The following is a 287,538-nucleotide window of genomic DNA, read 5'->3' on the forward strand; positions in this document are numbered from 1 at the left end:
TTATTTCCATTATGAACAATATGCCACCTAAATCAGATCTGCTTTATAATGAAACAGCAGCTACCATAATAATGAAATACTCCTCCCTGGAGACAGAGAAAATAGCTACTGATGCTGTGGAAAGAGTTTCCATGTGTGTGTGTATGGGTTTTGCGCTATAAATCTCACCGATGGGGTTGCAGTTTGTTACTCAGAAGTCATCAGTGCAGCAACCGGTTGTGCAATTTGGTTTTTTGTTTGTTTTCCTTCCAGTGGCAGTTAGTCCTTGATGGAACTTGCATGATCTTATGTTATATCCGTGTACGGGATGTACATGGATGGCGGGTCCATCAGAGCTTGCCTCACCTTGATCAGCTACCTCAGGTTACAGGCCTAGGTGGTGCTGCTTGAACCCTCGGGCTCCAATGCCATGTCCAAAAATTGGATTCCTGAACTGGGACCTTGGTAGCTGAGCAGATCTGTGCTCATCTGAGCAATGTCTTGTGATGTGACCAAATGTCCTTAGTCCATAGTGAAGTCCAGTGAATGAAGTACAACCCTAGAAAACCCGAGTGATGGTCCCAATCCCACCATTGGCCTGCTATATGTGAAAGAGCAAGCTCCCTCACATCATCTCTTCACGTCCCACCTCCTTGCCTGTAAAATGGGAACTACATTTACCTGACACTGTTAAACCTTGAAACTCAACAAAGAAACTCCAAGTCTTCCAAGAAGATTGTGTTGCAAGTGGGATCGATTTGAACAGACCAGGCATCTTGGTACAAAGGAAATGCGCTTTATTTGGGAGGGAAGAAGTTGCTGTCAACTGCTCGTGCATATCTGACGCTCAGCTCCCGCTGCACCCAGGCGCCAATCTGTCAGAGCCTCGGTGCGTGGCGTGACACTTTCACGGGTGAGGTGTCGTATCAGCCCAGACTCGTTTTTTCTGAGGCTCATTCCTCTTCTGTGCACTCCTTTGTCTCATTCATGTCACTGCCTTGTCATTGCCTTCTCCTTGCTTTTCTGCACCTGACGTGATTTCTTGCCTTCTGCTGTTGTTAACATCACATGGGAAATAAATACACTGAATTACTCCACATGAGAAACACATTTTCAAGTGAAGCAGTTTTGCTTCAACTAAATGGCACCAAGGCACTGGCTTTATGAGGAGATAAAGTGGAGGACAAATTGCTACAGGTTTGTTCTGGGGCAACGTGGGGATTAACCTCTTCGTCATGGCTGTGTCAGAACTATGGGCTGAAATGGCAGCAAGAAGGATGCACGCTGGACAAGAGGAAAAGCTGTCTAGGAACAGGGATGCTGAAGCAGTAGCAACTGCTTAAAGAGAGGGAGAACAGCTTCGACAAGCATCTATCAGCAATCCTGACCCTGTGGTAGGGCAGGAGAATGGACCAAGTTGCCTACTCAAATCTCTTTCAGACCAATTTTTCTCCAGGTAAGACTTGAATGGGAAGCAAAGAGTTAACTTTGTTAATTATCATTACTTTACATTTCATCTGGAACTGAATTTAGCTCTTCTTTTTCTACCTTTTCAAGACAAAAACCTACTAGCATGCAGCAATGAGTAATTCCAGACTCATTTAAGTCAATATGTCAGGCTGTCAGCTGAGAAACTGGGATACAACCACCGCCGTGGCCGGTTCAGGAGCAGAGGCAGAGCCTGGGGTGACAGCAGGGACTGGGCCCATCTTCTCACCCACAGTCACCATGCTTACCGAGAGCCAAAGTCCTGTGCTATGTGGTGACAAATAGCAGCAATTAGTGAGACTAAGCACACAAAAAGGGCGGCAGCCTTTGGGGTCAGGGTGAAGACTGTGCTTCAGCCCACCTCCAATATCCAAGCTTTCATCTGGTCTTTACCGGGCACCATCAGGGTGTTAGGGCTAGGTGAAGAAGAGCCTTGGAATGAGGGGGTGAAGAGAAAAAAAAATATTTTGAGCACACTTATAAGCTGAAGGTAGGCAACATTTTATAGCCAGCTGGCCAAATCCTTGAAAGCTTCAGCCACGCGTTGCAGAGGGCAGTGTGCGTGGTCATCTCCAGCCTCCACCAAAAGCTGTAGGCTGATTAGGAAAAGTGCTTTTCCTTCATTGGGGACTTTTACTGCAGCGAAATGAAGCACTCCAGCACACGTCATAAGTCTCAGCTTGAACGCTCTGCTCCGGCACCTTCCAGGGTGAGACAGGAGAGCGTGGTGGGTGCTGAGCGCTGGACGCTCAGCCCGAGGGGCGTGTTGGCTCTCCTCCCTGCTGCGAAATGGGACGGAGACGCAGACTACGTGGGAGGCAAACTGTTTTGTGGAAAATATTGGGAACCATTGTACTAAGCTGATTAACTCATTTTAACAATTTTATTTAGCTGCAAAAGTTGCCCCACATGAAAAGCACAGCTGTGAGTGTCTGCACAACGAAAACGCTCCCACATGCTGGAAAGCCAGATAAGCCCCTGCCTGTCATTGTGACAGCAAGAAATTTTAGTACTTTGGGGAAAATGCAGAGTTATTTCTGCCTTTGTTTAAGCTTTAACTCATACTAACTGTTTTTGCACATGTCCCTCGTGTCCCAGACTCAGCCTGGTTTTGGCAATTCTGGGGAGGTGAAACTTTGTCAGAAATGTGAGGAATTGCAAGAGCCTGGGCTCCCAGTGCCTCATTCCTTCGGGAGGCAACAGCGGCTCGTTCTACGCTGGGGAAGCAGCTCTTGTCCCTGCCTCCACTTCCCTGAGCTGTGTAATATCAGTTAGGGGAAATCAGGCTTTCTTCATGCTTCCCCACTTTCTCTGCGTTATTAGTGCCGTAATAGACTGCCTCTTAATCCCAAAATACAGGCCTTTTGGACACTGTTCTGCTATCCCATGAGGGATGTGGCAACCAACAGGAAAACCAAGATTGTCTGGAGTATTATCCAAAAGTGTTGGACCAAGGACCACCCTCAGCCTTCAGTGTTCCTCTTGGGTCACCAGTCACACACTCCTCCTCGTTAAACTTAAATTAAAACCACTCTAAAAGCAGTGTGGTTTCAAGCACTAGCAGCAGGGCATTTATATGGGATTTTCAGACTCATACTTCTCCATGGCCTAGTTTGGGACCCCCTAAGTGTAGGATGTTGTCTCAAAATATTCCCTGAAAGCCATCAAGAGGCACTGGTATCCAAGCACGAAAATAACAGTTCTACCATCTCTGAAAGCATTACTGTAAACCACTTTTATCTTCTCTGGTTGTTTCAGCGCTCATGGCTGGCATTTTTCATAGAATCACAGAATGGTTTGGGTTGGAAGGGACCTTACAGATCATCTAGTTCCCTGGGCAAGAGACATCTTCCACTAGACCAGGTTGCTCAGAGCTCCATCCAAGCTGGCCTTGAACACTGCCAGGTAGGGGGCAGCCACAGCTTCTCTGGGCAACCTGTGCCAAGGCCTCACCACCCTCACAGTACAGAACATCTTTCTTATATCTAACCTAAAACCGCCCTCCTTCAGTTTAAAACCATTACCCCTTGTCCTATCACTGCAGGCCTTGATAAAAAGTCTCCATCTCTCTTATAAGCCCCCTTTAAGCATTGAAAGGCAGCAATAAGGTCTCCCCGCAGCCTTCTCTTCTCCAGGTTGAACAGCCCCAACTCCCTCAGCCTTTCCTCGTAGGAGACGTGTTCCAGCCCTCTGATCATTTTTGTGGCCTCCTCTGGACCCACTCCAGCAGGTCCATGTCTTTCCTGTGCTGGGGGCTCCAGAGCTGGGCACAGGACTCCAGATGAGGTCTCACCAGAGCAGAGCAAAGTGGCAGAATTGCCTCCCTCGACCTGCTGGCCACATTGTTTTTGGTACAGCCCAGGATACGGTTGGCTTTCTGGGCTGCAAGCACACATTGGCGGCTCATGCTGAGCTTCTCATCCAGCAGTACCCCCAAGTCCTTCTCCTCAGGGCTGCTCTCAATCCACTCTCTGCCCTGCCTGTATTTATGCTTGGGATTGCCCCAACCCATGTGCAGGACCTTGCACTTGGCCTTGTTGAACCTCATGAGGTTTGCACAGGCCCACCTGTCAAGCCTGTCAAGGTCCCTCTGGATGGCATCCCTTCCCTCCAGCGTGTCGACTGCACCACACAGCTTGGTGTTGTCAGCAAATTTGCTGAGGGTGCACTCAGTCCCACTGTCCATGTCACCAACAAAAATGTTAAACAGCACCAGTCCCAATACCCACCCCTGAGGAACACCACTCATCACTGGTGTCTACTTGAACATCGAGCCATTGACAGCAACTCTTTTAGTGCCACCATCCAGCCAATTCCTTATGCACCGAGTGGTCCATCCATGAAATCCATGTCTCTCCAATTTAGAGACAAGGATGTCATGGGGGACAGTCTCAAACGCTTTGCACAAGCCCAGGTAGATGGTACCAGTTGCTTTTCCCTTATCCAGCAATGCTCTAACCCCTTCACAGAAGGCCACCAAATTTGTCAGGCACAATTTGCCCTTCGTGAAGCCATGTTGGCTGTCACCAGTCACCTCCTTGTTTTCCATGTGCCTTAGCATTGTTTCCAGGAGGATCTGCTCTGTGATCTTGCCAGGCACAGAGGTGAGACTGACTGGCCTGTAGTTCTCTGGGTCTTCCTTTTTACCCTTTTCAAAAATGGGGGTTATGTTTTCCCTTTCCCAGTCAGCGGGAACTTCCCCAGACTGCCACTTCTTCTCAAATATGATGGGTAGTGGCTTAGAAACTTGATCCACCATTTCCCTCAGGACCTGTGGACGCATCTCATCAGGTCCCATGGACTTGTGCACCTTGAGGTTCCTTAGATGATCTCAGACCTGATCCTCTCCCACTGTGGGTGGTTCTTCATTCTCCCAGTGCCTGCCTTTGCCTCCTGTGACTTGGGCAGTGTGGCTGGAGCACTTGCTGGTGAAGACTGAGGCAAAAGAGTCATTGAGTACCTCAGCCTTCTCCATATCCCAAATAACCAGGTCTCCCATTTCCTCAGAGAGAGGGCCCACATTTTCTCTAGCCTTCCTTTCATCACCGACGTACCTATAGAACCTTTTCTTGTTGCCCTTAAAGTCCCTGGCCAGATTTAATTCTATAAGGGCTTTAGCTTTCCTAGCCTGATCCCTGGCTGCCCGGACAATTTCTCTGTGTTCCTCCCAGGCTACCTGTCCTTGCTTCCACCCCCTGTAGGCCTCCTTTCTGTGCTTGAGTTTGCCCAGGAGCTCCCTCTTCATCCATGCAGGCCTCCTGGTGTTTATACCTGACTTCCTCTTTGTTGGGATGCATTGCTCCTGAGGTTGGAGGAGGAGATCCTTGAACATTAAACAACATACTTGGGCCCTTCTTCCCTCCAGGGCTTTATCACATAGTAGTCTACCAAGCAGGTCCCTGAAAAGGCCAAAGTCTGCCCTCCTGAAGTCCAGGGCTGTGAGCTCACTGTGCACCCTCCTCACTGTCCTAAGCATCTTGAACTCCACCATTTCATGGTCACTGCAGCCCAGGCTGCCCTTGAGCTTCACATTGCCCACCAGCCCCTCCTTGTTGGTGAGAACAAGGTCCAGCATAGCACCTCTCCTCGTGGGCTCCTCCGTCACTTGGAGAAGGAAGTTATCATCTGCACAGTCCAGGAACTTCCTGGGTTGCCTATGCCCTGCTGTATTGTCCTGCCACCAGATGCCAGGGTGGTTGAAGTCCCCCGTGAGGACCAGGGCTTGTGAATGTGAGGCTGCTCCTGTCTGTCTATAGAGGGCCTCGTCTGCTCAGTCTTCCCGGTCGGGTGGCCTGTAGCAGACCCCCACTATAATGTCATCAGTCCGAGCCCTGCCTTCAATCCTGACCCGTAAACTCTCAGTCAGCTTCTCATCCATCCCCAGGTGGAGCTCCATGCACTCCAGCTGGTCATTGGCATAGAGGGTGACACCCCCTCGTCGTCTCTCCTGCCTGTCTTTACCAAAGAGCCTGTATCCTTCCATTCCAACACTCCAGGCATAGGAGCCATCCCACCACACTCCATGATGCCAGCAAGATCATAGCCCTGCAGGCATGTGCACGTCTCTAACTCCTCTTATTTCCCATGCTGCATATATTTGCATGTGTATTTTTGCTCCAATTTCCTTTGCTTCCCATTACAGACTTGGAGAAGCAGCATCAGAAATGGGAGCTGGGGTGGCTGCACATTCAGTTGCTCCCAGCCAAGGCGCAGATGAAACAGAAAATGTGGACAAGCATCTCCGTGGAGATAGGTGCTTGGGAAGCATCTGAGCGACTCTGGGGGTTACGCTCTGCCATTGGTTTCCTTTTGAATGGTAGCACTGTAAAAAATCAATATGGCACATTTTAAATGGATTATGAGGCAGTTAAATGGCAGGTCTCCGAAGAGAAGTTGCAAATGAAGAGCGATCCCCTGGGAGTTTTTATACAGGGAATACTCAGGAAGCTGTTCTTGACTGTTTACTTTAGAGGTCATGATGGATAAACAAATGCATACGAGTTGCTCATGTGATGCTCTTGCTAAAGGGGCTCACATGACTCTAGGATGTATAAATGGGAATACTGAGTGGTAGGAGAAACGTGTTAGCTCTATACCTGACATTAATGAGACAAAAATAGTCCAGTTCAGCTGTCAACTCTTAAAAATCATGTTGAAAAACTGAGAAAGGCTGGGAGAAGAGCTATAAGACTGAAAGCGTATCGTACAATGACCCAAAGGAGCACAATCCATTTTTAGTATCAAAGAGGATACTATAAGAGATTAATTGATCAAGACCTATAAGTATCGATACATGGAGGAGAAATGCAGTATCAGAGGATTACTTAATCTAGCAGACAAAGGCGTAGAAACCAGGAAGACTGGAGCTGAACAAAAAATCAAGTTGAAAACGAGGCACATTTTTCTCCTTAATGGCCTTGTAATTAACCACTGGAGGAGCTGACATGGGATATGGTAGGTTCTCCATCACCCAAAAAGATCTTTAAATTAAGTGTGGATGTCTTTCTACATGATGTAGCTCATGTATCGGTGTGGGAATTGCTGGGCGAAGCTCCACGGTCTGCATTATGCAGGAGAGCAGAGGAGACCACCATGGTGGTGTCTTCTGGCTGTGAAATCTGTGAAACTATCAAAACAATGACAGCTGTATATCACATCCCAGCAGCATCTAGCTTGTTTATGCAACACGTTATAAAAATACTCTTTTAGAGATATTTATAAGGCTTTAAATATTTTATTAGAGTTTTTTTGATAGACTCTGCCTGTTAAACCAGGTAGATAAACCTTAAAAAAAAAAAATACCTCCTGAAATAGATTTCCTATACCCCAAAATCCCAGTATTAAAAGCCAATATCTCAGGATATTCAGGGCTTTCAATGTGATGCTCCAAGGACTCAGCGCTTCATTATGGTTTAAAGCTCCTGTTTCACAGATCTATAGATGCTAAACTTAGAATGGACCACTGCGATTATCTAATCTGACCTTGTCCATAACGGAGGCCACAGGGCATCCCTCAATTACTTGCAGGCTACGCTGAAGCCTTCCAGACCCTTCCTTCATACCATAGCCGAGATAGAGCCTCTCCCCTCCATCCACACAGCTAAACTTCACATCGTCTCACGTCTCACCGCAACACCCTTCCTTCCGCCATGAAGGAAATCTTTCACAAATGAAATCTTTCCTGGCACATGTCCATTCAAATTGCTGCTGCAAAGATCATTTGCCATTCCTATGTCTCCTTGCCTGCCTTGCTGGCTCTCCCTTCTGCCTTGCCGTCAACACATCTCCTGCCCCTCACAGCCTGGTCCCTAGCTCTGCCTCTTCATTGCATTGGGTACCAGCCCTCTCCTGCCTCTCATGGCCCACTTTGCTCATCTTTATTTTTGATCTCCTTCTTTTTTGCTGAACAAGCCTCATGTGGTGTAGCACCAGTCCATGGGGAGGGTCCCTAAGACATATCCATGCCGGTAAATGAGAAGATGCTGAGAGCATCTGCACCCATCAGACTAGGTTCTGCCACATGTGCTTCTAAGCTGGGACTGTTTTGTGCCACTGGCTCTATGGCTTAAGGTTTACGGTAGGAGAAATGTGGCCAGAAAATCCACCTTCTGGGAGGAGAGAGGAATTGGGAAGGGAGATCATGGCACATCATATCTTCATGGCAGCTTGGTTTGGTCTTCAAGACTGTCACAGGATTTATGAGTAGAAAGGTAAATCTTAGGGAGATGGAGCATTAAAAAATGATAGAGCCATAGACATGTAAGACATTTATTCGTGCTTCTCCAATTTACGGCAGGGACTTCACCTCCATCCTTCATCTGTTTGAGACCAAATCCTTGACTGGTGCATCAAGGGAATGCTGCCAAGGTGTATGTGGTGGGTTGACCCTGGCTAGACGCCAGGTGCCCACCAAAGCCGCTCTGTCACTGCCCTCCTCAGCTGCACAGGGGAGAGAAAATGTAACGAAAGGCTCCTGGGTTGAGATAAGGACAGGGAGAGACCACTCACCAATTACCATCACAGGCAAACACATTAAATTTGGGGACAATTAATTGAATTTGGTGCCAACCAAATCAGAGTAGGATAATGAGAAATAAAACCAAATCTTCAAACACCTTCCCCTCACCCCAGGGGGACGGGGAATGGGGGCTGCAGAAACTTCATCACACGTTGTCTCTGCTGCTCCTTCCTCCTCAGGGGGAGGACTCCTCACACTCTGCCCCTGCTCCAGCGTGGGGTCCCTCCCACAGAAGACAGTCTTCCATGAACTGCCCCAACGTGAGTCCTTCCCACAGGCTGCAGCTCTTCACGAACTGCCCCAGCATGGGTCCCTTCCACGGGGTCACAAGCCCTCAGGAACAGGCTGCTCCAGCGTGGGTCCCCCACGGGGTCACAAGTCCTGCCACCAAACCTGCTCCGGTGTGGGCTCCTCTCTCCACGGCTCCGCAGGTCTTGGCAGGAGCCTGCTCCAGCGCAGGCTCCCCACGGGGTCACAGCCTCCTTCAGGCATCCCCCTGCTCCAGCGTGGGGTCCCTTCCCCAGGGTGCAGGTGGATATCTGCTCCACCGTGGACCTCCATGGGCTGTGGCAGGACAACCTGCCTCACCGTGGTCTGCTCCAGGGGCTGCAGGGGAATTTCTGCTCAGGCGCCTGAAGCACCTCCTCCCCCTCCTTCCTCACTGACCTTGGTATCTGCAGAGTTCTTGCTCTCACATCTTCTCACTCCTCTGTCCCACTGCAGTTATTTTCCCATCTTAACTACATTATCCCAGAGGCGCTACCACCATCGCTGATGGGCTCAGCCTTGGCCAGAAGTGGGTCCATCTTGGAGCCAGCTGGCACTGGCTCCATTGGACACAGGGGAAGCTTCTGGCAGCTTCTCACAGAAGCCACCCCTGAAGCCCATCCGTTACCAAACCTTTGCCACACAAACCCAACCCGGTGTATCAGTGACCGACCTGGATTCTGGTGCAGGGAGAAATCGTCCATGTGAGTTATTCAATGCCTGTGTATCATTCCAAGACACACAACGGCACGGTACCGTCTGCATCTAGACACAGCCTTTACTTTAAGGCTCTGCATCTTTCCAGCAGGACCCAGCTTGATAAGCGTGAGTGCAGGAGTCCGGTACCACAGGAGTTTCTTTGTAAAGAAGGGTAAACCAAGGCAAGGAACAGGAGGTCCCACAACAGGGGAATGGGCTGCGCAGGAGGAAGAGTCAGACCATGGGAAAGCCCATTCCAGGCTTTGCTCTCTAGAGCAGAGCTCCCTGCCTTCTGCGTGCCAGCAGTGCCCTGCCTGGGCTAACAGCGAAGTGAGGAGGAGAAAGGATGCACAGCAGCAATCTGCTGCCTTCACTGCACCTGCTCTACGAAAAATTACAAATGTCCTCTTTTACAAAGCCTCAGTGCTTAGACTTTTTTACTTTAATACTGCTCGACACAACTGCAGAACGGGTCTCCATCTGAATTCACAACAGTTACCTTACTTTGTGTTACGGGCAGAGTTTAATCCTTCAGAGCCAAACTGCAGAAAATTGCCAAAAGCTGACACACGTCTCTGCTCAGCGTTGCCTACTGACAAGCAGGCACCTCTGGCCAAACTGAGAGGAAAACATCTGTCACTAGGTGTTAATGAGACCATAGCACATAGCAGGCAAGACCCAACCAGCTCAGCAAGATCAGACACAATTCATGTTCTCATCGGGTGATCGCAGCTACCTACGGTTGCACTGAGCTGTCAGGGTATCACTCGCACACATCCTTCCTTACAGAGATATTTTATAAATTTTATAGTTAGTGGGATGCAAGTCTGCCCTTTCAAGCTCATCTCTCAAAGCAGAGCTTTGGCTGGTACCTTGTGGTGGCTTGTGCAGAAAAACAAAGAAGTGTTAAAGAATGTTGCAAGCGTCCTTCTCTCTGAGCCAGCACAGCTGAAGTATGGGGCAGGAAGTACTTTTTTTTAGCAGAAATGTAAAATTAAATGCCCCATTGCTTATAACTAGTCCTGGTACGATGTTGGTTTTGCAGGAAGCCATGGGCAGCTTCAATCTTCATACCTGTCAACAGTCCTGAATGAAATGCTGCTGCTGGAATAGGTGTGTGGCACGATTTCAGGTTGTCAGGGGACAGGATCATGCCTTTGAACAGCGCTGAGTTAAAGCAGAAGGAAGGGAGGGGAAAGCGGAGAGAGAGGAGGCAGCAAGTCACAAAGAAAATTTTCATTTAATTAACTGATTATTTACATCTCACTGTAAAATCAGAGCTATGTATATCCATCCAAGCCAATGTATATGATTCACAGTTTGTCAAATAGATGTTCTAGAAGTGAGAAGTTACAGAAATAAAAGTCATGAATCACCAGTTGTTCTTTTATGCTTGTGGACAGCATGTTTTATTACACGTAAATTCAATTTATAACCATCGCAAACAGAAAAAATAGCTAAAGTCAATTTTCCTCTGTTAGAAGTGACACAGCTTTGAGAACAAGAAACTGGAAGTCTGAGGATGGATTCTGCCCCATTGTTTTAGCAGGATCCACCTGACCAGCAGTAAACATCTGCAATGTCTGTTTATGGGCTCCACCTGGGGATTCTCCATCCCAGTCCAAAATAGGCAGCTACAATGATGCAGCGCACCCTAAAAGCGGCCGTTTCCCTCTGTTGACCATCAGATGAAGCTCAGATAAAGACTGTGGTTTGCTAAAGTTAGTTGAGATGAACCGTACTTGCTAATTCTTCTTGAAACCAAATTCCTAGACAAGCCCCCAGTAATTTCAAGAATTTCAGATGAGATACCTGGTTTGATGCACGAGCCCTTCTCTGCAGTCTGCTGAGCTCCTGCGGTGCTACCTACGAAGATAAAAGCTGCAAATATACCTCTCCACACACACCTTTAGCACTCATGTTGCAGAATATGAGCTGAACAGCCTAAAAGAAACGGCTCTTTTTTACTGTGAGGTCTTTTCTGCACCCATTTCGCAGGACAGGCACCCGCTACTGTGCAAGGTTCATTGTGGCCGTAACTCAGCCCCGTTCTCGAGATTCATCATGTGCTTTTGCCATGTCTTGCTGGGAGGACACACGTGGTTTAGTCTGCAGAGGTAGTAAGCACATTTCTTGATGTCTCTTTGACATGTCAAGAACTGTCAAGGGCTTGCACAGTGGGAAGAGGAGCCCCTTCCCAAAACACCTCAGGTGGGAGTGCCCCGGCCGAGGCACCTCGTCTCCTGTGTCGCTCCCTTCTAAAGATGCACCAACAGGAGGACTACGCTGTGTATTTTCATTTCTCTGGGGCACATCTATAGAGGCACCAAGCAGGTGGATATGAAGTTAGCTGTTTAACTGACTCGACTGTTTAGAAACTTCACAAACAAATGTAAATACCACTAGCTATCTGAAAACTAGTGTTTTCTTTTCTGTCTGAGACAGCAAAATGAACTGAGAGCATTATCCAAGCACTGAAAGTTAGCAGACTGGAGACAAAAATATACCAGTTGCTAGGAGATGGCACTTAATCTGGAATTTCAGGCAATAAATAAAAATGAAGTTATAAGAAGAAATATTGTTTAGGGCAGAAATCAACCTGAAGCAAGCGGTTATGTATGAGAGGGAGCAAAGCTGTCGTGGCCGCAGAAGAGCAAGGATGCAGCCCGACGTTACGCCGCAGGGACAGAGGTGCCCGGGAAGGTTATCAGCTTGACCGTGGGAACAAAACCCCCGCCAGTGAAAGACATCGCGGGCAAAACTCTTTCCTAGTTGAAGTTGCTAGGAAATGTGCCACTAAGGTAAATAAGGGCTGGACTTCAACCTGCAAATATCACCTTTGTCTGAGACGGAAGCCCAACCAGAACCTAAAATGTTGTGAACTCAGCTTGCTCCCTCCGGTCGTGAAAATTACAGAAAAACACAGCAAAAGTGAATTGCTTGTGAAGTCGAATCCCAAATCCACCAGCATCTGCTGTCTTCTTTCCGCACTGAATTTCCTACTTTCTTAATAGAATTAAAATTGATAAATGCTGTTTTTTAACACTAGAATGTCTTGTGAAACAAAACGGGCTTCGACAGCAAGGGCAGCAGGGAGTGGGTTTGGCTGCACCTTACAGCAGGGTGGGATTTGGTGGGATTTGCCCAAGTAGGATTTGAGTCCTGTTGAAATCAAGGGCAAAACTGCAACGTATCTCAAAAGGCCATTTTCTTCCACGCATACACAGGTAAAGGTCTGTGTGTAACCTAGTCCACCTCACGGTAATCACCTGCACCTTTTGAGGATGCAACCCTCTTCTGGTTGATACATAATTAACTATATGCAGGTCTAAGCAGTGTTTGCTTCAACACTGCCCCCGGGTAACTTCCATCTCAGACATCCCCTTGACTGAGGCTGGTAAGCACCTCTATGGTATTTGGTCACGGTGATTACAATAATTAGTAAGACCGAACCGTAGGGGTCCCAAGGACAAGATGGAAATTCATGCCTTTCAGTACCTTGGTATTACCTGAAATCCTGAGCGCTGGAGCACTACTTGTTTAGACTTGCTTAGGATAGTGCTTGTCAGAGTGATTAATAATTTTCTCTGGGCAACAGCCAAAGATCAGAGTCCATGCTGATGCCTGCATCTGCCAGAAGGCTTTGATATTGTCACCAGGGGTATGGTCAAGCCTAAATAACCACTGATTGAGGGGATACTCCTCGCTCACAAGTTCCAGGGGACCATCTTCTCTGCTGGCCCAGTTTGTCTTCTGAAGGATAACTGCTGAGTGCAGGCATCGCTGGCTGCTGCAATGGCCTCTGCAGAACTATAGGTGCTGGCAGGAAGGCAGTAACGTACGTGCTGTTACATTAATGCTGCTGGTGGCACTGGCATCTCCTCTTCATGCAGTCCAGACAGAACAGATGGTACCATCACATCTGGATCTGCATACTTGCCAGGGTCCTCCGCAGTGAGGAAGGGCTGGCCAAGGACTGGTTACTTGTTGTTCAGTCCCTCTGATTGATCCCACCAGCTGGGTGAGCGAGTATGGGCCAGGGAGGGCTGGCTGGATTCTTGTCATTACGTGTGGTTAAGAGCCCAACCACCACAGGCACTGACTGCATCTCTCTCATTTTATCATCTCTAGATGACTCTGCTTGAGCAAGGGGGTTGGACTAGATGCCCTCCAGAGGTCCCTTCCAACCTCAACTATTCTGCAATTCTCTGATTTTTATGCCAGCAATGATTCCTGAATTTACAGAGCTGAATATAAAGCCCAGTCAATGAAAGACCTCCCTTTGGGAACCTGCTTCTTCCACCCCTACGAGAGGCCCAGCCCATTCTGTAAGGCTTTCCAGTTGCACAGGCATCCTCAGGGATGGAGGATGGGACCTGGAGGATGCTGTGAAGGAGGATGATAATGATGACATGCAGCTAGTGCAGGAAAGCATGGGCCCTTGCAGTAGCGTGGTGACGTTCTTCGGCCACAACAACCCCATGCAATGCTACAGGCTTGGGGAGGAACGCCTGGAAAGCTGTCCAGCAGACAAGGACCTTGGGGTGCTCGTCGACAGCCGGCCGAACATGAGCCAGCAGTGTGCCGAGGTGGTCAAGAAGGCCAACGGCTTCCTGGCTTGGATCAGGAATACTGTGGCCAGCAGGTGTAGGGAGGTGATTGTGCCCCTGTACTCGGCACTGGTGAGGCCACACCTCGAGTACTGTGTTCAGTTTTGGGCCCCTCACTACAAGAAGGACATTGAGGTGCTGGAGCGTGTCCAGAGAAGGGCAACGAGGCTGGTGAAGAGTCTGGAGAACAAGTCTTATGAGGAGCGGCTGAGGGAGCTGGGGCTGTTTAGCCTGGAGAAGAGGAGGCTGAAGGGAGACCTTATCACTTTCTACAACTACCTGAAAGGAGGTTGTAGTGAGGCGGGTGTTGGTCTCTTCTCCCAGGTAACTAGCGATAGGACGAGAGGAAGCAGTCTCAAGTTTCATCAGGGGAGGTTCAGATTGGATATTAGGAAACATTTCTTTACTGAAAGAGTGGTCAGGCATTGGAACAGGCTGCCCAGGACAGTGGTGGAGTCACCATCCCTGGAGGTGTTTAAAAAACGTGTAGATGTCACAGACATGGTTTAGTGGTGAACTTGGCAGTCTTAGGTTAACAGCTGGACTCGATCTTAAAGGTCTTCCAACCTTAATGATTCTAAGATTCTATGACTTTATGATGGCATGGCCACTTTGGGCTGCATTTTCTCCCAGAAAGACTGGAACTGCCTTTTCTTCTGCCAGCAGCGAGCACAGATTAATCAGCGGGTGATGGAGGCAGTAACCTCCACCCCTGCCGTGTCACGTAGGAAGGGCCGGCTGCCCACACTGTCCATCTGTCCACACCGTGGCTGAGCCTGGGGCTCCTTTCAGCCCAATACGGGCTTGAATGACAATCAGAAAGAAAGAGAAATGTAAAAGAGGCTTGTGAAAACCGTATGATTTTTTCAGTTTGTTTTCAAGCGTGTGTTCCTGCGCTTCCAAGGGCCTGGGCTTCCCCCCCTTCCAGAGGGTTTTGTCCATATGAAGATGATCACAAATCAGAAGATACGAGCCCGGAGTATCCTTACTCTTCAGTTCATAATAATTTCCAATGACTACAAGCTGGCAAAGTGCACCAAAGCCAACCGTATCCTGGGCTGCATAAGAAAAAGGGTGACCAGCAGTTCAAGGGTGGTGATTCTGCCTCTCTGCTCTGCTCTGGTGAGACCTCACCTGGAGTCCTGCATCCGGCTCTGGAGCCCTCAGCACAAGAAGGACATTGAGCTGCTGGCGCAGGTCCAGAGGAGGCCACAGAAATGATCAGAGGGCTGGAGCATCTCTGCTATGAGGAAAGGCTGAGAGAGTTGGGGCTGTTCAGCCTTGAGAAGAAAAGGCTGAGGGGAGACCTTATTGCATCCTTTCAGTACTTAAAGGGGGCTTATAAGAAAGACAGAGAGAGATTTTTTACCAGGGCCTATACTGACAGAACAAGGGGCAATGGTTTTAAACTAAAAAAGGGCAGATTTAGATTAGATATCAGAAAGAATTTTTTAACGGCAAGGGTGGTAAGGCACTGGAACAGGTTTCCCAGAGAGGGGGTAGATGTCCCATCCCTGGAGATGTTCAAGGCCAGGCTGGATAGAGCTTTGAGCTTTTGAGCCACCTAGTCTAGTGCAAGGTGTCCCTGCTCATGGCAGGGGGTTGGAACTAGATGATCTTTGAAGGTCCCTGCCAACCCAAACCATTCTGTGGTTCTACAATTTCACTTCTAAGCCTATAGACTCCTCTACGATTTGGGGGCACTTTATAGAATCATAGAATCATTAAGGTTGGGAAAGACCTCTGAGATCAAGCACAACTGTCAACCCAACATGACCATGCCTGCTAAACTATGTCCCGAAGTGCCACATCTACACGTTTTTTGAATACCTCCAGGGATGGTGACTCCATCACCTCCCTGGGCAGCCTGTTCCAATGCCTGACCACTCTTGCAGTAAGGAAATTTTTCCTAATATCCAATCGGAACGTCCCCTGATGCAGCTTGAGGCTATTTCATCTCGTCCTATCACTATTTACCTGGGAGAAGAGACCAACACCCGCCTCACTACAACCTCCTTTCATGTAGCCGTAGAGAGCGACAAGGTCTCCCCTCAGCCTCCTCCTCTCCAGACTAAACAGCCCCAGCTCCCTCAGCCGCTCCTCATAAAACTTGTTCTTCAGACCCCCCACCAACCTCGTTGCCCTTCTCTGGACACACTCCAGCACCGCATTGTCCTTCTTGTAGTGAGGGGCCCAAAACCGAACACCGTATTTGAGGTGTGGCCTCACCAGTGAACCTTCAAGTCAGCAACACAACTTCTAAGTGGACTGGGAAGAAACTTCTGCCTTTTTTCTGGTATCTAGCGCTGGAAATAAATAACTGTGTGGTGAGATAAGTTCCCTCCAAATCCAGGGAGAGGTACATAGACCAGTCAGTGAAACCAGCAGCCACCGGGCTTCTCCAAGGAGATCACTGCTGAGCAGCAGCTTTCAAACATTAACAGCGATGTCTATCTGCCTTCAGAGGAGCTCGCTTCCCACACGCATGGACTGTGTGCGAGTCAGGCCTGCTTATCTCTTGATACAATCGGTATGCAAGGCCTGCTACAGTTTGGTACCTCATGCAAGCTTAATAAAGCCGGAGTAAGTGCTGCTATTTCAGCTGAAGAAGGAAGTAAAACCACAGGGCACTGCCAGGGGTCTGATGCCAGCACTGTGTGAATCGTAAGAAATATGAAAGGGGAATAGAGTCTGCTAACATTTTCCCTCAAGTTTCTTACTTCTCTTAACATTCAAGGTAGATGAGATACGTCCTGCTGTAATCACAACTGTACCTAAACAGGCAGGTCTGGGGGAGCAAGGGGAGAGGTGGAGAGGCTGGTCTGCTTTTCAGGTGCACAAAAGGAGGCAGGGGAGCCACGGAAAAATATTTCTCAGGTCCACTCATGCCTCAGTGGGGATCCCACCCACCACCTTTCTCACTGGTTTAAAGCCACAGAAGCTAGACGTGCACACCCTGAAGGGACCAAGGTCATGCCAACAGATAAAAGTGTCTGCTGAAGCCTCCCTCTCCACAGCAGCATGGCTCACAAAAGTCCCGGGAGTCTGGAGACACCAGCCCAGCCAAGCCCAGCCCAGGGATTCTCCACTTCCCTGGCTGAGCTTAAGGATTCTTCTTGTTTTGTCTGCAGCGGAAGAGGGATGCTACTCAGCAACAGCAGCTGCTTTGGGTTTACACTCACCACCTACCTATGGAAACGGGAATGGGGACTCACACCCACCTACTCCGTGCAGCAGAGCAGGCTGTGTGGAGAAGATGGATTACTTTCTTCTTTGTGATTGCATTTTACCTTTTGATGCCCTCGATGTTTACTCCTTTATCATGTATTAATTATTGGCATTCTCTAGGCTTCCTTCTGTCTTAATCTGATTTAAAACAGACATTTGCATTTGAAAGTAGCTAGCATGTATAGCAAATCCTTTCCCTTCGTTTGCTATTAATGCGCCCAGCTTTGATGTATTATATTAATGCTGTTTGCCAGGGGTGAAATTTGCACACCACCTATGGAGAGGCACTTCCTTGGTGAACCTGCTGCTTCCACCCACAGGCAAAGCACTTACCTCCCCTGGTGCAAAACCTGTCCCCCAAGTGAGCAGCATGGTCACACAGCCGCTCCTCTCCCCGCTGCCCTTGCGCCGGTTTTGGGAGGTCCAGAGGCTCTGCATCCTGCCCATGGTGTGGGACGCTGCATGCAAAGCTGACCTGCTGACCTGCCTCTGAGGAAGGGTGGGTTTACAGGTGAAGGATTACACGTCTGTCGCAACTGAAGAAGCAAGAGCTAAACACACTACAATGCACCAAACCAGCAGTTCAGGGTTGTGCGGGGAACGAGGAGGGTGGACGTAGAGGAACGCATGGTCAGAAGAAGACTGGGCGAGACCAGGACTTGTCTAATGGTCTTCCCGAGGGTGTAAGCACAGAGGCTGGAACGCATGCATGCTTCAAAATTGTCTAGCCTTTCTGTTGCAATATCTTGGGGAACAGAATAAACCAATTCTCTGCAGAGCTCGGCACCAGTATTTCCTTTTTTTCCCTTTTTTTTTTGATCGCACAGTATTGCTTACATAGCGTAGGTCTTTTGGGAAGTTGCCCTGAGCCTGACTGATCTGTTTAAATTGGTGCAAAGGGCGTATGAAGCCATTGGTGTCACTCACTTGGGTTGGTTTAAGCGCAGTGACGAGCGGTGAGCGCAGGGCCGGGTGACCAGAGGTGCAGAGTCAGACTCGCTGACGTGACGGTAGCTGAGCTGGCTCAGGTCACCAGCCTCAACCCACCGCGGCTGCTCGCACTGGCTTTCCCTCTGCTCTGACAAGGTCTGGCAGTAGAACCACACAGAGTAGCCTCTCCTCGCCCCGCTCCGGCACCATATTCCAGGTCAGCTGCAACTCCTGGAGTGGGAGGGCTCGCTCACCTGGATCCTGCTGTTGGGACTGGGTGAGGAGCAGCATTTCTGCGTGGCAGAGCTGGGGAGGGGATGGCCTTTGGCAAGAAAGCTGAGCAGCAGGGGCTGGCAACCAAGCTCTCCCAGAACAGCATGTCTGATCACGGCGTTAGTTGATTAGGAACAGCTCAGAGTGAACTTCTTTCTTCTCAAACGCCCGCATAGAGTTTTGCACCAGGCTGTGTTGGTTTTAAAAGCATTTCAGTTAAATTATTACAACTTCTGCCCGTGGATGAGACTTAAAGCAGCTTCCAGAGCTCATTTACAAAAGGGGTTGGAAAAGTTATTTCAAGTTAACAGCCTACATTAGAGTAGTAGTTATTTGAACAGGTGGGGACCGGGGGAAGTAGGGACATCAGCCAAATCGTGAATCATAAGCTAATCAGATTGCCACCCATGTTTGCACCAAAAGAAAAAAAAGCGGTGCACGAAAATACTGCACATTGCCAGCTACAGAACTGACTCAGCAACAACCCAAACTTTTCTTGGGCTGTGCCTGGGTGAGCAGCTACATTTCCATTTGGTGTGAGCACGGGCTTTCGCTGGAAGCCACCAGAGAGGTCGGCTCTCCTCTGACCCCACCTCCTCTGAAGGCCTGGGGCTTGTACTCTTTGCTCCCCACCACATTTCTGTTCCGCCCAAGCAGGGATGAGTCTGGGGCCTTGTGCTCTTTACATTTATTCTTTGCCGGGGTCTGTTCTGCTCTAGCAATCAGCCCTTGGGTCTGACGCTCTTCCCACAGGCAAGCTGGCAAAGCAGAGAGACCAACTTTGGGTGTCCCAGGCGTGCACCCCAGGACACCCACAGCCTCCTCTGGAGATGCCGTGGGCTCCTCTCGCCGCACAGGAGGATGTGCTGGGCTCTCTGGGAAGAAGCGGCTCACAGAGCTGTTCCCTCACCCTTCCAAAACTCGGGTGAAGGGCTGCGCTGGGCAGCAAGGGCTGCAGTGGGGCTGCGCTGCCCAAGCACTGCCGTGGGGGTTTGCCTCCTCCCAGAGCACAGGCACTGAAGAATCTCTGGGGTAAAATAAATATAGGGATTTAACCAGATTAAAAATAAAATTAAAACTACACTGTTGAAACTCTCTCGATGTCAGTGGAATTCCTCGTGTCTTACACCAGCGAGCAGAAAATCAGATCGGCTGCTGGCAGATGCTTGCCTGTTTGTGTGTGCCGTGGAGAAAAGTGCTTGTTTGGTGCTGATTGCAGACTATGGAATAAGAGCAATTTCTCATCCCACCTCCACAGAAGCTATTTAAATAGTTCTACACCCACTTTGAAAGATGCTCAGTTAGAAAGGGAGTAAATCTGGAAGTTATTACTCCTCGAAGGAAGACACACCAATAAACAGGCTCTGCTAAGACTGCTGGCACTCTCGGGAGAGCACCTGCCTCAGAGCTACGGCTCCCTCCGCCAGCCTGGCTCTGCCATGAAACAGGTTTTATCGGGCAGCCCGCAGAGAAAGCACACGCTGCGGGGAAGAGCCCTGCGGCTCGCGCCGGAGGAGCCCTTCGAGCCGACTCTGTCCCAGCGAGGCTGCGGGTCCAGCGCAGGGGGGGAGGGGACGGCCAGCAAACCCCAAGGACACGCACGGCGAAGCAATGGGCAGAGCGCTAATTTAAAAAGCCCTTATGAAATACTGGGGACAGGGTCGTGCCGCGTGCAGTCGCTACATGCCTCCCTTTCCCCTCCTTGGGGATTCCTGGCCACGAACGGATTCAAAAAGCGAGCGGGCGTTTGCCAGCTCTTTCCCAAAAACGGTGATGGAGATTTAACCCACGGTGCAGCACCTCTGCAGGGCTTCTGGAGAGAGGCTGCCTACCACCCATGCCTCCCTCCTTCCATGGCAGCTCTCCTGCCCAGCCAGCTGGTGCAAAACATGGACGCCCTTCCCCAGAGCAGCCACTGGCCAAGCCCCTTCCCAGGGGTACGGACGAAAAAGTTAAGCTCAGGTGGGGAACCGGGCTCTGTGCGCAGGGAGCCAGGGACTTTGCTGCTGGTGTCTTCCAAACAGCCTGCAACTCTGGTCACTCCCGAGAGCAGAAGTTCAGGCAGCCGGGGAGCTTTCCCAATCCCACCACATTAGACTGATTGCCCCATGTAACGCTACTGGCTTGGGGAGGAGTGGCTGGAAAGCTGCCTGGCAGAAAAGGGCCTTGGGGTGCTGGTCGACAGTCAGCTGAACATGAGCCAGCAGTGTGCCCAGGTGGCCAAGAAGACCAACAGCATCCTGGCTTGTATCAGGAATAGTGTGGCCAGCAGGAGTAGGGAGGTGATCGTGCCCCTGTACTCGGCACTGGTGAGGCCACGCCTCGAGTACTGTGTTCAGTTTTGGGCCCCTCACTACAAGAAGGACATGGAGGTGCTGGAGCGTGTCCAGAGAAGGGCAGTGAGGCTGGTGAGGGGTTTAGAGAAGAAGTCCTACGAGGAGCGGCTCAGGGAACTTAGTCTAGAGAAGAGGAGGCTGAGGGGGGACCTTATCGCTCTCTACAACTACCTGAAAGGAGGTTGTAGTGAGGCGGGTGTTGGTCTCTTCTCCCAAGTAACTAGCGATAGGATGAGAGGCAATGGCCTCAAGTTGCGTCAGGGAAGGTTTAGATTGGATATTAGGAAAAATTTCCTTACTGCAAGAGTGGGCAGGCATTGGAACAGGCTGCCCAGGGAAGCGGTGGAGTCACCATCCCTGGAGGTGTTTAACAAAATTTTAGATGTGGCACTTCGGGACGTAGTTTAGTAGGCACAGTCATGTTGGGTTGATGGTTGGACTTCATGATCTTAGAGGCCTTTTCCAACCTTTACAATTCTATGATTCTATGTTTATGGATTTAAGGTGTTTCCAGATTAGGCTGCACTCAAAGAGAGAGTTTTATGAATTTACACACTAAAAATAGCTGCAGAGTGTCCAAATCCTCTAACGAATCTCACACAATGCTACTGTCAGAGCCAGCTGCTCGCATTCGTACCCTCTCCGCACAGATATCCTGCTCTGTAACGCAGTACGCCGGGGCCCCAACCCTACAGCGAGTTTCAGGCAAAGCCTTATTTGTCTCTGGCTTTCCCCCAGCAGAGGTCTACTGTGAGATTAAGATCTTAATATTTATAAGCCCCTGGTTTTACTACCTGTTTAATGTCATGGTAAATCAGGTGCCTACGCTGCTATCCCTCCATCCGACCTGAAACCCTCACCTTCTTAGCAAAGGGCAGTTATGTTTTTCCTTAAAAATAAACTAATTATAAAACCACAGTGATTTTCTCACATTTAAATAGCTCCTGTAACAACCAATTATTTCCGAGGACACGAGAAACAGCTGTTGCAATGCCAAAGCTCAAACAGCTACATCTCAGCTATCTGAATGGATAAGAGTTGATATTTTTATTCCCATGTGATATTACCAAGATATGACAAACAACCATAGTGTTAGTATTAATTTGTGAGGCAAAGATCACTTTAATCTGCTCCAAGCTGAGGAATAATTTTCACACTATTTGAAAGTCTGTTCTGTCTTTCCCTACTTTTCCCTACTTTTTTTCACCGAATCACAGAATGTTCAGGGTTGGAAGGGACCTCCCTGGGTCATCTAGTCCAACCCCCCTGCCGAAGCAGGGTCACCTACAGTAGGCTGCACAGGACCTTGTCCAGGCAGGTCTTGAATATCTCCAGAGAAGGAGACTCCACAACCTCCCTGGGCAGCCTCTTCCAGTGCTCCGTCACCCTCAGAGGGAAGAAGTTCTTCCTCATGTTCAGAGGGAACTTCCTATGCTTCAGTTTGTGCCCATTGCCCCTTGTCCTGTCGCTGGGCACCACTGAAAAGAGCTTGGCCCCATCCTCCTGACACCCACCCTTCAGATATTTACAAGGATTTATTAGGTCCCCTCGCAGCCTTCTCTTCTTCAGGCTGAACAAGCCCAGCTCCCTCAGCCTCTCCTCAGAGGAGAGATGCTCCAGTCCCCTCACCATCCTCGTAGCCCTCCGCTGGACTCTCTCCAGTAGCTCCTCATCTTTCTTGAACTGGGGAGCCCAGAACTGGACAGAGCTACATGAAGGCATGGACAGTTTGTAAACCAGCCTTAAATCTTTCCAGATTGGGGAGTGGACTTCATAAAATGCTTTCCAAAGTTTGACCCAGCACTGTCGACCACTGAATAAAAGGAGAGCCCTGGTTTTGTCTCCCAGGGACCTTCACAGCCCCCACCAGAAGGTGGGCAAACATCACACAGGCCTCGGTTCCTCTGCCACGGCCTTCAGGTGAGGACTTCTGCTAAAAGCTGCACTCTTCAACCTGCATGTAAGCACCCAAATCAAAGTGGGATCTGCGGGTACCCAGTGTCTGTGGAAACAGGGCTGCCTTCATTTAGGCTTGTAATTATAGAGCCAAGCCTGAAGCTCCAGGCTGCTAGCTCTGCAAGGTTTTGCTTAATTCCTTGGAAATCCTTGCTGCACTTAGCCACAGAAAAGCACGTCCGTGGCACAAAGAATGGCAGTTTGAGCTAATTAAGCAACAGGGTAACATTTTTTAACTGCACACATGCCTGTCGCCAAGCCCTTCCAAACATCTTGGCTGCGCTGTGTTTTTATGCTGCTTTTCTCCCTAGGATCATGACACACTTGACAATGGTGATAAATCAGCTCTTGTGCTGTCCTATTAGCCAGGAGAGCATCATCAACCCCATTTAGCCAGAAATCTGAGGCTCACGGGTAATCTAATAGAGTGATTGCCCAGGGCAGTTACCTACAACAAGCCAGTCTCAGGAGGGGAGTCCCACTCCACCCACCCTGTGAGGATGCTCTCCTGGAAGGCACAAGGACAATTCTAGGTCTCCTACTTGGGCAAACACTTTAAGCACAGCATTATCAGATTTTTTTAAAAAAAAGTGGTTAGGGACAGGTGAGTGTGTTGACAACATTTTTTTTCTTATGTTTATGTGGATTTCAATCCAAGAATCATGTTTTAAGGTTCAGGCTTGAACCCTGTAGGCCAAGTAGATAGAGGAACATCTAATGCCCTAGTGGGTTGGTCAAGGACATTACTCAACAGCATCAAAACCAAGGTGCATCCGAGTGTGCAAAGCAGTAGGAAATTTCTGACATTAAGTAGAAGGTACTACAGACTTCATGCTCCACCAGAGTTAGGTGGCAGCTGAGCAGGGAACTCTGAGGAATTAAATCTTGGTGGCACCTAAAGCTACAGCTGGACACCAAGAGAAAGGCCCAAAATGAGGAGTCCACACTAATCCACCTCTTTAAGAATCTGGCCCCAAGTGACTCGCCACAGATTGGGCAGGTGTTAAGTTGCGAAGTCAGAAATAGAAAACCGATTCCCTCTCCTGGCCTTTCATTTGAGGGCTTGGACAGATTCCCAGACAACTGCCAGCCATATGCAGATATAAATTATTTGGAAGAGTGCAAAGGCTGATGGACCAGGGTCAAAAGCCACCCTCTGCATTCACTTAGCAGGCACCAGTGGCCAGTACAAACCTGGGGGTTGTGACTCCGGTATTTGCCATGCAGATACGTTGAAATACCCTTTCACCACTGATTCTTCCTTTTCTCCACGCAGGATTTCCATTATACACTGGTTTGTGCTCCACCATCCACCTGCCTGGTAGCAGACACAGGCAGGTTTCTTCCCATGGAGAAAGGCAGGCTTCCACTTCTGGAGCACTGTGCCTGGGCTGCGGATAACGCCCCGGCCGACGAGCCGCAGGCAGGCTGCGCCATTCCTGCCCGCAGAGCCCGAGCAGCAGCGGCGAGACGGGCTGGCGACGGGCTGGCTTCACTGTGTCACACAGGAAAATAGCAAGGAGTGGGCGATAGCTGATTTGGAAAGGCGGTCTTCAAAAAGGCAACTGATCACCACAGCTCCTCTCCCCCCAGACAGTAGCACGCACACGGCTCCCTAAGTCAGTCTTGCTCAGCACAACGGGATCCAGATCTGTCCGGAGCAATCATACAGCAGCTCGGGAATCCCACGGATAAAGCCTGGTAGCAGGGATCTGCAGAGGTTTATTTCTCCGTGCTCTAAAATGACACCCTAACTGCCTTTGTCCGGATCCAAATTATTTTAAAGCTTCAGTATTCACAGCTGCTGCGAAGCGGGCAGCAGCGTGGGTCCCTCCAGCGCTGGGCAGTTCAGCTGGAAACCCAACAGCTTTCACTTCCCCCCCCCACTTCTCCATTGCGGGGAGCAGCACTTGCGTGCCACGGGCTCACCACCACCCCATCCTCAAAATCTCCTCACAGCAGCCACTGTCCTCAGATCCTTGGCGCAGGCAGCAAAGCTCACAGGCTTCCTTCTCTGTGTGAAACTGGTCCCCAGAGGCTTAATTTGCAGACGGTAATGGGATTCCACCTTCCTGCGCCTGACAGAAGGTACCTCTGCGAGCAGCCTTGGTTCACCTCTCAAGAAGCTGACCTCTTTTTCTTGAGCAGCATCCCAGTTTCAGTACGTGGGCTGCGACAAGTGTTTCAGGGAAGGATTACAGGGTTAATTAGCACATTAATATTTAATCACGCTTTCCCGCTACCAGGTCCTTGGCCAATATTTTGGCCCCCTGGACCCAAATATACGCTGGCCATAAGTATGACTTTTTTCTCAGAATCTGACTTTTTCTTATTATTATTCCCAACTCCTTTCTTCTGCCTGAAGCTCTGGCCTCTTTCCTTCAATGGTCCTTCCTACAATCAGATTATTTTGGAAGGGAATTGTCCTCTCTTGGCTCCAGCTACAAGATCAAACCTCATTTACTGTCAATAACGTGCCTTTCCATGGTAGGCTCTCACCTCTTTCGCTGAGGAGCACGCTGTCTTCACGCACGCTCTCCTCCTCAGCTCTGCAGAGAGAGAAGAGGCAAGGACACGACAGGAGTCCCAGCTCACTCCTGGGATGGACGTGGGAGAGCCCAGGCATGGGGCAGCTTTTGGCCAAAACAGGGTTTCTGTCCTTGGGCTGGTGTGAGGCACCACCGGGCCTGGCAGCAGGAGGGTGGGTCGCAGCCCGGGGACAGCAGATCCGTCACGTCAGCGGCAGGGACAGCACGTCAGTGCAGGCTTCAGCACGGGATGGTTTCCTGGCATCCAGGGTCTCACGCAACCAGTGTGAAGCCCGTCCCAGTCGATCTCCCCACTGCTGCATGCTGAGCTAGCGGGACAGAAACATGCACTCCCACCCACGGAGCCGTCTCCCCTTCCAGCGCCGTGCGCCGGAGCGAGCCGGGCTCCCAGCCAGGCCCTGCCCCACAGACCAGCCTGCGCTGGGGACGAGGGCTCTCCCAGTGACCCCGGCTGCTAGCGACAGACACCAAGGATGGGACTGGACAACGCACAGCGGTGTGTCCGCAGGGACGCCCAGGCGCTTCCCTCAGCCCGGCCACCCGGTCGGCGTTATTTTGGTGCCTGACAGCCCCGAGCACCCACCCTGCTCCCCAGGGTCGCCCACCACCTCCACCCCAGCCGGCGATGGTGGGGAGCGCTGGGCACTCCTGGACTTCGCAGCAGCCCCACGGCCTTTCTGCTTTTCCCACCAGCGAGGCGGGAGGGCGGCGAGGGTGTCCGCGGCTCCTGGCCTTGCCCGCGCCACGACGGACCCCTGTTCCCAGGCGTCTCGGAACCGGGATTCCCGGGTCTCCCCTCAGTTTTGGGGCACTCAGGTCCGTTCCCACGGGAACGCTCCCAGCCCAGCACAGCCCAGGGGCAGCTCCAGCACGGCGGCGGTACCAAGCCGGGCCAAGGACGAAGGCCCCGGGCCAGGCCCCATCGGACCTCAGCCCAGCGAGGACGCGCTGGTGCCGGTGCCCCGGCCAGGACCCACCGGTGCTGCCGACCCCCCCCCCCCCCCCCCGATCCCGGCGGCGGCAGCAGCAGCGGCGCCCCCCGCCCGCCGGGTTATGAATGGGTGCAGCGGAAGCCCCGCCCCCCCGGACGTGACGCCCCGCCAATGGGGGCGCGGGGCTGCGTGGCTGGATGAGGTCAGCGCGGCGGTGCCGGGGCGGGGGCGGCGCGCGGGGGGCCGGGTGAGGCGGGGGTCGCGGCCCGCGGGCGGGGCGGGCAGCGCGCGGGGCTCCGCGCTCGGCGGGTGCCGCCCGCCGCGGCCCGGGGGAGGCGGGGACGGGGACGGGAGGCGGGGCGGGGAGCAGCAGCAGCAGCAGCAGGAGGAGGAGGAGGAGGAGGAGGGGAGGGAGGAGGGTCCTCAGCGCCGCTGCCGCCGCTCCGTCCCGGGGGCCATTCGGCGGGAGCGCGGCGAGCAGCGATCGGCGGCGGGGCCGGGCGGGGGGCGCCGGGCGATGCGGGGCTTCGTCAGGCTGCGGCGCGGCGGCCGCGGGCTGTGAGCCGGCGGGGCCGGGCCGGGCCGGGCGGGGCCGGCGGCGCGGGGAGGGGAGGGGCGGGCGGGAGCGTGGCGGAGGAGAGGGCAGGCGGCGGCGGGAAGGCGGGAGCGGGGCTGCCCCGGTGCCCGCCCCGCGCGGGGGGCCGGCCCCTGAGTGCATGCGGGGCGCCCCGCCGGGCCGCCGCCGGCCCGCCGCCGCCCGCCGCCCCTGAGAGACCGGCGGCGAGAAAGTTGCGGCGGTCGCCCACATGCGCGGCCCCGGCCGGCGGCTTGGGGAACGGCGCCGAGCGGAGGTGGGCGAAGAGAGTTTGAAGCGCTCGCCGGCGGGAAGATGGCGGAGCGGAGCTGAGAGCGGCGCCCGGCGAGCTCGGGCCGCCCCCGCCCTCCTCCTCCGCGGCCCCCCGGGCCCCCCGCCGGACACATGCAGGCCAAAAAGCGCTACCTGACGCTGCTCTCCGCCGGCACCTGTCTCGCCCTGCTGCTCTACCTGGGGGGCGTGCGGCTGCGGGCGGCCCGGCACCCCCCGCCCGGCGTCCGGCATGGCCCGCGCCCCGGCGCCGAGCGGCCCTGGCCCCGCTTCCCCGACGCGCTGCGGCCCTTCGCGCCCGCCGAGCGGCCGGGACCCGAGGGCGGCGGCGGCGGCGGCGGCGGCGGGCGCGTCTCCCCCCGGCAGCGGCGGGACGCCAGCGCCGGGCTCTACCGCGGGCGCCGCTGCCGCATGGAGTCCTGCTTCGACTTCGCCCCGTGCCGGAGGAGCGGCTTCAAGGTGTACGTGTACCCGCAGCAGAAGGGGGAGAAAATCGCCGAGAGCTACCAGAACGTCCTGGCCGCCATCGAGGGCTCCCGCTTCTACACCTCCGACCCCGGGCAGGCCTGCCTCTTCGTCCTCAGCCTGGACACGCTGGACCGCGACCAACTCTCCCCCCAGTACGTGCACAACCTCCGCTCCAAGGTGCAGGGCCTCCACCTGTGGAACAACGGCAGAAACCACCTGATTTTTAATTTATACTCCGGCACCTGGCCCGACTACACCGAGGATGTGGGGTTCGACATCGGCCAGGCCATGCTGGCCAAGGCCAGCATCAGTACTGAAAACTTCAGACCCAACTTTGACGTTTCTATCCCGCTCTTTTCTAAGGATCATCCTAGGACAGGAGGGGAGAAGGGATTTTTGAGGTTTAACACCATCCCTCCTCTCAGGAAGTACATGCTGGTATTCAAGGGGAAGAGGTACCTGACGGGGATAGGGTCAGACACCAGGAATGCCTTATATCACGTCCATAACGGAGAGGATGTTGTCCTCCTGACCACCTGCAAGCACGGCAAAGACTGGCAAAAGCACAAGGATTCGCGCTGCGATCGAGACAACGCCGAGTACGAGAAGTAAGTGAGCGGTGTCCCTTCCCCGTGCCCGCGTCCCCAGGGCAACGGCATCCCCGGCTCCGCGGGCAGATGCGTGCCCAGAGGCGATGTCCCCTGCCTCGGGCGGGCGGGCCGGTCGCCCCTCCTGCCCCCGGTGAGGCTGCCGGCAGCCCCGGTGCCGCTGGCGCGGGGACCGATGGTCCGCAGCCCCGTGGCTTGGCGGACGCGGCCGGCGGCGAAGGTGCTGCCGGAGGGTGCTCCGGCACCCAGCGCTGCCCTTGCAGCCCCTGTGGGCTCACTGCCCCGTGCCTGCCCTGCCCCGAGACAAAGTTTGCGCGAGTCCGCAGCCCTCTCCACCCGGCTCCGGCGGCGGGTCGGTTGCCGAGGCTGGCTGCTGGGGCTGTCTCTCTCCAAAAAGCCCTGCCCGGCGTCTGCCGATGGGCGCAGACGAGGCGGTCGCTCGCCTTGCCGTCCTGCTTCTCTCGGCTCAGACCGGCGCAGCGTCGGCAACGAACGGAGGAGAAAGAAACGCTGACTCTGCTCACATCCTGCGTCTGGTTTCTGATTTTTACGCGTGAGAGGATACGCCGGCGGCGCGAGCACAGCGTGCGTGTTCGCTGAACGCTTGGTTTCTTGGCTTTCCCCGGTTTTTATTTGTTGGTAATGTGACTGTGTAGCCAGATTCTGTGTCGCTGCGGTGCTGCCCCTGCCTTCCAGTCTGCTTTTCAGGTTTGTCATCTGTATAGCTGCCGGGAAAATCGCTTCCTGGGAATTACCTCCAGGACTGCGATGCTGACTAAGCCGTTTGCAGCCGATTAGCTCATTTGAGTGCCGACCACCGCTACCTTTGCTGCGGAGCAGGTGTCTAGATATGAAAGTTTTTCACGTGAAGATGTTTCCCCCCTAGCAGGAGTGAGACGCTGCCTGAAAGCAGACCAGCCGTGTAGCGCCGGGCGGAGAGCTGCCAGCGGCTGGAGGGGTTTGCGAGGCACAGAGGAACGTGGGTGGGAAAATGCTCCTGGAGAGCAGACGGGAAGAAACTACGGTGGCATTAGCACTGATCAAAATTTCCAGCTGGCTGCCTGTTTCTCCACTGAAACTAGCCACGGGGTGCTGGGAGAGGCGGGGAAGGTCAGCACCGCAACGCCGGGAAGCCCGGCTGCGCCTGGGCGAACTCTGCTCGCCCTCCGGGTACTGTCGGTCCTCCATAGAGGGGGAGAAGGCAGCGGTGCGAACACTCGGGGGGCCTTTAATCCCGTTCGCTTTCAGAAAAACCGGTGGGCGAGGGCTGAAATGATGCACACGTGGAAGTGGTACAGCGGTGGTACCGAGCGATCTGTGGAGATCCTGAGCTGAGCTCATGTTACACCTCGCCTCGCAATCCCTTTGGCTTGTGATCCCCTTTAGGGAATGTTTTTTGGGGGGGAGGAAGAAGGGAGACCTGACACGGCAGCCTTGCAGGCTGTGCTGGTTTTTGGCGTAGATCTCAGCAATCAGAGCTCATTTACAGATAGGAGAAGTCCTGGTTTTCTGCTGTGCTCTGCAGCATGTGTGCTGTCAAGTTGTCGTAAAAACAAACAGAGCCGCCCGTGGCTTGACGTGAGTAGGGCCGCATTCAATTTTTTTTACAGCTGTGCGGTTTGGTCTAACAAAAGGTACACCTCTCCCCGTAAGTTCTGCCCCTCCTAAAGTGTGTTTGATGTTTGTTTTGTAGCACGAGGTGTACATAACGACCCTTGGGGATACAGAAGCATTAACCCAACTGGTATGTAGTACTATTCACACAAAAAAACATACTTGCTGCTAATATGTGGCTGTATCTGGGGTGGTCTATGGGCACTTCGACACTCGTCACAACACTGCTGCGAAAGACAGGAAGTAAAAAAGGATGAGTATGAGAAAATAAGACTACTCGAAGAATTGAGGTGGGGTGAATCTGTGGTCGGGCCGCTGAGACGAGCGGGCTGGCTCTGGCGAACGGCTGCAAATGCCAAAGCCCTCGAAGCTGGCATCCTACGTGAGCGAGCACACCTGCCGGAGCGTGCCCCTGCCCCGCGGTGCTCCGGCAAAGGGTGCCATCTGCTGATCTCCCGGCACGGCGTCCGGCGTCGGCCCGCGCAGTGCAGACTGCGCCTGGCCGTCCGCTCCGCTCCCTGGGTGAAATCCGGCAAGGTCACATCCCCAGGCGGTCGGCCGGTCGGAAGGTGTCGGTGCCGGTGTGTCACCCGGGGGTGAAAGCTGAGGGGGGGACACCACGACGCACCCCGCCTAAAGCAGCATCCGATGGTGAACGAGGCTGTAGGGCTTGGGAAAGAAGCATCTGTGAATACAGCTGGGCCTTGAGAACTGCACGCGGGGCTGCTCTCGTGGGTCTTTGCGGGTTTGGGTTTAACAACGCGTCCTCGAGGTTTTCATCAAAAAGCAGAAGAATGCGTTCTCCGGGATACGTACGCTTGCATATCCGCATAGAGTTGGGAAAGTCGCGTATCGCACTCTGCTGTGCTGGTTTTCCCATCCTCTGCTGTGACACTGAGCCCGATGTGACTTCGTGTGAAAGGCAGGGGCGCGGCTGCCCTGGCCGTGGAGAGCCGGCCCCGAGGTACCGGTCCTTGCCAGGGCGACGTACAAAGACCGGCTCTAGGCAGAGGCCTTGCCGAGCCGGGTGAAGTGGGCGACTGGGTTTTAAAACATGGTAGTCCCGTGCCGACAGGGCGGTAGGGTTGCGTTGCGTTACGCTTGGTGCCAGTGCACGTTGCAAGTTAGTTGTGGGGTTTCGTCTACGGCGCAACGTTTGGTGTTGGGTTTGAGCGAACTCCACCTCTCCACAGGATGCGTTGTTTCCTCTCTCGGAGATCGAAGAAGCCGAGAAAGGTGACTTCCTGACCTGTGGAAAGTGCGTAGAGTGTCTTACTTCATTTGGAGGAAGGAGGGACGGGCATGTGCCTGTTTGATGTCTCCCTGAATTGTACTGAAAGACCCATCTGTATGTTACAGCTAATTAATTTGCATCCCAGTTACGCATCTCGGCAGATAAAGCTGATGCAGACTAAAATGAATTGCATTATCATGATTAGACTACTAGCAAACAGATTATAAAGGAAAACAAAGGAAAACTCTTCTCTACAGTGCCCTTGACTGTCACAGTTGGCCTTTGTCACCCAGTGCTAGGGCAGCGGGGCTGTCCCAGTTCCTCCACGGTAGGGTTTCAGTGCCAAGCGTTCTGTTTCACAAAGGGTTAAGCAAATAAACAGCGCTGCTGCTGAAGTTTGAAGACAGCCTCTTAAATATTTAATGACAGTCTAAATGTATACATATGTACAATGTGTGTTAAACAAAGGCAGAATTCATGTACAGGCTTAACTGGTTCCAAATAATTACTTTTTGGAAGGTAGTATGAATGACTGTGGATACCGAAAGAAGTGGAGGAATGCGATATTCCAGTAAAGCCAGATGCAGAGAAGAGATTTGCACCAAAATGGGGATCTTTCTAGGAAAGTAAATGACGTCTGTGGTGTGTCCCCTGATCGGCAACAACCCTGCACTTGGAAGGTGGAGAGGGTAGCAGTGATGGTATCCAAAACCATAAGGTCTCGTCGAAAGCTCATTCGAGGAGGCTTTTTGCTCATATCTGTGCAGGATGGCTGAAGTTAATGCTGGTAACGAAACAAAGGGGAAAAGGCAGATGGTGAACAGGGTTGAAGAGAGTAGGATGGAGAAGGGGAAGTGAGCAAAAAATGTGTTTTTGGAGAAATGTGAACTTAGCAATGGAGTACAACCAGTGTAGCGAGGTGTTCTTTAGAGACTTTAGAAGTTTTTTGACCAGTCAGTGGTCAGAAGGCCTGCGTGAACGAGACTGGACTGCGGAAGGCAGGCGAAACACACCTGACCTCCCGAGGTGGGACCAGTTCTGCAGGAGGCGGCTGGAGGCGTGTGGCTGAGGAGCAGCCCATGGAAGGAGCTGTGCACGGATCTGCCGGGCACTGGCAGAAGAGGCAGGGAGCAGCAGCAGACTGCGTGCGTCTGCGGCGAGACTTCTCTGCGGGGCACACGGGAGCACCGGGCGGGGTTGTGTGTGTGCGCTCACAGGTGAAAATGCCCAGCTGAGCCCTGTGTGCAGCGGTTTACCTGGTGTGCGCTCGGCCGGCGCAACGTGTGTCGGCCACGGCTGAGCCTCCCGCCCCTGAAAATGCTGTCCTGAGCAGGGGTTACCGCCGTGCGATAAGCACGGGATGGGAAGAAGGATGACTTTTAGCTTTGCTTCCTTCCCACCAGGGTGAAAGACACATATAAAAAACCAGAAGTGGTAGAATTAGGCACGAGGGATGGCTTTGCCACTCACGAGACCGGCACAGAGACGTGTGGTGAGGCTGAGGCATGCCCGTCCAACACGTGATGATAATCTAGAGGCTGCGTACGCGTGTATGTGCATGTTTCGAACAAAGGCGGAATTCTTCTATTTTCAACATACCAAGCTTCGGTGTATTGCATTAAAATAGAAAGGCCACATGTAATCACTTACTGGATTATTTTCAGAACTGTTTAAAAGCCTCCACAAGTCAGCTCCTTCACAGCTATTTAGGACAAGGCTGGGAAATCACCCAGGTTCGGGGTGGCCGTTGTCCTGGACATCTGAACTGAGATGGGAACTAGTCCGTGCATCTTGTATATCACCAGCCTGCATCGGGAGCTTGGATCAAATTCAAGAACTACTGAGAGAGCTTGGGCATTTTCCCAGAGTATCTTGGCTCCTGCAGAGACCTGTCCCCACCAGACTGCTTTTTTATTTTAATATCCATTTTCACGAAACTGGAAAGTTGCCTGTTTTAAAATGCGTTTATTCCAAAGTGCAGTAAGCAGGTAAATAACAAAGTCTTAACATGCGTCTGAGAATACTGGATTTGCTCTGTCGCATTCTTGCTCCTGCTCTCTCTATTGCAAAGTGTCCTCATGTGCCTTTTAAATGCTGATTTAATGCAGGTAGTGCCCAGGGTAGGGTCTCGGGGCTGATGCACCGGTGGGAGCTGGGAGCAGGGCCGACGGGAGCATCCCCGAGCTCACGGCCAGCGGTGCAGTCCTCAGCCAGGCTGTTCACACTGGGCTCTTCCCTCCGGGAAGCGGCGTGGAAGAGGGATGGATGCGCGTGTGCGAGCTGTGCCACAGCATGTGTGGCCGGGTGTGTGGGGTCAGGCACCGGCAGAGGAGCCCGCCCTGCCCGTGGGCCTTAAACCAGGCGCCCTCCTAACCCCAAGTAATTAAGTTTTCTTGTGGGGCGAGATATTATTATAATTGCTTGCCCCAGGCTTTTCTGCGTCTTTCTGTGAAGCATCTCGTACGAGGTTCTGTGGTGACAAAGCGTGACAGTAGATGGCCGATCTGGTCCGGAGCGGGGGTTTTCTGTACACAGAATCAGGTGAAAACTGCTATGACAGCAAAAGAGGCTCTGCTTTTATTTTTCCTGCCTAAGAAAATCGCTTTAGGATAATTTACTGATAAAGGATTACCACCAAAGAGGTGCTTGGTGATAGAACAGAACTCAAAACAAAAAATGCTCCAAGCCATCGTTTTAATTTTAAGCAGAATTAATCCTGAAATGGGTAGTTTGAAGGGTTTGTTGAACCCAGATCGGAACTGAGCTACAAGTAATGTTTCCAGCTACCCGTTTGGGCAAGACGAGGCCCTGCCATGCCTGCTGCGAGGCTCCCTCAGCTGCAGAGCGTCCCGCGGTGCCCTTGCCTGCTCACCCTCCCCGGCCGGGCGTTTCACAGGGCAAACCCCGACTTGTGCTGGACTTTTTGCACCAGCCTACGGCGAGCTTCGCTGAAACTGCTCCTGAGGGAGAGGTATGGCTGAACTTGGGGTTCTCCTGGGGGCTTGTGTGCTGCTGGCTGCCTGCTGCTCCCCGCTGCGCCGAGGGTGTTCCCAGCTGTGGACTGCTTCACGTCCCGGCAGCCCCGAAGAGGTGCATCTCCCCGGGAGGATGGGGCTGAGTGAGAGGAGCTTCAGCTCAGGGAGTGGAAAAGGCTAGTGGTTTGACTCTGCTGGAAATAATCCTTTTGCCCCACATACAGCCCTGGGACAGCCCGCTGGAAAGCAAACCGGCAGCCGCTTGCGGGAGAGGGAGGTAAATGAAACTGGTCGGCACGAAGCGCTTATTTACTCAGCAGATGTGAGTCAAGAGAATGTGCTGTAATCTGATGATTTCTGGAGTATTATCTATGATTGTTTTCCCTTTCTCTCTGCAGGGTTTCTTTCAGAAAATCCGCAGAGTTTTGTGGTCTTGGGTAAACAAACCGTTTTGCTAACCAGAGAAAAATAATGGGTCGGTACGTAGATAACTGCCTGGCCAGCGAAGGGAGTTCAGTGCCCCGTGCTCTCTGCTCCTGGGGTGACTGGCTTCTCAAGGACTTGGCTATATCTGGACAGTGATGCAAGATATATACTCCTGTCCCGTGTCGTATGGAGATTAGCTCAGCATGCGGGAATGTATGGGTATAACTTCAGGTTATATTTAAGGTTCTGCAGCTTTCCACATTGCCGAGTATTTTGGGACGTATAGGTTTCAAAACCTTCTCGTGGTTTACACTGAGCAGCTGGATTTGTTCCTCCTCTTCTGTTCATCCAGCTATGCTGTGCTTTTACGTAAGGTTTTGTGTTGCTCTGTTTTAATCCACGTTTCAGGAGGAAACGGGACATATGTCATCAAGGGTTTGCCCTTAATTTAGGAGCCTCCTTAGTCAACTGGAGGGAGCATCAGTGCTACGCAATGCTGATAACTCATCCCCACGTCTCTGGAGCAGTCGGGACAGGAGCTGGGGCAGTGGGGGGCTGCACCCCTGGGCACGCACGGGGGAATTAAAGATTCAGGCCAAGGGATGGTGGGAGTCATTATTTCTTCTGCTTGTGGAGCAAATTATCATTTAGAACAGTTGACACCCATGCACTGGAAGAAACGGAATAGAAGCATAGAATCATTAAGGTTGGAAAGACCTCTAAGATCATCAAGTCCAACCATCAACCCAACACCACCATGCCTGCTAAACCATGTCCTGCAATAGAACCATGGAATCATGAGGTTGGAAAAGACCTCGAAGATCAAGAAGAAGAGCATGCCTCGAGCAGTCCCTCTCCTGGTATTGCAGCACGGGCGCCACGAGGCCTGGGAGGTGGTTCAGAGGAAGAGAGAAACTAAGTTAAGGAATGAATTCTAAGTGAGAACAAAAGAGAGGAGGTTTGTTTCACACGAGAAGAGGGAAGTAATGCTTTAAGGAATGAAGGCCCTGTCTCAGCGATATCTTGTGCCTAGCTGCTTTGCTGGGAAAGAACTGGTGTGAGTGCTGCCAGGCTGGTGGCTTTCCAAATGCAATCTGACTTCCTAAAATGTTATCGTTTCTTGGAATGAGAAAACATGACTTTGAGCCAGTCAGAAGAGAGTTAGGCCTCCTCAATAACAAGAGAGACAATGTGTCATTTTCCTTAAATACATAGTGTTTTCCCCCCACTGCCTCTGGCTGAGATTTAACCTCAGTTTTGTGGGTGGTGTGGTGCCGTCTCCTCGGCAGGGATGCAGGCACGGTGCTCCGCAGGCGTTCCCTGGAAGGTGGCGGGGCTGGGGTGTTGACCGAATCAGGCTCCCGTTTCTTGCTCCGGTAAAACAGACTTCTCCGTGCTCCTGCAGCCCCCGGGTGAGGTGCGGTGCTGGCAGGGCTGTCTCAGGAGCTCCTGCCCCGTAGCCCGTCAGCTCTGCTCTGTGTGTATGGGGCGGGGAAACCCCCACAAAAGCTTTTTTGGGGCTTGGCACTTGTCACGTGTTGGGATGCATGGTCACGTTGGGTATACGAGCCTGTTAACTCCCCTTGCTTCACCCAGACGCGGCCAGAGGCGCTGGGGCACTGCCGATTCCCATCACTCCTCCAAGGGCTCTCGCCGTGCTGTTCACCAGTTCGGTGAAGCTCTGCTGCCTTAAGCTGACTTTTTTCCCCGTGATGGTTTCTAGTCCAGAAATACATGGAAACAAAATAATTCCTGGGTTCCTAAGTGAATTTCCTGTGCGTTCACTTTTTTCCCTCTCATATACTCTTTGTGAATGAAACAGAATTAGGGCTAATTTAGTTGATTGGCTGCAAAACAAAAGTATTCAATGCTAAGAATGGGAAATGAGAAGGCCTTTCTGAAATGTTACTTCTTTGCATAATTGTAATAGATTATAATTATACAGTTGGGTGTTTAGCAGTGGATTTGCTGTAAACATGGTCACGAGAAGTGTCTCGTCGCTCGCCTGTGTCGGTTCGAGTCCCAGTGCGGTCCCGGCAATGGCAGTGCTGGCGTCTCGAACGACATTTTCTCTCCGAGCAGGATGGCGTGTTACAGAAAATGCTATCTCCAGTTCCCCTTCCAGCTCCTCCCACAAAATTACTGCCGGTCGATATGGCCATGTCAGACCGTTGACACAAATCAATAAGATCAATCATTCTTCAGCTCCTAAGCAAAATTGAGAGCGCGGTGCTGATGGGCTGCGCGTAGCAATGCTGGCAGCGATTCCCAAATGCATAATGCGAACTGTACCATTTGCAAAGTGTACATGAGGGACCCTGTCCCGTTACTAATTAGTTCTCCGAGGCTGTAAAAAGCAGCATGTTATAAATAGTTTCCTACAACTGCAGTGTGCGTTCCGACCCCTACAGCCGTCGGTCGGGCTGGTGGAGAACATCGCCTGCCCAACAGCAGTGCCAGAGAAGGGTGAGCGTGGCAGAGGTTGGTTAGGAATCCTGATTTTCTTCATTCCCCTGGGACATCTTGACTTCTGATACAGTTTTTTGCCCCGTAAATAACTGCAGGCATTTTATCCCAATAGTGGAGTTCCTGGTGCAGTCGAGTAGTGCAGTGTGTAACTGCTAGAGAGCCCATCAAAATTGTAGTTGCTGTAGACTGCAAGAATAAAATCAGAGGCTGCTTCTAAAAATCAAAACCTTTGTCTGAAGGGAAGGACAAATCTTTGTTAATTGTGTCTGGATTTATATCTCTGAAGACTTGTTTGGGTGTGTCTGCTCACAGACTCAGGCAGCTGCTTCAGGAAGATAAACACATAAATGTTTCATCTCCTCGATTTGCCACCAACCATTGTGCTGGGTGCTAGCAGATTTTTCTTTTAATTAAGTATAATTTATCTAATCCTAATGGGAAACATAATTATAGGATTTATTTTTTAATACTGTGATTTCAGAATTACATTATAAAGAGGAGTAACATTTCCCCCTTAAGGGCAGTTTAAAAACAAGCAAACAAAATAAAAAAACAAAGTACACTTTGCTAAAAGTAATAAATCTCAGACAAGAAGCAAAAAAAAAAAAGAGCATCGGATATGTTGGAGCTGTAATAAAGCTGAAAATTAACGATCAGCGAGTTGGTGCTGCAAGAGAGTGAATGCATTATGGATTCGAGGAGACGCCTTTAGCTTATTAAATGTCAGCAAATTTTAGCATAAGCGGTAGAAAACCTTGATCAGAAACTGTAAAATGGTGCAACCTGCAGCTGGAAGATGCGGTGCCACAAAGGAGGTAAGAACCAAGCGTACAGCTGGAACGCAGGAGAGTGCTTTGGAAGACCAGGGTCTGAAATTGCGTGCTAAGCTCCTTCAGTTTCTGATCAGAGGGATTTAAACGTTTCGGTAAGGCATGACTTCAGTCTCAGGGAGGGATTTATTGTACCGTAAAACCTTTGCACGAGAAGGTATGTGTGACTTTAAAATAATTTAAAACAAATAACATCCCTTCACCCTCCCACTCTCACGCTTTTTTCCCTAAAACCAAAAGGTAAGGCTACTACTTGAATAGTAATGGAATAATATATCAAGTGAGTGATCACATCAGGCATGGACACTTACCAAATCACAGCGAGATAACTGTGAATAAGTCTCTAGTTTCAACAATTTGCATGGCCATTAACAATTGATGGGTTTCCCTTAGAACCGCATTATCTATGGCAGCGGGATCTATTCCCGCACACCGCTCCTGCATACTAAGTGCCAGACAAATGCTCCAAAGTGAGGGTAGTAAAAAACCTGATGGCAGCGAGTGAATAAAGCAGGTAGAAATTTGAAGGCGACGTTTTTTGAAGGTGGCGAGGTATTTCAGTCGATCGTGCGTTTTCGTATCTGCTCTCCTCCCCTTCCTTGCCTGTCTCTATAATACAGTTCTGGAAATTTTAATTCAAGCTGGTGTTAGGTTTCCCTTCACTGTTTGACTTCGTCCTAGGCTTGGGGGTCAGCTCTGGCATGTGCATCAGTTTAAGCAAGATTTTAAAGTACGTTTTGTTTTAGTTTTGGATTGGACACGTGTCTCGAGGAGCTTTTATGCGTATCCAACAAAAGATAAAACCGTTGCTAAATTGAGCAGTCCTAGGTTGCTGGGTGTCTCTTTTGCGGGAGTGATTTCCAAGGGGGTGCCAAAGATGTGCTTTCCTTACGAGAGTCATGCCACTGTTCTACTAAACACGCGCCGCAGCCCTTATTTCTAGCGCTTTCATCTCTGGCTGACGACACGTCAGCTCTTTGCGGATTCCTCCATCAAGTTGACTTTTTCAGCCCCAAATCTCTTTTCTCCCACTTTGTATTTCTCTTTCTCCCCCTTTCTTTCCACGGTGGAACGTGGAGGTAGCCATGGAGCTGCCTCTCCCCAGACCCTGCTTTGTCTTTGCTGTGGGGCTCGGGGTTGAGCACCCACGGTCTGCGTTCGTGCGAGGGGGTCCTGGTCCTCGTCTTAACCATTTGCTCTGAAGGGGTCAAAAAAATCATTGTGCTTTGCACCTGCTGTCCTTCGCAGGACTCTTCTTTGCTGCCCTCAGCCTGCTCCTGTCCGTTGTGGTTACTGCTGCTGGGAACCAGCATAACCAGTGGAGCCATCAGGATGTGCGTGTCTCGGCTTTGAGCGTCGAAACGTCGGTGAACCGCAGTGGGAACGGGTTTTCAGCTTTTGTTCTGTTAACTGTTTCTGGTGGCCTGTGAGAACAGTCCTTTCTAGCAAAGAGGTTCTTTACTCTGCTTTAGTTTTTAATGAAAAAATCTTCCCAATACAGATCACAGTAAAATAATTAACCGTGAGATTGTCTGTGTCATTTGGGTATAAAACTGGAGGTCTAAGGATTTAGAGACACTGGTGAGATCCCAGGTTGCCCTGTTGGTGCGGTTACTGGTTATAGCAATAGTTCTTATTTACTTTAACTTCAGTCTCGGGGTAACCGTGTTTCACAATAATCAATGCTCTGATTACTGTAATTGCATTTTGTGGTACTGTGGTCTTATAATTAACTGACTGGACTAATAAAGCGTGGAATCTAATGAATATTTGTAAACAAACTTCATTAGGAAATAGGCTGAGAAAATGCATTGGCGGAGGAGAATAGAGGAGACCCATCCTCAATTTCAATACTTACGATATATGGAAACCTGGAAATGAACAGAAAAGCATGGAAACCATCCCACTGCTACTTACTGCTGCTTACTTACTACTTACTGGTACTTACCACTTACTGTCTTTAAAATATCTCTTTTTAAAAAAATCTTTCTAGAAACAGGCTCCCCTCTGCCATGAGGTCCTGGGTACACAGTTTCAGTCTCTGTTGCAGAACATTAAAGCGTTATCAGACATGATGCTGAAAACTGGATTTACAACATAGGGCTGGTGTTGGCCTGAAGGAAGAAGTGTCTGTTGTCACGCCGTGATTGGAGCTTAATGCAATTAAAATGAGAAGGGAAACCACCACTGAAAATAGGAAATAGATTTCCTCGTGGTGCCTCTGGGGGGGTGGATGGCAGACATCTGGCTGTTGCTGGAAAGCTGGCTGTGTTGTACTGTTCTTGAGCAGCCGTGCCCCATTTTTGCTGTTGCATGGGGCGTGCTTCGTGTGCCTCCCTCCGGTTGTGTCCCTGTGTTTTGGATGCGTGTTCCTCAGCTCGGGCATGGGGTCCGGTCCCCTACACCCTGTGGGGCTGTTTAGGAGTGTGTTGTATGAGCCTGGCAAGGTAACAGTTGAACGATCCGGCCCGTTTTGGATGGTTGCTTTGTTTCAAGGTCACCAGAAATCCCTTTACACCTCCTTGCCTTCTCTCCCCTCTTCCCCCATCTTTAAGCTACTTGACTCTTAATTACAGGTTTTCCTGGCTGAGTCTGTGTGTGTTTCTTTTACAGATTAAATCCTGCCGCCTCCTCCCTCGTTTTTTAAGCTGTTGGCTATCTGCAAAGTTTGGTATTAATTTTTCAGGGAAACACATAAGTAAGGAGCCTTGCTTATAGGGCACCAGCCCTGAGCGATAGGCTCGTGAGTGGCTGCTCTTGCAGCAGGAGCTCGGAGGGGAGAGGGTCTTTCAGCAGCTACGGTTCATGCATTTGCTTCCTACCTGCTGGTTTCAAACAGTATTAATTTTTATGCATTTATTGTGTTTAATTAAAAGCAGGGCTGCTTACAGCAGTGCTTGCAGAGATTTCTCCTCCTCCCTTCCCGAATGCAACAAATAGGCATCTGGTATTTGTTTTGTATAACACAATCCTCATAAAATGAAGAGTAATAAAACATAATTATCTGTAAAGGCTTGTTTTATAAGCCCAAGAATGAGCTCGTTTCTGCCTTGTTTTGGTCTATTTGTAAGATAAAGGATGCCTTTGTATGGTTTTAGCCCGTCTCGAAATTAGTAGGCAATCCGTTATTACAGTGTTTTACACCCTGGAGTGTAAGGGTGTAAGGTGGTGTGAGTGCATACGCAGGATGGCACCGGTGGATCTCTAGGGGTGGGGAAGAGCCTTTTTGTGTTTCTTTTGGAAAAGTTTGCCTTCCAAACAATGGGCTTTATTTGAAAGCTTTGGTAAAGTAAAAGGGAGAAAAAATCTGTGGGCTGCACAAACAAGGTCAGTGTTCCTGAGCTGTGGACCTTAAAGTTGGGTTTGAGCCCTTTCTGGTTATTCTTGGTGGCATGAAGGACAATGACATACAGCCACGTTTGCACTTGGATGTGTGGAGGACATCTGGTTTGGCCCTTGTGGCTTTCCTGACCAACCTTAACTGCTGCCGTGTCTCCATCTCGTTGGAGCATTGCTGGCACAGTCCACCTCCAGCCCGGTCAGTGGGACTCCCAGTGATGGGTTCAGCAGTTCTGAGCAGGTAATTGCACTCATTTCACCTTAGATTTGCGGTTTGCTGTTGTTTGTAGGGCAGCATGCCTTTTTTCATCCCCTTGGCTTGCTCTAACCCTGCAAAATCCCTTCTGCCACCACGTGCTAGTGGGGTTTTTTCTGGGAAAAAGTGGAACTAGATCATTTAAACCCGTGAGATATTAAAATGAGACATGCGAGCGGCTTCTGGCCGTCCTAAAGGTAAAGTGTGAAAACCAAATCCTTTTAGAAAACTCACAGTCTAAGCCTGTAGTTTCTTTATTGTTCTTTAAAATAATAATAAGCAAAAATCCACTTTTTTGTAATGGAAACAGAAAGCTGTGGGGCTGCAAGGCACCTTCAGCTCCGGCATGCTGTGGAATACGTTTGCTTCGGCCCAGTTCTTCTTTGCACAATTAAAATGTTAGGAGAGGAAATACAGCTTCGCTCAGCTTTTATGTGAATTGTAGCCTTCTCAAAAGCAGAGATGGCTTAGATATTGCTTTCTCTCTGCAAGGCGAGCCTTGTAATTTTGAATCTTGATTAGCAGCTGCTTTTGTTCTTCCGAGAGTCTCAGAAACAATGGGGCTGGGAGCACGTAACAAATTGCTGAACGATACCTCGCAGAGGGAGGGATCTCCCCCGCTCGAAGCGCCTCACTCCCTGCATCCCTCGCTCGGCAAAGAGACGGCGAGGACGAGATGCTCCGCTGCAGCGCCCGGGCACGGCCGTGTGCTGAGCTGCTGCTGCCCTGTGCTGGAGTCGTTTCCTCAAAATGCATTTTCCTTGAAATATGCTTTTCTTATTGTCTTACCTGGGGACGCTGGTGTGATGTGCCGGTTGCTGGCTTTAGCTTTTTAACAGCACTGTCGTGGCTGCGCTGGGTCTTTGGCCAGCAGCAGCAGGTAGGGTGTTGGGAGGCACCTGGCTGCCTTACGTGAGCTTACGTTATTCTCCATGGCCAGAAGTCTTTTTAATCTATTCAAGCAGAAGCCTGCCCTCCTCCAGCGATGCAGAGGATGTGTGCCAGATTGCAGACTGATGTGTAAATGTGTCCTTTTGCAGCAAAGTCGCGTGCCATGCTTGAGCTAAATGTGCCTCATGTGTCAGAGGCTGCGGAGTCCTGCTACGAGTCAAATGGTCCCAAATGTTTGACACCCCCTCCCTCCCCCCCATATAGTATTCCACTTAGTTTTTTATGCAAGGTCGGGAATGCATCTTTATTTGTTATTTTGTTTTCTGGGGTATTGCTTTTCTCATGTGTGGAGTTGGGAGATATCTCCTTGGAAAGTCTGCTGATCTTAATTAATTAATTAATTAATGTCTGCAGAATGTGCTTTGCATTCACAACAATGGGATTGTATTTAAAAGTTTGGGTGGCTTCTGATTCAGCCTCCTCATGTCTCCGGAAGAAATGCTTTTCACTTTACCGGTGTAAATGTGTGTGTGGGGGAAACAGGTTCCCCCCTGGAGCCATTAGCTTCAGTCGTGCTGTCAGTGGGACGCGGCCACGCTGTGTGTTCTCTCTCCCATTGTGTGCAGAGTGGTAGCACTGGGTGCCTTTCCTTTTAAATGTGACATAAAGTGAAATCCTGTTATTTGCACACATTCTGTGGCACTTGTCTTCAAAGTATCTAGGCAACCTTTATGTAGATGACACTTTTAACTCAAACTCTTCCATCGTTATGAGTGTGGTCCTGTGAAAAGATGTAGGGTGAAAAAGTGAGGGAAGAAAGAGCTGGCTTGAACTCACGTTGGGCAGCTTGAGTCACTTGTGAGATGCTTTGTAGGAAGTACAATACACTGAAGACCTCTGCTCCCATACACTTAAACCCTCTACTTCAAACTATTCCATGTTTTCCCTTTGAGCTTGGGCAGGTAGGGGATCTTCTGACTCTACTGGAGGTGGTGGTAGAGCTGCCAGGAAAGGGAGATTTGAAGGCTTCTGCAGTCGGGTGCGGAGCAGTGGACTTCCTCGCGTGGTTCTCCACTCCAGGCCTAGGAGTATGGGTGGTCCAGCCCATTGGCAGCTGCCGCCCTGGGAGCTCTGTGTTTTCAGAGAGCTTTTGAGTTTGGCTGGGTGGGAGGCTTGAGAGACTTGAAGAGGAAGCCACCATTGCTCTGTTAGTTTGCTTTGAACCCCCCCAAGTAAGAAGTAGAGGTTACTCAGAGGAGATCAAGGCATGTTCATGGAGTTAGGTGTGACCAAGACCCGCTGACATTCCAGATGGAGCAGGTGTCACCACTGCAGCGGTGTGATCTCCAGTGAGGAATTGGTCTCTGAAGCCAAAGCCACTCAGATAAGCTGCCCGTGGAACAATGTAGACCCAGATGCTGTGGCAGGCTGGATTTCATCTCTTAGGGCAGTTCTGGCTTCGTTAGATCTGGAGGACATCCTCCAGGCGGGAGGCAATGCCAGCGTGAACACCATACCATGTGGTGTGGCTGCTATGGCAGAGATGTGATTTGTGTCCTCGGGCTTAATACTAGTTAGGTTTGGGCTGCCAGATGATTGACATCATGCACGTTGGTGTGAAGGAGCACGTTGGTGGTGTAGGACAGTGTAGTTGGCCTATGGTTTGATCAGGAAACTCACACTTTTTTGCATAACCCTGTTCATCTGTGGCTTGGTGGCAGTGGGGCTTGGTTGTCTCGTCATCATCCATCGAGGATGGGGCAAGCCTCGTGTCCCCAGCCTGTGGTGTGGGCTGGATGGTCACTGCCCCTCTTGCGTTGGCACTGACGCTGCTCTGGTCCCGCTGCTGGGATCTGGTGCCAGCTCCACCAGCTCCGCTGCTCCCTGGCCTGGGGGAGATGCCTCTGGATGAGCACCAGTGTGAGAAAGAAGGTGGGAACGCTGGGACAGGGCAGTTGTGGAGGACAGGGGGCATTACCTGTGTGCCCAGCAGAGACCAGTTAAGGCTGTTGCAGGTCAGTCATCCAGGTGTAGCACAGCTGGACCTTGGTCTCCAGCAGTAGAGAGAAAGTTTTAGGAAAAGTCTGTAGTGTTGGTGAGCAGGTGCAGCCAGGATCAATTGCCTGCATACCTTATGATCAATTAATTGCAATTAATTTAGCTTCACTTACAGCTTTTTACTGTAAATCTTTGGGCCAAACCTCTTGCAAGGGAAAGGAAAGCTTTTTTTTTTTAGTTGTTGTTGCTTTTGGATAGTGGAGCCTCTGCCTGTTACTGGAGTCCTAATGGCAGAGTCTGACATCTGACCAGGCATTCCCTGCTGCCTCGAAACGCCCCACCTTGGCTGCGTGATCTGCATGGGCCGTGACTGATGTTTGTGTCACACAAAACGTCAAGCCCTGCGTTCTCTCTAATTAGCCTGCGGCTTTCTTGTGAAAACACAGCAGAACACCCCCCTCAGCCCCTCAACACGCAGCAAGAAGCCGCCGCAGAACAGACAGCGAAGCTCAGGTTTCCCAGGCTCCCGGTGCCGCGTCCCCTTCCCCATCCTCGTGTCACCCCTCTGGTCTTTATCCACAGCTGAGCCCGAGGGTCTAGCAACAGCAGGACAGCTTCTTAGGGAATGCTGGAAGGGAAGAGTTGGGAATGGCCTAGACAAGCATTGGAAGAGGGAGGAAGAAGCCGGATCTCTGCGTTTGGATGCTTTGGGCGGTGATCAGAAGCTCCCTGTCGCAAGGTGAGACGGCTGTGTCTGGAGCCAGGGGGTGGTTTGGGGATTTTCTGCGGCGCAGAGTGGTGTGATTCCGTGCGAGGGGAGGAATCGCATGCGCCACACCGAAAATCAAACCGTGACTGGGTGCAGCGCTTGGCGTTGCTGGTAGTGTATAGATAGAGACTCCAGCGCCCACCTCTTTGGTGGAAGACAGGTCTTCTATATTAGGTTTTGCTATTTTTGTAACATGCCATGTTACACTGTTGTTAAAAAAAAAATCCATATTGGTTGCAAAATATTACTGTTGCCTCACTCTGTAATCAATTGTACCAGACCTTTCCCATTGACTCTGACCTCAGTGTGTTTAAATAGCTGGAAATTACAAGGATTTCTTGTCTACGGGAGCATGGAGACAGTGACATCCAAGTTTCTGTTGATGGTCTCCCTTTCCACAGGATGGGAGCAGGTTCTCTGTTCGTTTCCCGCTGAAGCCGCCGGGAGCAGCTGCCACTATGGATTCCCCGTAGGAGCGGGTGAGGGTCTGCAAGGAGCGCTGGCTGGCAGAGGCAGCGCCCGGCTCCTCGGCTCGCCCCGCAGCGTGACTGACGGCGGCCAGGCTGGCAGGGTCAATTAGCAGCATAAGAAGTCTTTGGAGCCTAAAGAAATAGAATATATGCTTACAAAAATGCACTCTTTTAAAGTAGTACCTGTCTCATAAAAGGGCAGAAATAGTTTTTACTGTCTTTTAGCACCAAAGTAAAAAAAGAAAACCCAGCCTGCTCCGCTGTGCAGTGTGGTAAGCAGAGCTGAGGGTTTTGTTTTCTCCAGCTCTGTTTCACTCAAGCAGTTTTGCTGTACATTAGCTTCTTTGTCTGCAAGATGGGATTACTGAATTTTTAGAAGTGCTTCATGATCCTCAGATTAAAGGTATCACATAAAGCTACTTCTGTTCCTAGATGGGGGGTTCGGGTTAGCTTTTGGTGATATTTTACGTGTATAGAAGGCTGTGTTCCTGCATGCGGAAAAAATAGCATGGGATGTTTCCTATTTCTTTTTTCAGGTCAGGTTTGTCTTTATAAGGCCGTGTCCAAAGCCGTTTGCCAGTAGCCTTCGTGGTTACTTAGGAAATGGTGAAAGTCTAGATTTTTTCCTGGGCTTTCCACTTCCAGGCAGACTGGTTGTTTCAGGGTAAGGGACTTGGCTGACAGTGAGGCAGGGTTGGTCAGAGAGGAAGGCAGTGCCTGGTAAGTCTCACTGTCGATAGGCCAGCTGTGTGTAAAAATCTTCACGTCATTTCTCTGCTACAGAAAGCTAAAACCACCATCTTGGACCTCGTGATTAATGACAGATTTGCCTGCAATGGAGATGTTGCTGGTAAGCATCTCCATGCAGCGATATTTCTTTATTTGACCTCGTGTCCATGGGTTGGTCATGAAGGCTGAGATGGACATTGACTGCTCTAATCTTGACTGTGTGCTTAATTACAGGGCAGTAAGAGTCGAGCGGATAGGTTTTCGGGTAGTCGGTGTGGAGAAGAAAGCGAAGTGGTAAACTGAGCCCTGGTAGTTCACCTGGGACAGTGTGGTTGGTTGTTATTACGTTATGGTGGGGAGAAGCTGCCAAGCGAATACTACTGTACAATTAAGCGGGGCTGTTAACGGCATGACTGAGCCAATTCATTAATGACAATGGTGTATTCTTGTATCTGCTTTCGCTTACAACTGCTGGGTGAAGATACTCAGGGGAAACAAGACCTGTGGGAAGAAAGGAGGAGGAAAGGAGACTCCAAAGATCTGGTGCAGATGCGGCGACGTTCTTTAAGCCCTTGTTCCCCGCGTCATCTGAAACAAGGCCGTTTCCCGGGCGGGTTTCACAGAAACCTGCCGGTTGCTCTCGGAGCAGCGTGTTCCTGACAGCACATCTTCGTGCAGGTGCTGTTTCTGTGCATCTGCTTTTTTGGTGGGGTGGAAAGCAGTGGAGGGAAGGACGGCGTTACTTCTGTCGGGCGGAGGCTTCTGGGTGAGGGGACTGTACAGAGGCAGTGGGTGTCCTTTGGCAGAGGATATTCTCATTTAATGGTGTTCTCAAAGGCAAATAGCAATAAACTGCAGGGGTATTTGAGACAGAAGAAGGCGTAGACAAAGGTGCCAACGTCTTTGGGGTTTCAAAGGAAAGCCAAAGTGAAGAGCTGGAGGCTGCAAGCACTGGAAGATTTCCTGAAGTGTAGACAAAGCTGTTGTCTGACCCGTTTCTGTTTATGATTATCAACTTCTTTGTTAGGGATTAGCCTGTTGCTGGACCTTGTAATTTTTGGAGTTAGGGGAAGATTAAATAAAGAAGACACTAAAGCAACCTGCTGTTAAAAAGTAGTAGAAGGAGCAGCTTAGAAAAAAGAACAACGCACAGTTTGTTTTAAACAGTAAAATACACCCCTGTAGTAAGGCGTATATTAATGACGAAAGGCATGAAAGTCTGTGTTTCCTGCTCTAAAAAAAGGGTCTCGGAGCTGTGCCAGGGTGTGCAGGGCTGTTCCATGGCTGGATGCGTACCAGGTGGAATGTCTGCTGGGCATCAAGAGAAGCAGAGCAAGCTTCAGGGAGACACCAAGGAGACAAATGTTGTGTGTGAAGGCCCAAGGAGGGGAGGAATTACGGAGCTGCAAGGCAGCGTTACATCTTCCAGTGCAACAGCTTTTTCTTCCCTTTCAGCTCTGTTTCTTCCCGTGTTTGTTAGAAGCAGAGTTACACTGTTTTGGTTTGGGTAGCGAGGAGGTGAGGAGGTTACTCTCAGTTTTTAATGCGAGATATAAACTGTAAACCACATGGGCAACCACACAGTTGAAACAAACACACCTGCAGCAGAGATGCTCACCATGGCTTGAAACACTTCCACATTGACCTGGAGGGCTTCTGGTGTGAGAGCATTTGTGTCTGGCATCTCAGTTCAAAACCAGACCAGATCCGAGAGCTGCCAGTGCCGGATGGTGCACCACAAGCTTGTGGTTTCAAAGCACAAACCCGGTGTGAACTCACTCTGCTGGTCAAAATTTCCTTAGAAACCAAAATAAAACACCCAAGTGTGATGATTTGAGGTAGATCTGGCAGGGTTTGTGCTGAGCCAGCTCTCTGCCAGGCTATCCTAGCTCAGATCAGGTGCTGTCTTGCCTTCTGAAGCTGGTGTGAAACCAGGATGGAGGCAGAGGGGATGTGGCTGATAGGGAGATGTCTGCATCATCACTTAAGTTAAATTGTCTTATTTTCTGTCTCCCTCCTGTCACACAAATTTTATTACATGCTTGCAAGTGGTTTTTTTTTTGTACAAAGGATCAGACCCGGTTGAGTTGGGAAGTGGGTGTTGCAGGGGTGTTGGGTGCTTTGCTGCTGCGTGGGCTGGGAGATGCGGGCAGGGGAGTGGAGGCAGAGCCAGTGCAGGCAAGGGAGGAGATGCCCAGGATGGGCCCGCCTGGAGGAGGTCCTCGGTGCGCTGCTCAGCGCTCCTGCACCAAGAGTTTAACGGTGGCTGGAGCTTTGCCATAAGTGGTATCTTGGAGGGAGGGTGTGAGGGGTGAGGCATTGCCCGCTTTTGGTCCCTGTGCGCGGGATCAGACCAGGCAGCAGCCAGAGCCTCAGGTCCCGGAGACTGGAACGTCTAAAAGATGTCAGGTGTTCAGGTACTGAGATGCAGTGCTTGGAAGTGGGTCACAACAGCAAGTTTTGGTAAACACCACAGGTGGAGGACCCTGGGAAGTGCCGAGGTGACTCTGTGTGTGCGTTTGGGTAACAGAGCACAAATAGCATGCTTTGTAATTTGTTTTTTTCCCCTCCTCCTTTCCTCTATGGGGCCAATGTGTGTGTGTGTGTCTAAGTACTTGTTATTGAAATAAACTCTGAGGCGTGTTTGGATGCCGTGGCTGACAAACAGTGACTTTGTTGTTCCTAATCACAAATGCTGTCTGCGTTTTTACTCCACTTTTTTTTTTAAGTATCACAGAGGCTGATCTGGCATGCAGGGCACGTTTTCACCGTTAAATTATGCCCTGCAAGTTTTGACCTCTAGCATTTCATAGTCGCTTGTAAATTATGTATGGAAATGTTCTGTTTTGTTACCGTATGAACTCCACAGAGATGGGGTGTCTGAGTTGCTTGGTTTGGTCCTGAGCTCGGGAATATTTCCCTGTTCCTCCCAAAACTTGCAGCATCACGCTGTTTTACACTCACCGCAGTGAAGATAACTTTTGTCTGTGCATGCAGAAAACCTGGAGTTGCTCTTAGCCAGATTAAAATAATGGATCGCTTGAAAGAATATTGCCTAGTATTTATTGCTGCTCACCAGAGGATAATTTCAATAAGAATTTATCATATTTATTCAGCAGCAGACTAATAAATTCAGATTTGTTTAAACAAAGACTTGAGGAAGAACCTGCTAAATGCTTATGGTTATATTCATTGCAGGCATAAGCTACTCCATTTCGCTCAATGTACTTGTACCTGCTTATGTCACCGATTAATTTGGCTCTTAATATCTTATTTTCAGCACTTTACTTTCTTTCCTCTGGGTGCTGCAAGTCATGTTCATCCCTGATGCATGTCTATTGAGGATAATGGCATCTCTGATGCTTTCTGGCTTTGGATGGGTTTGATTTGTTGTGGCAAAGTCTAGAGAAAGAAAAACACTGCTGCAGGAAAGAGTGATCTAATATGCTGGACTCGAATCTGGGAAGGTCTTGAATACGAATTCTCCTGTGCTGTGTTTGTGGCTTTGAATAGTTCACCCGGTCTGTCTTTTCTCCCTGACTTAAAACCAGGCTCAATGCTTACCATGTGAAAGGTTCTGCTATTCAGTGTCTATACAATGTTCGTGTAAGGAAAGCGTGTGCGAGCCCTTTAGTACTGGGGGGTGTTCTAAAACTGAAGAAACCAGAAGAGAATTTGGTGGCCAAACAATGCCTGGGAGCACGCGTGGAATGGTTGAGGAGTTATACTGGCTTAACACGAGCATGAAGCTACCTGGTCATCTGGTGCGCCTCGCTCTCCTGGTGTTGGGCGTCACTTCAGGAAGCCAAATGGATGCTTCTGAAAATAAATGCTCTTAAAAATAAAAACTTTCACCCAGACTGAAATTCCTTGCACCAAAATTAAATTTGCAAAGCCGTGTCTTCTGTGGGAACGGGAATAGTCTGAATTGGTGGAGTGTGTCATGTCTGGTGGCATCTGAATTTTTCTCTGTTATGGGGGCGATTTCTGTGTCTCTGTGCGTGTTCAGAAGTGATTTATAGACCATGTTTTTTGTTGACATGTGCACACAGACACAAACATTTTTAATGGAATCCAACACACTGTGACTTTCTCTGTTTTGCTGGTTGCCATCCCACCAACTCACCCTCCTTCCTTTGCATTTAATCATCTTTACAATTAGGCCACTGCAAACCCTCTGAAATAACACACGCCTCGTATGTTAGCTGCGAAAACCGACCAGACCCACGTGGGTGGGAGAGCTGGTCTCACTGAGCACAGGTACCACAAACAGAAGGTTCAGCACGTGAGATGTGGTGGGTTTTGCAGGTTTTATTCTCGACCCTTTCCCCAGTCCGTTCATCAGACCTGGCCACAGCGGCGAGAAGAGCAGCACAGCCCGACCCAAGGGCCCCTTTTCCCTCTCTGTGCTGGGCAGGGTTTAACCAGTGCTTGTGCTCACAGGAGAGTTCAGGGTTCATGTAAGACCACGACACCTTGGAAAGCTCTGCCATGGTGAAAGCAGGGCGTTTGGTCCTGCAGAATATGGAGGGTTAATAGTGGTCAGGAGGGAAATGCGGTGGTGATGGCGACCGACCTTTGCCATATAAAATAAAGCTGAGGAATGCCATGGCTGTTAACCTAAAAAGGCCCACTAACAGTTATTGGCTTTCTAGGAAATGTTTGCATGTATTGGTGGTTTCTTTTCCATTACAAATGGATTTTTCTGTGTCCTGGGAGTGAATCACATTTTTTTTTTTTTCCCACTCTGTTTTTAATTAAAAAGTAAAAGAGAGGAAACCTTTTTAAACAAGTGGTTGGAAAGCTGAGCAAGCCATAGGAGATAAATAAACCGGTACAGATTAATTGAACCAAGCTATGGAGGTGACGGATTCCTGTGCCTTCAAATCCTTGACAAAAATGTATTCATGTGACTAATATGTTGGTTTCTTAATGTTTTCTGCTCTTGCATTGCAAATGACTTCACGTGGGCACTGTGCTTTCTGAAATCCAGAGTGAAACAAAGCAACTCGTGTCTTGATCTTTGCCATTAGAAGTAGTATTAGAAATGCAGTGCTGAGGCAGCAGGAGCTGCACACGGATTAAAATTATTGGCCAACAGGGAGAAATAGTGGTCCGGGTGATTTTTGATACCTTAAAGTCTCCCTATATAGACTTAAAACAGCTGGGCATGCTTGCCGGTGCGATCTTTGGGCTGCGAGCGGTGATGTGCCTGGTGACCTTCTGCTGGCAGCACTTACCTGGCAGCCTCAGAGTTGCCAGTGTGCTTAATATTCGCCACGTAGACGTTACGGGGTTTTAATTGCTTTTGTGTCTGGATTGGTGGCAGGGCGCTGTGATTTATCATCCTTACTATTTGCGTGGCATTAATGCTGGAAGACTGGCGTCAGGGCTGAAACGCTGTTGTGCTGGGACTCGTGGAGGTGTAGATGGTACAAGATGAGGCTCCTAGCAGAAAGCTGCTGTCGTTGGCTGCGTGCTCGGCTCAGCTCGAAAAAAAGAGAGGCAAGAGTCAACGTGCTGTGTTTGAAACGGGCGCTTTTTGTTCCGGCCGATATGATCCTGCAGGACTGTAGGCAGAGTTCGCTGTTAAAATAGCCGAGGTGGTTTTAAATCGTGCTCTCCTGCGTTGTTACCAGGGAGTGAACCACGACGCCAAGATCAGTCGCCTGGAAATACCCACTCCCTCCGTCTGCACTGCTGGTGGAGGGACTGGTGTGTGATGGGAGAGGCTGGAGCTTGGCTGGGCACTGTTGCATCTCCTACTGTGCCACGGAAATCCAGATGTTCCTCTGCATGGCCTGGGGTGGGAAGTTGAACTTCTTTGCTGTTCAGAATGAAATAGTGATGGAAACTGCAAAAATCAGAGTTTGAGACTATTGATTTGGGGTAACTGGTTTGTTTTGAGGATGAGGGAGAGGAACAGAACTGGGCGCTTTGGTACATTGCAATTGTGCTGATCTGGCCTTGGAGCATCAGATGTCCTGCTCCCCTAAAAGCACAGGGGTATCGAGGTGGATATGTGGCTTTGATATGAAATTGAGATAGCAAAGACAAGTGGCCTGCAAGGTGTTTCTGTAGACATGTTTTGTTCACTAACGACAGCTGAGCCTCACCGCAGGCTGGGGATTACTGGAGTGTGTGGATTTTGGCCCTTACCTCTCAGTGTGGGGCCGGGGAAGGTGGCTCTAAGTGTACCCCTGTCCTTGGGTCTGGCAGCTTCTTCCTGCTGACAACCAAAATCTGGTGTCGGGAGCGTACAGGAGGGGTTTAATGGCTGTGCAGCTGAGTGGCCAGCTACCAGCAATAGTGTTAATGAGGTTTTATGACCCCTCCTGGTGCTTTCAGTGGTTTTGGTGCAATAAATGGATGCCTTTTTAGTGCTGGTTTAGAAAAGGGACACACTATTTTTGTTTCATTGCTCCCGATTTGCTCCAAGCATGCCATGACCTCTGCCAGTCTCCGTGCATTGACAAACTTCTTAAGGTTTTACGGACACTTTCCATTAGCCACGCTGTAGCGCTTGCCATGAATATTTAATGTCAAGAGCAGTGCTTTTTGTTGTTATTATTATTATTGTTATTCTTTTTTTGGGTCGCTCTGCTTTGACAAAAGTGGAAATTCACCCTCAGACCAGGCAGTGGCAGCGTGCCCTGCACACCCCACTGCCACCTTTCTCTTCATCCCCTCCCTCTTTCAACTGTAGCTGTGAGAAAGTTTACCCTAGTGCTGTTGTGGCCTGAATTATTTTATGTTTTCATTATTGTTTTTAATGTTTCCCCCCTTCTTTTTATCCGCAGTTTGGCAAGGGCCTAAACTGCTCCTCCTGCCCCCCCGGCCCTCCTCCGCAGCCCCCGGGAGCGGTGCCGTTTCCGACGGGGTTTGCAGTTGAACTCCACTCGAGCACAGCGCCTGTGATCAGTCCTGGGATGGATTCCCCGTGCATCCTGGGTCGCCGGCCCCTCTTTATCCGTAGCCGAGGCGGAGGAATGCCTGCAAGGCTGAGCCGCTTCTGAGGGCGCGCACAGACCTGCCGTGTCTGGGGCACCCCCGAGCGTTTTATTTCTTTGCTGAAGAAAACACTTTTTTTCTGATTTGTAGCGCAAGTCTTCTTCATTGGTAATTTATTGGATGACTTTTTTTTCCCTCGTCATCTTTCGGCATCTGTGTTATCTCCTGTCTCTCATTTCTTGTGCACATCTAAAGCCTGTGTTCCACTTTCTGCTCTCAAGGAAGGCTCTTGCTTCTTCCAGGAGGAAGAGGAAGGCATGCCCGGGATACCCAGCTGCACCGGGCAAAGGTTGTGGTGTTTTGGCATTAGAAGAAGTTGTGCTGAACGGCGTGTGGTGTCTGCTTGACTACATTTGAACGTAGAGAGCTCCCCTGCCGTTGCTGTAGCGTAGGGATTTACGGTCCCTGCTGGCCCAGTGGAGATGCGGGATGGATGTTGGGACTTGTCGGAGCCATATGGCATCTCCATGTTGGAGCCAAGAGCAGGGCACAGGGCTCCTCGACGTCCCTCCAACCCAGGTGCTGCTCTCAGGCGTCGCTGCTTGTGCTCTGAAGGAGACTTGCAGCCATGGGCAGGATGAACCACGGACCGGGGATTTCTGCTGGTGGTGCCCAGCCGTTCCATAAAGTCACTGACAGGCTGCAGGAGCTTTCCATGTGCTGAGTGCTTCAGAAAGCCGCAGCTGTGTCCTCCTCTGGAGGGAGGAGAGGTAGCAATGTGTATGCCTCAGAGGAGACCTACGTGTTTTTATTTGATGACATTCCTACCTGAGAAACAAAACCATATCAAAACATAAATAAGCCCAATTAAAGTTGATTCCTGTTGTACCCTAAGTTACAAATGTTTCTTTGCAATGGCGGCAGGGTCGTTGATCATCTGTCCCCTGTTTAGGTTTCCCCAAATGGATCCACTTTCAGCTTTTTAGTTGCTCCCAGCACTACCCGTGGAGTTTTTCCTAGTTTTAAGTTGGCATCAGCCAACAGGAAGGGTGCGCCCCCAGAGTTAAAATTATTTTAGGAAGGTTTTTTAGGTGGAACCTCTGAAAATAATGAAGTGGCAACTTATCAATACGTTATCTGTGGTGAACACACCTCTCGGTTGTATCTCGTTGTATTTGAGCTGAAGTGATTTGTAGACCCAGGCACACCCCCCTGAAATCAGATGGCTTTGTTGTTCAGCATCTGTGCTGTCTGGAGGGCGAGAAGCCGGTAACCGAGAGCCCTGGAAACACATCAAAGCCACAAGCTGCTACGTACGAAGGGCAAAACTGTCACCGCTGGTTTTGGCTCCTCGTGCATATCTCCTTTACTGCAAGATTGGGTGAACCCCTCGAGTTAATTTTACGTGAACTGCAGTCACTAGTTAATTGATGTCCATGTGTGCATGTACTGGTTAGGGTGTAGGTGGCCAAATCTGTCCGTAAGCCCCAGCGAGCCCTTCCTCCAGACGCAGGTTCCCACCGCCGCTGGGCTGGGCCGATGGGCTTTGGGAGCCTGTGCCACGCGTGTGGGTTTCTGAGGTTTGAGAGGAACCGAACTGTGCGCCGTAACCGATGAGTACGTGGTTATCTCCACCGTGGTCCACGCCGGCGAGAACACAGGTGGGATCCTGTGTGCGTTGTGTGTTTGGAGAAGCCTCGGGCTGGCTGAGGGCATCTCCCTCCTGGGGACTGTTTGGTTGGTCTCTGTTTCTAGTTGTCAGTCTAGGTGTAACGAGGCCTCTGGGCAGCCAGGGTATAACCACACGGCCCGGACTGGTTTGTACATCAGCCCTTACGGTGGGATGGAGTGGTTGAAGAATGTTTGCCTGGTGGTAGGAGGAAGGCTTGGAGGCAAGAGGCTTTTTTCCTTCTCCATCATCCCTGTGACTGGAACAGCCACAATGCTTTGTTCCCCAAAGCCTCCTGAAAAGCCTTTTCCTTGATCCCTGCACTTCTGAAGCTGATCTCAGCCTGATCCCTGCAGAGTTTGAAAACTCTTTGCTTGGCAAATTGGTCCCTGAAGCCTGCGATCGCAGTCATGGCATTACGGTTGTCGTAACTGCGGGGGCCCCGTCTGCCCAGCGTCTCTCCTGGGCTGCTCTTCTGGCATGTGGAAATTGAAATGTTCAGTTCTGGATGCAGGTGCCAAGTGGTGGCCAGGGTTGGGGGTGGAGGGCTGGGGCTTGAGAGGCCAAAGCTCTGCTCATCGCAGCTCCACTGGGGTGATGCTGGGTTGTAATGGGGGTGACCCTGTACTCTGCAAAACCCACTTAAAGTTTCACAATTTGCTCTGTGGGTAAGTAACAGCTACGAGTCAGTGAATGCATTCGCTCGAGCTCCGTGGGATCCAAATCAGCCTCTGTCCGTGCAGACCTGCGGGAAGGGGGCTGCTGGGGTGCCCGGCCCCTGGCCTCCGACGGGATGGAGGGGGGGACGGTGTCCGCCAGACCCTCTCGGGAGGGGGGAGATGCCACCGGTGTCCTGCAGGCAGGGGGAAGTGCACGGGAGGCAGGGGTGTAAGCTGTATTGTTGGTGAATATTTAACCATGGCTTCAGGTTTTGCTTTCTAAGAATAAAGAAGGAAATGTTTCTTGGGTGGAGAATTGTTAAGAAGTGTAAAGCATTGCTGGAAAGCAAGGGGTGGTTGTGTCACAGGGATGAAGCTTGCTTGCTTTGCCGTGCAGAAGGCCTTTGTCTCCTCGCAGGTACCCCCCCATCACCCATGGTATGCTTCTGCGCCAGATGAGACTGATGCAAATCATCTGATTTCCCTTGGATTTAGGGAGTGGGAACCTGTGATTGATCTCTTTGCCTCCCGCTCTGTGCTGAGGACGGGAGCTGGGGTGCGGTTTTCCCGGAGGTGAGCAGGGCTGCCTCCTTGCCAGCACGGAGCTTTGAACCCTCAGGCTCCGAGCTGGACGTACGTAACAAAAACGCACTAACAAGCTCCTCTCTTTTTAATTGCCTTGCTGTGACATGCATTGGGAACAGCGAGGCTTCCCCACTCTTCCCTGTCCTGTCCCTGGGGGGAAAACGTCTCTGATTGCTTAAACTCGGTTTTCCCTAAATGAGAGTTTATAAGCGATTGGGACACTTCCATCTTTGCTCTAGCCTTTTATTCAAGATAATATTAAGAGACATCATAACATCACAGTGTCAGAACAAACAAAGCGCTATGTAATTTTATCCCATATTAATGCAGAGTGTCGCAGATGGTGCTATCATTAGACAGCAATCTATAAAAATGGCCCATGAGACAAAGCCCTGGCACAATTATTTATTCTTCAATTATTTATTCAGCCCTTTAGGACGTGTAATACTGACAGACAGCACAGAATGTACTGCCTACCAATTTGCAGGTCTTGACTGACTGAGTCTTCCATCATCGATGGAATAAAACATGTACGGGGGGAGGGTGATGTACCATGGCTTCGGATTTTATTTTTTGCCTGTTTTCCTGTTTACTACGTGGCATTAAGGCTGCGTCTTTTAAACAACCTCCTCCCCCCTGATGTTCATCTTTTTATTTCAGCTAATTGCGAGGAAGAGTTAGTGATCTCGGCCCGAGGTTTTTAATCCCGTATGTGTTCAGCGCTGGGGGGTGGTCTCCCTGCAGGGCTACCATCATCTGGCCAGCCTTGTGGGGAAGGCTCACTGGGCGGGCGCCGGCTCTCCTGCCAGCCCCGTCGATCCAGGGAGCTCCACTCGCCTCGCCGATGGACGGTGCTGCGGATCCTGCAGGGATCCTGCGGGCAGCGGGATGGGACCCACTGCTTCCCGGTCGGATTAGCGGGCGAAGGTGCAGGCTCGCTTGGGTAAGGCTCTCCAGCCCAAGACATTGCCTGCTCCTGACAGCTATCGCTGTCGCAGCGGCATTTTTGGAGAGAATTTATCGCCTGCCGAATTTTTACTGTTGCTTTGCCGTCAAAATGATGTCACTGCCATCAAAAGGAGAGCATCTGCCTCTGACTGTACCTTTGCCTCCCCTGTGATAACACAAATGTTTCTGTGGTTGCCCAGTGAACCAGAACTGGGAGCTGATCTGGTTTAGGGCTAAGGACTGGCTTAGGCTTAGGCTTTGAGTGACTGTGAAACTGCGGAGGTGTCAGTGTCCAAAATTGGCTCACATTCATCTGGAAAAATCCTCCTAAGTAGCTATATTATATTAACAGTAGCTTTAATTCTGTAGGCTTTTAGAGTCCCAATAATATGCAAATTTATCTGTCACCGGTGTCTCCTTTGTCTTCCCAGTGTATGTTGGTTAGGTTCATCCCTTTGGCATCTGTGTTGTCAAACCTCCTGTGTACTGCAGCACACCTGAAGCTACTGCCCCAAAGGTATCCTTCTGTATTGTTGAGTTGTTTTTTTATAAGATAAATCTATAGCGTTCCTGTGGAGATCCTCCCTTGCCTTCCCCATAGCACTTCTCTTCATACCCGTGATAAAAATGAACAATGGCCCTTTCACTCAGAAACACAGTTTCAGTTATTTATAGATTATATTAACTGCATGTCTTTAAAACTGCAAAATCCAACCCTGCCCTTTTATTTGATGTTGAGTCATTCTGGCAAGTCCTTTGTATAAAGCTGGAAAATTGTGGGCCGGTGTTAGTAAGCTCCCATTTTTTTTAATTTACTGGTAAATCTATAACAAGTGGCTTGTAACTGACAAGATAAAGTCTCTAATTAGATCAGTTTGTAATTTCTAAAGTGCCTGTTTAGAAAGCTAAGTTAGCTGTTTTTGTTCCTGATGAGATAGCATCTCTTGGCCATTCGCTGTCATGTAAGTAATTTCTTAAATTTGCAAACAGCCTTGGTCTGGATTGTAAAAGCAGTGGAGAAAACGCGGGTGTGGGCTGCACCGTACCGTACCCGTTCCACGATCCCAGCCCTACGGGCAGCTGCAGCTGCTGTTGCTCGGGGGGACACTTAAACCACGTGGAAAGGAGCAGGTTTTGGTTCAGGGTTGGGAGCTGCCGTACTGTCACCCCTTTAACCCAGGCAGCCTCCCCCAGCTCCCCGCTTCCACCTCGGTCCCCTTTCCCCTTTTCCAGCTGGCATGACCGAGACTCCGCCTGCTTTGGCATTCCCAAGACGGCAGGTCCTGCTCCGAGCCGTGTGCGCGTGGTGCCACTGTCCCGTGTGTGGGATGCTTTGTGTGTGCTGGACCCCGGGGACCCCTGGGGCTGTCATCCCCGGCACCCAGCACGTGCCATCTGCGGTGGGAGATGCGGCCAAGCCAGGGACAGGAGCAGCCCAGCTCCCTCCCATCACCCCGGCAGCCTGTGCCGGGCAGCCAGCTCGTGGGAGCGGGCTCACCTGTTGGGGTGGTTGCACAATTTAACCCAATTTAAGATCATAGAATTATAGAATCATAGAATCATTAAGGTTGGAAAAAACCTCTAAGATCATCAAGTCCAAACGTCACCCCAACACCACCATGTCTGCTAAACCAGGTCCCAAAGTGCCACATCTACACGTTTTTTGAACACCTCCAGGGATGGTGACTCCACCACCTCCCTGGGCAGCCTGTTCCAATGCCTGACCGCTCTTTCAGTAAAGAAATTTCTCCTCATATCCAATCTGAACCTCCCCTGTCACGACTTGAGGCAATTTCTCCTTGTCCTACTGCCCGCTGCTTGGGAGAAGAGACCAACACCTGCGGCACTACAACCTCCTTTCAGGTAGTTGTAGCGAGCGATAAAGTCCCCTCTCAGAATATGCCCCTCCCTGTTGTGTAGCCACTAGTCGCACAAGCAGAAGTGGGTGAAAACCTCACCTCCTTGTTGCTCTGGGTTTTTTTCCCCTGCCCTGCAGTGTTTTTAGGTTGGAGAAGCCCTTCGAGGGGCTGGGACAGCAGGGGAGCGGCGAGGGGAGCGGCCGTGGCTGTGCCTGCCTGCAGCCAGCCCAGTCCCACCACTGCCATCAGGATGGAGATCTTCCCCTTTCTGGGAAAACTCCTCCAGAGCTGCCTCTCCTCACCCTCCTCTTTGAAGAGCAGGGTGGGGGTGGGTGACAGAGCCCAGTCTGAGTTCCCCCAGCCCCTCTCCTGGCACCCCTCGGCCGAGGAGAGCTGTGCCACGGCTGACCCCCCGGGCCCTCCTCCCACCCACCTTCCCAGGCTCCCAGCCAAAGCCGGGTCCTTGGGATGTGACACTGCTCTGAAATACCGATTGCTGCAGTTACCCAGGTCTGTCTGTCAGCGCTATTCAGCGCTGCTTAATTCCCCCTTTGTGTCCGCTTTGGAACCGCGGCTGGGATTCTGCAAGTTGGTTCATGGCGTACTCACAGCCCTCGGGGAGCGCGAAGGTGAGCGCGGGAAGGCATGGCGTGTGGGGGGGCGTGAGCGTCGTCTGCGTGAGGTGTTCGTATAACGTGGAGAAGAACATATCCTGAGTGATGCTAGCAGCTTGAGTTACGCAAAGAAATTCATGGCAAAGCCTGGAAAATCTCTGCTGACGCGCAGGCTTTCACCGCGGCGGTTGTGCCAGAGGATCCCGAACAGGCTCAGTGGCGGGAGATAATGCTGCTGTGTCAGCACACATTTTCAGCCCTAGCTGTGAATTTCCTGGCTTTTGTGTACTGGAGTTAAACCCTGATGTTAGCAGCCCATCACCCCCTCCAAGTAAGTACCCTCAAACAAAGAGGGAATCAAATCCCAGCAGTCTGCTGCTTAGTGGGGGAGACTGGTGGGTAATAGCGTGTTCGGAGGCGTGAACCCAATGAGCACGGAGCACGGTGTTGCGGTCAGTGAGCGACCTGCTGACCCTGCAGCGGTTTGGGTCAGCCTGGGCATTCCTGGCCAGGCATTCCCAGAAAAATGTATTTAGTTTGTGGATCAATAGCTGGAGCTAACGAGTCGTCGCAGCTCAGCGGTGCCATTACCGGTAATCTTTGTGCTGTTGCTGATAGCAAAACGTATGTGCATGCTGAAAAAAAGAACTCTTTCTGAAACAGTTGTTTGGTTGTACTTCTTTTGATGAATGCAGGCTGCAGCCAAACACTTCCATACTCGTGACAGCTTTATAACATAATTATTGTAGCAACTTTCCTATTGTTTTTTTATATTTTGCTGTTTAGTTCTTGCACACCGCAGGTTCCCAGGCAGGAGAGCGTGCTGCAATAATCCCTGTTGTGTCCGAGGCGCTGGAAATGCCACGTGAGCTCGGTAACAGCGGCACCCGGGGCATTCGCATGAGAACGTTCCAAGAGCACCAAAACAAGAAGAGAGATGCTGGAAAGAATAGTAAAGATACCTAGCAACATTTCAGCAACAGCGGGATTTGGTTTTGAGACTCTTGATTCTGTGCTGGAATCCATTAGGTCTGATCCCCAGGTATCCTACTCCCACAATCTGCTCTAACAAGAAACTCTGAAGAGAAAGGAAAGGGAAATCTTCTCTCTTGAACTTGAAGCTGTGACTGGTGTGCGAGTGAATCTATCTAATCCCGCAAAGCGGGGGCAGAGGGAAGTAGGGCTCTGAGTAGCGGTTCTGCAGACGAAATAAGCTGGACCCGTGAAATGGAACGCAGGCGTGTTTTGTGCAAGGTGGGTTGTCTGGGTTTGTGTGATAGTTGCTGGAGAGAAATGCGCACTCCGGGGTGCAATTCTATTCCTCCTGACGAGGCAGTGAAAAAATAGGTCGGATGGCTCAGGGCCTGAAGCTTGACCGTGAACTGCAGAGAGCCGAGATGGCTAGCTCAGATTGTAGTTACTCGATGAGGACAGGACTTGTGCTGTACTTGGATTAGATGAATGTGGGCTTGGGTTTGTGCTTAAAACCAGTCTAAGCAGAGGTGGTGCTTTCATGGAAGAACAAATATCTCTATTTCCACTGCGTGTGGAAAAGCTACATACTGAGCTTTTATGGAAAATGAACAGCTTTCCCTGTTGCTTGTTTTGGATGTTGTACTGGAGCAAAGTTCTGAGGTCCCATTCCACGTTCTTCTGGCATCAGGAATTTCCCCCAGTGTTTTTGCCTTTGCCCTACGCTCACAGGCAAGCAAGCGCACCCGTGGGCATGTAGGACCCCCTGTTTGCCCTCTCACTTGGAACTGTCATGGTGCCCTTGCTGCTAAATGTTTTTGTGGCAGATGGTGTGCAGGAAGAAGAGGGGGGCCATCAGTCAGTTATAAGCGTCAGGTTCTGGGAGCATGCTGGTTTGCAGAGCTGATCTCTAGAAATTGCTGATCGCCGTGGTTGCGTACTGCTTACCGTTACGAGTGATGCTTGCAGTCCACAGTGAGGAATACAGTACAAGACCCATGAAATTGTAGCTTATGAAATGAATGTGCCTTTATAGTAAGGTTTGAATGGCGTGTGGAAGATCTGTGCTGTGGTGATTGGACATACAAGCAGGAAATCTTTTCGAAAGCCAGCTCTTCTTCATTTAAGTCACCCTTGCCCCCTGTATCCAGATTGCTGAGCAGAGCCTTTGGTCCCACCTCCCGCCTCCATCTTCCCAAGAGGAAAGAGCTTCACCGTCCACTGCTGGACATGGTTTCAGGTAACACCAAAGCCTGCACCAGAGCTAGTTAAGCTAACTCTAGAGCGACTGCCCTGCTTTAACACTGGAAGTGCCTGATGCAGCCCCTTGCATAGGCAAGGCAGCGCCTGTGTGCTTGCGCAGACACAGCTGACTCTGGAATCTGGTATTTTACGGGTGCCGCTGCGCTCCGCAGTCAGACGCGCAGTTTGGAGAGGGACTGATGGGGCTGACCCAGCTGTTTGGAGGCTGCTGCAGCTGCATGCAGGGTTTTGGTCTGGAAAACTTCAGCTGCATTTCACCCGGGGAGTTCAAAAGTCCACAAAATATCAGCACTGTCAAGTGGGAAGAAGGAAATGAAGGTTCTTCCTCCCTCTTTTTTTTGTAAAACCGATACAAACCCAAACCTCCTCTTTCACCTTGCATACAGAGATGAGTTAAAATATAAATGAATAGTTGGTGCTGTCACAGAGTCAAGCAATCACCATCTACTTATTTTTCTCCAGCTCTCCAATGTCAGAGTGATATGGACAGTAGAGATATTGCACATAGCTACCATGAAAACATACAGATCGTGTTTTCAGTAAAAGCAGAATACAGTAAATTCAAAAGTGAAGTTTATTCTATATTACTCTGCTTATGCCAGCTTACTCTGAAAGCAGAATTTGGCCCATTCTTTCTCTGACTTTTTAAAGAAGTGGAATATCTATTACCCTTTTGCTTCACCTTGGTAGTAGTTCAAATATTGCAAATAGATATAACAGCTAAAGTAAGGGAGAAGTTTGTCAGTGGTTGGTTGGCATACAAGATTTATTTTTTACAGAAAAAGAAAAACAGACAAATTGGGTGAAACTTTTTTCTTTGAAGATTTTACTGCAGAGTTGTGATTTTCACTGTTGGCTTCTGTAGTGTATGGCTCATTCTTCTGCTCAGGGTGGTGGTGGACATAAGCTTCGCTGATTGCTTTGGGCCAAGACTGGTGGCCTGCCAGGGAGCTAGCCCACACTACGCAGAGCAGGGTTTTCATCATCTAAATATGTCAGTAAATAAAAATAATAAAAAAAAAGCAGGACAGCAAAATAAAATGAAATCTTACAGAGGGTGTAGGAGGAGGCGGGAATGCAAATGTTCTGAGGATGCTCTTTTCTAAGGTTCTCCTTCTCTGCAAGCTTGCTTTGGATTGTGAAACCTGGTGAAAGGGATGAATTTGGGAACCTTGTAGTGGTCCCCAGTGCAGCTCTTCTGTATTGGGTATGGGTTTTAGAAAGTGTCTTGCTGACAGACACGGAGAAAATTGTAGCTTCTCGTGACTTCATAGGCTGCTTGGAAAAAAGTGCTGCTTAATGGATGTGATATTACAGAGCCTTAAGGATGAACCATGGTGTGTTGTTCGATAGCTGAGTTTTGTCAGACAGATACAGTCTTCGTTTTGGAGAGCAATGCTTCCGGGCCATGCAGAGAAACATCCAATAAAGGTTTTAGTATGTGGGAATGTGAATTTCCCCTGTGTTGTGTGAGACCTAGATATCACTTAAATCCCATGTATCTGCCAAAATACTTCATGGGTGTGTCGAAGTAGCATCTCAGCTTCGTGGTGACCCACTGTGCTGGGGAGGATTTTCATGAGGAGCGGGTAGGGGAGGGAAGCAGGCCAGTATGTCTGTGCAGTCCTAGTTTGGGAGTGGGCTACGTGTGGTGTGATGCTTGCTGGAGGATTAGAGCAATAAGGGCTTCAGTATCTCTGAAATGAGAAAAGAAAGAGTCTGGTCTACTGTGCTCGCGCTCCTGAATGATATTATTTTACAGTGGTTCTGCTAAAAGGTTTTAGCACCAGCGAGAAAATGGGAATGTTTCAATTCTCTTTACAAGGATAGTCTATTTACATTAATTCTTTTGTGTCACGTTGAAGGGAATGTGCTGGCAGAATGTCGTTTGACAGGATTATTTTAGAGTTCAAATGTGTCTTGCCAATCCCTCCTTTCTTTTCTTCACCTCCAAGAAGAGCAGGGAAATGGACGCTAAAATATATTTTGGCTTCCTAGCTATTTAGGGGCATATGAGTAAAAATTAATTCAGAATAGGCTTACCAAGTGCAAAACATTTGCTCCTGCAGTTCACTGCAGCTGAATAAATTTCTTGTATTTACATCTCCACTTTTCAGTTTTGGTTGAGGTGCTAGGACACAGGTTTACAGCCTGAAAAAGGTAGAAGCTTGGCTTGGATGGTCGTGTTTATTATACAGTCTTGTCCAAGTCTGGCTTCTCTCCTTGTCTACAATGCTTGTGAAGTTGTTTTTATTGAGACTTCTATGTATGTAAATTCTGCAAAGCAGTGATGAATCAAAAGTGAATAATAATTTAGCACTTGATTTTGAGTAGTACTCTTGACACAGTGAAATTAGACTTTTATTACATTCTATTTTTAATATATTTAAAAAAGAAAGGAAGATAATTGACTGTTTCTCACTGAATCTTATAAATGGCTTTATAACTGTTAGTGGTTCCAAAATGAAATAAACTTGAGTGAGGCATAACAGTATCTGCTCTATGACTTTTGGCAGAAGATAAGCAGTGCTGCAAGATGTACTCTTCACAGATGCTGCAGTCTGAACAAAACTTTGTCATAGGCCATTCCTAATTTCTCATCTGCTTGTGACCATATTGTGTTCTTGTTGTAAATGCTTATGAAGAGATGGAACAGGCAAGAATATTACTATTTTCTGCTGTGACTTAGCAGGTAAGCTTGGTGGGGTTTGAATACCACTTAACCTGCTCTGTAAACCTAAAGCTATAGTTTGGGGGCTGGGTAGTCACAGTCAACTGGGTTTCCATTTTCTGCTTGTACCCCTGCTGATCTTGCAAAGTTGATTGTTGGTTTTGCCACTGCCTTCTTTTGCTATGTTCAGTAATTAAGGATTGAGAGCACGCTTGGGTAGCGCATTTGGTTCCTAAAAAATATCTTAAGCTTGTTTCTTTGTTGATGTTCACCTCTGATAACTTTTGACCTGACAGTGGAGATGCACCAGGGGCCAACAGCAGTTCTGGTGAGAGAAGCGGTATCAGAGGACCCTTGGACTAGTAAAGTCACAGGGTTCTTCAAACAGAGGTAAAGCTTCTGTCCTGCCAAAAAAGGTCCCCTGGTGGGTAAGCGTGCTGTTCTCTGCATGTCTGTGTTCAGAAAAGGTTTTCCCTGTGGGTAGCTGCCTGAGATTTTACGTCTGGTCCTGTTGTTCGGTTGGGTATCTCACGCAGCATGGCCAGGCCTCTGCATTGCCAGTATAGATGACTTTGGGACTTTAAGCCAGTTGACAGAACAGTTATTTTGGATATTTTCTTTTAAAAAAAGTGTTTTCTTCTGATGCAATATATCATGATTTCCTCCCCCCAGAAAATACATCAGCACAAATACAAAGATGCACTCTTTACCAACACAGACGTGGGACTGTTGACTACTGGCCAGGTGATAGCATGCTGTTCAGTTTGCTTGCCACGTTTAGGAAACATTTCCTCAGCATGAGGAAAGAGAGTAAAAATGTAGCTTGGAAAGCCTGAAAACCACCCTGATGCCTTGCCGGCCCAGCAGCCACCTTGGCTAAGCACAAGGCCAAGATTTCTCTGCTCCTGGGTCAGGTCTGCGCAGTGTGTAAGGTTATTCAGTAACACGGTTGTTAAACTCCATTTACCTTTCATTCTGCATTTATCAGAAAGAGCCATATAGAACTGAATAAACAAACAAAAAAATCCTTAATTTTAGAAGTAATTATTTTCAGGGAAAAAAAAAGGCGATCCAAAGGAAACTGTGCAAAATACATTTTTGTTTCCAAGGGAAACAGTAATGAGAAAGAGTTAGGTCACTATGGAAAAAAAAAACGCATAGAAAACTTTTTTTAGCAAACACATGGAGGCAGAGCTTATCTTTTGGGGCAGCTTTGCCTAATAGATAAGGCCCTGGACTGGAAGTGGGTTCAAATCCCAGCTCTGCTGGAGAATTTTTGTCAGCTTAGACCTATCAGTTTGTGCCCTTGCACTTTCTTTTTGCAAAGTGAAGATAATACGGTTTGTCCTCTGAGAAGTGTTCAGAGTAAAGATGAGGTGCTCGGGTGGCCCCCTGGTGTGGCACAGTGCTAGCACCCACCTGTGCAGGTACTTAGAGGTACTCTGAGGGTTGCGGTTCCACAGGACAGGTCATCCTGCTTGCTTTTATGTCCCAACTGAGATACCACTTTATTTTTCACCCTCTCTAAGGAGGCTGTTGTTACTGATCAGTGGCAGCGCTCTCAGAAACCTGTACGGTGTAAAATGCCTCCCCTCCTCACTCCCAACTTCAGAGAAACCAAGTGACTGCACTGGCCACTTCAGTACCTTCGAGCCAAGGCCCAGATGCTAATTAATTAAGCATTGTAGCAGACTTTTGGGGTGTCTAAGCATTGTCCCAGCTTTTCAGGGGGTGAATGGAACATGGGGAGGTTGACTGGCATGCTCGGGGTTATACAGCTGTGTGCACAGCCGAAGACAGCCCCAAACTCAGTCTCTTTGGTATTCCTTCCGCTCTCTGAGGACAGGGTTTAATGTATTTCATGCTACCAAATCCAACCTATAAGGGCTGGATCAGTGTTAGAATAAGGGTTATCAAAGAGCTGGAGAATTCGAAGAGATACTGAAGCTTTACTTTCTGAATCAGGTGTCTTCAATCCCACAGAAAATGAGATCCTGTGTGCTTGGTATTATAAAACCTGGACTTGCTAACCCAACGCTGAGCCAAACCCAAAGTGATGACTAGCAATGTTTGCTTGTTTTTCAGTTTTCAACATAATGCTGCAGTCTTTGTTTCCCCTTTCTTCTGGTATGCGGTGCTTTCTCTAAGCGGCAGAACAGCTGTGGTGTTACGGCACAGCGATGGCAGAAATGCGCATGCTGACGGTGTTATGGGTAACAGTCCTTAAGGTCCTTAAGGTCCATGGCAGTGTTGGGAGACAGTGGAGAACATCTGTTAGAAAAAGGCAAGGCACATGCTGGTGGACCTAACTTGTTACCACAACTGTAAACCATGGGAGGGTGAAAAGAATTGAATGAGAGTGTCTAAGCTTTTGTAAAGCCTATTTAAATTCGGCATCTAACGAATTTTCAGAAGGAGCGAACTGAGAGAAATGCAACACCTCAAAGTCTTCCGTTAAAACAAAGGTGTCTTTAAGACTCGTGTTTCAGTATCCCACTGGGTGAAACCAGATTTCTTGTGTCTTAGAGTGCTAAGGTAAAAATTAACTGAGAAACCCAGTGCTGCTCCCCAGCCCCCAAAGTCTTCCAGGCCTACTTTAAATCTCCTAGAGGAGCAGAGACATATAGACAATCAGTTGGAAAAAAAACCCCAGAGAGTTGCAAGAAAAATTAACTTTCTTTCCAGATATCTTTAAGGTGGTCATTGGGTCCAGGAGTACTTGTAGCATCAGAAGCACCTGCCACAGGGCTATCACTGACCCTGCACATTCACTTCATGCATATCTGCTTAACAAGCTGAAAACCTTTAAACGGTGCCCAGGCCCCTCCTGGAATTGTAACTGTGGTGAATCAAAGCCAAGCAGAGGCTTTGTGAGCCTTCTATTTCCGCATCTTTCACTTTTCAAATGGTGGTGCTAGATTGTTGATAGTTATTTCTAGCTGATAGAATTTTTTTTTTAAGTGTAATCATTGTTTAAGGAATTTCTAAGTGAGACAAGCCGTTGAAATCTGCCTGTTCGGAAGAGAAGGGGGATAATATTGTGGTTTCATCTGTCAGTGAAAACTGACAAACATGGATGCAGTTCCATTTAAGAGTCTGTTAACTCCTTGGTTAACCAGGACAGTCCCAAACAAAATGTGACCACAACCTGTGTGTTTATATTGGCCACAGCTTTTGGTATCATTGGAATATGGGAAAAAATATTTCAGATTGACCCTTGTGCAAAAGCCAATGGTTAAGTTGGAGGCGACTTCAAAATGCAGTTACTCCCCACATAAAAAATGTACAGTGGAAAATAGCAGCTCAGCCATGTGGAGAGAGAAAGCCAGAAGAGAGTGTATTTTCAGTAGCAATTTAGTGCATGATTGATCTTAGTGATAGCAGCAGTGTAGTGTTCATAGCTGAGTAAGCCCACCAGCGACAACTTGCTTGTAATGTGTGTGTTGGAAAAATGCAAAGAAAATAAATTAAGTTTTAAGTAAAATTTACATTTGTATTAGGAAATCAACATGTTAGAGTTTAGCATCCTTAACATTTTATGAGAGCTAATTCCCTTTCCAAAATTGCTCTGTTTATGTGTTTGTTTTGCCTTTTCCTCTGTCTTCTGTGTCTGTTTGCCTTGATATCTCTAGTATATTGGGTTTTTTAAGAGTAACACCTGAAAGGCAAAGACAGTGATTTCAGATGCAGTTAACTTTCCCCCTGTGTGTTTGTTCTTTTATTAAACTCTCTGTAATGCTTCCTCCCTTCCCACCAACCTCTCTGAAAAGGCAGCTGATAAAGCCACACGTCATTTTTACCTGGGGGTGTCCCAAAGCGGTTGTTCCCTGCCTGGGTTTTGTGGACAAGAAACCGCTCAGAGGAGCGAAGGCGGAGCGCGGAGTGGCGTGGGAGACCGGTCACAGCGACGAAGACCTGGTGCCTCTGAGGTGGGGGCAGCTCTGGAGGGAGGCGTTGGTTTGAAGGGCTGCAGCTGCACGGCGTCGGCTGGGTGCGCGGGGCACGGTTCTGCTCTAGTCAGGCTTTGTGGTTGTGTTCTGACTTCGGCGATGGCGAGCACGAGCTCCTGCTCCCTCATGGCACGAAGGGAAGCTTTTAAGCTGAGGTCTTTTACCCTGTGGAAATGTGAATATGAAAACTGTCAAAACTACCTGGCAGCGGGTGAGAGAGATTTCCCTTCTCGGCCTGACCTCTCTCTTACAAGAACAGCACTTTCACCTGTGCTTCCGAACGGCCACAGTAATCGTAAGGACGGCCTTCAGAAAGGGTCTGGCTGAGGTGGGCAGCCTCAATGGACGCTTTCGGTTCTCCAGCTCTCCCTTGAGTGCTTCCCTTTGTAATGAGGGTGCTCAGAGTAACAGGCATCCTTGAGCATTGTAAAATCAGCATTTCATATTGGTTTATCCGTTTTCCAGTGCACAGCTTTTTTTGCCATCCGAAACAAAGCAGCAGCACTTACCTTCCTTCCCATTCCCCACAAAGAGGAGACTGGAAAGCAGTTCTGGTAACAGCACAGAGTCCTGCGCTGAGGCGGCAATGATCCGCTGTTGTGACCCTTACCCTCAGGCTCCTCGCACTGCTCTGGTGGTTCTGTCCTCCTTGTCTACAGATCTTCAGCAAGCAGGCCACTGAGATAAATTGCAGGTCCTAGCTGTTGGCAGCTGCATTCACAAAACCTGGTAGGTTGATGCCTACAAAATCTGGCTTCTCTTTCGGTTTATCAGTGGTTCGGTTTGGCTGGAGGCATGCTGGCAGTTATCTGCCTCCTTCTTTGGGCTCTGTGTGCCACTGAGTCTTGGTACATCTTGCTGCAGCTGTTTACAGCTCTGCTGGAAGATTGGTTTGCAGTAGAGTTGGTGAACCTCCTGTGCTCATTGGTATGTCAGCTGGGCTGCTGGGTTACTCTCCTGATATTAGCATAACCTGCTTGTAAAAAGAGGTTTGCCCCAAATCCAGACAACAGGATGGAGAGGCTAAGGCGCAGCTTGCCTTCCCGTCTGCCGGGAGTGTGCACGTGTTCAGGTGTGGAGTTTGGCTCAGCTCCGAAGCTCCAAGAAAAAGAGGTCCTGCTGCCTTGCCAGCCTTCATGGGATCTGGCGGAGGTGCGGCTGGGCAAGCTGCAGCCTTCCTGAGCAGTGCAGATGGACTGAGCTCTTCCTAAGCAACGCGGCTGGTACGAACCTGATCTGCAGCTGGGGCACGGCAGGCAACAAGGGCAGAAAGTGTTTGGGTCATTGGATGGAGGAGATGCTTGAGCCTGATGCTTACTTGTAGGTACAACAAAAATTCAAAGGCTGAAATAACACTGACGATTATCTCGGAGCACAGAATGAACCCAGCATTATCTTGATCCGGACAGCCTTAACTTGGAAATGACCTTCTGTATTTTCTTGGTTTGGTTATATCCAGACATTGTTTATCTTACTAAACTTTAGTTTTGATCTGTTTTATGCCAGGACTGGGTTTTTTTCTGAGTGCCTACAGTAGTTGTGCTGGGATCTCTAGATTAAGAAGACTGCTTCAGTATTTGCATAAGGGCCTTATATATTTCAGTTCCACTTGGGAGGATGTAGATATCTAGCTTTTGAGCATGTATTAAAATATCATTGTGAGTCATAAATTGTTGTTAGAGGCTGTTCACGTAGTGCCTTAAGATTTGCATGCCCTAGACTGATAAATAAAATGAGTGATCATGTTCTGAGTAAAGTCAGGCTCTCTATCTTACTGCTGTTCCTTTGTGGAAGGGCGGACCTTCTGTTGCGTGTTGGATTTTGCATGCACGGTGTGTGCAGCTAATCTTGTTTCATAATAACTTAGTTTAGAGCCATTTTATTGTGCGGTGTTATCTTGTGGCCTGGTAACAGCCACAGCTTAATGTGGTTTCAGCTTAGTTAGCCCAGTGGCAGTAGTTCTTCAAGACAGCGCTCTACGGTTGGAAGTCTGCAGTTTGCACAATGGGCTTTGGGCGGTGTTCACTGCTTTTGTGTTATTTCCTCTCTCTTTTACTCATTCACGACTGCTGCATCACTTTGTTCTGTGAAGAAGGAATTGAGTTATTTCCTTTGGGAGGTATCTTCCTGCTCAGAAAGAAGTGGCTTTGCGTATTTCTGTTTCCTGCCGCTACACTTCCATCACTGGATCAGCGCCTGTTTTGCTTATACAGTCTCTGTTTTCAGATGTGCCAACAGGGCAGTGGTGAGCTGTACAGAATGTCGTAGGACGTGCTCATACGTGCCTTTTCTGGTGTAAAAAGTAGATTTAAACCCGCTGACAGACCTTGGTGGGTGGTGGTTGTGTGGCACTGGCATGTCACAAAAGTAGGGTTCCCTGGTGTGTGCTGCTTCCATCAGTAATTTCTTCCAGTATCCGTGTACAAGACGTGCCGAGATCTGTACATGAGTGTTTGACTTCTCTATCTGAGATGTACAAAGTACCTGCTATTAAGGAGTAGTCTGTATTGCTCTGAATTAGCTTCTGAAATGTGAACACCTCATCCAGGATGGGCAACCAAGCTCCTGTTGTAGTCAGTGAAAAGAGAGAGCGACTCCAGAGGGTGGTCGTGCCCTACTCGGGTTGGTATCCGCATGGTTTACGCCTACATTGCTGTAGCCATGGACAGTTGGAATAAACTGGGTTTTGGGGAAACATGTCCCTTTCTCTCTTGACTGAGAGCTCCTGTATAGCTGACTTACAGTGCCTGGCTTTCAGATGGCTGAGGTTAGGTGTCAGGAGACCCATCCTTAGTGTCTCACTCCAGCAGTGGATCCCTGATGAAGTTCTAGAACTTCACTTAACAGCTTTGTCTCTCATCATGTATTATTTTCAAGTGTAAGCTGTGGATATTGTGGTTGGGATTGTGTTTTGTTTTGAGGCAATTTTAAGTACCATTCCTCTTGCCCAGCCTAGTTGCGTCTACATGTGTTTGCCCTGTTCAGCGGAGCTTTTCTTAGAGAAGCACATCTAGAATGTGTGGAGCTTCTCAGAAAACGAACAGAAGGAGATTCCTGAAATGTCTGTTGTGAAGGGAAAGAGGAACATTTTCTGTGAAGAATGTAGCAAAAATTAACAGACCTAAAGCAAATTACCATCTGAAATGTGCTGCTTTTGGGAGGTTTCAAAAGACCAAAGGAGATCATGGAAAACAAATCATTCTGCTAATGTAGGACACAGCTTAGTCCATGAAAGTTATTAGTTTTTGGACAGTTTATGTAATCATGTCAAACTCCTTACTAAACCATCTGGACCTTTTCTCCATTCTTGGCTTGGTTAGTATGTGTAGCCTCTTTTATTTGGCATGAGTAGCATGGGGGCCGGAATAAAAGACTTGCTTCAGAGAAGGCAAAGGAGACCTTTCCCAAAGATCAGTTTCGTGAAGAGATAATGGGAGACAGAGTTTTGCCCCACTTTGGGAAATTGCAGAGTCTCAAGGAGATGATGTGGCAGGTAGCAAAGAGCAAGAAACAGTTGTGCTAAATCAGATGCAGGTGCAAGGAGATAGCTGAACTTTCCCCAGAGAGTCATTTCTATGAGTCATATGTATGTGTCTGCCTCCTAGCAGCCCAAACAAAAGAACTTTTAAAACTCTGTTATCTAATTAAGATAACAAGGCATTTGAGGAAGGATCTTTCCCATCTGGATGATTTTATTGGATCAGCTAAATTGCATGACTTTGTTAGCTGTAGTCTGCCTCGATTGAGAGCTACAGCTGGTGGAAGAAGATAGAAGAGGTGGCCTGGAGTGAGCTCCAAACTGCAAAATTCAGATCCAGATCTACTGCGCCTCTGAAATTACAGGGGTCTGGGCACAGGTCTGATCAAGGTGTTTTCCTTATTTGAAAGTGTGTCTTTCCTCCGATGTTGTTGACTTGTTCGAGATTCATCTCGCTTTGAAGTGGCTGGGCTCTCTTCTGCAGTTGTCAAATACCAGGGTGAGAATAATGGAGGGGAAGTTATGGTGTCTGGAGCTTATATGGATCAAAGACGTGCGTATGCATGTGAGCGTACACATTCTTCATTTTCTCCCCAGAAGAAGTCAGATTTCGTGTCACATGGCATGGGAGTGGGGAAGAGGTGCCGCTCGGGGCTGAGAGCCAGCATGTATCAGTATGCCCAAATATGTATTGACAAGTGTGTTTGATGCGCCTGTCGGAATAGTCTTATCCCTGAGATAGAGGGCAGCTGTCTGCTGCTGACTGGAGAGGTGTTTATGAGCAAATAAATCTTTGTCATCTTCCCATCTGCTAATGTGGATGCGCTAACTCGGTGGAAAGAAGTAGGAGGAAGGCGCAGGAGCCCACCTGCCAGTGGCAGTGTTTTGCCCGGATCCTTTTCTCTTCAAAAAGCTACGATCAGAACTGTTTTCCTTACCGCTTCTAAAATGTTCATAAAGTACCCGGCATAGGAGGAGTTGGATTTCGAGGTACCAAGTCAAAGTATGATCTATGCAGAATTATTTTTTGAGTAATACACCTAGTATGGTCTAGACACCAATGGAAAGGCAAACACACTTGCCAAGGAAGCTTTTCCCTTGTTTGTCCTGGGGTTTGTGGTCTGCTGATTAGGCCAGTTGGTTTATTTGAGCAATACAGAGATTTTTTTAAAGTGCATACTTACAAAAGAAGGCAGGGCCGTTTCCCTGCAACAAGATGGCAATTCTGAGTCGTGTTGTTCTTTCCTGATTCCTGATTGTATTTGTACAAGGCGAGGTGATGCATGCCATTTTCCCTGGTAGAAACCTGTGTTACTTTTGGTAAATGCCAGAAGTCAGGTGTAGAAGAGTGGAAATTAAAATATTCACAAGTTTGCAACTGTTTGTGTGTGGAATGCGGATCGTTGATTTCAGTCAGAAAAAGACTGGATGTTTAATTTATAAGAGATGATTCCAATTAAAATGTTTATTGTTTTGCTTTTCCTTTTGTTTTGGAAAAGGCAGAGCCTGTTCTTGTAAAAGTTCCCCACGGCTACTTCAGCACAAAGATACCTACAGTTTTTCCTTCTTCATAGCTCCTCACCACAAATTATAAATCCCTGGATCACCAGTGTTTGACTCTACCTGCAGTTAAAAATTTATCTGCATTATTCTGGAACTACTTTTTTTTTCCCCAAGGTCTAAACTGGCCATGGCTTCATCAAGTTAGATGGGAAGAGAAACCTTAGAGTCATTACCTAGGTCTCTTTTTAAGTTGAGGACCAGGGGCTATGGTTTAGCTATGTTCTCTCACTCCTTTTTTTACCTTTACATCTAAACCAAAAATTGGTGCATTCTTGCCGACAGGCACATTTAATTCCTTGGCATTCCACAAGGTTCCTTCTCCTCAGAAAGTAGCCTGCTGTTAAGGAGGTTCAGGCTATAAAGGACTTTCATGTTGTATGGTCCGTAGCAGTGTTACTAATTTCCCATGATCTCTTAAGGATCAGTATTATCCCATTTGGGATGCGTGGCTTAAAACATGAAGTAGCGTTCCCTCCAGGGCTGCATAAGAGGGAAAGTGTTGTGTCCAGTGGTTTGGGTTTATAGGACTGATACTTTGCTGTCAGTGCAAAGGTTTGAAAGCTCCTTTTGTGCATTTATTGTGCTTCCTATTTTACTATTTGAATTCCTCTATTATTCTTAAAAACACATGAAGAACTTCTCTTATGCTAATTAAAAACATATTATATGGTTTTAGACCAAGCCAACTGATGCAAGCTTTTTTAAATTGAATGTTTTAAAAATTATTTTCAGCTGTTTGCAGGAAAGAAAATGGGTAAAAAGCAACTATTCTTTTTTTGTTGCTGTTTTCCCCTCTCATAACTTTGACTAAAGATTTTTAAGTTGGGTTTTTTTAAGAAAAAATATATTTTTGTCTTGTTACAAAAGATTAGTCTATGTAATTACTAGCTGGAAATTTGTACAGTGAAGGTATTAACCTGTGAGATAATCAGTTTGGAGATGCTGGAAAGGAATTCTTCTTGTTCTACATCTTCTAGAAAGTAAAGACAGTAGTGAGGGTTGTTTGGTGTCTCTGAACTTGTTTTCATGGTCATTAATTTAACCTAAATATGTTACCTGCTGTTGAGACCTTTAAGATGGATTTTAGTGTACTATTTTGATACAGTTTTTTTATAAAAACACCAAATTTTGTAGTATTGGCGTTAGATTGCAGCTAGGCTGATAAATAGAAATGCATAATGATTTTTTTGCTTTGTGGCTGCTTTGGTTTTCTGATTACAGTAGTGCCAAATACCAAAGTTGATGGGAGTTTAAAGCTGTAACCCCTTAGCCCTTGATGAATTTGATTTTATACTTGACCTATACCATGTATCCTTGTTTCAAATGAATTTCTGGAGCACAAATTTTTCTAGGCCATCCATTTGAGTCTCTTCTGGCTTTTGAGGGTTCAGCCCTGAGTGAAGTGACCATCACAAAATCCATCCTCTCGGGCTGGGGATGGGAAGGAGCCTGGACTCCTTGTGCAGTGAAAGGGAACTCAGTGAGAGGTTCCAATTTCTCTACAAGGAGTTCGTTACATTTCCTAGCAAAGGCCAGATAGTTTTTCCTAAAAAACTGTTAATTGAATTGAATATGCTTGCACACAATCATGGGGATGGTAACAAAGCACTGGTAGAGCAGATGGACAATGCCTTGTTCTGAGCTTCAGGATAAATGACAGTCCTGTGCTCATTATGAACCAATGGGGTGTTTCTCCATAGTTAAGGCTGCCACTGGTTTCCCATTGTGTTTTGTTTCATCAGGTTATTTGTTTTGTTGAGAAAACTTGGCTTCGAAGATGTCTTTTGTCAGCTAACTTTATTTTCAACAAAGCTTTTCTTGTGTGTTTTCAGTGCTAATTGAGGTCCATCAGTGGCTATATGATTTAATGGTATTAATAGGAATCTATGAGCACAAACAAAACAGACCGCTAGAAATCACAGCATGTGCAGAGAAATGTAATTCGCTTTCTGTGGAGAGGTAAAGAGCAAAATTACTGAGCTGTATTATATTGCATACCCTGCAGGTCATCCAGAGAACTGGGATTTCAGATTTATCCACTTTTGTTGAATAATGTCAGATAAACAGAGTATAAATACCAGCGACTTCTTTGTTTCCTTTGTGTGGCCATAACCAGTGCTGCTGTTGTCGGGGGGAGTTACAGCTGCTTACCGTGCTTCCGCATGCTCACAGACAGGTATCCTGACAGTAATTTAGTTGAGCACACTTGGTGGCAAATATTGTTGTAAAATAATTGAAGGTAAGTTGTTTTTCAACTGTCCACCTGCCTGTGATTCTGGTAACCAAGGTAACTTGCCCATGATATTACATGGAGAAGCCTTACTTGTATTGGGACAACCTACTTTATATTTCATTGTCAAGTAGGTGGCAACTGTGCAGAAATTTTCACGTGAGGATGGTGAGAACTACTGTGCATTTACTGGTCTTGCTGGGGCATGTGGAATATTGTTCTATATTCTGTTTTTTAACATGCTGTATTTTAGTATATGGACTATAAAAAAATCGGTCTTTTTCTCCTTTTGCTCACAAGACAAGTTTTAAATTTAAAAAAGAAATGCAGCAAACATTCACAGACATATGCCAGTAATGATTGCAGTTGAATAGGTTTTCTTTCCCATCTTTTCTCTTTTGACCTTGTTAGCTAGAAAATCTAGGATGTCATCTCAGACTAATTGTACTGCTGGAGTGTGTGCATTTTACCTGGCTGAGGGATGTCTTTTGATGTACACAGAGATTTAATTATCAGTATATCTCTTGACAGCATTTCAAGAATGGTGGAGAACAGAACAAGTATGCTATTTTTAAGCCATCGTTGACATCTTCAAAGTCCATGGGATGTTGACAGTGCATAATATTAAATCAAATTCCATGGTGGGCTATTGAGAGCTACTATCAAGACTCAGAATAAGAAAAAAAAAATTTGCACAAGGAAGGAAAGAAGCTGTGGATGGCAGGTTATTTATTCTTGAAATAAAGTGTCAAGAAATGTGTCTTTTATTGCTGCTTTTTACATCCCTCTGTTACCTTGTATGCAGAAATACCTACTGTATCTTACGTTACCCCTTCCCAAAGGGAAACCCATGCCTGGTTCGAAGATCAGTTGCTGAAGCTGGTAAGCCGCTAGCCCATGTCAGTTCACATGCTGTTTGCTGCTCTGCGTTCGGGATTTATGGAAAAGGAAGGCAGTTAGTTGCTGTAATGGGAAGCATGCAGAGAGTACCCAGTGTGGGGTGGATGCAACCAAATGTCTAAAGAGCAGAGCAGTTCTGGCTGCTGACTGGGATCAGCTCTGAAGAGCATACAGGAGGTGAGCAGGGCTTCCTTTAAAAAGAACACAAACCTACAAAGAACACTTTATCTTCAGCTAGATTGCAAGTCATTTCCTTGGGTTTGTATTTGCAGTAGCAAGAAGTGAAATTTCATATTAATGACATTATACGTTCATATTTGGAATATGGATGGGGGGTGTGGAAGAGACAAGTTAAAAAACTAACAACAGAATAAACTAGGACATTTCTAGTTACAGATGCAGAGCCAGAACCTAACATTTGAGAACAAAAGAATCACAATTACATTCACTTAAGTGCTTTTAACTTTTGATATGTTGTAATGCCACATGTGCAGTCCTTGAAACAAAATGCTGTAAACCTTCTGCCTTCTTTCTTTTGTTCCAATAATGTCGTAAATCATTTAGGATTAACATTTGTAATCTGGTGCTACTTCCTGGATCAAAGTGCCACCGTGTAAAGTGTAGATGTGTGTTTACTGTCGTTCCTCATTACTTACACAGAAGTGGCAGTCCTGAGACATTGGCATGCAGTTCTGCCTTGCTCCTGCTGCCTTGGTGTGGACAGGAAGGTCCTCTGCTTCAGTTGCAAATATTTCAGTTTTAAACCACAAAAGCCTAACCCATTTTTTTTTTCACAGAAAGGCTTTGATATGGTAATAATCAAAATATGGTGTGATTCCAAATGAGGTATACAAACTTTCTTGTTCTTGGCATGAAAATATTACTCTCTGGAAACACCTTCTGTGTCAAATGATGGATATGTTCCTGTGATTTATGTAAGTGATTGTCAGGAGGTTTTGTGGCTCATCCAATTTTAGCAGTCAAGTATTCTTTCCTTGTCACTTATGACATACTTGATGAATTTTCATGATTAGCTAACGTGCTTCGTAATTGTCAAAACTTTGCAATGGTATTCCTTAGAAATACTGAGAAGGGGGAAGTCAGCTCTACCTCCCAGTTTTTCTGCACAGCCACTGATTTTTTTCAGTTCTCTTTTATTTACCCTGTCTAGTCGCCTTTTGCAAACCTCTCAGTTTGCTTTGTCTGTTCTCTAGCGAACAGCTCCGCTGTTCTTGGTTTGGGCGCAGTAATACCTTAGTGCAGGAATGCTCCAGTTGTGTTTAACGGGACGGTTTTGGCAGTAAGACACTGTGCTGCCAAAAATGCGGCACTGGTATTTGCCATCCTGTGTTTTATCACTTGGGTTTTCTAGAGAAATGCTGATAAAAGTAGTTTTTTCCCCTACACACAACCTTTTCAGACGCCCTTGGCCTCCATTTTGAGTTGGCGTGCACCTCGTCACCTCGCTGTCCCCATCGTTAGTGCGGATGGTCCAGAGACCTGTTGAGTGTGTCCTTCCTGTCACCAGAGCAATGGAGTTGTTTATGGTGCCTTTGATCAGTCTTTACATCTGCGATTCAGTAATTCCTGGCTTCGTGACTGGTGAGGCCCGTAATGGCTGACCCCCGCCCTGTGCGGCACGGCGCTGGGGAAGGACCCCGCCATTACAGGCAGTGGGGCCAGCACCTCCCTGCTGCTCGCTCTCGCCCCGTCACTTGTCTGTCTGCCGTAATTACAGTGCCGGGAACCGGGAAGGGAGGGAAAATACAAAGGAGCCTCACGGCCCCGCGGCGGGTCTCCGGCGCTCTGGGGAAAGGCAGAGCAGGCACACAGCGGGGTTCGCCTGGCCGGCTCCGGCGCCCGCGCTGGCCGAGGGGACGGCGGCCATGCCGGCGTGTGAGGGGCGCCCGCAGTGCCAGGGCCGCTCCCGCCTCTGCTCGGACGTGGAGAAGCCGCTGTGCCTGTCCCTGAGGCAGATCCCACTCCGAGAGCGGCGGGCGACCCGCGGCGAGGCAGAGGGATCCGGCTGCCCCGCCGCGTCCCGGGCTGGCCGCGGTGCCCGGGCCTGGCACGGGGGCTGCCGCCTCGGCCGGGCTGCGGCTCGCAGCTCCTGCGGCGGGCACGGAGAGACCCCCGGCTGATGCACGGCTGGCGCTGGAGGCAGAACGCACAAGCTGCACCCCGGAAAGCTCCCGGGGGTGTGCTCTGTCAGTCGTTTTCCCTCCTCCCTTCCATTTCAAACCCTGCTGTGAACTCGAATCCTCCTGTTAACTTGCCTGAGGGAAATGGGAGCCTGCTGTCCCCGTACCTCCTTACGGACTCCTTGTTGCAGCCAGAGCGTCTGATCCTCGGCTGCGGGTGCCTGGGCAGGGTGCCGGGCAGTGCCCGGGAAGGGTGGCCGAGCCCGAAGCGCTGCCGCCGCCATCGTCAGGCGTGTCACCTCGTCCCCTGTGTGTGCCGGGAACGCCAAGAAGTTGCCGATGGTGGCAACTGGCGCAGCATTGCTTGTCACGAAAGTAGCATTGCGGGGTTTGCATCTCTTCTGCTTTTTCTTTAGCTGGGTGAAGTTTTGGAATTAAAGCCTTTGTCCTTGGAAAGTCCCCGCAAAAATAAAATCTCTGTGAGATGAGAAACCGGTGGATGTGCTTTCTGAATTGCTTACATAAATAACTAGAAAACTCATTTTCTTGTCTCTTCAAAGTATCGCAGCACACTATATCAGATGCGGTGCAGTGTCCCAGGCTTTCCCCCGGGGCCGTGCAAAGGCCGGTGTGTAATTGCGCCAGTCCCTTCGCAGGGAAGTCATGATGGTGAGACCTATTAGAACCTTTTGTGAATGAGAGAGAATATTTCTTCTACTGCGTTCTCCACTACTTCTCCCTCTCTGCAAAGTTTAGCCTGCTTCTCTGCATCTTCTTCCCCCAAAACCACGGATGTCTTCACTGGGAAGCTGGCACCTTGGAAATCTAGACCCACCAAAGCCCATGAATCTCCTGGCAAAGTCACTGCGTGCTCTGTGGAGGAGGGGCCCTAAAATGTTTTTAAAGCTTTGAAAGTGAATATTCCGAATGAAATTTGAAAAGAAGTGTGCATAGTGAAAGTTTTCAGCACTGCGATTAGTAGATGACTGCTGATCAAAGGCTTTGACATTTTTACTGTTGGTTTAAGTAGGGATGAATTTGTGCCAGAGCTGGCTCCTGCTGAAGATCCGACTCGGCTGTAGATAAGACGTTACGGGAGACATAATGTCCAAGTGGAGAGGAAGGGGGAGATTTTTGAAGAATGCAAAGCAAATACCAGTGAACAAACAGTAAAAGCTTTTGATGCACCTTACTGCAGATGCCATTTTAAAAGCTGTCATTTTAGCAAAGGAAGGAGCAAAGCCCCCTCCCTGCAGGTGAGCTCAGTGTCAAGAGTGGTTTGAGAAGAACTTGGGATTAAAAAAAAAAAAAATTAATGTTAAAGAGAAATTCTCATTTTCTTATTTAAAGGCATGGCTGCATTAACAGCATGGTCTGACGGCTCTGTAGCACGTGGTAGGTGCCCACTGACGTGTGTACCCATGCACTGCATCAAAGCCTTTCTGTTTGCCCCTGCCCGTGAGCCCCTGCAAGGCCAGGAGGCAAGGACGGGCTCCCTACCGCGGGCATCCCTCACCATGGCATTTAGGCAGGTCACCATCTCCAGGAAGACTTCAGAGAGAGCTTTCTGGTTGCCTCTGCATTCCTGGATAATTCCTAAAAAGCCCGCTACCCCCAGCAATGGATCACCGAGTTGCTAGCAAGCAAATTCCTGGCTGACACCTGGTGTCGGTTCCCATCTGCGTTCCCTCTTTCTGCCCCGGCACGGAGGTGTGGGGGGCTGCGCTGGTGCGGGCACGCTGAGCTCCAGGCTCCATCTGCGGCCGGTCCCCCACGGCCGTCGTGTGGCTCGGTGCTAACGCGGAGCTGACAGTAATATTGACGAGTGGCGGTTGCCTTGAGCTGGAATAGCCGAGACCGGTAATATTTACGGCTGCGTGAAGCCCCACAGCCTGCAGCAGCCTGCCCGCTCGGCTCTCCGCGCCGCGTTTCCACCTGCTTCAGATGTGTTTCCAGCAGTGCGTTTCCGATGCGTTAGTGTGTGTGCACACGTGCGCCTCTGCGCATATGAATCCCCAAAGTGGTAATTTCCAGCGGAGTCTTAATCTTCAGTTTCCTTTGTGAGGAGCTGTCTGTCTGGAGAGTAAATTGGAGCTTTTTTTCTGGCGGGTTGCATGCAGGGCAGCCAGCCAGCGTGGATTTTCCTAGTCCTGCTAGGCAGGTGACCTAAATCTTTTTACCTGACTGGGTTTTCCTTCTCAGCAGTGACACATCTGTGATCCTTCCCTGCTCAAGCCTAGATTTCTTTCTTGAACAGACGTTACCAAATTTGTCTGTGTAGCTTTTGCATTTTTATGCCAGTACCCGTTCTGTGGCCTGGACCTTACAGCTCCTCAAGGACTGAGCTGAGATCAGCAGTTCTGTGTCTATTTATTGTCCTCCCTCCAGCAAAGCACTGTGGATGGTGTTTAATCTACAGCTGTTACTGCGCTTGGCTGTCCCTGTTCTCCTCCCATTCCGATTTGAATTGCAGTGTATATTAAAATACCTAAGTGTTTTATGCTGGCAAACATTGCGTTACAGGCCGTGACCGTATGGGCAGCTGGAAGTTTCCCTGAATGTTCATAATGGCAGAGTTGGCCCTGGAGCATGGCTTTGCCCGTCATGACCACAACAGCAGCTGATAAAACTCTTTGTGTAGAATTTCCTGAAGATGATAGAATTGTGAAGGGTAGGGCTGTTACAGAATATTCTTTTTCTCAATTACATGACGCCAAGTGAGCTTAAAGCTAAGTGAAATTTCTGGCCGGTACAAGAAAAACGTAGATCACAAAAAAGTCAGTGACCAGCTTTTAAAAAAAAGGTTTGTTGCTGGAAAATGTGGATAAGCAAAGCCAGTTAGTGGTTTGGAAAGAAATATATTAGATTTCTGTAATGCAGATGAAATTAATTTGATTTTTCTAATGCTTACAAAATCAGCTTCCTAAGAGACATTAATCAATGTTGCATAGGAGAATCGCTCAGTTTTCCCAGTAACTGGAGCTGCTGTGACCTGGGCTGTGGCACGGACGAGTCCAGTTAAGGGAAGTGATAAGAGAAGGGGTGTGAAAACAGGTAAGAGCAGCGCTGTGCTCTGCTAGGTGAGGTCCTTACGTTCTTTGATGGGAGCCGCCCTTGAAGGGCTGAGGTACCTTCTGAGAATACTTGTAAGTAATGTCAGGGGTTCCTGAATAACTGTAGTTCCTCTCCTTCCCTCACCTTCTGTTATCTCTGAGTTATTTACCTGTGTGCAGCTGTAGAGTCCTGATGTAATAGCTGTGATGCACACAACTCAGTGTCCGTATTTTGAACAACTTTTGGGTTCAGAAAGTAATATTTTTCTTTCCTGTTTATTGTTCAGCTGGCTTGAAGGAGATCTTTTTTCCTGGATATGTTGATAAGGTCTGTTAAAGTGACATAGTCTTACTATCTTCAGAAGCAGGTTTGAATTGTGTCCTTCCATCTGGTTTTCAACATCTCTGTCTTTTGACTCTCACTTGCAAACTCCTCCTGGCTGATGGGATGGTGTCACCTGGATTTGGCCTGGGGACCCTCACGTGTGAAAGGATCCTTGCTGGTCCCTTGCTTGCAGTGTCAGCATGCCTTAGGACCTCTCCAGGTGGAGCAGCTGGGAAGGTGGAGGCAGCTCACTGTCCCTCAGTGAAGTCACAGCTCATACATTAAAATGTGAATGGTTTCACCTAGGTGTGAAATGGCCTTTAGAAGTGCCGGCAGGGAAGGAAGCAGTAGGAGTTTGGTTTCACTGTCAGCTTGTGCTGTTTAGAAATGTCTGTTAGATCTTCTTTACATGAAGGCAGTCAAAATCTTAACAGACAATCGTTAACATCCATAAACTTAATAAATTCCTATTCACATCACTAAGCTAAATGTATGATCTGAAGAACATGTGCTAGAGAGAAGTCTGAATAACGCAAAAGGGACCTTGGGTCTCTGCGAATGGTGGTTCGGTGCTTCAGCTCAGAGCCACCCCATCAGGGGCTGAAGTGTTGGATTTCAGGCTGGGAGCTTTGGTGATGGGCTGGTGCCCTGGGCGGTGGAGGTGATCTGCGCTGCTGGACCGGGCTTGAGCTGGCTGGGGGTCCCTGGCCCAGCGGCACGGTGGCCGAGGCCGCGCAGCCGAGCCGGATGGTTCAGGCGGTCAGAGCGCCCATCCTGCTGCAAGTTAATGACCATCTGCTGGAAGAAAGGCTCAAGAGGTGGTATCCAGAGTGACAGTTTGCATTCAGGAAGTTCTCACCAATTAAGGGCTTTCTTTTTAATGAAAGTTTGCTTTTGCACAGTGAATGATTTATGGCAGGGTTTAAAATGTATTGCTTTGACTATGCCTACACGCTTTGAACACTCTAAATAAAATCAGAAACCTTTGAAACAAACTCATAAATATTGTCTGAGCATTCAGAATGTATTGCCTTCTGGAGGATGTGTAATGCAGTTTATCACCAAGCAGTTACAGGAAGATATTTAAACTATGTAGACATTGTTGCTTAAACCCCTACTAATATAATTATTCCATTAGTTGCCGAATCCTGAAATAACCTCCAGCCCCTGAGATCTGACGTATTTAATGCCAGCGGGCATATGCTGTATTTTAAACAATGCAGGCTATTTTAAACAAGGATTAGTTACTTGTCTCTTGTCTAACACTTTGCAGTTGCGTATTTGAAAAAATGATTCACATTTTCTCTCTGCTCAGATAATACAGTGAAATGTTCTTAATGTATTTTGGAACCATAACATTTCCTAATGAAATGCAGATAAGGAAAAGATTCCCCTCCGAGTCACTGGAAGTCCTCAGCCCTTTTGTCACAGAGGGACACGTCACTCTAAAACAAATCTGGCATGCAGCAGAGCAATCAGGAAGTGCTCTCGGGGGTAGAAGACCAGCACTGGTCACCTAACTGGTGGACCAGTAGGTAGGCAGTCACCAGGAATGTCCGCGCAAACCAGATTTACGCATGTAAAACGGATTACTGGGTTGGGCGGCATGTGCCCTGCAAAGCTGGGTTCTCGGGATGTAGAGGTGATTTTTTTTTTTTTAGACAGATAGGGGAAGACGGGCGAGGTTATCGGTGTAGGAGGAGCGGGTGAGTACTCTGTGGCTGTAACTGCCGGTGGGTGTTTCAGCTTTCACAAACGTTTCCCGTGTGTTTTGTACAGTACGGAGCCGGCGTCTGTAGCTGGGGAGTCTGTGCAGGTGTTTGTGTCCACAGCACCACGAGCGAGCGTGACGTCCACGGACATCCACGTGGGTCCCCTGGGTAGTTTTGATAATTAAGCATTCAGGCGCTGAAGTCCTCGTTTGTGTCCACGGGTGGATATGGGCAGGCAGCGGCTGGCCGACTGGAACACGCCGGCCCGGCTGGCCATCGCCGGCCCGCTCTGGCCCCGGGGTGGTGGTGTGACCCCCGCGTGGGTTTTGATCCTGTTGGACTGTGTCTGCGCGTGCTGCAGAATCGGGCCCTCCAGACTTGGGTCCTGCTCTGCTGACTACTGGGCCAGAAAACAGCCTGGAAATAGTAACTGGGTAATTCCTTAGTTCCCCTCAGACTTGATCCCTCCGTTTCTGTGCTGGTCCTTCTTGAAATCTTTTAAGCCACTGTAACAGCAGTGAGGGTGCAAATGTACTGGAAGACTCGGTCAAAGGCTTGGGGCTGAACTATTTGCAGGCTTGTATTTAATAGGTACTCTCTATAGTGGGTAATGACAAAACAGTATCCCACCTGGGAGTCCTTACTTTGTTTTGTCCTCTAGCCCAAATTAATTATCCATGTGAAAGAAGGGGTGAGAGTAGGACAGGGCTTATTTCATAGAAGAGTTATCATCTTCTTAAGTATTCTCATTGTAGACTGTAATTTTCTTTTGCTTTGAGTGCTAAGTAACTTTATATCAAGCACTGATCCTATTTTGTTGAAACATTTGCATGGTCCATTGCTTTTGATTTGTTAAATAGCACATTTGAAGTCCTGGGAAGCACACCCATTCAGGAAAGCCGTGCCAGCCAGCCAGAATTTTACTTGGTATTAAATGGTACATGTTGGCTTTGAGAAAAAGCAGCTTGTAGGACCGTGTTCTCTGTGTTTCTTTTGAGTCTCTTCCAGAATTACGGTTTAAATGTGTTGCTGGTTCTATCTGAAATTTTAACTCTGTGACATTTGTGTTCAGAAGCCTTTCGGTGAGGAGAGGGTCCATGTGCTACTGAACGTCCTGAGACTAAAGAGTTAATAGTACAGCTCTGTTTCCCTCTAAACTTACATATCTTTGGGTATTTGAATACATTTTTCTTAATCAGTTCTGACAAGAGATTGAAGACTTCCCTGTAGCCTAGGAGTTAGCTTCAGTAATTAAAATTTCTGTGAGAATAACTAAACTGATTTTTTTTTTTTTAGCTTGTAAAGGGAAACAATCTGATAAGTGGAGTACAAACAAGTTCCCAGGTGGAAGATAGCTATTTTCTTGTGTTCTTGCATTCTGCTTGAGGATTGAGAGCAAAATTCAGATGCCTACAATGTCAGGTATTAGAACATGTATGTGCAAGATACCGTTGGTGGAGACAAACCAAATCAAGACTGGAAACTGTTGCATTCGTAATTAATTCTTCCTTTGATTCTTTTCTGACTCTTACTATGTAGACTGAGACATCCCTGAATTAAGATCTGGGAGATAAATATTTCTTTGGCAAGTTTAGAGAAATTAATTTTAAACTTAAAACTGAAACATTCTTATTATACAAATTTCTCTTTATTCTTATTCCATGCTGTGGTCCGTGCCTGTCTTTTGAACAGCATCATTTTCGTTTTGGGGATATTTTTATTTTTGCAGTTAGTGCAGCTACTTGCAGCTGCCTAATACCAGTTTTGCAGACAGCCAGAATCTGGCCTGAGTTAGCAAGCGCTTCACACTTGGCGGTGATGATTTCCTTTCCACCAGCCCGAAGTCTTGAAGTGCACGATTGCCACATTTTCTGTGCAATCGGAAACCCTTTCTAGGCTGAAGTGCTGGTGGGCCGAGGCTGTGTTTTACCCTGGCCTTGTCTGGAGTTGCGGAGTTGTTGTCAAACACTTGCATTTCCTTTAGGTGTAGAGGGCTAAAGCACGACAGAACCACAGTCCTGGAGGAATTAACAGATCTTTCCCCAAATTGGTTCTTGTCTTAGTCTCAAAATTTAAAGCCTGTTTTTTTCAGTGAGAGCAATCTTCCCTTCCTCCTCTACCCTGCTCTGGGCACTTCCCCCCCTGTGATTGGAATATACTCTCCTGTGCTTAATAATGCAGTTTTTCTTTCTGTGAACTATCTCTGCCTCTTGTAACGCAGCATACGGTGGCTTGATTTTTTGTTTTTTTAAAGATGAGATAGAAATTCTGATTTCCAGGCTCAGAGCATCTGCCTGTACGAGGGAATGGGCACCGCACCGCCTGATTTTCCAGGACCTAACATTTTATGTGTGAACAATGAAGTACTGCGCAAAATTCTGCTTTTGGGATTGCTGGCTACCTGTGCTGCTTTGCCTGTTGTGTTGCAATATGCAGTACATAGTCATAATCCTGGGTTTGAGAGGCGGTAATTATTGAGCAGATGTGGCATACAATGATAGTGAGGCTTTTAAGCGGCTTACTGATATAGCAGTTTAAAGAATGTTTACCAGCGATAGTAACATTACTTCTGGTTGCCTGTCTTAATTCATTTCAGATTAATCTGTCTTATAGTTGGAAGGAAAATGAATCGAGTTGGTAGCTTCAAGAGTTATGTAAAGTCAGTATAGTGCTAAATAATTGTGCGGTTTTATGTATGCTGCCGAAATTGGAATGTCAATTTGATGTAAATTCGCCAAAACAGAATGCTAGATGATCTGATCTCGTCCTCAAATAAAAGCCTTGAAACATCTCTTTATGTACTGCTCGGGAGTTTACCAATCTCCTTGTCTTCTTTCACAGGGTGTCTTGGACATACGACAATTTTCCGTATGGCAATTAACGAAATCTTCCCTCGTCTGTGTGGGGGAGCGTGGGGGAGCCCGTGCCAGTGTGCATTTCGGGGAATGACGGTCGGGGCTGTATGGGAGTGTGCACACAAACAGCATACCCCATGCCCAAACACTCGTGTTGAACAAATATCAAACTGAATCAGATAAGGATATGACAAACCAGAAACGTATAATTGTATCAAAAGCAAACAGACTAAAAGTGACTAAATATTTTGGCAGTGAGCCCTGCTGAGGAAACCAGATGAAGTCTTTCTGTTACATTACGTGGGAAGCAAGAGAGGGTCTGGATTCTCCCCAGTCCAAAACTCTTAAGCCCAAAATATGATGCTCTTTGACTGTGCAGAGCTGTTAACAAGTTGGTAAAAGGCAAGCCAGAACACGATGAAGGATGCCAGTGCCAGGTGTTAGAATCTGTCATCTAGAACCCCTGGCTAAATTATTTTGCTTGTTGAGCTTTCTGTAGTTTGTGACTCTTAGTTATTTTTTCCTATTTATTTTAGAAAAAGGCCAGTGGGAAAAGTCTGGGCTCTCCACCCTACACAAAATAAATTGTGGTTTCATCATGTTTTGGCCTTATCTCTGTTGTTCTGTATTCATCGCAGGCATTCAGATCTGTCCTGACTGTTGGTTCTGCTCTTTCTCTGCACCCGACTGGAGCTTTGCAAACGTGGCTTAGGGCTGATTTCGAAGTATGTCATCAGCTGCTCTGTATCAAAGTTCATCCAGTTTCCTTAGTTGCTTAGTTCCTCTTAAACTTCTGGTTTTGTAGGTTACTTAGGCAAGAATCTCCTTTGTTTCATTTGATATCCGCCCCCCCCCCCCCGCCTTGTGGTTTGTGTAAGATGCTAGGAACAATAAATACAGACAATCTGAAATCAGAATTATGGTAATCTTTTGAGTCCACTACAGACGTAGGGTTTCGTGTCCATCACCTCGCTGCTGGGAGTGGCTTCAGCATGGACAAAGGTTTGTGCCCAGTTGCTGAATGGAAGATAAGTTACCTGATAAATTCAGTTAGGTTTTGGTATGCACAGAATTGTGTTGCACATAATTAGGACCTCTTTTTTTTTTTAGCGTCAGTTTCTTTGATTCTTTTCTTGCATTTGAAGTCTGTATATCTATTAGTCTTCTTCACTGCCATTGAGATTGAACTGAAAGGCAAGCTTCGGTGTGGTACGTGTAACCCCGTGTCTTATGCAGTATCATTAACAAAGAGTAAATGACCTCTTTGTCATTCATCTCTTACCAGTGACAGTTCACGAGAAAAATTCCTTTACCTCAAAGGCCAGATGTGTGACTTCATTCTGTGTGCCTTGGGACAACATTTTTCTGTGGTGACTGGAGACACAGACACTATTTTGGTCTCAAGAGCTGAATAATTTTGGTAAATAATGCTTATCATTGTTTTACTCCATTGTCTGGTGTGTAGCTTACTGCCTCAACCCTAGTTCCTGAAATGAGATGAATGGTATGAAACGTGTTGTTATCTCAGTCTCCGGAGGTGAGTCCTGCATCCACCGTGATGTTGTTGTGTCTTCACAGAATCACAGAATGGTAGGGGTTGGAAGGGACCTCTGTGGGTCATCTAGTCCAACCCCCCTGCCGAAGCAGGGTCACCTACAGCAAGCTGCACAGGACCTTGTCCAGGTGGGTCTTGAATATCTCCAGAGAACGAGACTCCACAAGCCCTCTGGGCAGCCTGTTCCAGGGCTCTGTCACCCTCAGAGGGAAGAAGTTCTTCCTCATGTTCAGATGGAACTTCCTGTGCCTCAGTTTGTGCCCGTTGCCCCTTGTCCTGTCACTGGGCACCACTGAAAAGAGTCTGGCCCCATCCCCCTGACACCCACCCTTGAGATATTTATAAGCATTTATTAGATCTCCTCTCAGCCTTCTCTTCTTCAGGCTGAACAAGCCCAGCTCCCTCAGCCTTTCCTCATAGGAGAGATACTCCAGTCCCCTCACCATCCTCGTAACCCTGCTCTGGACTCTCTCCAGTAGGAGACAACAACTCCACGACTTCTTGTCTTGGTCTCCACAGGAGAGTCCTGCATCCGCCGAGACGGAGCCTTGGGCTGCTTTGTATCTGCAGTGCTGAGCGAACAGCCGTCAGGTTTAGGGGTGCTCCGAGAGTAAGGGGGGATGAAGCAGGGAAAAGGAGGAGCTGTCTGATTTTAATATCGATCTTGGGATACAGGAGGTCAGGGAGCGTGAAGAGGAAACCTGCTCCTGTGGGTATCTTGGCTCTGTGCAAACGGCTGTTTCAGCGTGAACCTGCGTCACGGCCTAACTCTGCCCCCTCCTTGGTGTCTGACAAAACTTGCTGCTTGCACAGCTCCTTCTTCCCTGGCCTTGACCTCTGCAAAGACCTTTGCAGAATGAAAAGAAATAACCATCATGCTGATTCTTGCTAAAGCTGGGCGTTTGCTCGCTTGCGAAGGAGAAAGTGTTGAATAATATGTCCCACCTGGAAAAGAACGGGTAGTTTTTGCTCTCTCAGTACGGATGTGCTTGTGAACAAAAATAACATATATTATGATAATAAGACATCACCCAGAAAGCAACACTTCAGTGCTTCTCTGTATCTGCTAGGACATGAATTAAAGCGAAGCAACAAAGATGGGGGGAGCATCCTGCTGGAGGGAAATACAGTGCTTTCTGCCTTTTCACAGGAGAATCCAGATTTACATTTGAAAACATTCAGTTCATCAGCTTTTGTGTCTTCATTTTGCCATTGAAAAAATAGGTGAAATGGGATAGGTTGGCTGTGAAAAGGCAGCACCACATGAACGGAGCACAGCCAGCGTTTGTCTCTGGTTTGTTAAAGCGGGCCGTGCAGATGTCTGCGCGAGAACGCCAGAAGACTCTCAGCGGAGTTGAAAATTTCCAAACTTTCTGACAAACCCTAGTACTGATTTGATATTACCTTAAGAGGGAAAATTCGCTTTAACGAAGCGCCTGTTTGCTGTAGCACTTTGTAACTTCTGTAAAAGCCTTTTCAGTCTGAAGGCTTGACCTACCCTGGCCCGGCGGAGCTTGCGAGACCTAATGAGAATGGATGCACGTGGGGTGTTTGAACGTGGGAGTGATCAAGCAGGCACAGGTGGGGAGTATGGTGGTGAGGTCTGAGCTTCTCAAAGATACATTTTTTTTTCTCGTGTGTTTCTTGGGGATTAGGTCATGAAACCGCCATTAGCGCTAATGGGAATTTGTGTGGCGTGATCTTCATAAACAGCATTAACATGCACCCTGCAATACTTAATGTGTTAACGTACATGAAAACTGGCTTTCAGCTAGCACATTTGAACGAGGCAAGATGGGGTTTTGGAGGTCATTATTACCACACATTAAAGTAAAATTTATGTTGCACAACTCAGAACTCTCAAACAGATGGAGCTGGAATTGCTCCCAGCATCTGGTCAGGACGCCAGAGCTTCCTCGGGCAGGGGGAGAAGCGGGGTAAGGATTCAAACCAGCCCTCCACGCCTTTTAAGTAAGCCCTAACCGTGCGAAGTGAGGGAGCTGCGGTACACAAAGGCTTGCGCTGCTACCTGGCGCGTCCCATTTTGGCTTTCCTGGGAGGTTTGCGGTGGATGGGACGGTGTCCCGGCCGCTTGCTGCTGGGCTGAGGGATGGTGGGGAGGGGGAGACAAGCCCCCCAGCCTTGCACTCGCTGTCTGCTGCCATCCCCTGCCTGCCCGAGGCTGCAATGTAAGGAAGGGGATGCAAGGCGGAGGGAGGGCTGCATTTCGTAGCAGAAAAGCAGCGTCGTGGGCTGTGTTAATGGTGGAGAGGCGTGGAAGGACCGCAGTTTTAGCTGTAAATCCGAAGCGGTGTGTTCCTTCCCTGACCCCAATGGGAGAGGGCTTTGAGGCAAGGCATTCTCCAGGTTTTTTTCCCTGACGTGAAAGATGTGCTGAGTACTGTAAGTGATGTGTAAACTGCTGCTGACCCGGGAAGCTGGGAGTTTCTGCCATGGGTTGATGCCGAAGGATTCCGGCTAACTTTTCTTCCGACAAAGGACGACAAGTTGCCTTTCTACATAAACTCTTGCTTCTGTAGCGTCTCCCTCTTGAGAGCTGTGTATAGCTTTCATGTGGTAAACCCTCCGTGTGAAAATAAAAACACTGGGAGAGTGATGCCCGTGGCATTTTTTAACTTAGAGGTGAGATTACCTTAGCCTTTGCTACACGTGATTTAAAATCTTGCTCTTTATGTCTTGGTGCACATTTTAACGCCGTTACATTCCCCTGCTTCTGTAGACAGGATCCTCACAAGGGAGGGCCACAAGCATTACCTACTAAACCAGGAATTTTCGTAGTCTGTAAACCATACCGTAAATTTTAACCTGACCATTTAAATAGAAAAAGGCCCGCTACCCATAATTAGCACTGTAGTCGAAGCCCGTGCTGCTTGCATATTGTTTAAAGAATTTAAGAGAAATTAATTTCATCTGTGAGGCTTTCTTTGTAAGTAAAGGGTAAACCAAAAGGAATTTCCAGGGATTGTTGCAAGTATTCGATCTGAAGAGCATTGGGGGTGGTGGTGTGTTCAAAATACTGTGAAAACTGAACCTCAGGCTCTAAAATTGAGGTCATTAGGATTTCTTTGTACTGAGAAATGATTGCATATGGACCAAAGCAAGGAATTTATCTGGATATCTGCCACTGCCTCCTACCTCCCTCTTCACAGAAAGCATTTTCTTCCAAGCATAGCAGAATGGGAACTCATAGCTGAAAAGAGCTCGTGTTTTAGATGCCTTTACAATTACCATGCAGACAGGGGGAGAAAATGTTTAAAATTCTTAGTTTTTGACCAAGATCCTGTTACGTAATTCAGGGGCTCCTACGTATGGAAAATGTGAAGCAGAGTTTAAAAAGAAAAATCAGCTGCCAAAGGCTGTGTTGCAGTTTGGTCAGGAATAGTACTCTGTTCACAGGAGTGAAGGCTAGGGAAGAAACTTTTGGATTAACACAGATTTAATTTGGGAAGTGGTTTTTTTGGTAAAGGAAGTCTTTCAGACAAGTTGAAGGGGAACCCGAACTAAGGCTGTGCTGCTCGTCCTGTCAAGATACGGGGCTTGCTGTAAGGAGAGAAATGATGGCTCTTTTTGTTGAAGTGGCCCGTTGCTCTTCCCACACGTACAATTTTAATGGCATGGGAGGAACTGTGTATGCTGGTAGCCTCGGGCTCTTGTTAATTCTGATCTTTGGTGTACTATAAAATATACTTCCACGGGTTATAATTAGTGGAAGCATCCCCCCCCCCCCCCCCCCCCCCCCCCAATTAAACGGCATCTGCTTTTCATCAGCATCGTGGCTTAGTTAACCCCAGAGCCATCGTTTTCCACAGGCTCGCCACCGACTCCTAGGATGCTGGGACGTGACTGTTTAAATGGCTTGCTGCGGCCCGTCGTTGCCCAAGAAGATTAACGGAAAGAAAGAGTCCTGAGTTGTCCGGTTTGGCAGTCAAGATGTGGAAAGTGCCATCTGCATAGCAGCTGCTGTTTCTCCGGCCTCGATTAATTTATCTCATATTGCATAATAGCCAACATTTTTTTTTTCCTTTGTGCAGTATTTGACCTTCTGGGGCCATCATTTTCCGCTGGCATGTGTAGGTGGTTTTTTCCCCTTATCTCTTCTTTACTAAGCCTCACTTCAGGGAATGCTTTTAGGTCCTTGATCTGGTTTTGCACAGTCTGGGTGAGCGTGGGCTCGTGGGGGGAGAGGGCTCATGCAGCACCCTGCTGCGCCTGCATCCGCGGGTCCCCGTGTCCGGCTCCTCTCTCTGCACCTCCATCCCCAGGAGGCGGTTAGACCCCAACCCTCGGATGGGTTGAGAGGGAAGGGCTGCCTGAGGCTTCTTTTGAGACACGGCTAGGGAGGGAAGTCGAAGCAGCTGTTGATGATTTTATCTTGGAAGGGCAAGTGGTCAGTTGGTGCTTTCAGGCTATCTTGCAAGTTAGTTCATCCAAACTCCTACAAATTTCGCATGGCCCCAGTGGTTTTGCTCTTCTAGGCTTTGTTCCCTAATCAAACAAAAAAACCCCAAACCAACTCTTTTGGACAGAATTACAATGCAACATCTGTCTGAAAAGCAAACAGTGTTTGTGAATATTATGGTTGTGAAATGGTTGCTCCGAAACAGAAACCAAACACATAATACAACAAAACCCCCCAGCTTCTACAGTTTTGCTCCGTAAGTATCGTGTGTTTTGGGGACAAGGAGAAGGGGCTAAATCCAGAGGGAAAGGAATGCAGCTTCAAAGTAGCCCACTTCTTCGGTTGAGGAGTTTTTCTCATTACTGTTGCCTAGCTGGAAATAGCTTTGAGGATTACGTTCACATGATGTACGCCAGGTTCATTCAAACTACTTTTTCTAACCAGGTATTTCTTTTCCCTGGAAATCAAGTTTATCTTACTGCTTTCTTCCAGAATGTAAGCATTTTACACAGGGAATATTTGACTGGAATTTAATAAGGAATGCTTCTGGCTTTCTTCTCTCCAGATACGAAAGTGCGTCTGTCCCACTCCCCCCCCCCGCTTTGTTTTTTTCTCTTGGTGGGGGAGAATTACTTAAATGACTTAAAATTTTATTGTACCATGGAACAGATTCTCCTTCACAGCTCGCTCCCAAGACTGCTTAGAAGTCAGAGCACCATGCGTAGAAGCGGGAGGCAGATAAATGCTTAATTCTTTGGATTCTCCTGTATTTGCTGAAGAACTGTCACAGTTTTTGCCACAGCTGAAAACCTGTTCCAGCTCCAGAGCCCTCTGTCACTCCTGATGTGTAGCATGAAAAAAAGATTGCATAGATAGGGAGATTTTACTTCTGTTTCCTAGGGTTGTTTTGCATTCATAGGTTATAAGTATTTGTAGCTGGCTTTGAGATGTAAAAAAAAATGTTTTTACTTTGGATCAGAAGAAAGATATACATCCTGTCATTGTAAATACACCAGGGAAATTACATTAAAGTAACATTTCCACACAGAAAAAAACCAAATCCATCAGGTTATTGATTGATTTTTCAAATGTGCTGAATGCTTGTAGATGCTGCTGCTGACTTCAGTAACACTCCAGTGCTCTGCTGGTTTGGCCATTAATCCCATTTGTACTTCACCTTTAGCACTGGTTTTTGGGGGTTTTGGCTTATTTGCGTAATTTTAGCAAGTTGCTGTGTTCTCCTGCAAGGCGCCTGTGGAGGCCAAGGAGGGGTGGCCGGGTGTTTCGGAGAGCTCGGGCAGCTGCTGCTCATCCGGGGGGCTGCCGTGGGGTGGCCCTGCCGTGGGGTGGCCCTGCCGTGGGGTGGCCCTGCCGTGGGGTGCTCCTGCCGAAGGGCGTGTAGCTCCGACCGGGGAGCCCGTGAGAGCTGCGGAGCTTTGCAGGGCCCAGGAGCCCCACCGGCGATGGGGTGGGAAATGCGCAGGGAGGGTTTGCTGCGATTTAATGCTGGTGCGATGCATCTCATTAGAGCAGGCTGACAGGAGACCTCCCTTTGTTAAGCCTGGGGATAAAGCATCGCGCCGCTTTGCTCGCTTCGTCTCTCCCCAGAGGTTTTTGGAGGGGGTCATGCTGTTCCAACCACCGAGTACGAGAGCCTTATGGCTCCGTCCCCCAAAGGAGAGGAGGTCAGGGTGCTTTCAGCATTAGACAGGCTGTTGCTTTTGGGACGAACAAACGTGATTTGGAAAGATTATTTTGTGCTGTGTGGTGCTGGACAAGTGCAGGGCAAGAGCTGGGGCCGAGCCCTATTTATCAGCTCCCTCGGTCCCGGCTGCTGGCGATGGCTGGAGCTGGCAGCCCTGGGAAGGGAGGCCTGGACATCTCCACGCTCACTGCTCGCCTCTGCCTCCAGCTGCTGCCTGACACCGGGTAAAAATGACCGAAAAAGTCAAACGAAGTTCCTAGGATGCCAGCAGCAGTGTAGCGGGCGAAAAACCGCTACGTCCAGGGTGCCTGTCTCATCCCCCAGCCCATAGCAAAGCAGTGTGGGGTGGAGGATTAAATCCCCAGTGAAAACTGAAGGTCCTCCCACCCACAATCTTCCCAGCCTTCAGTTTAATCTTGGTATTTTAAATCCACCTTTTGCTCTGCGGTTTTGAGCCTAGACCTTTTGATAGGCAGGCAAGGGAATAAAAATATCTTTGTGTGCAGGTTGTGTTTGCAAAATCAAACACTTCCTCTCCCACTCTCTCTTAAACTAAACAGATCCCTCCCACGAGAAAACTGGCAAATCTCGGAGCTGATCCCAACCCTGTTAAAAGTGTCAGACCAAAATAAAGACTCCCGAAGCGAGTGATAGCGCGAGGAAGGCAGGGAGCAAGAGAACCCCTGACTTCCATATGAAGCTCCGCTTGCTTGGAGGGAAATAGGTGTCAGGTTTTACTGGAGACCCAGTTTCTTGCCCCCGCTCTGACCATGAATGTCTGTGCCCTTGATGAAGTGACTTAATTTTTTGCCTATATTTTTTTCTCTTTTGCAATAATATGTTTCTTGATATAAACTCCAATGCTTTGATATTAAAGACTGGGTTTAGCGCCATGGAAAACTACAAATAAAAAAGAATGAAGTGGGGGATGTTTATGTTGTTGTTGTTCTATGTGCTGTTCTGGGAGAAACAGGTCGAAGAGAAGGGAAGTACTGCTTCAGATAAACTGAGTCCAGCCAGCCGATTGGTATCAAAGTCGGGGTGTTTCTGAAGTAGTGTAATCAGTGAGTTATCCTGAAACTGTTCTTTTCAGGTGTGGAGGTCATCACCTCCTCTCTCCCTTTGATCATCGAGAAGAATGGAGACAATTTCTCAAAGCAAAGCTAAACCAGAATGTAATTGGTGCTGCGTTACTTTTCCCCAAGGTTTTGTGTTTGGGGGTCGGGGGAAGATCAAATCAAAGGGGAGAGGGAGAAACGAATGATGCCAACAGGAATGAGTCAGAAGTTAAGCACGATTGCTGGGACTTTGGGCTTTCCACATTAGCAACCGATGCCTCTGTTCTGCTGGGAGACAAGTCAGTTTTGGAGCCATCTCAGATACTGGTTAGTCATGTTTTCCGGCAGCGAAGGAAAATTTTCCCAGTCTGCTCCCTGTGACTCTATGTGCAACTGTGTGGAGCAGTTTTCCATGCTGGAAAACTTGAAATCAGCGTGGAGAGTGTGTGTATCTGTGCGTGTGTGGCGGGAGGAGGGGGGAAGGTGGACGGGGGAGCCTGCTGCTCCCTCGTTTTGTCGGCGGCCTTGGCACCCCGGAAGGCCACGCTCCCTGCTGACCAAAGGGCTGGAAGGAAACCGCCCATCTACAAAATGTTATCCAAATACAAAAGAAAATCGGGGATTTGATCTAATGTGGGGGAGAAGGCTTAAATATGTTTCAGATGGGAACAAACTGTCAAACTTAATTGTTTGTATTGGGCAGCTGTCAAAAATAACCAACCCCCAACCCTTTGTGAACTTTCAGAAAATAAACCAGCTTTCTGATTATTTCCGTGGATGGGGGGAAAACCTGATTTGCAAGACGAAGAGATCTTCTCTGCAGTGCTACTGGCACAGGCTTGCACTTCATCTAGGTGCTTCTATTTATTTTTTCCTTTATGTATATGCTGTCATGTAGCATATTTCTAGACAGCCTCTTTCTCTCTCTGAGCCCTTCACAAAATCATTTAATTGAAAATGAATGTAGAAACATCTGATGTTCAGTGGTGTTCAAATTTTGGATTCAGCTCGTCTGCTGAGCTCTGCGTTATGCCAGTGGAAAAATGCTGGCTGTGTTTCATCACATCTGACTGTTGACTAAGTTAGATGCATTTTAGCCATTGCCAGATGTACAAGATACAGTAAAATGAGCATTTCCTGTAGCAAATTAAGACTTGTTGGCTCTGTGAGGATATTGGCTAAAACCGCTTGTTTGCACTGGGGATTTGGCCAGATTGTGCCGGTCAATACAGACAATAAACTGAGTTAGCAGAGGAGATCTCCTGATCCAGCCTGAATTCGTCTTATTCTTCTAATTAGTGACTTTTGGGAATGGCGGGATTCTGTTGCCACTGCTGTCTGTGATACCGGTTCTAGATACGCCCACCGTTTAGCAAAGCCAAAAGCCTGGCGGCATTTCTTAGCCAGACTGAACCGGTGAAGATAAGCCTCTCTGGAAACGGGGGTGCGGGATGAGCCGACTGAACGAGCCTGTTTCCTGGGCCAAATCCCGAGCTGTCACGAACCGAGACGCTGTGGAGTCAGGAACACATCGTGTGACTTTGGCAAAGGGTCTGGCTTATCACCTGGGGGCTTGCTGGTTTGCAGATAAACTGCCTGCAGTTGACCCGCTGCCTCCTGCCCCGAAGCTGCTGAAGGCTGGGGTGCCTGCTGGGTTGTATTTTAGGGTCATATATAATTCTTCATGGTGCTCATTGATTCCCAGGAGTGGGAACTATGTACATATCTGGACTGGGGGATGCTGTCCCGCAGCCGCCGCTGCTGTGCGTTAGGAGATCTGGGGTCTCGCAGGGAGTTGGGGTTCACCCTTCTGTGTCCCTGCAAGGGCTTGCCGAAGAGACGCTGCCTGTCCTAAGCAGCAGATGAGTGCCTGTGCTGGATGCAAGAAGTAAACCGGGAAAACTGCCGTCTTAACAGGAGGTCGCCAATGGGAAGAGCAAGCATGGATCACAGGGAGAGCAGGGGAGCTGCGTTAAGGCAATTCTGTCTCTTGTCCTGTAGCTGACTTGGAATTTACTGCTTAAAAAGCTTTTAAGTGCTGTTAGGGCATGCAAACTGGGGGGAAAAAAAAAAACTTCTTGTGTACGAGCCCTGGTTATGGTTGAGGATCTGTATCAGAGAGGCCTCAGAAACCCGAGAGGAGCAATGACACTGTAAATACCTGACATTTGCTGAGCTTTAAAGGGGAAAGTCACCTGCCTCTGGAAAGAAAAACCTGCTTGTGGAGCCACCCAGCTATAAGAGCTGGAGCAAAGGGAATTTTTTTGAGCTGGTGCAACATTTAGGACATTTAAAAATGTTGCCAACCTGGAAATGGTTTAAAAAAAAATCTCACCCATTCTGTTGGACGCAGTTGACCTCAATGCTGTCTGAAGGTGAGTAAGGCCAGAAAGTGCCATACTCCTGGGCAGGCCCGAGGAGACGATGGCAAGACACAGCAAGACTGGGCTAATCTCGCCTGAGTTTAGATATCCCAAGAGGTGAACATTGATGTTAATATCCAGGAATCTACTACAGTTGGTGCAGAAACATGGTAGTGTTTGAGGGAACAGTTTAATCTATGAGACCTGGTTTGGAATGGAAGAGCCCTAGGGCTGTGCTGGACCTGTGAGACCTTGGGCACTGGGAGACTCGGCCAGGGATGAAAGATTTTGCCACTAAGACAGCAAGTGCATAAATGTATGTGTGTAAGAGAAAAACAAGGATCCAACAAGTTGTGGTCCCCCCCAGCCAATGCAGCTGAAAGATGAAGCAGTTGCTGAAAGATGAAGCTGCTGTAGATGTGAAGTTTTGAGCTTCACAGCATGACAGGAGAGACGCTGAATCACCCTTTGCCTCTGTGCCGGCACCGGCACTGTGAGGTAATGGGGGAATTCCAGAAAGCTGAAATTCAGAGACTGGAGGTCTACAGCTGTCTCTCCTCATGTCATCTTCGGTCTTGTTGCTCTTGAAGGTAGATTACCCTGCGCTGGAGCCACCTTAGCTGCTACGTGGAAGGAAGGTGCCTGCCTTGCACTGATTGTCTTGTCGTAAGACAAAGGGGCTACAAAGTAGGTGCATGTGAAGTGTCAACAGCAACTCTGCAGGGAGCTGAGAGCTTGGAAAGCCTGGGGAGAAGATGCTGTGCTACTAATGTATGAGGCGTATAAGCTGTGCCTTGTTTAAAAAAGATGTATGGGTCCCTGAGGAGTGGAGTAAATGGGGCAAAGGGAAGGTTTGGGCCAAGCTGTAGTGTTGCTTTATCTGTCTCCTTCAAAAATGCTAACTGGTCTAAAGATGGTAGTCCCTTTGGGAATACCTTAAAAAAAAAAATGTACAGTTATCTGCTGTTACCAGATCCCTTGGCTATTCAAAGCAAAGCTTAAGATTTACAATAGTAAACTAAACATGTTATGTAAAAAGAAAAAAAGAAAAAAAAGCGCTGTATTGTGTTGGGCTGGTGGAGGGAGGATATCTCTTTATCGCATTTGCTGACCTGTATTAACACAATGCAAAAGACACTCAAAACTTATCCAACTGGGGACTTCATCGAGATCTCATCCAAAAGCCCCAAATCCTTAGGGCCAGTCTAGATCCCGTTTAACCCTGTAAATAATCCCATGCAAATCAATGATCATGACTAGACTAAAACAGGATTTGTCTGTAATTAGCATGAAGTGGAACAGATTGCAGGCATGCTTATCTTCTAATATGGAGGTGCAGCCAGCGGAGGCTGGACACTGTGCCGCTTCATCGGCAGAGCAGGGACGGCGGGACTGGTGGCTATCAGGAAGCTTTAGCTGAACGGAGGACCTTGGCCCCTTCTTGGCATTCTCTAGTAAATGCTGTGAAAACAAGCAAACCTCAAAGTAAGTTTGCCAAGTCAAAACAGTGCAAGATAAAACCTCATGTGGGATTAAAGTGCTTCCGTTTTATTTTTCCCCATCACAGCACTGAATCAGAGGCTAATACCAGCTCAGTTTTTCTTAGTTGTGTTGCATTTTTTCAGATTAAAGCCAGTGATTCTTCTGACTCAAATTGTAAAGTACGTTTCATCTTTAATTTACTAGTTCTAAATCATTATTATTTAATATTTGATCTCCCAATTGGCTTTAAGTAGCTTCTTTCTAATACTTGAATCCCCCAAGTGGTAGCAGTTTACTTACTGGATCATTCTTCATTTGTGTTTCTTATGGTGTCTTGATGAGGACAACTTCGTTTCATCGTTTGTGACAACAGGCCCCCTGCCAAAGTTTTCTTAGATGGGGCTATTCTTCCGCCTGTTGGGCAAGTGTTAAGCAGTGATGGCCCCTCCCACGTATCATCACACCGAGTGGGTTATTTTTAACGTGCCGGTGTACGTCAGCTCCGGGTGATGCTCCCAGATGCGTTTGGATGGGTCTCTGTGCCTGCGATGAAACTCTTTTGTGTCCATAGGATCTGAGAAGACACGTGGGCACCTTGCGGCCATCGCTCATGTGTGAACGCAGTCTTCATTTTTAAGCTGGCTTCCTAACATTGTGTGTTGCATTTGAAGTGTATTTGGTTACACTCCCTCAAAATGAATGTTTCATTTTCCTTTTTAGGTTAGATTGGTTCTTCTGGTTCATTAAGCATCTCTGAGTTTCATGCTTGCTTTGGCAGGGGTGGTAGTTCCTATGTAGAGGGAGGAATTTCCCTCTCATCTAATACAGGTTGGAGGTGAGTTGTGGCGCTTTACACTGAAGGTAATAAAATGCTTTATTAATCTTTATTTCTGTCTATTTATATTTATAATGCTTTAATCAAGCCTCTTACGTGATAGATTCCAGCACCTATCCTGATAAGGCCAGTGTTTGCAAAAAGTAAATCCTGTGTCTCTGAAGTTCTGCGTTCTCGTCTGCACAATTTGAACCTGCCAAAGCCAAGATATGATGGAAAAATAGGAGTGAGGTCAGTAGAACAGCATTAAATTTACTCATGCAAAACCAACAGAAAATGTTGGCCTTTACAAAGGTTAGTTTTTGCTAGCAAATGCACAGGGAGTAGGTGGGTAATGATAGCATTTTTATCACCTTTTTCACTTCCAGTGTTTAGTGAAAACTATAGTTTTAGTATTTACCTCGGGACGTAGAAAGCCTTGGACTTTCTCTTACCCTGAATGAAATTAGTAGCAAAATAACATTGAATTTAGTAGGAGTTAAATTTGTTCAGGGATGAGTAAACCTGCTTTTTTGTTTCTAATTTGGGAACTGCTAGCTCTAAAGCTAGGGGTTTAAACAAACAAACAAAAATGGAGTCGCAATATTATGAGATTTATTTACGCAGTATATGCAGTGAGCTGTTAACTGAGTTGGTTGAAGAAGATAAAACTGGATATGTTTGATATATTGATATAAATAAATAAGACCCAAATCTGTTTGGTAAGTTGAGCGCTGGTATTTACATTTATTGCATGTGTGTAAATAGGGGTCCGGCAGTCTATAACCGGCACAGAGTTCTGCGGGGCAGAAGTCCACCTCGTGCTAACCGTTGAAATAAACTCTTGATAACCTCTGATACAGAAAGAAAAAAATCTAATTGATTGGATGTGATAGCAAGCGTTTGGGGAGGATCTGTCACTGGGGCAGGAAGTCACCCAGCACTCAGTATCCGGGTTTGACCTTGGGATTTGCTGTTGGTTTTTCCATTTTAGTAATAATGAGCATTTAATATTCGCAGCTAAACCTGCAAACAACAGAAAGGAAAGTACAGGCAGGTTTCCAATCCATGTGCAGAAATGAGCAATGCAGAAATTTTTCATGCCTCCTACTGGATAACATAAATATTTTATTTAGCTTTAAGGAATAACCTTTGAAGTGAAAAGTGACAGCTAGCTGAAAAACGGCCTGGAGCGTGGAACTGAAAGGCTTCTACTTACAGTAGATTTTTAGGGATTTTTTCAATGTTGGGTCACTTTGTATTTTCCAAATACAAACCCTTGTGGTTAAATTCGTAGGCTCCCCAATGCCCGTGTGTCTGTCTCTGTGTCCCGTTGTGGGTACCACCTGCCAGCCATGCCTCCCTTGGCTGGCTTTGCTGCTTGGCAGGTGCCCAGGCAACATGGCGGGTGTCGTGTCGGCTGCGCCCGACGCGCCCGGGAGCAGCCTTTCAGCCTTGGGCCGGCCGCCGCCTCCTGCCTGGGTTGTCCCCAGGCTGCTCAGCCAGGCACAGGCACGTTGAAGGGAGGCCTCGTGCAGCGGTGGAGCCCTCTGAAGTGAATGCAGGACCACGGCCCACGGCAGCAGGGCCTGGGTGATGGTGGGCCAGAAGGCCCCATGCCGCAGGTGGGCAGGCCATGCCCCCGGAGCCCCTGCAGCCCGGGGCACCCAGCCCGGCCCAGAAACAGGGGAGCCTGAGCTGAGAGGGGTGTCTTGGGCGTCCTCTGCCTGGCTCTCATTTTTTACAGCTTCTTGTCGATAGTCGATGGCAGCAGTCTGTCACGGAGGGCCACTGGCGATCCTGGCCCCGCCGAGGGTGAGCAGCTGGCTGCCGGGCGCAGCCTGCCCGCCCCTGCCCACCCCTGCCCCAAGCCAGTGAGGAGCCGGCATGGCTGAGCAGCGGCTGCGAAGCGAGTCAGCGTGTGTGCGTGTGCCTAAAGAAAGGGCAGAGAAGGGAAGGCAGCGTTTCTCCCCCAGCCATCCGATGGGAGGAGCAGCCGGCGGGTAAGGCTGGACAGTCTAGAGGATTGCTTTTAAAATGTACGTGGCTTTTGGCGCTGGTCACAGTCTTGTGTGCGGGGAGGTTTTCAGGCAGATGGCCCCTGCGATGAGCGTTGACATTTGAGAGGTGCTGGGGTGCTGCCTGCACCCACGGGCACTGCCTGCCCCCATCCCTGCCTGCATCCCAGCCACAGTAGCACAGGGGCTGTCAGCGAAATCAGCAGCCATGCTGAGCACCTCCCTTGTCTTAGGTGTGAGCAATCCACACTTTTATTCTAATTATTAATCTGCCTTCACTGCCATGCAGACCTCAGGGCTGTTGCGCTCAGCAGCTGACTGACAGGCCTGCTGTAACATTTGATCTGTGGACCAAGAAATCATGCTCATCCTGGTGCATGTTATGGCATATCTGTCAGGTCTAGATTAATTTTATAATTGTTACCATAGAGTTCAAAACTGCTTCTTCTTTTAATTGCATTGAGACAGTTGTAAACTTGTGTAAGACTGTTGTAAAAGTGTGGCTAAGGCTAGCACTGCTCAGGCCTAGCAAAGGAATGGATTTGTTTACCAATGTGTCTGTTTCTGTTCGCAGTGCTTGCCAAATGTGTCATGTTTTGCCCAAATCCAAAACTGTGGAGAAAATGTGAAGATTTACACTTGTACTGTTTCCTCTTGCCATGTTTCCTGTAGCTCATAGATATGAACACCACAGTTTGCTGTTGCAGCTCACGACCAAAAGTCAGTTTACATGAGAGTGGAGGCGAGAGGTCGGAGGGGATCAGGCTCAGGGAGCCTGGGCCCTGGATCTGGAAGCATCCATCGGCAGGGGACCACATATTGCTGCAAGAGCCGGGCTTGGCGTGCGGTGATTCTGTCCGTAACGAATTTTCCCATCCAGGTTTACAAACCCTTGGAACAGGGCTTAAAAATGGAATTTCTAAACAGCCCCAGTGCTGTATGAACGGCAGCTCTGTTATAATAAGAAACTAGAAGACAACTGCTCCTTCTGCTGTTGTGCGCCTCTCTGCATGGGGCTGCCCTCGCAGCAGGACCATGTGTCTGTGCAGGCTATAATGAGATGGAGCTCTGGCTGGTTTTGTTTATGAGTGAAGGGCAGGGCTTGGAAAAAAAAGTCTGCTTGCAAGCAGTGAGTAAAGCTACGTTTTTTGACCAGAGAGGGAGATTAAGGCATAAATTCACCCTGCTTTTTTTTTGTTTTAAGTTTTAATTAAAAAGAGAAAGGTCTGGCCTTTCTGTGCCAAGACATCCTTTCAAATTAATTTAAAAGGCATTAGTGTGTTCTGCTGAGGTCTAGAAGTAGGTGACTCTTCTGTCACCACTGCTACTCATTCCTTTCCCAAGAAGCAAGAAAGCTAAACTGATAAAACTCTGCCATCTGATATGGCTTTGAAACCTAGAATTGAACAGGACATTTATTGGGCAGGCCAAAATAATAATAATAATAATAATAAAGTACTCTTAAGATAAACAAGATAAACAGCAATTTGGAATACTTGTGGGAGCTGTGTGAAGGGCCAGAGGAACAGAAGAGTGGCGGCTCAAGCTGGGTTTCCACAGTGGTCACCCAGAAGTTGCTCTAAAGAAGCAGAAGACCAGCGATGCAATTCTGGCTTCGATTTACATCTCATTTTTAAAAAGCGAATCTAGCTGAAGTGAATAAAGCGATTTCCATGCCATGGGAGTAGCTCCCAGATCTCTCTTTTTTCCCAGCAGCTGGATAAAGAGTCATCTGACAAAGACCTTTTCCCTAATAAATAGCAAAGCAATCTCATAAAGAAAGTAATGTGCTTTTTAGGCTCAGTAACCATATTGAATTAAGTATTATGCACCCTGTAATTACATTTGCCTGTCCGTTGTATTAATGTGAATTTCCTTGATTAATTTTTCAAGTTAGTTGGTATTAGATAGTTAGGAAGTTTAAGATCCCCCTAAACCTCCTCTGTCAGCCTGGCTCAGTTAGCAGAGGGAGGGTGAAGCTGAGCACAGTGTTATTTCATTAGGTCGACCGTTATAATAAGCAGCTTGGATTTTGGTCTTCCCAGTCTTTCGCAGTCGCCCCATACGGCAGGGTACAGGATGAACCCCTGAGCTGCAAGGAGCGGCCCCGTCAGGTGCGGGCGCCGCGCTCAGAAGCAGCGTGAAAGCCCAAATCCACCTGTGCTGGGGAGTTGTTCCAGCAGCGGGGTGAGTCTGTGGGGCGCAGCTTTGGCCACGCTGCCTGTGCCATGTTCAGAGCGGCACAGTGAGCGCACAAATTCGGTCATCTCCCCGGAATTGTGGGCAGTAGGTGATTTCCAGGGATATGGAGCAGCAGTTTGAGAGCAGGGGTAACAGAAGACTTACCGAGGCGAGGTAACGTGCTGTTCACATACACTTCCTAGTTTGAAACTGCTCTCTCCCAGTTACCATCCTAAATGTCAGCTCACTGCCTTTACCAAAGGCTTTCAGTGCATTGTGCTGTGCCAGCTCAGTTTACCTGCTGAGGAACTGAATTCTGGTCGCAGCCACTGGAGAGTATTCATTCCTCAGAGAGATACCTGGGTAGCCGGTTACTGTGCCCAGAGATCTCACAACACGCAGCACAGACCGTCTTGGAACCAGTGCATGTTGATATGTAAGTCTGACCTCCTCTGAATTAATGAAATACTTGAAGCTATTTTAGAGAGGAAGCTGGAGTCATTTCCACAGCGGGAGTCCGTGCATTACAGCTGTGCTTCTTTTTGCTTGGTGTCTGCAAACTTTATATTAAGTCTCTGTTCCCGATTCATCTCTCAAACATCTGTGTTAACTCATGGGGCTCAGGGAGTCCTGGTGTGTGAAGTGGGAACAAACTGAAACAAGCTCACTTAAATAGGGACCCTTCTTCTTATGTAAATCAGTCTGGATTATAGTGATCCAAATAAATAAACAATCGTTTGGATGCATGCATCCTGCAGCACTCTGTTTCTATTACACAGCTCTTGGGAGATGAAAAAAAGTCTGTTTAGTATCTACTCAGAAGGAAGAAACGGGAGCAGGGCTGTGGAAAAATTTTTCAAGACTGGGAGTCAGTTTCGTGTTACAGTGGCTTGCCAAATTTGATACAAAATTTCTTAAATATTGGTGCCTGTACCCAGCTGATTAGCAGTTCACAACTGTAAAGCCGTGGGATGCACTGTACTTTTATTTCAAATGCACGTAGCTTTTGCTCTTTAATCCTGTTCTTAAAGAACAGTACTTTAAAGCAGTTTGGAAAAACACACAAAACCAAATGCACACGATCAAGTAGGAGGAGATTTTGGAGCAATTGTAAGCGCTGTATAGGAAGGTCCAACATACACAAGCTTATTGCCTTTAGGAGGACTTTTTCTACTCTTACCCTCTTACTCCCCTTCTAGTTTTAGTACGCTGTGGAGCATATCACAGAATCACAGAATTTTGTGGGTATATATACTGTAGCAAACTGCACGCTGCAGGCACAGTACCCTGCGGGCTGCAAGATGGTCTGGACAGGAACGCCTTCTCTGTGCTTTGCTTTCTGCTTGCACTTCTGAGTGGTTGGCACATGCGGCAATTTTTAGTTTATTCTTATTTAAACCAGAAAAACCCGTAACACCCGACTAACAGTAATTGGAAGATAGAAGATCACCACCGGTCAGGCTCTCGTCTTCCCTCTGCTTTTGCAGCGAGGCGAATACACTGCTGCAGCTGCATTTCGTTTTCAGCTCCCTCCTAGCTGGACCGAGTCCTTGCCGTGCTGTACACGAGCTGTTCACGTTTGTCATAGGCAAGTGCTTCTTCTTCCCTGTGACCCGTGGCACATCAGGTAAGAGAAAGTGAGATCCTGGCCTGACTAAATCATACTGTGAAAGTTGCTGGTGAGTTCAGTGGAGCCGTGCTTGTACCTGGAGTTAAAGATCACAGAGAATGAACATGGCTAGGGAAACCCGAGTCATTCCTCTTAGTTGTTGTATGCTCCAGGGCACAAGAAATAAAAATTAGCAGACCCCAGATTTCTTGCCTGGTCTCTTGTTGACCTGTAGCAAATGAGGCAGTACGCTTTGTCTTTCTACAGAAGTCTTTTCTTCTGTGAAATGGGAGTGTTCATAAATGTTGCATGAGTACTGTGAGGACAAACTAATTCCTTATGGCCTGAACGTTGACCAAACTTGCATTTTCTTTATTCAGTCATGTTGGCGCCTAACAGTGTGAGCAAAAGTTTCATAAACCACAGTGTTGAATGTGATGCTAAGGAAGAGCATGGGCTAAGCCAGCGGATACATAGAAAGCCTGGAATATCAGGGGAGCAGTTACATATTCAAAGTTACAGCAGACTTAATTTCACATTTCTAAATTGCCTGCATTTCTTCTGTTCTTTGGATCAGCTTCACTCTTTTCTCTATAGAAATTGACCCTGTTCCACTTTAAACGGGAAGAAGCAGTTTTCTGGGGAAATCCACTTGCTCTAACGAGTTGAAAATATTTTGAAGTGCTTGTGATTTTGATCATAATGAATAATACTAAGTATTCATTAGTTTCAAGTTAAAACTTCTTTTAACGCTTTAAGGAGGTAGGGGCATTGGTATGTGTTGCAGGCAGTGGTAAGTCGCGTTTGGCAGTCTTCACAGATATTTTCGGAGTGCCCGGAGTGCCTAAATGCTCTGCAGTGAGCTGCAGAGAATAGGCTGAGGTTGCTGCGAGCGACGGAGACTTCTGGCACCTTCTCAGCAGTCACACAGGACCAGGGCAGGGGCTGAAGTGCTCTGAAAGACCTCTCGGTTTTCTGTAGGCGTTGTCTGGGTGGCAGTTGATAACCTTCTGCAGATCAGACCCAGACCATACCTCTTGTGTTCTCCTTGTCTGAATAAAGGCTCTTACAGCAGGCCCAATGCAGGAAAACCCGAGTTATTCAGGCAGCAGTGTGCCTTAGGAAAAGAACTGCAGTGTTTTCTTGGGGAAAGTCTGATTCATCACTTGTCTGCATGCCTGGACAAGAAAAGGGTAATATTTCTGCTAGACACCAAAGCAAGGAGGGGAGGGTGTTTCTGACTTGATTTATCAACTAGTAGAGATGTATTAGAACCCTCAGGGGAGGGAAAACTTCACAGAAACCGAAATATTTTTACATTGCAGATGATCGTGGCCTCCAGACTTCTTCTTGTATGGCGTTTATGCAAGCACACATTCCAAAACAAAATTAAACAAACAGTCCCTCGAAGACTCCTAATTAGCCACTTTGCTCAATACTCAATTAGAATAACCATGTAGGTAAAATATGACAGCAGTGCAGAGATTTTCATTTGAAGTTCCAGTCCATAAGTAATGTTTAGGAACAAGTAATACAGTTCATCAATGAATGCGTTTTGCTCGGAGCAAATTCAGCACTGCAAACGATCAGTAGGAGGGGAGGGCGAGATGCTATAAACCTGATGAAGTCTTGTAATTTAAAGCAGAGGCCTAGAATTCAGAAGATCTCGAAAGATCGTGTCTCTGCCAGAAACCTTGACGTGACCTCGGGTAAGTCACTTCACCTTTCCCTGCCTTAGCTGAATAAATACCTCTTTCCTATCTTTAAAATGAAGATAATGCCGCATACATGTGCTGAAACTCGAGTGTTAATAAAGTATACAGAAATAATCAGATAGGAAGTCCTCCAGAAGAACAAACGCTGAGTTGTATACATCTGTACAGCACTCCATAGCGAAGTTCTTTTTTCTTAGGCTGCTTGCAAATACACACTCTATTGAGAATTACTTGGCTTAGCTTCCTTGTGAGGAGGATAGACCTGAACAAGACATTTGGATTCAAACCCTCTGAATACTTGAGGGACAAAGAGCAGCTGGCTTCTCAATCCAAACTTAGATCTAAAGCGGAATTTTGGATGCAGTTGTCAGCTGCACAGTGAGTAAAACTTCGCTTTCGAGCCTGACACCAGAGCCCAGATAGGATGTGAGATTTTGTGGCTAGAACCTGTTTCTATGAAAACATGATGACTATCAAAGCATGAGAAAAAGCATTAAACAAATTCCACTACTTAGGAATTACCATCTCTGCATGTCTCTTTTAGTTTTGTTTCCGCAAAAGGGCTCAACTCTCACAACTAGTGAGTTATATACTTTCTGTTGATACCATCTATACTGTGCTGGCAGCCAGTGCTTTTAGCTGACTATACTCATTTTCGTTGTACAGAGAGAATTACCTAGAAGTGCTAACACTGTAGGTTTGGCTTCTCTCTACCCCCTCTTACAGTCACATCAAACTGCTTTGTATTTGCTCACACTTTGCTAACTGTTAAAAAAACTTAAGACCCTACCGAGGGACACTTCCTCAGAAAGACATTTTGTCAAGAGACAGTCACACTTTTGAAGTGTTGTGTCCCAGGTGAGGTACAATGCAGAACATTCAATGAAAGGTTAGAGATGAAAGCCTGAACACTTTTGGAAAAAGGTAGGCAAAATTTCATGCGCTTTTAATGATAAGTGTTAAAGTCATGGCTTAGCTTCGGTATTAAAGTATTAATACCATGGTATTAAAAGAGCTATTGTTTAAAGACATGCTTTGCCTAAACCGAAAAACTGATGCACTGATTTATAAAAAATCCAGATATTTGAAATAACTTTTTGAAAAGCCTGGGGATATTTTAAATCTAGCTCAGTTGCTCACTTCAGTAACTTAGGAGGAACATCTTTTAGCTATATTCCTAGGCAATTGTAATTCACAGGACACTGTGAAGACTGAGAACTACTTGAAAATAACTTGCAGTCCAGCTCGTGGCTTGGATCATGCATTTCTGCATGTGAACAGACCAACTGAAATCCAAGTGCAGAACTGAAGCTGCAGAGACTGGAAATGCGGGTTTGCATGGCAGGACGTCCACAGCAGTGCAGGCTGCATGAACAAATGCGTTCAGATTTTTGTGTTGTTCGTAGTGAAAGAACATTTGATAGTTCCTAAAATCAAAGGCAGTGTTAGGATTCTTGGAGACTACTTCAGGAAGTTTTAGAAGATTTCATTTTTCCAAGGTTGTGTGCATAGGATTTGGGAAACTGAGTCGCTTTACAGTTTCCTGGGATTGGAACAATCAAAAATGAAAAACAAGTAGTCATGAAGTGTGTGAAAACGTAGGCCTTTATCCATTTCTTACGATAGACAGGAAAGGAGGGGTCACAAATGGCAGCAGTTTGAAGTAAAACTATTTAAATATTTTGTACTTTTCCTACCTCTGTTCGTAAAATCAGGTATTCTACCTGCAGGGACCTTCAAACAGGTCATTAAAAACAACCCAGCAGTTATGAATCAATTTATTCTAAATTTTAATTTCAAATTGCACTTGCATAATTGTCCAAAAGTGTTGGAGCCTTCATAAAACTTACTTCAATCATTGTTATTTTTATTTTTCAAAAGAAGTCAGGTGATATATCTTATCTTCCTGATGAAATCTCTCCGTACTGGAGAGATTTATCATTTCCTTCCCAAACTTCCCTTGTCTTTTGAAAATACCAATAGGTAATTTTAGCAACTTAGATAAGGAATTCCATTATAACTGGGAAGCCAATTATCTGTCAAGGCGTTATTGCAATATTATTAGAAAACTGGATACTTAAGCAGCAGGTAATTTTTTTTGTCTTTCCTGCATAACTATCATGCACTCTGTTTTGATTAGATCCTAATGATACCAAGAATGTTTTAAACAAATACTCAGCCCATGCAAATGAAAAACATTTTGCTTCTTCAGTTGCACTTGTGCGGCAATGGTAATTAATACATCTTGGCATATTCAGACTATATCTGATTAAATCACAGCGCACCAAAGAGGGCTTTATAAATAATCTTTCCATGAACCCTGCTGAGAGATCTGGGAGAAAAAAGGAGATGTGTTAAACAGCATCATTGTGCCTAAAGCAGTAGAGTCACACCTACAGATTCCCTTGCCCATAACCCAGCTCTTGCCCTGGACCACCTGGTGAATGGGACTGACTTGATTTTTCATAATTTTTTTGGCAATAGCAGACTTTGCAGTTGTGGGCCTGGCAGACTGGTCAATTCCTGTCCATCGGGAACTCCGTTAGTTGCTTTGCCCCATAGTTACGTGCCTTGTCCTGCTAGAGGACAGCCTCTCCCAAAGAGCAGTCCCAACACCAAAGCACGTGCACCCTAAGCCATCTCTCCCCAGTATGACCCTCACTGGTTAGTATCACAGAATCACAGAATCACAGAATGTTCGGGGTTGGAAGGGACCTCTGTAGGTCATCTAGTCCAACCCCCCTGCCGAAGCAAGGTCACGTACAGCAAGCTGCACAGGACCTTGTCCAGGCAGGTCTTGAATATCTCCAGAGAAGGAGACTCCACAACCTCCCCGGGCAGCCTGTTCCAGTGCTCCGTCACCCTCACAGGGAAGAAGTTCTTCCTCATGTTCAGACGGAACTTCCTGTGCTTCAGTTTGTGCCCATTGCCCCTTGTCCTGTCGCTGGGCACCACTGAAAAGAGTTTGGCCCCATCCTCCTGACACCCACCCTTAAGATATTTATAAGCATTTATTAGGTCCCCTCGCAGCCTTCTCTTCTTCAGGCTGAACAAGCCCAGCTCCCTCAGCCTCTCCTCATAGGAGCGATGCTCCAGTCCCCTCACCATCCTCGTAGCCCTCCACTGGACTCTCTCCAGCAGCTCCTCATCTTTCTTGAAGTGGGGAGCCCAGAACTGGACACAGTACTCCAGATGAGGCCTCACTAGGGCAGTGTAGAGGGGAAGGAGAACCTCCCTCGACCTACTGGCCACACTCCTCCTAATGCACCCCAGGATTCCATTGGCTTTCTTGGCAGCCAGGGCACACTGCTGACTCAGGGTTAGTTAACCTGTCGTCTACCAGGACACCCAGGTCCCTCTCCACAGAGCTGCTCTCCAGCACGTCCACCCCAAGCCTGTACTGATGCATGGGGTTGTTCCTCCCCAGGTGCAGGACCCTGCACTTGCACTAGTTGAACCTCATCAGGTTCCTCTCTGCCCAACTCTCCACCCTGTCCAGGTCACACTGAATGGCAGCACAGCCTGCTGGTGTATCCACCACTCCTCCCAGTTTGGTGTCATCAGCAAACTTGCTGAGGGTACATTCTAAGTCTTCATCCAGGTCATTGATGAAGAAGTTAAACAAGACTGGGCTGGACTCTGGTACAAATTTGGTTTGTAACTGTTGGCATAAAGGATATGCCAAGGAGTATCTGCTCGGACTAAGCTACCGTGATGAGTTGTCCCTTCAGGACCATTGCCAAGCTTACATGCAAGTAGCCTCCAGGATTAGAGAACCTTAAATGCACTAGTTAATTAATAGTATTGCCAATCCCTTACCTCAGTGATGTAATATTTGCAAGCCAGAAAGAGAAGTTTGTTTTGGTTTTGAGTTAAACGTGTTTTAACTTCGCCAGCGCCTTTTCTGAAGGCTGAGATGAAGGCCCCCATCGAGCAAGGGATACATTTTTCAAGAAGCAGTGCCAACCTAACAACAGCAAGAAAAAGAGCCCTTGTGTTGTTATGCATGAGATCTGTTTTTCTCCGTAGCTTTTACAGGAATTTGTTGTAACTACATGAGTTTAGAGGAAAGAGATAGCTGTTTTTCCGATGGTTTATTTCATGTTTATTAGCCAACCTCACTCTTTCCCCTGTGTTGTCAGCTTCCCCTTGTTTGCATGGCTCTTTCCTATAGCTACAAGAAGCAGGTTCGTAAAAATACGAAAATGTGGTGTTAAAGCAGCACAAAAATAGACAGGCTGCTAAAGGGCAGGGACACTAGTCAGATTTTAAGGTTTCCAGTGTCTCTGGATTTGTATAGGAGCCATCCTCTATTGCTCTCCATACTGGTTCTTGGCTGGATCATAAGCAGGGACTAGCCTTGAACGCTGTGTCATTTGCAAAACCTCATTTTCTCTGAGTGTGTGTTTGGGCATGTCAGTAGGCCTTTGAAGATTTATTAATAACAGATTATACTCTTTTAAAAAGGTGTTTTCAGTTCCTGGCTTAGATGAGGGAGTGGCCTATTTACCTCTGCAACCACCCGTATCTTCACTGTCTAAACCAAATCACTCCAAACTCCTTTCATAACATAACTGCCAAAAAACTGGCACAAAGCCCCTCCTCAGCAAAAGGTTGTGCAGAAGAGCATCCCTCATGCTCCTCGGGGTGGTCTCCGTGTCAGGTTGCCTACGAGCTGATGCCGGCAGCCTGGGGGAACCCACAAACCCGCCAGTTGGGTGCCTGCTGCTGAGCTGAAGCTCAGCCACGTGAGAAAGCTTTTGGCTTGGAGATCATGGAAGGCAATGCCCTGGTGTTTTGGCTCTGCTAGACTTTTCTACCTGCCTGCCTGGAGCACCGCAATGAATGCCTTGTGCTTGTGTGTATTTTTTTTTCTCCTTTGAAAAGTAGAAGGTGTTTTGTAAGGGCGAAACGTTACAGTAAGTCAACATGAGTTGCACAAGAAGATGATCTCCCAGCAGACAGGGAAAGGAAGAGACTTGATTCAATTTAGTAAATTCAGTTTAGATGTAGCTTGCTAATGTATTGTTCAGGTTAATCACATAGGATCAGTACTCCTGAATGCTCATCTTTCATGAAAAACAGATTAAAAAGGAGAAATGGAACAAGAGGTGCTGAAATACTACAGAAGTACCAGGGAACCAGCCTCCATTTTGCTCTTCCCAAGTTGCACCTGCTCACTGCTGGTGCCTGTGTTAATGTTTGCCACAGAGCATACAAATCTAGGATCTTTTGTGGATTTTCTATGGGAAAATACTTGGGACCTCAGACACTGACAATTTTTTCTTCATTATAGCCCGTGGCAATCCCAGCTGTACAGAAGGAATTTCACAGGGAGGTTTGGCTAGAACTGGCATTTCTGTCCATCACTGTACTTCATTTGCATTTTTTTAAATATTTTGATTGTGGTTAAATAACTGGTAATCAAGTGCAGGTGGTAGATGTTGAGTACGATCTTCATTACTTCTGGCACGGAAGGAGAAAGCTATCTTTATGAATAAATACTTCTTTCCTGAACTTAGATAATGAGATTCCATCTTTGTGGGAAAGAGAGTTTCTTTTCTCAGCCCGTGGTTCAGATCTATGACTTGCCCTATTTGGGACACACATACTAAATATATGTTTAATCTCACAGTATGCCCAGGTGTTCATTTTCTTCTTTTTCTTTTAGCTCTGGAGCTATAAGTAATTCTGGACTCATTCCATCCACCTGGTTGAGTGTCTTTTGCTATTCTTGATTTCTATTTTTCTCTTTCTCTTTCCCCATCTCCCTCGTGTTTCATTTCCTAAGCTTTTCTGCCAGAACAGCTTTTTATTTCAATCACCTCCGGGAATGGAGTGGACATAATGAATTGGGTATTTTATATGGGCTCTGTGGGGGAATCAGGTGTGGCAAGAAGTGATACTGGGCACGGCTGAGGCATCGCTCCGAGCCTGTGCCAGCGGGCACAGGGCAGCTGGCTGGCAGTGCGCTGCGGCCAAGGGCTGGGAACCTGTGACTTCTCTGCAATTGCTTCTGGTCCATAAAGCAAGCGCAGGTCCGTCACACAGCTTCCCTGCGGCGTGGTCGGGGAATATTTTCGGGAGCAGAAACGTAACTGCAGCGGCGATCTGTACTCTTCCATCCTTGCTAATCAAGATTGCTGATGAAACATTTATCTGTCAGTGTTGGATGTTTAGCTAAATATAGGAATACATTTCTGCAGTGTGAAGATGAACATCAAGGATCTTGGCATGGGATAATGTCAGTGAAATGCAGAGGCAATTAATGTCTCTTGTCAAACTGTTATTCTCCCTGTGATCCAAAGAGGTGCTGGATGGGTGCCACTCATTTGTTTCTTTGTTCTGTCCTGGGTTGTTGCTGCCTGTGTTACCGTTCCATCCTCAGCCTCAGGCATGGAGCAGGACTCCGTAAGAATCCTGAAACGACGATACGTTTGCAAGAAATGATCTAGTTTCTGGCACAGGGACAAGAAAAAGGCTTGCACTGATTCTCATTTGTCTAAGCTGCTGTTGAAAACTTCCATGAAGTTAATATCAGAGCAGGTTTCAGAAGCCCTTGTTCCCGTGTTTCACTGTCCTTAATATTGAATTATTTTTCCCTTGCTACCCAACTAGAATGCATTTTGTGGCAATTTGATGGGTTTTTGCCCATCCACCATAGGACATAGTCATCTTCAACTTTATTTTTTATATTTAAAATGAAATTTTTATTCAGCTTTACTATTTATGTTTGTACTTTGTAATCCACTTTTATTTTAGACTTTGTGCGTCTAATTGTATTATCCTTTAGTCATTGGTTAAATTTCTTACATCTCTTCTGACTTTTGTTCCTCTGTTCAGGGGCTGAACTGTTTAAAATTTGTCTGCTGCTGAATCTGCCTTAAAATGCATTGTCTGAGCCTGGACACAGGAATGTGGCTGAGGTCTCACAAGGGCTGAATAAACAGAGCAATTATCTCCCATTTCTTACGTATGATGCCAATCCTCTTCCTAAAAATCAAGATTTGGGTGTTTTTGTAACAGCATTATTTTGTTGACTCATATTTATGTTGTGATTCGCCATGACCCTCAGATTCTCATTCCTTGTTTTGCATTTGTGCATCAGTGTTTGCTTCCAAAGTATGTTATTTAGTTTGTTAATTAGCTCTTCTGAGTGTACTAAGTTCTTTGGATTTGAGAGTAGCTCATATTTTCCCGTGTGAAGGGTGAAGGGTTTTTTTTTCCCCTTTATCCTTGCTCTTTGTTCTGTTGCTATGTGAAAGACAACACACAGAAAACAAAGAAACTGCCAGATATTCAGGAGAAACAGAGAAGCCAAGAATATACAAAACAAACAGGACGAAAAAAGAGAAACTTATTTTTCTTTTTCAGCAGTGATAATTGTAACTGCATTCTTAAGAATAGCAGGGGAAACAGATATCAATCATACAATTTTAAAGAAATGAAGGGTAAATTGAGAGAGCATATTTTTTAAAAAAAAGTAAAAACCGAATTACAACAAGGTGGAAGGAACTATTAGTTATATTGCTTAGTATTTCTGGGGACGATGTTGTGATTTAACCAGCTAGAAATGGCCATAGCAGCTTTTGTAAATGTGATGGATAGTGGAATAATTCATGGTTGACTTTCATTTTTCAATTCAAATATGTTTGCACATGAATTACTGTTTGTCCTAAGTATATTAAAACATCATCTTACTGGATAAATATATAGATCAATGCGTTCAATGTTAATCATGTCTTCAGATTTATTTTAACTGGGAATCATGAAGCTGAAGCCTTCTAAACATACATGTTCTCAGTAATGTTGCTTTTTAATTCAGTCAAGAAATAAAATGGGGAGTTAAAGTGGATTGCTAATACCGTTTGATTGGAAAGGAAAATTTGGGGTGGGATGAGCTGATTCCAGTCCAAATGTTTTGAAATTCATCAAATGAACGGTGATCCCTCCCTCAGTTTGCACTGTCTGATACCACAGTGTCGGTGTTGTTGGCCAACATAAGCTCTTCAAACATCTTGTAATGCAAATAGATTCCTTTCACTAGGAAAATTTTAGGGAAGAATAGCTCAGGGTTTCGTGCCAAGGTAAATGTTTCACTTCTATTCTAAATTTGTAATGGGATTGTTTGTGCTGGTTGTAGGTGCTGCTCTTGGACCGCTGAACTCTCCTCTCAAAATACAAACCTGTACGGCTGTCAGGCGGGGTGCAGTGCCTGCATTTGGGGAGCGTTTGTTTATCTTTCTGAGGTCTCACCAGGGAGAATCCTGCTTCACTGAGCAGGATGCACCCGACACCTCTCCCCGCTCCAGCAGGAGGAGAGCAGGAGGCCTTGAGTTTGGGCTTGTACTTATCTAGTCTTGATTCCTTTTTCTTTCCCCGCCTGAAGCAGCGGGACTAGCCCAAGGATGAGGAAGACGTAGGAGATACAGAGAGATACACAACCGCTGGCAGGTGGTGGAGTCCTTCATGGCCTGGTGGAGCCATTACCGGAGATGGGGTATGGTGCGAAAGTCTGGCTGGTCTCGGGGTGGAGGGATGGGGCAGGAGCCGGCTCTTGGCTGTCTAGTAGCTTAGTGCCTGTATCTTCAGACCATCTTTCCCTTTTTGTGCCCGCGGCGAAGGGCTACCAAAGGAAGCTTGCGTTTTGACCCTGAGCTGCCGTTGTGATTCACCCTTTTGTTACCCTTTGTCCTTTATCTTTGCACCAAGGAAAGAATTTATGGGTGCTTATGGGCTGCAACAGCAAGCGTTGGCAAGAGAGGTCATCCAAAGTTTGGAGGGTTGCTAATTAGCTTTTTTCGTCTTGAATTAGTCAAAGCTAATTAGTGTCTGTCTTTGCAGAGGTTCTGAAGAAAACACAAGAAGAGAGTAGTTAAATCAGGATTTTTAAAGCACCCTTGTGTTATTAACAGCGCCAGCAGACATTAGCCCCCATCCCCCCCCCCCCCCCCCCCGACCCCTTTTCAGTCTCTTGGACTTTCCCATGGTGGGTAAGATTTACCTGTTGCCAGACAATGCCATTGCAATGCTCTGAAGTCAAATAATGCATCTAAATCACCAGCCAAGCCAGACACGATAGCAATTCCTTCTGTTTACATCTCGGAGGCAACTTTGCATCTGGAGGAAGGAGTTGGAGGTTCACCGGGGGCTCGCTTTGAATGCTGCCCTCTCGCCCTGCCCCTCTCCCCCTGCCCTTTCGCCTCCTGGGCTGACCCAGCCGTAAAAGTGTCAGCCTGGCTGGAGAGCCACGGCCAGCCAGACACGATACGATGATGCATAGCTCCTTGGGCTCTCCCAGCTGTGCCGGCGGCCGGCGGGCTCGGGGAAGCTTTTTGCTGGGCTGCTGATGCAGAAGAGAGGCATTGCACTCCCGCTGCCAGCCCCCGTGCTTATTTTGGGGGGACGTGGACAGAAGATGAATTGATTTCCAAACACTCCTGTTCCGCATAGCAAGGCTGTGTCGTTGTTCATCAGTGTAAAAGGAAATGAGGATTTATAGCATTACCTGTTAAATTTACAGGGGGAAAAAGGTTGCCAGAATTTAAAATTACCCTGTTGGGAATATTTTTCCGGTTTTAATTATAAATTAGTATGCAAATAGTCCAAAGTCACATAGGCTGCTGTTGTAAACTGCAATGCATCGAGCAAGCTCCTTACAATAGCTGAAGCGATGAAAGCAGCGTGTGGAAAACGCCTGGTAACTGCTAAAGGAGGAGGAGAAGAGGAGGAGGGCAGAGGACTGGGCTTCTTCACGGCTCGGAGGTCTTATGCCGCAGCAGACGCCCTTGGTATTTGGATGTCGGGGCCCCTGGGGCAGTCTGCTGCTCAGCACGGGCGGCACCAGTTTGCCGTGCCGCCGGTGCTGGTCTCGCCTGGGCAAGCGTCGCGTGCAGGCGCAGTCCAGGCGTGGTTCAGCGGGGAGGACCTCGGCAGCCTTCATGGGTGCAGTCGGAGGGATCTGCATCCCCACGCTGGTTAACCTCCAGGTGCCCAACACGAGACGTGCGGTCCGGAGCGGCACACGGCTCTGTGCTGCTCCGTGAGGCAGGGGCGAGGTGTGAGCTAACGCGCTGCGTATCCAGGCCAGAAACTCCCGGTTCAGGATCCCTGCGCATCCTGGTGCGGAGCTGCGGGTGTGTTACCGCGTTTCTGCTGTGAGCTGGGCCTGACGTGGCCAAAATCTCCAGAAGTGATCTTGGGTTACCTCAGTGTAGCTGAGACCAGAGTCGCATCTCTGTCTGACCTCTTTGTTTAGCACACAGATACCACAACCCTCTTCTCTCCTCCAGGATTAATTACTGATCACAAAAAGCTTTTTTTTTTTTTTTTACACAGACAGCTTTATATAATTACTATTGCTCTTACAAACTGCTCACCTCTGTCTTGTTCTTGGCTCCTGGACTGTTGCTGTCACAGAGGTTGTCACATCAGGAAGGTGGCTTTCTGCAGCTCTCAGCTGTGAGAGACTGTTTTAATTAAATTTTTGTTCGTTTCAGATTCAAGTCACAGTTTTAGCCATGCTGAGATTGGCTTCTCAGCAGGTGAACTTGGAGGTGGCTTCTGCTGAGCCCAGCGGGGAGCCCTGTCCCTTCTGCGGAGGTTCCTCTTTGTTTCCCTCCCCACTGGCACTGCGTGAGGAGCGGGTATTATCCTTTCGATATGCTTGGTATTAAAAATCAGCTTTGAGTCTTCAATACCCGATACTCCTGAAACTTGCTAATTTACTCTTTACTGGCTGGCGTTTGTGGTGCTTGAATTGTACCTGTCTATAAAAGGTCTTTTTGTTGGGAACAGCCAATTTTTAATGAGCAAAAAGTTTGGAACGTTAACCTAAGCACCAGACAATCAGGAATATCAGCCTTTCAAGTTCCTCTGCTGCTCGGGCTGAATATGCATGACAGTCTCTTAGAAACTTCTTTCAGGTTCTTTCATTAATTGAACGGTGTAGCTTTGTGTTGGACATTTACCGACAGGGAGGAGAGTTGGACTGGATCTGAAATGTTTGGTGTGCCGTCCTTAAGGTTTATCGTGTAGGGATGCTGATAACTCAGGCACAGCGGGGTGCGGGGGTCATGAGAAAAGGCAGTGATGGGGACCGCAAGCTCGGCCGTTTCCACATCGCGCTGGGCTCTGTGCTAGCTGTGCTGCGCCGTGTCCTGTCTACCAGTAGCGCTTGGTGTCCCTCGGCCTGGAGCTTCCCCAGTTCTTCGTCATGTGTTTCACTGGCGTGTCGGGCGGGAGGTAAAGGACAGGTGCTAATCTCTGAGCCAAGTGTAAATCTGGAGTGGTGTTTGTCTTTGAAGTCAGTGTTTCCTCTACATTTGCATCTGTGTAACTGAGATCCGGATCTGGTAAAAGGTGATGGGGCTCTTTTTGCCCTTTTTTGTGGTTTTTGTTACTGGAGTGCTACTACTTAGAGAACATGCTCAGTTTCACCGATACCTAAGTCAACACAGATGTTTTCCTGAACAGATTTTCCATTATGGGCTGAAGCTAAGACAGTTTCGTAAGTCAGATATCTCTGAATCATTATGAGCTTTTCTGTGTACAAGGAATTCTTGAAAAACCATGAAAAATCCCCAGCCACTCCTCCAAGAGATTTTAATCCAGCCGCTTTGTAATATGCTGCCGAGCTTCCCCAACCGTCCTCCTCGCCCACTGCTTCCCAGATCTTAAAACAAACTTGAGAGCTCTTGATACATGTTGAAAAAGTTACTGGTAAGATTTTACAGTAAGGGCTTTTCTTTATGTTTGTGCTTTTCCTCGTGCTGCCCTGATCTGCTCTCACCACTCGGTCTGCCGTGCTGGAAGGGGAGAAGCGTCTGCAGGGTAACACACGTTTTGGGGCTGGTGCTGTGGATGGTGAAGAGGCTGCTCTGCCTGCTGCTTTCTGACTATTGCTAATAGCTGGTTAAATGGATGAGATCACTTTGGTATCTAATCCCAATAGCCTTGTCTTATTGAGACCAATTTGCAATTATAATTAAGCACGTTTCAATGGACACGTGGTTAAGCGTATGAAGCCGCTCAGACGCTTTAGGCCCCGAGCAGGAATGCTCTTGGGGACAGCGTGGAAATAGCCAGCACGTCCCCCCAAGGGTAGGGCAGCCTCTTAAGCTGGAGAGCGAGCTGACAGCTCGGAAGATTGCGTGGTGGAAGGGGGAGATTTGTTCTGATCAAGTGAGATGCATGGACCCCTCCAGGAGGGATGGCCAGCTCGCTGCTCTTAATGCCAGTTTTGACTTTTTCTGTACCAAAGCAGGGCTGCTGTAATTTCGTCAGCAGTGGGGAAGGCAGGTCTGCTGCTTGTCCTCTGAGAGCAGACAAGGAGCCACACAGCCCTCTTTTAAACGGGGCTCTTGCCCCTGCGGGGACCATACGGGCACGGGCTCTGCGTCCCCCTCCGCCACCGGCATCGCTTGGCTGGCCGGGACAGTGCACAGCTTGGGCAACAGGAGCTGATGAATCCCTTTGGCTGCCCAAGTCTAGACAGGAGCAGAAGTATTTTAGGCATGTTCTGTTTTGTTTTGGTTTGGTGTTTTTTTTTTTCCTGGGGAGTGTAAGATGAGGCTGCATTCTTTGGTATAAAATTATTGCTGCCTCACTCTGTCCAAGCGGAGCGGGACGTGAATTCCTTCCTATCCTTTTGGCTTGCAGCAAGTGCCTGCAGTTAGCTGTGAGAGCCTGGGACTCGTTTTATAAGGCTTGCGGTTTCATGCCCCTTCAGCCCCACGTGGCTTTCAGAAACATGCACCTGGTACTGTTTTTCAGATTGTTGTTTTTTTTTTTTTTTTAAATAGAGCTTTTTGCGTGTTACAGAGTTTTTGTTCTGTTTCGGGTTTTTGTACCTTTTTATCTTTGTTTAATGCTTGCGTGGCGGACTATAATAGAGAAGACTTACAAGCACTTCACATCTCACCTCTCCTGAGAACCAGACACTGCTGGGCTGTAACACCATAAGCTGATAGGACAGAAGAAGGGAATCTTAGGCCAAAACCAAGGACCCCAAAATAAGTGACAACGTTCGCTGTCCCAGTATGGAAGCATGTCGTGCCCTCAAACATTTGTTTAGCTGAGACTTCTGGAGGACGTTGTTCAGCTTCAGAATAGACTAGAGGATAAACTGTTGTGAACATCATTAGCAAAATATCTAGAGAATCCGGTGTTTTCAGCTACAAACTACTGGTTTCTGTTTCTGGAGCTAAAGAAGAATCTCTGGGAGGTCGCCGGCAGTGGATCGGGCTCTGCTGCCAGGGGACAAGGGCGCACGCAGGCGTTAACCACTGGTTGGAATACAGGCTGCAGTACTCGCATCCGACAGCTCTCCAGTGCTGTTTGGGCAGACGCAAGAAAGGGGAGCAGTAGCCAAGCCGGAGGGAGGCAGGGCCGGCAGCGGCAGCCCTAAGGCACAAGTTCAGCTCCTGAATTTTCCTGTTCCTTCCTCTCCCCACCACCCTCCCATTACCGTGGGTCTTGGGTGCATAAGTGGCCTTTGTGCTTTTGAAATCGTCCCTCTTAATCTTTTCCAGTGCAGATCTCCTTATTTAAAGCGCCTTGCCTTCTTATTTGAAAGGCAAATAAGGACCAAATAATGGAGGGCTTTTTTTTTAAATTAAAAAGAGAGAAGCTGGGGCTTGTGTGCATGAAAGAACTCCCAATGCAGCCTGCCTTGTGCTGTTTATACAACCTGGGGTTAGATCTAAACACTACCCGAGCAGTGTCAGTGACCATAAATGGGGAGGGCTAGCGCACAGCTGGGCTGTATGGGTAGGTTAAAGCAGAGATCACTGAAGCGAGTCTCATAATCCTTGAAGAACTGAATGACTAGCAGCTGCTTAAGGCGTTATTCCTATTCATAATGCCCGTGCTAGGGCGCTTGAAGTCGTTTACTCCTTTTGGAGACACGAGGCAGAAAATGCATAAACAACTGAGCCGGGGAGAAAATCAGGGAGCTTGTTCCCAGTCTCGTGGTCTAAGATCAAGTCTGGTTGCTGCAAACCCGAGGAGATGTAAATCCAATTTGTGGAGGGCGCTTGCCCCTCACGTGAAGCCAGCATGGGGGGCTGCATGGCACCAGCGCCTGGTAACTGTCTTCTCAGAGGTCAGGGCAAATTTTTGGAGAAGTGAGCACCCGGTCTTCCGGAGACTGAATGCACTTTTTTCTGAACACTTTGCAGTCTTTAGAACGTTAATCCTCCCCGGGTGGGAAGAGCTGTGCTCCAGAGGGACTGGAGGCACAGAGCTGGGCCAGCTTCAGGCATAGGTCACGGTGCTGGGTCTGCAGAGCCTGCCGCTGGCAAGCCCCCGGCTCCATCTGCGCTTGGCTGGACCCTTCCTGGGGAAAGCTGGGATGGGGAATGGCACGCAAGGACGGGCCCTGCCTGGCTGGGGACAACGTTACCACGGGGGGTGTGCAGAGATGTCCTGGAGCGGGCAGAGCTTCTCTGCCTGCTAGTGCTGTTGTGGCATTCCTGCTGTTCTCCCTTATGCTGCAGAAAGGTCAATGCTTTCTTTTAAATTACCTTTTTTTTAAGTGCTTTTATTAAAGAGCATTAAATACAAGAAGGAGAAAAGCAAATTGATGTCAGCCCTGGGTTAAAAATGAAGGGGAACAGGATATTTAAGGTTACATTGTACCATAAAAAGCACAAGAGAGTTTGGAAGTGCAGGGTTTTGTGCATGTATGTAGATGATTTCTCACATGGATTTGTGCTTGTCTTTCCTGTGCAGTGCTGGTAGTGTTCATATTGCAGAGAACATCCTATAAATGTCTTTAATCAACCTGTTTCTTTCCCTATAACAAAAAAAACCTTTGCATTAACCTTTCTTATGTCTAGGTGTCTAACAGAGAAACTGTGCTGAACACAGTTTAGCCAAATTAAAAAATAAGCTTTGCTTAAGAATGAGGAACTGGTGGAGGGCCCAGGTCTCTCCTTGCTGGAGGTGATGTAAATCATGTGTAAGTTTACTGGAGTTGATTAAATTATAGTGGCGTAAGGAAACTATGATGAGATGTGAGTCAGGCCCAGAAAGTCCCATGCAGAGATGCCAAATGGCAGCAAGGGATCATCAGAAAATCCCACAGAGCAACTTGGAAGTTAATTATTAGGGACATTTTCTCTTCTGGAGCAAAGTCTGTTGCTTATTTGAGCAGGTTATGAACATCCACGAATCCTGCGATGTTTATTTGGCCAAGATCACACCGCACCGTGGAAAAACTGTGTTTTCTTTCTTCCATTTGTTAGTCTTATGTACTACCCTATTTCATGCCTCGTGCTGCCCTTGTGTTTTCCCATCTGGCACTTCCACTCTGTGTCTCTTTTCAAATAAGGAAGAGAATGGAAAAGGAAGGTTTTCCCTGGGGATGTGGGGGGCAATGGAAACATCCCGTGAGTCCTTTCTGCTTGCAAGGAGATGAATAGTTTAGTCCACAGGCACCTTCACCGAGCATCTTCAGAGTACGTAGCGTGTTTGTGCTGCTGTGCATGGGAAGAGGCTCCCTCGGCTCACATCTTTACAGTTCCTACCAAGAGGAGCGGAGAAGAGTGATACCATCTTATCTGACTTCAGCAACAGCTTCAGCCATCAGACAGGGCAGGATTTCCCGTTACAGGGCAGGGGGAATGTTTCAGTCGAACCTCATTGGTGCTGTTTCTAATCCTAAACTAATTAATAAGAAAAAGTATACCCCAGAGAGACATTCTAGTGTGTTCTTTATAAATTCCCACTTCCTCGTGAGTAAGAAATCATTGTGGTTAGAATTGATTGGAGGAAACTCTTACAAGGACTGCAGGATGCTGGCATGGTGGAGCTTGTAGGTGTCCTTCAGCTTGCGTGTGAGTAATGCTAGAGCAGTAGGAAGGACAAAGAAAATGTCATTAAGGACCAGTGCTATCCCAAGAAGGAAACAGTAGAATCTGGAGGAGAATCAGACGTGACTGCTGTGTGCAAGAGCCTGTTTGAGGGCAGAGCATCCAGGGGTCGGTGAATGCAGGAAGGGTCGCTGTCACCAGAATGAATGTGTGTTGCGCTGAGGCTGGAAGCTTTGGTTGCAAGAGCATTGCCATGGAAGCGTTTTGGAACAGGGGAAGTAAAAAGTTTCTGCAGGGGGACAGTGAAGCAGTCTGGGATGTCTCACCAGCTAGCATGTCTGGAGGGCTAAGGGGGTTTGCGGGAGGATGTACACCCCGGAGGGACGGCAGTTCTGCGCTGCTGCGATGCAGGCTCAAAGTACAGAGAAAATCCGGTGGGGAAGGTGACACCTGACAGACCAGACCCCCCAAAAGGGTGAAACGGAGACGCACCAACCATGGGGAGCTGCTGGCGTGAGCTGCCCTCGCTGGCGTGCAGAGAGCAGACGTTACGCTGTCCCGCTTGCTCTCTGCCTCAGTGTTAGACGCTCAGAGCAGCACACACCGTTGCCTCCCCGCAGCTTCGCGGGGGAATGGGGAGTTTGGGCGTTTTCCTCTTGGCGCGGTGGCCGGCACCCTTTGCGGTGCAGAAGGGACCCCCGGGCCGTGTGAGTGGCTCTGCGCTCCCGGCCAGGCGCAGTACGGCGCGCGGGGCTGCGGCCGGAGGGACGGCGGGCATCAGCCGAGGCCTTCGGCACGAGCCGGGCGAGCCTGCCCTGGAGCTGTGCTGCTTTTGGTGCGGAGAAGTGGGGAGGAGGCTCTTGCAAACCCAACGGTCCTAGTCCCTGTGTGTACTGTTGAAATCAGGCTGGATTTCAAGGAGGAGAGCTGCGAATTAATTGCGTGTCAGGGGAGGGTGGATAAAGCGGGCTGTCGTAGGCGGGGGGCGAGACCAGCCCTGCCCGCGCAGGCAGCCACCCCGGGCAAGCCCTGCCTGAGGAGCGTGGAGGAGCTGGGGGGAGGCAGGGCATGGGGCCGGGGCGGGAGCTGGGCTGTCGGGTACCTTGTCTTCTGCCAAGCTCGCTGCTCCTGCTGGAAGGTAACACAGCTTTGCGGAAAAAGCAGGATGGAGGGAAGAGGAACAGGTACTAAAAATATCATTAATACCTAAAAAAAAAAAAAGTACAAGTTTTATGAAATCCTTCCTTCGAAGAAAATACGAAATCTTTTTATTATGTGAATGCAATTACCAAGAAGAGCGTTCACAGGACCTGGAGCAGCTAACCTCTGCTGGGCGCAGCGGCCTTGGAGCTGCCTCTGGGAGAGATGAGCATTTGTCAGAGAGGGCAAGAAGGTTGCTGTCTGAGTTGGACTGCATATTTTGCAAGTAGAAAAAAGTCACACAATTCCCATGAACTTGTAAACTAGCTGTTCATAGTTTCGGCATTACCTCGTTAGGAGCAATCTGAGCCATCTCTGGCTGTGGATACTGTAGTCATCACAGAGTGACTTCAGAGATGTGAGTCAGATCATGACACCGGCTTCCTGCTTGCTGAGTAATCAGTCTGCATCCGACTTGTGGTATGTGCTCCTTTGCTAGCCCAGCCCAGCCCGGTCCTGCTTCACTGCACGCTGTAGATGGGGTTTTTTCTTTATTTCTTTTGTTGTATTTATTTATGGGTTGGTTTGTTGACCAGTTGGCTCAGAGCAAATGCTGCACAGAACACCAAAGCATGCTGCATGCCAAGGTGGATCTTTTTTTTCTTCCCAATTATTATTATTAATGTGTGCCTCGCAGGGGAAGGGTTTCAGAAGCCTCTGCTTTGTGCTCCGGTGCCTGGCGGTGTGCCGGGGTATGGGCTTGCTCAGGTCCACACGGGCGGGCAGTGCTGCAGACCGAGGAGGGGTACGAGGGGGAAGCACGCCGGTCAGACTCAATAAATCAGGGAGATTCAGGCAGATGCCATTGGAATTGACTCCCCGCCAGCTGAACGCAATACATCATACATCTGGGCTGAGGCTGACATTTTAATGGTTTGATTAGTTTAGGAAGAATACTTTTATTGTGTGTCTTCGATTATATTAAGTACTGTGTGAAGCTGTTACATTGGGATGAGCTTATATTGCCTTCATGTATACAGTACAGTCTGCGCTGTCTATCCAGAATCCTGCCAGTAAGCTGGTGGAATCCTCTTAAGCAAGGAGCTGTTAAATTAATAAAGCTGTTAATCACATAAAAAAAAAAAGAGGAGAGAGAGAAAGGAGGAGAAAAAGAAATGCCAAATCATAGCTTGAAGGTTTCCGGTTGGGATGGCCCTGCAGGGCTGGGTAGAACGGCTCCTCTGTTACAGAGCTGCTTTTCATATGGTGATTTTTATACATCCTCATTTTCTTAGATATTCTCCGTGTCAGGGTATGAGCCTTGCTCCTAATCAAAGGTAACACTTAGATCGCACTGTGCTTCTTAAATGTTAATCCCAACAGAACCCCTTTATACTCGATAAAACCCTGTTATTATTATCCTCTGCACACAGACAAAAATTACAGGCAGAGAAGTGAACTGCTACAGCCCTTCTGCAGCGTTGCCATCAGGGCCAGTTCAGGACTGACATTCTGCGTTCAGACCATGGGAACGTGCTTCCACTTTGAGTACAGTTTTAGGACTACGTGTAAGTTACTTTAGATGTATTTAGATGTGACGGAATCGACTTACGTCTTACTGAAGTCGATGGGATTGAGGTGGCTTGCCAGACATTACAGTGCTTTCGTAATTTTGCGTTGCATCCATTACTCGTCAAAGTCGCATGGAAGAAAAGGCTCTGGAATGGAGCGTGATAAATAATTTGCGTGCAAAATAATTGAAAATTGACTTTTTCTGTATGATTAGCTGTATGCCACCATTATCCATGCCGATAATGACCTGGTTTTGATTGCTCTTTATTCGACAAGCGTGGCTGTGACATGGGTTGCAGCTGCAGTAGGCACAAATGCACGTGCGTCTGATTGTTGCTGTGTTGGAACAAACAGGGTCCTTGTCAGACAGTTCGGTGTCAGAGTGGTTTTAATCTTCACTGCTTTTTTTCAGGGAGGAAGTGATTGCTGTGCCTCAGCCTTTCAGCACAGGATGCCCTGCCTGGAGTGCTTATTTTGTTTTAAATGAGCTTGTTCATGTCAGGAAGCAGGCGTGATGGTTCCTTCTCGGCCTGTAAAGGTTCTTGTATGTCAGATGTCCAGCATATGCTGGTAAATGAAAGTAATTAAATTTAAAAAAAAAAACCACAGAAGGAAAAAAAAATACATCTTTGTGGAGTGCTGGAAGAGTGACACAAGTGAGCTGCAGAGCAGAGCTGCAATGCTGACTTGTGTGCAGGGGCCAGGTCCATGCAGGGACCTGAGGGTTTGTGTTGCCGGGAAGCCTACGGGCAATCTTAAACCGTAATCTGCCAGCATTTTTGCATTTCTCTTTGAAGTCCGGGAGTTGTGTTCTCCTAACGTGACCTTTGTATCCTCCTTTGGATCTTATTGTGTTGACTGGAGGCCAGCGTGTCATTAACAAAGCGACAGAAAAGCAGAGCTGTCCGGGGGTTTTTCGGCATCTTAAGACCCTTGCTGTTACAAACGGGCATGCCTGCGCCCTGCCTGGGCAGGCCGGGAGGGAGAGGGCAGCGGCAGTGCCGGCGTGCCACTGCTGTCCCCGGGGACCCGCACATGGTGCCCGGCTTCAGCCGCGCCGCCCACCTCGGTGTCCGCCTGGCTCTCCGCAGGGCTGCTGCTGTGGGGTCTGTGCCACCCGGCTGCTCCTGGCTGCGGTGGCTGCCTGTCCAGGTCCGCTCGCCTGGGCTGGTGAGCCTCAGCTCTTGCCCTGTGAGCGGCTGGCAGCGGTGCCTGATACCGGTAGCTGATGGGTTTTGGCATGAAGGGTAGGGTACTTGGCCTCGGCTGCTCTGAATCCCCGCTCTTGGACTTCTTTCAGAGAGAGGCACTCAGAGCGGATCCAGATGACTGAGAAAATCTCTTTTTTAGATGATGAGCTGTAGGCTTTCGAGGAATGGGGACTCCCGAGCCTAACTTTAGCGCTTTGGCTCAGTCCGCTGTGGTGCGTAGGAGATGCAGCAGGATTAGAGAGGTCAGTCAATAGAAGCACTTTCCTGGCAGACGTGGGGCTTGCCAGTGACCCAGAGCTGGTGCCAGCTGTTGGCTACTGGATGGCTCCAGGCCATTTTGGGGTGTCTCGCTCCCTCACCGCTTACAGCGGGGCTGGCACGTGTGCTGGCAGCCTTTCAGTTTTTTGCAGGCGGCCATGAGCAAGCCCCATGTGTGCTCTTTGAGACGAGAGCCCCATCTATGTTGAGACCATGAAGCCACATTATGGGGGGTCTGAAAAGCATGTCCCGCTGCCCCTCAAGCACAGCTGACCGGTGCAGTTTCCTCACACACGCACTGGGACACACATCCCTGCCCCAGGCTCCTCGGCATCTTACTCCAAACCTTGCATTTCCCAGCACTTGAGCATCTCATCCCCGTGTGATATTTGGCTTGCATTGGATCCAAGCCAAAAGAAATCCAAACGCACCCACCACCAGACCAAGGGACCTGTGTTGTCTCTTGCAACCGAAGTCAACCAAAATGCCTTGGAGGGCCCTTGGTGTGCGCTGGAGGGAGATGCTTTTGCATCTTGGGAAGAGCAAGTGATGTTGACCTCACACCCCAGGCAGGAGCAATATCTTTAATCTTGTGTTGTACTGGATTCTTAATCTCCCTTACATTACTGTATCTCATTTGCACATATTTTCCTGTGTACGTAGAGATAGGGGCTTTATTCAAATATTAATCAGCCTGACTGATGGTGGAGATTTGTGCATCTGACAACTTGACATCAGTACTATGCAAGCCCGGTTGTTTGCAGGGTATTACAGAGCACCTTCCTGAAACAAGTGTTTCGTGGGACAGGCTCGGGGGTTTTAGATGTTAGCTTTTATTTACTTAAAGAAAAGGAGAAGGGACATGATTCTTTGGCACATTAATACCCTTATACGTTGCCATCTCAAATTTTGTTAGATGCTCGTTGAGGTTTTAAAATCCAATTTGTATCAGATTGCCAAAAGCTGTTACGATTGCCTTGGGGATAAGTGGCGTTGTTGTTGTCTTGCTTTCTCTCCCTCTCCTTCCCTCCCTCCCTTTCTCTCTTACACGGTACGTTATCTGCAGAGGTAAATTTATGAGCAGCCAAAACAGGGCTTGATTGATCATCGTGCAGAACCGGCGATAAATGACACCCCGCGCTGTTGTTTGGGAGATGCGGGGCGTGCAGCTGCCTTGCTGTTTCCGCCAGCATATAGCTAATCTGCCTTCGGTTACAGAGCGAGGAAGACGAAATTGGGTTTTGTTTCTTGTCTGCTGAGCGATACCGCTTTTCTTTCTATTTTTTTTAATCCGAAGCAGCAGACAGGAGCTGCTCGCTCGCGCTGGTGGAGTCAGTGATGGGCGGTGGGTCGGGGGCTGGGGCCGGGCGACGCAGAGGGGACACTGGAGGTTCTGCTGGTGTGGGGACCAGCGAGGGGCCGGTGGGACGAGAGGGTGTGCGGCTCTTCAAGTCCTTCGCTTGCGAAGCAACCCTGGTTTAGCCAACGGCTCTGCAACAGCTCGCCATCTGGGAGGCGCAAAAATGTTCTTAAAATGACCTTTTTTGTTTCCTTTTTTTTCCTTCCAGCCCTTTCTCCGCAAAAGCTATTGCGTCCTGGCTGTCAATTAAAGAGTTCGTTAAACCATTCCAGACGTGTTCGTAGGATATCTGCTCCGAGCATAATCTGCACCATGCTCCCTGGACCCCTCCACTCTGTCACAGGAAAATAAGCTTAATAGAGTTAAAAGCTAAAATATAGTACCCACTGAACTATGAGAATTGACTGCATAAGCCTCCTATGTAAACAGAAAGCACCAATTTGTACAGCTCTGCGGTTAAATACTGCAGATTAATTTTTTCCAAATGTCAAATGTCTGTATTTAAATTTAATATACATGTTAAGCCTGTTCCCTCCTTCCTCAGCCTTTCATTTGTAACAGGAATCACTCCCATGGAGTCAGCTAGAATTACTCCTTTCCGGAAGAAAAAGGGTCTGATTTCTGAGCCCCACGCTAGGCCTGGACAAAGTTGCTTCCCTGAACAGGATTTACCCACTCGTCGCTCCCGGGCCAGTATATCCCAGGCTGCGCCGAGCCTCCTGCCCCGCAGGGCTGTGCTCCGCTGAGGCAGGCAGCTGCCCGTACGCTGCCTGTACGCTGCCTGCCTGCGCCGTGCCGGTGGGGCTCGCCAGCAGCACCGATTCCTCCCTCCTGGTTCTTGCAGTTCTTCAGCTCTTTGCACTATTTTGGGAGTGATGGGCGGAAGAAGGAAAGCCTCTCTCCCTTCTCTCTTCGCAGTGTCTCCTTGCATCCATGCCTGTTTTAAAAACGCAGTAAATATGTTTTCTGGCCCAGATTCTGTTGCTGGGCTCTAGGCGCTGGGGAGTAAGTGTTTGAATTGCTGGCACGCCTGTCAAGCGGTGCGGGTTGTCTGCTGACACAGGTCTCTGGTTTTGCCTTGCGGGGGATTGGGCAGTCAGAGGGGAACAGCGGTGGCCGCCCCATCTCCTCGACCTCGGCAGCATCCGTGCTCCCACCCTGCATACGCACGCACAGCCTCGCCGTCGCCTGGTCCTGGGTTTGCTTGTGTAGCACATCGCTTCCAGAATGAAATTGCTCTTTCTCATGGGGAAGATAAGTCTCCTTGGCTTTATAGGCAAATTAGTCTCAAGGTGTTCGAGGAGGACTCGGAGGGCAGTAGCTTGGCGGATGACATTGGAGGCAAAATGCGAACACCGGTACATTGGGTTTTTTAGATTTTTTTTGTGTGCCACTCATTTAATTAACTTATTCCCTTAATTAAGTAATAGTAAAAAATAAAACATCATGAAGCGCCATGCTTTTTGAATAATCTCCGCAATGTTTCTGACGCTATCTTTTATCATGTGTCTATTTTTTAAAAAATATTGAACATCATCTGTTACTTGCTGTTATCCTGTTTGCTGTTACCTTTCTGTTAGTCTTTAGATATTTTAATAATTCCCTTGAATCAAGATGGTTGGCACGCACAAATATTTATGTGCATAAATGTCTGCAGGTCAGGTAATGGGTGGGAATTAATGCTGAAATTCATGTCGATGTAGTTCAGGAAAAGGTGGAAAAGTAGGAATAAACCTTTTACAAAAGCCATGAAATGTAAAAATGGCCCATGTTGCAGCATCTGAGTAACAGGACTGTACAAAAGAGAAATGACAGTGACATTGAACCCAGCGGTAAACACTTCACAGCTTTCCTTTGGCATCGCAGACCCTCTGAGCTCCATTCTCCTGGTTTATGTGATGCCAGCTGGGCCCCACGATATGTTTTACAGCCTTGTAATTCTCCTCCCCAGCGTATATTCTCTGTATACATCGGTGCGGCGTGACCGTGCTCCCTGGCCTGCTGAAGACAAATGCCCATCCAAACTCAGACCTGTCTGTGCCCTGTCTGTGTAGTGCGTGGTCTTGGAAGGGGTCCCCTTGTAATATTTCTTGTTGGTTGTAGTGCTGTAACTCAGGAGAGGTGGTCCGTAGGGGCAACGATACTTTGTCCTTGTGAATGAACGATCTGAATAAAAGGTAGCATCTCACCAGCTCTCGTTATTTATTTATCTTGATGTTCGTCCCTGGCTCTCATAGAGCAAGTAAAAGTGTGCTGGGCAGTGTGTGATGTAGACCAGCTGAGGAGCCTGGCTTGGCTCTCGCTTGGTGGTATCCTTAGTGTCTTCACAGCTCGGTTTCCTCGTCAGCCAGTGCCGGGCGTATCGGGCGGGCAGCATGCGGGAGCGGGGATGGAGGCAGCAGCCACGTCGGTGGGTAGCGAGGGCAGCCCCCAGCTCAGCTCCCTGGCTGAGATGGCTGGAGGTGTCCACGGGTTTTGTTCCTCACGTTCGTGGAAGATGACCTGGGGAGATGCGGTGCTGGCTGTGTCTGAGCGTATGCTGGGGTTGGTTAGCTGCCGGTTACACCTTGGCTGCTCACCTCCACACACGAGTCTACAGCTGGGCACAGCAGCTTTGTGTGCCATCGACTTTCAAGGCAGTAGGGTCGCAAATGGGGGCATGCAATTTTTAGTAGGTCGTGAGAGGTGGTTATTGTGCTGTTGCTGAGTTATAACATCTTCATACAAGATATGCTTGTGGCAGTGGAGATTCAATTTAGGGGCGACTGATTTACGAGATTGCACCAGTGATGTATGCAGCAATCTATGCACAGGCTGCTCAGAATGGATGCATGGGGAGTACTTCTCTGGGTATAAACACGCCGTATATTATAAACACGTAATGCTTATATGGACCAGTTTATGCCTTCCAGTAGCATGTGTAAGAAGGGATACCTGCCTCCACTCAAACATGGAGCATATTACTGGAGGTGGCAATATCTTGAGGATCAGAAGGGGCTTCTGAAGTGCATCCATTACACATAAATCTCGCATGTGTGTGCAAAGATATATATGTAAATGAGTACTCAGAGACGGAGTTTTGTATTCTGTGTATGTAAATGCCTACTGATGCACTTTAAAGTATAGTGTTAGCTGTAGGTTGCAAGTATAGCAAAACCATATGGCTTAAAAAATAACTTCAGCTCTGTGCCGTGAAATGGATGAGAAATGCAGTGTAATGCGCCGAGCTGCAGTCACTACTTTTACCTCTGGGATTTTGACACATCCATTAACAAGGAGACCTTGGTAGTGCAGTTGTTTTCAATCACTGTGAGTCTAATGGAAAATTCAGGGGAAAAAATCCACAAATAACTGGTAATATTGTTTAAGCGATAGCAGTGGAACTCATTAATTTAATTTGAGATATATATGCTCACATAAATAATGTATTTATATGTATGTGTATATGTATACCTATTATTCTCATACATATGAGTAAATATTCATATGGTATCTTCCATTCAAAAGGGTTAGGTTATGTAATGTAACATAAAGGATCTTAAAATTTGGGAAAAAAGTAAACTTGTGTACAAGCACATTTTACTTCTTTTTGCTCATTAGTAAAATGACACAACCTCTAAGAAACAGGTTATCTGCTGAACAACGTGTAGAAATGCATCATCCAACTTAGGAAACACAAGCGGAGTGAAATGCAGTATCCACCTTAATTGTGACTTGAAAACTGGGTGAGCAGAGCGGGGCTGGAGGTGACTGGGGACAGTAATTTGGTTTTAGGTGGAAAAGGATTTTATTGGCTCCAAGATGGTCTGGGAACACGAGTATGCATCATGGTATATGCATAAGGAAAACTCAGTAATAGATATGCAAAAATAATAAAGAGATTGAAATAAGTAAGATAGAGATAAGTCTCAGCAGCAAAATCCAGATGTGGATTTCATAGCAGATACTTTTTTAATGAAAAATTTTGGGAAATGTTTTCCCTTTTTCCTTCCAGCTGGCTCTTGCTTGGGCCCCTCTCTAATATAAGCCACATAAGAGAAATGCCAGTCATAATCTAATATTGCACTTGGTGAATATGAAGTAATAAGAAACAATGGGGAAATAAGAAAAAGAGACTCTAGGAGAACTAGTCTCCAGACCTGGCCTCTTTTTCATGGGTTTATTCGTTCTAGGAAAGAGGATATATAATATTTTTCAGTAATATTTTCCACAGTTATTCATTTGCAGCTTTGTTTTTAGCCTGGTTCTTGAGTCTCTGATTTTTTTCTTTTTTCATATTTGCAGTGTGAGTCTGATATCCACCATCATCACCAATAACCTGAAAACAAATTACTTTCATAAACTGGATGAGTTAAACCTCTGACTGTCCCTAGCCTCCACTGCCATTAATGGCCTTTTTGTTCATGCCCTCAGACGCTGGTCTTAAAAAACCCTGGTGCCTAGACATGACTCAGAGGATAGATGTTCAAGCATGAATGACAAATTGGTTTATCGCAAATGTACGAAAAAGAAATGAGGTGCAACGATCTCGAAAGCTAGATAGGCTTCTGAAAAGCCAGCGTGACCTTGTGCAACGTGTGTGCCGAGTCGCTAAATTTAACTGGGTGCAGTCTTGTTAAGAAAGTGCTAATGCTTCTTGTCCGGGAGGAAAATGGGCTTTTTGGTTCCCTGGGCACCTGACCTCTTTCAGTGCAAATACTGAATAGCTTGCGTGTCCTGACCCGCTTCTATTTACAACCCTTCCAGCTGAGCCCAAGGAAACACTGCCGGGAGCTGGGGAGGGGCGAGACCGAAGCACAGACCGAGCTGGAGGAGGGAGGAGGAGAGGGAACCGCATCTTCTCTGCTTTGTACAGCAGGTCTCCTAGAAGTGGGGGAAAGTCTACCCAAGGTGTTTTACCTGCAGAGCCTTCAAGGCCGCTCTGTTAACTTGCCAGAAACGCGGTCTGTGCTGAGGCCAAGCAGGGGATGTGGAGGGGTGGGAGAGAGCCCATGGCCTTGCCTTTCTTGGTTCCTGCTTGTCGGCGTCGTGGCTGCTGCTGTGTGCCACCCCTGGCACGCAGCTTGATTTCCAGAGCCGTGGGGGCTGCCTTGGGTGGGCTGGCACCTGGAGCTTCAGGCGTTTCCATGGCTGTTCGCCACCTGGGCGGCCGAATGTCCTCCATGTCAGTTGTGCAGCAGCAGTACTTGGCTGGCTAAGCCCAACCGCATCCTCTTGGCCACCTCAGTGATTCAACCCGCAGCCCGCCTGGCAGTGTGGAACAGCAAGGCTCTCGGGTTCAAGGACTTCTCCTGTTCCTCTGCTGTGCAACGTGGCCTCACTTGGGCTCTCTCTAGAAGCTCAGCTGCCCTACATATTTCTGGAGGCGCGTCACCTCTGCTCCATCAGCTGGGGCCAGGCGAGCTGTTGACAGCAGTGGAAAGATGACTTCATGCGTGTTGCAGCCTGTGCTCCTGCCTCTGCTTTCCAGGCTGGGCGGCGTTGGAGGTTTTTTGTTTTGTTGCTTTTTTTTTGTTAGTAGGAGGATATATCCTGGCTTATGCTCCATTTATGATTCACTGTAATCACCAGGTCCTTCTCTGAAACCCTGTAATCTAATTAGTTGCTCCCCATCCGCAATGGAGTGTATTAATAACAACAGAAACAGTTCATTTCAGAAAAGCCTTTGTAAACTGCACGTGTGTCACATATGCATGGCATAGTAAAAACCTTACAAAATACTTTTTAGTCGTAAATCTCAAATAGTTTTGCAAAGGAGATGGGTTTTTTCATGTTATGGATGTGGAAGCTGGCCCATGGAGAAGACAACCGATGGACTTTTCACCCCCAAAGTGAGCTGGAAAGGAGCCGAGGGGTCTGGAGCTCCCGCCCTGTCCCGTGCCTACCCTGCCTACGTGAAGTATGTGCTCTGCTTATCTCCTGTCTGGCCCATTTCTTCGCATTATTCCCCTGTTAATTCGTGTCTCTCAAGCACATCAGTGCTGTGGGATGGCGGTCCTCGTCTCAGAGGCCATATGTGCATCAGAAAGAGAAGTGTTAAGTCCTGATATTAGTGTAGGCTTCCCACCACGATTTTTGCTTTGGAGTCAGCTCTTGTGGGAAGTCCCTGTCACGATAGCTCAGGAAGGGTGCAAATCAGCAAAATAGGAAGAAGTGTGGTTTGCAGCTAGCCTACTGGCTAGGGGTGTTGGCTTCTCGAATCGCTCATCGTCATTCTGCTTTGCGTACGAAATGTCGTGTATCAAATTACCTCTGTGCATTTTTTGTCCTCTTTTTCTATGCCTGCAAGGTATGGCAGTAACAATTAACTCTGTTTTCCTAAACCTGCTGGACAGCACTGCAGCCGCTCGGTCACATCTCCTATTTATTCGGCTTGTTTAGGCTTGCGGTGATAATTATTTTTTCTCTGAAGCGTGTGATATAACCCATGAGGCCAACGTGAGGTTGCCATGAGCCATGCAGCGCAGCAATCGCTAGCAAATGCTGATTACCTTTGTGCTCAGATGATTTGAGAGGATGTTGCGTGAAGGTGTAAATAGATAATTTTCTTTTAGCTTCTGTTAGCAGTGCAACCAAAGGGATTCCCACTCATTTAGTGTTATTCCAGTTCGCTTTGCAGCAGCCTTGCCAGCCAAGAAATACCCCAGTGAGCTTCTGGTCAAGAGTGGCTTCCGAAGTACCACTAGAAAAGCTGCCAGACCTCCCAAATGAAAATCATTCTTTTTTCTTGTACGTGTTCATTGCTAGTAGCTGACCTTAGCATTTACACCACCTGGTCACAGTTCAAAGAAATAAAAAAGTGTAAAATAATTTGCCCGATTTCTTTTATGTTCATTGACGGAAAATCAAAATTAATAGATCTTTCTGAACTGCGAGTAGCTTCTTTTCACTTTGCCATGTCCCTCTCCTTTTTCTTCATGTTAAAGCAAGATGCCTGGGTCCTTTGATGAAAAAGAGGGGTAGCAGCAGCCTTGTTTCTAAAACTTAGAGGTTCTGAGAATGAGGTGGAAGTCTCTGAAGGAGATTTCTGTTTTCTCTCCAAGAACGGTTACAGTCGTTCCTAAACGGATTATCTTCTTCAGCAGGACAGCCCCGCTGAGCGCTGGGGAGCATTTTCCTTTCTTGTGGGGATTTAAGGAACCTTTTTAATTGCCAGCGTTGCAGCAAGCTATTTTTTTTTTATTAAATAGGGGGAAGGGTTGGAAACTGAAGAGTTTACATGGATGGTTAGGGAGGCACTGTGGGCTTTCTTTACACGGATTAGAGAAAATTCTGCATTTGGTCTTACCCTCCTTGTTTTGCTGCTGGATGGGTTGCCTTCGCCCGGGCGGGGGCTGCTGGCCAAAGGTTTTTTCTGGGAGAGCAAAGGTTTCCAGTCCCAAAAGGGCTGCCGCCATCGGAGCCAATCTCACGCCATGGGACGGGTCGGGGCTCCCCCTGCCCCCCGCCTCTCCATGCTGGGTGGGCTGTGTCGGGGTCTGCAGGCGCAGCGCGTCGGCAAAGGATCGGCCCAGGCTGGGCGGTTTGAGGCTGCCCTGCAACTGCAGGTGTGCAGCTGGGCTGCTGCGGTCCTTCGGCCAGGTTTTGCTGTGTGTCAGGGTCCAGCTGGAGAAAACGCCGTACTTCGACTGATTGCTGTTGCTTGGTCCCAGCACTTCCCCATCAGGTATTTTAATTAAGCAAGTTTGAGTTCCAGCGTGGCATAAATGCAGACTTCACACGGACTCCTGTCATTTTGGCTGAGTTTATCCTCTTCACCGAGGGCCAGCACACTGCCGCGTTGGAAATTTTAGGCTCGCACAGGACGGCTGCTGCTTTGAAATTGAGATAAATATCTTTTTACTGCCTTATAACAGGAAAAAAGGCAGAAGGACCAAGGTTGCGTTCATGCAGATTCATGTCTGAGTGGAAGCTGAGTCTGGAAAGGAACGCCAGAGCATTTTTGGAGGGGTGAAAGGAAAGGTGCCTGCTGGAGAGCCGCTCTCGGGCCTGGAGCTGTGGGTGCATCTCCGAGTCATAGCGCCCGGCGCTGGGGACTTCTCCTCGCCCGCCCTCCCCTTGCTTCGCCATGGGCGGCCTGTGGTGGCCAGAGCAAAGCTGGAGGGAGGGAGCCTGGGGGTCACCGCCGATCTCCAGGGGGGATAAAAAAGCACCAAATGCCCTAACGAGGCTAATTCTTCATGTGTTTATTACGGAAGAATTCACTTCTGCCGCATTTTAATTTTCCTGCTCAGCTTTCAGCTTTAAACCCCGTCTCCCTCGTTTTAATTACTCGTGTATTGATGCCATGTCCTCCGTGCTGGTTGCTAGGCGAGGGCGGGCATCCGAGCGGCCGGCGGGCCGGGGGCCGGTGCCGGCGCGTGGGGTGGCCTCCCCGCGCTGGGGCGGCCGGCCGGACCCCCTGGCCTGCGGACGCACCCGGGGCTCGCCACCACCGCCGGCCCGGGAAGCGCAGCAGCCTGGGAATTGCCGCTCCCATTGCCACTCCGGAGTCAGGGAAATGACGTTTTTCCATTACAAGATCACGGTAAATCACAGGGGGATGACAGCCTCATTAGCATGGGTGAAGTTACTGTAATTTATGTATAAATAACTCCTTGGTGTCAAGATAATTCAGCTACCTTGAAATCCCTTCTCGCAGTCTACAGAGATACCTGTGATTTACGTGCCATAGTTCATGGCGTTTTCCTAATTCTATATAGACATTTTAAAGGAATTTTTGGGTATTTGTGCTTGCAGGTCAGCCCTTAGCAGTAACCCGCTTCTGCAGGAGGTCCGAGAGGATGAGGAGCAGGCTGGCTTCTTCCTCCCCTGCTTTCCAGGCTGGGCTGGGGCAGCGGAGCTGGTGTGTCCTCCGTCACTGGGGCTTTGCTTGGCAAGTTCGTGCAGGATCCAGTGGCCACTGGCCACAAACCGCCTGAGGAGCAGAGGCGCCGGGCAAAGCACACGATGACCCTGCGGCGACAGGCCGTGTCAGCAGTTCCCATTGGTTCTCAATGCCGTCCTTTGGGAAGGATTTGTGCTTAGGGTTAAGCCTGGTCTTACAAACGGGGGGACTGTTTCGCTGCTTCCCTCTGGTCGTATTGTTTGCTCGCTGAGGAGCGGTATGGCTGTCAGGTTTAATTTTGCATCTACGTGAACTTGTTTAGATTTGCCTGCCTCCTGGTGGCTAACGCCAAATATCTGAAGGCACTTTTTCTTTTTTTACTGGGTGAGAGGAGGTTTTAAGCAAGGGCTTAGAAGCGCTTGGCGTTACTGGACCTACAAACCCCATCCTCCTCCGTCAGAGAATTTTGGCAGCCATAGTTGTTTTCCAGCACATCAACACACTGCTGGCACATTCAATAGCATCAGTATTTTTTCTGTTAGCAAAGTACCTGTTACCGACCGTAGTCTTTAGCCAGGTGAAGCACTCCATCCATTCTTTGGGGTAAAACAAGACCTGCTCAGGTGGACTCCTTTGGCCGGGAAGTCCATGTCCCTGCTGCCCCAGGCAGGTGTGCACGCAGCTCTGATGCTGCTTCCAGGTACTCTGTAGGGAAAGGAGAGTCTCAGCCTCTTTGGATAGACCAGGCATGAAGCGGGCTGGAAGGCGGTGGCTGCAGGGTCGCAGTCTCCCCTGTGCATTTCTGTGTCTTGCTCCCTGCCACGCCGGTTTTGTGCTGGCACCCCGCGCAAGGCTCACTGGAATTACAGACTCAGAAAGCCAGAGCGCGAGTCTCCACCATACAGCAGCTCCTGGTGCGGCTGATGATTTTACCTTTGTCGTAGAAATTTCCACTCCACAGAAGAGCCAAGTAGGAAAGCAGCTTTCGAGCCGTTCGGCTTTCAGTTACTGAGCAGTGAAGTTCATGCTGCGTTCCTCCAGAAATTCATCGCGTGTTGCAAATGCGTCGTGGCCCAGTAAGGTGCAGGCAGGCTCCTCCGCCCATTTTACAGACAGGAGAAAGAGAGGTGGTTCGGGTACCGTATGTGGACACCGAGGCTGTAAAGAAAGGAGTCCAGACTTACTGTACACACACATTAACAAGAATAATGCTAAAAGAGCTGAGAGCTGCCTTGGCTGGTCTGACACCTTTGTCTTGACGGACAAAGGGCGTGGGTTTCATTTTTGTTAAGCTTAATATGATTGAACTAACAATGTTGAAAACTCTCCCTTCATCGCTGCGGAGACGTGCTCCTGTGTGTGGCTGCCGCCGCAGCGCTGGAGCCTGGTGAGGACCATCGGCAGCGTGTCCTTCGTCGCGCCGTCTGAGACTGAGCTGAAAGGTATGCTCTGCAGTACCTGGCAGAGGGGGTGTGACATTTTGATGACAGAGTTGTACAGTGCAAGCAATATTTGGGCTGTTTTTTCAATTAGCCTCTGTCCAGCTCAGAGCACAGCGGGAGGAAGAAAAAAAGAAAAAGCTACTGATGACCTGCAGGCAGGCCAGGCTGGAGGCGAAGCACCCTACGAGTCTCCTTGGGGAAAAAACAAGGCCTTAGACATGGAACAGTTTTGGAAACTTCACCCTTGGCTTATTTTATGGGGGGGAAAGCTCCAGCGGTAGAGCAGGACCTTTTGGTGGTTGCTCTGTGGTGGTGGCTGCAAGGAGAAAGGAGGGTTGGTGGGGCTGGCAGACGCTCCAGCAGGTTTTTACTTGATAGCTGGGCAGCACGGCGTTCAATCCTAGATTCAGAGTGGTTCAGCACACCTTGAGCACCGTCTTCAGGTGAGGAGCTATTACAGAGAGGGACTTTGGGGTATGGGTCTAAGTATTGTATGGTGTCTTTTCACGGGAGAGTAGTAGTATTACACTCCGCTGCTGTATCTGCAAAGCCAGCCTCACTCTAGTCATCTTTTCCGGTAGGGGATTTTTGCCTTAAATACAGAACTGGATAAAAATAATGATTCATCTGCTGTTCTCACGCCTAAAAACAGTTGTTCACCAAATAGTTTAATGTCTGAGCCTTTTAAAAAAATGGAATAACTTAGACACTTTATAGGTTTTTTTAGCTTTAGCCTCAGAGACGGCAAGCAGGAGATTTGGCTTGAAGAGAAAAACACATGTGCGCTAAGGGAGTTGTGGAGTTCGGGGGTTTTTTCCAAGCCATGCTTGGCTTTCATGGGCTCCAGCCCTGTGCTCCCCCGGCCACGCTTCCCGGCTGTGTGTGCACTGCAGGGCTCGGGGGAGCAAAGGTTGCGGCGTCCTTCAGCAAATTCAGCTTTCTGAGGGCTTGAAAGAAAGACTTTGCAACTGAGCTGCAGAGTTTTTAAGGGGAATTCTTTGGGGATGGAAACAAATAGCTCGTCATAGCGTTTCACAGAATTCAGCGAAAGGCAGTACTGCAGCAAGGGACAGTTTGGATTTTTTTTTTTTGTTTAATAATGGCATGGGGGATTTCTTTTTCCTTTTGTCTCATAGCGAGTAGAAGGTGTACAACTGACTTCTGAACCGAATACATTCCTTTTAGAAATTGGAACTGGTGTTAAGCTGTGATTTGACCCACTGATGAATTAATGAAACGCTGAAGCACTACAAGTTTTAAATAACTTGTCCGGTCCCACAGGAGATTCAGAGCAGACCCAGGACCAGAGCCCACGTCTGTCACTGCTGGAGCAGGCTTCCCCAGAGACTGATTAGGGCATGAAGTCCCTGGCAATTCCGCATCACCATCTATTTGGGAGAAGCTGTGGCTGAAATGAACCTTCCTGCAGGAAGGGAGTCTGAATATTTTGGTTAATCACTTTTTTTCCCCATGGCCCATTTTTTTTCCCCCATTTCCATTTTTTTAAGTCGTTTGGATTTCCAATGAGCTAAAAAGGCGCAGGATGCACCTGCGCTGAACCTTCTCTGTCCCTTCTCTCGCTGTACCTTCTCTGGAAATGACAGCAAATTCCTGAACGCGGTGCCAAGAGGATCATTTGCAAGGGAGTGGATTTGCTGTAAGCTGTAGTGTTGCCATGGGTAAACAGGCACACTCGGAGGGGTTTAAAATACGCAAAGGGTCTGCGCAGCTCCGGACATACAGAGGGAAAATGAGTTTAAAATTGCAAGCTCACGGCCACATTGGGGGAAGGCTGCTGCAGCAAGACATTGTTTAAGGGCTCCGTTTTCGGCATGCTCCTGAAAATGTGATCTCAGAAAGAGGGATTTGTGTCTAAATGGGAATCCAGACACACAAAACACTTCATTTATTCATGTAAATGTCTGCATAAAAATGCAAATGTGGTACCTATGGCTATTGCCTCCGTACTGGGCTACAGTATAGCATATAAAAAGCATACTAATGAGTTTCCAGCAAATTTTCTGAAAATACTTGAACAGTGATGGGCTGTGATGTATAAAGTTACCTTTTAAAGTCACTTAAAGAAAGAGGTACTTGGTTTTGCATCCCAATGGCTCAGCTTTTTCACAACTTTGAAAATGCTTTCAATTTAAAAGAAATCTGAACCCAGAGATCAGGTTTATTTCTAATTCTACTGCTTGTTAACTTCACTCTGGGGTGTATTTCCTAGACACTTCAACCTCAGCTTATGCATTTATTTACTTAATTCAGGATTTTGTAATTTTTTGAAAAGTATGTTTTGATCTTCAGGCAGATGCAGTGCAGCTGAATCCAAAACACGGTATTTAAAAAGGACGGCTGAGGAACGAAGCCGTCTGTGCCTGGCAGAAACAGCAGTAGGCAGCAACACTGAGCTTCCCAAGGAGTCCATTTATAATTGGTGATTGATTTAAATTTTTAAACTTCCCTTAATTTGATGTGATGTGTTACCATGTTGCATGTATCATTTGATATTCTCCTGTTAGGGATTGCAAATAAGAATGTTTCGGCTGACATTTAAATGAAATACCAGGTGATTTGGAAAGCCATGGATATTGTCGGTGAGCTGTGCATAACCTGTGCCAGTGCTAATGCTCTGGTGCCATTCTTTAATCCGTTTTTAAGAGGAAGAGTTAAAATACCGCGCTGCCTGCACTGCCATTCATCCGGCACAGCTTTTGACAAGAACAAGGAGGTTTATCTCCGGGTAAGGCCAGACACTGTCTGAGCTGTCTTCCCAGGAGAACAAGAAATGAAAAATGAGAAGAAGAAATGAAAAAAGAGGAAACTCCGACACATGAGTGGATGGACACACAGCTTCCCACAGCTTGTCCTGGGCAAAGCAGTCTTCCTTGTCTGCAGCGTATCATAGGGAAAGGATATGTAGCTCGTAGGCGATGTTTTTGCAGTCTGTCTGTGTTCTTTCTCTTCTCAGTCATGTCTGGAGATGTTCAGCTGACTTCCCAGGTTTTGGGGATGATGTAGAGGGGTTAAGTTTTCAATGCTGGGAGTCTGTTTTGCAAGAAGAAAAAAAAAAAAGGCAGTTTGGTGCTATGTATTTGAAGACATGCCTGCCCCACAAGGTTCATTTCCACAGCCTAAGCTATTTTTAATCTTCAAATTGAGACCCTGTGCTCTGGTGTATCAGACATAGTAGGGATATATTTAAATATATGAATCTGTAATATCCACTCTCACTCTCTTTTCTTCTCCCTTTCCTTGCTTTTCTGATGTTTTTCCCTGTCTGCCTTCCCTGGCACTGTCTCCCTCCCTGACTAAAAAAAACAGCCTGGCTAAAATGCATGGGTTTTGTTGCTGCAGGCTCAGATTTCAGGAGCCTTGTCAGACAACCAAAGCCAGCAATGCACTGGGATCGCCTTTATCCAGCCTGGGAAACCGCTGGTGGTCAAACTTGCTGTGTCCTGGCTGAAGAAGCTTTCCTGGAGCGGGAGCGATCAGCTTTCTCCACGACAGCCTTGTCGCAGGGTGCCTGCCACCTCCCTCGGCTCTCCACTCAGCCAAGCCAAGCTGCCTGGAGATGTCCTAATGAGGGACAAGCCAGGATGCTTTGTGCTCTAATTAATAAAAAATTAACCTCTGGTCACTTGCTGTTTCCAGCACTCCCAGCAGTACTGCTTTGCAGGAAGGCAGCTATTATTGTCCGTCTCATTCTCTTGGACTGGCACAAATAAGAGACAAGGGAAGCACCCTTCGCCAAGAATTTTTCCAAAGTTTTTTTGGAAAGCATCATACGTCCATGTGTATATGCTTTAAATCATCCCAGGATTAAGTGTACCAGCCTTAATATCTAACACTGGTTTGGGGGAGGGTTTTTCCCCCCCTACTTTTGCTCTTTTGCTGTTGTCACAGTGAGCTTACAGGGAGGAGTGTGTCTTCATCAGAGGTTGTCCAAAATATGTACTTTCTGTTTTTCTCAGGGGGGAATGTGATACGACAAGCTGGCTTTGGGAGAACAGCCGTCCTAGCCCTGCGCGTGCTCACCGGAGTAGGTGAACCCATCATTGACTCAGGGCGGGGAGAGGTTTGGGTTCTACCAGCTGGTTCCTGACCAGCCGTTGACTCTCTGCAACCTTGGAGGACTTGCTAAACCTGCCAACTTTATTTTCTTCAGCTATAAATCAACCGTTATTTCCATAACAGGGAAAGAGTTCTTGTTTTGAATTGATGGCAGAAGTTTAGGGTCTGACATTTCAGCTCCATGCAGCGTTGCAGACTGTAGAGCAGTTAAACTGGTTGGGCTCAACCTTTACATTTCTCATGTTCCATAGTTACAAACGTTAACGGAGATAATTCTTCTTGGAATGGCTAGCTGTGTTTTCAGGCTTTTGCAGGATGCTGGGAAACTTGGAATTTGTGTTTTTATGCAGAAACAAGATGATATTAATATGGGATAGACTATACTCTGAGAGTGTCACGTGTGCAAGCAGGTTTGGGAGTGATGAGTGGGTCTGTGGTCATCAGTGGTTGCACCAAATGTTGTCTTGGTGTGATTTTGAATTGCTTCCACGGTGCATAATCGTGAGCCTGGAGGAAGGATACAGCACTGTCCCACAAGCGCTGCTTTTGTACTCGTTTGTTTTTGTATGTGCTCGCCAGATGAGCAACTTTTGTGAAAATACCACTTCTGTGGTATTTCCTTTCGTTTTGGCCACTGATAAAGTGTTACTTGATGAACAGCAGAATAAACCTGAGCTGGTCAGCCTTGATTTCTGTGACATGCTGGCTCTTCAAGGATGGAGAAGGAAGGGGAGAGGGGAGGTCAAACTCATCATCTTGAGGTGTCAGACCACCATGGAAAGAAGCGGATGTTACAGTCCAGATTTCAGCAAGGCAATGTATTAAATAGCTGATAGCGGCACAACATGATGGATCTTAAATACCTTCTACCCGCATTAGTGGCTGAGCAGTGGCAGTGCTCAGGAGATGGTTGTTCCGAGTTCACAGACAGCCTGTCTAAAAGGTGAGGCTGCAGTGACGTGGTCCCGGGGCTGTGGAAGCAACCCCAGCACATCATGCGTCCAGCCCTGGGCCGCTGTCACCAGGCACAGTTAAGTTTCATCTTCTCCCTTAGGGATGCTCTCCTTTGCTTTTCCATTGCTTTCAAGAGTTACAATCCACCAGCAGTTGCTGGAGGTCAGCATTGGTTCCTTGCTGAAGAGGAGGGGAGAGTTTCGTGCGGGCTGGAAAGAGCAGCATGCTGTTTGCAAGTTGGAAAGTTTGTGGGGGTGATCAGCTTTTGCTGCAAGTCAGGAGGAGGCTATTCTTGTTCTTGAATTACTTTGATTCTTTTCTGCCTTGAGAGGAAAGGTGGGGGGTGGTGGAAATCCTCATTAAGGTAAATCAAATTTGGCCAAGAAAGAGTGTGTGGGGAGTAATTTTTCTAGACCTAAAGGGAGCTATCTGATGAGGATGCTGTGCTGTATTCTTGCTTGATACATATATTTACACATGCATATGCATGGAATCAAATACACTAGCTTGGTCTTTTTGTTTAATATTGTTGGCTTTGGCACTGAAGTGATGTAGTTCTTAAAGTGACACAGGAGAATGTCTTAAACGCATTCAGAAATCAGAGGAGAAGAGTAAAACCATCTCGTTGAACTAACATGCTGGTGATCTAGCACACTGATTTTTTACACTTATTGAAATCATTTCTAGCCACAAAATGTAGCAGTTTAAAGTGAAGCAGCTCTTTGCTTGCTGGGCATCTGCAAATGTGATAGTAATCTCCCCAAATTGCCTATTTCAAGTCTAAATGTTTAATGAGTAACTGCCTACAAGTGGTAAAAATTAATCAAAATGAGAATGCTTTTAAGTCATGTCTTTTAGCTTCTTCTTTTCAATAATAGATAATTATTGACATTTCTAGGAAGCAAATGTTGTCCCAGAACAGGTATCAGTAATACAGCAAGCTCCTTCAGTCTTTCATTTTACTTGAGTGTGGGGTTCCTCCTCTCGGATGAAGCGAAATCCTGGCTCTACTGAAGGCAACAGCAATGCTCCCCGCGATTGAACATGGACTGTTTCCAGCATGTAGTCATTTCTGGTTTGAGGCATATTCAGTCTTTGAGGTCTCTGCTGAGAATTGCCAGCTAGGGGAACAATAACCGAGGTTATAATTTTTGTGCTGCAGAAATATTAGCTCTCTGGCAACTGGTCTAAACATACCAGACTCATTTCTCACAGGACACCGGAAAAGCCTCAGCGCAGACTGTAACTCAGACAAACTGTTGATATTTCAGAGCACAGACCAGGAAGGATTAATTTCTCCAATAACTCTCTTCATGTGGTCAAGAATTTGGGGTTGCAACAACCCGTTTGGCAAATGACTTGCCTAATGTTGTCTGCAAAATCCAACTTCACTTGCTAAACTTGAGAGTGTATTTTTTTTTTGTTGATTAGTGCTGCTGTAGGTATAAATTTCCCCTCTATCGGAAATGAGAACGTAACCCTTATCTCAGGTGTGTGCGCGCTGAATGAGAAAGGAGCAGAGCTGTTAATATATTAAATTGTTTAGGGCTGTTGGTTTATCAGGCCTCGCGGGGTTTGGTTCTAGTTCAGAGTGCAAATTCTTGAAACGGAAGAGGTGGCTGCTGAGCCTTACTGGAATTCGTTTATTTTTTGGTCTTTTGTGTTACGAGAAAACTGTGGTTCATATAACTTGGGAACTCTTATTCTTGCAACCTCAGGAATTTCTTGCATGCGTGTCCCCAGTGTATAACGTGCACACATTTCTAATGTAAAAATGCAAGCTCATGTACGTGAAATGTATTTTTGCTGGGTTGAGACCTACGTAAATACAGTAAAGGTGTTTTGTGCGTGCTGATGTATAAACACGTGCATATAAACGTCCTGAGGCAGAGGTGTAGCTAAGCGGGCAGTTCAGTCTATGAACCTCTCTCTCATCTAAGTTCTATTCCAAATTAATTTTGATATTGTTTTTAATCTCTGAGCCATCAACACATTTCTTTCAAAACAGTAAATCAGCCCCTTTGTGGATTTTTGAGCTCCGTCAGGTTCAGGAGTAGTAAAGCCTATTTTGGAAAGTGCTTTTTGCAGCATTTCTAAATGTGAGAATGTGAGCACAGCTTCTGCAGTTGTTCTTCATGAAAAGCACTTTTTGACAACCTCAGAAAATGTAAATTTAATCTTGATAAGTGCTTTCCCTGAATGCAACCTTTCCTCTGTAGTGGGAGAGTGCATATTACATCAGCATAAATGCATTCAGATAGCTCTGTATACAGGCAAGTGACCTTTCATTCAAAAGATGTTTTAGGATCATTCTGAAGGCCCTGTTATCCATCATAAAGTTTTGTGTAGATTAGGGAAAATGTAATAGAGTTTTAGGTTTTTGGTGGTTTTTTTCCCCGTATAACAAAGCGAATCAGGACTTTCCCTAGAAGTCATTTCCCACACTGTCTTCTGAGCTGATCGCTGTCATTATCTTAGGTCTAGAAAGTGTTACTCATTCATTTTTTCTGCCCTGCGATACAGCCAGAGTTAGCAGGTAATGCAGAGCCTTCTATTGTAAATAAATAGCACAGGTGAAATGGAAAAACCAGAGTCTTTATTTTTCACTTGTTGTTGCTTCTTTTCAGTTTACAAATGAAATTTTAAGTTTCTCAACAGCATTTTCAAGAAGCTTCACATCCTACCTTATCAGAAGACTCACAGGGAAAAATGCAGCGAGATGATTTAAAAATAAACAGTAATTTTTTAGAGATCTTGTGGTGTTTAGGTAGTGTAAGTGTGAATGAACTACCTGGCTGGTAAACCCTGAGACAGTGGTGGGGTGTCATGGCTTGAAAATTATCCCAAATTTATACTTTCTTCAGACATTCAGCATCCCAACATCAGTCTGGTTTCCACAAATATAATTGAAAGGGAAGATTTCCCAGAGCCCCAGTGCTGTTTTAATGAAGATATCACGTGTCAGTCATGGTGGAGCCGTTACCCTCCGGACAGCCAAGGCACAGCACCAGCTGGGTTTGAAGGTACCCGGCCAGTCTTCCTTCCTCGTCAGCGCTGTGAGGACCCCAGGAGAGGGATCCGGGCATCCCAAGCAGCCGAGATGCATCCAGGGCATCTGCCCGGGCCTGGCAGATGTGGTTTGGGACATGATGGGCATCTGCACCCTTTTGGAGCAGCGGCTGGAGGCTGGGCAGAAGACCTTGGGACACCTGAAAAGCTAGCAGATGTTTGTGTTTGAGTGTATGTGTTGCTGTCCCGAGGTCAGTGCCAGTCAAATTTAGCCAACTAGAAATTTTTTGAGCAAATTGAAATGTGCACTGAGTGAGACCTTTGTGGTGCGTGAGTTGTGGTACTAGGAAACCTCATGCCAGATTTTATCCTATAGTACGACTTTGCACCTTGATTTTCCCATATCTGCCACTTGGAAGGGCTTTCTCTCACATGGCTTGTGCTAGCCCAGAGCAGTATGCTTGGACTAGTTTAGGGCCCCCAAATCTCTTACTTATGCAGTATTATTCCAGTTGGTTTACATTCCTGTCGAGGCCTTGGAAAATATTTTGCTTCTTTGTTTTCAAGTTTTCTTAATGACTGTTTAGCTTGTCCTGGCAGTGCCTGTGCCTCAGCGGAAGGCACCCTTGGCTTCTAATCTTTTGACGCTCAAATAAGCTCAATTTCAAAGTTTGTGGAAACCAAGCTTTTTAATCTGATGATTGGATAGGAACGTAAAGCTGAGAACTTGGCAGCAGAGAGAAGAACGAGAGGATTCATCTTCTTTAGCTTAACACTTAGGAGGTTTCAGCCTTTGCCGTCGCCTTGAATTCTGCGATGATTCATGCGTGTGGATGTGCGGAGGAGTCCCTGGGTAAAGCATGCGTGGGCATCGAGATGTGCTGGAGTGAATACCGCGGCAGACGGTGGGTTGGTTGAATTGCAGGTTTCTATAGACAGCAAGAACAAGAGGGTGAGCTATGGCAGACGCGAGCGTGATTAGCATTTCCAGCGTGAAACCCTTCGGTCAGCAGGAAAGAGGAAAAGCAAAGCAGTTCGACACATGAGAACAAGAACATTGCTTACTGCCTAGGCTGCTCCCCGAGACTTTGAAATGCCCCTCTTTGTCGAGGAAGCATGCAAATGTTCTCATTATTTCCTGTAATTTGCATTATTAAAGAAAAGTTATTACCCAGGCTCAAACTTTCTTAGAGCACTGAGTCAAAGATACTGTTTTGCTTGCTGACACTGCATGCTCAAATGGACCTAATGGCGTACTGTTCAGGAGTATTTTATTTTTAAGGACCCTTAATTGCTTTAACATGTCGTGCTGTAAACAGACCGAATCACGGGTAAACAGCAGTCCTTTCCAGCTTCGTCGTTAGGTAGGGTTAAAGGCGCTGGCTCAAATTAAGAGTTAATCCCTAGTCTTAAATCAAGGGGACTAAGTCCTTAAAAGAAACAAGAAAAGCCCCTTGAGTAGTTTCTAATCCGGATTTTTAGCCCTGAGTGCTTCCAGAGCAAAGCCATCTCTAGTTCTGGAATCCTGTTTCTGGCTGTTTTTTTTCTGTTGTCTGGGTTTGTCTCCCTCCCTGTTGAGCATGGACCCACTTTACTGCTCTGAGGCTTGCCGGGCCTTTTGCCGTTCTCCGCAAGCCCATCCCTGTGCAGACCCCGTGTCTTTCTCTCTTGAATGGGCTGGAGTTGCCCTGAAGGAGCAGGGCTCTCCTCTCCTCCAGCAGTTCTGGGAGCATGCTCTGCCCGAAGGCGCTGGAGCGAGCTGGATGCTGTCCATGGAGAAGGGATGCTCCCAGTCATGGCGGGAGCCCTGTGGCTGTCGGGGGCCGCGGGGGTCTGTGAGACTGATTCCCAAAACTGGCAGCAGTGCCCCAGGTTTTAAAAACAAATCACTGCAGAACAACCAGAGAGCTTTCTGTCGTGGTTTTCTTTCCCAGGCTAAGGACGGTCAAAGCGACGTGGGTCTAGGGGAAGGGAAGTGGTGGCAGTGGCCACCCTGCAGCGCTGCGCTGGCCGGCGGCCGGGGAGCCCTGCTGCGGGGAGCGCGGCAGAGCAGCCCACTGCTGCTTTTTATTCCTGATAAGGAAGAGGAGGAACGAGTTGTTGGTGTCTGAGAAAGGCGAAGGGCAAGGGAAAAAGCAATAAAGTGCTTATCTGGGATGCAGGCTGGAGCAGCGGGGAGCGAAGCTGTGGGAGATGGAGGGCTGGCACTGATTCCAGCCTTCCCTTCAGCGCTGAGCTGAGCTAAGGAGCATGTCAGACTGCAGAAGTGCGGATGCTGATCCACCCTGGAGGCCAGTTTCCTTCTTCAGTTCTCATCACTGGCTTTCCGTTTACACCAGGGAGCAGTTCAGCTCTCTGAAAGGCTGCTGGTGTGAGGGGTTGCTCTGGTACCCATATGGCCGTATCACATCGGCTTATCTTGCCCCAGGGTTTTGTCTCTGAGGATTTGAGTGCTGGTGGAGATGTCTCCTGTGGTCCATCTCTCCTGCCGTGTACACATACATGGTAGGAGGTCTGTGTGTGAGTTTTGAATCCAGCTGTAGGATGACTGTGGGATGAGTGGAGTACTGTGATAACAAAAAGGCAATTTCTCTAATCCGGATTGGGCTCTGGTCAGAAAGTGCCTGCTTTGCTCTTAGCCCCTCTAATATTCTTCTGTAAGCAGCACTGTAGTGTGGATCCTTCTAATCTGCCCCAGTCGTCAATTTACCATGTCCTAGCTCACCAGGACCGTTTTCACACGGCAAAGATCCACTGGCTGAAATCCGTATGAGGTTGCTCCCCGGTAGCCCTTGTGTGGGACTGGGTAGCTGCTGGTGCCCGGGTCCCCAGGTCGCACGAAGGGCTGTAAAAGGCCGTTTCCACAGGCTGTAGCAGAGCCCAGCTTCATGAGCCTGGGGTCTGTCGCTGAGCCCTTTGGCTCAAGAGGGTGCTTCTTGCTGTGGTTCCACAGGCTTGCACAGTGAAGGGCGGGGGGGGATGCTGGGGGCTCTCTGGAGCAAGGACATTGCTTGGACATTTGTCACCCTGCGGGACAGACCGGGATGGCATCAGATGTTACACCGAGTAATCCGGGAGTCCAGATGAACATTTAAATATGTTGAATCAAGCGAGATGATTGTGATCAGGCCACTTTGTCTTCTTGACTTGGAGTATTTTTGCCTCAAGGGCATTTAAAACAACAGAGTCAAGCCTTCAGATTCGTAGCTGCCACCTTATTATCCTATTAGTCAATTATGGCTGCTGAGGAGCAGGAGTAAGTGACAGTATGGCAGATTACAGCAATTTATTTGCAGTTCTCATAGTCTGGTACCGCATATCATCAGGCTGTTTAAATTTAATGATAGGGTTTTTGCATGTGTTTTAGTGCAGTTAAAGTTGTAATCAAAATGTTTAGGAAAACCCCCACTGACCTGCATAAATACTCCCATCTTCAGCACTGCTTTCATGCCCCGTTGTAATCTTTATTAGCAGAGCTGACTCACTAATTAGGGGAAGCAACCTGCCTTGGAAATAATAGATCTCCTTTTTTCTTCTTTTCTTACGGCTTTACAAAGCTTTGAGGAATAGAAGTTGCTGGTGACTCTGTGTCTTGGCTCTGCTTCTGAGCTGTTCTCTCACCGCCCACCCAACTGAAATTAAAACCTAGAAACAGGTACATGTTAGCTTATTTTCCGTAAGCCTGGCACTGTGTATTCCACATGGGTGAAAATAGCGGCCTGCTGGGATTGAAGCATCAGGCAGTGGTGTTGCTCTTGAGGAGGCGTCAGCGGTCAAACAGCGCAGCCTCCAGCACAGTCCCTCTCCTCTCGTATTTGGTCTTCAGACATCACCGTTAGAGAAGAATGGAGAAGCTGCAAGGGTTTTGTGTCGTCGTGTTTCATGGGTTTGTAGCTGACGAGATGACGACCACGAGGTCTGCAAGAAGGCTGGGGGATCCTCAGCAGCATCCATGGCCTTTCACTGGAGGTTTCAGAGGGCTTCTGGGCTGGCTGCTGGTGACTGCCTGCTCCCTGGGGACACTCAGCCTGTGGTGGGTTGTGGACCGAGAGATGGCTTGCTGCCGTCGGCCTGACATGCAGCCGCTCAGTGGAGCATCCAAAAGTTCAGCAGCCCTCCTGGCAAGGGTACTTAAGCATCTGGCTTCTGAAAAATGTAAGAGATTTCTCTCAAAGGTTTGGGGTCTAACTGGGATATTCAGTTGCTTCGTCCTGCACTAAAAGAAAGGTGTAGTCGGCAAACCCATGAGTGTGTTTAGCCAGCGTGCTCAGGGCCCAGCCGCAGGAGATGGATGAGGTTGCAGCTGCCTTCCACCATGTGCTTTGATGCAAAGCAGCAATGTAAATGAAATAGGGATATGCAGGATGAAATTTAGGGATAAAGTGTTTCATGACATATGGGGAGCTCTACAAATAGCTGCTAAGTGCGGAGTCCATAAACTATGTTGCTTACCCAGAGCAGAACGGGTGGCCGGGAGACAAATGGCTCTGGGAAAAATACGTGAAGAACATGTCTCTGCTACAATGTCCTGAAACGGAGTGGAGGATGATGAGAAGGCCTGGACTGAGGGTGTAGTCACAAGTGGACAGACCTTTCTCCTCTTCCGCCTTGGAGGGGCTGACAGGGCAGGTTCTTCTCCACTTTGGTTTTCCTGCTCCGCAGCTCGGGTTTTTGGGTGAGTTGGAGCAGGATTTTTACTTGCCTTTCCATTCATCCCCCACATTTATTTAGTTACTATGTGTATGATGCCTGGATCCCGCTGCAGCCCTTCAGCAGCAGCGCTTCAGGTTTCCTGCCCTGTTTTACCAAACCACCATCAACTGCCCCCAAAGCGTGAGCCTCACCACCCTTCTCCCGCCCACCTCTCCACCCCACACTGGAGCTTTCCCAGCGGGAAACCCCACGACTGCCGCTCAGTCCGAGCCTCACACACATCGGTTGGCAATGCCGGGGCTGTCGGCACGGGGACCGCAAAGGGACCGCTTTCCCCGGGGACTTCTGTGGGCTGGGATAATCCTGACTGTGCTTTGGAAGGAAGAATATTGCCTGAGCAGAGGAGTGGTATCAGATGGGGTTTAGGAGTTGCTAATTGATGAGTAATGATATGTAAAGCTGAACTGGGCTTCCAGGAATATACCAGTTGGGTGTACGAGTTAGGGAATGGTTTACAGACAAAGGGTGTTTCTGCAAGGGCAGGGACAATTAAATGGATTTTCTTTGAGCTGTTAACCAAGAGGCATAATACCATTTATTATATCTATATTGGGAACATGTCACATAAAAATATAATTGATGAAAGTATTAACTTGCTTAATTGGGAAATCAGAAAAGCCACTTTCCCTTTATTTACAGATTATTAGCAGCAGTATCTCCTGTTTGGTCCATGGTGGTTTGCACATAAGTCACAAGCTTTGTGCATTATATTCAGCGTGTAATTCTCTTAAAGGACTCTGGCTTCTCAGTTTCAGAAGTGACAACTCCTGGAGAAATGCAGTTGAAGCCTCGCAGTATTTTACGAAGGTGAAGTACGATCAACAATTAAGATAACTGAAAGATTAGGAGGAAAAGTAGCAAAAATATTTTTTCTATTTTATGAGGTAGGTGAATTCCCTAAATCTTGTGTTGGACCTCTTCATGAACGAGTTTCACCTTGACTCCTTGTGCCAGTCCTTGTGTCGTCAGGATAACTATTTTTCCAGTAGTGCTTGGCAGTAAGTTGCTCTCTCGTGATTTTGAGGATTTTCTTCCAGTAACAAGAGACTTGTTTTTAATGGGAAGATATGGTTATGAAATCATGAAAAATATGGGAACAGTCTGAGGCAGAGATAAAATTCAAATGGAAGAAAACAGGAAATGAAAGAAGGAGAATTGGTCCCATTTGGATTTTAAGCTCTTGCTTTTCTTTTAAACTTCAATTCGTTTTTAAATCAAAAGCCTTCTTAAACAGAAATCCAGACTTTTTCCACCACTTAAAATATTAAAGCCAAATATAATGACAATTGGATTTTGCATCAAAAACTGTTTAATGTTTTCACTACAAAAGTTGATTTCAAGGAGAAGGCAGTGCCTGCTGAAAATAAACTAATCAATGAAGATTTTTTTTCATAATCAGCTTTGACAAAGATGTTCTCCTCAATTTAAAGCAATTTTGCTTTCGACTGCAGAACAAGTTTTAGTGAATACAGATTTCCTTCTCGTCAGCCCAGGGACGTTCCTCTCCGTACCCGCATCTGGAGCTTGGCGGGAGAAGGTGGGTGGCCGTGCCAGAGCGGGTGGCGGGAGTGGGACAAGGCGCCCGGAGTGCTCCGGAGAGCTCTGGCACCTTTCTGCCAGGCATGCTGCCGTGGTGGAGATGTGTCTGCTGCCCCGAGGGGTTCACCCAACGTGAACCTGCATCCGTGGTCGGTTTTGGGGGCTTATTTGGTGTCTGAGAGGTGTTGCCGTGGTGGGGGGGGGAGGTTGGAAAACAGTTGGTTTTATTCTGTCAGTGTGAAAACAGATTTTAAAGACATTTCCAAGCAGAAGCTCACTGTCTGAAACATATGGACAATTTTCAAGCAGAGTAATTTATTAACCTCTATGCGAGAAGCCTACTGAGATGCTGTTTTCAAGCTTGATACAAAACGAGAGAGAAGCGTGTTTCTGAAAGAAAAACGAGTCCTTTGGAGTCTCTACTCCCTGTTGCACATTTGTGCCCTCCCAAGCCGAGTGGTTCAGGTGCCGCCATCGCAGGAGTGACAGGAGGGAAAGCGGTTCAGGCAGCAAGCCAGAACCTGCCCACGTGAAACCTGGGCAATGTCTCTGGGCTGCGGCCCGTCACCTAAAGCTGCTGACAAACTCTTGGTTGACTTGGGGCTACGGTTGATGTGTAGTCCCCAAAGGGGCATGTCATTACTCCTCCCTCGTGTTGGGTGTCTGCTCCGTGCACTGCAGGAACCAAATCCTTCTCCGTCGCCCCGATGCTCTGGATCGGCACTCGTGGTTCAGCTGTTTTACAGGGGATGTTGCCGTGCAGCGCGGGTCGTTGGCTAATGGCGTGCCAAACCAGCAGATACTCATCCAGCCCCTAACAGGACTTCACCGAGCAGCGCAGCTTCCGTCTGTTTTCTCATTTCCAGCAACCTGCTTGAAATACAGGTGTGTTTTCTAGCAGTGTTTGAAAATCTGAGTGGTAATGGGCAATGGGTTAAAGCACAGAAAGTCCAAAAGCGGAGTTCGTCAGCGTGGCAGAATGAAGCCCAGGTCTCCGAACACACAGCAAACCCAGCCAAATAACCTTTCAAAAATTAGCCAGTTTGAAAACTAGCTTGAGCCGGGATTTGCTTTGACCCATCAGACGTTCGTTACTTCTGCTCTTGAGTTGCACGATGTCCTCATCTATATAGGGAAAACTGCTCGAATCATCGGAAGCCACTTCAGATGATTGGTGACATGACAGAGGCACTTATTTACTCCCAGAATAACCATAAGCATTGCACAAATGCGACGACATGCCTCGTGTCTGCTGCTGGTTGCTTGCCTGGAGCCAGACGGTTGGCTGTGTGCTTGCGAGGCGGCTCCCTGGGATCGCACGGGGACTGCGCTTGCAGCGAGAGCGGTGACTGCATGCCCCTGTGTGCATCTGGAGGCTCTGGAGCTGAAATAATTAGCAACACTCGGTCTGAAATGGGACAAGATACGATGTCCTAACCAGAGGATGGCAGAAATTTATTATTTGTCTCTCTTTATTATAAGGGATGATGTTAAATTCTTATCTAGAGGGTTTTGGGCTTTGTGTTTCCTTTCTGAGAAGGGAGCACAGTGTGGAAGCTCTGGCTGGGTTAGTGCTGTGTCCTTCTCCAGCGCTGCCCCGGACCAAAGGGCTGCAGGAGACGCGTGGACTGCCTCTCACCCAGGCGGTCCAGAAGGTCTGGACCAGCTCAAGATGATGACTTTGGCTGCTGCCTGTCCCATCTACCCCCCTAGTGACATGAAATGACCATGGTTGGGGGCACACAAGGCTCCTGCTCGTGTGGGACTGTCCCACACCACTGCTTATGGCCATCAGACGAGCTAATTTGGGGGCGCCTGCCTGAAATGGACTTGTGATCCACCTTCCAAGGCACCCTTGGTGTCCAATTTAGTTCTTTGCCAAAGTCCAAGTAAATAAGCAGTTTCCCGTTACTTGCAGTGGACCATGTCAGCGTGAAATAAATTGCTATTTCAGTTAATTTCTCAGCACCGTGTTCTCTCACACCCTCGCTCCGGCACCTCTTTGTGTGGTAAAACACCCAAACTCCGGGTTCGATGTGGTGCTGAGGTGAGCGATGGCAGCGGGGAGAGAGGCGGCTGGGGGCTCGCGATGGCTTTGTTCTCCCAGGGATCTGGAGGGATCCAGCCCCTCTCCAGTGCTCTCGGTGGCCGTGTCCCAGAGGTGAGCAAACACTCTGGCCCAGATATGCAGGAGCACATAGGCACCATTTGCATACTTATTTTAATGGTAATTAAGCAAGCGTATAGCTTTTAACCTTGCTCGTGCTCTCGTTAATCTTTCATGTAATTGGAAACACGGGCTTTGCTAAGTATTGCAAGTGGTTCTCAGGATTAGGCCTTTACATCCCATGGTGTGAAGTGATCAGGCGAATATCAGATGATATTCCGGCGTTCCCCCGCCAGGTACATGGAAGCGAGTCCCTCACGCCTGGATCTGCGTGGCGTTGGCAGGCGTCGCGTCTCAGTCATTACCACGGGATCTCGTCACCCCCCGACCCGGACGAAGGGATGATGCTGCGGGGTTCAGCGCTGCTGCCTGCTGCGCAGTTTCTTGCCAGGGAGGGAGAGGCCCGAAGCGACCTTTCCATCACTATAATTCTCCTTTGCAGTGTTCTTATTTCTTTTTAATTGGTGCTGAGCAAAAAGGCAAGAAGTTGTTCTTCAAGTAGCCTTTTTTGGGCAATTTTTTTCTCTCCAACAGCGTGAAATGTCACATGTGTCTCCAAAGAGCCATCCAGTCGCAAGCAAAGCGCAGTCGGCCGGGCACTGGAGAGCACGTCTTCGGGGCGGGGGTTTTCTGCCCGTTGGTGTGTGGGAATACGCAGGATATGAATCTGAAGGGTTGAAGACGTGGGGGGGTTTGGGGGGGTGAGAGGAATTAGGGTGAGGTTTCCCCTCTGTGTGAAAGAGGAAATATGTGGCAGATGATGCAGAAGCTGCCTCTGGTGCGGACAGATAATTTCCTCCCAGAGATGTGTGCAGTGGGTGTGCAAGGCCGGACTCAGGGGGATTCACAAAACGTGCTTGTAAGAAACTAAAACCTCAGAGTTTTGGGCATCAGCCTGAGAACTGAATCCAGGGCGCCAAGGCTCTGCTGGAATGTGACCTTGCAATCTGTTCATGAGTAATTTTAAAAAAAAAATAAAATCAAGCATCTGCTACCGAAGGACTGATGCAGAAAATCCTTCTGCTAACTTCACAAAGCGGTGGAACGGCTCCTGCCTTGTTTTTAATCTCAAAGGCAAAAAAAGCCTTCCTCATCCCTTTTTCCACTCAAGCCTCCTCACTCTCTGCAGCCCTGTACTTGTCTTCTCCTCCCCCTCTGCTCTCCCCTCTAGCAGCGCCAGAGGGACGCCGGCATCCTCTCTCCTGCATGTGGGGACGTCCCCGACCCTGCTCTGGGCTTTGGCTTGAAAGTGTGATGCTTCCCTCAGTGAAGCTGGGTCGAAAGAATTGGTGCTGGGACTGACTCTGTGTGAATGAAACTGATAAGCAGTGCTTTGGGGAGTTTGTTATCCCAAAATACGTGAAATCGTTCTGCAAGTAATCATAAGGCACAAATGAGCTGTGGCTAACGAGGCTGCACCCTGGCTGCCGGAGCAACTGAGCCGACGTGCCCCTCACCGTCCCTGCTCTGGCTCCCGCCCTACCTTTGTGTTTCCCAGGACAGTGGTCGTCACTCGTTCCCCTCTTCTGTCACCATCATCTTGGTTCCAAGTATCTTTACTGTAAAAGCTTCCCAACAAGAAGTTGAAACGTAAAGACTTTTCTGATCTCTTTACTATAAAATGCCTAAAAATAGAATGCGTGGGAACAATTTTCCACTGTTTTTTCTTGCAAAAATGTTTTAATGCAGATCTGGGACCCGGTTATTTTTTCTCACTCACAGCCATAGTTTGGCCACAGTGTGAGCAGTGAGTCCGTAACACTTGGGCTTCATGCACTTAGAACCTGGCGTTTTGCTTCCCCCCCTTAGGGCTTTACTGAGAAAGCAGAGAATCGGACTAGTGAATGCCCGACCAGAAGTCCCGGAGTTGATCCCCGCATTAATTCCACACCCTTCATTTCACCAGGAAATGTCAGCTGGTTCAGCTGGACGGCCCCAGGTTGGTACAGGGAATCAAACTATCTATACTGGGCAGAGGTAAGGTGTCCTTAGCTGAAGAAATGGCAAGAGAAATGCTGTAGTTAAAATATGGTGTTTTGAAGCACTCATTAGACCAGCCCTGGGGAGTGTCCAGTATGTGATCGAGTGATTTTAGAGTTGGCTAAAGCACACAGAAATGTGCAGATAGTGTCATCAAAGGCTCTTAAAAGCTTGTTGTTAGTGTCAGGGACTTATCCAGGCTCTTCTGCCTAAATCACGGTGTCTCTCCCACCTTGTTTCCTGTCGAAGGGTGCAGTGGATCGGAGGGGATGGGGCTCCTCAGCCACGAGCTGACCTGAGACCAGTTTGAATCAAAGGCTGGGTGTGAGTGTGTTTGTGGATGTGTGTACCTGTACGTCGATTCTCCCTGCCTGCTGCTCTGGCTGGTACGAGAGGAGATCTGCTTGTTCCTCCTACCACGCGCATGGTGTTGGCTCGCTGGTAGGGCAAACAGGGCGGACAATGGGGTGTCCTTAAAAGCCCACGTGGTAAAGCACGTGAAAGCCATTCCAGTAGATTTGCAGAAGCATTTCTGTATGTCTGCCATTTTGCGTGCAAGTACTGTAGAAATATCCCAAGTGTCAGGCTGTATGCTCGCTGGGAAAAATGTACAGTGAACATCGTGGGTTTTTTATTCTGTGACTCCTGAGAAGCAAAGGCCTTAGCTGGCAGCGGCTGGTGATTAACACATTGTAGTGGTGCAGATTAGCAGACAGTGCTGGCTCTTCAATTGTAAACACATTGGTGGCCTCAGACCTTTACTTCCTATTTTTCAATGGACAGATGTCCAAAATTGTTCTTGATGGCCCTGACGGAGCAGCTGGGGTCAGGGCTGTAGCATCGGCTCCCTGCGGCGCAGGCGTTAGCTGTCCTTGGCTTCCACCACGTGCACTCGATCCTGCGCGTGGGTCTGGTGCGAACAGGGCTGCGTTGCTGGCAGCCTGGGCTGGCACGGATGCCGCAGCCTGCTGCAGCCCCGTGCCATGGATGGCTTCGTCTGGGTGCTTTGTCATCCGGCAACACCTCGAAGTATGCTAAAGAGAAGGCTGTGCCTGCTTCCGAAAGGCCAGCTCGAGGCCCAGGAGAGAAGGAAGGTATGGAGGCAAGGGCTTGGGAAGTGTCTGTGTCCTCTCAGCCTGGTGAAGCCCTCATCTAGAGAGACTTAAGTGGCTTTCTGCGATGAATGGTGCCCTCTCCTCAGGTGGGACATCCCATGCAGATGGGCACATCTTCCCCTCCGCGCGACATGGTGATGTTTTGCTGCTGTTCCGCTGAAGCTGATGTAAAAGCCACGACACATGTAGAGGGCTCCTCGATACCAGAGGTACCTGGAGCGCCAGGGCCCCCCTCCTGCTTTCCCTACGAATAAGTAAAAGCCTGCGCTCGTTTGACCCCCCCTGCAGTATGTCTGAATTCAGCAAATAAACTGTAGGCAGCCCCAGACAATGCAATTATAGACTGTCACTTGGCTGTAAATCACGGCTGCGTGATTATAGGCAGTGCCCTTTGGTGGTGTGACAATTTCAGACTTTTCCCCACCTTATTTCCCTCTCCCAACAGCTAAGATGAAAATATTGAACGAGTCTTAAATAAGCTAAAGCTTGTTGGGAAGATCTGAGAGCATATACTGCCATTTCAGAGGCGTGCCAAAAGCGGTGTGCATGTGAAATGTGTTGTCAGTGGTGGGCCCAGCTCGAGTCAGGTAAAAAGTGATACCTACTTTATATGAAAAATGTAGAAGAAATTGTGCTCTGCTCCTGCAATCCTGTGTATTGGGGCAGTAATTTACTGTGGTTGGCATTAAGGCAGATGGTACTGAGGGTGTTTTAATAGCTTAAGCTGTCGTCGCTAAAACAGGAGCTGGTTTTGTTCGACCTTTTTCATGTTTCACAACCTTTGCATCTTTGGTCAGTGGTGGCTGCATCTGTAGTTTCTAAATAACTAAACCAGAGAAGTGTTGTCTGATTGCATCCTTTTGAAGTGGTACGTTATAGCCAAGTATGCAAATAAGCATAGATTCTAGGACAAGAAAGCTTCGAAGTGGGGGAAAGGAGGCAAGCTCCTGTTCTTCAAGGGTTTGAAGATCTTCAACCACAGGCTGAGGGTAGAAGAAGGGTCAGGAACAGCACAAGCGGGAAAGATTCTCAGATATTTAATCAAATCAGTTAAATCAATCCATTTAATTACTTTGATCAATTTTCCAGAAGGGAACAAGATTGCACCCATGTACATTGACAGCCACATTGACCCACAAGGCAACCAACACGAACCCAGTGCTCCCCTCCACTCACCGAGCCGCTGGTGTGTGACCGTCTGCTTTTCATAGTTTGGTCAGCAGGAGCTCGAATGGGCAGGGTTTCAAGTCAAAGGCTAGAAATAACCGAGAGCATTTGTGAGAAGATTTTTGTGGTTTATTTGTGAGCTCGCAAGAACTTCTTTTCCAGCCCTCAGTGGTCAGAGGTAGCTCTGTCGGTGACCACTGCAGCAAGCCAATAAATAGCTGCACCGCTTAGTTCTTCAGTTTGGGTATGAGCAAAAAGAAATGAACTTGAAAGCTTTTTGGAGGAATAATGGGCCATGTCGAGCCGTGTGGACAGGTCCTCCTGACGTAACGGGCCGTGGTAGGAAACTCCAGCAGTTCACCTCACTGCCGAAGCCGCCCCTTGTCCCCCTGACCCCGTACCTGGGTGTTTGCTTTCTGCACGCTTCACCTGCAGCTGTAAAGGAAACAAATGCAAAAAGGAGTTAAAATCAGTTTCAGGCCCTGTCCCGGCTCCTCAGGCCCCCACAACTTGTTTTCCATCTGTTCGCCTGCGTCTCGCTCCTGCCTCTGTGGGCATGGGAGAGAGTCCCTCTGCTTCCGCCGAGCTGCTCTCACAGAATCACAGAATCACAGAATAGTAGGGGTTGGAAGGGACCTCTGTGGGTCATCTAGTCCAACCCCCCTGCCGAAGCAGGGTCACCTACAGCAGGCTGCACAGGACCTTGTCCAGGTGGGTCTTGAATATCTCCAGAGAAGGAGACTCCACAACCTCCCTGGGCAGCCTGTTCCAGTGCTCCGTCACCCTCAAAGGGAAGAAGTTCTTCCTCATGTTCAGATGGAACTTCCTGTGCCTCAGTTTGTGCCCATTGCCCCTTGTCCTGTCACTGGGCACCACTGAAAAGAGCTTGGCCCCATCCTCCTGACACCCACCCTTCAGATATTTGTAGGCATTTATAAGGTCACCTCGTAGCCTTCTCTTCTTCAGGCTGAACAAGCCCAGCTCCCTCAACCTCTCCTCGTAGGGGAGATGCTCCAGTCCCCTCACCATCCTTGTAGCCCTCCGCTGGACTCTCTCCAGTAGCTCTTAATCTTTCTTGAACTGGGGAGCCCAGAACTGGACACAGTACTCCAGATGAGGCCTCACCAGGGCAGTGTAGAGGGGAAGGAGAACCTCCCTCGTCCTGCTGGCCACACTCTTCTTGATGCACCCCAGGATCCCATTGGCTTTCTTGGCAGCCAGGGCACACTGCTGGCTCATGGTTAACCTGTCGTCCACCAGGACGCCCAGGTCCCTCTCCGCAGAGCTGCTCTCCAGCAGGTCCACCCCAAGCCTGTACTGGTGCATGAGGTTGTTCCTCCCCAGGTGCAGGACCCTGCATTTGCCTTTGTTGAACCTCATCAGGTTCCTCTCTGCCCAGCTTTCCAGCCTGTCCAGGTCACGCTGAATGGCAGCACAGCCTTCTGGTGTATCTACCACACCTCCCAGTTTGGTGTCGTCAGCAAACTTGCTGAGGGTACATTCTAACTCTTCATCCAGGTCGTTGATGAAGAAGTTAAACAAGACTGGGCCCAGTACTGACCCCTGGGGGACACCACTTGTCACCAGCCTCCAACTAGACTCAGCGCCGCTGATGACAACCCTCTGAGTTCTGCCATTCAGCCAGTTCTCTATCCACCTCACCGACCACTCATCCAGCCCACACTTCCTCAGCTTCCCTAGGAGGATATCATGGGAGACTGTGTCGAAAGCCTTGCTGAAGTCAAGGTAGACAACATCCACAGCTCTCCCTTCATCTACCCAGCCAGTCATGTCATCGTAGAAAGCTATCAGATTGGTCAGGCATGATTTCCCCTTGGTGAATCCATGCTGACTACTCCTGATAACCTTCTTTTCTGCAGCTCTGGGCAGTGTCCTCCAGCCGCTGGCTGCGGGCAGTACTGACGGGTGAGGAAGGTGTTACAGTCCCTAAGGGATGATTCTGAAATAACTCCCCCAAGGTTTGGCTGCTCCCTCCCCCGCGGGCCGGGGTACACCACAGACACGCGGAGTTTAAGCATCCCTCCCGCGCTTTATGTGCGGTGTAACGTAGCCGTGGTAGTCATGTTATCTATTGCTCGTCCTTTCTCTGATCTCCCAGAAGTTCCTGGCCTCAATTAGGTTTAGAGACAATTAGTTCCACGTCTTAATTATAAACTGTGTCTTAAAAAAAATTAAAATCCTGTAGCGCTTTAAATCCATCTTCTTTTTATCGGCTGTTCTTATTGTACGGCTAAAAACAAATGGGAGTGCCAAGTCTCCCTGCCTTGCATTGCTCGTTGTTTTGCATTCCCCGTTGGACTGGCTCCGGTCTCCTCCCTGAACTTAAACGCTTGCTTCCTTTTGGGGAAACTGTTTCTGCTCCCTCTCATTAGCCGTCTTTGGACCCAGACCAGATTCTTTTGTGGGAGCATTTGGGGCTGCCTGAGCAGTGCCGTTCATATCCCACCACTGAGCTCTAATGGTCCTTTCCTCCTCCTTCATCCCCACTCTTTTCATATTTTGTTTGCCCGTCTGACAGTTGCTATACATCCAGCTATACATCTAGTCCGCTGCCGAGTCGGTGGCTTTGCAGGTCATCCCCTCTTGCAGGTCAGTGCATGCTCAAAGTAAACACCTAAAAATTTCATAGAAGATAGTGGGGTCAGGTAGGGCAGTTCTGCCTCCTTAGGTACTTGCCTTAAAAATTGCTGCTAAAAATAAGCGGTGAGAAACGTGAAAAGTGCAATTTTTAAATTGATAGTGTGCCCCGAGAGGTTTCAGTCTCCGCCAGCTTTACTGACCTTCCACGCCAATTCACCCACCCCCGGAACAGCCGGCTGGGCCTACTCCCGTGCTTTAGTTAAGAAGAGTGCTGCCAGCGCTCCAGCTTCCCGCTGAGACCACCTCACTGGGCTGTCAGACCCCACGGGAGGTGCCGTGCCCCCGCGGCCCCCAGCCCCTTTCCCGTTGCGCGATGGGCTCCTGCCACGTGTGGGGTGGGATTGACGGGGCTGCTCGGAGCCTGGGGGCATCTCGGCGGCCCGGCGTGGGCAGCACCCGGGGCTCTGGCTGCCGTCCCTCGCTCCGGTGCGGTGCGGGGAAGTCCCGCGACTTTTAGTGCGTTACAGATATAGTTAGAGCGTCTTTCAGTACTGCAGCAGGCCCTTGTGCGTGCATATACACCTAGAAGTAACTTGGTCTTGATTGACCGTGGTGCAACTGGAGTGTAATGAACTGTAATAAAAATACTAAACTGCTTGTCAAGTGGAGGAAACAGCTGTTTGGTATCAACGGCTTCAAGGAGTAATCCTGTGCCCAGTGTATACAAAGTATTTTCGTTTGTGCTACCGCTGTATAATAAAATACTTGGAGAGTTAGTAGCTAGAGAAGGGGGGGTTTTGTGTTTGTTGTTGTCAGTGGGTGTTTTTTACCGAGCACAACTGCGCATCTCCTGTGCTTTCGAGAAGGTCGAGCGGAGCCGTGGCTGATGCCACGCGATGGTGGGCGATACGATCTGTCCGGTAGCTGGCAGAACTGAAACCAGCTGTTGTGTTTTGTACCCACACAGCCATGGGGCTGGGGCGGGGGGGAGCAAGCAGCTCGGTGCAGCAATCGAGAGCAAGGCATCAGCTCTCTCCTTTCGGCTCCCTTCGCACAAGTGCCGTCAACTAGAACCTGAGCTTTCCCAGCCAACGGTGCTACCTGCGGAGGCAGGCAGGAGGAGCGGGGCTGGCCGGGGACGCCGATGGCATTCTCAGTAACAATGAACTCTGGCATCACTTGGGCCGAGAGAAGACTTTTACCAGCGCTGATGGTGGATTATTTCTATGTTTCATTTCTGTTGCAAGTTAAATGGACGTGGAAACCTCGCAGAACGTTCATGTTTCCACACGAGGTGTAGTAGTTTGGTGTTGCAAATGTATTAACTGCAGGTTTACACCAAACATGCAAAAACAAATTAGAAATAGGGAAATACAAACACATTTTCTCATTAGGGGATGTAAGTATGTGCTGACTGTAGTACAAATATAATTTTTATTCCATTTGTGTAACCTTTGGTTTTTTAATGAAGTCCTGTTCCTGTGTACAGCGTATGGTTCACTGTCAGATAATTTAACACTAAGAAAATCTGCCTGGAATAAATTAGAATATATTTGCAAATTAATTGGTTAATTAGATTTTAGACATCTCTTGAGGACAGGAGAGAAACAGATGTGTGCAAAAGCCACACAGATAGTTTGGTGATGAGTGTTTCTTGTAGGGTTTTATCACTCGGTTTTGTGAAAAACAGCCTTTCACGGGTGCTAGAGATTAAAAACCCCTCGTCTTTAAATGCAGAACATTAAAGTCCAGTTTCCGTGGTGCTGCTCATTTTTTTTGCTGGGGCACGAGCAGAGCCATTTGAACCCGTTAGCCGAGCGACTGCACTTGGGATAGGGGAGGTACCTCTTGAGCTGCTTTTTTTCTGGCAACAAAAAGTGTCCGTGAAGCTGCCTGGAAATCCTCTGAGCTAAACGCTGGCAGATCAGCAGAGAGGTGCCAGCTGGCATCGTGGTGAAGTCAGGCAACTCATAAGAAGAAGCAGATCTAAGATGGAGCCCAAGATTTAGAAGAATGGTCACCGAAGAAGGGAAACAGGGCAGGTTTTTTTCTCAGCTATGTCGGTGTAAACCCAGAGCAACTCCACTGAGGTTCACACCAGAGTAACTGAGAGCAGAATCTGGCCAACATCATCCACCTGACATCAGGAGAGGGCTGGGAGGGGGAGTAGCTCGCTTACCTTCCTCTTACAGGTCTTTGTACCGCATTTTCAGAGAGGTGAGAATTCAGTTTTGCTTGGTCTAGGGCCATGGTGCAGATGACCAATTTACTTTCACTGATTGGTAAAAGTAATTAGAGATTCTGCTACCGAAACCTGCACTTGTGTATTTGTCATTAACTTAGACCCCTTCAGAAATAAGCTCTGATTAAATCTTGGTTGGAAATGGAGGGAATTCAAATTTTAAGGACTGGAGTTGCTCCAGAAGCTGAGTGGGAAAGGATTTTCAGCTGAAAAGCAGCACAGCAGCTCCCTGCAATCCAGGCTGATCCAAAGAGCAGCAGAGGTGGGTAGGTGGCATCGCCTGCATCTGTTTGGCACCTCTGCTAGAACAGTCCTGCAGGCTCAGCTCAGTCGGAAGACGTTGGTCAGTCCCTCTTGGAAGACAGCTGGGGATCGCATTACTTTGCAGTTTGATCTCTGGGATCCCGGTTTGGGTGAGTTCAGAACCTCTTGGCAAAGACCTTGCCGTTAAAAGCAACATTAGCAGTATACAGTAAGACAAACAAGAGCTCATGTGCGTGCGTCATCGATCATTTTGCAAACAGTCCTCGGGCTAGGCGCAGAGCTCGCCTGGTACTGGCTGTTCAGGGTCACGATACAGACGTCAGAGGCAGAAGCGTTTTTCCTGCTGGCGTAACCTCCGCTAGGCACCGAGGCCCTGATGCTGCTGGGAAGAGCCTTCAAGTCATGTTCTTTCTCTGACCTTGGTGTGTTTTTCTAAGCAGCGGACCGAGCAAACTCAAAGCCTTGTTTGTGTCGATGTGTGAAAAATACAGCTGGATTTCTCAAACTCCAGAGGCCACGTCCCCGGGCAGAAGGCACCGAAGCAGCCCACGGGCTTGGCCCTTGTGTCCTTGGCCCAGGGCGGCTGTCAGCAGCCGCATGCCCTCAGCTTTCAACGGGCTGTTGCAGACTGGGACATACAGAAATGTGGCCATCGTGACCTCGGTGCGCTGGTTGGTGAGGGCGTCTGGGCTGGCCCCCGAGGGCGGCAGCGTGCAGGGTGGCGGCTGCAGGCTGCCGTCCTGTCCTCGGGGACCCAGCCGCTGCCGGGTCCCATCCAGCCTGCCAGGATGTCTCTGCGGGGCGCTTGGCCTTTCCATCCCAGTTAACCCCAGAGCCCAGCTCTCCCTTTGCAGGCAGGGAGCTTCTGCTCCCACGCAGCATCTGGCTGTCTGCTCAGCCTGCTCCCTGCTGACCTTAGCACGTCTTTCCTCTCCTGAGCCGCAGGGGTTACTGAGTTCCCTGCTGCTTGGAAATGAAATTGGATGCGACAGGTACCAGCTTTTAGGGGGGTCCGGTTTGTGTTAGCGGGGAAGCAGCACTGCGCCACGGCACCTGGGACGCTGTGGAGCCGCGTATCCTCCGGTCCAGCCGCAGCTGCCCTGCCCGCCACGCGCAGCCCGTGCGGATTAGTTCTGTTCCTGCAGAGGAGTAGGAGTGTAGGTGCTGTAAGACCCGAGGCTGAGAGGCTGCTAGTTTGCAGCTGTGGTGAATTTAAACAGCTACAGAGGATGGACATGGACATGTCTCCACAACATTCATCTAAACGCAGTGATTTAGAAACTGTGTGCTGGTGTCCTTGGGCAAAATGAATTTGCACATTGTCAGGAGTCTGGGGGTTGAGGAGAGACCTAAAAATTACCAGCTGTTATAAAATTCGCAGAATAATGGGTTAACATCATCTGCCATAACTTCTCTATGGGGCTTTTGTGAAATCTCTCATTCAAGCAGTGTTTGCCGAGGCTTTTGACATTTGTGGCAGTGCTGGGACAGACAGTAAGGTCGTGTGTCACTTTAAAGGCTTAATTTTTTCCAAATTCCTCACAAAACCAGAGCTGAAAGCTCTCTCATGAATTTCTCGGGGAATCTGCTGAGGCAGCAGTTATGTTATCCTTCAAAACTCCACGGAAAAGGTCGCTGCAGAACCACGCTGAACCTGTCAGGCCGAAACAGGAGAAGGGGTGAGCGATGCTGGCTCTCGTGGTGAGCGAGGCGAGGTCCGAGGCTGCTCTCGGTGCCGGCTGAGGGGAGCTGGGAGACACCTGTGGAAACCACAGCTAGCTAGCTCGAGATGCCAAGGTGTGGGCAAGGCACAAACCGCACATCTCCTCGGCTGGTCGGGTTTCTGCTGAAGATATATTTACTCAGCAGAGCAAGAAAACCCAAAGCAGAGGAAGGTATAAACCAAGAAAACTGTATTTGTGAGGTGTGACTGCAGCGCTCAGACCTTCCTCCCCTCTGAACGCAGACTAACCTGGGGGACAATAAAACAGGCAAGGAGCTGCCTTCAAATTTATTTCTCATTCTGTCTCCGTTTCTGCAAACCTCCCATACCAGAAGATTAATGCGTGATGAGAAACTAGTTTTAAACAGGACTGCTCACTGCAGAAGATAGTAAACACTGATGTTGCCAGCGAAATTGTAGAGGACTTGGTACGTTTCATGGAAAAACTGGCTGCGTTACTAGACAGAGACCATAGACCTTTGACAGGTGGAGGGAAGAGAAGGCAAAATATTCCGTGTAAGGAAAATGCAGTCTTGGTAATGACTTTGCTTACCCCTAGGCTTCCAGTTTTATCCGTTCATATTTCCAGTATCTGCAGATGAACTCAGGAGAGTTTTGCTAATCCATTAGAAAAGATCATTTTCAAGTTTCCACCTAGACATAATAATTTGTTGGCTTAGGTTTTTTTCCTCCTTCTTCGCTGCTGATTTATGGATGCTTCCATTAGGTTTGTCAGAACCGTAATCAGAGAGTGAACCTTTTTACTTGGTACTTTGATCGGGATGATCATTCTTGTGGAAGAGTGTTATGAAGAGTTTTATAGGACTGAAACCAACTGAGGTCTATAGAAATACAATACTGATCTCTGTACAACAGTAGGTACTTTTTAGACGGTCCCATTCATCAGATAAATAATTCTTGAGGAATTTGAATGTGTTGGTCTGAAATAGCAAAAATCCTGAAGGTTCTTTGTTAGGAGTGTAGTCTTATTGTTTAATCTTACAGAATTTATTGTAACTCTAGTAAAGCGATCTAACTAGTGCCGTGGGTTGCTTATCAGAAGATACCGTCCCTTGTAGTGTCCCCGTGCATTTCAGTACTAATCTAATTGGATGGAGTTTGCATGATGGAATATTGGAGGTAGAGATTTTGTGCTCAGGATTATCAGAAAGCACCAGAAACTAGCAGCTTTTACAGAAAGTGGAAGGCCAGATGGATCAAGCGATTACTCCGTCTGATCTCCTGCGTGCTGCAGCCCGTTCTATGTCACCCGCTTTACCCCTGCGCTGCATCCAGTAGACGGGGATGCGTTACAGCATATCCCCCGGCAAAGCGCCCGCTGCCGATCGCAAGAGACCCCCGAACGGCGGAGCCGCCATCTCGTGTGGCAGGTTGGTTCAGTGGTCAAAATGCCTTCAGTGCCAGGGCATTCCTACAGATTTCTATTGATGTTTGTTTCGCTTTTAACTTCCACCTCTTGATTGTTGTTGTGCCCTTTTTCAGCAGGTTGAAAAACTCTCAGTTCCTTTTCTTTTTCTCCCTGTAGAGCCACTTATGTGCTGTAATCAAGCCACTTCTTCCTCTTCTGTCTGATAAACCGAACAAGCTGAGGTCTTTAAGTCTCTCTCAGAAGGGCATTTACTACAGTCCCTTAAATAACTTTTCTGTCCCTTTTCTCTGTCTTCAATTATTCAGCATCTTTCTAAAATGTGGGGATATTAGCACTGGGTGTTTTCTTGTACCTGCCTTGCCAACTCTGGGTACACAGGGGCAATTTCTTCTCTGTGTATACAACGTGGTTGATGTGTCTAAGGATTTATTTGCTCTTCTGTAACAGCCTTGAGCTGCTTGTCCACAGTGACCCTCTAATCCTTTAGAGAATTGCTCCTTTCTAAGGTAAAAAGTCTTGTTTCAGATGTAAAGCGTTACACAGGATTTTGGTTTACTGTGTTTTATAGTCTCTTAAATAGTGTGTAAAAGATGTCTGCTCTGCATGAAGACGCTCCGAAAAACCTGCTCCAGGTCTGCACCTTTTTAGCCTCTGATGTTGGCAGAAATTGCTGACACCTCTAACACGTGATTTGAGGCTCTGCTGTAGGAAAATGCCTGTATCACAGCCCATCTGGAGTCTGAGAGAGGAAGCTAGGGGAGAGCAGCTGCTCGGAAGTTTGCAGAGAGAGCTCCCGGTCTCGTTTATACCCTTTGGGGACATGGCACACAAAACCCAGACTCAGCTGGGAACTGTGCAGTCTGTTCTCCCGGCAGCACAGGGTGCTGCAGTAGGGTTTGTAAGAGGTAGGAAGCTGAAGTTACCCTGGTACCGGAGCCCCTTTTACGGCTTTCTTTGTACCTGCTCTGTGCTTATCATTGGAAGGTTCAAAACAAATATTTAATATTTTAAAACTAATATCAAAATTAACACACTTGTGTGAAAAAGAAGCGCAGCTGCATGTTGCACGGCGTCATCGCATGGCCTCTCTTACAGTCAGCATCGTTCCCCTCCATGTGTTGGCTGTTAGCACTTAGCTGAGGAGCTGTTGTTGCTCCGACTATGCTGATCGCTGACGGCATCCCCTCGTAAACCCTTTTGTCTGGACAGTGATGTTTTCCTTGGCAATCCTGTCACCAGATTGCAGGTCTCTCTCTGACCTGAGCACCTGCATGCCGAAGCCTTTCCCTTTCTGTTTGCCCTCACGCCTGGATTGCTGGAGGAGGAGTAAAAAAGCAGTGCAGGGCAGGGAGCAGGGAAAGAACAAAGTGCTTTTTCTGCCAGGCAATGCCAGGCTGTCCCTGCACGCTTCCCAGCAGGGCTGGAGGAGATGCCACGCTGTATCTCACCAGGGCTGGGTCTGGTAGAGCTGCTCCCTGGTGTAAGCGTGGTGTGGGTGTGCTCCAGCTACTGACAGCAGAGCAGAATTGCAAATACACTTGTGAGTTCCCTGCCCTGCAACCCCACAGTTTGTTCGAGGTGTTTCAGTGTCTGGCAGATCACAGGAGAACCCGCTGGCATGCACCTAACCTGACCTGTGCTTCGTGTTAGGGTTCTGGCTGTGAAACCTGCGTGCTTGAGATTTCCATGCTGAAGTATAAAATTTCTCATGGTTAAAGTTTTATTTGGAGTGCAGACTCCTCCTTCCAAAAGAGAGAGTCCTTTCAAGCCTGCTCAATCAAATAATTGAGACAACTGAATTTGTTGGTTTCTTTAAAGAAACATAATTATTTTAAAATGACAAACTGGTCCCTTTGTTGATAAATGTTTTATACCCTTGCTGCTATGCCTGAATAGTTTGTGTAAATAATGTATTAGCTCACAAACAGGCATAGCACGTTCAGGCAGACACTGCCCAGTGGGGCAGGAATGCTAGAAAAGCGAAACAGATGATTCTGTGTGGTGCTGAGCGCTGGGAGCAGGAGTGGGCGTCAGTAGGGACCAAGAAACACCATCTGCATCTCTTCGGACTGGTCCCGACATAGCTCAGACGCCTGACACTGCGGTGATGCTCTGGGGCTACAGGTGCGAGCAGTCAGGCATTCACCATCGGCAGGTATGTGGTTTCCCTGGGACTCCTAGGAGTAAAATGAAAAGTGGTGCTCAGAATTGCGATATGGCCTGGTTTAGATAGTGTTTGGCACTTGAATTTGCAGACTGGTTTTCAAAACACCGGCTTTGCATGATCGAGAAGAGCTCTCCCTCCAAATGGGGTTTTCAGTTTGCTTTGGTTGGTTGTTCCTCTAACTTTGTTCACAAAATGGGCCTTGATTTTTGAAAAAGTAATTTTGCAGAAATCATGTATGAGGTTCTTTGTGTGTCAGGGCAGGGTCAGGCAAGAGAAGTAGAATGTGTGCACGCATCAGTGGTTTCCAGATGAAAGTCTTTTGTAAATAGTGCGGAAATGTGTACATGTAAGTATGCATGGATGCAGTTGTGCTTGTGGGGTTTTTTAGTCAGCAAGTTTGCATGCTCAGGCTGGGACCTGAAAGTCCCATGTGCCACCATGGGCAATCGTAGAACCATAGAAAGGTTTGGGTTGGAAGGGACCTTCAAAGATCATCCAGTCCAAATCCCTTGCTGTGGGCAGGGACATCTTTCAATAATCCAGGTTGCTGAAAGCCCCAACCAACCTGACCTTGAACACTTCCAGTGAAGTGACATCCACAACTTCTCCGGGAAATCTGTTCCAGTGTCTCACTACCCTCAGCGTAAAAGATTTTTTCCTTATCACAGAATCATAGAATAGTTTGGGTTGGAAGGCACTTTTAAAGCTCATCTAGTCCGACCCACCCTGCAGGGAACAGGGACATCTTCATCTCGATCAGGTTGCTCAGAGCCCCGTCCAACCTGACCTGGAATGTTTCTAGGGATGGGGCATCTACCACCTCTCCGGGCAACCTGGTCCAGTGTTTCTCTACCCTCATTGTAACAAATTTCTTCCATATATCCAATCTTAATCTACCCTCTTTCAGTTTGAAACCATTACCCCTTGTCCTGTTGATAGTGGGTAAGACTCTCTCCAGCCCTACTGAGTGGAGTATGGTCACCCTGATCTGGTGTAAGGTCAATTGAAGACCACTGGAGTGGCCTAAACAACCCTATAAAAGGTAAAAAACACCTAACAAAAGCCAGCTACAATTCTAAACTTAGGCTTAATGGCATGCGGTTCGTGTTTTCCTCTGTCTCAGGAGGAGAGGAGCGTCCAGCTCCGGAGGGGACTTGGTGATGCAGAAATGCAGAGGAGCCGTGCTCTTGTTCTAGCTGCCTTTTTGCTGAGAAGAGCAAATAATACAAAACCTTGATTTTACTTTAGTCAGCAGAAGTGAGCGAGCACAGAGAAGGAGGAGATCTGCGGAGTGACAGATCCCGTTTTACCTGGCCACTCTGCGAAGCACAGTCCTAGCTCTCGAACTGCACATGGGGTGGCCTGATTTAGCCTTGTGTTAACAAAACTGAGGATGGGAACGGGAGGCATCACCGAAAAACAATTATCAGAACATTTTCATGTTTCTTCCTGGTGTCTCCTCTCTTTTCTCTCTTAGAAAATGGAAATTATTTTAATAGTCACTGTTGGGTGCAATAGGGAAAAAATTTGTGGCGTTTCCTGCCCTTCCATAGTTTACACTCCTGCACTGCTTTATTGCAGAAGTTAGTCCTCATGAAGTCCAGAAGATCAGCACGTGCTGTCAGTCGGTGGAAACCCACCCTGGACTGTAACAGCGCTGGGATTTAACCCTAAAGTTCAGTGCTACTAAATCAAAATACACAGAATTAGGGTTCTTTTTTTTCCACCCTACTTTGTGTCCTACGTGTTTTTTTTAGGTAGCTTTGTCTCATTTGTAGAAAGGAGGAAGAAAATACTTTGAGATCCTGAGATGAAGGCAAATGTGAGAACTAATAAACAACCAAAATACTGAAGTATCTAGTTAAGTGGTGGTGTTACCGCCCTTGGGGACTAAGCTGCAGCTGACTTCTTATGAGTAAAAATAAATCACTTCTCAATTTCAGTCAAAATTGTTCCATGGATTTGCTGAACTCATTTTTCCTCCAAGCATGGTCACATTTTGGGTCAGCATGCCTAGACAGCATGGGGCTCTGACAGCAGTTCCTGTGTACAGTCCCTCTCTTTTTTTTTTAAGTGAATCCAGTCATTCATAGAAATGAACTCCTGCATAATTAGAGCCAGTATTGCACATCATCTTTGCTTTCCATTTTTAGATGTTGCGTCTGGAGGACAATAACTTTTAGAGATGCCAACAAGCCACTTAGGAGCTCGATAGCCGTAATGGGAAAATCTGTGGAGCTGAATAGAAAATGATAAGCTTCGTAAGGACTATTCTAAATCGTTTGGTAAAGAGCTCAGCCAGACATTCAAAGCAAGAATAGAAACGATACCCCCTTCTAATTCAATCTTCAGGGGTTTGTACTTTCTCCACTATTCTGCTGAAGTCCCAGTCCTACAGGCAGCTTGATGGAGAGAACGGTGTTCTCTGGACTCTGCTGGGTCCAGTTATTGGACTGTGGCATGAACGGGTGCAGAGCACTGCTTTTATGCATATTTTACCATCCAGGGCTTGTAACCAACAATTTCTCGTTCTAGGTTAGTTGAAACATTCAGTAGCCCCAGGTACTGAAGCAGGAAACTCTAGAAAACTGATCATTCTCAGTGTTTTTTAACCTCAAGTTTTCAATAAAAAGCTATTTAAAAATAATTAAGAAATATTTGGAGGCCTTTTTTTTTTGACAGGCAGGAGGGAATCATTGGCTTCAGAGCCAGCAGGTGTTGACAGGTGAGAGATCTCATAAGAAGTCTCTTATTTCTCTGCACTCTGAGGCTTTCAGGTATGTCCTGTAATCTCGAAATCAGGGTGGATGGCCGATGAGCTAAGAGCTGTTTCTTTGTTCAGAAAATGCAGTATGGATTTTTCTTTGTTTGGGTCTTTAATCCAAACTGATGCTTTGAGAACTGAAATTCCAGTAGTGGGCTTTTTTTTAAAAAAAAAAAAAAAAAAAGTTAGAGAATAAATCAGTAAGAAAGCTGGCTTTACAGTGGGAAATTACCCCAATGATGTTCGCAGCTGGACTGTCACAGCATGTGAGGTCGATTAATGGGACCAGATGGGGCTGTTTAGGACAAGTGTCTGACACTGCTTCACTGCTGAGAGAAGGCTAGAGTCCGCATGAAGTCACTCTGTGAAGGACAGAATACAATATCCCTGATTTTAAAAATTAGAATAATAGAGTCACAGAATGGTTTGAGTTGGACGAAACCTTAGAGATCACTTAGTCCAACCCCTGTGCCACAGGCAGGGACATCTTCCACCAGACCAGGTTGCTCAAAGCCCCGTCCAACCTGGCCTTGAGCACTGACAGGGATGGGGCATCCACAGCTTCTCTGGGCAACCTCTGCCAGGGCCTCACCACCATCACAGTAAAGCATTTCTTCTTTATATTTAGTCTGAAGCTACCTTATTTTAGTTTAAAAGCGTTACCTTGGTCCTGTCACTGCAGGCCCTGGTAAAACATCTTTTTCCATCTTTCTTGGAAGCCCCCTTTTTATGTTGAAAGGCTGCTGTAAGGTCTCCCCGCAGCCTTCTCTTCTCCAGGCTGAACAGCCCCAACTCTCAGCCTTTCCTCACAGGAGAGGTGCTCCAGCCCTTTGAGCATTTTTGTGTCCTTCTTCTGGACCCGCTCCAACAGCTCCATGTCCTGCTTGTGCTGGGGGCTCCAGAGCTGGACGCAGGACTCCAGGTGAAGTCTCACCAGAGCAGAGCAGAGGGGCAGAATCACCTCCCTTAACCTGCTGCTGATGCTGCTTTGGATGCAGCCCAGAATATTAGTTCTCTGTTGAAATGCCAAAGCACAGTGTCAAGAGTTAGATATTACTTTCAACTCCTGCATTTTTCTGTGTAGAGTACTGGGGAACAAGGCTGAGTAGATGAAGCCCAAGTTCAGGCTGTGTGGCGGTTTCCAGCTCAGTGGCACAGAGATGCTGCTTTGTTCTCCTGCCGGCAGGCTGAAATTCTTTATATTAAAATATTCAAAAAGGAGTTTGTGATCTCCAGAAGATGGCAAGGTGGAGGTACCATAATGATGCAAAGTGTCGGCGTCATTTATTGTTAGAAGAATCCTGTTAGAAAGAGCTGCCTGAACCACTAGATCATCTTAACAGGTTGGTCTTATCTTTACCTTGTAGAGGTCCAGCAGCTTGCTGGGCAAGAAGTGCCAGACAGGCACATTTCAGGCAGAGAGGATTCATACACATTTGTGTCACTTCAGAGAGGGTATCGGGGGAGGTGGGTCCACATAAAATCTTACCCGGTGGCTGTGTGCCTGTGTGTTCCCGTGCGTGCATCCGCGCAGGCGAGCCTCGGCGTCTCTGGTGCTTCCCCACCCGCCTAGTGGGTACTGGATTCACAAGATGTGGTGCTCCGTTTACATTCCTTGGAAGACACAAGCGAGCGATGTGTTTGCTTCCTCACGGACTTTTCTTATTTAGGCGCGTTGTGAGTTTTCCTGCTGCCAGCACAGCGAGGTGCTGCTGCGAAACAGGTGCTCTTGGAGGACTTCAAAGCCTGGGAGCCAGCGTTTGGCTTTAGAAGAAGCGCTGCACGGTGCTGTTAGCAGGTTGCTGGCAACCGGGGCATGACACTGCCTAGAGAGGCATCTCAGCAAGCTTTGCCACTGACACGCGACTGACGAACCCTCGCTGGCACACTTGTTAAATAGGCCACTATCTTTAAGCATCAGATGATGCTGGTGAGACCACTTTTGCTACTGTATGAGCCTGCTTGTTGTAGGAGGTGTAACCGCCGCACTGGGAGCCGGTTGAATAGTGTTTGTCAGTCCGAATGTTGTGCCTGCTTTGTTTACAGGGCATTCTGTGTAAATATTTCGACAAAAATCGTTAAAACATCTTTATTTGTTGCAATGTACGTTGACTTTAACGGCTTGTGTATCCAAATGTCTCTGTGTATAACATCAAAGTGAACTGAATCCAACCATGGTGTCGCTGAAGACTTTAAATATGATTTAAATTTCAACAGTTCCTGGCCATCTTAACTGTAACAAAGTTCCTTTCCCAGTACACTAAAGCGAAAGCTCTACTTCCCTGTTTTTATTCATTAATCCAACCTTCTGAACTAAAAGATGCTGGCATGAAAACAAGAAAACAGTTGTACCTTGAATTTGGTTGTCTATTTGAATGCAGTTGAATATTTGCAGAGTTTCATTTCTGTTGCCAGGCCTAGAAGAATCATGCAGGTTTTTCATTAATTTAGCAGCATTTTCAGATTGGGCTCATGCTCATCCCCGTCCTCGGCCGTTACCTGTGTGCCGAAATCACTGCTCACACGCGCTGCTGTTGCGCTTACGCCGGAGCTCCCCTCGGAGTCCTGCAGCCAGGGCAGCCCGGCAGCGGCGGCTGCTGTAATGAACCAGGCAGAAAGAAATACTCCAATGGCTGCCTTTCAGCACTTGGCAAGAAAATCCTTTTTATGTTAGTTTCAAGGTCGTCAGATGTCATTATAGCCAAGTATTAAAAATTTCAAAGAAAGGAGGCAGTGTGTTTGATTTATAGAATAATTATCTAGCTTTAGCTCTAACTTGGCTTTGGCAATGGTTTTGCAAGCACTCGAAAATTAAATCCATTTTTTATGGCACTACAAGGTATTATCTCACAGCAAATGATAATTAAACACCTGTGAAATCAATTAGCCCTTTAAGCAGGGGGAAAAAAAAAGTTTTCCAATTATGTTTTTGCACCTCCAAACTTTCTAGTTCCAGAACCAGCGCTTGTGGAGAGGGAGGTGAACTCTCCGCCAGTAGGCTGTTAGCTGGCATTCAGATCACCCCAAAGTGTCGCGCAGCCGTAAATCCGAAAGCAAGCAGTTCGCGGCAGCGGCACCCTTGCAAGCAGGACGCGTTAGCCTTCCGAGCCCGGTCTTGGGCAGCTCCCTGTCTGACGCGCAGCTGAGCTGTCAGCTTTGCTACAAAGACCGTTTCTCATCTGGTGTTTCCAAAGCCAAGTTTTACTTGACGGTTTATTTAAAAGCCAGCATACCTTGATGGAAACCAAGCAACGAGACGCGCTGTGTGACAAAGTGGGTTTCTCTTCAGGCTCTCCAGCCAATAGTTCCGAGCCGTCTGCGTTAAGCATTCACACACGGAAAACTGGCCGATGGGTTCATAGCTGAAACTGAGTATACTGGAAAACTGGGAAACAGTCCACCATTTAGCCTTGCGTTTTAGATGTTTGAGATCTGTCTTTGTTGTAGCACTTGAACTAATGCAGAGAATTTTGGAAGATGCAACGTGTGTTCGTAGGCTTGCAGATTCAGGAAGGGAGCCCTGGACATAGTTGGTTAAGTGCCATGGCAGTTTTTGGCTCGGGAAAGAGAAAAACAGCTCTAGTCCCATCTGACATCTACAGCAGTGTGTGCTGATGCTTCCTGCCAAAGATGAGCTCCAGCGTCTTTCAAGAGATGGATTTTGTGTGGCGCTGTTAAAATATGTACTGCTGGGTTAAACCCGTTGTGTTTGGTGTGGGTTCTGCTCCTGTGTTTCCAGCTGAATGTTGATAGCCATCACATACAGCTGGCTGTTGGTGAGTGCTGTATTGCTGGAGAGGAGCGAGGCGGGTGAGGACGCTGGAGTTAGCATTCCCAGGGTCTGGAAATGCTGGAGCAGCCACCAGTCCTCTGCATCTCGGGTTTTCCATCTATGAAATGGGAGTGATGGTGGTATCCTGTATCAGTGTTCAGAAGATTAGATAAGAAAGTGCATACAGTGCTTTGCGATTCCTACATGACAGGTGACATATAGCTGGATAAAGTATGACAGTCATTACATCTACGTGGCCGGATGTATCTGCTGGTGTGAACAGCCTGACGTCCTTTTAGACCTCACTTCAGTCAATAGTTATGATGATGTGGCTTTGGGAAAAAATAGTTTATATTAAAATGGGTTATAAGAATGTTTCCCAGGCTAGTTTATAATCTGTTAAGTGTAGTGACATGGGGAAATGCTTAAGCTGTAAGAAGGAATGTGTGGCATGGCTGATTAGTCACTGCAGAGCCTCTGCAGCCTGCCCGGGCTCCTTGGGATAATGGTGGACCAGGAATCCCAAGCAGCCCTCTAATCCACGTGCTGACTGACAAGGTCAGCACATCAGAAGGAAAAAAAAAGGGGGGGATGGGGAAAGACAGGAGCAATGGGTTGGATCAAGAAGGTAAAGTGGTAAGAGCATTTGGCTGAGCAGCGTTTCTCCCTTGGATAATTGCCCACACGGCACTGCAGTGTTTACACCTGCGTGATAGATGGGGCCGAACATGTTGTCTCAGCTATGGGTGGTAGCAGGGAGGGGATATTTCAATTAAAGTGTGAATAAATTAGAATTGATTACAAATAGAGCTATTTGTTTATGCTGCCTAAAAAAGGTATTAGCTGTGAACATGGTGCACTTAATCATTATGGAAGGAAGCCTGAAAGTTAATAAAAGACACTGCTGAACCTTACAGACGGATGCCAGCTTTGGGTTAAATCTGTAGCTATTTTAGTTTTAAAGCTCCAACTGTCATTTTAAAGGCATATGCGTTTTGGATTTTAACATGTTTGAACGATGCAGCTGAGGCTCAGGCCAAGCCGACCCTAAAATTGGCAATAAAATGTTACCTCCATGCGAGCGTGTGGAATGAAGGAATACAGGAATATGAGCAGAAAGCATGTGCCCCCTCTCCCCAGCAGTCAAGTGACGTGGAAACCAGGAGCTTTCTGGAAATAAATACCCTCCAAGCAAAGCAGAGGACTCCTCTCTAAGCTTCCCTACAGTAAGTGCCCAGGAAGGGTCCCTGCCCGCAGTAACGAAAAGGAGAGCACCAGCAGCAAAGCCACACCGAAGCAGCACAGGCGAGGAAGCAGTGCCCGGCCAGCGCCCGCGCAGTGCCCCACAGTGCTGGTCTTCGCTCCAATTCCTCAGCGGCAAGTGGAGCCTGAAAAACCTCTGTAGCCGGGTAAAACCAGAGCGTCTGGATGGGCAGGTAACGCCGAGCTGTCCTCCCCACAGGCTGGCAGCATCGGGTTTGCAGAAACCACAGCTATGCAAGCTGGAAGACCATAACGAATCTCCCTGCTGTCTTCAAACGTTACTGGCTGATGGAAATAGGTATTTCTGAAAACAGATATAACCCCCATTGCCAGGGGAGAAGAAGAGGAGGAGGCTCTGGAAGAACCTCTGCTAAACACTCGACTATTTTCTCTGTAACTTGAGGCCTCTCTGCCAGTTGCAAGTGGGGTTATAATACTTCATTGCCTCCCTGAGGTCTTGTTGAGATTAGTCAGTGAAGATGGCAGGGAAATCAAGCCCATCGTTGATGTGATACTGGTATCTGCAATAGATGCCAGACCAGTACTTAAAGTACAAGTGTCCTGCTGTAGCTGAGAGGGTGTTCCTGGGTGTCTGTGCCAGCTCCAATTTCGCTCCTGGACAAGTTTAGAGCACAGGTCTTACAAGGAGCGGCTGAGGGAGCTGGGGGTGTTTAGTCTGGAGAACAGGAGGCACAGGGGGGACCTTGTTGCTCTCTACAACTACCTGAAAGGAGGTTGTAGTGAGGCGGGTGTTGATCTCTTCTCCCAGGTAACTAGCGATAGGACGAGAGGCAATGGCCTCGAGTTGTGTCAGGGGAGGTTTAGATTGGATATTAGGAAAAATTTCTTTACTGCAAGAGTGGTCAGGCATTGGAACAGGATGCCCAGGGCAGTGGTGGAGTCATCATCCCTGGAGGCGTTCAAAAAAAGATGTGGCACTTGGGGACATGGCTTAGCAGGCATGGTGGTGTTGGGTTGATGGTTGGACTTGATGATCTTGGAGGTCTTTTCCAATCTATGATTCTATGATTTAATTCAGATACCTACCTTTAATCATAGAGATTATCTCACTGACTTCACTGAAAGCCTTTCAAGTCAGAATGAAGGGATGTGCAGAGATGCCTTCAGGTGAGACGTGTATGCTTCCTGTGTGAACAAAAATGCCAGTCGCAATTTTCCCTCCCTGACAAAACACTGGCAAAGCTCAAACCTGCTGCATGCATCGTTCCTGTGGGGCTGAATGGGGAGGAGGGTTGCCCTGTCGCCTTCTGCCCCTACCATGAGCTGTGGGCTGGGGCTTCATTCACCAGGTGACGCTTTCGTGGTCAAGGTCTCCTCCAAATGCTGCCTGGCAGTGTGAGAAAAACGTGAAATGGTCTCTGCTGCAAGCTTGACTCCGAAGCGCTGTTTGGTACATGTAACCGATGTCCTCCATAAGCAGCGCTTCAGATGACAAAGCCACGCTTGCAGCTCGGCAGAGGTGTTTATGCATTTGTGGCTGGCTGCAAGTGTTGTGTGAAAGGCATTTCCGAATTTGTATTTAAACATACTGGGCTATTCTCTGTCTTTCAGCTAAGGCAGGGTGCCCCCGTTGCTTGGCGTGCTACCCACCAGCTAGTAGGAGTAGAATCAGCACCTTGTGTTTCAGGATTTCAAATAGATATTTGATCCTGGAATGGTCGCTGAGGGGGATTAAACGGGAAACCAGTCCCTTAGCACTGCACTCAAAGATCTTATCGAGTCACCTTAAAACATTTGGGTTGAAATTGCAGAGAAATTGGCTCCTGAGAAGAACCTCTGCTGTAGTTCATTCGCTGCAGCAGCTCTCAGTGGATATTGCTTCAGTCCGGGTCTGCTCCTGTTGTATTTGCGGGTTCTGCTTGAAGTGAGTGGAAATTTTGTGCCCATACATCAAGGTTAGGATGAGGCTGTCTGTGTCCGTGTGATGTAGATGAATTGCTTGATGACCATGGACCGTGCTAGTCCAGAGCTCAGCAATAAATCACTCGTTAGGCTTTAAAACTCACGAATGGGAGCAAGACGCTAACTGTTTTCCAGGTGGGAAATAGTCAACAAAATCCTTTTCTTTTTTTTTATCCTGCATAAATCTATCCTTACATCAGCAAATTAGATATGAAGGAAAAGGTACCCAATAGAAGACGTTGGTGGGATGTGGTGGGCTCGCTTGCACTGGCCTCGTTCTCTGCGTTTCTTTGTGTTCTGGTTCTGCCACCAACGTTTTGTGGATATTGTTGCATTCCAGGATATTAACAGGATTTTACATTTTTAGCTAGCTAATGATGGGGTACTTCTGACTGGCGTATTCTAGCCCTGCAGGGTATTCTATTTTTGGTATTTATTAACATTTTGTGTCATAAAATACAGGGTGAAAGTGATGAGCCTCAGACGTCTCGATATTTAAAAAAGGAATGCTTAAAAATGGCAATTTTTTTTATTTTTTTGGTATTCCAGTTTCCTAATGTTTTCCCCTGTGTGCTGTGTCACTGTTGGTTGGTGAGCTGGGACATGGCTGCCAATCAATATCCCACACGGAGAAAAAGAAACTGCTGCTGCTCTGATGGATACGTATATATGTATTTTAACCAAAGTTGAGAGATGATTTTTTTTTTAAATGTACTTTGGAGTCTGTTTTGTAGTTTTAATTAATGCAACGAGGGTTTTTATTTTACTCTCAGTGGAGATAATCTTAATCCATTCACAGTGACCTTTTCTTGTGCAAATTAGCTGTACACGCTTGTTTAAGCAAATGGGCCTTTGCAAGATGTCTCTTCCTAAAGACGGAGCTTATAACTGAAAATTGGCTTACTCCCGTCTGTCTGGCCTGTGTGAGAATACAAACGTAGATCCGGACATTTTTATATATAAAGAATATTCATATGCATATGTACATACATATACACACTTCCAAAAAAAATTGCTCTGTCTGCAGGCTGCGGTTAAATTAGATTATTAGTGCTAGCAGATTGGAGTGCCATGAGTTGCTGTCAAAAGAACATCTGCCCGCAGAGGCCAGGACACTCTGGAGAGTGGAGGGTGTTTAGTCTGGATCCTTTTGTCTCGGACGAGGTCGATGCCGTTCCGTGGGTTTGCCAGAAGCACAATTAGCTAATAACGGGCTGGAAGCTGTTAGGGTTTGATGTGTGTTTTTGGTAAATGGTTTTGAGGTGATTGATGGAATCGGAAAAAAGCCCAGGAGTGTGTATAAGCACTTAAAGTTTTAATTCGGAGGAGCAGGGGTCGTTGCAGCTACGTGGTTAATTGCCAAAATTTGGCAGTTTATCCCTCTCACCACACTTGACAGTAACCACCAAGCGAGTCGCTGTAACCCCCCATCCCTGTTGCAGCACCTACGCGATCGGGGTGGATTTCTTTGGCACAGCTTGAATTTTTGCTTTGTGCAAACCAGTTGTGCGTGACTTTGACTAAGTCTGAATAGAAATCAGGGTCGCAGAAGTGCTGCTACAATGCTTTGGGTACCAAAACATGTAATACAAGTTTGTTGTTGGAACTCAGGCACGCCTGTTCATATAGAAACAACTGATTATTGCAAAGGCCAAATTAGTTCATTGCTCCTCAGTTCCATGCCCACTCTCCCCTGCTCTCTCCCATGGTGGTTGCTCCTGAGGATGAACAGAAAGGAGCCGGGGTGCTGGCTGACAGAGGCGTGCACGGAGGGAGCTAGTGAACCTGGTGGTGAGCGGCCCTGCTTGCGGGTGATTTTATCCAGATGTGTCTCAACAGCTGTTTGCATTTTCACGCCCAGTTACTCTAGGACTCACCACTAATTGAATTTTCTCTTTTCTCCCCTGTTGTTGTTAGGTATGATTACCGTGAAATGCTGCACAATGCCACTTTCTGTCTGGTTCCCCGTGGCCGCAGGCTTGGCTCGTTCAGGTTTCTGGAAGCCTTGCAGGTAAGAGCTGCAGTTTAAAGCATCGGCTACGCTGGCTGCAATTCAGCGTGCAATAACAAGGAGGCAGGGAGGAGAGAAATGTGTTTCATTTCCCTAGTGGACAGTAATCCACTTCGCGAAAGCCTCTATTCATACTTCTGGAGCAATTGGCAGCTTCTTCCCAGGAGGAGCTGAGCACTGAGCCCATCTGAAGGTTGAATTGCGTTACCTACAGGAGAGAGGTTTCCCGGGATGTGGTGGGGCTGAGAGGTTGGACCAGTTTAGAGCAGCATTTTGTCAAGCTGGGAGACTTCCCGTGGGAGACGCTGGCCTCTACGAGTAAGCCCTTGGGCAGTAGAAATAGCTTTTTGTTTTCACTCTGCCAAAACCAACCTGCTTGTGCGTTGCCTGTCTTGAGATGGTGCTTGCTGAACGTGCAGAAGGTGGCCTGGAGGTTGTAAAGTTCCAGATGGGAGCTTCACATGAAGGTGGATATAGGCTGATGTCAGGGAGCTCGCGGCATGTCTGGGACAGCACCTGAATCTCCTTCACCTTTTAGAAAACATTTTGGTTAATGGTCTCCCTTCCTTGGTGTTGGCCAGCAGCAGGGAGCAATGCAGAGGGGCTCCTGAGTCACTGTGGCAGTGGGGCTCAGGTTGCACTGTCATCAAGCCTGACACTGACCTACTCTGGCTGCAGTCAGCGTGACCTTTTTCTTTGGCAAGCGTCAGCTCAGCCCTGGGGTCCCGGATCTTCAGTCAGCCATGCAGAGCATCCCGGGAGATGCTCAGCTCCCCTTTGGACTGGCATCTGGATTTCGCGGGGGCTGGAGCGGAGGGAAGGGGAGGCTGAGGCGCTGCTTGGTGTCAGGTGGCGGATGAGGTCACCTGACAGAATCCTGCCTCCGGGTGTCCTTTTGCCATTTGGGAAGCGTCCCAGCATTGGCAGGAAAGCTGTTAATGAATAATATCACATCACTATTCTTCGTCAACCACAAAGTGTCCCAGCCACTATTAAAGAGCATTGTTTACCACAATGCAGAGCAGGATTCAGGTACTGAGTGGAGATGTATAATGTCATTTTAGAAGCCCAGGGGTACCCTTCTGGCTTTCTGCTGCTTCTCCAGAAGGTCTCCAGTAGGTCTTGCATCATGTCTGCCAGCCTTGGATGCGTCTCTTGGATACCCCAGAGCATCTCAGATGCACTGGACACAGGTTTAACCGCTGAACCCCACACCTACTGTCACATTTGAGATCCAGGTTCTGGACTGTCACTTACCTATTTGTGCCCACTCAGGAGAAGATTAATAGCCTGCAAAGTGCTGTTCCCTCTCCAGCCTCTTCGGAGGAGGAGGTGGGACTGGCTTATTTGCGATGGCGAGTCACTTCAGATACTTATGAAGAGCACTGCTCAGCTTTTTTCTCGGCTGGGCCACAAGTCGTACGTTGTCTCAAGAGAAGAAAACGAGGAGTGTACCTTGCTGTGCAGAACTTGAAGGTTCTGGGTTGATGATGATAAAGTGCAGGCATTGAGGATTTTCCTAGCAGGCTACCAGCAGTATGTGCTCATTATAATGAATTCCCAATTTCTGTCTGGCTCCAGGGCATGTTGAAAGACGTAATCCACATTAGTGGAACATTTTAAATATGAAAATACACTGCTAAGTGTTTTCTGGTTGGCTTTTTTTCATGCACTAATGTCATTTCCTTACAGAAGATCACAGTTCTTTACACATTATAAGCACTGCCGTAATGCAGAGACTTGGCCAGTCTAAGATCCTGTGTGTAATACATCTTACCGAGAAAGGTACAGCCATCTGAAAGGTTCCACTTTGTACCATCTTTTGGGAGGCACAGGAGGGGCTGACATCAGTCTGGGCCAAATTCAGAGCACTTAAGCTTGGCTTGATCCAAAAGAAACTAAACCAGAGCACAGGCTTGACTCAGATCCTCTAGTTATAGGTTCCTGCATCATGTCAGGAGGCTTTTGGTTTGTATTTGATGTTGTGATCCAGCTGACCAGAACGTAGTGGCGATCATTTATGTACGGAAATACTGCCCTATTTACTGAATATTCAGAAACTGGCTGGCTGTGCAGAGGAACTTGTGCAACTCGTAAAAGATTAAATAATTTAAACAGATCACACTGGTACAAAATAGGTACTAAATGTGCATGCTTTTTGTTTGTTTAAGACAGAAAGCGGTTGTTATTTTTGTAGACAGGTGATGACAGATGAATGGTGTTTGTGCTGTTGCCTCTGTTTGGAGTGTTGATAAGAATCCCTAAGCAGGATGGGGAATTCACTCCTTTGTGGAAAAACTGCTTGGAGTTAAATATGGTGTATCTTTTCCATAGGATTGTCTTGCAACATATTATAAAAATTCAGGGAGTTAGCTCCCTGCTGAATGGTTCACAGAGCAGCAGAGGAGGCCATCATTTTGTATTAAATTCTCCAGTGTTACATCTACAGCATTTTAACAGTTCTGCTCTCGTCTGGTAGCACAAGCACCAGATTCCAAATGCCACTCTCCATGCAAACCCCACCTTGCCATGAATATCAATAAGCACAAAATGCAAAACCGTAAAAATTTGGGCTGCCCTCCTGTGGCCTCTAGCTTCTGGCGCTCTTTGCCATGTTGCCTCTCCTGCCCCCCTGCATGAGAGCTGGCTCAGAGCTTGCGCAGAAAACAGCGGTCGTGACGTTGGTGCGAACTCGAGGATTGCCCTGATCGTGGGGTGCCCGCTAACGAGTGCGATGCCTCTGTGTGCGTGCAGGCTGCCTGCGTCCCGGTTATGCTCAGCAACGGATGGGAGTTGCCGTTCTCGGAAGTGATTGATTGGAACCAAGCTGCCGTCATAGGCGATGAGAGATTGTTATTACAGGTAAGAAAAAGACCGCGGCCTTCAGTGTATCAGTTGATTATTGCTGCCGCCATCTAAATGGATGGGGAAGATGAATCCAAAAGGTCAGGGCTGTAAAAGAGTTTTTATCACAAAGGGATTGTCTGTGTCACACCGGCTATGAACTCATTTAATATGACATCATTCATTTTTTGACCTGAAGGTCATTGCAGCCACCAGGCCACATTCGTAAATGCAGGAGACTCTTATTTTTCCTAAGAGTGTGAATTCTCTTCTAGCACAGAGCACCTGGATGCCTCTTTGAGGCAGAGCTGTCCTGGGCCGGGTGCTGTGATGAGAGAGACAACATTTGAAGGCAGGTTCTGCTCTAGTCCTTCAGAAATAGTTTATCCTGAGGGGTCCCACCAGCACTGTGTGTCTGGCTGGCGGGTACTGAAAGGACCCATCAGGAAAGCAGGTATTTTCTCCGACAGGAGTTACCACCTAACAGTTTGCTGTGAAGCAGAATCTGTCCCTTCTCTGATGTCTGCACCATGTAACATTGCTTTCTGAAGCAGTGTTCATGTCACTTATTGTTAATCTCCTTGAGATCACGGAAAAAATGCAGGCTAAGAAGTTAGAAATCTCCTGCTACCTTCAGCATCTACTTTGGTTTAAAATTCACTAGATTTTTTTTTTCTGTTTCCCTGGTGGGTTTTATAGTCTAAGTACATTCTGTAAAGTATGTGGAGAAGTTGATGTTAGGAAAAGTTGTTGAAACATTGGTTTCCTGAAGTAGTATTTCATAAAATACCATTGCCTGGCATGAAGCTGAGATTCACAAGATCTGGGATAGCCACTAAGAGGAGGGGTTTTTTTATGGTTGAATTGAACTCATTTCCAAAGTGGCAAGCTATTGTCATCCATGGAGAGAAGCCTTCAAAGGTACAAGTGTCTTGGCACCCCAAAAATGAAGTACCTTGGAAAATCTCGTTAGATGCCTGTTTACTTGTCTGAAGAAGAAAATGTTTGTGAAGAGCTGGCCTAGCAAGCCGTGCGGAGTGCTGCCTGTTCTGCTTAATGTAAGACAAGCTGCAAGTGTAAAAGGGCCATTTGATTTTTGCTTCTGTGGACAGGACATTTTTCCGAGCAAAATTATTTCTCTCTTTAAATAATAATAATTTGCTAATCTTCATGCTTTCCGGTAGCATGCCATTCGTTCTCTTCACAGCTGCTTCCATACTGAACAGCTACCGCACCGTTATTAACAGCGTTTTTAAAGACCTGGCAGAGGGCCTGAATGTCTGCTCTGGGAAATGTTTTTGTTATGTTACAGTTTTTCATTTCCTGTTTGAGAGCAGCTCGGATGTTTTTATTTGCATGTTCTCCTCATCATAGCGCTGGGAGAGCTTAATCCAGCCGTTCGGCATTTAGTTGTGCAGGGTGGTTTTTCCCTTCGCCCTACTTATTACTGAAATGACCTTTTATTAAGACGTCATCCAGTTCTAATAATTCCAGTGTAATCCTGGCAGATTAGTATTAATACATCATTTTCCCCACGTGTCTTTGTGGACAAGCAGATTAATAACTAATAGGCAAGTGCAGTTAAAATGGGAGCTCTGCTTTTGCTTTCCAGCTGTTGTAACAGAGCAGGCACCAAGGCTTTTTTTTAACCTTGGCACTGTGTTTGCAGGGGCTCGCAAGCATGGTGTGCTCTGTAAAATCAGAACTTCTTGCAGTAACCTTCACAGTCAGAGCAGCCTTTGCTTTCAAAAGACGTCGTTGGGAATGAGTATTGATTTTATTCTTGCTCACACACATATGCATACACACGCGAGGTTGCACATCATGCAATGAAATGTATGAGTTTGTGGAAAAAATGCTGTATGACCACTGTGAAGTGACTTTGGTCATGTTTCTGCTGTTAATAATGCTCCCAGGTGTTGATTAATACACATCTTTCACAAGTAACAGCTAAGGTGAAGGATTTGTGAGAAATGAATGTCTGAGAATGGGGTGGCCTTATTTGAAATAACAAAAAAGTAGGTGCAAAAGCACCACTCTTCATTCCTAGAAGAAAAGAACAATATCAGTAAGCTATCCTAGACGCCTTTCTGGTGCTGTGCGTAGCCCTTGCAATTGAAGTTATCGCAGTTAAACTCCCTTGATAATGTCAGTGTGCATTGTCACAGTGGTGTACCGGAGGCCTTGATCGAGGTCCTAAGAAGTTAAGCAATGACACGTGCATATTCCAGTGTGGAAGAGGGACGTGGGGATGGCGGAAGACGTAGAAGTGAAGCCCTCCCCTTCTGATCCAGTGAGCAGTTATGTTTTTAATGACAAAGCATTGCAGCTGGACCCAAATAAGCTATTTGTAAGGCAGCTTATACCAGAATCAGTGTTGATTGAATGGAGAGGGGAAAAAAGAAGCAATGTTTTCCCTTGTGAATAGCAGGTGTCGTGGGAGATATTACTCTTTCCACCCACAGTAATTAGTAAAATTCAGTTTGATCCACGGCCTCCCAAGAAGTTGAGTCTTACTTGAGATGTTGCTGTTTTCCTTGGGGCACATAGTATTGCCGTGCTGCAGCAAATGCAATTCCAGACCCCTTGAATATACTTTGAGAGTCGGGGTTATTGTTGGACTCTCAAGACTGGCAGGTACTGGTTTGTTGAAATACTAGTCCATGAAAAGCTTTGTGTCAAGGGCTGTATGGAGGAGCTCCTTACTGTGCCACGCCACAGCACTGTGGAGGGGGAGCTTTTGGCACCATAAAACAACTGAAAACTAAGAGAAAACAGATTAAAAAAAAATCATGTATTCAGTACCAAAGGTTATGAAGGGTTGTGTCTCATTCATTTTACATCGGGGCTTTAACTGTTGGCACACGCATCTCTGTCGGACAGGAGTGCTGAAGCCGTGCGGCGTGCTAGTAGAGGAAAGGGCTTGTCAGCAGCATATTAATTTGATGAGATTGCGTTGTTTTCTGAAGCTTCTGACTATATTACATCTTGTATTACAGATTCCTTCTACAATCAGGTCTATCCATCAGGATAAAATCCTAGCACTTAGACAGCAGACACAGTTCTTGTGGGAGGCTTATTTTTCTTCAGTTGAGAAGATTGTATTGACTACACTAGAGGTGAGTAAAAATTGTCTGGGACCTTCTTGAGCCGTGACGTTTCCTTTCCTGTCCAGCTGCTCCTGTCCTCAGCCAGCGTCAGACCTTGGTTTTCGTGGCACACAACTGGGCACTGGGAAAAAAGCTTGGCATCTTGAAAAGTTTTCTCCCCTAAGGAAATACTTTCTTCATTATTGGAATCCACATTAGAAAACAGACACAGTGAAAAATGGGAGCTACCCCACGCATGGTAAAGTTGTCATGTGTGATCTTGCCTTTGCAAGGCTTTGTGGCTTATGACTCGCTATCCTTGTCATTGGTAGTGAATGCGTTTCTTTAAGAAACCTTTCCGGAATTCATTTTGGAAAAAATATTCCTGTAAAGCTCTCCTTGACCATTCCTTAACAATTTGATGCCTTGTGATGGGGCTGTTGTCTGGCTGAAGGGAAAGGGGGGGGCTTGTAAATCACTGTGTCTCATCTTCGCACACAGGATAAGGGAAAGGCCTGAACATTCTTACAGAATTTTAATAAATATTCATAATTAGACTACTATTAAACAGGGAGACAGGTGATCTCAAATGTGGAGAGAATCCTTTCTGAATTCAGAGACGGAGGAGAGATGAAAGGCTCTTTAGAAGTAGGGCCCAGGCTACAATTTCAAAAGCAGGTTTCCTTGCAAATTGTTGGGCAATTTTGCACATAAATTTTTGACACGCTTTTGCCACAGAAAGTGGCTCACTTTGTAGGTGAAAATGCATTCGTCTTATGCTAATGCTTCTGCAGTTGCGTCTGTCTTGGTGCGCAGTTGTAAACGTTTCCCGCTGTGCCTGCTTTCCCCTGACACCTGCAAAGGAGTGCTGCTGCCTGCAGTGCAGGTTGCCTGTGGCTGATCTACCTCCAGCTCCTGCAAGACAACAGTCCCTTTGGTTTTGCGGTGCCAGTGAAGAAAACCAGCCAGGGAACATTTTCCGAGCCCCTGGCACAGCTATTCTCGCAACGCTCTGCTCGCCCTCGGGAGAGCATGTCTTCGTCTGTGCTGCCTGTTGGGAACTGCTCTGCATCCTCAGACTCCCCATAAGTGCTGGAGAGGTAGTGAGAATTGTCGCAGACCTCACCAGGATCGAACTCACAAAGCTGGAAAACCGTGTGCCGGTGCTCGCAGTCTAATTTACCCTTACGGAAGCACGCTTAGGGAGAGTCAGGGTGCCTCCTGTATCTCCTGCCCCTTCCCTGCACGCACCCTCTTGTCCCTGGGGATTGCAGAAAGCAGAGGGGTGCACAGCGTGCCTCGCCACCCCTCTCCTGCCTGTGCTGGGGCCCATCTCGAGGGGACGTCACCTGCAGCCCCCACGGCCTTGACGTCCATCGCGTCGAGCTCCAGCGCTTACAGATGGGTCTTCAGCTCTGCCCTGGGACACACTGGCCCGTGTGGCCGCAGGTGCCCAGGGGACTGCAAAACCCGTCGTAAAGCTGGAGCAGCTGGGCAACCAGCAAGCTGGAGTTTCCTCTCGGAGGGGAAGAACTAATCTGAAAACAAAAATCTTCCTGGAAGGCTTAATTTAATGAACCTGAGTAATGTATGCCTTGTCTTGAAGTTATGTTCTGGGTCTTTTCGCTGGTTTGCAAGGGTGGTTTTGGTTTGAGGTTTTTTTTGTTTATTTTTTAATTTGGGACTCAGAGATTTTTGAGGCAGCTAAGAGGGATTCTGTTGTTATGAACAGATACTCATTTCACATTTCAGCTTGCCTAAGTGCAGTCCTGAGTTAACTTTCCTTAGGAAAGATAGAAGACAGCTGAGAGTGATTTTTGGTGTCCAAAATCTGCAAGCAGTATATCCTCTTCTTAAAAGCTGATGCCTGGAAGTTAAATTCCTAGCAGGATTATTTTTTTCTGGTGGATGTTATCCATCTTCTGCTGTAACACTGTTGTGTCAGGGTGCTCTGATGATGCTAGATATCACCAGAATAATCGCCTGCCTGCTGACTGCAGTGCTGGTACATGTCCACATGTGAGGATAGCAGTATAGAAAAGGTCTTCACCAGCTCAGATGTCTGCAGGGACATCACGGTTCTCCTCTGCCCTTTATCCTGGATACCTCTGAAAATACTAAGTCACATTTTAAGGTCCGAGAGCATTTTGTAGCCTAAGCCAAACAGCTCATAGCCCAAAAGAAGATGTTTCAATCATTTGGCCAACTGCAGATTGCAGGTATAGAGGAACTGCCTGGTTCTGTGGACACGGTGTGGGTTAGGAAACGATGTTCATGAGGGTTTGCTGCAGGCTGGCGAGTGAGAGCACTGGCAGCATAGCAGCGAACTGCTGCAGACACCATCCAGATGCATGCTCCAGTGTATCTGCACTTTTTCAGCTTGGTCTTCTCTGAAAAGAAACCCAAAACATCCCTAAATCCCTGTGTGGTGTGCTCAGTCCTCCACTCGGGAAGAGGAGGGGAGAGGGGCAGCACAAAGTGCAGACAAGAAATGTCTGATGCTTGGCCGAGGCGTGTTGAGGAGCAGCAATGATTAAGGCAATATGTGAACTTTTTGAAGTGTGAGGATGAGGGAAACGAAAATATCGGACTATTAATGAATTCCAAAAAGAAAAGGGAGGTCTCACCAGAAATCCTAACCCCTTCCTTCTGTTATTAAACTTCCTGTCGTGCCTCATCGTTGGAGAGACCGTGTAGCTGCTGTCTGTCTCTGCAATGTGTGCGATGCTATACACTCTGCATTTTAATTGATTTGTCCTCCGTGTTATCTTTTTTTATACTTTCCTGTTCTCTTTCAGCCAAGTTGTCTTTTCTCCTCTCTATCATGACAGACAGCTAGGTTTCTTCTGTAGACCAGGAGTGTGAGAAATTAATCTTCCGTTCGTTAACTGTGATAAATCACTGAGGCCAGCTCCCCAGCCTGGCGCGGACCCGCGTGGGTGAGATCGGTGTGCCTGCCGCGTACTGACAGCTGCGAGTGCTGCGTGGCACCGGGGGCTGCTCCCTGTTAGAGCTGCGCTCGCTCTGGGTGCGCCCAGCCAGCGCTGAACGCCAGCCGTGTGTTTAACCCGCAGCCTTGCTGGCTACCAGCGCCGTGGAAAACTCCACCATCTGTGAAAACCTCCTGACCATGTGGATTCGCAGACTTCTCCTTATCTGATTATGCCCCAGTTCTGAGAAAGCAGGAGGAAGGAGCTGCAATGTTTAGGCTTTGTGGTAAACACTCAAAAATACGTACTTTCTAGGTTCTGTCTTTGTTTAGTGGCATAACTTGCAGATGGAGAAACAGCAGTCATCGTCTTATTTTCCTCTCCCCACTGCAATGCAGGAGATGTGACAACTGATACACCTAACTTTCCAAACAGAAATACTCAGACACGTTCTTGTCAGTGCAGGAAATACAGTCCTAAATGTGTTATTCTGAAACCAAAAAAATTAAAAAAAGGTAAATTAACTTAGGCATGTGTGCGAATTACTGCCTATTAGCTATTGTAATTGGCTGTAGGCAAAATTCAGACAAGCATGTCCCAGTTTAGCAGCACGTATATTGCCACCAGCAGTGGGTTGTCTAGTACAATATGACTGATGTTTTAATGTTTTTTTGTCATGGCAATCAAAAATTCCAGGAAAACCACTGCTTGTGGTAACACTTATTCATGTTCTGTATTGACCAAATGTCCCTGAACTCAGCTGCTTACAAAGATTTTAGATTATGTAGACTCCAGCAGCTGCTTTTGTTTGGCTTGTGTTGGGTCTTGTTGCTTGCTGTTGGCTTTCCTGTGCTGTGCGTATATACCTTCTTTAGTTCCATAGCCTGTGGGGGCAGAATGAATGATGAGAGATCAGATTTAGTTCAGCTTCAGAGCCAGAGAGTTTCACCCAGATGCACCTATCCTGAGGCAAGATGTTAGGAGAACCAGTGTGTTCTTGGCACTTGAGCCCTGTGCAATGCATAAACTACCAATTACATGAGATCTCCTTAGGAGATCCCAGATGATGAGCTGCAGAAGGCGGCAAGGCGATCCTGCTTAGCCGACCTGGGGGAAAAGTCTTTCTTTGCCATGCCGAAGCTCTTTGCAATATCCCAAGTAAAAAGCGATAGAACAAGAAGAAATGGCCTCAGGTTACACCAGGGGAGGTTTAGATTGGGTATTAGGAAAAATTTCTTCACTGGAAGGACTATCAAGCATTGGAACAGGCTGCCTAGGGAAGTGGTGGAGTCACCATCCCTGGAGGTATTTAAAAGACGTGTAGACGTGGTGCTCAGGGACATGGAATTCAAGGAGTAATGTCTTCAAGCTTTAAACTAAGCGTGGGTAGATTTAGACTAGATACAAGGAAGACATTTTTTACAATGAGGGTGTAGGAACACTGGACCAGGTAGTGGAGGCCTCATCCCTGGAAACACTCAAGGTCAGGTTGGACGGGGCTCTGAGCAACCTGGTCTTGTTGAAGATGTCCCTGCTCACTGCAGGGAGATTGGGCTAGATGACTTCCAAAGGTCCCGTCCAACCCAAAGCATTCGATGATTCTATGATTCTGTGGTTTAGCGGTGGGCTTGGCAGTGCTACGTTAACAGTTGGACTCGATCTCAAAGGTCCTTTCCAACCTGTATGATTCTATGTTGCTGTGTCCAGAACTGCCTACCTCTGATGCTCTGGGGGAAAGCAAATCTATAAGAAGGTGTGGCCCAACAGCAGGTTGCCCTTAGAAGGTGCATCTTATTTGGAGGCTGAATTTGTCCAGTGATATCTTCCCACCTCTGAATCTTGTTATGCCTTTGCAGCAGGTTTGAGAGAGCTCCCATCGGTGTAAGAACCACTGTGGTTCTTGCGTACTGGCAAGTGATATGAAGTAACTGTAATTAGTTTTATAAATGTACATTAATTGTACAGCCCTTTTATCTTTTTTTGTGGCTTGTGGTAATCCAGATGATAAAGTAGATGACCTACCAATCTGTTCAGACCTTAAAAATCTAGGGATCTGTGTTTGTGGCCCTCTGCAGAGACAGGCAGTAGTCGCCAAAAGATCTTTTTCTGTTCCATCCAACAAGGAACTGTTATAGAACTGAGACGTGGAACCACTGATGTATCCGGATGCTAATATCCCTTTATAATTAAGCAAAAATGAATAATTAGTGCAGCCTGATTTGCTGAAAGTCTTTGTGGTTTTGAATGCTTTCATTATCTCAAAATAATACCTAGCTTTGTAATGCCATCCTCAAATAATTATCTTCTATGAGTTCTGGAGAGTAAAACTGACAATGAACTAATTGGGCTTACAACTGCTAAGATACTCTAATAGACAAAATATTTGACTTGAAATACAAAATGCAATGAATTGCAAGGTCCCGATGTCCAGAAAGACTAATGAGGTGCTCTGAAACCGACTGCACAAAGCCTGAGCTGCTGAAGTGCTGTGGAAGTGTGCAGGTTTTGTGTCATTTTAAGAGAGATTAAGCAGGAATGTCTAGTAATTTGTGTGCCTCAGCTTTCTGCAAAATGGGCGATGATTCCACTCAGCTGAAGTCCCTGAAGCTTCTACCAGTGGCTATTACAGTCTATTTAAAAATCATCGCCTCTCTTGTTTTTCAGATTATTCAGGACAGAATATTTAAGCACATATCACGTAACAGCTTAATATGGAACAAACATCCTGGAGGGTTATTTGTACTGCCACAGTATTCCTCATATCTGGGAGATTTTCCTTACTACTATGCTAATCTCGGTAAGTGAATTCTTGCTTTAATCTAGTGGTATTTGGCATTTCTAGTGGAAATTTGGAATTTGATCCTTGAGTAGCTTGTGCTGAGTGACTTACCATTCAGTTCTAGTTAATGATGCCTTTCGTTTATCCTGTCTCAATCTTCCCTGCCCACTGTAGACTGGAATGTCTCTGCCTCATCAACATGCTTCGTGTGCCTCTCACTTGCAAAGATTATTTAAAAAAAAATCTATGTCCCTTCATACTTTTCAGTTGCCAGTAATTAATGCCTGAGTTGCTGACCCATTCATGGCCCGAGGGGACATAAGAGGAATAGCTTTTTGCTTTCTTTGTTTATTTGTGCTTGGAAAATTGGAAAAGTGGTAATTTACCCATGACACTTGTTATTGGAGTGCATAGTTGGTATGGATTTACTCTCCATACTGTGTGTCTTCACATGGATCCCACTAGAAGGAATGAATAGGGCTTAGGTTCGTGGCTTGTTCCTGAAGCGGAGCTTAACCGATGAGTTCTGCAGGGGCATGTGCCTGCAGGCTGAAGTGATCCTGCTTACCACACTGCTGCCACTTTTGGCTCATTCTGTGCCGTCCCACTTGTGTGGATCTGTACTGCTCACCTGCTAAAAATTCACAGTTACCGCGTTAAAAAGGGAGGAGAAGGTTTCTGTGGGAATTTTGATGAAAAATGACTATGACCCCACACAGATGAATTTAGAGAAGACTGAGAGCAGTAATGAAGGGTAGACGCCAGTAGGATCTGTTATTTTAGGCAGAAAAGGAAATCATAGTGAGACAAAAATATCAGAATGGAAGGCAAGGGTGCAAGCAGAGTTATCACCTCAGGAGGTAACTGGAGATGCGCGTGGATGGGGATCGACCCAGAAAGAGCAAAAATCTGACAGAGGCTGTAATGGAACTGAGGAAACTGAACAAGCTTCTGGAAGTTGTGGAGATAATCTGTAGAAAACATCAAGCATCCGGAGCCAGGTAGCAAAACAGAGCCCGTGTCACGAAAGACATTTGATTAAAGTAGCTAGATGTCAATACTATCTGTGGGACAAACTGGGTGGAAGGAAGAGATTGCAGGACATCTGTGGAAATAGCAAGAAAAGGCAGTAATTGTGTTGGAGTCAGGGATTTCGGAGGGTGTAGGAGTTAAAGGAAAGCATGATCTCCTCTGAAGCATCTGGTATCCTAGCATCCGAGACGAAAGGAGATGGCCTAAAAAAACTTGGCAAGGTTTGCATTAAGTGCAGATTATTTTTCCATCTCCGGAGTCCTTTAATCTGTACTCACCGGGGCAATTTTGTCTTTACTGAACACCATCTCTCTTCACTTCAGGTCTGAAGCCTCTTTCCACATTCACTGCCGTTATCCACGCAGTAACTCCCCTGGTTTCCCAGTCGCAGCCTGTGCTGAAACTCCTGGTTGCTGTAGCCAAGTCCCAGTACTGTGCACAGGTAAGCAGCGCTGTTTGACGGTCAGTCACGTTGGAGACAAAACCACTGTCCCAGGAGTGAAGAACCTACTGACTTCAGATCTTCTCACTCCTGTTTCAAACCCGCATTTCAGTTCTGATGTTTATTTTCTCTGAGATTTCTACTGTCTGTGACCTGCACATGTGGGAAACAAAAATTCTGAGTACGGTGTGAGGGGAGTAGAGACAGTAATTAAACCCCTTTGTTTCATGAGGCAGGATAAATAATGGCTGCACTTTAAAGATCAGGATTGCGTGTGCTGCGAACTGCAAAAGGATGTCTGTGCCTGAAGAGCCCCGACGTGATCTTCCTTCCTCCGGCGGTGGCTCTTAGTCTCAGCAATGCCAGGGTTTTGGCTTCTCTGAAACAAACCCTGGGGAGTTCAGCAGGAGCACCCTCTTGCAGTGGAGTGTCACAAGTGGTTTAGCCTTTAACGAGAGCCAAAGTAAATCAGCAACATCCGTATGACCTGGCCTGGATGGAGACTTCCTGAGTTCCTGTCCAGCCCATACTTGTCTGAGAGGACGTACACTGTAAATAGTCCAGGAGGGTGAAACTACTGTAGGAAGTGTTATTTTTATACAGGTTTGTGTCATTGTTGTTGATTTTGAAATTCCTAGCTTGAATATAACATTTCTCTCTGGAGATCTGAGTCCTTAGGGTTTGGACTGCGTTGCAACAATGGTCTCTGATCATGGTCCAATATTCTCTTTCAGATTATTGTTTTATGGAATTGTGATAAACCCCTCCCGGCCAAACACCGCTGGCCTGCCACTTCTGTGCCTGTCATAGTCATTGAAGGAGAGAGCAAGGTAGGTGGAGAGAAACATTATAAAAGATTGCATATATTCTCCAATGGGACCAAAATTTATTTTTCCCGCTGCTTTGGTGAAAGCTTTGTAGTTCCCAATGGTGTGACAGCTCCTTTCTGTTCCTCGGCCCTTTACACCAGCTTGGTCACAGATCCATGTTTCATGCATGAGACCCCATGTTCTGAGAAATCGTCAGCATGGCAATTAGTGCCATGAATCTGAGATTCACAGGTGGGACCTAGTTTTGAAATGTGGCCCAGAGAGAAGGTAGTGCTGACCCCATCCTTGGAGGTTTCTGTCTCTCTGCAGGTGCATGAAAGTAGTGATGCAGCTGGATTAATTGAGTCTGAGCAGTCTGATGCAAGACTTGGGGGCCAACTGTGGACTCAAAAGTGGAGGAAAAGATGACAATGAATGGTGTTAACGCGCCTTTGAAAAGTACCTTCTCTCATGGCCTTGTAGGGTCCTGCTGCCAGTGATGGGATCCCACTACCCAAAAAAAAAGGAAGGGACGAGGGACACTTGTGTGGGAACAAAGCCATTGTGTCATCTCTTACTGTGCAGCACGCTGGTTTGTTTGCACTTCCACAAATTCAACACAGACACCGCCCAGATGAGAAAATAGGCTTCTTTTAAAATCCACACTGAAGTGGATGATTCCTTTCCAAATGCAGGCCTGGGAGGAGCAAGACTTCTTGCTTCTGGACTCCGACTGAGGCCGATTTGGGCCAGTCCCCTCTGCCATCTCTGGCAGCTGGCTCTTCAGCTCTGCATTTGTGAAGGGAACTTTTAGTTTCTTTGGCTGTACAATCATATTTTGAATTTATAGTCCCATCTTTGGTCTTTCCCCCTGGTCACCTTAACAAGAGGAGAGCGAGAGTCCTGCGAGGTTGGCAGCTAATGGCTCTTGCCTTAGCTAGCCATGCAAACAGCATCAGTAGAGTTGCTGCAGGGCCAAGAAAGGCTGTAGTGATTTCTGAGCCTTTTGAACGTTGTGGGTTTTTTCCTTTCTTTTTGGAAAACTTGCAGAGGTGAGGTAGAGGAGAAAAATCTCTGAGCAGTTCTACAGTGTTTGTAGAAATTGGCCCCAGGCACTGTTTAGATTACAAACGAGTCTCCTGAGTACACAAAGGTGTGTTTATAGTGGACAGTCTCTTCCTTGTAATGTCCCAACGTATGCCAAATGGCTTCTTGCGCAGAAAAGCTGTTTGTTTGGACAAAGCTTGCCGAGCCACAGCAGTGCAATTCAAAGGTTGCACAAAGGAACTCCTTTTCATCTTCAGACTTAACTGGAGCGGACTGGCAGGCACAGTTACTCTGTGCATGTGGTCACGGAGGTCTGCCGTTACCTAACCTTTACTCTTCCCCGTGAAATCAAGACATATTATCACACCCATTTTACAAAAGGGAGCTTTAACTAAAAAAAAACCAAAATACATGGGTAGTCCCGACTGTTTTACTATTTGACCATTTTACATGGTCTGTAAAAGAGCTGCGGTGAGAACGCTGGTCTCCTGCTGGCTGCTTGCTCTGCTTTGCCTTGCTTGAGCAAAGCAAAACCATCAGCCCCTGCCAGATCACCTCTTCCTCACAGCCACTGCCTTCCCCGACCGAGGCCATCGTAGCAATGGAGGGTACTCTCCAGACAGACACCATGAACCTCCTGATTATAGAGACAGAGCTTTCTCTGAGTCAAGGCATGGATTTAGGGACTTGCTTCCAAACTGGTTGCAGGGGATGCAGAACCAACCATGTCCATTATGAGGGATGTGTATTCTCCACATCCCTGTTTCCATACAGTGATTACCTCTTACTGGGCCTGTTTTTTGTAGTGTTTTCTTGGCATAATAAATTGGAAATGAAGTCTATTAACTAGCTAGGATATTTTTCCTAGCAAATGAGGGAAAAAAATAGTGTAGTGTCCTTGTTACTATTCATCAGTTCTCAAAGGGTGCTAATTAGTCTGCTAAAGAAACCATATGGATTCTCATTTCTTGATGGTATCTTTTTGATCCCGCTTTCCCATCGATTTCGTATTGCTTTGAGAACTGTCCTGCCATAGTTTTTAAAAGCTTATGCTGCATATAGGTATTATATATATGTGTGTGTAGTTATGTGAATTAAGAATGTGAATTAGCATTTTTAAAATACTACAGCACCGGTATAATTCTTGATGCAGGTGAAGCTCAACTGATACTCATGTTCTTTAGCATATTCTCTTTTTCTGATGGAGAATGTAGCACCATTTGGCAGCAGCTCCCTGTAGATATAGGAGCAATGCACAGAGCTGGATCTGTACCACTTTACAGGAGAACCATCCTGGTAGCATAAAGTCCTTCACACGCAGCCTGGACTCCTTGGTTTTCCCAGCTGCATAACCTTGTGAGTGCTGCGAAGTCCTTCTCAGTGCTTCATTATCATTATCCTCACACCCCGCAAGGAGGGCGGAGGGACAGTCCTAGCTACCAGGGAAAATGTCCTCCCTGAAGAAGGTACATCTAATTCTCCATAAGGACTGTTGCAGTTAAAGCAATCTGCTCCAAAGAGAGACGTCTGTTTGGAAGTGAACTCCTCGGGTAGAAGGTGTAGGCTGACTGCTGGGGTGACGAAAATGACAGTCTTTCACTCCTGAGCTGATGGGTCCTTTCTGTTAGACAGAGACGTGCAATGTGCCTCAGACAAGAGGAAATAGGAGTGAGGAAGAAAATAGAGTGTTTCCATTAGAAATGAGTCCTTCAAGTGATTTTTTTCCTGCCCTTCCTGCCTTGGAACCCACAGGTTATGAGCAGTCGCTTCCTGCCCTACGACAACATAGTGACGGATGCAGTGCTAAGCCTGGATGAGGACACCGTGCTTTCAACCACTGAGGTAAGGGTCTCTGTCGTCTGGGGAGTCTGCTTGGCTCCTCAGCTCGTCCTGAGCACAACAGATATACTCTTCTCTTGGCTTCACCAGCGAGCAAATGTTAGATTTCCTGCTATGCTTCTCAGATTCAACGCCTTGCACTTGTTTCAGCAACCCTGCCTCTGCCTGCCATCAGAGGAGCTTTTCGCCCTGGTTAATTGGCTCATCATTAGCATATGGTTCTTCCGTTCTTCATTATTTTAGTAACATAGCTGCAGGCGGGTGTAGGCAGCCAAGAGCAGTCAGCTTTAATACTCTGTTCTCACTTTTCTGATGGGGGTAGCTTTTTTCCCCCCACGTTATCAGTAGGGTGTAGGTGGGGAAGGAAGGGGTGTCAGCAGCAGGGGACTGCTGGCACTCCAGAAGACGGTGTTGCCACCCTAATGCAGGATTTCACTGGGGAATGCTCTCTCACCATGGCGTCGCCCCATAAAATTGGAGATCTTTGGTAGCTTAGGTGTTGGAGTGTTTGTGCCAAGAGCAAGATAGCGCTAAGAAAAGAAAAATACTGTAGAAAACCAATTTTTACAACTGGGATGAGTATTGATTTCTGGAACGTCTTCCTGAGAACCACAGGGGAAACTGATGACAGTTTATATAGAGTGCAATATTTGGGAAATACATTATTAATGACGGCCAGGGAGTAGCTTGAAAAACTCGATTTTCCTTTGTTTTCCCTTTTTTTTCCCCATATTCGTAGCCATTCCCTTCTCCCCACTTCACCTTTATAAAAATGCTTTTTTGTCAGTGATGTGGACCTTTCACTGATGCTATCACTGGTTATATGTCAGTGAAAAGATGCCTAACATTAGTCACTAGTCACTGCTGTATACCCTAAGATGTCACTGAATTTGTTCTAAATGGATGAGATTGCAACCTCTCTTCTCCCCAGTATGGATTTGTTGGTCTGTGTTGTTTGTTTGTTGGTCAGACTGCTCCAGAAGGAGCCATGGAAGCCCTCTTCTGCTGCGCAGATGGGAGAAGTAGTTGGCATTGAACCCATTTGATACTGTGGTTGCGCCTCAGTAGTTTCTGCTAGATGAGGAAGAATACAGCGGCTGCCACAGTACTTGTGTGCAAAGCCCTGCACAACCAAAAAAACCCCAAACCAAAACCAATAAAAGGCATTTATCCTAGGGCTGGAGCTCCTAAGCAGGTTGTTGCTCAGGATGAAGGGTCCTGTCTCAGTTGCCCTGAGGGCCGTGGTAAGACCTCTCCAGGACTTTGTTGCACTGAGGTGGTATTTACAGCAATCCAGACTGTGGATTCCGTGAGGATTTGCGGCTTTGGTTTGTTTTGCCTGGTATTTAGTCATCATCCAAACTTTGGAGTCAGTCAGGCTTCTGGAACACATATGAAATAGTGTTTCTCATTCAGCTTGGCGGTGTTTTACCCTAAACATTCTGAAACACAAATATTTGTTGTTGTCTGAGACAACATACACATTTCTTTGTGGCTTCTTCCCTCCTGTGAGCAGCTTGCAGCCGATACTGGATGTTTGCACGGTGGGTATTCGCTCCCTGAGCCCCTTGGCCCCTGCGCTGCAGAGAGGACCAGCTGGCCAGCTCTTGCTAGCACCCACCTTGCAGCTTCAGCGTGCCTCTGCCAGGGTGATGGGGTCAGCAGTAATCTTTGGTGGCTCCTCTGAAGAACTGGGGCCTTTACAGTGCTTTGGTTCCCCCCCAGTCACGTGGCTTACGCAAATGAACAGTGCGTTCAAACACTGGTGTGAAATGCGTGCTGTGAAACTGGCTGCTCGTAGGTGGTCTCTGTGGCACCGCTTCAGGGCCCCGAGAAGGCAATTTAGAAACGTGGTCCAACACAATCCCATCCCTGCTGGGAGGAGCAGTCGCCGGGGGCATTATCCCCTCTGTCCGGCTCTAGCGTAGTAACGGTTTTCCGTTCACAACAGGAAGGCGCGTCACTGCTCGTGTGAGAGGAGCCGTGTCACATACGCAGAGGGGCATTTGTGTGGGAAACAGATAGAAATCAGCATGGGTCAGAAGTGGTTTGGGGGTTGAAGAGACCAGCAGCCTGCCTGGCTTTTGCTGCTGATCAGCTGAGTGGCAATGCTGCTGAAAATAATACAGGATGAGGACTGGGGATTTCTTTAATAAAGGCAGTTTTCTCTTAGAGTGGTTACTTCACTGCATCTCCGTGGTACAGGGACAGATACTTGAAAGCACAAGTGAGGGCACCAAGTGCAGCTGCTTTATTATTTATTTAAGTGTGAGATTCTCAGACTTCTCTAAAGAAAACAGATGTCGCATTTTATAGCAAAGGCCTTTACAGGGAAAAAAACCCCCTTCAGTTCTTTCATGTGGTATTGATTTGGATGAGATCAGAACTATCGCAACGGTAACTGGTTTGTGCACATTGTCTTTCTAGTTGGCCTCAGATTCCTTGAAACAACTTGAAAGAAAATAACCAGTCCCTAACTCTGTGCTCCAGTACATGTGCGACTCTTCTGTTTCATAAAAACACTTGTAAATGAGAGAAGCCTGACAGCAATCACACAAAGTGTGGCTGTTCTCAGAACAGCTATTCTTTATCTAACCTCTGCACCCTTGACTTTGGCTGGGTTCTTGGAAGGATTTTCAAGCATTTTTGAGCAAAGTTTTAGGTCCCTCTGGTACTGGAGGGAACTTGGTGTGCAGTGCAGAAATAAATCCCTCATTTTCTTGGGTTTGACTGGGACAATTAGAATTATCTTTAACTCTTTTTAAAATTTTGGTCTAGCTTGAGCTCCAGACCTAAAAGTGGAGAGACTGCCAACCAACTTTACAGTGATAAAAATCTTTCCATGTGTAGTTTTTTTACCAAACTCCTTTCAAATCTAATGCAAACTCCCCCAATCATCTCTTTCCTTGTGTCATCAGGATTTGTTTGGTGGGATCCTGGGGTAGTAATGTCCTGTCACCTTTTCAATTCTCAGTGATACGAGTTATTAAAATAGTACCAGCAAGACAATAAAATAAAAAAACACTATTGGCAGCATTTGACATCTTTTTGTGGCTCATACAGTATAAAGCGTTCTCTTAAAGTATAGGGTCCTAAAGCCATTTAACTACATGGGAATCTTATCTTCTATTAAGCTGTATGTTTAACCCTCCTGAGCATGTAACCAGTCTTAAAAGTATGACCTGCATGTACCTCAAAGGCTCAAAACGTGTGGAAACTGTGAAAGGACTCTGCGTTGATTGCATGTTTTAATCTCACTGAGCCACCCTTATAATTTAAAGTGTTCGACTCCTGATTTTCCAGGCTTTGTGTTGACAGCACTGAAGTGGTAGGTGAGATGCACAAAGATGTGCAAAAGGTTCGGTTTACCACATAGCTACTACCGCTCTATACTGCACCTAAGTATAAATACACGCACCTACACCTGTTCTTTCTGTTACTTGAAAAGGTTTGATATGTAAAGGGCAAGCTTGAAAATGTTAATGTGATGCTGTGATGCTCTAAACTCCCTTTAAGAGGAACCATTAAAATGTGCATAATTATAGGGCAAAATGTCAAGCAGTCAGTTTAATTCACTGATGAATACGTAGAATTAATGTTTTGCAACAGTTCCAAGATTTTGAATTATGAATTAGTGGCAAGGTAATATTTTGTTTTGTTGACATTTGTTGAAACAATTTCAGTATTCATTTGGCCTATGCCTTTTGTCCGCAGGTGGATTTTGCCTTTACAGTTTGGCAGAGTTTTCCAGAGAGGATTGTAGGGTACCCTGCTCGCAGTCATTTCTGGGACAACACTAAGGAGAGGTGGGGGTATACCTCCAAATGGACTAATGACTATTCCATGGTATTGACAGGAGCTGCTATTTACCACAAGTAAGAACCCAAAGCATCTGCTGTCCTGCTTCTGCATGAAACAAAATAGTAAGGGGGGTGAAGAACATTGTTCCGGGGAGGGGGGAAAAATGGAAAGATAATAAATGGGTCTACTTTTAATGGGGTAATAATTTAAGTTCTTGGTTTAGCTCTGGGGATCTGGTAATCATTATTGCGCTTGCTGGGTCTCTTTGAAGTCACTTGTATTTTGAGGCAGTCGGACTGCTCTTTTTAACATCAGGAATTACACACTTCAAAGAGTTCCCGAATTCATTAAGCTGCTCGGCTGAATGGCCTGTAGCACAGCAGAAAGGAGGTTGCTTCCAGACCAGCTCTGGGTATGTGTTGGCTGACAGCTGCAGACTGCAAAGTCTTCTGGCTACTCTAGAACTGTAGTACAGTGGACACGTCACAGATCAGCATATTGCGGAATATTGGAGAAAACCCCTGTTGTTAGGACTTCAGCAGATCAAAGGCCTCTCTAGATTTTAGGAGGAAGTTAGCAGGTTCTGGAGTAAGTAATCTACATCCCCGCAAAGGAGAAGAAAGGCCAGAGGGGATGATGCTGGCCCAATGAGAATAATTTCAACAGTAAGGACAGTAGTAGGCCAGTTTAATAGTTTTCGCGACTGAACAGCTTTGAAAGAAGAGGTGGAGGATGAATTCATGGACGTTGTCTGTCACATTATAGCAGTGTGGTGCTCTCGCTCCTACTCCTCCATTACCTTGATACTTAGGTCTGCATCATTTCTTTCAAACCAGTTACAAAAAGGCATACATTTTGTTTCTCCATTAGTGCCATTTACAGTCTTGAGGAGATACTGATTTGTTCTCCCTTCTTGTTGGGGGATGAGACTGAAGAAAGGAAGTGGTATATCCAGGGTTGAGTACGAAACTTATGTCTCATCTCAGATGATAGAAATCTCCTGGAGTTTGTAATCCCTGAAAGCCTGGTGACTTGTGTTAATAACCCTGCTGTTGGTTTCCAGATATTATCACTACCTGTACACTCATTACCTGCCTGCCAGCCTAAAGAATATGGTGGACCAACTGGCCAATTGTGAGGACATTCTAATGAATTTTTTGGTGTCAGCCGTGACAAAATTGCCTCCAGTCAAAGTAACACAGAAAAAACAGTATAAGGAGACCATGATGGGACAGGTATGTAGCCACAGCATGTTTTAGCAGTTGGGATGTATTGATAATATGACAGTTTGACTTCTAGGTTAGATTGACAGAGTGATAGAATTCTGTCTGTTTTGTTGCAGTTTTTAGGTTAGCAGAACTATAAGTAGACTTTAGATATGCTTATTATAATGAAGGAAAATCCAAAAGGAGAAATGGCAAACGTCTACTGTAGATGACAGCATCTCTTCATAGTTTCCTGACACGGTGTTATTCGTGGTGATCCCAAACTCATGGAACTGATGATTGTGGTGACCAAATTTCAGTTAAACTCCAGTTTTCTAAATAAATATTCTAGACGTAAGACCTAGCCATGGAGTGCTAGAAGCAGGAGTAAATTCTAGAAAGGTTTCTATAATTAAGTAGTATTAATGGATAGAATGTACCAGGCCGTCCCTGTGCGGTTTTAAAGTACATAGTGTGATTCAAGCACTGACAACAGACTGTCACAACAGAGGTAATTTGTGATATTCAAGCATTTTTTTCCCACAAGGAACATTTTGTCCCAGCATCACTCACTCATTTCGTTTCAGCCATGAAATGCTTGCTTTAGAGCCTCTTCCAGCTACTGGATGAGTGCTCTGTCATTGCAGAAATGGATACAACTTCTAGTAACAGGGATACGTGGTGACCTGGGAACACATGTCCTCCTGTGCTGTGTGGGCGAGAGATGGGAGGAATAGCAAGTCCTTCAAGGCCTGCAAGTCTTAAACAACCTCCTGTCTTTTTTTTCCCCTCACATTTTCATCTATCGGTATTACTTGGATCTTTGACTGGGGAGTGGCTGAGCCAGTTTGTAGACTTGCTTATCAGTATGCCAATGCATTTTCATCTCAAGAATAGGCAGTAATTCAGCAATTCTGACTCATCTGGGGACCCAGGAGACCTTCTATGAACAAGAAGGTGCCATCCAGAAAGTATCTATTGCTTCCAGTTAGAGCTTCACATCTCCACAGGGCCGTGCTTTGGCTGTTTGGCAAAGCCTGAACGTTCATTTTTCTTCTTATAGCGCAGGTGACTTGAGTCAGCCACGAGCTATAACTCTCTCGTAGAGACAAGTTGTTCCTGCAGCTTTGGGAAATGTAATGGACCATGTTCATAATTCCTTGAAAGACAAATAAAAAATTAGCATAACCTCAGTGTTGTGACAGAGATTAATAGTCGTATGGAAATTCACTGTTAATGGCCAGAATGTCTGCTATAATCCTCCAGCAACAAGCTGTTGCTTGCACTTTAGTGGCTCGGTATAACCAAGAGTCTGTAATCAGTTCACGTTATAACCTACCGCTTGAGCTAAAGTGGACAGGCCTTGGACAAAGATCAAGTCTGATACCCCATTCACTTGGCAAAGTCCCTGACTTCATCAGTTTCCTTGCATTTTAGTTTGCTTTTATGATTTTATTTTAGTTTTTAAAGTATAGTGGAAACAGAAGTGCTATAGAGAGATGCATGAGAAGTGGCACAAAACAAAACTTTGTTTCTCAGCATTCATAGTTTATCTTAAATAATAGTTTTATTACGTTTGTACATGTAGTTTAGGTACAGATGGAGAATAATCACTGCTTCAGAGCTGTTAGGGCCTTATTTTTCTAGAGGTGCCGAGTTTCAATGGACTTTCATAGGAATTACAGCAGCCCTGAGCTTTGGCAAATCACGCCACAGTACTGCATGTACGCAACATGCGTGGTCTTTTTCTCAGGTCAGAGTTTAACGCGATGTACCTTGGAACTCTGGTCTATTTTCTTTGTCCGTGAGACAGTACTGTGTTATACACCGGCCTTGGCCGGTGGGATTCCTGGAAGCACCCTGCCTTTCCCTGCAGGACATCTACGCGCAGCAGTAATGCCAAGCACATAAGCACTTTTGCTGAGCTGGTTGAAATTACTCTTGTATAAATCTCTGCAGATCTGGACTGCAAAAGTGCGTTTTTGACCTGAGAAACCGTAACAACTGTGGCGTGTTTTCCTCCTACGGCTGAAGGCCGTGGGCAGCAGCTGCCACAGCGTGTTCACCTCCGGTGGGAAGCGGTGGCCCTCTTGTCTTTCCTGGTGGTTTTTAAGGACTTGTTGTATCTCTGAAACAGACTGAGGGTTTAAAAACAGAAGAGCGAGGGCTGGGGTGAAGTGCCGAGCAGATTCCAGCTGCCACAGAGCCCGGGCGCCGCTGCGCAGCGTGGCGCCCGCCTGGCCGCGGCGCCCGCCCGCTGCCGCCATTTTGTGGTGTGGCGGCGGAGGTCTGATTGCTGCTCTCCTCTCCACACAGACGTCCCGGGCCTCGCGCTGGGCCGACCCCGACCACTTCGCCCAGCGGCAGAGCTGCATGAACACTTTCGCCAGCTGGTTTGGCTATATGCCGCTGATCCACTCTCAGATGAGGCTCGACCCCGTCCTCTTTAAAGACCAGGTCTCCATCCTGAGGAAGAAGTACCGAGACATTGAGCGACTCTGAGGAGCGCTGCCGAGGGGGCCGAGCCGCCCCGCGTGGCCGCCGGCGCCGGAGCCAGACTGTGCCGCCGACAGCCAGCGCCCGGCCCCGGGGAGCGCGTCGCGGCGCCGGGCTGCGCTGCCCCGGACTGCGCCCAGCTGCCCGCCCGCCGCGGCCGCCCGAGACTAGGTCGTGTACAGTTTCATTATGGAACATTAAATAATTATTTTTGAAATGATTGCTATGCAGGTTTAAACTTTTTTAATGATCAAAAAAAACCTATTAAAAACAGAGTTCTTTCTTTAATCAAAATTGTGTTTGTTGTGAATATTTCAGAGCTGCCGATCCTTCCTTTCGTGCATTTGATTGTCATTGCCATTTTCGTTCGCTTTCCCCTGCAAAGTGAAGCGCTTGAATCTCACGGGGAGGAGACGCAGCGGGTTCAGAAACAAACTGAGCACAAGCGGGGCAGAACCTGAGTATTTACATTTCTCACGTACTGCGGAATCTTTAAATTTTTTTCCCCTCAGTTTTCCCCAAGCCGGTAGCAGCCGCTCTGGCAAAACCCCTTTGGGCAGATGGGAAGGCGGCGAGCCCGCGGCGAGGCAGATGAGAGCGTGGACCCTCCCGACTGGGGACCCCGCTGCTGAAGGCAGTCGGCCCTGCCTGGGAGGGCGAGAGGAGCTGCACTGCTGCCGGCGAGCACGCCGGGGAGGTGGAGCACGGGCAGGGCTCTGTGCACGGCATGGCCGCGGTGCCGGTGGTGTGTCCGGCGGGAGAGGTCATCCTGAAGGGCCCCGCCGTGTCCGAGTCCCCGCTGCCAGCGGCACCGCTGAATCTAGAGATTTGGCTTGGCCGCGGCAGCTAATGTCTAGAAATAGCTTTGTTTTGAGGGCAGAAGAGGGTTGGTAAAAAAAAAAAAGCATGTTAGTGCTCACAGCGCAGAAATTTGGCCTGTAACGAATTGCTTTATATGAAATCAAAGCATGGGCTTTTCTTTTTTTCTTTCTTTCTTTTGTTTTAAGTGCAAATGGGCAGAGAAGTTCCTTCCTGGAGGTCTGACGCCTGTAGTAAAGCGTGTGGTCAGGCACTGGGTGATGGCGGCAGTGGGTGCTCCCAGGTCTACCTGGGGCGGGAGAACTCGGACAAAAACCCGCCCCTGAAATACCAGCATGGCTCATGCTCCAAAATGGTTTTATCATTTCCAATGGATGTATTTTTAAATGGAAATACTCCATTTTTTAATCCCTCTGTAGTGCTTTGCTTATTTATGTGTTGCTTGCAACTGAAGAATGAAAACAAAAGCAGTGATTTGGGTCCAGAGGATGCCATCCCGATTTGCTAAGAAAACTAGCACTTTAAAAATGTTTTGAACCCTCACATTTTGATGAGGTGCGTTTGGGGTGCTCTGTAACGATCGCCACCCCCGAGAGCTGTGTGGAAGTCAGAGCGGGAGGGTTTAGTTCAATGCCCGAAAGACCAGCAAGCCTTCCTATACCTCATTCCTCCGGAAGCAGACGGTCTGGCAGCGGAGGGGGAGAGAGCTGGAGCGATGGGAAGAGTGGGTCAGGCGCATCACCAGTTTCGTTCAGGCACTGCTTTATTATGCAGCTTTAAGCAGCTCCCATAACCAAGGCAGTTACTTCATTTGTCAAAGTAATACTTACTGGTTGTAGAGGGAGTGCTGTGAAGCCTAAATCATTTCTCTTGCTGGTAAAATCAGGGTCTCTAAATGTAAAGTTGCTTTAGAAGTGCGAAGTACGTATTCCTCGGTGTTTGGATGCAACCCGACATGTAAAGGCTTGTAGAGAATGCTTTCCTTCGCTTATGTATTGCAATATTTGAACAGAGCACAGCGAATTAGGGCAGGGACGTCAGGTTCCTGGCATTTTGTGCCAAATGTGAACCAAATCTTTAAAGGGATCTGCCAAAACACGGGTGAGACTGCGGCTAGTGACTTAGGCTGCCGAAAGGTAGAGGTGCTGCTTCTCCCCCCGCTCCCGTTGCTCTCCCAGCCCCTGGCCACGCAGTCTCACCTCACACCTTCTACCACGCTGGTGCCCACCACGTGCTTCTGTGAGCCCATTCGACTCTAAAATCGCAGAAACTGCCCAGTGATTTACTGGATTTTTTTTTAGTACCATTTTGGAGAGTTAAATCAGCATGTGGGGAGATGTGTAAAGAGGCGAGAGTAGGTAGGCAGGGCCAGGGAGGGAAGGGGAGCAGGTTGTGCTCCTGTCTTTGTAGGATGAGCGGCTAAATCAGCTCCCCACATCCCATAAAAAACTGAACCTGGCTCCCCTGTGCTCTTGGGTCTGCGCTTGCTGCTCTGCGAGGGAAGGTGAAGTCCCATGGCTTGGTTTTTCCAGGGTGAATGGCTCAGTGGCTCCCACACCGCCTTCCCCTCTTGGCGATGGGGCAGCTGTTTCAGGGGCTGGGAGAAGCCTTCTCCTTAGGCTCGGTTTTTGGGCGGTGTGTCAGGCACTGGATGAGGCTGGCAGGGCTCACGCTCTGATCCCGTCGCCCGTGCAGGCGGGTGTGGACATGTCTGCAGGAGCATCTGCAGCTCTGGGAGGCAGCCGGTGGTCTGTAGCCAGCAAGAGGGCCAGGGAGAGGGAAAAAAATAAGAATTATAGTTCTGCTTGGGTTTTAGTTGGTGCCATTTTGGGGCACGTGGGTTGGGTTTTCAGTGAAAAGGGGACTTTTGGAGTGCAGCAAGTCAGGCCAAGCTTTTAAGCTGTTTGACATTCTGCTACCGTCCCTTTTTGGGGTGGCTGAAAGAGCCTGTGCTAAAGCTGGCTCTCAGCGTGGTTTGAGGCCCTTTCTGTTTGCAGATCGCTAATTAACCAAGTAACAATGAAAGGCTTAGCTCCAGAAGGGCTGCGGATAGGTAGGAGAGTTTCTCTTTGTAGCACGTTACCCGGGCATAGCCGTCTCTCTAGGAAAGAATGTGCCTGGCGGCCGGCCTCGAGAGTGGCCGTGGGTCGCCGTGTCCCCGGGCTGGGGACCCGGCGAGGAGCTGGATGTGGATCCAGCGAGAGAGTTGGGGCGTTGTGCTCCATGTGGACCTTACTGGCCGACGCTCCTAGGGACACTGGGCATGCTTCCGAGCCTGCCGCGCGTCAGGCAGAGCTCGCTTGTTCCCTTAGTGAATAAAATCGCCCTTTTATCACGTCCTACGCGCGAGTTAGTGGTTCTTTATTCTTTTTTTTCTCTCCCCCCTTAATTCAGATGGTGCTGAAACAAGGTTCGCTCCTTGTTGCTCCTTTTGTAGTTTTTTTATTATTATTATTATTATTTTTCTTTAACAGCAGGCTATGTTAGCCTTTACTTTACAGGTACTTGAATGCCTGATGACTTGACTGAGTGTTACGCATGTGGCCTTTCGTAAAGGTTACTGACCTTCATTTAATCAGGGGTGAGATGGATGGATGAATGTGAATAGATCCATGCCATTAAAACAGAATAAAAGTAGGGATTAGAGTTTGGGAGAACTGATGAATTTTTAATTGAATTTATTAAAGAAGAAAAAGAGAAAGAAACCCTTCCCAGTTATAATTTGAATGAGATCTATTGCTGGAGGAGGGTTTCATAATGAGAAAAAAGCGACAGAAAAATAGGGGCAAACTTCCAAGATAGAAAGTGCCTGGCTCTCCTTGCCGTCCCTTGGGCCTGTGCAAGATTTTATTTGCTCTCTTTCTATTTTGTGAAAAACTCTAATTATTACCATAACTTTTTCTAGATGTGGATGTTTAAGCTTTATAACAATTTCGTAGCAAACACACTGGTGCGCTAGTGCATGGCTATCGAGCGCTTTGATCTTTCCCATCGGAAAACATCATGGGTTGGATCAATTTCAGATTGCAATTTCTTTTTTAGAGCCAACTTTGACAAAGAAATTAATCTTTCACCAATGAGCGCCTTTTAAAACAGCTCATTTACCAAAAGATGTCATTTGGAGAATGGAAGTAATCATTTGACACTGAAGCAATGAAAGAAACAGCTAGAAGTAGACTTGGGTTTTTTAAAAATCTTTACGTTCCCAGTGTGAAGTGCAGTGTCCTCCTCTCTCCCCCCGTATCGAAACTAAAATGCTGCTCAGTGTTTGTCGTAACATCTGTATTGATTGACAGCCTTTTGATGAATTCCTCGGGTTAAACTCCTCTTGCAGCACGGGGCAGAGGCGGGCTCCGCTTTTGCTCTCCAGGCCGGCTGTGCTGTCCGTCGCGTCGCGGAGATGTGGCCTTCAGGGCAGTCGCCCTGACAGAGCCCTTTCCCCGGGCTCCGGCGGGATCCCCCTGGGATGGGCTGGGGCTCATCCGAGAAGGGACCTGCCCCACGCACGCTCCGAGATGGTGCCTGCTGGAGGCAAAACCGCATCTTCCAAAATTTTGTGCATCTCACCCTTGTTTAAAACTGAGTCAAGCTGGCCTTTATACCACTGTTTTAACTGTCTTCACACGTGTTTTTTGCGTTGGGAGTTAAATTAGGGAGGGCTCTGAGACTGCTCACATGCTTTTGGATGCTCCCTCCCACCCTTTCATGGTGTTTTTAGTGACTGTTTCGCAGTGGGTTGATGATGATCCAATGGGCCTTGCGACCTTGTACATAATCCTGTATATTTATTTTGAGAGAAAATATGTATAGTGTTTGGATGATGAGAATGGAAACCTGAAGTGGGAATTCTTAGGTGGGCAAATGTAAAGCAAAAAAGCAAACAAAAAATACAGTCTTATTTTGTATAAAATGTACATTTTTGAGAAAAATTTTCTAATGCATTACCAATGTTTTCACAGTGCTACCACATCTTTTTTAAAGTGTTTCTCCGTCTTTGTTTGACTATTGACAACATGGTGCAATTAAACCTAAAGCAAGTGTGTGAGTGAGAGAAAAAGAGAGAATGAGAACTCAAAAAGCCATATAATTTGGTTTACTTCATTAACCTGTATAACATCCTAGGTTTACCATCTAAGATAGGTTGTTTTTATGGATAGTGTCACCAAAGACTTTTTTTCTTCAGATTTATTTTAAAAAGTTGTTAATAAAGGACGTACATTTCTGTTGCAGTGTGGTTTTATTTTTGAGGTAGAACAACAAATCTTGCTTGTGCTCTTGAGAACGCAGACTTGGGCGCGTGGTTGCCACGTGTCTCAGGTTCAGGGCAGTTAAACGAATGGCTCTGTATCTACTTTCTCCTCCTCTGGAACTGGGCGATGGCTGTGTGTATCTCCTCTGTCTCTGTGACGTAGGTAACACACATGGCGTAGCGTCTATACACCGGGCGAACGAGTCCAGCGACACTGACAGGTGTTCACCATCTTACCCAAGGGCAGGAAAACAGTCAGTCAGTGTCACTCGCGCGTGGCAGGACAACATCCCTGCGTTGTGACACAGTCCTTGGTGGGCAATGGCGACTTCTAGAAGGAGCCACTGTGCATGTGTTTGGCCAGCAAGGGTTGCTCCGCCAGCCTGGAGGCCTCGGGAGGCTGATCCCTGCAGGCTGAGGATATATTCTTTTATTGACTCATGCTCGTGGTTAGGAAATTAGCGGAGGCCTGTCACAGTCATGGGGGATCACATTCGTCCCACCTAACTCCAGATGCCCAGGAAGCACCCCTCTCTGTCAGAGATGGACCTCACTGTCTCCCTGCGTGGTCAGTGGGCAGAGCAAAGCATTGCTCGGCATTGTCCTGCTCCGCTGTCTCAGACACGGGCTTTGGCGTGGGATAAGCTGCATCTCACATGTGCTGGCTCCTCTCTGCTGACGGTACCAGCACGCCAACTGCAGGTCTTGCAGCACAGATGCCAACATCTGGTCAAATGAATCCCATGCTGGCCAAGTTCCTGGTAACACCAATGGGCTCGGGGTCATGGCCTGTAAATTTGAGGGACTGGTCACTGGTTTGTTCCCATCAGAGACATCCAGGCTGGCCTTCTGGGGTTCAGACTGCCAGAGCACGGAGAGGTCCTTATATTGTCATCCCATCCGATCTGCCAGTCGTGGAAGACTGATGTATCTTGAGAACAGGCTGAAAGAGGTAGGTGAGTCTGCTCTGATCCTGGTTTTCTCAGTCACTCCGGGTTCCTCCAAAACAGAGCATCCCAACAGCCATTGCTCTTTGATATTGGCTACAGGCTTCTGCCTGCCAGAAAACAAGCAAAAACATTACCCTGAAAATGATGTGAGCACAGTATTCCCACTCTTCTAACACTTGGAGTCTTAGCTTGTGGCCATGCTGTTTATACAAAACAACTTGCGGGGCGATTCATTCGATTAAATGCAAATAGCTGCAGGAGCTACCAGGAGGCTGTTGTCTACGTCGGCAATTACCACAGGCTCGCTGGTGTGGAGTGGCAGTCTGAACCCTGCCCTCCACGCTATGCATGCCTCGGGGCGGGGGGTGATTTAGATGTGGGGATGGAGGGCGACAGGTACATGTCTACACCTTCCAGCTTAGTTTCATCTGGAAGGGATCCAGTTTGTGTGCTCCAGTGCTGCCCCATGAGGTGAAGCAGAATGAGGTAAGTGGGGAAGATCAGGAGCGTCCCCTCAGAAGGGCGATGCTGAGTTGAACCGCTGCCGTCACAGTACACCCCTCACAGCCCCCATAGTTGGTGGAGATCAAATCCAAAATCAATCAGATGAACCCCTCGGGGCTTGTGCCTGTTTCAGCTCTGCTGTACAGAAAAGCAATTTGTAAAGGAAGAACGAGCTTCGCTGGAGATCTCTGTGTTGTGCTTGTTAGGTGACGGAATCATAGAATCAGAAAGGTTGGAAGAGACCTCCAAGATCATCCAGTCCAACCATCAGTATCCAACCAACACCACCATGCCTGCTAAACTATGTCCCCAGGTGCCACATCTACATGTTTTTTAAACACCTTCAGGGATGGTGACTCCACCACTGCCCTGGGCATCCTGTTCCAATGCCTGACCACTCTTTCAGTAAAGAAATTTTTCCTAATATCCAATCTGAACCTCCCCACAGCTTGAGGCCATTACCACTCATCCTATCGCTAGTTACCTGGGAGAAGAGACCAACACCCGTCTCACTACAACCTCCTTTCAGATAGTTGTAGAGAGCGATAAGGTCCCCCCTCAGCCTCCTCCTCTCCAGACTAAACAGCCCCAGCTCCCTCAGCTGCTAATCCCACGCTGAGTGTTGCTTGCTAAGCTCCCACACTGGGAATAAAAGCTGATTCTAGGTTCTCAAACCAAACCACGGCCCATGCAGTCCCTGGGACCTTGCTTGCTTAAATGAACTGGGGATCTGGCCCAAAATACTTCATGCAGAATCAGTTCAACTGTAAATGCACTGTTGAGGGTTTTTTGAACAGTCATCTCACTGAAACTCATTGGGCTGTCATTTGAATGTAGATAAGAGAGCTGGCACTGATCAACACCTTATTTTATTTTCTCTTTTAAATGATTAGCAGAGAGAAAAGAAACAAGTCTCTGTTTCCCTTGCTAAAGCTATTATCTAATTGTATCCACAATGTTATCAGAGAAAAACAGATCTTGCTCAAGATTCTGAGCAGTGTGGCGGTGGCGTTCCAGTAGCTGCATGGTGTGCTTTCTTCCACACTTTTGTTTCCCTACGTGGCATCCGGGGCTGTACGCAGATTTTACGAGCTGCCTGCTCCAGGCCTGCCGGTGCCGGGTAGCTCGCTTTGCACATTACCTGCATTTCTATTGCGCATTAAGGATGGATGGGTGCTCCGCGCTGCAGCTGCTCCTCTGCTGTGCAGCGTGGGCTCCTCCCCATTCCCTTTCTGTAATTAACTATGGTTTTGCTGCTGGTGGTGAAGTGAATTAAGGAACAGATATTTTTCTTTCCAGAAAACACAGTATAAAGCCATTCCTGATATGAAGCGAGAAGGTATTCAAAGGACGAAGTGTTAACAACTGCTGAGATAGCGGCTGGCAAAAAACCAACACAACACTCTCTTGAAGTATCAGCAGAAATGAGAATTTCGAGCCTGCACAATATTTTCTCTCAAATTTCTCCCTTCCTCTCCATGTAGAAGCAGCTCCCATTCACGATCACAAAATGACCACAAGGCAGACCAATTGCTGGCAACTGAGCGATACATTTTGGGTTTTGTTTCTGAAAGGGATCCACGTTCGGTTCCTGCTCATGCTATGAATCCTGAGGTCTGTGGCAGCCCCAGTGAGGCTTTCATGTGGTAGCCCTGTAGAGGATGGAAAAGGTCTTGATTTTTTAGGATGAGTTTGGGACCTTTTATGGCATCTTGACATGGAGGTGGAGAAACAGAGGCATCTGCAGCCACTCTGCTCTCTTTTGAAAATACAAGCCTGAAACGGACTAGTCAAATACTAAAAACTTTTTTAGTTTTTAGTTCTGCTGGAATTTACTGAGGTTTTTCTGAAAATCTGCCCTATTTTACTGTCTCATCACCTAAAGCTGCTGTGGAGCCGTACGATGAAGTAGATCATGTCCCAGTGGCCCGATCGCCATACACACGCTGTTGCTACCACTCATGGAGCATCAGGGAGCTGGGAAGAAAATATGAAAATGGGCAAGTTAAGAGTATCTGAAATGGGCTTCAAAAACCAAGAATTTAAAAGACAGTGATGAAGGGAGATACAGCAAGAGGAAATGGATTTTCGACTGGTGTAAATCCCTCATTTGTGTTGAAGACAATGGATCGTTTTGGGCCTGAAAGAGGGTGGAATTAGACTTTCAAAGGAGGAATTTGCAATACCTTTTTATTCCGTGATGTCTTGATCCTGCTAGATAACCAAGCACATTTACAACCTGAGCATCGCCTTGTGAGAGGCTGCTGAGAAAATACTCTGCTTTCCCTGAACCAGGCAGTAGGAGCACTATGTTAATGCCAGCCAATGACTACATTAAGATTATTTTTAATATCCAGCAAATCCTCAAGAGAAGCTGAAATAAAACATTTGTCACTTTATGATTTTTAAGGAAAATGTATACCAGTTCATTGCAATTCCATTTCCCTCGCAGCAATAATAGAATTGTTGCTATTAGGACTAAAACTGAGTCTAGCTCAGGAAGATCTGAAAATTGGGAATTGCTTGTGATACCAAGTAATAATGTTGTTTTCAAAATCCACAGATGATTTAAATGCAATCCCCTTAAGTATTGAAATCTGTCTAGTCAACTCCGAAGGCAAATAAATCCAATGTATATTTTTCTCTCCCGCTCTGAGAGCAGGGCCACATTCTGCTCTCAGCAGCACTGGAGTAAATGCAAAATCACTGCAGTCGTCCCCATGCTCCCCCTGAGCCCCAAACTGTGGTCCCATGGAGATCAGCGAGCTCTTTGAGTTGGGTGGCCGGGGGGTGACCATGGCCAGAGGTCACTTTGGGACAGACTCCGTCCCTCAAGGCAGCGGGGAGGGTGCAGGGGCTTGGCTGCGCTGCTGTGCGACGCAGGTCTGGAAGCGGGATGTGATGAACAGGGTGGGGATGGGGCTCAGCCTCCCTGGGTTGTTTTTTGTGACCCTAGTAATAAGGGTCAAGTCAAGTCTGATCCATTTGGAGGAATAATGTCAGTACTAAGTAAACTGCCGAGGAAGACAGTTTTCATGTAATGAGACTGAGGACTGGTTGATAGGATTCTTGGTCCTATTCCCAACTCTAATTCTAGTGATTTATTCTGAGGTAAAAACCCATTTAACCTGTCTGCACTAAACTGTTCCTAAACAGCAAGTGGATATCTGTAAATATCCTCGTTTTGCAAGGAAGAATGCGAGCTTTAGGGGTTCATGACAGCTTTTTCTAGTCCTCAGATGAAGCACTTGGTTTAAGAGGAAATTTTTGCTACATCATGTGGAAGAAACTCTGGAACCGGTACTCATAGGTGGGAGTGCTGGAGATGGCTGCTTCTAAACCCCCATCTTGTTGCATATGTAATAGGTTCTGATCTCCACTCATTTATTCTGTTTAACCTCTAAATGAAAAGAAGGCTTGGAAAAGCATAATGATTTATGGTGACACACAGCAATAACAACATCACAGTCACAACCACTTACAAAAATGGTTCAAAATCATTATCCCTGTATAACAGAGGGGCAGAATTTGAGGTCCGGTCCTGTAAGGCATGGCTACCCCAGCCTGTTGAGTCCCAGTTCATTACAATTATGATTATGCACTGTGTGCAGCTCCAGCTGTTTTGGAGGTTACCCGTATCCTCAACATCAATTTAGGAGATACCTGGGTACCTTGCGGGCTCTCAGCATGTTGTCCCGAAGGGCAGTCACTGTGAGAATGGAAGTGGCAGTGGGCAAGTCCACGTCAGGAGCCCGTCATGCACCAAGCTTGTGGGTCCCTGCAGACCCCTGACCAAAGCACCCGTGGGGATTTTTCCCAGCCCAGCTCATTCACAGTAAGCCGGGCTAGAGAAGCTCACAACTTCAGCTCTTGGGGTGGTGGAGGGTACCAGAGAAACCTCCCTGCTGCCTGCTTCGTGGGACAGGAATTTGCAGAGTTGGGCAGGGAGTCTCTCAAGGAGTTTCAGAGGGTCTCAGAGGGCTTTCAGCATCTTCACTGACAGTAGTGGCAAGGGGGAAGAAAAAAAAGCAAATCAATGCCAGGACAAGAAGAAGAACACAGCTTTCCCAACAACTAGCATCTTTCTAGTACTGTGTTGCCTTTCTTACATCTCCATTGCACTGGCATCGGATACTCCCCAGGACGTCATGCAAACAGAGAAATCTGAGCCTTCACGTAGCCCTCGGAGCTGAACTTTCTGAGGACAGCTTGCCTGGTTTATGTATATGGACAGATGCCACGCGAATGAGTGAAGTCCCACTGTATTCTGCAGCTGGAAAACTTGACCGCTTATTTAGTTTTCCAAGATTGTACCAAGTTTTCTCGGATTTTGCGATTGGAAAAAAAAGCAACCGTGCTGTTTCAATCAGACCAAACCAAGGAAATTGTCAGAATTTATGCAGGGCTGGAGCCCTGACTGCTGATCCTAACAAGGCAAACTCAGTGGGAGTGTGAAGTCAGTGCCAAGGTGACCTCTGGAAGGTGCTGTCAAACCCAGCGTGCCATGCAGAAAAGGGCGCCTGCAGAAATGCTGAAAGCCTGAGGCACCCGGACGATTTGTTTTGCATCCTGGGATTTTCCAGCAATGGCCTCTAGTGCTTTTCATGTCTTACGCATCAAATGTAATCGGCCACACGGCACAGTATGATGGCGTGGATGCATTGGGACGCTACAGTGCATTAAGTGCCATTTACTGCATTGATTTAATTCTGTTCCTAGTCAAACTTAAAATAACTGTCTCTGTCCCTTACTGCTGCTTCCCTTTTCTTTCTCACTGCCCAGCAGGCTGAGGCATCCATTTTCTTACCCGACAGAGTTACTCGGGCTAGCTGATAACTCCAGCCCGCCGTCATCGGTCCTGCCTTGTGCAATGCAGCAGCTCAGAGGCCGTGGGTATTCTAGGCTGGCAACCCGCACGGGCTCAGCGTGGGTTAGGTGGGCCCGCAAAGCCAAAGGCTTTTCTTACTGCCGAAGCACAGAGCTCGGGTGGTTGAGAAATGCAAACCTGCCCGCATTGACTTTTTTGCTCTTGTAAGCGACGCTTTCTGTGGGAAGTTTTCCATTAGCAAAGCAGGAGCTGTGTGCTGCGCGAGAGGCGAGTGTGTTAGCACGTCGGGTTGGAGTCTGGAGAATGGATGTCTCCTTTGGAAGAGTTTCCTCCGCAGGAATCTGTTTATGTCATTTGCTCCACGTCGGCATTTCCCTTTGTACTGCTATGCAAGTGCCAGAGCAGGCTGAAGGTCAGTGTGCAGATGAATTCTCCGTATTGAAAAAACCTTTTTCTTTCTTCCCCTTTTTTCCTCTCAAGCGCTTACGCAACCTCCTTCTTACTGAAGGTGCCGAATCTTTCTTTTTTCACTTTAAATTTCCAAAACACTGGTTTAAGAGGACTCTATCTTGCACTCTTTTCTGAATATGCATTTTTATCTGGTTACAAATTTATACTACTTCGAATTTAAATCACATCATATTAGAGGGTTTTGCAAACCTTCTGTGAACAATGAACTTTCCACACGTAACTCTGGGCTAAAAGAATCTCTTTGACTCTGTGGCAGAACGTTAGTACAAGAAAACTTAGAAGTAGGTAACGCATCAGTTTTTTTCACCCCACAGCATAATTAAATTCAATGTTCAAATATGGGTTGGGATAGAGATGGAGGAAGATGCTGCTGGGCAAGATCATTGCAGCACTGCTGCTCATGGGAGCCTCGATTCTCTCCATGCTCCAAAGCAGCCGACTTCCAATGGTTTCCCGTAAAATACTTGCTATGGTGTAATTTTACACACAGAGAGCATCATTGCCATTAAACGATTTAATTGTATTTCTATGCATGATCTACAGTTCCCACCCTCGCCATCTGAAGTGTGCTGATAAAAAGAGGTCTGGTGTGGCCCCAAGAATATTGTAGGGGCTGGTTCTAGTGAACTCCAGCTGCTTTGTGCCCGTTTGCTAACACAAAGCAGCAGTAAACCCAGTTTAACTGGGTTTATGTTTACTCTGCTGCATCACAGTGGCCCTCGGCAGCTGGAGTATGGCAGAAAATGGGGCCCTCAATGCTTACAGTCTAGTATATGTCCTCTGTCTGGGGTATACATCTTGCCTTTGCGAGGAGATCTATAGCACAAGTCTTTCATCTGTAGGTGTTGTGATCATATATTCAGTGAAGGCATCTGGAAACATCCCACTGGGGCAGCGGTACGCTGTCGCTTGGCTGTTGACAGGAGTGCAGGGATGGGGTTTGCCTGCTCCTCACTAGGTGTCCAGTATACTTTACAATACTTACAGGAAAGAAAAGGACAGCTGGACTATGCTGAAGGTACAAATAAAACCATAAAACTGCCATTGGAACAGCTGAAGAGCAAGGAACACCCCAGAGTTGGCTAGGGAGGTGTTCTGGGACATGAGAAGAGCCTGGTCTGGACGGTCCACTTGGCAGTGGAGTATGACGGGGCAGTGACACTCTCACAGGGCTACTGTGCATTTTGGGAAGCCACATCTTCTTCCCAACAGCTGCAGAGGGACTGTACGGCCATTGCCATGCAGGAGAAGAGAAGAGAAGAGAAGAGGCAAAGGCCCTCTCTTCCAGCAGAAGCATCAGTAGCTCCCGTGCTTCAGGAGGTGAGAGCCAAGGGAAAGGAGGCTTCCAAGATTTGGCCTCCCACGATCACCCTCCCTGCTCTGCTGCAGAGCCTCTTTCTTTGTCTGCTTCCTCCCTTTAACTTTTTTTTCTGTTTCTTTTGGAGAGGTTTACTTTTTATGACTAATTAACAATTAATTTGGCTAGAGAGCAAGCCAGAAGAAAGATGTGGTAGAACATATGGAGGAACGCACTGTGCTCAGTCCTTGCAGATCTGAACTGGGAAGCGAGGTCCAGGAACAACCAGTCTATGAGCAGAACAGACTGGGACTGAGCTTTGGAAGAGGAAGAGAAGTGAAGTGGGAGCAGAGATTCACATCGTTTCTCCCTGCAAGTTGTAGAGAAGGTGAAGAAAAGCCCTAAGGAGTCATTAAAAAGGTATGAGAGCAACCAGGGAAAGTGGCAAGGGTTTCCAGACTGAGAAGGAAGAGGAAGACAAACTGGGCCAGATTTTTTGTAAAGAGCAAAAACATCAAAACTGTTTGTATAGTCATGAGCGGACAGAAGGTATTCTATCCTGGGGGACTTCGGGGACTAGAGGGAGAGAAACGCCTGACCTGCTGGTGGAGGGCAGAGGGAGGTAAAAATGAAGTAAGCAGAGGAAGAAGATCATGTGCTATTTGCCCGGGGTTTTTTTTTGCAAGAAATCCCTGGAGACAGAAGTTAGATGAGACAAGTTGAGGATTTGAAGAGTGGGAGAAAAATGTCTGGCTAGGAGTCTGGATTGGGTTGTATCAGAAAATTAGTGTGTAGCAAAGGCAGCAGAAACAGAAGACAAGAGCTGTCTCTGAGGCACAGAAATTTGACTGTCTCGTGTGATTTCCACTATCAATATTTTGTAATGTGCATCAAGCCCTGCTGCTGGAGTGAGGCATGTCAGACCCAGACCCGGGACTTTGGTGCAAAGAAAGGGAACAGAGGGTATAGAGGAGAGCAGGGAAGAGCTTGCTGACACCCAGGGACTGGAAATGGGGAAAGGCTGGTAAATGGCTCCAACTCTATGGCTAAACCAGCGCAGGATCTGTTCTCGAGCCCTGAGGCCGAGTGTCATGGCCTGGCTTGCATCCACTCACCTCATGTTTTTCCCTTCCTTCCCTTTCCACCCTCAAAACCAGTTTGAATAAGGTCAGAAGCTGGTAGGGACAGTCTCCAGCACCCCAAAATGGTGCATGAGTGATGTCTGGGAGACAATCCCAATCTGGCACAGGCCAAAACTGTTCCAGGAAACGTGTTGATGGAGAACAGCGTGGGCAGCTGGGTGCTCTGGCCCTACTTTATGTCCTGGCAGAAATACTGCCAAGCTGTTCATGGACCGAGAATGGGGGATCTAAATTACAAAGTCAGTGCTTGGTGGTGCCTGGGGTGCTCAAAGAGCCAGAACCACCAGAGCAGAGTACATGTACAGGCAGCTTAGTGCAGGTTTTTAATTTGGTAGATCCTGGTTTTGCTTTGTGTATGTCTGTGCGTTGGCATTGGCGAAGGTCAAGCCAGATCTCCGTGCCCGCGGGAGGAGGAGTAATGCCTGGGGTACCATGGCTGCTGGGTCCCTGCCTGTGCTTCTCCTCCTGCTCCTCTTTGGCTGCCCACATCGCCTCGACCACTGGGATGGGGAGTGCTCCACAAGCTTAGGCTGCTCTCACTGCTCCTGCCTTGGTCCAGGCTGGATCACGTCCATGCTCTCCTGACAAGGGAATAGCTCCCTGCCATCCTCACTGCCACTTACTGGGCTGTTCAGAGGCATGATTTTTCCCCAGGGCTCAGCTCCCATTTAAGCACCTGCAGATAAGGGCCAAATTTCCTGAAGTGCTCATCAGGCAGCTGCCTCCCCTGGGACACTTCATCACAGATTTTTCAGAAAATAAAAAAAAAGAAGCCATGCTGAACTGTTCAGAAAGATCCAGCCATTTGTAAGCCCTTGGGAGCAATGACTGTGGTTTATTTTGTGCCTTTGCCTAGTACCACGGAGCTTGGTGTTGGGCACTTGGCCTGATGATTTATATAAAATTAACTCCTTAGTTCCCACCTTGGAGGAATTGACAGCAATTTGCTTAGTGCTTTCTTAGGAAGCTGAAGATGCTGATGGAAGATGAAGGCTTCAGGTCCCTGCTCTGTGCTGGTGCATGAAGAGGCTGTTTGCTCAATTGACCCTGTCAGGTAGAGATTAAATTCCCATTTTGCTCTGTGTTAACAGATGGATGCTGGAGGAAGAAGTGTTAGTTTTTAAACATATCTGAAGAAGTCAGAAGTCTACCTAGGACACACTCATTTGCATTTTAAAGCAGGTTAAAGTTTTCTCCTGGGCAGTTTCCTACCAAAATGAGAAAGACAGCAGCTCCAAGAGCTGGGCTGCTGAGAACACACGCTCCGGTTCAGCTGGTTGATGGCCAGCTGGGAAAACCTCTGGAAGGGAAGGGCAGCCTTGCCACAGCCTCACCGTGTGCTCTGCCCTGAGATCTGCTTTGGCAACTGCCTTGGCTGTGCAGGGACGAGCTCGTGGCTGGGCACCTGCAGGCAAGGGCCCACAGTTCCTCAGCAACCCAACACATTAAGACCAGTTCCTATTAATGGTTACAACACCAGTTCTGGAATCCTGGCTTGCAGACTGAGGGTTTATTTCTTTCCCTTTTTTGCTTTCCAGTGGAGAAGTGTGGCTGCTGGAAGGAGTATTCCCTTGGTCAGAGCAGGGTGGTGAGGAGGAGGCTGAGGTCTGGAAGCAGTCAGCCCTGGTGCCCTGCTCTCAGCCACAAGACGATGTCTTTTTGTCCTGGAAAGTAACATGCAATGACTAAAGCAATGACTAAATGGCCTAATATAGTTGTGTCCCATCTCTCAAGTGAGAGATAGAGTAGCCTAATATAGGGACACTTGAGCTCTGCATACCTTCTTGTAGCACAATTAGAGGAGTCTACATTACATGAACAAAAATATTGATCCTCTTGAGCACTCGATGGAAAAGGTTGATGTAGCCTTCAGAGATGTAGGCTGGCTATCATCAAAATGGACCATTCAGTCGAACAGTTCCTGGTTCTTAGTGGTAGATTTACGCTGGATTGTCAGGGCTTTTCTCCTGCTGGGCACAGCTTGAGAAAACACAAGGAATGGACATGATGCAGCAGGGCCACCTTCCCTTCTTTGATCTGCTGCTGGGATGTTGCAAGAATTTGGCCAAATCACTTCTCAGTTTCTGGGCACCAGTTTCTCTGCCAGTAAAACAGGAACGATGCCATCAGCTTCCTCTGCAAAGCGCTCCAAGATGGAGGTTAGAAAGCATTAATGAAGAGCTGGCTACAATTACATCCAAATTTAGAAAGAAAAAGGGCTCTTGTTCCCTTGGACCTAATGTAATAAATAAATAAACTGAGCAGTCCTGGCTTTATTGCCAATTCCATCTGATTAGATGGAACTTAATTTCCGATGTTTTTTCTGCTGGTGGCTGTATTCTAAAGGCACCCCACAGAACCAGCTTGACCTCTGGGTGCCTCATAATTTTCCTGGGTATGAAGTTACTCCATTACAGAATTAGTTTCCCCAGCATGCCTTTGTGGGGTTGGTGCTTTAAATCAGGCAGACCCAAGCAGCTGTAGCTCTGACACGGTCATTTTACAGCTGGCTGCTGTTTGTCGCCTCTCCCTGTTTCCCAGCTGGTAAGTACTGTTTTACCTTTCTTATTGCTGTGGAGATGACATTATCTTACACTGGAGAATTTCCCTGCCATACAGTTGCTCTGGATAATGTTTGTGTACAGATGATGTTTATGAAAGCCAGGGGGCAATTTACTTACTGCAGTGGGCACCGTTGCAACATGTAAAATCATTGTACACAAATACCATTGACTAAATGGCTCCCTTCCTTCTCATAATTCATTATCGGAACAGGTTACCCAGGGATGGGAGGGAATCTCCATCACTTGAAGCCCATAAATCAGGCCTGGCTGTCTTTCCAAGGAGCATGCTCTTGCCAAACTGCACATTGTTGGGCCCAGGGACAACTGACAGGCTCCCTGACGCAGGCGGGCAGATGAGACAACCATAATGATCTCTCTGGCTTTAAAGCCTTCAGATCTACTGCTGCAACTCTGGTTGTGCCAATGCAGAAATCAGAAGACTGATGGATAAAATACATCCCTCCGCTTTCCTGAAATCTCTCCAAAGGCCAGGCCTGTGATACTCATTGAACACACAAGTCTGCTCCAGAAATGGTAGATCCAGCTTGCATGGAAAACTTAATTGCTTTCCCTGCCTGGGCCCCTTGACTTGTTGGCGTCTGTGGAAACCTGAGTAAAGACTGCCCAGATCCATGACAGTTGATGGAAAAGGGCTCTCTCCTAGCCAAGAAGGAAAGGGAGTTCTGAGCCAAAGACCTTGCTCTGGATGCATTGGTATCCCCAGTTCAGCTGCTGCTCATGGTCCAAGGAGAGGAAGAAGTGCCTTCCACTCACTCCATAAAGCCTCTGCTTTGAAATAGTTTTCTGTGCCCTCCTTTGCCATGTTCAATGTGGGGCTCATCTACCACAGCAGCCAGCTCTGACTGCCTGGGATTGCCCCTCATTTGCTCGTCAGGTGGGGAGCACGCCCGGGAAGGCAGCGCTAGCATCGGGGTCAATGACATTTCCATGGCGCCTGGCCATGCTTGCAGGACGGCAGGAGGCTCCTTCGCCTCCAATGCTTGTGGTGTGACTCCAAAGACCAAGAGCAGAAATGAGCAGTACCACTCAGCTTTCAAACATACAAACATGCTGAAATTGCGATGAGGGGTGACATCCTTTAGTTCATTCTGCACTTCAACTGGGACTATAAAAGTGATTGCTTGTGATAAGAAGTTGCTTTTGTTATTGCTCAATTATTGATCTGTGCAAAGAGTAGGTTTATGCGATTTTATTAATGTTGTGCAGAGAACAAGAATGAAGTTATTGTTTATGGATGGGAATACTTGTTTTATGCTCTCTGTGACATCAGTAGCCACCCTCTCGCCTTTGGTGCCCGGTCTGTAAATTCATCAGGGCAGGGGAATTCCTGGCTGGCACCTACCACAGCGAAACTCTGACCTCCGGCTCCCAGTGATGGATACCCTCCTTATCGCAGGTATAAAGTTTCTTTACATCTAGGCTGTGATAAAGAGGGTGTGTAGGAACTGAGATAAACAGATTTCTGCTGAATTTGGGTTCAGCTAGTGCTGATAGTGATTTGAGGCTGCTATTGCATGTGATGCAGTTGTGGGTCTGCCTCAGCCCCGGTGCCTGGGGGTGGCAAAAGCTGGTGCCTTGTCCCATCACTCCTGGCAGCCTTTCCCACTGGTTGGTGTAAGGGACGCTCCTGCTCACCTTCGTGCTTCCTCCTGCGAGATGGACCTTCTGCAGCCCCAGCCCCAGGAGCTGAACAGGGAACGGCTCTGTGTGCACCAGGTCACTCCAGGCTCTCTGAAATGCTCCTGTGTTCACTAGTTTCAAAAAAAGGGGCCAGTAGCAGCAAAAAGTGTCCCCCACTGTAGCAGAGAAGCTCTGCACCCATGGCTGCTAAAGACTGCGAGCTTCAGCCCCTTGGTGCCCAGGAAGCTCCTGGTATGGGAGAAGTAACATTACCCCTATTTTACATCCAGGAGCGAGGAATTTATTTGACCCACATGCAAAGCCTGTGCACAACTGGGAACTGAAGCCGTGTGTCCATAAGACCAGCTCCATCGCATTTTTGGGTCTGCCAGTATTTTCCTCTGTTGGGTCTGTGTAGGCCGTTAACGGCAGCTGTGCCGTAGCCTTCCTGTGCAGCTGACATAAGACAGCATATTCCATTCTCACTTCATACTAAATAATCAGCATTTAGTTGGATTTTGCTGTTTATGTTAAGAGCTGTTTACGTTCTGCATGAGATGAAGGTCATGGGGAGACCTGGGTTTTTATCAGACCAATTAATATCTCTGGAAGAAAGCAGACAAGTTCTCGGGCATTGGAGCGCTCTGTCTGGCCTGAAACAGAAGCAACAGCCTTCCTGCTAAGCTCAGGCCGAGAAAGATCGCTCAGTGGCCATGGTGTGACATCCCTTTTCATCAGCATTACTCTCCCCCAAGCAGCCCTGCTGATCCAGCCCCGGGCAGGACAGGGCACCGGGGCTGGTGCTGGCAGGAGCTCATCCAGCACAAGCAGTGCTGCTGCTGCTGCGTGGGAAAGTGCGATAGGACCTCAGGTCTACCAGATGGCTGGGAGACAAGGGGAGACATGTCCCAGGCTGCTCCCAGGCTGGCTGTCAGTCTGTAATCAACAGTAAATTTGAAGGTTAACAATTAATTAACTGTAATGGCAGAGTCACAGAGACTGTTTCCAGGAAGCAGCTCCCAAGTCTTTTCATCCTTACTGCAAGTCCCGCTTGTGCTGCATGGGCATCTGGCCAGTGGTTCGGATCCGTTGTGCTGAATCACCGGGCACTGCTGAGCATGTCCAGTAGCGCTGGACAAAACGCCTGTAAAAATTTGATTTTTGGCTGCAGAGAGTAGCAGTACTTTCAGCCTTAACAGTCAAATCCGTGTTCACCTTCTTTTGTCCTCTTCTCCATTTAGTAAGAGGTTTAGTACCCGAGTTCTTCTCTAGGCACTGAGAGCAAGAACTGAGTGTGAGCGCTTAATTTCTTCCACACAGGCCATGGTAGGAACATGAAAACTTGGATACTTTTCTGAAAAACAGAACAACTTCAAGTGTTTGAAATGAAATTTTCTTTCACCTGTATTTTTTTCCCTCAGAAGGCAGAAAGATCTCAGCAGTCATTTTTATTGTCTTCCCGTAGGCAAAAATGGTAAAATAAAGCTTGGAAAGGTCTGCTGAGATGAATCTGATTGAAAAATCGCCCCTCTGGAGTTTGGTGCGGCAGTTACATCACAAAAATTGTCAGGGTGGGTCAGCTCCTTGCCCAGCTCTGGGAGAATCATCTGGTTTCTGGTAGCTGTCCCAGTTAATCCAACCCATGTTGATACATCAGACAATTATTAGTTTTCCTTTAGGACGATAGGAACAAATAATCTCATACTTAGTAATTTCTGGCCTAATTTGCACAGCCCCTACTTCAGCTGCTTCCTTTTGCTGCTCGATGCCATCCATTGCAATGTGCCGTTCGTGGGATAGCACGTGCTGGGCGAGCTGCCCCTTCTCAGCTACTGGTGGAGGCACATCCCAAGTGACACTGGACCGAGACTGTATAGCTCTCATGGTGACTCCCTCTATGTGATGAATTTGGCCATCTGCTTACACGATACCATGTTTTTTTAATGTCCTTGGCCAGCTACCTCTACACTGCTAACTTTCAGACCACCTGTGTGTACAGCAGTAATTTTCCCTCTCTTGCTGCAGTATACCAGCAAAAACCAAAGAAACTACGAAGCTTTCAGCAGTAACCCTGGGGTTAGAGGAAAGATTACAGAATCACAGAATAGTAGGGGTTGGAAGGGACCTCTGTGGGTCATCTAGTCCAACCCTCCTGCCGAAGCAGGGTCACCTACAGCAAGCTGCACAGGACCTTGTCCAGGCGGGTCTTGAATATCTCCAGAGAAGGAGACTCCCCGGGCAGCCTGTTCCAGTGCTCCGTCACCCTCAGAGGGAAGAAGTTCTTCCTGATGTTCCTGATAACAAATAGTTCTATTAGCTCCATACAGGACTTCATCTTGGAATTAATAATATTAATCTCCCCCATTTGCATCACATCTTTTGGCTCCAAAGCACAGAACTTGTATAATTCTCCTTTCAGCACTTACTTTGCAGCCTGTGTAGTTACCCCTCTTGTACGGCTGGGAGAAAGAATATGCAAGCAAGACCAGGGAGGCGACAGGTCTTGCTCAAGAACTCAGTGGTCCTGTAGCAGATCTGTGTGAGTGTCCATCTCCCTTTGCTTTTCTCTTTTATCCTGTCCTTCGGTGAAACAAGTGAAGTTGCTTTCCATAAACAAATGTGTGGGTTTGAATGGCTGTGTCTGTCTCCCCCATGACATACATCATACTTGTTTGTTTTGGAGCTTGGCATTCACAAGCACCTCCCAAACTCATCCCTTCTCTCTGCCACCAAACACTTAATGCCTTTTGTTCTCTAAGGGTTTCCAAGGAGTTCACAGCAAAAGCAATGTGAAAACCCCACTGCAATCAATTAGGGGAATCCAACTGAGTTTTAGAGAGAATTTTATCAGGCCTGACAGATGACGAGGGTCACATGCACCAGGATTAGGAACTTCAGATCAAGGGACTCCCCAATAAATATTTCCTGTTATGAACTGTGTCACAGGATTTCTTCTGTCTAGAGACAGCTCCAGGGCTCTTATTTTCCAGGGATATTTTGAAGAACAAGGCTGCAGGGTACTATGGAAAGGAGGTTTTGTTTGTTTGTTTGTTTGCTTTTTTTTAAACTGTGGAAGGAAGCTGAATCGTTCTGACCCTACCAGGAGATGAACACAGGTTGCTGAGATAATTTTGCAATATTCATTGGGTACTTGGAAGCACTAAAAGGTTTCCTGCTTGCACATAAACCTTCTCAACCATGTTTTTGTGTCTTCATCCAAAAGCTCTAAGACTGCTAACTGTTTCCACCTAACCTGGTGTGGTCCAACAAGTAATGAAGTCTGACAGTGCTTTATAAAACAAAGCTTTATTGAAGTAGTAGGGAAGATGAGCAATAACGTACCCATATGGTGACTCAGTCAATCCCTGATAGCAAACAGAGGATCATAAACAATTCCATGGCTCTGAGGGACTGCCAGGGACATGTGGTGTTTGGGTCATCTGGCAGCAACAGCCAATGATGCAAATGACTTTTGAATTCAGGTGAGAGTTTTGCCGTCCCTTGGCTCCATCAAAGGAAGTGAGATTTGAGAGGGGCGTACCTGGTATGAATAATGTGGGCAGCATCCCTCCTCTGCTGCTGTCTACACTGCTGATATTGGCCAAGGAGCAGGGTGTCAGGAGGCAGGGCCGTCACTTGGCCACTGTCTTGTGGCTACAAAGACATTGCAAAGTGGCCTAGCACTATATTTTGGGCAGATGCCTATGTTTGAGCCCTTTGTTCTCAGCTCATCTGGAAGAATCATCAGCACTGATAATATCAACAAAAATAGCTCATTGCTACTTTGAAGCCACCTGCCTTTCCCTTCCATCCCCTGTGCAAACAGAGGAAGAAAAGTCAACTGCTCTTCACTCTTAGTGACCTGGCTGTCATTTACATTTACCCAGTGCTTTACACCACATTGTCTCAAAGCCCTGCATGTCACCATAGCAAGCAGGGTTTTTTCCTCCACTGTGTAGATGAGGAGAACAGGGATGACAGGGACCACGCCAGGCAGTAGTGGGGCCAGATAGCTGAACGTGGCTCCTATCTAAGCATGTGGGAAGACAAAAGCACCATGAAGTGGTCCTGTTGGACTCTCTGTTACATTCACAGTGCAATATGGCATGGGTAGAGGTGGGACTCCACTGCCATGTGTCCCCTGAAACCCCATCCAACTCCATAGCATTGTGTGCTCCCATAATTTGGTCACTCGGGATTTGGGGAGGGTGGTGGAATATGCCTTCAGGCAGCAACTCCAGCACAGTTTGTAAACCACACTGTGTAAGCTGACATCTCTTGTGCCAAGCCGTGTAACAGGAAACCCTTCCTCACTGTTGGAAGAGCCCACCCAATCAACAACACATGTGCTTATTCAGGGCCTCATTTCACTTCATCTACTCCGCTGTCATGAGCAATACTCTCTTAATATTTACAGTGTTTTTCTGGTGCTAGCATTCATGTCCCCTCAGAAGAAGAGCTGTCTTTACCAATGTACTGTACTAACATTCCTATGCCGAACCCTTCAAAAATATTGACTTTTCAGAACAAGGTGGAAGAGGTCCAGAATTGCATGAATCAATGATCTAGGCATATTTACTGAAATTCTCTTGGGCAAGGGTTGACACATCTAAAGATTTGCTTAAAAAAATCTCTGACTGTACAAGGCACATTATGATCTTATTGAATAAAAATGAGTCTGTCCATGAAAACAGTACAATTCTGTTAAGTACTTTCAGATCCTGTGGGACAAAGGTGTTCTACAAACACAAGATGATGTTTATTACAACTGAACTAGATAAGATTATGTAGTGTGAATATCTCACTAAATATTTGTATGTATTAAAAAAGAGACAGAGAAATAGCAACCTCAGTTTCTGCTCTATGATACCAACCAGTAAGGAAATACCTGTGCTGGCTTGACATTACAGTGAGAACAAACAGTCTTTCCGTAGAGACTAATTCGCTTAAAGGCGCGTGCTGTACATAGGACAAACCGTGATTAAGAGCAATGCTTTGAAGGTGTAGGACTGCGACTTACAGGTGCATTCAGTCCTTCCACCGTTTCAGAGAATCCTTTGCTCGTAGGCCAGCGGTGCTCAGCACATGCGACGTGCCCTGCAGCAGCTTTCACTGTTCTGAAGGTACCCAAGAAGCGTCCTATCAGTAGGGCTACGGACCCCTCTGATGTGGGGTTTTGTAGGGGTAGGGCAGAGGTTGGAGACACTCCAAGGAGCTGATGTAATATCAAGATGAGGAAGTAAGAGGAAAGTACTGACAACAGCAGGGAGGATCAGGAGCATTCAGTACCTTGCCCGTGGCTGGAGGAAGATGCTTCAAGGAAGAGGCTGCTGCTGGCAGAGGGAGGCAGCCCTGCTCTGCCCTCGCTGAGGCACTGTCCTTGCAGCTGGGTGGATCACAGAAGTCCCAGCGGCATGTTAGTGCCCGTGAAGTTTTTAGAGAGTAGTCTGAGCAAAACCTTTCGGTGCAGAGGCCAGAAAACATTTTTCTCCTCCTTTCCATTCTGCTTTCGTGCAGGCTGGTTCTGGATCCAGCTGCTGGTTCACAAGCGTATGGAGTGAGATGCCCAGATCCACACCACCCCCTGCCCTAAACCCAAAGGTGTGCCCAGGTTGATGGGAAGGCATCTGGCTGTCAGGACAGCAGGTGTAGTTTGAGCATCCATTTTCTGGTTTCTTTGCTCTGTGTACAATTTACTTTATGAGCTTACAGCCAGATAATGTAGATGGATGAATACATGAATAAACATGGAGGCATTTTACTCCTTAAAAACAATACAATTCTTTCCTCACTGGAGGAATGCAATTCTGCTGACTCTGTTGGTGTCCCCCCCTGGCATGTACAGGTGCCTCTGAGCTGAGACTCAGTCTGTACTTTGTTTTCATCCTTTAAAACCTTCACACTGCTATTCGCTGTATTCCTGACTCAAAAGCAATATCCATTATGCAAATTATTGGCAGAAAGAGATCATTTCATGTCCAAGGTCAGCACAAATTTACACTGAATTCATTATACTGCAATTGGCTTGGAAAGGCTTTTGAGTGCTAAGATTGTTTACACAATTTTTATTTCTTTATCTTACACAGAGTTGGTCTTACACCTAGAAAGAGATTTTGATGTTTTAATGGAAAGCTCTAGTCATTTTGCACAGACTGGAAAGAAGTAGGAGTGCAGAAAAGGACTCTGTCCCTTGCTATAGCCCTCTCTGAATCTGCAAACAAACCAGGAGCAGCTGGCTGCACGTGCAACTGCAGCTTTTGCGTATGTGCAGTAGGTAGGTGTAAATGCAAACCGGTGATTTAGCAGCCCTGCTACACTAATGGCTGCCAGTTACCTGCCCTGGGCGACTGTGATTCACTGTGTCAGGCAGGATCTGTCATTGCAAGTAACGTGAGTGGTGCTGGCTGACATGTTGTGTCATCCAAGGAATCTGGAAAATGTACAATGTGATAAAATTCCTTCTTTTATTATTAGTCTCTCTTTTAAGATCTTCCTGATAGTCATGCCTCCTGAGCAGTTTATTTCTTTCTGTCTTTCCTTTTTAGGGGAAAGAGTTTCCATCTATCTCATCAAAATGGAAAATCTCAAGAGCATTCCACTGAAAATTAAAAAAAAAAAAAAATCATTCCTGAAACCCATTCAGTTTGAATGTATTCAGCAATTTCTGCCAGAAAACTCTTCCACTGGAAATTTTTTTACCAGCTCTACATAAAACTTAGCCGAGCAAAAAGTTTCTTCAGACTGAGGAATTACGTATCAGACTCTGTAAGAAAAATGACTTCCTGATCACCCATTTACGCAATTGTTTCATGGAGTTTGACAACCCCGTAGCAGTCTATCTTTAGCAGGATCACTATGAGCTATTGGATATTGAATTAACAAAATGCCAGCTGGATTACAAGGGTAGAAGGGTGTAAATCAATGTAGCTGGAAATAAAGAGTGTTGTCCAATAGCCAGATGACGAAAATCAGAGCTCACATGTTTGTACGCTCCACTCAACCTGAGATACTGATTCCCGTTGTGACCTTGGGTCATCTTTTGACCTCCTTGTGTTTGGTACAGTTTTACTGCATAATTAAGAACCAGCAAGACTTTACCAACCCAGATTTATGAATCAAATTCTTGTATATTTGGGGAAATCAACTTCCAGAAACACTTCTTACTGCTACAGTGGTCCTAAGCAATTGATTCTTTGGAGTGGTACTCGGTCTCTGAAATAAGAGTGGAGTATAAAAGAAGGAAGCTATCAAGAACTGGTATGAGAGAAGAGGAGCATATAAATACCAGGAATGGTAACCATGAGCTGCCACACTAGGAGTCCATTCCTCTCATGGGAGTATGTCCTTGTGACTGGGTGCAGCCATGTAGAGTTGCATTAACTCCATCTGGTCTGGAATCTGCTTAAAAAGTCAGCCATTTATTGCCCATATTCTTTACATGAATCCCCAAGGGATAAAATATATTAATACAGTCCCAGACATGAGCAAAAGGGACTTGACTTGCTTGTCCTGCCTGCACAAGAATACTCAGAGCAGCAGATTAATTTCTTGATGCCTCAGAGACGTAATATCCCTTTCTGATGTCCTCTTGCCTGGACGTTTCCCACAGCAATTTATAACTGAAAAACCGCTGGAGCAGTGTAAATGTAGAACAGGGCAGAAAGGGGGAAAAAACCTGAAATGACATATTGTTTGTCCTGGCTACGAAACACAGACATTATGAAAAAAACAGCACCAGGAAACCTTAGGATGCATGGTCTAAGAGTTGGGTTTAAGCTTAAATTTTGTATTTCTAGTTTCTGAAAAGATTCTTGGAGAATTCTGTATTACAGACTCCAGATCCCTTGCTCAATTGACTAACAAGGTTAATAATTTATTAATTTATTTCTTAGCTTTCTTTTCTTTTTAACCAAGAAGTATGCTACAGCTAATACATATATACAGCTAATAAAATACATATATATACAGCTAATATTATACAGCTTGGCCAGACTCTTTTCAGTGGTGCCCAGTGACAGAACAAGGGGAAACGGGCACAAACTGAAGCATAGGAAGTTCCGTCTGGACATGAGGAAGAACTTCTTCCCTCTGAGGGTGACGGAGCACTGGAACAGGCTGCCCAGGGAGGTTGTGGAGTCTCCTTCTCTGGAGATATTCAAGACCCGCCTGGACAAGGTCCTCTACAGCCTGCTGTAGGTGACCATGCTTCGGCAGGGGGGTTGGACTAGATGACCCACAGAGGTCCCTTCCAACCCCTACCATTCTGTGACTGTGAGTCTGTGATTCTATGATATGAGGCAGCTGTTTAAGGAAGGCTTGGGAAGAGACATAACTTTTTCAATATGAAGGTAAGATAGATATTGTCAGTCAATAGCATCTGAAGGAGTTCAGTTACCCGAAACTTCTTTTGAAAACAAATGGAGGACCTGAGTGCTCTTTCTGTGACTGACTGACTTCTCTGAATATGGAAGATAGCAAGTCAGCCATGACAACAGGTAGTGACGTATGTGAAGTTGGATAATGGACTCTTCACTGGGAAATGTACCAGGTGCTCTTGTGCTGTGGTGCAAGGGAGGCAACCCACGCTTTCCTCTTCACACTGTAAAGTGGAGCTTTGGTGGCTTCGGTACAGGTCCCACTGTGCATCTCTGAGAAAAAAAAAAAATTAATTCTGTCTTAGGGTTTCAGGTACATTGCATGGAACCTGAAGGAGATGTTGGTCCTGCTGGTGCACAGCTGGTGTGGAAAGTGGACCTAGCTGGTGTACTCCAGAGGGCGGATATAGTGAACTGTGGGCCTGCCATGGCTTTGCATCTCTGGGTCAGGGAGTCAACAGCCATGCTGGAGGCTGATAAAGCAGAGCAATACGTCCCAAGTGTCCTGCCTGCCTTCGGTGCTGCTGACTGCCCCGTTTCCCACCTGTGGACGGTCTGCATGGAGGGCTCTGAGCACACTGCTCTGCCTAGATGGAAGGGGCCTCTTGCAGCATTACGTTGTTCTGGGAGATGAACATGAATTTGAGGAGAGCTGCTGGGTCCTCCTTTCATTGGCGTAGCCATGGGTTTTTCACTTACTTCATGAAGCATAAAGGTATTTCCTCAACCTCCCAATATTTTAAAGAAACGTATCTAAGAAACGTCTTTCAGGTGAAAAAGCAAGACCTTGAAGGAGGAGTCAATGAGCAAGTTTGCCCCAACAGTTACATATAACGGGAGATCACAGACAGTGAGGTGGAAGAAAAGTAGAAAAAAAGCCTGAGCCCTCATATTTAAATGGTACCAGTACCAGTGAGGATAGTGCCTTCAGACAGCAGAGGAGGATGGTGGAGTTCTGCTGAAGGAAGCTTCTTGGCTTTGATATAGCAAAAAAAAAAGAGCCATTCGACATCAGTACCACAGCAAAGCAACATCAGCAAGACAAGCAAAGGACCTTTAGTTGCTGAGCAAGTCAAACTGACTTGCAGGTGATTAGAGGCCATGACTGTTCAAGCACTGCTCTGTCCTGTAACACCTGGCTGTGGTGTCTACTCAGAATAGCTATATATGGAAAAAAAGTGTTTAGAAATATTTTATTACAGTCCAGATTCACTTTTGTCCCCAAAGTATCATCAGGACAGTGAATGAAAAGAATTTACCACCTTGAGAATAATACAGATTTTATAGCTGCATGATGGTTTCAGGTTAAATTAGTCTAGTCTCCTGTATTACTTTGGGAAGTGCTAAGATGAGGGAGCACTGAGGTGGAAGCTGTGACAGCGCTGAAAGCCAGGAATAGGCTTTAAACACAGAAGCAGAGGGCCCTGTAGGGAGGACATGGTTTCCAGTTCAGTTTTCTGAAATTTCTGGGTTCTACCACATAGTGCTTTACCACTTTTTTGTACAAATGTGAGTATGACTAGGAAAAGGGTCATGAGTGTCTTTCCTCAACTCTTGTCCCAGACAGCGACCTGCACAGCTGTGACCAAATTGACACTTTCTCTTTGATCAAATAGTATCACCTCAAATTATTTTATGCCATTCTTAATTTTCAAAATTAAATTTTTAAAGTTTTTTTTTTTAAGCAAGATGAAAAAAATCACCTTATTTCAGTTTCTACCCTCTGCCTTTTCTCACTTTTTACAGGAAGGTAGATGTAAGTAAACAATGACGAGTGTTTACTTAAGAGGTTTGCTTTTGTTTTTTTTTTTTTTTACTTATTCACCTCTTTATAAGAGAGGAGGTCATCTCTGTGTTACACAGAGTCAAATTTAGACTGGAGCTTCTTTCTTTAAGAAACAACACTCACTCTTCTTCTCCACTTTGTCACCCCTTATTTGACTCTCTCAAAAGACAGATTTCATTAAATAAAAACTGTGGGCTATTTTTGGATCCAGTTCTCAATTTAAAATAGTTTTTTGCTCAGTAAAGAGATTTTCCTTTTTAGTTTTTCAGTATTTTTTCAATTATTAAAAGGTACAAAATAAATCCACCTTCCATATCTGATTTATTTTTCCTTTCAGAAGTCTACCTATGCTGTTCTTTTCTCTAGTTTATTTCCATGCAGCCTTTTCAGACTGAAATTCCTTACTTAAAATAACTAAAAAAAAAAAGTTCCTGGCACATTTAAATTTAGTCTGCATGTGAGAATAAATTATATATCCATGATACTAATGCCAGGATTATATAGTGGACCCAAGTGTGTGCTTTGAGAAATTGGCAGTGAATACCTGACCTCGAAGACAGGGTGTGTAGGCAAAGGGTGAGTGAGCCTTAGACTGGAGTTAAGCTGCCGACATATTACAGTGCCAGTTCTCCTTCAGCTTCCCTCTTGCACTGACATTTGTACCCTTTCTCGGGGTTACAACCCAAAAGCTGAGCAGTGCCAGTTCAACCTACTTACTCTTTCTTGATCAGTTCTGTTTCTGCTACAGCTTCTTTGAAATGAGATGACCCAAGATAATGCCATTTTCAGGACATATTTTTTTTTCTTACTCACCTTTTCACTCTTTGTATCTCACCTCTAACTGGAAACTTTCAGAGCACATTAACGGCATTTCTCATAGTAGAACATTTCAGTGACTTTGCTGCAGCGTAGTCTCTTGATAGGTCACTGCAAAGTTGAGTTTGATTCCCCCATGTCCACGACTTTGTGGATGATCTTTAACTCCTCTTTTCCTATTTTCTTTATCTGTACAATGCGGATAGCAATTCCTTTCCACCTTTAAAAGTGTGAATCTGAACCACTCCAGTAGGACTCAGTGTCATCACTTTGACTTCATTCTTCTGAGGTCTAGCTACTTTTACCTCAATTTCTTAAGGCCTCCTTAACTCAGGCTTTCCATCAGTTGTACTGTTTGTTATCTCAGCAGTATTCTTGCACTCTTTTCCTCCTTTTGAGTCTGCAAATCTACCCTATTACTAATCACTGTAAAACTCCATACATTTGACATGGCCTTGACATATCAGATGTTCCGCTATCTGGCTCTGAGCCTGTCAGCATTCTTCTGCGTGTTTGTTTCACAGTTAATACCCTGTGGTTTTCTCATTCTACACAAACATACAGAAAACATAAAGAAATAGTTTGTAACCTACAAACTATATAGCCAAAGGGGAAAAAACAGGTGAAAATGGGGTTGTGATAAATGGGCACAGAAAGTTGAAACAGCTGACTCTGAACCCTGGCTGCCTCACTTGAGGTCCACCCCTGCAACCACTTATCCAGTGACTATCATTGCCCTCGGGCTAACCTCTGATAATCCATTATATATAGACTTTTTGCTACATATGGCAATGTCTACCCACAAACAAACTTAGCCATCTACTCACACTGCTTCCTGTTCAACAGTCAGAGCAGGCCTTTATTTTTCTTTGCTTTCTTGGTCTTCTGCTCCTCTGTCTCTGGTCTCCTCTAGGCAGAAATTCTTCATCAGTCCTGAAGGACTGCAGCCCTCATCCAGACTTCATTTCAACTGTTTGCTCTTTACTCAGTTTTTGAACAGAGAATCAAATTTATCTCCCCTTGTTATTACTTAATTCTGCAATTAGCTTGCGACAGGAGAGGTGTCATACAACATAAATGTCTATTGACTTGGCAAGGCTGAGGATGTCTCATTGATTCCAATGTTCTCTGTATTATATCTCCAGTCTTCAAACAGGGAAAAAGGAGGACACAGGAAACTACAGGCCAGTCAGCCTCACCTCCATCCCTAGAAAGGTGATGGAACAGGTCTTTCTGGACATCATCTCTAAGCAAGTGGAGAAAAAGAATGTTATCAGGAGTAGTCAGCTTGGATTCACAAAGGGGAATTCATGCCTGACCAATCTGATAGCCTTCTATGATGGCGTGACCAGCTTGGTAGATGAGGGGAGAGCCGTGGATGTTGTCCACCGACTTCAGCAAGGCTTTTGACACTGTCTCCTATAACATCCTCATTGGAAAGCTCAGGAAGTGTGGGCTAGATGAGTGGTCAGTGAGGTGGATTGAGAACTGGCTGAATGGCAGAACTCAGAGGGTTGTCATCAGCGACACAGAGTCTAGTTGGAGGCCTGTAACTAGTGGTGTCCCCCCTAGGGGTCAGTGCTGGGCCCAGTCTTCTTCAACTACTTCATCAATGATCTGGATGAAGGGACAGAGTGCACCCTGAGCAAGTTTGCTGATGACACCAAACTGGGAGGAGTGTTGGATACACCAGAAGGCTGTGCTGCCATTCAGCGAGACCTGGACAGGCTGGAGAGTTGAGTGGAGAGGGACTTAATGAAGTTCAACAAGGGCAAGTGGAGGGTCCTGCACCTTGGGGGGGAGGTCCTGCACCTGCACAGAGGAGCTGACCATGAGCCAGCAGTGTGCCCTGGCTGCCAAGAAAGCTAATGGGATCCTGGGATGCATTAGGACGAGTGTGGCAAGCAGGTTGAGGGAGGTTCTCCTTCCCCTCTACACTGCCCTAGGGAGGCCCCATCTGGAGTACTGCATCCAGTTCTGGGCTCCCCAGTTCAAGAAAGATGAGGAACTACTGGAGAGAGTCCAGCGGAGGACTACGAAGATGATGAGGGGAGTGGAGCATCTCTCTTACAAGGAAAGGCTGAGGGAGCTGGACTTGTTCAGCCTGGAGAAGAGAAGGATGAGAGGGGACCTTATAAATGCCTAAAATATCTTAAGGGTGGGTGTCAGGAGGATGAGGCCAGACTCTCTTCAGTGGTGCCCAGCGACAGGACAAGAGGCAATGGGCACAAACTGAAGCATAAGAAGTTCCAGCTGAACACAAGGAAGAACTTCTTTACTTTGAGGGTGACAGAGAACTGGAACAGGCTGCCCAGGGAGGTTGTTGGATTCTCCTTCTCTGGAGAAAACCCAACTGGATGAGGTCCTGTGCAACCTGCTCTAGGTGACCCTGCTTTGGGAGGGGGGTTGGACTCGATGATCTCCAGAGGTTCCTTCCAACCCCGAACATTCTGTGATTCTGTGGTTATTCTCTGTCTGTTCCGTGCTCAATATCCCCCAGCTTTTCTTTTTTTTTTTTTTATTGCCACTGCACATTAAATACATGTCTTCATTGACCTGTCCACGATAATGTCTTTATCTTTTTCCTTGGAGGTTACAACTTATTCAGAGCCCATAAATGTTTACAAGAAGTTTTAAACTGTTTCCCGCAAACCATCTCTAGGCTGAGTTCCACCTAGTATACTACTGTCCAATTACCTAGTTTGGTTTAGTCCATTTGGAGCTCCTTGCAACCTCCTGTCTTGGCGAGGCTGACTTATTTTTGTTTCATCAGCATGTTTTATCCCTTCCCGTTTCCTTTCTGCAGGTTAATAAATGTGTATTTTTTATTACACTTTTGTGATGAGTTGCTGTGTGATATATGGCTGTTTCTTTGAAAGGGAAATGAGACAGCTATCTGTTGAGAATGACCCCATTCTTGGGTTATAATCTTTGGACAATGCTATTTGCTGATCTCCTGGGAATGGGTTTATTGACTTTTTTTTATGGCATTTTAAATTGTAATTATTTACAAGCAGAAGGACACATGTTTTTTCGTGATCTGCATTTATCTGAAGAACCAACAGCCCCTTATTATTGTGAATACAGTCTGACAAAGTCCCTGCATTACTGGAATAAAGGTTTTCTCCCCCATTTTATGGATGTAAATCAAAAATCATTTGGGAAAAAAGATTACAAAAGATAACAGGAAAAAGTCTACCTAGCCCAGTCTCTCATAGAAAAGTGACAGAAAATCAGTAGTTCTTCTAGGATACTTTTCCCTGCCTTTTCCTGGGGATTTCCACAGGCAGAGTTGGTGTGTTTCCATTTACTAGCCCTTCATGGAAAACAGGCATCTAACCCAGGATAAAGAAAACTCTGGTAAAAATAGTGGAAGTTTTCTGAGTGGTTCCTGCTCTGGTGGCTGCTCCTGCTGGTGAGGTTCTCTGGGTTGTTTCTCCACAGGTAGGAAAATTGTTCTCAGACAGGTCCAGGCCTTGACCATAGGTCTCTGCTGAAGAGAACATACCTGTGGACATATCTGTGTATCTTCAACACAGTCATCACCATCATGCCCTTGGCTCCGGGAAAGCTGCCCCTGCTTTGGTAGGCACTCCCGTGCCTGGGTTGTTGGTTGTCCATATTTTAACATCAGCCAGACAGGGAATAGCTGTAGAACTGTCTCTGAAACTTCTCCAAATCTGCACAGCAAGCCAAGGACAGCGGTGGTGGAAGCAACTTTTCTGCCTTGAACTGTAGACTCTACCCTTGCTCCTATATGCTCCTTTTTGACTCTCTTGCTGGTTAATCTCTGTTCCTAATCTTGGCTGTAATTGGCATTGCTGCTATTTCTCTTGCCAGAGACTCTCGAGGGGTTTATTCTTTAGCATGTCTAAGTTTCCAAGGTCTAATGGGGCCTTCCTTTGCTCTTTTCTCAACTGGCTCCTCTTTGAACCCCACAGATAGTGGGCTTGCAAGATAGTTCAGGATGAAAGGGACCTCAGGAGGTCTCTGGTGCAAACCCAGCTCAAAGAAAGGCTAGATGTGAGATCAGATCAGGTTGCTCAGGGCTTTATTCAGTTTAGTCTTGAAAATTTCCCAGGAGGGAGACTACACAAGTTCTCTGGGTAACCTGCTCCAATATCTGACTGTCCTCATGGGGAAAAAGTTTTTCCTGATACCCAGTTTGAATGTTTCTTTTTCCAATTTATGCCCTGTGTCTCTCATCCTCCCATCATGCATCGCTGTGAAGATTTTGGTCATCTTTTTGATGTCCTCCATATAGGTCCTAGAAGGCTGCTATCAGGTCCACCTGAAGCCACCTCTTCTCCAGGTTGAAAAAATCTAGTGCTCCAGCTCCTAACATTTTTTTTCTCCATTTTCTCAATGCCTTTCCTGTACTGAGGGGCTCAAAAGGACACAGTGTCTAGATGTGGTCCAACAAGTGTTGAGTGGGAGGATAATCCCTTCCCTCAAGCTCCCTGTAGCACAGCCCAGGATGATGTCAGCTGCCTCTGCTGCCAGGGCACACTCCTGACACACAGGCAGGGTGCTGTCTGCCAGGACTCCCCAGCACCATCGCTGTAAAGCCAGTCAGTCCCAGTCTGACCCCGGGTAGCACACAACCCATCGATCACCCTCCTCTCAGCCCAGCCCTGCAACAAATTTTTACCCACCCGGTCGTCCACCCATCCAGATCATAGCATCTGAACTCAGATACAAGAATGCTGTTGGAGACACTGTCAAAAGCCTTGCTAAAGTTGACGGAAGTGATGCCCACTGACTTGCCCTTGTCCACAAACCCGGTTTTTTCATCATAGAAAGGAATCAGTTTGATCAGGAATGATCTACCTTCAGTAAATCCAAACTGACTCAGTTTAAGGGGCTCCTGGCCGTGTTCCTGCTAATGAGCGGGATGGGACCTGTTCAGCCCCAGAGTCTCAGAAACATTCTAAGAATCTAATTACTTTATCACTTTGTATTGTTTGACCTTCAGCTCTTTTTTGTGTTTCATTTTTCTCACTCAGGAAAGTGCATTTCTCTGGCAACAGTTCCTCCTCCTTCCTCATGAACAGTGAAGCAAAAAGTTCATCTAATTTTTCTGTAATGCCTACCTCTTCTGGCATCTGGTCTCTGCTCTTCTGTCTCTGGGAGACCTTAGTGAATCCTTTGTTGACCTCTTCTCCTTTGTATTTTCGAAAGAAATTTCTATTATTTACCTCAAGCTCTTGTGTAGACTTCTTGTCACCCGTTCCTTAGCTTTTCCTGTTTGTTTGGTGTGGGGTTTTTTTTGTTGCAGCCATCACCTCATGCTGCAAGGTTTCTCTTATTGGAGTACCTGCTGGTTTTTGTGACTTATATTCTTATCTTTGTTACTTTTTGTTAAATCTCAATTCGCTGCATTTCATCTAGCAGGAGCACAAAAACATTTGACTTTTTTATTATTCTTGGTGTCACCATCATTTATTTTTAATTTTTCTAAGTTATTTTCTAATATTGCTGTTCTCTAAAATGCTGACAACTGGAAGTGTGATACCCATATTAGGAAACCTGCAAATAACACAAGACTCCATTTTCTTTTTAATCCCATTCCTCTCTCCTGTTTAAGGAATCCAGGAGCAGTGGAGAAACCCAGAAGTCAGTCCTTCTGCCATGTGGTCTTCATTGACAACTTCCCTGCTGTGCAGCACTGCTGCCTATTTTGCATGCATACAATATCTCAGTTACCAAAAGGCGTGGGCGCGGTACTATCTGTTCAATGTCTTTCTCGCACAAAAGCCCTTTGAGGAGGATAGCATCATTTCAACATTTCACAAGCAAGGGTCTGAGGAAGAGAAGGCTGAAAAACATAACCAGGCCATGGGAGACACAAAATCATAGGACTGTACTGACTGGCTCCTCTGGGGGTTGCACAGTGTTGCTGGATCCACTGATTTCTTCCCATAACAAAATCTTAGATAATACACAATGAAGTACCCAAATGTACTTGCCAGAATTGAGCAACTGGCGAAACAAAGGACAGGTATCCCTCACGGACTGTAGATGTCCATTAGGGCTGGCGTGCATTTTGGAAGGGTGGGAGTGGTCTTTTTTCTTTGAGTTTTACATGGGATTTACAGGCATAAAGTACAGTACCCTTCCTAGAGAAGAATCACAGACAGATTTGCTCTTGGGTTTGTTTGGTGCTTGGTGTATTTTTTAAAGCAATCTCTGGTATGCTTTTCACTTCCTTAGTACTTGCACTCAGGTTATTTAGGGTCTCATCTCTGTCTGATATTTCTTTCCATCAGGATTTTTGTTCTTAGAAGTCTGGGTCACAGCATAGAATGTTACTCCTTTGCTTCAGTACACAATTTTTCCCTCTCTGAGCATTTCAAAACATTTGACAAATCCCCCTGCAATTAATTCATGGAATATTTTACTGAACACCTGTGGATCGGTAGGTCTTTATTTAAAAAGATCAGGATAATTGGGCGAAGAGTGTTAAGAAAAAAAGTAACTAGTCATAAATTCGAGACACAGCTGTAGTCTGCTGTCTCTTCTAGTCTAATAAAAAACCCATCCTGCTCTTGGATATGTAGTTTCCTTCTTGTTCTTTTTTGAGGGACTTTTTTTGTCCTTTGGTTCGGTTTTTCCTAGGGAAGAAGAATGCTTAAAAAATAAAACACAACAGCTTTAAGTATTCCCAACTGTTACTCTATGGTGCATCTTTACACTTTTTGCAAATAGATATGTGCATGTAATATATATAATATGTGCATATAGTATTTACAGACATCCAGTTTTCTAAAAGCAGGGTGATATTAGCCTCAGCTCTACGTTCCTGTAGACAATTACTTGACATGATTTCTGGACACGCCATGTGTCAGTAGCTCCTTCTTCACTGCTTGGAAGAGCTCATTGCCTGAAAGAAGTACAGTTGCTGCCCTTACCCAGATGGCCTATTCCAAATAGGGAACAAAAACTGAGGATGCAAGAAACTACTGGAGGTCCCCCTTGAAACCTCATAGCAAAACAGGAGATGGCACCTCGCCAGACCGGCAGTCCCCTGATCTGCCCATCTAGCTTGTGGTTTGCTCATACATGCCTTTCTCATTTCATAAAGGAAGGCATTAATAATTCCTAGCAGGGGAGAAATATTTCCCCCTTCAGCTCTTTACCACCCATAAAGATGACAGAATAAAGCCTCCAGTGAAAGACATTGTCTGACACTCAAACAGTGGAGACATTTGTCTGTGGCTCTACAGGAGTCAGTGGGCAGCTGTGAGAAGATGCCCAAGCCTGGCACTTCTCATGCCTGCCCACACTGTGACTCTGGCTGCCTCACTGTGCGTTGCTTGCAGTGAAATTTGGGTGGCCCTAAGAGGTGACGCAGCAACCTTGTAGGTAGTGGTGGTGTCCACCCTGGCGCTGCAGGACAGTGCGTGCTGGTGGTCCCTGCTGGCAGAGCGGCTGGTGCATGGACTGCATGGACAGCGAGCTCAGTGTCCCAGGTGGATGGCCTTGCCGGCAGCGCACCATAGGCAGGATGGATGTCCCCTTCCGCACCCCAGCTGTAGGCATTTTCACTTCCAAACTCCTGCGTGTGTAGGATTTTTAAGAGTAGCCGGTCTCCTGCCTCTAACATGCTGTACTTGTTCAGGCTGGGACAGAGGCTCCACTTTTGCATTGAGCAATGCCAACGGGTGTCGGTGGGTTTCAGTGAGGGACTTGTCCTGTCCCCCCGAGCCTACACTGGACAGAGACATCCCTTACACATGCCTAGCATGCAAGTTACCAGATGTGGAACAAAACTCAGAACCTGCCCTCATCCTACAACTGTAAATGCTGCCTCATCAGCTCTTTGGACAAAAGCTGTGGAGGACCAGCTGCACACTGTTGCTGCATTGCATCTGACATAACTGTTATTCCGTTCTGTGCTGCTTTACCTTATAACCATAAACTCTTTTTATATGAAGGATCATTGCGATTATCAACTCTGTAAACATCGTTTTAACTTCTGAAGCAGGAAGAAAGTGTGAATAGTGAGCTTGAAATGATTCACTTCAGTTTCTGTTGTGAAGCAGAAACCCCAAGTGCTCATGATGTTGACACTGCCTGTGGGGAAAGAAAAATAAAACATGTTGTGTTATTCACGGATTCGAAATACAGATGTGGCTCACCGATACAATAGGAAAATCATCAGACAATAGTTTGGTGACCTTTCTAGCCTGTCAAAATTTAGTGAAGACATTTTAAACCAAAACAAAAAAAATTATCAAATGGTATGAGAACTGGTATGAAAACTAAAAGCACATTTTTTCATTAGCAGGATTAATTTCTTGGCATGAGAAAAGAAGTAAAATGAATTTAGCTCATCCAATGTGATGCATGCACTTAGACTGACGTGACAGGGAAAGACAGACTCCCACCAGCCACACTGTTTGCAGTGAGATGTTTTATGTACATACATACTGGCTATGCCACCCCTTTTCCCTCTTCTGTGCTCTATTCAGGAAATTATATGTGTCATTTTGGCTTAAATAAAAATATTTTATTGTAACAGAAACACAGACCCACTATGTAGTCTGTGGTTCTCTCTGTGAAATTTTAGATCATTAGTTTCAATGTTTTAGAGCTTCAGGCGTTGCTTTACAGTGATGGTCTAGCAAGCTATGTCACCCACTGCAGTTAAAACATGTAAGACTGCTTAAAAAATGTAGTATTTGTGTGAAATAAAGTAGTCATTCAAATCTGCTGAGAAAATTTGCCAACATAGCTACAGTATCTACTCATCTGCTCTCTGCTTCCATTATTGATTGTAATGGGGAAAATGTATTCAATGGAAATTTCTCACAATGGGTGACTGTAATTTCATGAGGGAAGGTCACAGAATAAATGAAAATTAATTTTATGTGATTTTGTTTTGTAATTTGGGACAGATCCTTAACCGGTGTAAAATGGCAAGTTTTGCTGGGATTGAGAGCGGTAAACAAGTTTGCTCTGGTTGAGCAGCCCTGGAGTACGAGACTCAATCAGAAATGAGACACCTTAAAGTCAGCTGATCTGAAATTTGCTGTTGATCAGATTTATTCAGCTATCTTTAAAAATAATATTTTTTTCAAGATCAGTTGGGTTTCATGGAAGAAATCCCTTCCTTACTGAAGTCAACGGAGAAAAAGACATCCTGCTCTCTTCACTGGAGCATAGGAGGAATCAGTGCCTTCGTATGCTGCTAACAAAAACTAAGGGAATGAAGGGAGAAAAACAGTCAGTGGCTACACTACAGTTCTTAAGTCAGAAAATAACAGTGCTGCACTTAGTGTTTGTGCCTGCATAACATGCAGGTGTCCTGATCCCATTCACACTGAACACTTGATGCCCACAGAATATAAAGGGGAGTTTTAACAGTCTTAAAAGCCAAGGGCTTACACTTTGGTAGTATATCATAAAACTGCAGGGAAGAGCAAAGAACTACATCTACTGAGGAGGTGGTGTTTATAAAACAAGATTGGACAAGTGGCCAAAAAGATATAAAGAAATTCTGCATCCAAGTATGACTGCTGCATGCTTGGCGACTTGAATGAAAGGCAAAAAGCAGGGGAGAGATAATCAGTAGTCAAGACTATCTGCATGTAGCACCAGCGCATGAAGCCATTGCAAGGTCTCATGCACTACGCAAGCTATGTGAGCACTCATACAAACACTGTTACTCAAGCTCCTTGTGATGGGACGAATTTTAATCTTTTGGAATAGTTTATGAATCTTTGAAAAATAATAATTTTTTTGCTAATATGTACTAGATTTCTTTTTGGAGCCCTGATTTCTAGAACTACAAAATCATTTTTCTAAGATGGCCTTACAGATGGACTTGGCCATAAATCTGTGCATAGGATGTGCAAGGATGTCATGTAAACCTTGTAGCCTGGGAAGCTGTGGTTATGTTACTGAGGGGAACTGCAGCTGCTGATTTCTGTGAGTCAAAAAAACCACTGCCTTATCACATTGCTATTTAAAATTATGGAACAAACATCTCTCTTTGAATAATAACAGAAAAGTTGATTGTTCCATGCCTTGGGGGCATGAGTTTCTGAGGTCAGTAGGGATAGCAAAAAAATATTGAAATAGAATGGAAATATTGGAGGTTTGTGGATCTCTGAAAAATAATTCAGCTTCTGTTTCATTCCAGTGGGGCCTGGGGATCTGGAAAATATTCTTGATCTGTCAGACATTTGCAGAGCTAGTGCTCTTTAAAAAAAGAAATGTTTTCATATGATTCCTAATTATATTCTTTTCTAATGAACGGAGACAATTTCAGAAGATTTGTGGCAGGAGATAGACAGAAATGATGAAAATTCAAATGGGAACAATGTATGCTGATGACTTTCCTTGAGTCTCTGTAGGGTGATTATTATTGCCTTTTACCATACATTGTGAGGAAAGTGTATCAGTGAATTGGTAAAAGGTCGTTCTACATTTCTTTCTCATTTCCGTAAGAATACAAAGATTAATCTTTATTTAACTCCCTTCTTTCTAAAGTAGATCTATGATCTATTACCAAATCAAGAATCAAGTTATCGTGATAGACATCCTCAACACTGTCACACACCGATGCTTTCCTTCCCCTCCATCCACAGTCTATAGAGAGCTGGTGGCATCCAGCACTGGCTCTTCTCCTGCACATAAAGCTTTGTAACAACATCTGGAGGTCAGAAACCGCTAAGGTAACGGGTTCCTATTCATGAACTGGGACTTTCAGGTAAATAACTCCAATCACTGTAATTTCTTCTCCTAGGAGAATGTTTCCAAGACTTTTATTGTGTCTATTGACCTGCCTTGCTTTCCTGTAGCCCTGCAGCTCTGCAATGTTCTCTCTGAAATAAGGCAATCCACAGTTCCTGTAGTGTTTATTTGACTGCCTCTGTGTAGTCAGGGTAAGGGAAGACAGCACTGGGGAGGCATGTTTTCCCCATTCCACTTGCTGTGATCCCAGTATGCTTTGTCTCTTCTGCCTGAGTTGATGGGGTCATGTAGTCAGCACAGACTCAAAATGTCCTGCGGTTGTAATGTTCAGCATTTTAGCTTCTGACTGCTGAGCCTGACTCATGAACAAGCAATCAAGCCAGGGTGAATATTTTGTCAATGCCACATTTTTAGAATAATAAATAGACCAGTAATTTATTTAAAAGACGTTCACATTTCATAAATATTTCCATAAAAGCTTGAGGAAGCTTAATTATATGGCAATTCTTCACTCCACTGTGGAGGAGCAGAATTATAACTAGCTTAACTTTCCCTGCTCAGCAGCTCTGTGATTTCTGATCATACCTCTAATTGCTCAGAAGCAGAACCTGCTCTCCTTTAAATGATTGTTAAATGATTCAGGAATCATATTTATCTGAAGCAATTGTTCCACTGATCTTCACAAAAGACCATGATGGGAAAAGCATCACTCATTTTGTAAATGGCAGTTCTTAAATCTCTTGTATTTCTTCCTTTCACAAAGTGTGCATCTTCTATAATATATCACTGGGTCATTTTTGACTTTTCTCTAAAGAAAACCATGCTAATTAAAGCTTGATTAGATGAGGAGTTAGTGAGAAATACAGTTGTCTGCACAGCCTGGAAGAGCAGTAAGAGAAGGTTTTAGCAGTTCAAGCTCACGGGAATATACAGCTTAAACTTTTCAGAACAAGATCGGGCATCCAATCAATATTTAAGCCTATTTCACGACCTTTTCTCTCTGTGATTTTCACTTGCTGCTCAGCTAACCAAGAGCCTGTGATATGACCCTTTCTATTTTTGTGTGTCTTTTTCTTGCAAAGATTGATAGGGGAATTCTTCATCAGAACTATTTCACCTCACAATTTCTTTGTTAGAATACAAAGAGAGTTATAGATGGCTACAGGAATCTGGAGTCTGAATACTTCATACTGGCAACATGCCAGGCTCCATGCTCAGCTACACCAGTGCAGATCAGGAGAATTTTTTTAAAAATCAGTGTAGTCACTTTAGTTTTTAGCTGGTATAACTCTCAAGAAGATTATTTTCAGGAAGAAAGTTCTTACAAAGCCAAAAACAGTACATACGTAAATTGCTATTCTTTCTATTTATCAATTTACACTCTTGTTTTTCACTGAATAATCCTTTGCTGGTGCAATTTAGGGATTCAGATAGACATTTTGTAGCTCCAAAGGGAAAATGTAAAATGCAATGAAGACTCCCTCTAATTTCCTTTAATCTCATGCTGAGTTACTACCAGCATGACCCTGAGAGAAGTATTACTTCCTGAATACAGAGCCTTGATGAACAATAAATTTTTCTTTCATGACAGCTTTATTCCTTTGTTGAGGAATTGCTTGAGAGCTATTTCATTGTATATAGTGAAGGTGTAATTGGACTACAGCAGGCTTATTCCTTTAATAGGTTAGGCAATAATTTCCCATCACCTTTTAGTATACAGGGCTTTCATTCTGTTAAACTGATTGATTATTTTATTGGGATTCATTTGCCGGCACTTATAAGAAGCAGTGTCTTGCAGAGGGAAGAAGTATACAACTTTTCTCCTTTGCCAAGAGGGCAGGATCTGTAGGAGATGAGGCGGCAGCAAAGCAGCCTGTTCTGCACAGAGAGGTCTGCAGGGAAGTTCAGACCAAGTTGTCTAGTCTTCCTCTCCATTCAAGCCAGAACTGGTTAAACCATTTCCCTTCCCTTTCAGATATTTGTGTAAATTCTTCTTAAAGTCCTGCTCATCCTTTGCGGCCTGAACCTGCAGCCATGCACACCTCTCTCTTACGCCTCTTTCCACCGACATTGGGGAAACGAAGGTTGATGTCCAGAGAGGTGAAAATGTACTTTTGGAAACTGTACCCCATCATGACTGAGCAGTGCCTCACTGTCCATGAAAAAGAAATTGCCCCTAAGTTCTGAAAAATATTTATCATTGGTTTTTCAGAAGAACCTGCTGTTGTTCTGACAGTCATCTAAACTGGATTGTGCTGAGGAAAAGCTGGCCTTCTCCTTTCTCCAATAAGGTCTTCTATTGGAATTCGATAAATAAATCAGTCAAAAACCACTTAAAATTCCTCTTAGAATATTTCCCTAGACAGAAGACAGAGTGAGGAATATTAGACTAAATTTTCTCTTGACATAAATCCATTGAATCTAGATTAATCTACCTCTTGGAGCAACCTGATTGTGGCATCAGGTGAAGTATCCTTTTGGCATGGCACCCAGGTCCTAAACAAAGTTACATCAGCAGAGAATTTGTTTTGCTATCACTGCAGTCAGAGCACTAGCTCTTATTTTAGTACCACACTAATAAATCTTCCTCACAATGTTGCATGATGAAGATTCAGCAATAAAATATTACTTGGGTTTCCTTACAGTTTTAATTTACAAAATTGATCCAGACAGAAAGCTGGAAGATTTTCTTTCAGAACCAAGAAGGATGCTTCATTGAAGTTTTAAATAAAATCTATTAAGCTATGTTTGAATCGCACTTCATTAAACATTTAGGCTGACTTGCTGTTTTGATATTTGTTATAATGGCTTCTGTGTTTCGCATAAAAACTTGTTGCATTGTTGCCCTCAGTTCAGAATTTCCAGAAAGCTACAACCTTTTGGAAAGCAGAGTGCTAGCTATGTGTGAAGAAGCAGTCATCAAATGAAAACACTGAAGAAATAATAACTGCTTGGATATTCTTGCCTAATGTTTTTATGAGGAGCTCAAAGCACAGCGTGCCGTAGCGAGGGTTTCCAGAGATTATCAAACTTAAATTCCCCTGCATGAAGTAAGGCAGACTCTTGCCTCTGTATTGTCTCTCTTGCCTGTGTTTGTCTGTCTAAGGTCTTCTTATCGATGTACAGTTTTCATGCACGTTAGCCACCCTGAGCAGCCTGCACAGAGTTGATCCTGCTCTGCACCGTGCCATTGCTTGCCGGCAGGCTTTGCTGCTAATCTACCATGAAGGATGCTCCATTTGCTGCCAGGTGGGTTGCACGGAGGGGCTGTGCTGTCCCACTTTTCTTGCCCCTGTCCAGAAAATTGCAATCACGCTTTAAAATGGGCAAGTGGAAAAAGGCAGCCTCACATACCATGCACACATTCTGCCTCATTTAGCACCTACATGCAATTAAAAAAAAAAGTTAATAGAGCTGCCAAATCAATTAGATTAGATTAAATTAGATTAGTGAGCCAAAAAATTAAGACATCATGGCAGACAGGTCTAGGAATGCTGTGGCAAAAGGGAGTATGGGATACTCGGCTCTAGAAGAAAGGAATTTACTCAGTAAGCTACCACTGAAATAAAAATAATTTTAAAATGTCAGATGAAACTAAAACATTTTAGACATATGGTGCATTAACCAAATGTTTAAACATTTGCCTTTAGCTGGATAAATGTAAAACTGATGGAATGTGGTTAGCAAGCGATACAGATTACCTTTAACTGCATTAAACTGCACATCCTCGTCATAATGCAGGCCAGTTATAAATGCAATACAGACCACATCTTTCTAATCATGTCTGTTGATGATATCTACACTATTCCATTGCTTTGAAAATTATTGGTCAACTTTGTCTCCAGGTATTATTTCTGCTGACTGAAGAGATGAACATCAAACATTAGTAACCAACACTCCGCGAACACCCAAACCAAGAAATTCTCTGATTTCTCTAATTAGGGTACTGGGTTGGGCATCAGAAGGAACTTTTGCTACACATACTATAAATGATCTTGGGAAATCACTGCAATTCTCTGGGTTTAGCTAGTTTGCTAGATTGCAGAGATAGCCATCTGATAAATCAGAAGCAGCCTCCTCTGTCAGCCCCTGTCTGGTTTATATAGATGCACTGGGAGTTGTAGGGAGCTTGGACAATTCAGACAGTAACTACAGAAAATGTACACTCAGCGGGTGTTCTCAGATGGATAGCCATCCCTCCCACAATGTATAAAACAGCTGGGGTTTTCATAAATATCCACTGATTGTCTGAATAGAATCAATGTGGCAGAAAACCAAGCTCCCTATCGTTAGGGATAAATCTGTGAAGAAGAGAGTCAACTTATCCTATTGTACAACAGTTATAGTCTTTCAAAAGATTATATTCTTTAAAAAGTGCCAAGCCAAACAATTTTCCAGACTTTGAAAGCAGATGTCTTGACAATCCTTACTTTAATTGACCTTCGTGGTCAGCTAGAGCTCAACAAATTTTATGGCTGGAGCCGATGTTTAGGGCTGGTTAGGATTCCTACATCCTATTATTGAAACCTCCAGACAGGCGCACAGATCTCTTAGGTGGGAAAGGACAGAGGCTGATAAGTCAAAGGGGAAAAAATGTAATTGCTGTGATACCAGCTAGAAAGCAAGTGAACTGACTGCAAAGAGGGAAGGAGAGCGTCTAAGTTCACCTGTGGCTAAATAGTGGCTGCAGTATATCGAAATGATCTGCAGGTGCTGCAGCAATGTTTGAGGAAGGCTGCTGAGTAGAGCATGGTAATAATTAATGGTCTGGGTCAGAAATGCTTTAAGTCCTGTTTTAAAATCAGGCAACATCAGAAAGCTGGTGATATGGTGTGGCAGTGATGGATTAACCCTTTTCCTTGCTCCGTGGTAAGACTGAATACAATGCTTCCTCAGCCTCTTTACCCAGGGACAAGAAATAGAAAGCCGAGTACGTTGGCATAGCTGTGCTGGGAGGGCAAGCTGTGAGCCGGGCTGCTGGGCACAGCCTGGCCCCAGAGGAGTGGCAGGAGCTGCTGCGGGGCTTCAGGACTCTCTGCTGCCTCTTCCAGCACATCTCTCCTCCTCTGCCTTCTTCCCCTCCTCTTATTCCTCCTCCTTCTCCTCCTCCTCCTGCTTCTCTCTGCTCTCCTATAGTGTTTAAATAAAGGTGTTTTTCTCTCTTGTCAAGATATTAAGAGGATTTTGGATTTTATTGCTAGTTATCCCTTTATCTTGCAGGCTTGCTAGGAAAAAGCAGAGCAGGAGCTTTTCCTTCCCACTTATCTCACACTACCACTTCTAACACCATGCGGGAGACCTACTTGCTCCAAAGAGCATATGCAGGTACACTGTTATGGCAGACACATCAGCTTCATGAAAGATAGCTTGATTCAACACGATTTCCAAACCAGAGGAGAACACAGCACGCTTGAGACAAGTTAAAAACCGTTGGCAGTCGTTCCCCTTGTTGCTGCTTTCCAGCTGCACTCCATGAAGCACGTCGAAGCTGGGGAGCCAGTGGGCTTGCTGGCTAGCGGAGATGACTGCTCTGCGTGCTAACAGCAGCCCGGGATGGCCTTGCAGCCAGCCCCGCTTCTCCATGGCCATACATCTGCAAGGCAGGCTGGGGCAGAGCCAGGGCCTCTCCCTGGGACACCTGGAGAGACACCTTCCTCCAGATGCCCGTGGTGGGGATGGCAGGGCTGAGGCGGGAGGCAGTGGCCAAGCCCGGCGAGCTCCTGGCTGCTCAGCACACTGCTCTTTCCAAGTGACAGAAACATGCCCAAAGCGATTACTCACCTGCCTGAAGCAGAAGAGGTCCATATGTAGCAGGACAATTTGGCCTCTAGTTGTTTCAGCAGGTTTCCATAGCACACTAAGAAGTGTTCAACAGTATCAAACCCGACATTTTTCTATATTTGTGTTTGGTTCGGTCAAGGACAACACAAAAAGTAAGTGCAAAAGCAAGCTGTCAGTACTGGCTTGGGTTACCTTCAAGAGAGCTGGAGGAAAGGGATAGGCACACAGGCAGAGGAGGGAAATGGGGATCTCCAGAGTCAGTTTGTCATATTAAACTGTTGTCTTCTTCTCTAGTACAAGTACCCTGAGAACCTGAGCCTGGTCTGTGCGTCTTCAGATGGGCTGTGAGTCACAACAGCTCTGGATCTGCAGGACGTGTGTGGTGGCACCTTGGGAGAGGGCGGCCAGCTGAGGAGGGTCACTAGCTGAATCACTGCAATACTAAAACACAGCTTATGCTCTCATGAGCTTTTTCTTCAGTCTTTTATGTCCCATTTTTCCTTCTCCCGCAATTTTTCAGGCATTTGGACCAAAGCAGACATGGACGATACCCAAACAATATGCAAGAGCTTAGACTGTGCTGGGAGAGACCACTACCCGGTGGAATTTAGCAGCCCTGTTTACTAGGTCCTGAATTGCCATTTTGGTTTTCTTCCATCTCTGATCACCATTTTCTATCCTGAGATCTCAAAGGAGGTGCAAAGGTGGACGAATACTCCTTGCTGATAAGGACGTGGCACAACAGCAGTGGCACAGAAGGGCAATAACCTGCTGAGGTTGTGTGGCAATTGAACCTCCCATACAAGTAGGCATTTATTTAGCTCTTGAGAGTAAATCTCTCCAGCAAAATTCAGAACCTCCCAGACATAGGAATACTGAGCCTCAAGTGTATTACCGTCTTAATACTGAGCTTCTGAGAGAAGTATTTCTGTGTGAATGGGCCTCATTGCTTGAGATGGTTGTAGTGACTTTCCCAAACTGCAAAAATGTGCTGGAGAATCCCATATAATTTAGACAGACACAACTAGAAAGAGTTTTGTGTGAAGATAATAAATTTGGGTGTGACAGACATACTGAAGGAAAACTGCTTGAAGATAATACATGCGTGCCTCAGAAGCTGTGGCTATCTGCCCATCCTTTCCTGCTCGCACTAACTTACTCAGATGTATGTGTGCCTCCTCACTTGGAAAATACTTTCTCACTCCCCTGCCTTTACAACTGACTGGCCTAAGCCCAAAGTCTCGGTAGTATCATATTTCTGTCTGCATGCCTTAGTGTTCACAACTAAACTAATCACAGCAACTAGAGTCCGTTAAGTACCTTAGTGTCTGGATGGATGGAAGAACAGTGCTGGAGATTAATTTCTCTGCTTTAACACTAAAATCCGTGTAAGAATGCTGGCTCAAATCACCCTCACCTCTTACTATGAGGGTATGTCAATGGACATTGTAATGTCTCTCATATTGGGGGGTGAATTGGCACCCAGAAACCAATGAGTGACTCTTTTTTGGTTTAATTGTGTGCATGGCAGCTGGTATGTGATATTGGGCAATGGGGCAGAGAGCACTTACTGGATGTAAGTGGTTGCTGTCCAACAAATACGATTTTCCATGAAATATGGTAAGAGAAGCATCTTCTTTATTATGAATATGGACCTTGCTTTAGTGATCTTCTGGCTGCCTCACAACTGTCCCTCTGAGATGGTTTCTTGGCATTACCCTGGAGATGGTTCAGAAGTTGAAGTAAGTCCATGGTGCAGAACATCACTTGTTGTGGCAACTGGTATGATTGCAGCATGGACAGGAGTTGCACTGCTTGCCCGTGAGCTTGTAAATTAAATTCAAAAGCTTGGATGACAGTATCAGAGAGATGACTTCTTTTCTTGAAACACAGCTGTCACTTTTGATAATACTTAACCAAAATGATGAGGTTTTTTGTTTCACACGTTGGCTTCCACAAGCAGCTCCCAGCACAACAGTAGGTCTATAAATGTATTTTGATTTCTCATCCCAAATCTGAGGAAATCTTTGGCCCTCACTAGTCTCTGTGGCTGTTGCAGATGGATGCCGTTCTTACTAATCCCTGTTCAGGTTTTAAAGTGTACAGTGGTACAGTGATGAACAAGCACATTCACCTTCCCCTTACTATAGTTCCTTGTCTTTGCTTGATCCCACTCCTTCTTCAAAAATAGAAAACATTTTTAGAGGTTAACAAATCAGGAAGTATATGTTTTGCTGCTGTCTTTGACGTGAAGCTAGTGTGTGATTGTAAAACAGCTAAATTAGACCAAAAGGTGGGAACAGAAATAAACAAGATAAATGAACTCATATCAGAGAGAGATGTGGACTACAACTTTGATAACTTTCAAAATACTGGTCTTACCTCCATGAAGGTGAAGGTGTCTCTGTTTCCACAACTAAAAAGCCAAGACAAAAAAGCCTGCCTGCCTTTACAGGGGTGATGCTACGGTTGCGTGCAAAAAGAAATGATGTGCTTACTTATTATGACAGAAATGTCACTACGGCAAGCAAAACTAGGATAGGAATGATATTGCTAAAGCAAAAATGTCCAATTGACAAAGAACATTTGAAATACCCATAAAACAGATACCTTTTTTCATAAGAGAAGTCTTTCTCTATTAGAGAAGCCATCTCTTCAGAAGGTGTGTTTTTTGCAGACACTCCGACTATGTAATAAAAACAATTTGTTGAGATGGATCATAGCATCTTATTTGTTTCATAGCACGTCACTATATTGCTTGCTTGGGTCTTTGGAGCTTGTGACACATCAGCCTTGATATGCATAAGTCTATTGCTGCTTTTGTTGTGTTGATGGTCATGAATTCCTAACTCCTTTGAAGTAGTTTTTTGAAAAGACCGAGTGGAAAAAAGTCCTCTCAGTAAACATCTGTTAAGAATGTGAGACACAAGAAAGGAAACTTTGCTGTCACTGCAGCCTTCTTTGTTCAGAGTAATCTAACTAGTCATCTCCTGTGCTTGAAGCTATCTTGTCAGCCAGGTATCATTTCTCTTCTGCTGAGCAAAATCAGACTGATTTTGTGTTACTAATTCCCCAAAGAAACCAGAACCTTTACACTTCTGAACCATTTCTCAAAGTATTACCATTTGGGGGTTTTATTTCACATGCCATGCTGGATCTGGGATTTCCATTCCTTACCCGGCTCCTCAGTGTACGGCCCCCATTCCCTTCTTCCCATCTCCCTTCACATGGTGTGAACACCGCTAGGATTTGCTCTCTGTGCACAGCACATGCAACGAGGGCTTTTCCTCCTCAGTGGCCTCTTCCCCAGCTCCCTAGCAAGCACCTGCCTGGAGGTAAGCCAGCTGCATCTGAAACCACTGAGGGAAAAACAGTGGTATCAAAAGACACTGCCAAATAGCGCAGGAGGGAACTGAAAGAGATGCTCTGAGGGAGTGGAAAGAGGTGCTCTGAGATAATACTTCAAGTCAGCCCAAGCTTCCTGCAACATTTTCTTTTGGATCTGACTGTAAACCAGGTGAGGTTCAATCACATTTCAGGTTGCAGACCCGTGTTTCTAAGGCTTTTTCCCTCCTCACCTTAATATACTGTAGTCTTCTGGTGGCCATTGTTGACCTAATCAAGAAATGTGTTTGAGGTCCATAGCCAGCGCTTTGCAGATTGCTTCAGAAGTGAGGCAGATTGGTGCACTCTCTCCTTTTCCACTCTTTTCTGACAAAACCATTAATGTTCTTCATGAGCAAGCTGTGGCAGTCTGTGAACCATTAACCTTAATCCATTCGACATTCTCTTTTCCATGTTTTAATCATATTTACAGCTTTCCAGCAGGTTCTTAGCCTTTCTCTTTTTGTCACAGGCTTTTCTCAGCGGACTTCAGCTTCACTTCAGTTTACCTTGCATGGGCTCAGTAACCTATGCATTGCACCTTTCTTGTGGCCACAAGATCCAGCTTGTAAGAAGTGATCTGAAAAATAGGAACATAAATATATTTTTATATTTGTATTTCCAGGGCATTCATCTACTAGCGATTTTCTGAGCACTTTACATAAAAACACAATAAATCAGGTAAAAACAGAAAAAAAAATCTCATCGATACTGAAGGCTGTCCAACAGAAATGGCTCTTACACTGCGTGCAACTTGTGATTGATTCTCGCTTGCTTTCTGGAACCTGCTCCTTGCAATGCAGCTGCATCCCATTGTTGCTGTAGCCCAAAGTAGATCCATGTATATGGTTATTTTTTCACATAGACACTGGGCTTGAGATAAAAGGCATCTGGTTTACAGTGTAGAGAACTAGCTCACAGAGCAGTTTTGAAAAGAAAAATTCATCAGCTCTGTGAAGCTGAAGGGCCTTGTCAGCAGGCAGTGATTCACAGCTACCAGAAGAGCTCTCTTCTGTCACTGCAAAGGCTAAAGGTCCTATCTGTGCTGACTGGTGGGGCAGGCCTCTGCTGTCATTCTGGTCTTCAGGGGTCCAAAAGCAAAGCAGCTCAATCTATCTGGAATCACTCTGTGGCTGTAAAAATCTGAGTGCAGCTCATTGTGCCACCGCAGATGCGCGCGGTACCTCTTTCTCTGTGTCTGACCCTCGGAAAGTGATGGAGTCTCATCTGGCAGCCTCACATGGTTGTCCTGGGTACCCAAAAGCATCTCAGAAGATAGTAAATGCCTATTTGCAGCTACATGAACTGGGGTAGGTTTTGTCTACCTTATACTGCTGAAGAAAATTGTTTAACTCCTGCTAACAGAGATGGTCCTGAAACTAGACTAGAGCTCACATGGATTCAGTTTCTCCACAGATCTCTCTTAAATAACTTTTTGCAAGGCTCTAGTTTTTTTCCTTCCAGGCTGCTAATGCTAGTAGTGGCATGATAGAAGCCAGGTGAAGTCATGATTGGGTTTCTCTGAAAGCCTAGAAATTGTAACCCAGGGCTTTCTTCCATTACTTCATAGGAACATGGCTTACAGGGCTATGTTGGCAGAAACACAGATGATCGCATGAAAAGAAAGAAATTCATTGTCACTGTGTTATTGCATACTGCTATGCTTCCAGGTACATTTCTCCTCTCAACCTGGGAGTCATTAAAGCATTCTGCTGAAGTGAATTCTGTTCTTTACCTTTCATAAAATCAGGGACAGACCATGTCTGTATTCCTACAGCACAGTATTTCCTGCCCTCTCTGTAAATAGGATGCCTACTGTCCCTCATTACTGCAAAGTCGAGGCACCACTCGGTCTTTCACATCACGTTAGTGAGGTAGGGAAGTAGCATGACTGTCATTTAATGAGGAGGGACTAAAGTCCAGCAGGAAGAATATTGAGAAAAGAGAGATTCAAATTCACTCCCAACTAAATTCCCAGCTTTGTTTCTTACTCTGATGATGACCCTTTATTGCCAATTAATGAAAGGTGCTGAAATGATCAATAGCTGGATGAAGAGGCAAAAGGTCAGATCAAAGGCTCAGGTAGTTTGATATCTCTGTGTGTGTAGGGAAGAGTGAAGATGTTTGTATAATGAAGACTATAAGAACAAGACGAACATACATGATACTGGGCGCAGCTTTCATCTGTTTTCAGCTCAGGGGTTTTCTGTACAAGAAAAGATTGTTAATTCCTCTCCCATTAGCTTGTCTGGTGTTCAGTGAAACCATGTAAAAAAATTCCATGCACCCTTTGGCAAAGAAGAAGCCCTTATTGACTGGTTCCTCTTTACCCACATTTGTCAGTTCCTTCAAAGGCCTGTCATAGAATTCTAAGGCAGGACTTACCTTTATAAAAGCTGTGCTGACTTCCAAAAATTCACCACAGATTCAGGCATCCCCTTTTTCTATTTTTACTACAATTCTTACTAATTTGTCTGGTACCCATGTCAGTCTTAGAGGTCAATATCTCCCTTGAGCTCCCCTACAGAAAGGAAGGACGTGGCAGCTTTCCAGTTCCAAAGCAGTTTTAAGGGAGAAGTTAAAGTATCACAGCTGACCATTCAACAAAGTGGCTGAATAGCTCAGTATTCAGATTTTTAATCTGCATAAGTTCATTTTAACAGTGTTTGAATGCCTTGCACTGATGACTTAAATGATATGATAAATATCTATCATGTCATGTTTACTCTTCTCCCCTCCTCTGGAGAGAAGTGTGTGCCCTGGAATGTCTTATTTTGGTACAGCTTTATCAGTTTTGGATTTCTTCTGCTTTGTTTTGTTTGAAAAATGCACAAGTCACTCTGTATTTATTTCAGAGAAGGCAAGGTTAGAGAAACTGGGACCTTAAGTCCTGAGGGAACTCATTCCACAGTCGTAGGCTGACCAGTTCTCCCTGCTCCACAGACAAGCCTTGCCCTAGTTTTAGAGAGGTCCAGTTCCAGCAGAAGAGCAAAGTTACTGAGTACAGATTTTACTGAGGGCTTTAAGCAGTGTTTAAGATAATTTGCGTCAAAGATGTGAATAGTTTGAATGATCTATCACATCATGAACTCCGTTTGGTAGTCTTTGGAAAGCCAACACCAGACCCGGAGGAAAAATCTGATTTCTTGTGGTCAGCTTTATTATTTGAAGCTCTGCATGAACCTCTGGGGTACAGTCTGAATGCCTTAAACCAGATATATCTATCACATTAGTGATATAGGAGTAAATAACTAAAGTGGGTCACTTCTAGGCATGCAACACATCCCAGACAACTGCAGAAACCATGTGGAAGGCCTTATGCAACAAGTTAGCATTGACAGGGAATGACTGCTCCTCAAGCAAAAACCAAGGGGGCTCTCTCAGAGTGGCTGGGTTTAGGCTCCAAGCTTCTCCACCCTGTGACACGTGAATCCCTCTTCACATGGACTCTGCGTGTGGTTTCAGGCTCACAGAACATGGAATGGCTGAGGAATTAATGCAGAGGGAGCTTTCTCATTAATATTAATCTGTTTTCTGGTGCATCATGGGATGCCTGAACAATTGTATTCCTGGTGTTAAGGACCCAACGTCAGGTTCCTGCTACCGCTCCCTGTGCTGCTCTGAGCAGCCACCAAAAGGGTTGTTTCAGAATAGCTTGAAGTCTTTTCATACTTAACAAGTGACACTGATGCTTTCTAGCCCTGCTTGCTCAGGTGCCTCTGCTGTGGTTGTTTCAAATGATCTCAGGCTGAAGCTGAGCAATAGAAAACAATAAAAAGCAAGAAAAGAGTCACTAGGAATTTGGTATGACGGCAGGGCATCTAAGCTTGCTGGTATACTCATAGATTTTTTCAGGCATGCATCCAGTATTAGACTCAGACTCTTAATTTCCTTTAGGCTATGATTTCACATGGCTCAGTTTATTCATAGTTACCCAAAGAGTTTAAAAGTCTCATATAGTCCAGAAACTTCCTAATGACCTCAGACAGCTCTATAAGGCAAGCAAGCGCTGGAAAAGCAATAGCAACTATAGTAGCTGCAGATGACTTGCTAGAGCTTGAAGTCCTCCCTTCAGAGCACACAGCCAGGTGGGGTTAGCTGGGTCGTCGGCTGTGCAGGAGGCACCCAGGCAGCAGCTACACCAGGCCCTTCGGCTAACCGCAGAGTTGACGCCGACGTATTGCTCTGTACTCCCACCCGAGCTCGTTATAAGGGGGCTGCGCAGTTTAATACCAGATAAGCCAGGCTTTAGTTCCTTCAGATCCCTGGAACAGTGCAGCCACTACTGAGCTGCTGACAGCATTCCCCCCGGCTCCTTGGCCCGGTTACAGCTCGGGTAGCTGCAGTCTGCCTACTTACCATCTCCCTGGAGCTCCTGTTAGCAGCATTATTCCTTTTCCACCTCTTGTCCTAATTTAGTTGGGTTACCTTGCTGTGCACTGTTAAACGCTACCACAATCCGTATCAGAGGTGGCTAGATGTCAGGTCTGGGTGAAGCAATCGCTCATTAGGGGAGCCTGATCTTCCGGGCTTCACTCCTGCGAATAATCCGGAGGTGTGCAATTAGGCTTCCAGAGGTCCGGCGCTACTGCTGGGCAAAGCGCTCAGAAGAAGAACGTTGCTCAAGTGGCCTAGAGTTTTATATACATATCTACACAACATCCTTGCTGCAAATGTGAAGTCTTTGTTTGAATTTGCTGCTTCAAACCAATTTGAAAATAAACATAACACTTTGGGAAAAAAGTGAGAAACTGAAGGGATTTACCTTGCTTGGTCTGAAGCCATTACAAGCCTGGGGCTTTGAATACTCTTGTATACTGAAAAACGATATCCACAGCCTCTCCACTCCATTTGAGTTATAAGTGGAAGCCAGAATTAAAAATGCAGCCCACTGGGCTCAAGTGTAAATGGATTAAAACCACTGGAGCAAAGACTCCATGGTTCTTGGGAATTTTGCACAGATCTACAAGCTATAAGGATGCTGATTGAGAACTTTGAGAAAGTATTTTTTAAATAAATGCAAAATACTAATATGTCTATTTTACCAGTAGACCATGATTTTTCTTCCTCTCTATGGTGTCTGGGCTAAGGAACTCATCAGTGACACGTGGTGAGAGGTGGGCACGCCAGAGAGCAGCTCCTCCTATCTGAAGACAAGATCTAAGACAGAGAAGACGAATTCTCCCTATGGCTACCTTCTGCTCTGCTCTGACTGTGGAGGAAGCTTTTATTCCTCATTTGGCAGGATGGACTACAGCCACCCTGCCTAAGTAAATAATGGGAAAGGCATCTAAATTTCCTGCATGTGATGTAAAATAGAATCTTGATTTTTTTCTTTCTTGAGCAGCAAAACATATCGGCTGTGAGTTTCACCCAGCAGGAAATACATACAGTATGTATGCACATATTTAAGAATCACACAACTTTAAGGTAAGTTATACATGGTGAGTTATACGTGCATTTGTTTGTAGATGCAGTCAATATCTATACTGGCAGGAGATTTTTAGGTTGTGATATACTGCTCTGATGATTGCCTATGTAGGGTGAAATGCATCCTTAAACACCGCGCTGTCAAAGTAATATCCACAAATCATTCAGCGCCCATCACTGGCAGATAGTAAATATTTTATACCTTATTGAAATATAATATTTCTTCTTCTCAAGTATTGCTCATGTGTTCCCTTTGGGCAACTCTCAGAATAGCCTTTTGGGATTCATAAAAACTAATAGTTCCCTTTATGCTTTTAAGGCTTTTGTCACATGGGCTCCCCAAAGTACTTCCATGGCAGCAATCCTAGTCATTTAGTTTGAAAGATGAATATACATTAAAGGGAGCACAGGGAGAGTAAAACTTCTTTCCTCTGGTCCAGCATGAAGATGTCACCTATGCCGTGTGCAGGACTTGCATGGATGGCCTCTCTGCAGGGCCACCATTGAGGAACGTCCCTCCTCTGCGAAGGTGTTTCAAAGCAACGTACAAAGAAAATGAAGAATGTGTGCCTGGGGAAGCCTATTAGGCTCAGTAGAAAGATTATGAAAGGAAGGTATTATATTTCCTTTTTTTTTAAACTGCACTATTGTTGTTTCCCACATCCTGATCCATCTTTTTATCACTGTGTTTGCAGATGGTTTGAAATTACTGGGTTTGCTGATAATTTTTGCTTTAGAGGACAGATGTCCCTTACTTCATACCAGCTAACACTGACACTGAGCAGGATTTCTGCAGTGACATCCAGGCTGGCCCACGGGCACCTCCGCCTTGCCCCTTTTCAGGTTGCAGGTTAGCATGGTGTTGCTCATTTTGGCGTTGTTTGCTGTAGCAAGCAATATCTGTCTTGTCAATCCAAAATTGGACAGTAAATTGAATTCTGCCTCTCCTCATGACCTGTGTGCTTAGCAAGGCTGTTAAAGCCTGCAGACAGCTTGCCTTCACATTAGCCACATCACCGCTAGGTCCCAACAGCTAAGCTGGGGATAACATCTGGAGAGCTAACTTTGGACTTGTCCTTGAACAGCCTGCCCAAACACTGTGTGGTGGTAGGGTTGCACAAAGGTATGTCACTGTATGGGGATCTCCTTCTTAACAAGTACCAGAGCTCTGCTCAAGTCCATGCCCGAGATGACACCAGCTGGGACGTGGGGCTCAGCCAGGCACCAGGTATGGACTTGTGTGTCCCCGGCTCTGCAGGCAGCACGGGAGCTGTGGGGATGTGCTATCGAGGCAGGTACTTAATATCACTGTAGAAGCTGAATAGGGTTCTGCAGGTGGAGAAGAGAAGATCACACTGACTGCAAATAATTCCTCCCCCCCCCACCACCTGTTGCTGAAATGCTTTCCCTCCAGCGGTGGAGCCGGCTGGCATTGCCTGGACAGTCCCTGCTCTTTGTGGTCTGGGGAGGAGGGAGTGAGCCGAGCCATTCGTATGCTACAGCCCTCAAAAAGCTAAAAAACGGCCCCAGTGCTGCGTGCTTCTAGCTGCTACTGGTGATGATGCTGGCCCTTGTTTCATTTGCCATGCTTACAGTTTTGAGAAACAGCGGTGTGTCATTATGTCCCTGGAAGAGAGAGATTAAAAAGGGGAGAATGGAAATAATAGTAATAATAACAATAAGGCTTCCAGAACGCTGTTTGTGAACTCAGTCTAACATTCTGCCCTTGAGCTACTCCTCCAGACAAGATTTCCAGCATATATTCTTCCCTTTCAAACATCTGATGGAGAGTTGAGCCAGGGAGACAGCTGGGAAGTTCGAGTTTCTGCCTGCACAATGGCAGCAGTGTCTGTGCTGTCAAAATTAACTCCGCATTTTTTCCTGCTCGTGCTGGAAAAAAGATCTTTCTAACCTTTGAAAAATATACTGTGTGCTCAGAGATCTTCTATTCCTCCTCTGGTTTAGTTCAAACAAAGCTGACAAAAAAATTGAATTCTAGTGTCATTCAGATAGCCAGTGATATTCAAATAGTGGTATCATGAAGGTCTATTTTAAACACATGATCTCAGGGTGTGTGGAAGGATAAGCACAGTGGATCGCTGCTTAGCTAATGAGGGAATGGGCACTGCATAAAAGCCTGAAAAAAAGCATCAGGTCTATAGACATTTTCAGGCTAGGTTGACTTAACACCTGCTAATACTGGCACTTGCCAGGTAAATCTTGCTCTGGATTGCGCTTACTCAAGGAATTTCAGCATGCTCTGTAGGGTTTTGCAGCTGAAAGGGAGGACAAGATCCAGCCCATTTTATTGCACACCTAATTGCTATTGAATGGTGGATTTTGCGATTGATTTATTAGCCAATGCACAAACTACACCAAAGCATCAGACATGTGAATAGGCACTTTTTGACCTGAGCTGCTGGACAAAGAAGTTTTGTACAGACTTGTAATATCCATTTCGACCTCTCTGCCTTTGATGGTAATAGCACACGTTCAGTATGAGTCCAGTTTTTAAAACATTAAGTTACCCCCTTGAGAATCTGTTCTAAAAATCTCTGGCTTCTAAATGATGGAAAGCAATGTTTTTCTCTTTAAGGGAAGGAGGGCGGCAGGTAAGGAGGAGTGAGCACTCTGCTCCTTGGATATGGAAGGCACATGTAAATGCAAGATGCCATTTATCATTATTTGATATATAGCAAAATACAGTAATTTCATTTAGCAGCAGGTTTTAAGAAGATTAAACATGCTAGGAAAATTGTTTTAAAATAACAATGTAACAGGATATTGTAAATTATTTTGCAGAAGGCTGTCATGGCGTGTCACCATAATTCTTCAATATTTAATTAAAACCCACAACAACTTAATATTCAGGTCCTGTCAAGAAAACTAATTGGATACAGGGACCAGCTGTTGGAGAAGTCTAGATGACAACTTCAAATGGTAATGTGAGTGGTTCACACTGGCTTGTGGGTACACTTTTAAAACACCCGATCACTATGGACTTATGGAAAAAGCTGGGTTTGTTTCTAATGAAATCCTGGCATTTTAGCCCAAAAGATTCGTCTTTAATGACAAGATATACTAATCCTATTTAATTAGAGACTGTGGGGTTTTTTTAAGCAATTCTCAGTTTAATGCTTTGTGACAGAAAGTTCTCTCTTGGAAAGGTGATTCCCACGGGTGTCCGTGGTCTCAGGCATCTCTGCTTCTGCATACCCAAGGGCCCTTCACTTTCTCCCCCTGTGCCTGAGATTAAACTCTTTGAAAGTAAGATTGGATATTTCAAATCGCTAGTCTCCTTGTTAGCATTGTAATCATTGCAGTGGGCTGAGCGACCACTAGCTCAGGCTACATGATTGTGGGGGGGCGGGGGGAGTTTGGGAAGTGTAGAGCCCATTGGAGTGGGGCCAGCCACGCTGGCCAGGTTTCATGCTAAATAACGAAGGGCCTGACATTAAATGCATTGCAATGAATCACATGCCTATTCAGGGTGACACTTTATAGCTCTGCAGTCTCAGAGCTGGGTATGTTTTTCAAAAAATAAGTTTAAAATTACAAGTGCTTTGTACAGCTCATTTGTAAACTCACAAGTACTGGATATTGCAAGGTATCTGTATTTTCAGTGTTTATCAGAACACAGAACACTGTTTTCAAATTGCTCAGGAATAGAAAAAAAAGTTTAAAATGATGGAAACTGACATAATAGGGATTTATAAATATTATGTTAGCAGAGCAAGTAGGCTATGTAATTCTCCTACCTTTGCAGCATTATAAAATAGCCACAATGAAAGATACTCTCTTTTCTAGTAAATTGTTATGATTTTTTTCCATCATAGATTTCTGTTGAAGTGCTGAACTCCAACACTTTTGTTGCTAGCTAGCAATTAATATGAAAGCACTGTCCTTTCTGAGAGCAGCATTCATTCTGGTGATATGGAGATCTGACACAGTTTTGTTCTTTTTCTCAGCGGTTGTTTGCAAAACAATAGAGAGGAACTGTGCTTGATTTCATTGCCTTAAAAATGAAGAAAGAGGAAAAAAAAAGGAAAGAGAAAAGAGTGGAAATACTTAGCTTACAAAGAGACGAGAAATGGGGTTTTCAGGGCGCCAATGTCATGACGTATGGAAGCTAATATAACAAATTCAGAGTAAATGCAAATTCTGTCTGTTAGGCCAATTAGAGATAGTTCAATTAATCATGAATAAGTGACCAACACTTGCTGTGCTTCTGTCTGGGTTCTCCAGCTGATGCTGATTTCTGGTTATGCTCTCATTGCTGTTTAATCTTATTCTTCTATGGCTTAATCCCATGAGTACCTGCACTGCTTGCAGACACCAAGGAGGCCAAGGCATCTCATGACACAGAGTGAGGAGACACCTCTGCTGAGTGGGGAGAGGTGCTGGACTGCAGCAGCATTCCCAGCTCCTCTGGGATGGTCCAGGACCTCAGCCTGGGCTCTTCGTGCTCTGGGTCTGGCCCAGGGGAGCTCTGCACGCTCTACTGAGACTCATGCTCAAGAAGCTTCACCGTGCTGGCCTCATGGCTCTCCTTCAGCGTCTGGGAGACACATACACCCACGCCATGAGAGAGTTCAAGGGGGGCAGAAGCCACGTGTCTTGCCTGGCTGAAATCTCTTCATCAGCCTCATCCAGAGAGCGATGCTGGGAGAGCTGCTACGCCAAGTGAGTGACACCGTCAGTCTTAGTCCTACTTATATCACATCTTCTACCTTGACAGTGGTTGGGCAGGGTCTCTCTGCAACACAGTGACAAGACTGCCCTGGGGAGGGAGGGAGAGCAGCTATCCTTGTCCCCCGTGATGCAGAATGAGCATCCACGGGACTGGGCAATGAGTCCCCTCTGAGTTTTTATTGTGTACTAAACTTGCTGGAAGAAGAATGACTTCCTTCTAGGCTTTGGTTTGACATCAGGTGGTAAATACCTTGTTCTTGTAAAGCTTGTTCTGCCACAGAGAACAGTGTTCCTCTGCATTAGATTAGTGTACATCTTCCATGTGCAACTTCTGCTAATTTAATGAATTATTTAGCAGTGCCGTGCTCACGGGCTCGTGCCAACATGGTAATGGAATTCTCTACCAGCTATGGGTATAGCCAGATGTTCACAATTTTCCTCCCTCTTTCTGCACAGATTTTATGCAAATTGCAGGAAGAACAGCACTGCCATCACCACCTTCTCCGTTAATAAATCCCATCATGGACTCCAGGCTTGCACAACCCAACCCACAAGGGACAAGCTGCTGGGTGCAATCCTTACTCTTTGTGAGTGAAAGATGCTCAGTGATGGGAAGGTAAGGGCCGCCAGGGCCATTTCTTCACTTGCCCACTCCTGCTGGTGTAAATTGTGTGTAACCGCAGTTGGTGGATTTACTGTCAGGGGACAGTGTTGTCAGGGGAGAACCGGGCTTGGCAAACTCAGGAAGAATCAGATAAGCTACAAAGTTAAAGGGTAATCAAAAGGTGATGACAAAAGCATGGTAGAAAATCCTGAGCTGTTATACTTGACAGCTTTACAGAAACTTTTTTCCTTTGTATTTTTTTATCCTAGGGATTTATTTTCCAGCACTGGTGTGACTTTACGGAGTACCTACTGAGAGGAGAGCTGGCCTTACTCTCTCCCCATTTCCACTGTTCAGTCCCCTCCTCAGAGGATTTACTTGTGATTTACACTTGCAGAAGTGAGAAGAGATTCAAGCTGTGCTCATGCAACTATACCAAATGCGGGAGAGAGGCCAGCAGAACTGAAGTCAGTGGATTTTGGGGCTGGGGCAGTTTCTGCACAGCTGTGCTCCCTGCTCGGCTGTTCAGACTGCTCCAGAGCGAGACGAAGCAGATGCAACCACTCTGGAGTCAGACCAGTTTAAGCCCAGGGCTGCTTTTCAACTCCTAATGATGCCCCTACTTCGCAAAGTACTTATATATGAGCTTTACTCCCAACAGCACCATTGCAGCACCTAAACCTAAGCATGGGCTTCAATGTTTTTCTGCAGCAGGTCTTTGGTTTGATAGCATTTTATACTTCAGGTCAAAGTTAATAAGCATCAGGCCCACTACATGACAGTGTGAGAATTACCCATTTATAGAGATCTAGAACTGTCATTTATAATTCAAGTCTTTCAAGGGAAGGATAATTGTCCAATTTTGTGCTGCTGCATTGAGAAAACAAAAGTGGGTTATGTGTTTGTGCACTCTGTGCTCTGTGCTTTTTTGTTTTATGTCTTTTTGTTTTATAAATTGCTCCAGGTTTTTGAGGGATTGAAATCCACCTAATGCCATAAAAGGCCTCCTATGAAGCAAAGCCTTGCACCCTGCCGTAGCTGTGGGCTTTGGTGGAAGTGTTGTGCTTGCTCCGCTCACCCTGACTGCCTATCAATGACATGCTAACTTCATACCCTGGCACGGGGACTGCTGATGGATGATCTCCGGCCAGGGTGATCTCTGCTTTCTGGTCACTGGAGTCACCTTGCCAAGGAGGCTGCATTTCTGTTTACTCAGTTAATGAGGATCAGCGTTACGAAATGCATGGCAGGGATTCAGTATACACTACCAGTTAATAGAGATAATTGAGTGGAAGGAAAGCTAGTTTCAGATGTCACAAATTGTCTCTTGTGATAAAGTGTTTGGAATATAATGGTTAACGTTTCATTTAGCACTTACGGAGATTTGTGTACTGGTTAATACATATTGTTTGTGAAATTATAATAACATAATAATTGCTTGCAGATACATTCCTGTTATATTGGGTGAAGCCGCCTTCTCCATTTTTCTTGCCTATCCAGTCCTACTAATTCTCCAAACAAGCCATCAGGCATCTGGTGCTAGGATTTAAGTATCTATTTTTCTGTCTCCATATCTAGACTCCTGAAAAGATAACCAAATCTTTTCCTTGTTTTGTTTGTTTTTTGGGTTTTTTCCCCCCCCAGAAACCTAAAAACTGAGATCAGTGGCAGTTGAAACCTGAGTAATATTTCAAACTAGGCAACTTAACTAAACTATAGCACATATATATGTAGCAAATCAAAAGATGAGTGCTAGGAAAGGACACTCAGAGCACATAGCATAATTTCTAGACCTGGTAGGACCACTAAAAGTTCCTGTAGTGCATTGCACAGACTTTCTTCAGCAGCTATTAACTCTACTCTTTGGCACTATGAAAAAATCTTGGCTGTGGTTTGGGAAAACAGCTAGCAAGCTAAAATTGTTTACCTGGTTGTTTGACCATCCATCTTCTGATGTAACAAATATTCATCAATATGGATTTTTGTTTTGAAAAAATCAGACTCAGCTGAGACAGCATTTTACCGTTTTTTCAGTAAGTCCTCATATCAATTTCAACTAATAAGATGTGTTTAACTCACAGGTATATTTACTTTTCCGACACGGAGAACCTTGAGAATAAGAGGAAAATAGGAATACATTGGGGGAAATAAACAGTACTTTCCTCTTTATATACAGAAATAAATAATGTCTAAAAATCTTTTTGCCTCCTACTTGAGTGGACTAAAATCCTAGAAGCTTCTTATACGTGCTGGCTGACTAAAAATAGAGAGTATATATTACATTATCATTCATACAAAAACTGCCTGCACAGCCTGTGTAGTCCCCGAGCTGCTGGAGGCAGGGAGGTTATTTTGTGACAGTACCAGTATGTGCGGCTGTGCTCTTCCCTTGTTTTTTCTCAGAAATAGGATATTGGGCCACAGCCCACTTCAGGCTGATGTGTTATGACCAATATCGGCTTCTTAAGCTCAAAAACACAAGTTGCTAATCAAGATACTGGCAATTCTTTCAGTACTGGTAGTGTTTTTTGAAATATTCATCAAAATAAGAAAGAAAGAAAATATGTGAGATTAGAAAATAAAGCAGATAAACTTTGGACTTCACATGTTGCATATGTGTACTTTGCATCATTTTGTGCACCGGCATGCGAGTGTTCTCCATGGAGCTGTCGTAGGAGCCAAGCACGCAGCTAGTGTACGGTAATTCCGCTAAGGAGGGACTCAGTGAGCATGTGGAAGAAAAGAAGCAGGTGATCTGTTCTGCCAGGTAGAAACGTTATAAGGAAGTAGCTTTTTGGTGAGGGAGGATTCAGGGTATGGGCTTAGGCCATAAGACCCTTCAGGAGTCACCCTTTGTAAAGCACAACCCAAGAAGATGGTGTGAGCTGGACTTTGTGATGTTACATCTAACTTCCTGACGTCCTGCAGGAAGAGGCTGTGAGTTCTTGAGCTGATGCCACCTGGGCTTTGCCTCAGATGGATCGGCAATTGGCCATGGAAAGCTGCCCGGTGGAAAAGGACCTTGGGGTGTTGGTCGACAGCCAGCTGAACATGAGCCAGCAGTGTGCCCAGGTGGCCAAGAAGGCCAGCAGCATCCTGGCTTGGATCAGGTACAGTGTGGCCAGCAGGAGTAGGGAGGTGATTGTGCCCCTGTACTCAGCACTGGTGAGGCCGCACCTGGAGTAACTGTGTTCAGTTTTGGGCCCCTCACTACAAGAAGGACATTGAGGTGCTGGAGTGTGTCCAGAGAAGGGAAATGAGGCTGGTGAGGGGTGTGGAGAACAAGTCTTATGAGGAGCGACTGAGGGAGCTGGGGCTGTTTGGTCTGGAGAAGACGAGGCTGAGGGGCGACCTTATTGCTCTCTACAACTACCTGAAAGGAGGTTGTAGTGAGACTGGTGTTGGTCTCTTCTCCCAAGTAACTAGCGATACGATGAGAGGCAACAGCCTCAAGTTGCATCAGGGGAGGTTTAGATTGGATATTAGGAGAAATTTCTTTACTGCAAGAGTGGTCAGGCATTGGAACAGGCTGCCCAGGGCAGTGGTTGAGTCACCATCCGTGGAGGTGTTTAAAAAATGTGTAAATGTGGCACTTGGGGATATGGTTTAGTAGGCATGGTGGTGTTGGGCTGATGGTTGGACTTGATGATCTTGGAGGTCTTTTCCAATCTATGATTCTATGATTCTATGATTCTATGATTCTATGATTCTATGATTCTGTGATTCGTACCGGCATACAGAGAAAGCTGGCTTCTCCGAGGTCACTTGTTTAGAAAGGTGACCAGAGACAGAAATAACTTACGGAAAAGAAGGAAGGCACCCACCGTGCTCTGCTCTTTGTGCTGGTGCAGTTTCCTGCTTCAGGCAGGCTGGCACCGTCACAAACCAGAGCAACACAGGAGTGAGTCCAGCACATTAGCAATAGCACTCAGACCGTGGACGTCAGTTGGTGTGAACTAATCTATGAAACATCTGGAGAGAAATGCCTGTTACAAGGGTGGTGAGCGCTGGTGTGGCGTCCTGAACCATCCACGGCAGCTGTCTGTGTTATCCAGTCTTTGCTGATACTAACTGCTTACGAGGAACTTGCAACGCAGTAAGAGATGAACAGGAGGCCACCACAAAGAGCTAACCATTTGAAACCCCCTTTCTCCTAACATTCACATGTGTTTTAAAGCATTGGATCTCCATTGATTTAAGCAGACCTCACTGATTCCCTCTGGTAACTCTGTGCACCATCAGTTCCCATGATGTATTTTTAGTCTAAATGAAGATGGTTTGGTTTTTTTTTTATTACACCTCAGAACTGGATGGACATGCAACCATTTTTCTTTGCCTGCGATCTACAAAGGCTTTCTTTTCAATTTATACAGGCTCATTGTTCTGTAACACCAGCCCATGCTGTCACAGTCAGGCCTGCCTTACTTTGGTGAACATTAACCCAAATATGCTTTTTGAAATATGTGAGAGTGGCTCAGGGGAAATCTGTGCCTCGGACAAATTTCCAGACAGGGTTAATGCCTTCATTTTCCTTCATTCTGACTTCAAAGTTTTGTCCGACCTGGAGTCTGTTCATGGTCGAGGGATGAGGGAGGTGGTCAGGGTGCAAAGTTGGAAAGCAAAATGAAAAAAATAGGGTAAAAAACAGTATGTAGGGAGGTAGCTATTGGTTGTGTGATCTGACTCATGCTGTGGCTCATTATTATTATTTGCAACAGCAAATGTTGATGTAAGTGCTGCGGAGTGCCAGTAATTAGTAGGCATGCCTCTCCAACTGCTGCAGCATGTGGTCAATGAGTTCCTGCCTCCAAGAGAAGTTCTGCACTGTAAGAAAAGAGATTTATGCTACTGATAAACATAAAGAGAGATTGAAATACAGTCTATATGCCACATTAGGAGTGAGATTTCTCCTACACCTACGCATTGGGAGAAACAATCTCAGGCTGGAGAGCTGGTGGAAGGTGAGGCTCAGCATCTAGGGTGCAGGTCAGAACATAATTCTTTTTGTTTTCTTCCCCTCAGACTCCCACCAATCTGTTCAGCAGTATTCAGGAAAAAGAAATCAAACCCATGTAACATGGAATGCTGTTGAGTGGCTTAGTGACATTCAGTTATGCATGTCCAACAGCATTGTCATTATGCCTGATGCCTTTCACGGTTTTCAGGTCTGTGTTTTAGAGAATTCTCTTAGTTATATTTTTAGTCAAACTCTTTCTGCCACTTGTAGGCTGTATACATTTCACAAGCCCAGTAAGTAGGGCATGAGCAAAGAAAACAATAAAGTAATGAAACAGGACAGAGCACTGTGCTGCTTGCTAATGGGATCGCCTTTAAGCAGGAGCTGACATAGTGCCAGGCTAAGTGAGGGCAATGATGGAGCTGCAACCACGTCACTTGGAGGCTTCCATGGTGTGCCACTTGGTGTGGTGCACAGTGGAAGGGGCCTAAAATTCACCATTATTCCTGGGTAGATCCCCACCCTCCCTCAATGCTGAATGTGGCTTTGCACTGCAGACCTACTCTATGGCACATGTAGCTTTTCCCAAGTAGTGAAAATCTCAACCCCCAAATTTACTGCTGAATGAAGTCCTTTAGAGCCCCATGAGGAAGGAGGACATCTTGGGTTGCAGAGTCCAAGTTCCCTAGTCACATACCACTGTGTCAAACATCCTTCTGGCAATCTTTTATTAAGCTACATCTTAACATGAGCTTGTTATTTACTTCTACTTCTGTTAAAATGAAGATCCAGGAATTAACTCCTCTGCTCACTAGGTAGCTTCTTTCAACTTTTGGTCTAATTTTAGGAGATCATCTTGCAGCCATGAGCGCTTGTGCTAGCAATACAGCACTTCTGCCTTGCTCACGCTTGCCTCTCTGGTATTTTTATAGAGAACGACCATATTGTCTCCCAGCCTCCATTTTGCTAAACTAAACAAGTCAACCTTTTTGAGTGTCCTCTCAAAAAATAAATGCTAAAATTCTACGAGGCCTGCTCTGCCCCACTCCAAATTTGCAATCTTCTTCCTTACCACGTGGCAGTACAACTGGATATGGGACTCCAGGTATGCTTTTACTAAACTATTACTCAGTTTATGGCATTAATTGTACATGTACACTCTTTGGCATGAGTGATACAGGACATGGGACTACATGAGTGTAATAGTCCTTCAGCTTTAAAATCTGAGAACAGCCACACATTTGCCTCTTGTTCAGCTCTTGAGAGGGGCAGCTCTTTTTTCTCCTATGGAAAGAACCACATTTTAAATTCAGAACACATTGACAAATATTTTCATAAACTACACTCTGCTGATTTGCATCACACTGGAAGTGAGCAGCTTAGAGATCACAGAGTGTTCTATATATTCTTAGTTTGGCTTCCTAGAGTCCATGCTTCTGAAAGCACGTGCTTCACGTGTGTGCATGCATCTGTGTATATGTGCTACTAATACTTTTTCAACTTCTTGACTAATTTCGACCATATTTGATAATCTCAGAGGTACTGACACCCTACAGATTTAATGAAAATCAGCAGCCAAGCAGAGGAAAGGGCTGTGCTGTCATCGCCACTGAAGGAAAGCTTGCAGCACAGGCTTTGTCTAAACCTTTCTTAGATGCTAGAAAACCCTGTCAGGTTCCCAGCTATCAGAAATAATCATTTGGAGCTCACTCGTTATTATATGCTCTATAGTTAAGCCAAGATAGAAATCCATAGGAAACCAGCCTCTACTAGTTCTGCTACTCTAAGCTATTTACAATATTTACGTATTTTCTCTTGCTTAGAGAACTTGATATCTCTGTAAATGTATATCCACCCTTCTCTTTCTCCTGCCTTGTAGTATGTCTGGAAATTGTGTATCTGTCAGACATATATTTGAATACATCACATGAATTAAATTCTGCCTTTCACTCTCTCTCTCTCACACGTACACACCTCTCTCTGTATATCCCAGCTGTTAGAATGCTTCATAATTACATCGTTTTCTCAATCTATAGATTTTATTGACAACCTTAGAGACAACTACATTACCACCATCTGCGTCTTCTCTCTCCTCACCACCAGGTGTTGGATCTATAGGCAGATATGCTGTGGCCATATATAGGATGCAGAAACAATGCATAAATAGGAGGTAACACACTCTCTGGGGAAGGGGGTGATGTTGCGTTAGTGGTGTACAGCCATGGCGTTGCATAGTTTATAGCTACCCGAGAGGTTCTGACCAGAGTCGAGATTTGGCCACAATTCAAGTGATAGATCAATAAATATGCTATTAGTAATGCATATCTGTTAACAATACATAGGTCCAAGTTACTTAGTCCAATAATTCACTGACTGCAATACTGCATGTGGTGCTGAGAAGCTGTTCCAAGAGCTTTTAAAGAGAAAATAACAGTCCTTCTTAGGTGCTCCATGTTTTCACAATAAACGACCATAAATAAGGTGCTGTTAGTAGACTCCATTTTCTCTGATTACACAGCTACCTGCCTTTCTATCAGTCACACAGTAAATCACTCTCTTTCCATGAAGGATCTTACATACACCGTGCAAAATCAATATGCTGTCAGAGGGCTTTGCTACCTTACTGGTGACATCAGCACAGCATCTCTCCCAGTGAGTGTGACTTTGCACACCAGAAAAAAAAAATTCATTCTGTCTTAGGGTTGGATTTAGTAGAGATCTGAGAGGTCAGATCGCCGTGGGGACTTTGTCACTTCTTTGGCTCCAGTTCATTTAATTTAGTGTTCAGGATCCCTCCACCTGGCCTCTTCGGTTTACAGCCCCCAGGGGCCTCCAGCATCCCACACCTCAGCAAACTTGGCCAGACCGCAGCTACGGCAGCGGCAGTGGCGAGTTTCTGCCAGTTCCCAGCTCAGCATTATCAGTGTTAAAACATTTACTGCATGTGCAATTCTCAACAGCTCTTAACTCTGGCAAATCAAAACCAATTTTAACCGGAACACTCCAAGACACTTCTCTACAACGAGGGCTATCTATCTGTCTGACAAATTCAGACTTGCTTCCCCCAGCTGCTTTGGCATTAAAGCTGTTTTTTTAAAAAAATAAAAGACTTGCAACAATTTTCTTCTTTATAGATGTTGAGAAAAATGTCATTCTCTTCATATTAAAAACCAGTGATGGCTTCATGCCAACAAATCAAATGAGATTTCAATTGCAGGCACAAATAGAAAAATTTCTGCCTGATCAATAGACATTCAAAGTGTTATCAGGAATTAGCTGGAGGGAGCCGGAATGGAAATACCTGGTTGATCTCAGTCACTGTATCTCATGCCCTGCCTCAGAGCAGTCTGAACCTCTCAGGGCTGTGGATCGATCTGGGTTTTGGGGCACAGAAACGTAAATCCCTGTGGTTCACCATGTCGCTCGCACAGATGATGCCAGGCACTGAACCCTCCTCCTTGCTACCGGGCACCCGGGTACTCAGTTCATGGCTGGGGCATCCAATGAGCTCTTTGAGGGCTCCAGTCAGCCTAAAGTCTGTAAAATTCAAGGGTTTTTTTGCTCCCCACTTCATTTAGCTTCATGGCTGTGTTTGCAGGTTCAATGTGTGTATGACCAAGCTGTGAAAACAGCCACTGAACAAAATGGTACCCGAAGGTCTGATCAGCAGTGGACTGGGATTTACTTCTTTCAGGCTATCATCCTCAGTTTTAAATTGGAGCAGGGAGCACACCATGGTCATTTTATTGATTGGATTAGAGAAAAATTGAGCTGGCTGGTCTGCATGAGTACATTCTTGACTTGTGTTTGCAGCTGTGACAGAAACAAAAAGAGTTTTTATTGTATTATTGGGGGCATGGAGAGAAAAGGGGAAAGAAAAGGTAATATACAGGTGAGCATGTATTAGGCTTGATGCTTTTGTGCTTAGACTCTCCAGCAAGAGTTCTCTTCTTGTCTGCTACCCTGTCTACACAGCTCACTGCAGCGTTGGCTACTGCTGCCTTTCCAAACACAACCAACCATGTAACCAAAGCGACGCGGGAATTAGCTGCAGTTCCTCATTAGTGGCTGCTCACATTACACTTGTTCACCACCCAAATGAGAATATTTGTGACCTTAAAAAACCCAGCAAAACCCATTTGGAGGTGAATAAACTCTTTAAGGGACATTTTTATGCAAGCCAGGTGTTTAAAAACTGTGGTGTTGCATGACACCTACTGACAAGCAGGGCATATCACAGTTCACAGTATACGGCCAACTGAGTTGCTTGACTTAATTTTTACTGGTGATTTATTTTTACATTTTTTAAAAGTATCGGATTGAGAAGGAAAAAATTGATATTTTGTACCATGTGAATATGTGACTATGAATGAGTAACTGGCATGTATATGTGTGTGTGTATATATATACTCTACCTTATGTTTTATATACCTCGTTTACATGTTTACTTTATAGACTGGTTTTAAAACCACCACGTCCAGCAGCTTCATTGATTCATTGTATTTATGGCTGTGGAAGAATATCGGCAGCAAATGTTGTAGTCAGCACAAGAGAGAAACCTACAGGTTATGCTTTTGAAATGATCATATATTTTATTTATATGGTGCCTGTCAGTCATAGAAGCCTCCTGTGAAATACTACTGAAATGAAACACAGCTAAAACTCCATATTAAAATGACACAGTCCGATTCTCGACTGCCATGCGCACTGTGCTCTCAGACTGCTGAAATCAAACCCTGTGGAGAAGAACCGTATATGGGTATGGCGTGGTTCTACAAAATAAGCAGAGTAACATTGTACATTTGCTTTGCTCTGGTGTGTTCTGTCCTGCCAAACAGTCAGAAAAAAATCAGAACCATGGCTGACCCCAGCGCTGGGTTCCAATATTGGGGTTTTATTCCCAGATCGAAACATTCATTATCTTGTTGGCTCTCCTGTGGCACAGGTAAGAGGACTGAGGGACAGATGACCAGGGTTCAGAATCGGAGCCTCACCAAAGGCCGTCACCCTCCTGCCATTGCCACAGCCTGCGTCATGATTTCATCAGTCAATTTAGGATGAACAGTTCCAGCATCACAGCTCAGCTCAATTCAGCACCGATGTCTCGACAAACGATACAGAAGGAAATGGATCTTGTGAGGATCATCAACACCATTCAAACCTTAAATGGAACCAACAAGCAAACAAACAAGCTGTAATTTTATCAGGTGGAAACAGAAATCAGTGGAGCTATTAAGTCTGCAGCAGCTGAGTCTCTGCTCCTTAAATAAGTTGCACTAGCCACTGCTACAACTGGAATATTTTTCAGCTCAGAAGGCATCGAGTGGGCCCCATGCCCAAGGAAAAGATATCGACACTGTACATTTTTGGTAACATCATTTCCATGCTGCGAAGTTGCCCATGTGTTAGACTTGTACGGATTTCAATGGGAGAGCTCACCGTCAAATCACATGGCATCCAGCCCATAGAGAGCTTTGAAGAAGACACTAGAGAGTGTCAAAATCACCATGAAAACTGGGCCAATGGCTAAAGGTACAGCCAAAATTGGCCCTGTAAATCATTTACAAAGCTGTCAAAACCAGGCTAGAACAGAAGGAATCTCAACAAGTGTCATGGTTATCTGCGCAGTTTTCTGCTAAGAATAAAATAAAAGGGGGAAAATGTGTCTTGTGGACAGTCCAGTGCTGAGGGAAAAAGAGACCCCAAAAAAATGCTTCATTAAGGCTTTGAAGCTGATGCCTGAGGCTGCAAAAGCCCATACAAAACACACAAATCTCTCTTTTGAAAGGCACAGGATCCCTATGCAGTGATGGCACAGTCATCAGAACTCCCCAAACCAACAGCTCTGTTTTCCTCCGTGCTGCGCACATCTGTGTATATCCCTACATGTCTGTCTGACTTTCACAGACAATAATCGCGTTATACATACGGACATCCTCAGCCTCACTGAAAAACAGGCCCTAGCTGTTGCCCAGCATGACCCTCAGTCAGAATGACCCTAAATCAGAAGTCCTTGGAAATAAGTACACCAGCTTCTGCTGGAAGACAAGACCTCATAGCTCCCTATGACAACCGGTCTTTCTGCTCTGACTAGAGGACAGACCCAGGATGCCCAAACCAGTATCCATGTTATGGTAACTGGGAGGGCTCCCGCTGCTCCAGTGGGCACTGAATCCAGCCTTCAAAGACACCATTGATGTTATCAGCCCCTTCCTGTACAGGATGCCACTGATGGAGACAGCAAGGAGCAGTAGGATAAAATTTAACAAGAAAAACGTGGATTGAACATCGGTACAGCTTTCCCATAGGAGAGGTCTAATCGACCACAGGATGATCCTATTGGATGTTTATTGTTTGGTCCTTTGAAGGATGTCTAAAAAAAGCACCAGAAGACTATTACAAAGAAGAGTTCTTCACTGGCATCCTGCCCTGCTTTGCTTCACCCTTGCACTGTTAGGATCAGTTTACTCAGGAGATGTTCATTTACTTAATTTTGGTTTAAAAAACAAAAAGGTTTTAAACCCTCAGGGAAGAGTTACCACCTTAAATATTATTTTAATAATTTAATGGTGATGTTTTCATACAGATTCTTGAAAGTTATCTGAAATGCCCATGGGGGAATATGGTAGTGTTCCGTTTATACCAGAGATATTGTGAACACAGTTCCCCTCTAATTTACTCAGTACCCCCATGGACTTCAAACAGGTTGTAGAGGAAGCACAGGAGAGCAGAAGTTAACCTCACAGATGTTTGTCTTGCTGGACTCGATTAGTTTATCTGTTGGTGCTCAGCTGACTCATGGTTCGGATTAGGAGGGGATTGCTGCGTGTCGAGACGGTGTTAGCTGGAGGCGCTTGTGCTAGGACAGAGATCTAGGGAGTATTTTAGTATGCAGTGGTAGCTCTCCCAAGGTTGTTTTAAATATATATGGAGTTTGTGTGTGATAGTTAATTTAACTTACATGTTTATTTACTGGCTCACTGGCTTTTTGTGTTTGGAAAAGATGACTCATCTGCTACTTGATCCTGCCAATGTTTATTCTGCTGGTGGGCTCACTCTTTACCGGAGTAATGAGAGTAATCCCACTCGTATCAGGCCTATTAGCGAGCATACTTTCCCGGGATCGGGTCACAGGCTAGTTGTAAATAAAAATATCCACCTCCTCGCCCTCAGCACTACTGGAATTTCAGGGATGCTCATGTTGTCATGGCCTGTTATAAGGTTTCAAATTCACCACAGTAGCTCTGTCCAGTTTTTCTAGGGATAACATTTTGAACGGGACAAAATACAAGTGAGGGATTTTGCTGTCACTTAGCTGAGTGCAGAACAGAGAAGCTTTCACAGGATTTTCTGCCTCATGCTCCATGCTGTTCAGGTTCCCCATAAACTGCCCGGAGGCAGATGAACATCTCAGACAGACAGTGGCTGGCCAGCAAAGCAGGGAGTTGCGAGAGGTTAAGAGAAATAGCGAGAAAGCAGCTGCATGCACTAAAAAAATGAAGGTTCCTGGGGCCAGGAGGAGGGGGCACAAGTAAGAACACCCTGCTGCAGCCTAGCAGCCAGGGCACCCAGCGAACGTGGATGAAAGGTCTCTTCTCCCACCATTGTTGGTCCCTGTCAAGGGCTGTATAGATAGCCCATGACTCTGTGCTGGTCAGCTACGGAGTCCAGGGAGGCTCTAGGGAAACCATAATTCAGTCGTGTGCACTTTTAAATCATCCAAATGGTTCCTGGAAACTTTCTTGGCTTGCGACAACTCTTCATCTGCCAAAGAGCATCTAGCCACTACCTGGGAGCAGGAATGGTCCAGGGCCTCTCTGAGGAGGCAGTCTGCATGTGGCACCCTGCCATTGCAAGCTTCGACACTGGCCGGCCTTTGTGGCAGCATGCTTCTGGATGCATTTAATTTACCAGGATGGCTGTAATCTTTATATGCCCACTCTTATTTTGGGTTCTGCACCAGAGAGGTTTAAAAGCTATGCATTGTGGTGCGTCACTTATAGTCGTATGAGTCTTGCTCTTAATTGACAACTACACGAACGTCACTGAAAGCTTGGTGTCCTTGAGGATCTATCTGGGCCTTGGATTTTAGATTACACAGATATTCAGCACCTAAGGACCAAACCAGGTATTTATCACTTGCAGATATAAATACAACATCATAGGGTTTGTTGAAAAAGAGCTGATGAAGATTTAGCAAACATCAATGTTGTGTACTTTGGTACTTTCTAAACTCGCACTTGGCATCATGCATCTATCTGGATGTCCCTGAAACGTGTTTTTAATTCCCAGTAGGGCTGGGTTTGGAATAAGTTTTGTTGTCTAAACAGGTATCTAAATCCACCCTGAGGACATTCCCAAGATCCCCCAGCTCAGACACTGGGCAGCCTCTGGTCTCCACTAGTCAGAGCATTTGTGAGCCACGGTGTGGCCCAGCCAGCATTCCTTAGAAGGGTCGGCAAAGCCCAGGAACTGGCCATACTCCCTGTAGCTGAAGCACCAATGGCCTGAGTACCACTGAGGAGAGAAGAAGACACAGAGCACCGAAACAAGCAAGAACTGACAACAGCTTTCCAAGTTGTGCTGAGGGCGGCAGATCAATGCCGTTCCTATTACTGTCTCTGATCAAGCCACGTGGACAGTCTATTTTGCTTCCTTCCAGGAGCAGGTTTGGAAACAGACTTCTCAGCTGGCGGGGGTGCTGGTCTCTGTCCCCCAGCCCGCTCGGGCAGTCCCAGCTCTCTCCTCACCTCACCTGCTGTATCTCCCACCCTCCAGCTTTTCAATCACAGGCGCTCTTCTTGCCCCAGAGAAGCCAGCTCTGACTGCGTGCCCCTTGTGCACATAGAGTTACGTGTTTTCCTTGCTTTCCTCACACCGGGATACTACAGCGCACAATATAAAGGGATAATGTGCTAAAACGAGGTGCCAGGGCTGTCTCTTCAGAGGGCTAGGCTGCCAAACATTACACCCACTGGACGGTAAATGAAGGCGATGACTAAGTGTTCACACAGTGGCTTGCTTTTGCTGAAGAGTTTGGCAGACTGACGTAAATCGAAAGTCTGCTGCGGGCAGATCTCCTCCTACTATTTTTGATTTCATGCAAATAAGAATTGCAGGATGACAGGCAATTTCTGCCTGTGACTGACATATGTAGTCTTGACAGTCCCACGCTGTTTTTATATCGAAAAGTGCGGATTTAATAATACATGTGGGGCAGCTGCAGATTGCAATACCTCACCCCAGACCGATCTCCAGTTCCCCTCCCTCCCCTACTCCCAGCAGGCTGCATGCAGCCCCGCAGCATGGCTTGCTTTGACACGTGCACGTCTATAAAGTGTTGCAGTCTGCTGCCAAGCTGCCAAAGAAAACACGACGGTGCAGTATTTCCCGCTAACAAGCCTTCGTCCTGTGCGCTTCACTCCCCGGTTCTGCTAGATAAAAGCTTCCTGTTAAAGGATTAAGGGGTAGCTTAGTCAAACAAGCATTCCCCGTCTTCCGACTGATCCAGCCAAGGAAGCACCTACTGCTCAAAAGCATTTAAGCTAATCTAAAGGAGCCTGGGCGGGAGGCTCAGCAGGTGCGGGGCTGCTGGGAGAGGAGCAGGAGCATCAGATTTCGGGGTGACAGGGCAGCAGTAGGAAGCAGCTGCACGCGGGCGGCAGCGAGCCCCATGGGAGCGGACACCAGGACGTGTGTCTGAAGAGTCTGAAGCACTGGGGGCATGTGCGCGTCCAGCCCTTCAGCTCCGGGTTGCGCGTCAGTGCCTGGAAAGGGACCGTAGTAATGTCCTGGGTATGAAGAGCCCCACCACCTGTGAGCAGCACTGCTGCCTCCCAAGGCCAGGAGATCCTGCCTGTGGATGGGGGCTGGCTGCAAATGCCTTTGGTAAAGCTCACTCTTGGGTAAGTAGCCTGCGAGGCTCTTTCTGCTTGCCCGTGCCAGCCCAGAAACCTTCCTCCATGTATTTTAGTGCACTGTCCAGCCACCGTGCAATGTAGTGGTTTCATGTCCTCTTTTCCCCTGAAGCAAACAGCCGTGAAAACAAAATCCCAAGGAGGAAAGGAGACAAGGTAGTCAGGCTGGCCATCAGAGTAGGCACCAGAGGATAATGTTTCAACTCCCACCACTACTTCACTCAGACCAGGACCTTGCACCCCAGCAACTGGCTGTTTCATAGTGTGTGTCCTCCCCTTGCTGCAGGTATTCTGCAGTAGAAGCCTGTCTTTCCCCATCACATTTTAAACAAGGCTTAGGCTGTGTCTACGCGCCTATAGGCATTTGCAACAGGGAACACGCAACACGGTCAGTGGTGTGGTGTGGGTTACAGCCCGACAGCTCAGGGCTCATCCTCCAGAGGCAACTGCCAATCCATACATCTAGCACACAGCCTGAGTCTCCACCAGGCTCCCTGTGGATGACCTGATACGTAATAATTTCTAGTGTTTTTTTCCTTCCAAAGTGCTTAAATGATGTGAGACTTTTCCACAGTGGTGTTTTGGTATGGTGTGGTCTGTGGCTTGAAGAGGAGAAGGGGAACTTAGCAGCTTTCTGGGATAGTGGCAACTAACGGATGGTGGACAGACCCAGACTTTGGGGAATCTTATCCATACTGCCTATGGAAAAGTGTCTCTGAATGAACTATCTTTAGATAGCAATTTAGTAGTTCACAGAGATCTGTGGGAAGCTAACTGGAAAGGGACCTGTGGGCCAGGATCCCTAGCAGAAGGCGGCATCCTGGGTACTTAACCCCTCACTCCATAACTCACAGGCTCTTGAGATATCTCATCCCTCCAGGAGCGGGAAGCAGGTCCCAAACCAGGCTGAAGGCATCACTCTTCATTGATCTGCTTTAGTCATACACCTGGTGTTGACCTCATGGCTAGCACAATGTCCTGTGATGCTGTATTTACATTGATATGGTCATAAGACTACCCTTTCCCATGAGCTTTCCAGCTCCACTGGGAGAGAACAAATAGCAGAAAAGTGAGAAAACTCATGAGTCAAGACAAAGACAGTTAAACAGGTGAGAGAAAGAGAAAAAACCCCAAGTGACACGAAGGAGCTCACTCACCCTCTCCCACAAGCAAAGCAGCTGAGCAATGGCCACCTTGTAAGCCCAAACTCCACCATCTTCTTCCTCTTTCCCAGTCTTTATTCCTGAGCATGGCATTCATTATATGGTATGGAATATCCCTTTGGCCAGTTCAGGTCAGCCATGGCTCCCAGCTCCACTGGAAAGATGTCTGCTTCACCTAAAGCCAGCCGGGTATGTGCATGGGATTTCAGCTAATGGGCGCAAGATTTCAGTGATCAATACCCAGTGTGCAAAAGAGAATGCAACCTATCAATGATCAAACTACCTATGCCTGGGGGCTGGCTAAAATGTCCTTTTTGTGGTTTCATATTTCATAGGGTAGTTCTTTCTTATATATTCGAGCTGTTCAACGTAAAACTGTGACCCAGGGCTATGACACTGGGGCCAAGGACCTCGGTGTTTGTGTTTACAGTCCAGCCTCTATTTACATTCTTCCTTCCAGCAGCTGACATCAAAGTGGGAAAGAGAAGTGGGTGGCCTGTCCCGAGGCTGGTGCTAATTATTGTAATTGGAAAGCTTCATAAGAAGACACCCAACGTTCAAACAGAGCATCCAGTGTTTTGTAGCTTTGCTAAGGAATTGTGTTAATTCAACCTAAAATGCTTGAATTGTCTTTTATCACAAAAATCCAGTTTATTTAGGACCCCAAGATTTATTCTTTTATTTAGGATTTCCAAGAGCTCATGAACAAGAAAAGCTGCACTGGATCCATCATGTTTGTTATTTCTCCTGATCCACCAACTTCAAGTTTCTTCAAGAAAACAGAACACCATTTGAGCCCACTGCATGTACCACACCAGCGGGAAAGCACAGCCGCACCCTTCCACCACCCCTCTGCCTGGTTGTGCAGACTGTCCCCCTCTCTGCTGGCCTTCAAAGCGTGGAGACAAATTAGCCGACCCTGCCTCATCTGCGCCCACTAGTTCATAAACTTCATTGTTTAGCATCTCTTCTAGTACCTGCTGCTTATTTTCCATGCTTCTTGCATCCACAGATAGACATTTCAGTACATTAATATTCTTCGTCTTCTCTTGATGAGCTGCTCCAGCTTCAGTCTTATTTGTAGGCTGGCAGTACATGTCAGATTATTTGAGGTAGGTGAAAATTACTCCTCTTTCCTTCCCACTGAGTTTTATAGCTATCCAATAAACTTGCCTGGTTTTGAAACCGGGAGTTTGGTACCCTGTTTTGGCAGAGTAACATTAACCACAAATTGCTTGCATCTAAAAATAATACATAATAATTCTGTTCTCTCTCAGAAACTGGCACACTCCGTTCTCGAAAGGGAGATGAATGAATATGTGAAAACATTTTTGGAACAGCTGCTTGTCTATAACAAGTCAATATGAAATCAAGATAGAATTTATACTTTATCTTTCCACAAAAGTTTACTGAGTGATGTTTCAAACATCATTCAGAGTGAACCCTCCGGAGCCCCCCAAAACAAGGACTTGATCTTTCTAGAGCTTTCTATCCATAGAGAGACAACTGAACTGAATATTCATCACCTGGACAGCAAGCACAGATTGTGATTCCTGCAGAATTTCTTTCTGGGAATCGTGATCATCTTTCATTTTGCTTTCTATTTCTTGAGAAATTTCTGGGCATAGCAACACTTAGCAATTTCCTACAAGGAGTCCTACGTGTTAATTAAATCTTCTGAGACTCATCTCTCCCAGTCTGAGACAAGAGCCAGACATTTACATCATTCCACCATGTGCGACTTCTCTAAGGTTATTCCTTGTCAGCCATGCGACAAAAATTGTGGTCATGCCCTGATCATTTCTCCTCAAGACTACTAGAGCCTCCTCTTCATTTTCATCTTTTTCCTTTGCAACCTATTTCAAATGCCTCAGTAAATCATCTGCCTCAACAGCGGCACCTCTGAATTCTTCCATCATTTTCCTTTGGCCTCCTGCATTAAATTTCAGCTACTTGTGCTTCCCTTCAAGGCTCCCCAGAGCACTGTTCTGACCTGTAGCATCAACTGCAATATTTCCCGCTCCCATTTCCACTCAGCCAGTGCATCACACCTTGGTGACACCTTTATCTTCTCCTCCATACTATCCTCAACAACTAAATGTTTCTTTTATGCAATTTAGAAAGGAACGCACCTCTGTTTTCATACACCCTGCCTCCAAGCACACCTTCTTCTGCCGATCGGTGCTCCTACAGCCCTCCCTGCTCCAGCGTGGCACTGCCATTCAGACAAGGCCAAGCAGTGCCAAAACTGCAGGATATCACACTCTGCCCACTGATGAGCTCCAGGCCTGTAGCTATGATTCACTGGTTAAAAGCCCCCAGAGGCAGCAGCATTCTTCATGCCTTGCACAGTGCCAACCTACTTCTAGTTGCCAAGAACTAACAAAACTAAATGGCCTGCAACTCTTCTTATCCTTCTTATTTTACAAATAGTGTTATGTTTTTCAGATCAGAGACCCTTCTCAGGTACAAAAAAGTCAGAATGAAGATCAGGGTTTCTTGAGAACTTCTCCATCCTTAACTGGCTGGCTGAGGCTCAGCCCAGGACACTTTTGCTCTCCTGCCATAAAGCATCTTCTCATATTTGGTCCTATCTGCCTTCTTCCATATTTATAGAAGTCCTAGAAGACAAATGGCACTGCAGGCCCATCCCTCCAAGTAGTGGTGGAGGATCTCACCTGGCTGTTGGAGTCCTGTCAGGCAAGAAGCTTCACAGACCTAGTGGCTTAGGCAAGATTGTTTATTGCCATCCAAAAAGGACGTTTTTTCCAGCCGTACAAAATGTGAGTAATGGGAGTTAGGTTTGTGAATTTATGTGTGCAGCTGCTGGTTACAGGTGTGTTTGCAGCAAGAAGAAGAGTTATAGGACTCTGTTTCTTATGCGCCATTTACAAGTGTGTGAAGAGAGCATACGGAGGAGGATGTGTTGTATATTTTCTCTAATGGAGTATTATCTGGCGATTTTGCAACAATCTGGTGAGAAGGTATTGCAACCACGTCTCGTGCTCAAGCCTGTAACTGCAAATTCACTGTCATCACAGAAGCAGCTTTAGAGGATCAAACGCAATGGTAATGGACGTTCCAGCAACTGCGGGAAAAGCCCCTGAGCTGTGACATGGGTTTAAGGGCCAACAGATCTGAAACTTTCCTTAGCCAGGGAAGCAGTTCACTGTAGCTGGAGACATCGTCTGATGGCGAAAACACCCAGTGCACCTTGCCTCAGTAGGCCTCCTTCCACAACACCTCCTCGCTCTTTATCCTTTGGCCTTGGCTGCTGCAGCTAAGGGGAGTACTTGCTTGGTTCTCATTGCATAATATTTTTACTCTTCTCTTTTCTGGATGCAGCCATTCGATTTGTACTCCAGCACTGTATCTTCCAACAAATATAAATTATGCACATACTCTGTGTCATCTCTGAGTCTTCATGAAACACATTTGCTTTCTGTCTCTGCAGTGAGGCTTCTATGTATGCAAAAAAAGACCTGCATACGAGAAAGCACCTTCCAGACAAAAAGCCGGCTCCTTTCAGGCCTGACTCATGCTGCTGCATCCCTCTTTGCCTCAAGCTGAGCCTGATGTGCTACCAAAGGTCAAAGACCTGAATTTGGGTCTTTCAAGGAAGTGCTTTAATTACCAGCGGGATGGGTGTTGCATCTCCTTGTGCAGTCTCTTCTGCCTCACTTACAAAGCATCTACTAGCCCCAGCTCCCAAGAGCGAGAGGTGATGGAAGGGTCAGTACAGGAGTTTTGCCAACACGTCGATGCTATCTAGGGACCACAGCAGCTCAGTTCCATCAAGGCTTAGCGAGCCTGGGATTCCCTGTAAGCAAACCCTAGGCTTCATTACAATAACATAGATATCTACAGCTTGAGATGGGATTTGAACACAAGATTTGCAACAAATATTAGTGTCATCTTAGTGGCTGGACACGGCACTGAAAGCGGGAATACAGCTCTTGGAGTGCGCAGGTTCCAAGTGCCCAACAATTTAACAACAAAGTAATTGCACGCGTAAATGGCCAGAACTACCCACGTTTCATTACTTGCTGCATTATGTACTGATGCAATGCAACATCACAGTTACTACATTTAAGAAATTGGTCCCTTTACAGTTTTTCCAGTGAGATGTAGGTTAATGAAGCAACTTTTTGTCATGGACCCAAGAGGCAGAGACTTCTCTGTAGCTATTTAAAAAGACTCTTTCTTGAAGGATTCATGCTTATAGAATAAAACGAAGAGCAGAACATGCTCTCTAGTCAAGGAACTCTTCCTATCACAGCTATCCATTATAAATCATACATATGCTCCCTCAGCTGTGCCCTTCTGGAAATTCTGAGGAAATTTATGGGCCTTAAAAGTTTATGTTCTTAGACATTGTTAGACCCAGAAGAGAGGCAAAATCCAGAACAGAAGACGCTTTCAATTAAATGCTTAAAATGTTCTGATTACAAACTCCCCCACATTAAACTAGAAGGCAACTAACTGGGGCATTTCTGATGCTCTCAGAGGCTTTGATGCTACACAAGGAGAGATCATCTCCAAAATGTACAAGATCCAGCCTACAAAGGCCACTTTGTTCACTGCCTCTCTGAAGCAATTTTTGTGGCAATTACTTGGAAATGAAGTTCTACTGCATTTGCCATTGTCTTCAGTGGAACCACGCTTTCATCCATTTCATATCAGCTTTAGGGTTTCTCTTCTGTTTTCCTGTTTCTGGTGTGATCCAGTCCAGAGAGTAGCTGCAACCTGTCATCTGGTAGTAGATACTAAATGTATGGGGGGGGGGGGGGGGGGAAGGGGAAGGGAGAGAAAAAAAACCACCCAATTAACGCCAAGTCCTGCAGCCTTAAACCTTTGGTGCAGCACAAGGTTTACAAGATAATTTAAAATCTGCATGTGTAGAAAATCAGGAAGATGGGCTGACTCTACAGAGAAAATGGGTTTGGGACAGACTGAGATTGATGGCTTTGTGACAATGACAGCAAAGTTAATCACTGATATAGGCAGACAACTGACTCCATTTTAAATTTAAAATTGAAGTGTGTGTTGCTGACAGCATCATAGTGACCATTCGTTGCTAGACCTAATTTCTCTCTGGTAATGACTGCGGGAAGCTGAATAGATAATGATGTGCACTGCAGAACATTTGGGAAATGGGATTAAC

The 287,538-nt window shown here is 46.9% G+C and overlaps 1 protein-coding gene across 1 annotated transcript; it reads left to right on the forward strand.

The window, feature by feature from the left end:
- The first annotated feature begins 27,000 nt into the window (after positions 1-27,000).
- On the forward strand, positions 27,001-206,597 carry EXT1 (exostosin glycosyltransferase 1). The gene is made up of 11 exons (XM_075415651.1): positions 27,001-28,206; positions 181,897-181,990; positions 184,745-184,852; positions 187,834-187,953; positions 193,518-193,650; positions 194,988-195,106; positions 195,841-195,936; positions 198,715-198,804; positions 202,516-202,676; positions 203,666-203,837; positions 206,124-206,597. Exons 1-11 carry the CDS (start codon positions 27,245-27,247, stop codon positions 206,307-206,309), a joined length of 2,241 nt encoding a protein of 746 aa, XP_075271766.1. The 5' UTR covers positions 27,001-27,244; the 3' UTR covers positions 206,310-206,597.
- Positions 206,598-287,538: the final 80,941 nt, after the last annotated feature.

Source organism: Opisthocomus hoazin, chromosome 3, assembly GCF_030867145.1.
Source record: "Opisthocomus hoazin isolate bOpiHoa1 chromosome 3, bOpiHoa1.hap1, whole genome shotgun sequence".
Lineage (NCBI taxonomy): Eukaryota > Metazoa > Chordata > Aves > Opisthocomiformes > Opisthocomidae > Opisthocomus > Opisthocomus hoazin.

Bases quoted from the DNA above. Each gene is read 5' to 3' on its own strand.
- EXT1 (XM_075415651.1), top strand. From the start codon at position 27,245: ATGCAGGCCAAAAAGCGCTACCTGACGCTGCTCTCCGCCGGCACCTGT. The intron at 193,651-194,987 runs GTAAGTGAATTC...TCTTCACTTCAG, and splicing joins TTACTACTATGCTAATCTCG to GTCTGAAGCCTCTTTCCACA. The intron at 195,937-198,714 runs GTAGGTGGAGAG...TGGAACCCACAG, and splicing joins TCATTGAAGGAGAGAGCAAG to GTTATGAGCAGTCGCTTCCT.